Raw genomic sequence first — 269,040 nt, 5'->3', positions numbered from 1 at the left:
GTCAAGGTTGAGCTTGAGATGATGAGCGGACATCCACTGAGAGATGTCAGCTAAACAAGTAGAGATGCGTGCGACGACCTGGGTCTCTGAGCGGGGAAAGGACAGAATTAATTGGGTGTCGTCAGCGTAGCAGTGGTATGAAAAACCATGCGGGCTAATGACAGATCAGAGCGAGTTTGTGTACAGGGAGAAGAGGAGAGGACCAAGAACAGAGCCCTGAGGGACCACCTGTAGTTAATTGACAAGGGTCGGACTCAGACCCTCTCCAAGTAACCCTGTAGGTGCGGTCTTTGAGGTATGAGGTGAGGAGGGAAAGTGCAGAGCCTGAAACTCCAAGTTCTTGGAGAGTGCGAAGGAGGATCTGATGATTCACCGTGTCGAATGCAGCAGACAGGTCCAACAGATGAGGACAGAGGAGAGGGAGGCTGCTTTAGCAGTGTGCAGTTCCTCAGTGACAGCAATGAGAGCGTTTCTGTGGAGTGACCTGCCTTGAAACCAGACTGGTGCGGATCCAGAAGGTTGTTCTGATGGAGATAGCAGGAGAGTTGTTTAAGACAGCGCGTTCAAGTGTTTTAGACAGGAACGGGAGGAGAGAGACAGGCCTGTAGTTTATAACGTCAAACGGGTTGAGAGTGGGTTTCTTCAGGAGAGGGTTTACTCTCGCCTCCTTGAGAGTGTGTGGAAAGTGACCAGAAGTTAGAGAAGTGTTGATGAAATGGGTGAGAAACAGGTAGAATATCAGGAGCGATAGTCTGAAGGAGGTTTGAAGGGATAGGGTCCAGAGGACAGGTGGTAGGCAGAGGTAATGAGGGTAAGAACCTCACTTGGAGTGAGAGGGGAAAAGGAGGTTAGTGTTCCGGTTGAAGGTGGCTCAGGTGATCCGGCGGTGAGTAGGGGTGAGTCAGAAAAAGAAGAGCGAATGTCGTAAACCTTTTTTCAAAGTGGTTAACAAAGTCGCTTGACAGAAGGGAGGAGGGGGAAGGGGCTTTGGGGGGTCCAAGAGGGTGGAGAAGATGGAAAATAGTTTTTTAGGATTGGAATAGGAAGATTGGATCTTATCTTGAAAGAAAGTGCTTTTTGTCTGAGAGATGGAAGCAGAGAAAGAGGAGAGGAGAGCCTGATAGGTTTAGGAGGTCGTCACGGTGTTTGGATTTCCACCATTTCCGCTCTGCTGCCCTAAGGACGGTTCTATTAGCACGCAGTGCGTCATTTAGCCAGGGAGCAGGAGGGGACTGACGAGCCTGCCGAGATGTGAGAGGACAGAGAGAGTCCAGAGAGGATGAGAGAGTAGAGAGGAGAGTTTCTGCAGCAGAGTTTGGAGGCAGGAGTTGGAACGAGTCAGAGGAAGGGAGGGCTGAGAGCACCGAGGAGGCAAAGGTAGAGAGGGGAGAGGGAACGGAGGTTACGGCGGACAAGTGCAGGATGAGAAGAGATTAGTTTGTTATGTTTGGAAAGGGGTAAAGAGAATGAAATGAAGAAGATGATCGGAGGTGTGGAGCGGGTTTACAGAGAGGTTAGAAGTAGTGCAGTTCCTTGAGAATATGAGATCGAGGACATTGCCAGCTTTATGAGTCGGTGGGACGGAGACAGTGAGAAAGCAAAGGTGGTTAACAGAGATGTTAGTTCGTCTATCTTCCCCGTCTGGAGGTTGAAGTCCGAGAAGTACAGCGGGAGGGCCAGTTTCAGGGATGTGTGAGAGGAGATTATCTAATTCATCCAAGAAGTCCCCCAAGGCTCCTGGTGGACGGTAGGTAGAGAACAACAATGGTCAGTTGTATAGGATGGGTCACAGTGACGGCATGGAATTCAAAGGTGGAAGGAGTGAAGTTAGGTAGCTTGAAGAGGGAAAAGCTCCATTTGGAGAGAGCAGGAGACCAGTGCCCCCTCCTCTGCCAGTGGGTCTGGGTGTATGGGAGAAGGAATATGCTGTGGAGAGAGCTGCTGGGGTGGATGTGTTGGATGGAGTAATCCACGTCTCAGTGAGAGCAAGGACATCCAGAGACTGCAGGGAGGCGTAGCCAGAGATGAAGTCAGCCTTAGGAACAGCTGACTGGCAGTTCCACAGGCCGCCTGAAACTAGGTGCTGGATCTCAGTGGAGCACGTGGGATAGACGAGAGCGGGCCGGGGTTATAGCGATTAGGAGATACACGGGGCCAGTGATAATTGCGAGAAGACACATGAACAGGAATGGAGAAAATACACATGATTATAGCATGAGGGGCTGGAAAGCTAAACAAAAGAAAAATAAGAATAAGACACCAGTGATACTTAGCTCAAATTAGAGTAGGATTTGCCTCCTCTTTGCCACCCTCGTGACTCCCGCAGGACTCCAATGTCTTTGGCTGTCTGACGCTGCCGCTGACGCTCAAGAAACAGCTGCCTAAATGGACGCCTGATTGCTGAGTTCTCACAGCTAAGGTGCCACGCCCCTCTAGTTGTTAGTTAACTCTCAACAGCTGATGGGCGACAATGCAGAGGGGTGCGTATTTAAATGGAGCCCAGACAGAAACTGGACGCAGTGACAGTTTCACGTGGACAGATCTGAGATTTAAATTCTCTCAAAAGTGCCCTTTTAGCTACAACAACTACAGAACAATTATACAGAGTAGAATAACTGAAATAGAGAAGTAATTAAACAAGATTATTACTTACAGCGGTTTCTGCGTCCGAGGAGGTGTAGCAGCCAGGACAAAGGAGTACACTGAATTAACTCGTTTTTGAGACCGCTATTTAACTGCTTTGTCAGCTGGGAACTGGTTTCTCCATCTGTTTCTACGTTTCTATATGCTAATAATAGTAATAGTATTAATAATTGTAAATGGCCATTGGTCACACCACCAGTTTGTTTTACTGTAAACTTGGAGGAAGCCTGCGTGCAGAGCAGCTGCTGCTGCAGCAGCTACACACCGCCCCCACCCCCCCTCTCCCTCACACGTGCGACTAAAGATGAACAAAGCGGCAGGTAAAAAAGTTCCTCCTCCGTGGAACTACTTCGAACTTACAAGTCCAAAGGAAGTTAAATGCAAGCTCTGCGAAAAGACGTTGGTCTATCACAGCTCAACCTCAACAATGCGTTCGCATTTGAGTGCGAAGCACGCCAAAGAGGTTACAGAGAAAGACGCAGCAGCCGGCCATTACCAACTTCACTTCAAGGCCACGTCGTTGTGATGACATGCTTGTTTATGATTTATGATATGTGTTATTGCTTGTGAGCATATTCTAATGGATTTTGATGATTGAAATATATATACTAGTACCCCCCTAGAGGATGTGAGGTCATCACAAATAAAACAGGTTCACATGGATAGGATACTAGATAAGTGTGCACACTGATTATATACACTACACATTTTTCTTGGATTTGTTAACACTATAGTCCCTAATATATTTGTAGAAAGGCAGGAAATGGAATTAAATTGAGAAAATGTTTCATTGCCCCCTGTTCTGTGTCCCCCCCCCACTTATCAAACCAAAGTTACACCTTTACACCCACACAATGCAAGTACACTATTACTGTAATATTTACCTATCTTCAAATGGATCCTTGTTGCTGTATTCTTCTTCTTCAGGAGAGTCGAAGCCTCCAGGTTCTGATGCTCCATCTCCACTGCTGCTAGTGTTACAAGTCCGCTGTGCAGAGCTGGTAATCAGATAATAGCCTGTTGATCAGGGAGAAAAGGAATGAAGCAGAGGGAAAGTTGCTGCGTCTGTGTGGTCGTTCTAGCCAGAATGTATTAAACAAATTAATAAATCACTTACAAATTATTCTGTTTTTCTCTATTTATTAATCATTCTTTGTGTAACCGGTCTGGATTGACGCCAATGTATCTCTGCGTTGTGTCGAATGAAAACGACTTCCTTCGTGCCAACCAGGTTTATTATCTGTGCAAACAGAATATAATGACAGCAGGAAATAGGCGCTCACCAGCTTTCTACCTCAATACTTCGCCTCAGTGAGGCCTGACGCTAACTGAGAATGTAAACATACATTTAGCATATCAAAATAACCGTATGGACATATTTGTCTTCTAATCAAAATGGACATAAATCCACATGCCATATTATGACTTTTCATGAAGGATTCTAAAGCCTTTTTCATTTTACAGTATATAATACAGCGATTACAAGATAACACACCCTCCGGTTGACCTGTAGTCACTTTAACATGGCTATGTTGTACAGGCACCACCATTAGCATAGCATTAGCGCCTTTATCATTTAAATAATATGAACAATTATGACCCTCAGACCAGCATTTCACATATTTATACAAACAGAATAAACTTTAAATGTAAGCCAGACTAGTGCACGGGAGTCATACACATGGTAACATGTTTCATTATTCAGGGGGGCAACAGCCTGTGCTAAAGAAGCTAGCGGACGCCATTAGCACACGCTAGTGGCGTAGCTCACAGAATGACATTAAACTACACATAAAACAGTTTTCAAACACACTTCTTAGATCGAAATATAACATAATCGGTTGTCCACACTACTAACCCGTTGAACAGGAGAGAATTAATGAAGCAGAGGGAACGTTGCTGCCCATGTGTCTGGTCGTTCCATGGATGTATAATCGTTCTTCTCTCTTCTTCTCTCGGTCTTTTGGCGGGATTGCAAACAACTTTAAGGTGCATACCGCCCCCTACTGCTACAAGAGCGTGTTTATCAACATAATCATCCTATCAGCACTTGTGGAATTATACACGTGTTTACGTTGTTTTAAATTCTTCCAATCAATCCTTTTTCACTCAAATACTTAAGAATGGCCTCCTGGTAGCTCTTACCCCCTCACCTTCTGTTCCCAGTATCCCCATCAGGCTCCACTCCCCTTCCCTGCATCTCTGACCCCTGTCTCTTAGTTTTTCCCTCTCTGTTTTGTACATGTTGCAGTGTAATATGATATGTTCCACATTTTTTTTAAATCCACAGTTCCTATGACATAGAGTAACATTCAATGCTGTGTGATCCAGTCTGAGTCTAGCTATCATGATTTCCTAGATTAAGTTCTATGAGTAATTCTTCTCTGACAGTTGTTGTTGACTGTATACTTTTTTAAATGGATAATGAATCTGTGCATATCACCACCCTATCTGGTCTGACCTCTTCAACCCACTGTAATCCTATTATTACAGCCAGCATTTCTGTTGCACACTGAGTGATAATTGATCTGACGTTCTTCTTGAAATCAATATTTTAAAGTCTGGGATATATATACCAACTCCAACACACTCTTGTTCTTAGAACCATCTGTGTATATTTTGAGGTAATTGTGATAATTATTGACTTAATTGCACCTATACACAACCGTATCGCTTTATATTGTAATCTATAAATATTTAGTAATGACGTTTTTGCTGCTGCTGCATATATTATACACCCGTAATCCAGAGTTGTCCTCATAATTGCCCTATAGATGTCAATTAGTGCCTGTTTGTCTGCCCCCCAGTCTCATCCAGCCACTGCTCTTAATAAGTTCAAAACTTTTTGGGATTTTGTTTCCAAATGTTTAATATGGGTTTTCCATGGTACATTTACTATCTAACCATAGCCCCAGATATTGAAATGCATTGACCTCATTCATCGGCTTTCCATATACTGTAAGCTTCTCAGTCTCCATCTTGCGTTTATTTGTAAATGTCATGAAGCAAGATGTGCTTGCTGACAGTTTGAAACCCCAGTTGTATGACCACTTCTGGAACATTTATTCCCCTTATCCATATGTCCCCGTCATCTACAACGCAGGTTTGATGCATCCGTCCAACTTAGTCAATATGTCATTTATCATAATGTTAAATAATACCACGCTGATTGAACTCCCTTGGGGAATACCATTTTCTATATTGAAGTCTTTCGAAACCTCTGCCCCTACTTGAACTCTGAATTTCCTGTCTGAGCCATGATCCTGTTACTGTCACTGTTACTGTCACCTGTCACTTAATTTGATGAGTAACCCATCCCTCCACATAGAGTCATAAGCCTTTTCAATGTCAAAATATACTATTGCCATAACCTCTTTCATTTTCAGTGTCTTCACACTGTATTCCCACCTCATTGATCACTCTAACCAAAGCATTGTGGATCTTCCTTTGCGAAAACCAGTCTGGAAATTACTCAGCAACCCTCTTTGTTCTAAGACATGGCTATATGTCATCTTCTCCATCCATTTACACAAGTGTGATGTTAATGCTATGTCTGTAGTTACTGAATACCTTGTTTTGTTCTTTAATAGCTCTGCTACATTCCTCATTCCACCACGGCACCACTTTCTTCCTATCCTCTGTTGTTCTTTTTGGTATAGTTTTATTTGCTGCTTCTTTAATGTGCATTGTGATTTGATTTGATTTGAGCACTCCTCTATACTTCCTTCTAATGCTAACAATTGTGCTGACTCCTTACAGAAAATTCTACATTTCTCCCAGTCTGCTTTACCAAAGCACCACCTGGAAAATATACTCACTTCCTATTTGTGTTGATGATAGAGAAAACTGGGTAATGATCTAACATAGCAACAGAGTAATTATGTCGTTGAAAATCTTAGGTCCAGCATCCAACAGTGAATATAAATATAAAATCTAAGTGTTAATGATTGTCAGTAGAGATGGGATGGCAGAAGGTGCTATATATATATAATTCCAAAACTGGTAAAGACCTTTCAAATGTAGCAATAATAGTCATATAAGAAAAGTATTGATCTAATAACAGAGATTTATTCTTGAATCAACTTGTTCATGTAATTTTATTTCATTTGAAATAAAATGAAACATTCACAGTTAATGTAATTAGATTATACATTATTAATGCCATATATTTTTGCATACATTCACTGTAAATATTTATTCAGTATGATAGCTGTCTAACAGAAGTTAAATCAATTTCTCACTTATTCTGACAATCTACTTAACCCAAAATAAAAGAACCCAATAAAAAGAGTTGTTAAATAATAGAGAAGTCACGTTGTAATAACAATAACTAACTAACTAATCTCTCTCGTTCAGATTAATATTGTCGGGTGTTCTTTTTCTGCTTTGCCAAAGGCCACTGTGTCAAGTGTCCCATTTGGGTTGCCGTATGCTTGCGCTAATGTTTAGCATGCGCTAACGTTTAGCTTGTGCTAATGTTTAGCATGCGCTAACGTTTAGCATTCTTTATTCAGACCACGCATTATCCAGTGAAGAACACTCAGCAGAGCATATATTTCTCAACACAACATTAACTGTAACGTTAAATGTTCTTAACTGAGCTAGTGGACTGTAAAAACACTACCCACCCATGACTACAGGCTAAAGTCAATGTCTGAATAAAGAATGCTAGCGTTAGCGGTCTACCAGCATGAGTCATGGCCAGATTCAAAGGTAAATATACTCAGACAAACATTAAGTATATTAACTTTACCTTTTCTTAACTGAGGCTTGGTGGCCTGTAAACAGTATGAACAGGCGGGCTGCGTGTTTTATATTGTAAATAAATAGATAAGACTATAAATTTGTATGTATTACCAGAGTAGAAATTCTGGTGTTAAACGTCAATTTAAGGACAGAGTAAGTGTGTTTCTTTCATATTGACGAGCGACTTATATTTTAATTTTCGAGTTCAATTGATAAAGTTATTGTAAATGTAACTTGAGTTTACAACATTGTGTTATATATTTTTACATCACCAAAATGTTGACCACTGTCCTAAAATAAAGTATAGGCTTTGAGTAACGAATTTTAGTGGGCTGTCTTTCATTTTGACACACAGAACAATGTTAAATGGATATATCCGCCTTCTTTCATTTATCTTTCCATTCCCACAACAATATACATAAAGAAATGGCATATTTTGGACATAGTTCGAATGGTGATTAATCATGATTAATACATTTTTAAGCTGTGATTAATCTGATTTAAAAAAATGTAATCGTTTGACAGCCCTAATATATATATATATATATATATATATATATATATATATGAACTTTGTATGTAATACTTTGTAAAGTACAATGCAATTTGAAAAGAAAGAATGTATTGAGTGTACACCTGCATTTCATTAATTCCCTCTTCACATCTCTCTATTTCTCTTTCTCTTAGAGCGCCATGGCTGATATTGAACCACCTGTTCGATTGCTGATCATCTTGAACGACCACAACAGCGTCAGACTGGAGCTTCGAAATGGGATTCCCAACTCAATGGAAGAGCTCATTGAGGAGGTCAAGAATTCATGTGGATTGGACACTGATTTTGGGAACACATTTGTTAATCTTACATCTACACATGCGATTAAAGATTTAACATTGATCAAAGTTGTCGGATTAGACTCCGATTCTCCAACTGTGGTCTTGTACCCAGTTGAGATACCATTTAAATAGTACCCCTACAAGTGGACTGTACAGTGAAGACTCCTCTGAATCTGTGAATACCGATGACACAGTACTACTTAGCGGCTCTTCCTCGGAATCATTAAGAACACAGCAGTGGCCTAAAGTGTTTCCTATCCCGGTCTTCTCCTATGACACAGAATGTCAATTACAGAGAGGAAATGTAGAGTACACAAAGAACCAATCTAGACTGACACCAAGCTCAAATCATCTGCAGAGCTTGCTGTGAACTCGTTGAAGACCAAGTCTCAAGAAGAGTCCTACCCTGCGAAGAATTTAAAGAGAGCCAGGCGAGCTGAGGCCAACCATTTTGCATCCTTGTCGATTGGTGAGACTCCAGAAAGCATGGAGCAAGAGACAATTTCCCTTTTGGCAGAACAACAGAAAAGAAACAACCGGCAATCAATAAAAGAAAAGATGGCGAAGGCGTTTGGATACCGAAGACAAGAAATAGTGCATCAGAGGCCAAGCATTGAAGACCTCTTGGAGCGGTGGCCTGCACTTTTTCACATGGAAGAGGTAATTATTTTGATGAACACCTTGATTGTAAGCCTGTAGTGGAGAAGAAATGAGGGCCCAACTAACTAACAACTATAGACAGCCAAGGCAAATATGTTGACGTTTATTTTTGAATATATATCACAATATAAGCTTTACATCTATTACTCTTAGTGTCTTTATTTGGTGGTGGTTTTCAATATGTGGATTAATTCATTTAAATGTTACATTCATACAAGCTGACTTGGAGTACTTTTAATCAAACCGTTGGCTCTTTATAAAAAATATGTGTATTATAAATTCTCAGTATTTTTTGTTTTCTATGCTGCTTATATTTTCTAGGTAAATGCTGAGTTCATGCGCATAACAACATTTCCATTGGAGACAAAGTTCTTGGCGCAGTTGGACAAACACTCCACCAAACTGCCGCAGGTCATCAGGAGCAGGGGAGGAGTTGTGAAACAGAAGACCACCGGGATCTTGCAGGTTTTGGATGAGGTATCTATGAATGAGTTTTTTATCTGTGGGATCAGTGGCTGAATCGTCCTTTTTCTTGCATTTGATTTATTATATATATATCTGTTCTTACTCAGACTGTGGACATCGCCATCAGAAGAGCATGCATCCTCAAATCTCTAATGGTCTACCTGGGTGAACCTGTTGACCATCTCATCAAAGAATTCCAGGTAAGACCTCTCACTCACAAGAAGTTTGTTCATAAAAGAAAACATATTTGTACTGCATGCAAATAACTGCTTGGTTAGAAAGATAGTCATTTGTGATGACCTCTTGAGCCGACTGAACTGAGAACTTTCCTTTTCATCTATCCACTCTAATCTTGTATTTGTAAAAGGTAGCTGCAATCTTGGGGAAACATTTGCGCCTCAGGCCTGTTGAACTACACTCTGTGGTCCTCATCCATTCCCCTTTTTTTGCATGATATGCAGGACGCTGAGGCAGGCAACAATGGAAACCTTTGTCACTGGGAAAGAGGATCAGTTTCATCGACCCAAAGACGTCAAGGTTCTCATCGAAGAATCAGAGGTCCTCAGCGCCTTGCCCTGGGTTGCGACAGCTTTTGCCATGCTCTTCGGGCTCATATACGCACTGAAATGCCTGCGAGCTAGTGCAGGCAGTCAACTCGAGCACTTACGCTGCATTCATACATAAAGCCCCCTTGCCACTCTACAACCAACCAACCAAACAGAGTCTCCTTAATATGCTGCTCTATTTAACCTGCCAGATCTCTCTCCATGCATTGCTTGCTGCTGCTACTATAGCTGCAGCTACTTCCACGTCACTGCTGCTTGCTGCCCCACCACCACCCCAGCTTCCACCTGTAGGCTCGGGGGTTAGTTATTTGATCATCACTCATCGTGCTATGTATATCTGTGGAGTGATGATGCCCGAGCCTAATCGCCAAACGCAACTATATGCTGCTTCTAATAAACATGTTAAAGAAACACGTAAGTTGTCTGACTGAACTTAAGATATCAGAAATAACTGCAATCCACTTTTGAAGTTGTGCAAAAAGTATTGATGGAGCTTGAGGGGAAAAAGATGAGCCCAAAAGTGAATAAACTGAGAACCCAGCTGTTCATCCCAGAGTAGACACTTTGTTGCACTCACTCACAGTTCCCATTGTTACATGGTACGGTTTCTAAAACCAAGGTTTTATAATAATTATGCATTGTAAAACATTTGCGAAAAAGTGTTGTGTTCAGAAGTTGCACTTACAGTATGACCGATCTTCACTGTAGAAGTTATGCATGTCTAATCATTTTCAGAGATGACATGTCTCACAGGCATTCATTTATAATGAATAGTTGGTTGAAAAAGTTCTGATATTGTAAATATTGAGATTTTACAGTTTCTTATAATAACATAAATTGTTGGTTGAAAAAAAAGAAAGTTCTAATGCTCAATTTGTATTTGTACACATCACATGAACCTTGGTATGGAATATGAAGTGATGAATCAGTCCTGATGTAACTTTTCTGTGGTGAAAGCAGAGGGATGGAACTATTTTACACATGAATAACATTTCATTTAATCTATATAGGCCTATAGTGTAATTCATATTATTTCACTACTTTTGTAAACCAAATCTAGAACGCCCCAAAAAATAGATGAGATGAGTAAATGTGTTTTCACCTATGGTTTTCCAAAAATCGGATTTCTCATTTTCAGCTAAGTATCTCATAAGACAGTGCTCTAAGGTGAGTGACTTGCATCTCTAGCAAGACCAGAGAGTGTCCTGAATATTTTGATAAGTAACATATGGGGTGCCATGTTATAAGTACATTTAAAAAGTGATTTAAGGAGACGTCTACATATCGAGAAAATATCCTTATACTCCATAGGGTTAAGGAAAAGGGTAAGGCAATTGTATTTTTTATATATATATATTTTATATTGTTTGATTTATTGATTATATTCAAAGGAAAATTAGTTTCATCCCTGAATCTGGAATAATATACAATTTACAGCAAAGCCTAAAAATGTCGAGAACTTTTCAACTACAGATTGCTTTGGTCTGGCTTTACTCTTCACTGATTGGTTAAAGACACTTTAAACTTAGTGGCTATGGAAATCAGAAGGAGGGGCTCATTATCATATTAAAAAAACGCGCGTTTTATACGCGTCGAGAACGCGCGTTTTACGCGCGAAAAACGGGCGTTTTTTACGAAAAACGCGCGTTTTAAACGGGCGAATAGTGGCACTTTAGGCTTTCGATAGTGTATTTCCGCTAGATGAACGTAATTGAGAACGCGTTCATTCTCAGCGCTGTATAACGGCGTTCAAAAGTGCGTTCATTCTCAGCACTGTATTATAACGGCGTTCAAAAGTGTGCCAGATTTCATATGCCTTTCAGCCGAAAACCCAGTTAAAACACACCGTAAACAGGCTTCAAAATAATGCGGAAAACCACCCAATTTGGCAACAGCAAGCTGCCTGTGACGCGTACGCGCCTGTCACCCCTGGCTGTCGCACTCAAATATAAATATACTAAATATATCAGACTCCTCACAACAAACAATGTGGAACCGCGGAACCGGCGAGCATTGAATGAATGAATGAATGAATTAGTATGGACGAAGCCGAGAGCAGCTGCAGCGGCACTCGCTCAGAGTGAGACTCTACGGCAGGGGTGGGGAACCTCCGGCCTCCGGGCCGTATACGGCCCGCGAGACAATTTGGTACGGCCCTCGAGGTAATTTATAAACACACGCAAAAAATAAAAAAATGAAAGAAATCTAGACCGCAAAATAATTAAACAAGCAAGTGCCTGTTTTTCCTGGCCAAGATCAGGGTCCTTGAACACAACACGAGCCTAACGTGTCATCACGTGGTATATGTCTCGACTGACAGGGGTGCAGTTCTGACGGAGAGCACCAGAACGCTACTCCAGCACTTCAGAAATGGCAGAAAGTCCATACACATGCCGCAGTTTCTGCGTGTCTGTGTCTTTAGTTGAAAGCCCAGTGGCGATCTGCTCATCTGTCATACAGTCAATAACTTTGTTGTTATCATTAGCATCTGGTTAGCTAGCTATGCTAACGAATATAAGAAGCTTTGTCTACAACCAGTGAGGTAAAGGCACATCTTTATATGATCATTATAGTTATAAAAAAAATAAGAGAATAAAGTAAACAGGTATAAAATACTATATGACAGTTATTAATAAAGAAGAATACAGTTTGAAAGGGGAGTGATTTGTCAAATATCCATAAATTAAAAGAAAATCTGCTTACAGTTGTGTTTGGGTGTTGAGAGATGTGTCCATAGATCTCCTAATGTTGCTCTCAAAGTGCACCAGATTGATGCTTTTAACTTCAACATTTAAAAAAAATCTTCCCAGGGGAGCATGCCCCCCGGATCCCCCTAGAGGAGGTTAGGTCCCCCCCCCACTTAAATCATGTTCACATGGATAGGAAACTAAATACATTTGCACACATCTTGTGTCCATATCTTTCTGTTTTGGTGGTCACGCCACACCGTGCATGTGCATGCATACGCGAGTCATGGTGAGATATCTGGATTAAGAGGTTGCTTTTTCTTTGCACAGAATGAAATGAATGGGCTGTGATTTTAGTTTTTTTAAGCAGAGGTCAATAACTTGTACGGCCCTCTGAGGATATTGTAAAAATTGAAACGGCCCATTAACATCGTACAGGGGACAAATAATAGCTCGCAGCAACGTATTGAAAAAATAACTATGAACTATAAATTAGTTCATTTTTGAAACCATGAACTTTAGTTCAACATTTTGAATTATGAACTATGAACTGAACTAGTTCATTTTAAAATGTGTGAACTGTGAACTGAACTAGTTCATGTAGAAAGTGAACTTTCCCAACACTGTATATACGTATATAGTCTATGATTTTAACTTGGAGGCTAAGATTAGCATAGCACTCGCTTACACGCTAACCCAAGCCTTAACATTCATTACGTAGCTGATTAAAATCATTAACACATAAATAAGTACTCGAATTTCACTTACCGTCTGTTTCAACCGCAGAGCAAGTCACAATAGTGCGATATACGGTATAACCATGAAGAACAAACAAACACGGCCGGGGTCAAGTTGTGTTCCCTGGATGAGCTGAGCAGGCAGAGTCCCTGTAGCTAGCTTCACGGAGCAGCTAGCAGAGAGACAAGAAGCTAGCAGCAGCAGTCACTTGACAGAGCTGTCACTCAATGTGACCACGCCCTAATTTATGCAAAGACTTTAAGACCTAAACAATTCACTCACAGATCCATAATCATGAAGGTGGAATCTAACTATATTCATAATAACATTTATTGCATCCATGGGTAGAAACATGTTTTTTTATGCTGTAAAGTTGGGCATCTTAACATGGGGGTCTATGAAAATTGCTCCTTTCTGCAGTCATCGCCTATCGGCCAATGTATGAACTGCAGTGTGTGGCACTTTCGTATTGGTGTCCCGGCTCTTCCCCAGAGTTTGTCGCTTGATCTAACTTCAATATTTAAAAAAAAAATCTTCCCGGGAGAGCATGCCCCCGGACCCCCCTAGAGCAGTGGTTCCCAACCTTGGGGGGGCGCCAAAGATCGCAGGGGGGGCGCCAGGCCTCAGATGATTTGAGGCCAAATATCATATTTCTACTTTTTTTGTACATATTGTAAGGCAATGCATGATTGTCACTAAAAGCCTTGTCTCTACATTACAATAAAATATAAAAAATAATTGACTAATTCATTTTAATAAAAATTCAAGTTAGTATTAAAGGCATAAAAAGACAGAAATGTATAATTCTTTCTTTAATATAAATGTTTCTTCTGCCCATAAAGTGTCCAAACCTTGTCTGGATAAGCGCATTTTTAAAACATAGTCATTGTCCATGCCAGTTTCAGTTGGATTATTTGTCACAGTTGCTCCTATCAGATCGGTCTCCTCCATTTTGTAGATTATTAGGACTTTTGAATCCACATAAACACATCCGGCTTACTTTGAGAACAGTTTAGTCCCTTTGTGAATTGTTTCCACTTGCGCCGTCCTTTAATTTCTTCATACAGCGGGAATCCAAATGAATTAATCCTGAGTCCAATAACCATCAAAGTCACTCCAATAGTGCTCCTTAATTACGCTTTCATCCTCCTTTAACAAAATACTTCACATTCATCCAGTTTCTGACAATAGTTGTAGCATTTTTTAGACTTTTTTAATTACCGCTGTTTACCCCCCGTGTGTGTGTGTGTGTGTGTGTGTGTGTGTGTGTGTGTGTGTGTGTGTGTGTGTGTGTGTGTGTGTGTGTGTGTGTGCGTGCGTGCGTGCGTGCGTGCGTGCGTGCGTGCGTGCGTGCGTGCGTGCGTGCGTGCGTGCGTGCGTGCGTGCGTGTGTGTGTGTGTGTGTGTGTGTGTGTGTGTGAGGAGGGGGGGGCGAAACTTCCAACAGGAGTCATTTGGGGGGGCTCTTGGGAAAAAAGGTTGGGAACCACTGCCCTAGAGGGTGTCAGGTCCACTCCCCACTTATAAAAATACCACTTTACCACTGTACCCCCTCTAATCTCAGATGCACCCTGAGTCATTTTGTTTAAGTACAACATGTTTAGAGCCTTTCTAAAATATACAGTAAAGAGACACACCCACCAGCATTATAGGATATGACTTTGAGCCAAATACTTGTTTTTGGGCTGTATAAATAAATTGACTTGAAACAGTTGCTGATTTAGAGTACTGGCACCTTTTTTATTCTAATTCAAGCACTGCTTCTACTCATATATATTATGAAATCCCCTGCCTATCAGCTCAGCTGTCCCTGAGTTTGCAAACATCTCACTAAGGGGCTTTAAAGTTCCGCTGCATTCGGAGAAAGTCAGCTGTCATGGGACATTCTCTACACGCACCATGGACACTTCCAGACAAAACAACACGCAGCAGAGGGGCAGCGGGTCAAGAGGATGAAAGATTGCTATCCTCGGCAGACCCACAACGTAACAAATGCAAGCTGCAAAGCTTTCAAATTAATTCCTGTATAGTAAAGCACTGATTGTTATGTGCCAACACCATCAGACAAGCTGCAGTGGCCTAACAAAGTTATTGACGAGTAGCATTGACTTTTATCTAAAAAAGAATACAAAGTAAGTTCCTGCAAGAAAGTAATATTTTTAAAGCATTGATATTGCTTCCTCACTATTGTTGTCCTTAATTTGCTCATGTGTACCTCTTTGGCACTATTCGCATGGATATGGACATTAATGAATAGTGTTGTAGTGATGATGTGCTTAAAGGTGGGGTAGGTAAGTTTGAGAAACCGACTTGAGAAACACTTGTTGTTATATTCCATGGAATGCTCTTAACATCCCGATAGCAATGAATATCTGAAGTGCTTTGAAAAAAAATCCATAAAAAAATGACATCTGTGGAAGCCGTAGTTCTGTAAAAAGCACGACCAATCATTTGAGCCGGCCCGGCTAAAATAACTGGATGGCCTACCTGCCTGTCAGCCTTCCATCTGTGCACAAACTTATCTCGTGCCCTCATTGGTCATGTGCGCGTTCGTGTGTGTTGGAGGAGGGGCTCTGTAAGAAAGTAGCAGATTTGTTCCGGCAGTGTATTTTCAAATTCTAGCACACTCGAGCTGGTTTCTTCAAAATGACCTACCCCACCTTGAAGTATGCCGAACCAAAGGTCCTGAAGCCACAGCGGTCCAAAACATTTGCATTAGGAGAAATGCTCTGCAGTTTCTAAAACTTTGCAAAGATAAAAACACAAATGTGTCAAAGCACATGCAAATGAAGAAACATCTTAACCCAGACCCGGCGGCAGACATACGTCTCTGGGCGGGCATTTGATGTACCAGGGCAGGCCCACCCCGAAACTTACATTTCCCGGGAAAACTGAATTGTGAAAGAGCTGACATGCTGAAAACCCAACGCCTGCAGGGGGGTCTGGGGAGATTCTCCCCCAGGAGATTTTTTGAAATACTAACATAAAATACACATTCTGGTCCTCTCTTGAGAAGAAAAATAAATAAATCTATTACTACACAACATATTTAAAAAAAAAATGAATGCCATTTCAGTTTTTTGTTACTTTGTTCTGAAAGCTGAACCTGCTGCTCCACACAGAGAGAAGAGGGAAGAGGCTGTGAATGACTTTACATTGTGGATTAGGGTGGATTGCCCCCATTGTTCTGTGTGTCAAAATGAAAGACAGCCGTGGGGTCTTATTTAATTACGTGTTGATTTCTATCAACACGTAATGTTGTATCGATGTATATAGAGATGTACTGTAACTACAGCAAACATATTCTCCATCGGGACTTCCTGCAACAACACCACGTCGTTATCTTGATTCTGATTGGCCAGAAGACATTATCAAAGATGTTCTATTGAGAAGATGATCACTACGTGACAAAAGTTTTCAAACCGTTTCTAGTCTTCGGTATTTTCAAGTGACTGCTGAAATCAATCTTACTAACTGCTGTCTGTGCAATTTACTCCGCGCGAGTTGGCAGACTTTATTTAGCTTACTTTAAAATCATTTTTCATGGTGGGGCTAAGCCATTTATTGGTATGGCTGTAGCCTACCCAAGTATACCCTGGCGCCGCCACTGAACATAATAATAAAACAATTAAAATGTTGTATTCAGCCCTGATTAAAACAGCGGGCCCAAATCCTGGATGGCCGGGCCTAAATCCTGGATGGGCGGGCCCGGCCCCATGGGGCCCGCCCATGACGCCGGGTCTGTCTTAACCAACTTGACAACACATCAGGGGCCAAAGTGCTTGTTGACGTTCAGGGATTATCCAACACACTCTCACTCCCTAAACGTCCAGGAGCGACGCTTGGTCAGGGTCCCGTGGCGTGCAGTTGGGATGTGCCGAGGCTCCTTCAGCTTCATAAACGGACGCAAAGAGCTTTCAACTGATTGCAATGTATTCCCATCTGCGGCGGTATTTGGCGCTCATGGAAGCACCGCATCCGTTTATGTCGGCAGCTCTTAAAGGCAATGGGCGTCCATTCCCATTGGATAAGGGAGAATTGTACACCCGGAAGTAAGTATTCTCCTTACTGTCGATTGATCTGACAGTGATATCTCCACTACTCATCAACTCAAAAACACCAGATTACCTTTGTTAATTAAATGACATTGATAGGTTTAAATTGTGTTCAATGCTTTTGTGTTTTTCCCCTTCAATTCTGAGAAACAACTTGTTTTCTCTGAAATGTGGAGCGCCAAAGAGATTACACTACCCACAATCCCCAGCTATTGTTGTGACGATGGCTGTGCGCTTTGACAAACCTCGTGATTAGTCAACAAGCTCTGTGATTGGATGAAACATAAATTCATACAAAAAAAGTCCAACCCTGTCTCCTAAATATCAGATTCCCACAGAACTAAACTGCATTCTCATTTACGTTTAGCTAGAAACGTATTTTCTCCCATGTTATGTTTGTTATGAACGTATCTTAAATACGTTTATTTTCTACATATCTTTGCCTTTTATTGTCTTGCTTATAATAATGATAATAGTCATTTATAAATATCATTTGAGAGCACACATTTGAAATCGAGAATCGGGCTCGATATATGGTTAAATTAAAATCAGTAGGCGAGGCTGTAATTTCGCCAGCTGTTACTCTCATGAGCGAGGCAGAAAATAATAGTTTTAACATGACAAAAAGCTGCTGTGTCGTTTATTGCACCTCAAACATTCAAACAAATCCAGAGGTACGTGTTTCTGTACTTCCTCTAAGAAGAAGATCTCTGGCTTCAGGCTTGATCGCCGTTCAAATGACAGCGTTGGTTTCCCCAAAAGTGGGCGGGGCTGTAAAGTGACGTAGATTTTACTCTCATCTATTATTCAAAACCATTCTATTTATTCTAACGTAAATTACATGCCAGTGTTTTATCTTTTTATTAGTTATATTTTTATACTTTATTTGCTATGAGTTATATCTGAAGCAAGTTATGTTTCTGAAGATGTGTAGTCAATTCCACCCTTCAATGTAGCATAAATGTGAACTCTCATTACAGGAACAATACCGGAAACAGACGTAGGAAAGATCCTCAGCTCGATGATCGGATGTTTTAGCCGCAATGCACGTTTTTAAAGATATTACTGATTTTCTTTGAATATAAGAATGTAAATACTGAGTTGAGAGAATAGTCAGGGGTTTTGGGTGATGGGAGACACATCTATGGAATCACAATTTCAATAGCTTACAAATCAGATATTAATGTGTCGAAGTAAAACATGAGAAATAGGATAGCAATATCCTGTACAATTATGTAAAAACATGAATAAAACTAAATATCTTCAGATGTTATACATACTACATAAGTGTCCTACACTAATAATACAAAGTTATTATTAGTATGCTGTGTGTACCTTGTGTGCACCGCCTAGTGGTTAAAGCACGTTATTTAATTATTTTTGTTGAATAATGTTATTTTTGTTGAATAATGTTATTTGATGAAAAACATATTAAGAGTACATACTTTCATAGGGGGAAAGTAGAAGGTCAATGATAGAAATATAGAAAATAAAAAATAAAGAAGATACTGTAAGTGATCTCTACAATAAAACAGTTTAGTGCTGGATGTACAAAGATTTTAATATGAGGATGTGCAAAACAGACAAACTAATTAACCTTTATTAACACATTAAATAATACTTTAGGTTAATGTCTTCTTTCAAATAAGAAAAAAGCTTTGGAGGTATCTACAGATAAATATTAAGCCTGACAAAGTACTTAACGTCTAATATATTACTTTCCTGCAATGTTAACTATGTTGAAGCACTTATTTTAACTGATATTATACACATGAATTATTCTCTTATGTATGTAGATAGTATAAGAAATGTGCAGAATATGACAGTTTAATGGTGGAGGTACACACATATTGATAGATGTCTTGTAATGCACTGTTGAGGAACCTGTGACCCAAGTTTGTCATTCATTGCATAACTACACCGTAGTTGTGTATGATATGTCAATAATCCTACAGTAACTAAAATAAATGTAGTGGAGTAAAAATACCAGGTTAACCTCTGAATTGTAGTGGAGTAGAATTACAAAGTAACAATGAGCTGTCATGTGGGTATATATTAATGCTGCGCATTATGGATACAAGAGATTTTCACCCATTTAGTAATTACGTGTTCTAAAGGTTTTAAATGTGTACACACCAATGTGTTTCCTATCTCCTAAACCTCCAGGGCTGTACACAGTTTAATACTGTCAACTTCTAATTTTGGGAAAAAACGAAAACGTCTTTTAAAACTACAATTCCCAGTAGAGACGTGCCATAGAGAACATGTTGCGAAACACAATAGCCAGCATTTGTAGTTCTGGGGGGGGGGCGTTCAAGTCCAGTTTTGAATAGTCTGCCGTGGTTTCGTTCCATTTCAAAGAGCTTGACGCTCAGCGTAACTTTGGCGCACTGCCACTCCAACACCCAATCCCAGAGCTTGAAGATTAATCACAGGGTTTGTTGCAAAGCGGACAGGCGTCGTCACAACATTAGCTGGGGATTGTGGGTAGTGTAGTCTCTTTGGCGTGCCACATTTCAGAGAAAACAAGTTGTTTCTCAGAATTGAAGGGGAAACACACAAAAGCATTGTACACAATTTAAACCTATCAATGTTGTTTCATTAACAAAGGTAATCTGGTGTTTTTAAGTTGATGAGTAGTGGAGATATCAGATCAATCGACAGTAAGGGGAATACTTACTTCCGGGTGTACAATTCTCCGTTATCCAATGGGAATGGACGCTCACATTGCCTTTAAGAGCTTCCGACATAAACGGATGCGGTGCTTCCATGAGCGTCAAATCCCGCCGCCGATGGTAATACATTGCAATCAGTTGAAAGCTCTTTGCGTCCGTTTATGAAGCTGAAGGAGCCTCGTCGCGTCCCAACTGCACGCCACGGACACCCTGACCAAGCGTCGCTCCTGGACGTTTATGGAGTGAGAGTGTGTTGGATTATCAAGTGCCCCCATGAGGTCGCAAGACATTTATGATTGCCAAAAGATGGATTTAAATAATTTAGTTGATCCCCTGACATCAGCTCAAACTTTACATGTTTTCCAAAACATTGCTTTACGACTATATGTACTGTAAATAAATAAATAATGACATTGCTAATTAGCCTTAAACAGCACAGTTGTTCTGTATCATGTTATGTTTCCTCACTCGTTCATCTGTTTTTCAACCACCCAGATCTATCAGGTCCCCATATCTTTCCAGCTTCAGTGAGAATTTTGTTACGAAGCAGTTCACCAGATCCCACTGGTGAGTGAACAGAAGTTCATTGTTTGATTAAACCAGCTGCTATTGGGACTTCTCAAACCTATCTAATGTGGAAGTGAACCATCACGAGGACAGCGCCTATGTATTGCCCCTCTCGCCCTCTGCATATATACCAGGGCCTAATTCACCATATACATTGGGGGGGGGACATCCCCCCCGATATTCAGATACGCTCAAAATGTCGTCCCATCCCCCAATATATAGCCTAACTGATATAAAAAAATTAAAATAAAATTGCTATTCTATGACTTTTTTATTTTGGCTATTTGTATACTTGAAAATCTTTATTTTCTTCACCAAAATTATATTTTCTTTTCATATATAAATTGGGTACGCCTTTGTTTGTTTACGCATACCTTAATTTTGAACCCGGGGGGTGTATTTCGCTGCCGCACATCCGAGTCCAGCTTCAGTTAGCGTTGATGCTCCAAGCAGGTCAGTCGTTTTAATATGCCCTCCATCAGTTCTGGTATCTTCTTCTAGTTAGCCCTAAACTATATTATTTTATTTCGTAATGGTAATGTTAATGAACCCTCCGGTTTATCTTCTTTGTGTAAATAACTTGTAGGTCTGATGTTAAAACCAAACTTTTCAGGAATAGTAGCTAGGGGAGTGATTTGTAAAATATGCATAAAGAAAAGGTAAATCTCTTTACAGTTCTGTTTCATATGGTGTTGAGAGATGTATCCATAGATTTAGTCCCTAATTTTGCTCTCAAAGTGCACCAGATTGATGCATTTAACTTCAACATTTAAAAAAAATCTTCCCGGGGGAACATGCCCCCGGACCCGCCTAGAAGATGTCCACCACCTGCCCATACCCCCCCCGTCAAATTGTCCCATCCACATTGAGGAAGCTTCCTACGCCCATGGAGACACAGTTTCGTGAATATTGTTGTTTTCTGCCCCCACGGGCGGAGGCATGGGGTTTAACAGGTTTAAAAGTATCCCATGTATTAGTGAATTTTCATATATTTTCCTTTAGAATGGCAGGAAATTAGTATTCAACTTTGTATTTAAATGTTGACTCCATGGTTACGGCCTTCATATATACATGTACTGCAGCGACGTGCAGTCAGGGGAGGCAGTTGAGGCAAACTCCAATGTAATGGGAAAAAAACGAAAGAAAAACGAAATAATAATAATAATAAAATGTCTCCACTGTTCTGTGTTGTAAATAGGATTTCTGTATGATTCCAATCGCTTTTTATAGTCAAAATCTGCAAATTGCCCTAAGTGCATGCCTGTTACCATCTCACTGTAGGTCACAAATGTAATGTTTGTAGATCCCTTTATTACATGTGTCCTCGCCATCCATTAGTCTCCAAATAACTTATTTGACGTATATGATATTTAGGCTCGCTGGTCTCATCATACAACGGCAATGAAAAAGCACCAGGAGAGGCAGCCATAACCTCTGCCGCACTGAAGGGGGCGCACGTGAGCCCACAGGTTCTTGTTGCTACTGTTATTCTACGCAGAGACGGTAGACGCAAACAACAAGCTAGACTTTTGAAACTAGAGGAAGATAAGGAGGACTTTTACAAAAAAGTAATAGAGATTGTTGTCCAGAAGGATAGCATGGATTTAAAGAACCTGTGACAGCCTCCCAACAACTGTTGTGCAATGAAATATTGGGCTACTAGTAATCTCGAACCGTCAGCTTAAAAAATAAGGTGCGATACCGTTCCGATAAATATCAATAATTTCGAACATCGCGGGGAAATTCCTTCGAGTCATTTTTGAAGTTTTGAGGGAAGCCGGAAGTGACGTCAATGCGGGAAACGCTTCACTGTGCGGCGAGAGAGCCAAACACGGACAAAGTGTGTTGTCATGCGTATAAATGGTGAATTACTGAGTTTAAGAACGTTAATAACGTTTTAATGAAGTTCTTTCTTTCTTTCTTTCAGTCTTTATTTCGAACAGATTAAAAAATAACAAATAATAAATGTGAAAAACAGAATACCGTATTTTAATACAGTATTTATCCACATTCATGGTAATATTTGTATATTCAACAAAAAAACAAAAGTTGACAGTATATTCATATGTGTCAGTGCTTTCATGTCAATTCGGCGAACATAAACATAAATGATCGTGGTGAAGATGATGATTAAATTAGGATTAAAAATCGGCAGTGAGAGCTGCTGAATTTCCTCCCATCAGATGTGATATAAAAACAAATCGATTATTTTTGTAGTTGTAAACTCAAGTGGATGAAACTACATTTATTAGTGCTTTCATGTCAATTCGGCGAACATATGATACATTAAATGATCGTGAGGATGATGATTAAAAACCGTTTGTTTGTGCCGGTCTGCATTTCCTGATGAGAAAACAAACCGATGATTTTTGTAGTTGTAGTACACCAACATGGATTAAACGTGTGTTTTTTTACCACAATGTTGGGGAAATTAATGGTTAAAATGCACGGATTATTATTATTATGATTATTATTATTCCCACTCCGATCGGGACACTAGGTCCACCGTTTCCCCGCAGCGAGGCTCCCCCTGTTGACAGTTTACGTGGGCTGGGTGCAGTGGCGGACTGGCCATCAGGACGAATCCCGATGGGCCGGTATCGAAGTGGGCCGGTCGAGAGTCCCGGGATGATTTTTAGTCCCAGTCCACCACTGGCTACATGACCGTCTGATCGCCCATATTGACGCACCTCATTCCTAAACTTCTAACAGATACAACATAAACCGATCCTTCAGCCTCATATGAGCTCTCAGACACGTTCAAAATTAAACTGTCATCGCTGTCTGAGCTTGCTGCTGTGTGCACCATCGTGCGTTTACATGCAGATGCTGGGATCCGGAACGGTGCAGCTGGAGCGCTGTGCCCGCAATGACGTCACACATCATTTGGCGGGACTTGAAGAATCCCCGAGAAGATCAAGAAAATGGTCAACATTGAAGGGCAGATTAATGGTTATCAAAGTACAAATATCCAAAATCAGTTCAGTAACGGTTTTCAAGGGGACAATATTTACTCAAATTGATGGGTGTGGATGATGGGGGAAACTCGTGTCACAGGCTCTTTAAGTCAAGGTAAGACCACAATTGTAATGAAAATGAGATCTTCGAAAGAACAATCCAATATTTAGATTGTGGGTATCCTTTTGTTGAACGGTCTGTTTAAAATTAATCGAAACATCAGACTAAAAAAGCTTTTGAAAATAACAGAACATTTCGATTAAGGTCAAAATATAATATTTGTAAATCTGACTGAAAGAGTCAGTGCCTCACCAGCCATGCACCTCACCACACGTCACTGATGTACTGTATATATACTGTATACATAAATACTTATGAGTGAGTGTTTTTCTAGGATGGTCAATAAATCATCACTAAGGCCTAAGGCCACTGGTGTATCAACTAATATGATTCTCTGATACTTCAATGTAGCTGCTATGGATACATCTAATTTGCTTTATTTAAACTATACCAATGTGTGCCAGAATTACATTTGAAATGTACCCCAAAAGGTATTTGAGCACATTTGAAGAGGTATCGGAGTGTGTCACATTTTGCTCTTTGACCTTTGGGGTCAGGTCATCATAATAAAGCGATTCACTGGCTGAGGTTGTGGAGCCTTTCTCCTCAGGCTTGGCTCGGTTTCTCATCAAAGGCTTCCTGCGTGGAGCTCTGTGCCTGCTGAGATCACAGGGCCGTGACCCGTGTCTGAGTCACGGATACCTCCAGAGCTGAGGCCCGTCCTGCTGCTCGCCAGGGGCAGAGCGTGCCCTGCTAAACTCTGGAAGAGCAAGAATTATGATCATCCCGCACTGAGCCTAGGGGATGTCTGTGATGAAGGCCAGCATTGTGGACTTCAACGGGGGCGTAAGAGTCCAGGGTCTGTCCCTACCCCGGATCATGACCTCTCCTAGGTTATCCTCTATTGGCAGCCTGACTGGAGGTCAGACGCTGGGAGAGCTTGGTCATGAGTAGGCCGTTGAGGAATGCCATCGTTTGATTGAAGTCAGAGGAATCTTCTGATTAAAGGCGTATGTGAGTGAGAGTCGGTGCAGTGAGTGACCTCGCCTTAGCCCCTGGTCAACAACGTTTTGAGCTTCTATTTCATTTTTTTAGACTTTTTCCTTTTCCTGTCGTAAGTGGGACAAAGAATGTACGCCCACTCATCTCCCTCACTGCTGTACCTCTGATTTGAAATGAACAGTGTGACAGTATTCATTCTGATTGTTGAAGCATTTCTTCTGAGAATGATAATAAATAAAACCAAAGGGAGTTAGGGCAGTTCTGTTTTTGCTAATGTTCCTTTGGGTTAGCTCAGGCACATCTTCCCCATGCCACATTGACCCCAGTCACTCCCACACACTGTGAAAACCTCTCTGCGTAGCTTTTTTGCTTCTTCTGAAGAAAACGCCAATAGGCCACAGGAGGTGAACCCTTGACCTTTAGGCGCTGGGACACCTGGGCTGAAGCTAATGTCGCTACATGAAGCTGCTGTGGAAGGACTAGAATTTGTGCTTCCACAACACTGTTATTATGTACTGAAAATGCCACCTAGAACTGCAGTTTGAATAGTTAAGCACAGCTGAGGGACAGAGGGAAAAAGGTCTACAGAAGAATGTACCCTTACAACCTTGCACAAAGATATTTCAGCATATTGTATTAATTATATAGGCCTAGGATCCCTTAAAGAGTTCAGCACTGATATAATCTTCATTACATCATCAATCAATGGAATAAAAAGAATGTTGGTGCCATAACGCATTTTTAAAAAAACAACCACAACACGGCTGTGGGGTCAGTTACCTTTCACTGCTGCAAGGGTCCCAGCTGGTGACGTGAGTTAACACAAGGCCTCCCCATCTCACACATATCATATATTCACCCTTCTTTTCCCCAGGGCTGGAGGCAGGAAAGGGGGTCTGATGCAGCAAAAAACATCAGCCCAGACAACACACAGATTGTTTCCTTCCATACAATGCACAATAGTCTACTTGCCAAATAAAGTTCCTCCTTTCTGCGCACACAGCAGGTCTGTGTAAAATGGTAAAGCACTGTGGAGTTGTTAGAAGGAACAAGTGCCGCATGTATCCTGGACAGTTTTGGGCAAGTTACTTCCAAAATGTAATATTAAATATTACTTATTACTCTCTTTTGAAAGTAATAAGTCACATTACAATATTACTGTCTCTGAAATGTAATGAGTTACACTACTTTTTAGTTACTTTCACCAAAATAACCGCAAAAGAATGGCTAGGTGTTTTAAATGCTGAAATGTAGTTTAGTGCAGCTCATTATACATCCAGTGAAGGGCGATGTGGTATAGCATAACAACTGTGTAGGCCCTTCAGGCTACTAACAACTTGTATTACACGGGTTAGTTGAATACTCGATTCTGATTGTAAATTCTTAACATGTGACACGTTGTTAATCCAGTACAGACCACTGTCAAGGACTATAATGAAGGCTGCTAAGGAGGATCAATAAAGAGAAAGGAAAAGAGGTTAAAAGACGGAGCGCTGGACGTCAGACAAATCACCAGAAGAAGGCAGACAGGAAGTAAACAATAACAGGACACGGAATGGGCTCTGTAGTGTGTTTAGTATATGGCCGTGTACAAACCAACTTCGGTTCCAGAACAAAATGACTCAGGGTGCCTCTGAGATTAAAGGGGGCGCAGCAGTAGTTGGTTTACGTGAGCAATAGTGGCCGACAACAGCAATGGAAAATAGCATTGATGGTCCCCAATGAACAGATTATGGCATTTGTTATATTTTGAAACCAAGCAAGTGAGAACATTTCAATCCTGAAATATTTCATATAGTCCAAAGTGGACTGTGGCAAGGAAAAGCACATAAGCTTCAAAACTGTACTGATAAAACAAATGAGAATTTATTGTCTATCAAGGCAAATATTATTTGAACCAGCTCATGGTTTGAAATGGCAAACATTGAAAAGCAAAAGTATTATTAAAACCATGTACTAAATCATCACATTGGTCCCATCATATACTCTGGGAAGAGAATATTTACTGTCCTTGAAAATTGGTATCACATCATCATGTGAGGTTGACTTTGTGACCTGGAGAACATTTCAGCTGCAACATTAGCTTGTTGATAAGCTTGGGATATGAGATCTTTGTGTAGCCATTCGTGGTGAAGGCATCTGTGCTATAGTATGCATTATTTTTGACCCAACATTTCTACAGGCATGGCAGAATATGGCACTATTTTCACATGAATATTCTAATCCTTGTCTATGTGTATACCACAAGCTACAAAATGACCGCCTAACCCCACTGTACAGGCCAACACACTCTCACTCCATAATCGTCCAGGATAACGGAGAACTGTACACCCGGAAGTAAGTATTCCCCTTACTGTCGATTGATTTTACAGTGATATCTGCACTACTCATCGACTAAAAAACACCAGATTATTCTTGTTAATTACACAATATTGATTGGTTTAAATTGTGTGCAATGTTTTTGTATTTTTTCCCTTTGATTCGGAGAAACAAATCTTTTTTCGGAGTAAACGATGGCAGAAGACACTACACTACCCAGAATCCCCAGCTATCGTTTAGGACTACACCATGTGCTCTGTTTGACAAACCCCATTTTTTTTTCAACATTCATTCCAATGGCTGGCGTCTATGTCACGTGATCTACACATTTCTCCCTGCAGAAAAAAAAAACTTGGCCGAACTTCGTTTTATTCTCGGCGGAAAATGCCTATTTTAAAGTTAGTTTGGCCATTTTTATGTCATTTAATGCGAGAAATATGAGTTGTTATTTCAGAATATGTGTGCAGTGGATGTACATGATCTTTAGTTTGCTAGTTATTACGAAGATTACTTCAGGAAATTGCGTCCATAGAACGTTTTCATTGTTACCAAGGTAGTTGCTAGGGACGCTGCTATCGATATTATTTCTGTTATGTTGTGTAACTGTTTAATGGTGTTATCTTTATTGCTACCCCCTTCCCCGTCAATGTATAGTGTTGGTCCACAGCGCAAACGTATTAGTTTAACAAAATCCGCATCTAAAGTTAGGTTATTTTCCCCTGTGCAATTCCAGTCTCACATCTCACAGCACATCGTCATTAACAAATACCGGAAACAGACCGAAAACATTTAAAAAAACTAAAATAATACTTTATTCCGAGTGTGCTTGCTTTTCTCTTTGAAAGTCATCACATAACGGCATTGTAATACACGGTTCGGCTGCATTAAATATTACATATCTGCCGTAGTTCTCTATTTATAGAGCCCTGATGAGAAGACTTCTAGACAAACATGAGGAACTGAAAACATGACGTGGATCATAAATATATCAGCAGTTAAACAACATCTTACATTTCTTTTCACACAATACGTCTCCTTGCAGTATCAACACTAATTCGGCTGACTTTTATATTTGATCCAATTGGTAGATAGGCTGTATTTACACCATAAAGGTGCACAGCTGATATAAAGGGACACCTAGTGGTTAAAGCATGTTATTGCATTTCATTATTAATAGTATCCCTGTAAAGTATATTCATTACTCGTTATTCTCTACTAATAGTTAATTAAAGACTGTATATAATGACTATTTTGCACATCCCTTTCAAGATTTCAAGATTTTCTAAGGTTTATTTACATATCATATAGGCCTACACAACTATGGTATAGTTATGCATTGAATGAAAAACTTGGGTCGCAGGTTCTTCAATAGTGCATTACAAGACATCTATCAATATTTGTGCATACCTCCAGCAATGTTAACTATGTTGAAGCACTTGTTTTAACTGATATTATACATATGTATTATACTCTTATAAGATGTATGTAGATATTTCATCTCCGGCCTTGTCAGGTATTGAACAATCAATAAATAAAGAACACAGAATTGTTAAATATAAAACACAGAATTTGTGTGATTATACTAAATAATGTAAATAAACACCACTGCATATTTACAACTGTTACACATGCTGATGTAACGCAAATGTTTCCAACTTGGGATCAATAAAGTATATCTTATCTTAAGCTGATCGATGGCGACTGCCATATTTGCAAAATTTGCCTCTGAACCTTGACAAGTGCATGTTTCAGGCTTATCAATTAATGTAATGTTATCAATTAACAACAGGAGGGGTCACAAACATAAGACCAGCTGTTAAATAAAGCTCTTCTGACCTTAGCTGGCATGTGGGTATATTAATGCTGCCCATTATGGGCACAAGCAATTGTCACCCATTTATTAATTATATGTTTTAAATGTGAGTGTTTCCTATCCCCTAAACCTCCAGGGATGTACACAGTTTAAGGCAACTTCTTATTATGGGAAATTTAAACGTCTTTTAAAACTACAACTCCCAGTAGAGACGTGCCATAGATAGAGAACATTTTGCGAAACACATGTGTAGTTCTGGGGACGGGGTGGGGAGGGGGGGACGCGGTGGACCCGTTCAAATCCAGTTTTGGACAGTCTGCCGTGGTTCCATCCCATTTCAAGTGCTGTTCGACGCTCGGCGTAACCCTCGGAGCACACTCTCCAATCACAGAGCTTGAGGACTATCACAGGGTTTGTCAAGCGAAGCGGAGAGAATACTTACTTCCCGGTGTAATATTCTCTAAAGCAAATGAGCTGCTCCGACCCTCGGTCCTGACGGACTCCAACTTGTGTTTATTAATCAAACAAATAAATAAACACAAGGATAATAATGTGTTATTGTTGAGTAAATAGAGAATTGCACAGGGGAAAATAACGTAGGCTATCTACGCCACAATTTTAGATGCGGATTTTGTTAAACTAATAAGTTTGCGTTGTGGACCAAAACTATACGTTGACGGGGAAGGGGGTAGCAATAAAGATAACACCATTAAACAGTTACACAACATAACAGAAATAATATCGATAGCAGCGTCCCTAGCAACAAGTAACAAGTAGTTAATAATAATAAAAGACATTAAGAAAAAGGCATTTTAAACAGTCATTAAAAAGCAACACATTGCATTACTCTAAACGTGTAATAACGTGCTTTAACCAGTAGGTGGTTTGGGTTAAAAACAAGCGGAAAACTCTGGGGAAGAGCCGGGACGCCAATACGGAAGTGCCACACACTGCAGTGCAGTTCATCTAGTGGCCAGTAGGAGCAGGCTGCAGAAGGGAGCATTTTCCATAGACCCCATGTTAAAATGCCCAACTTTACAGCAGAAATAAACATGTTTACATCGTGGTTCAAAAAACCATATTCTCTGTACAGTTAGATTCCCCCTACATGACTACTGTGTGGGGGGGTGAATTTTTTCTCAACTCATCTGTTTAATTAATATTAAGCCTTAAAGCTTTTGCATAAATTAGGGCGTGGTCACTTTGATGGACACGTACATGCCTCACTGTCAGCTAACAGCAACTTGTTATGTCCACTCTGCTAGGCTACAACCATAGAGGCTACAACGTTAGTTAGTTGTAGTTACTGTACTTGATAGCCGTGTTCATGGTGATTGTGCTTTTTAGGGAATATTGTTATAAATACCAGACAATTAAAACAGAACTTCCAAGAAGTCTAAAATGATAATATTATACATGTTAACCCCGTTCGCAGGTGTTTGTGTGCTTGGTAGCTTAGCTTGCTACTTATTAGCCAGCTAAGGACGTAACCCTTTATGCATACATATACATTTTAGTTTATGATTCGGCCTTGGGTAAGACTTTTATAGTCTATGGCTATGACGCCCATAATGCTAAACGGGAGCAAATGTTAATAGGGGACCCAATTATTCCAGTGGTGGCCGTCTTCTCTAAGCTCTCTGATCTTCTGACTCATGCTAACGCAGTCACGCTAGTTGTCTGTGCTACTCATTGGCTAAATAAGACTTGAAACATACTGAATGACGTGTGTGAAAGTTTGTAAATGGATGTTTTAAAGGTCACTTATTATGCAAAATCCACTTTTTCATTTATTTTATGTAAATATGTGTCACCAGTGTGTTAAGAGACTCGCAGTGTTTCAGGAAAAAAGATTCTCTCTCTTTTTGTCCCGAATCCATTTAAATAAAACCTGTCTGAAAATGAGCCGATCAGATGTTGCCCACTTTGTGATGTCACAATGTTTTTTGGGTTGTGTAACCATTAGCCAGAGCCATATAATAGAAGAGTTACGACATCTCCGTTCACTCCAATGGACCACTTTTTTACAGCAATGGTGGATCGTGGAGCCTCTCAATCGTTCCCCGGAACTTAGCGCCAAGGCTAGCAGAGCTGTAGAGTTGCAGCATAATAGACCGTTCGTGACGGACTTTTAAAGGTAAGAAGAAGTTTAAAGATTTATATTGCGGATATTATCAGTACATCTGATTCAAATTAACATGTGTATTAAAGGATGTCAGTGGATTATCCCTAAATTAGTAGATTTAGGGAACGTTTACAGATAACAGATTAAGCTAGGATACCGGATCAAGTTAGCAACACACGTTGAACAGCCTTTTAATTGTAAATTCCGTTCTCTTAATGTCATTTCGTCCAACATGTTGAATTAGAGAAGAGGGGCTTCTAAACGGGATTGTATGCGGGGGTGGAGGGAGTTAAATATTAGATAAATATAACTTTGGTGCATGTAAGAGTGAGTGTTTTTAGCAGAGCCATATTGTGTCCTTGTGATTCTGTTGATTATTACCTGTCTGTATAATGTTGCAGCTCAGCTGATTTTGGATTGATGGCAAAGGGAAAGGGACTTAAGTGAGAGTGAAAACACAAGGTAAGTTTAATACTACTGTTTTATATAAGTAAACACCTTATCTCCCCATGGTAATTTTCCATCCAATAGGTGTGCTATATAGGTGTGTATAACCCTTTCTCCTGTCTGTTACTCCCTCTTTCAGCACAAGAACCAGAGGGGGATTCAATGGAGCCTGAATACCTGTACTGAGACCCTCACCCTGCACCCTGAGTCTCAACTCTCAGTGTTTTTCAAGCCTTTCCCTGTTTTTTTTTATTAAACAAAACATTAAGCTTTCCCAATGGTGTGGTTTTCGTTTTGTAAAAAAGTGCAAATGCAGTGTTTAAGCTGTTGGTCGTGAAATTGCTCCTGCTGACTTGAGCCAGCCATTTTTTCCTCCGCTCTGTGTCAGTGGGGAAGCCGTACATTCGTACTCCTTTCTCTGAGCGATTTGAGCATCCCCAGGCAGCACAGCAAACCATGGTGGCGACTAGGAGGCAGCACAGCAAACCAGGACAACACGGAGGAAAAGGCACCGACAAACTGCATGATATGCTATTCAATGTTTTTTGAATTCCATGTATTTGCAATGGATGCTAAAACAACACATTTAACATCATCATCATGCTGCTGCTGCTAGTCCTTTGATAGTCACCTGTCGGTCTCCTGTCCTTTCTGAAAGCCATAAAGATGACATTAGTCATTTAGATAACTTGTGTCCTCAATTACCATGGGATTACTGAAACTACCATGAATTTAAGAAAATGGTAGAAATGAATCTAATCTGATTTTTAAAGCATTACTTTAGATCCCCTCCCTCTAAATATATCAATACACATTAGAAAGTGATGCTCCTGACTACCATACAAGTTTAAGAAGATAATATTGGTTTGAAAGAATTCAAAGCTATAAATAAACAGCAACATGCTCTTTAACCAAGGCACTGTTAGCCTAACATGTAAACTAGCTGTTCACACTAATCCTAATATTATCACTTAATATTAGCAAATTCGATTTTATTTTTTAAAACATATTGATGTAAATACATACACATATTGATTTGTTGTATAAATATTACAAATCAAAACCTTTATTCACTAATAATTACCAAAAATCGTAGTTCTATCTCCTGTTATCAATGCATTCACATTGCCCGCCATGAACTTCCGGGGAACGATCCTCGTCTACATGAACCACGTGACGATAACCGTTTTTGGACTTCCGTTGTCGTAACTCTTCTATTATATGGCTGTGCCATTAGCCAATCACCAACCAAGGTAACCCACCAGCACCATTGTGTTTTTTGAAACCAATCATCTCTCAAAGGGGCGTGGCCAGCAGCAGCTCATTAGCATTTAAAGCTACAGACAGAGAATCAGCACTTTTGGAACAGGGCTGAAACAGAGGGGATTATGGGATGCTGCAATGATCTGTTTGGTGTTTCAGCCAATCACTGCAGGGACATGTATGTATATATCTGAGACCTGTAATATATTGATGAAAAATGTAATATTAGGGGACCTTTAACATAGTTTCCCTGTTGTTAGACAATGCCCTCCCCGTTTACTTCAATTTTAAGATTTTCCTCCATTTTGGATTCTTTGTTCACTGTTTAGGAATGCCAGGAACACATTTTCTTCAAGGATTCAAGGTAACACTATGCTAGTCATTGATAAACAAATGATGATCTTATGGCCAGCATATGTTATCACTCTTGACAGTAATCCAATCTTGTTAACATAATGATAGTAATACATGACAAATGAAAATATTCTATTGAAAAAAAATTAGACTTTCTGTCAAAAACATAACTGCTTGGGATTAGCTTTTAATGCATTTTAAATGTTGGTTACCTCGTGCTACTTGACATAGTTGCTTTAGAAAGAGTTATAGGCCAGACTGCTTATATTAGTAGAACTTAGTGAATCACACACTGGTTATGGAAAGTTTATCAGTAAATCTCCCCTGTGCTTTTTGTAAGACAGTCATTTTGTGGCATCATGTTGCAAATAGATACAATAATAATGCAGGGGGAATTAGGAGTGACTTGCTAGGATGAAAAGAGTTAACGTTATTTTTGTATTTTAAGTCTAAACTGTTAAAAAGACTGACTCGAGTACCAAGTCATGGGACACCAGTCCACAAGTCTGCTTGTTACTTTATTTCATTCTGTAAGGAAATAAACGGATACCAATAGATGCATGGAGCCGCAGGACAAATTATTGTTAATCTCACATTATTTATCTTCACTTGCAAGACTGGTGACCCTTAAAATAAGAGAGAAGGAAACAAACGGAATAATCACTAACGATTAAATGCCAACAAATAGGACACACCATTTTTCTTTTACATAGCTCCTTTTATTATTTATTTGTAATTGTTTTGTTTCACACTAAAGCCAATTAGGGACCGGTGTGTAGGAGCCATTTTATGGATGTAGTTGGCGTGTCAGTTTACTTTATTTATATTTATACTGAAATATTATTTTTGGACACTTGGTGGCGGGGGTTAGCTGCACTGGGTGTAAAAGGGGTCATAGGCATGGCAGGGTTTCCGTTAGCCGGTAATTACCGGTTTTTAGCTGGTAAAATTTATAAAAAACCGGTAAATTCAAAACCTGACGGTCAAAATGTCTGGTAATAATTAGGGAGGCTCTGATCGATCGGCCGCAGGTCATTATCGGCCGATATTCACTCTTAATAGTTTGATCGGTGCTCTCTATAAAGGCCGATCAGGAGAGCTGGATCTGATCGATGTGGACATAAACGCGAGTGAAGTGTAACCGGAGCGAGAGAGAGATCAGATCAGCTGCTGAGTCTGACCGAGACACGCAGCTCTGCAGGATCACCTGAAGCCCCGCCCTCTGTTTAGCGAGCTGCATGAGAAACTGCACGTGCTGTCAGGAGAGAGAGAGGGAGGGAGAGGATCCGTTTCTCCCGTGTTATTATTCAAAGTTGATGTAAACTTCTGAATAATGTACGTTATCTACTACAAGTAGTTTTTTTACGCAAGTGGTCATCGTCACGGAGGAGCGTCTGTGTGTGTGTGGCAGGAGCGCATGTTGTGTGTGAGAGAGAGACATAGAGAGAGAGACAGAGAGAGAGAGAGACAGAGAGAGAGACAGAGAGAGAGACAGATAGAGTTACGGGGGTTGTTGTTAGCATCTGGTGCTAGCTCAGAGCTAACAGGGATTAGAAGCTGTTTCAACAATAAAGAGAGGGAGAGTCCTCTCCTGTGGGACTGAGAGAGATAACGTCAGCTCAGGGAGGTAAAGGACTCGCTGAGTGATTATATTGTAAACTTTAGTCTAAGTTATCTCAGTGGGTCTCAAACGGTTTGGTCTAAACAAATATTTCCATCTATTTAATATAGTTGTTCAAAATAAGTTTAAAAAGAATTCCAATGTCAGTAAAAAATGTGTTTATCAATGATGTGTTATTGGTTGTGAGCATATTCTAATGGTTTTTTGACTATTGAAATATATACAGTTCTGTTTCATATGAGTGTTGAGAGCTGTATCCATAAATCTCTTAATTTGTGCACCAGAGTGATGCCTTTAACTTCAATTTAAAGAAAAAAATCTTACCGGGGGTGCATGCCTCCGGACCCCCCTATAGGATTTGAGGTCATCACAAATAAAACAGGTTCATGGATAGACAAGTTTGCACACTCATTATATACACACATTTTTCTTGGATTAGTTAACACCATAGTCCCCAATATATATTTGTAGAAAGGCAGGAAATGGAATTAAATCGAGAACAATGTTTCATTGCGGCGGACCCCCTGTTTTGTGTGTCCCCCACTTCTCAAACCAAAGTTACACCCTTGGTCCATAGGTGACCGGAAAGGACCAGGACACAGGAGGAAGAGCACACCGATTCCACCAGCCCGGCAGATGCTCATACCACAACCATTGACTGAATAATTAAACCCTGGTAATGTAAACGCTCAATAAACATAATTCTAAACTGCACCAAAGGACCGGAAATCATCTGTTTGTTTCTGCGTCTGGATCACTCCATCTCCTGTCAAGTAATGGCAATAAACGAATATAGGACATTGGAACATTAACGTTGCCATTACAGCTTTAATATACACAACGATAGATTGGAATATGTATTCATGGTTGACTCACAATATAACACTAAAGCTATAATAGGGTTAGACATGAGAAGTATTTTTATAAAAGCAATAATAAGATGCCCTTCTGATTCTAATTGTATTTTAACTTTAATATCCAGGCACATCAAATTAAGATAAAGTATTGCAACATTATTTTCGCTGGTTTATTTATGTCTGTAGGCCATTGTTGTGAGTGTGGACGGTCGGAGCATAAACTGCGTTAGCTTAGCCGATCTCCATTCAGAAAACACGCATTTTAAAAGGTTTTTCGCCTGCAGACTTGTCAAAGCATTAATTCATGGTTTTTACTAACCGGTATCAGTAAGTTGTTGCTTCTGCATCATTTTGAAACGTGTATTACAATTAAATCACGGTCAAATATGTTCATCTTGTTGTAGTTGTAGCCCCCTTGCCAGCGATTCTCTCTCTCTAGTTTAGCATACTCAGCCCGACTCAGCCTGGTTGTTGGCCCGCTAAGAACCTCGATTTTATGGGGCCAGAAATACTGTGAAATAGTACCCGCTAGCCGGTACTACGCCTAGTGGCTCAAACCGCGCGCCACGCTGTAGTGGAAATGCGCCATAAGTCTGGGCTTTTAGTGTTACTCAGGTACAGTGCTAAAGTCCTCACTCATATCCCTGCATGCTTTTAGCACTCCAAAGTGTCAAAATGTCCCATTTTAGGTGACAATGCATTATCACACATCTGATCTCTGGCTACATGGGTGGGGGTGACTAAGAGCATCATTTTGACTGAGCATTTAGCACACGTATTCTGCTGTCAGTCAAATAGCCCACATGCAGCCTTATAGCTGTTCATCACTATGAAGAGGATGTGCACCATAGAACAGTGATTTAAGAACCTCACTAATCCAAAAGTATTATTTGTTTACTTACACCTGCACTGTATACTTAGAGTTTGGACTTACCCACTTACTTACCCCTACTGTATCATACAGCCAGGTCAGAACTGATCTATTTAGTTCAATGGCTCGGGGTGAACATGATAGTAAGATTGATTTCAAATTAGCCACATGTTGATAAAAGCATTACCTTACTTCCTTCTTTTTGTAATTTAAGTCAACCCATACTATATGAGGCGTTGCACATCTTGCTAGCCAAAAATATTTCTTTACGTTTGTTTCTTTATGTGCTTCAACAGGATGCAACAGAATAACTGAAAATAACCCTTTTTTTGTTTCATCTATAGGTAACTATTAATAACTTTGGTGACCTTTTCACCATGAGGGTAAACATTGCCTGCTACTTTGGTTTTGATCCAATTTCCCCAAACCCCCAAACATACAGTATGACCTCCGTCCGTGTTTTGTACCAATTAGCAAATGTTATTAAACTACAAAGCTGAAAAAATACAATGGTTAACAAGGTTCATCATCTAAATCAAAAATGATTTACTTAAACTTGTTTGCTGGGGGAGTGAATATGTATCCATGGTCGACTACAACATGGAACCTGTAATTGTGTTAAAAATGAGAAGTTATCTTATTAAACAATAATAAGATGCCATTGTCATTCTAATTGTATTGTCGTGCTAATTTAAATATCCATTGCCATTCATTTAACATACGAGCTAACAAGCTTAAAAATACAATGGTTAACATGGTACACATTCTAGCTGGCCTCTAACAAATTAAAGAAAATATAATTTTCTCCCACAGTACGTTTGTTTTCGACATACAAATAAAAAGTAAATGTATATATTATTTTACTAACGTCTGTGAGTGAGACCATAATCTGACAGAAAACGTCTCCCTCCAAACATAGACCTGAGGGTTGAAACATCTACATGGCTGTAGACTGTTAGTATTTTTTTTTTTATTCTAAATTTGGCCTCAGCTAGTTCTCCAGCGCAGAACAACCTCATGAGTGGAGGACACACAGATCTGGGTCTGACCTTTTCCTGTCCACTGTTTGAACAAAGTCTCAAAGGGTCGGGGCTTGCTGGTCCTAAGCCAGTTATCCAGGGGGGAATGAAGGGGCTTAATAAGGATGATTGTGCTTTAAGTGCATGAGAATGTAATGAGTGTTAGACACACACAACACACAATATCTTTGGAAGCATAAGAATTTCCTGAAAATGTTATTCAACATATCCTGCCGTGACTAAAAACAACTCTGATTTGTGTTATTCTCTGTCAAAAAGTAAATCAAAGCTAACCAACAGTGCATTTTCCCCTCCCAGATTTGCCTTGTTTATAAATCACTACTGCCACTGTGATATGGGAGCAGCTGACTGACGGTCCTGATGGAGACGTCATGTGAGCTGGCAGCAGCACCCTGGGTGTAAACGCTGTCCCCTGTGTTCACGCTGAATAACCTGCTTTGTGCTGAATCCAAAAACTCTGGTTTTTCTATTCTCCTCCGGCTGCTCTGACAGCGGTTCCAGGAGCCAAAACCTCACCATCACCACAAATCCCAAGTCCAAACGCCCCCGACACCCTCTCATTTCTGGCCATTACCAGAGGGGTAGGTTTTGCTCCAAACAAACAACAACAAACAAAAGAGCAAAGTGGGGCGAGGAGAGCGGAAGGGGGTGCAGAGGGAGAACTTCTGTGTGAAATAATTGCGAGGAACAATTTCAAACAGATGTCTGTTTGGAGTTGGCCCTGGGCTCGTGTTCCCGTTAAATATAGTGATTTGATTGGAAAACAAGCAGTGTGAGATGGGCTGGCAGCCAGCCGTACCATTCGGGGCTCTCTAATGACCCCCGAGGGTCGAGGGGTCGTCGGAGTAAAAGCAGATCAGAGAGGATGTGGGGCCCGCGGCCAGGACAGGGCCCATAAATCTAGCCCATTGTCAGAGGAAGCTATCTTTTTTCACTTCGCCATCAGAATTAAAATACAATCACAATCATCAGATTGTGCTCCCGCCAGTGTGCAGAGGTTTTTATTCAAAGCCAGCAGACAGAGTTGGGAGGGTGGGCTGGGTGGCAGTGGACTTTTGGGAGGAGGGTCAACAGGGTCATGTATTTTTGGCTCGATGAGAACCTCTGCTCAGGGGGGTGTGGGAAACTGTCCTACAGATCTATATATTAAACTGTTCAATTGATATGACCAACATAGAGAAGTGTAACAATGAGGTGAATTTAGTCACAGGAATGTTTATTCAGATCCTCTAAATCCAAAGCAATGCTGCATCATGAATGGGATGCATTATTACACTGGGAACAACATTTGTGAAGGATACATCTCTGATGGCATAGCTGACCAAGAGTTTTTCTTCCAATTTTCAGCTGGCTCAGCTTTTCACAGATGTGTTAATGTAGGGTGGACAGCTGCACTTTATGGCAGAATGGCGCAAGATGATCAGGATCATTTTCATCCCTGTTGACCATGGCAGGAACACACTTGCTTTTCACATCGTCAAAAATAAAAACTTCAGCGGGCTTCCAAAGACAGAGAGAGTGAAGATAATTTTTACTTAGTTCCCGCCGCAAAAGGCTTAGTCAGACTGGACAGTGAGATCAGTGTTACTCAGCTCTGATTCGCTCTCCGCCGGGGAGGAAGTCACACACATGTTGTACGGCCTGTAACATTTTAAGTATAAGTTAAATTGTATAATGTATGCCTAAACTCACTGCTGCTGTAACAAAGATATCCCAAATATTTCCAAATGTGGGATGAATAAAGTATCCATCCATCCATATCTATCTATCTATCTATCTGTCTATCTATCTATCTGTCTATCTATCTATCTATCTAATTATTTGATTTTATGGTCATTATTTCATGTATATGTATAGGGCTCTCAACTCTCCTACACTGTCTGTGGCACACTGTTAGGAGATTTGTGTGGACCACTTGTCCGCTTGTTAAACCTCCTCGCGTTCCTAGAACATAGCCGTTATCTTACAGGAAGGAAACCCATAGCAAACAAGTAACCGTTTAACAATAATCCACTTTAATGGTAATATACAATGCAATACAATCAAGTACAATCAATACAGTACAAATTACATACAGTTCTGTGGGATCCCACATTTACCTGATACTCACGTGAGCCAGCCAGCCAGCCAGCCAGCCAGCCAGCCAGTCAGAGAAGAAAGAGACCGAACACAGCGGGGTTTCTGTCTATATCCCTCGCTGACCCAAGGAGGAGTTATCTGCGCCTCCCTTCCAGACCAGTGATTGGCTGCCCAAATTATCATCAACACCCCACATCTTAAGTCCCCAATCCCAGTGGCTCAGCTTCCTTATCACAGGGATCTGAGATGACTGTATGTCAACTCCACACCTTCCCCCTCTTCCTTTGTCCTCACAAAACCAAATGTTCCCAGGCTCCAAACACAGTTCACAGTTTTCTCACCCAAATCATTTTCCCTTTTTAAGCATCTTGATAGTTTACTAACCTGAATACATACAAATATTTCTTTACAATTCCCTCTTTTGCACTCTTAAAAAAGAGAGTGCAATTTACACAAGGCACTTGCAAAAAACTGCATCCTTGTCTGCTGAGTCTCCATACTTTTTATTCTCAGTGTCCACAGTGAAGGGCACTCCGTCCAGGCTCTCGTTGCAGATGACGCAGCGGAAGCAACCGGGGCGGTAAGACTTCCCCAGGGCCTGCCGGCCTGCATGTCCATGATTAGATGTCCACCTGCGTTGCACTTGTCTGCAGACTGCTGGAACCCAGAGTACAGAAAGTCCTCTTCACAGAAAACCCTTCCTGCGTCATAGTAGAACGCCTTCCCTCTCAGCCTTCGACTACAGGCGCTGCAGGTGAAGCAGCTGTCATGGTAGAGGCTGCCCATAGCTTGGCAGGCCTGGCTGGCTCCATACACCGTCTTGTTGCACTTAACCCACACTCCTGTTTCAGCGGAGAGTGGAGTCCCCTGTGCCATCCTGTCTTGCCGTGTCTTTGTCCCCTTTGATCCGCTGACGGCGGCGAGATGTCTTCCTTCTCCTCCGGCTTGCTGATGGCGGCTTCCGAGTCGATGCTGAATAGATGTCCTCCCGATCTTCCTTCTCCGGTCCGATGATGATGCCTCCCAGTCGACCTCCATGATGAGAGCCCGATCCGTCCTGATGTCGTCTAGGGTCCTCGCAGGTGTTTTCCCCCGCCGCACACTGGCTCCGCACAGTGGTACCAGTTGTCCCCCTTTCCTTGTAGGCGGACGGCGCGGGATGTCCTCTGGGTCACTCGGTCGGGGCCGGAGAGCCTGGGGTTGACAGTCAGCCTCCTGCGTCTCGGGTCCCTCTTTCGGCGTCCGCAACCTGTGTGGAGAAATCTGATACAAATCCCTCAAGCCTACGCTCCGGGCTCTGGGGCCCTCGGCTGTTTAACCCACCAGTGCGTGGCAACTTGGAGCCTGTTGGTGGGGTGTCTTAAAACAACAGACGTGTGTGCACAGGTTTTCTAAATTAATTGTGCTGCTTCAGAATCTTGGACTGTGCCCACTAAATAAGAACCCCAACATCTTTAGGTAAATTAAAATAACATATTTCAATAGCTCTGAATTTCTGACAAGCATCTGTATTTATTTTTAAATGAAATCCCTGAGATCCCATTTAAAAATCTAAAAATATGATTTGAACTGTTAATGTTTCTGGTAAAGAAACACACTAATCTTATGGATTCAAAAACAACCAAAATCACAATGCTAACAAAGTGAATGGCTTCCTGGTGATACTGCTTCTACCCGTCAGTGCTTAGATATTATCCCACTGAAAAAATGAATACAGAATTCCCACCAATTGTCATCAAATGTCTTTCTAAATGTAGATGAAATGTATATCCCCATAATGACCTAAACAATCAAGTCTATGGCTTTTACTTCTTTACCAGACTAGTTACATGATGTTGTCCAAATTACATTGTGTCTCATTACATTACTATGTTTTAGCTTAACTGTAAATATGTTCTTTCTACATTTCAAACCTCCGTTACTTTAATACCTGTTGAAACATTAGTTGACACATTACTCACCGGTCAGCCTCTCCAGTATTCCATTCTGGACTTACATCTCTCTGGCAGCCCCTTGGCCACGGATTCTCTATCTGTGTTACCTGCTATAACTCAATCAATATTAGAGACATGTCAACATTCACCAAACAGCCTCTTATCCCCAAATATGGAGCAGGTCAATTCTAAAACTGTCAATCAATGGTCAGATTGAACAATGGAGTTGGGCAGCAGGTTCCTTTCAGTCCCTAAATGAAAAATGTACATTGTAAAGTTTACACTCCCCCTTTTTTACACATTCTCTCATGTGTAAACAAAAACCTGTATGGGAAGAAAACCTTCAGGTCATAATGGATTATAAGACAATACCAAACATTTTTCCCAGTAAACACTTGAGAGTGTTTCTCTCCATCATTCAGTCCTAAAAGAAACAGAATTCCAAATTTCCTAGTTTGAGTTTCACATTCTGCAAACAGCCACCTCCTGTGGGAGTGAAACATCATCAGCCAGATTAGATACGGTTTCCCCTTTTGTGCAATGTTAGGAAAGCTCTCATTTCACACATTATTATCACACAAAAATAATGTGTTAGTCCAAAACATGCTTGATTAGTCATCGTTTCAAATCATGCAGTTGCACTGATCAGGTGCAGACATACACACACTCACACTCACACTGTCAGGTTGTAAAGTCAGGTTTGGTCAGGTACACCTCAGAGTCAGTCATTGACAGTGCCTTCCCAAGTTACCCTGTCGGTCAGTTGGTCTCAGTCTTTTTGGCCATGTGTCGTGCTCTGCAGAGACTTTGATGTTCCAGCACAGGCCAGCATCCTCCGTCTATACAAATCTGTATATATGGAGCACCATCATTTATTAATTCACAATTACAACTATAATGTTCAAGATATCTCCAACCTCTCCTTGTTGTTTCCCACATTCCCTGAAAAGTGTCTAGCCAAAAAAATGTCACTTCCTTATTGTACTATTACAATTATTGCAATTCATTTACACCTAATTAGTATTAAAATGACTAATAGATCTATTTCAGAAACATGTGTACCTCACTATCTTGTGTCAAAACATTACTAGGATCTGTAAAGCTCTGCTATTTATTCCATAACTCATTCTATCAATTTATCTTCAATTCTGGTGCACTTAAAGAACAATGTTACCCTCTTTCACAGTGCGTGGAACTCTGGGTGTCTGAACATGAAACCAGTACCTCAAATTGAAATACTATATTTTGTTTAGAACCAGCTTTCCCTTCAACATGACCTATATAAATAAATATTTATCTGATCTTATAGAGCTGTTACTAAAACTCTCCCTTTGAACTGATCAATACTGTAACAAATTAAAACACTACCAAATTCACACACGAATAAAAAAATCCAGTGCATACTTCCTTCATGCCCCCCCCCTTTTTTTGTATCAGTGTGTATTAGACTGATTTTTCACTTCCCTTTAATAGTTCCCTTCTTTTCCGCTATTTTTATTTACCAATTGACTAATTTATGGTCCATACATCTTCTTATCTTCACTTATTTATCAAGTCAATTCAAGTTCTTTACAATACATTAGTAGATACCTTGTGGAGTCTTCACAATAACTAATCCCCTCTAGGATATGAAATCCATTCATCTTCAAGCAGATACTATGTCCTTATTTATGTTTGTTCACGATAACAATGGTATAACAACCACATGTCATCAATTCTGGTCCACCTAAAAACCAATGTTAAACTCTTTAGCAGTGTGTGGAACCCTGGATGTCCGAACATGCAACCATTCCTCCCTCCTTTATCAAGGATTTAAAAACAGAAGTCATTTCATATTTCCTATGGTAATAACTATGCTACAATGGTGAAATCAATTATTTAGATTGGAATACTATATCTGGCTTGGCACCAGCTCTCCCTTTAACATTATCCATACAGATAAAGATTTGTCTTATAGAGTGGTTCCTAAAACTATCCCACTACTTTATTCACACGTGAATAAAAAATGTCAAAGAATATTTTGTTAACCTGACGAAAAGATTGAAGAGTATGGTTGTACTCTGAACCCTCAGTGTGTTCTCATTTTACCCTAATAGTCTACTGCTATTTTTATTTTAATAAATCTTTCTGTCTTTACGTATTTATGCTTTAAATGTGCGTTTTGTGAATAAGTGTGTTTATGTGTAAACTCACTCATTCCCGTTTTCCTTTTCTCCTCCTCTGGTTTTCTCAAGCCGTGACCCCGGCCTCCTCACTTCTAATCGACCATGCCAACTCCTCTGATTCTGTGTTCTCTTCAGTCCATCAGCTGTAACTTCATCCGCTGTCAGCCATTGGCCCAGTTACCTCTGCATGCCCCATCTTGCACTGCTTTGCATTTTATCCCCTCCTTTACAGTCTCTCTGCTGTTTTTATGGGGGGCAGATTCTGCTCTCATCTCCCACACTTTGCTCTTGTGCTCAGCTTGGAACTTCATGGTCCTGTCTGAGGGACTGATGAGCGTAGATTTCTGCCCGTCAGCATGCTGTCTGGTTCTGGATGCCACAGGTGGAGATAGTTCTGGCTGCAGTCTTGTTGTTGTCGTTTCAGCTCTGGTTCTCTGTCTGTTCGATGGAGAAGGAGGAGTTTCCTGTTGGGTTAGGTCTTTTGTCTGCTTGGAGGGTCGGGATCGAAGCCTTTTCTAACTCAGAGGGGGAGTCCAGGTCTCGGGACGCATTACCTATAAAAAATCTAGCACACTGAGGTTAAATAAATCCAACCCTTTCCACTCTGACTCTTTGTAATCATACTATCTGTCTTAATTGTTAAATGCCATCTAAACAACCTAATTGATGTCTACAAATGATATTACAAAAACTCACTCTAAAAATTGTTTCATCCATTGCTACATATGTACCCAACATAACTCTTTCAGGAAAACATTTTCTCCTATACATTGAAAAACGTACATGTTTCCAGCATCACATATTCCACACACCACGAAAGAACATCTACATATTTTCTCCAATATTTTAAGCTAGTTTCTATAGCAAGATTATCATGTGTGACATAATAATCAGATGTCTTGTTTGCTAACCAAGAATATTAAACTTTAAAATGTCTTTTGGCCAGTTGAAGTCCTGCTTACTTCATCCTTAAACTCTACTTTAATTTGAAACCAAAAAAGATCTTCCTTCTCCACCATGATCCTATCTCTATATCAAAGTCCAGACAAACTGATGATTTATCTTTATAAACCATGAGGAATGACTCATAAAACACTATTCTCCCTTACTTCAGTTCTAAATAAAATGAGCCAGACAGGAAACCCCCTTTAACCACTTGCTTATCCTATTATTTTGATCAAAGTGGTGTTACAAGCAGGTTAGATCTGTAATGAATTAAAATCAATATTTAAAGACGCAATATAAGTTAAATATATTGTTAAGGTAATTACTGTTTTATTGTGAAGGCATCTCTGGCGAACAGCGGCCTTTGGCTTTTATTTTGAAAGGCCGTTCCGGAACAGCCGTGTTCCTAGAAACACGGCAAGCTGACAATCGTTCTAATGCATTAACTATAGTCGTGAAAGAGACAAGGAGGGGGAAGGCGTGTGGAAGCAAGCAATGAACTGAAAATGCCACCAATCCTGTTTTAACGTGATGGCGAACATTGAAAACCGAAGCGGGCATAAGCTAGTACTTTTTGTTTTATTCATAACCTAAAAATACAATTGTGATGAATAGCTTGCTTTTGTATCATTACATTTACCAACATAAAACAAGGTCTGTACTAATCAACAATGACAACCCACAGACAGCTCATTTAGTTAAATATACGCAATATATTGACTTCGCTTTTATTTATCTGACTTAATTAACGTGCTTCCCCCCCTTTCAGCCACTAGATGGCAGCAGCAGAGCACAAATGAGCTTCACTCTTCTGACTCAATGTCTGATATCCATAGACAATGCTCATACAGGTTATTTAGGTAAAAATCACACAGATTTATTCCCCTTACATTTTGTCCGGCTTGATAACGTGCTTCATATGTCGTCACGCAGGACTCTCTGCCTACCTTGCGATCAACGTTATGTTTACGTCAGCCTTTCAAATTAATTTTTACAGACAAGGGAAACGGGAGCCGGTCTCGTCACAATGTAGGTGACGTTAGCGCTCTCTCCCAAGGATTTAACAGATAAAAGTCCGCTGACACTTTCGCTTATTTGGTCTTGGACTCTTATTTTACCCCCAGTTATAAACGGCGGACCGATCAGAAATATCGATCATCCAGGTTTCGCCGTGTGGGACTTACACCGCACATCCCACGAACTGCACCGCTCCTACGCCACTTCAGGACTAAACTACCTGAAGATCCACGCTAAACTGCTCTAATTTCTCGTTACGCAGGACTCTCTATACCTGGCGATCAACGTTCACGTGTTATATATAACTTTCCTAACATGGTAAAAAAGATGCATTGTATACTCCATTCAAATTTCAAAAACACTCTGAAACGCCTACAGACAATCCCACAGGGCCCTGCTATTGTCCGAGGCGTCTAAAAGTGCTTGTTCCCGACCCAGTGTGGTCCTCTGAATCCTTCCACAGCTCATGTTTATTCAGCGTCGAGTCACCATTTGTTAGGAGATATAAATGTTAATTAGGCCGCATTTCCAAATCTCCTCGCGTCCCTACACGAGCCATTATCTTACAGGAAGGAAACCCAGAACCCACAAGTAACCGTTTAACAATAATCCACTTTAATGGTAATATACAATGCAATACAATCAAGTACAATCAATACAGTACAAATTACATACAGTTCTGTGGGATCCCACATTTACCTGATACTCACGTGAGCCAGCCAGCCAGCCAGCCAGCCAGCCAGCCAGTCAGAGAAGAAAGAGACCGAACACAGCGGGGTTTCTGTCTATATCCCTCGCTGACCCAAGGAGGAGTTATCTGCGCCTCCCTTCCAGACCAGTGATTGGCTGCCCAAATTATCATCAACACCCCACATCTTAAGTCCCCAATCCCAGTGGCTCAGCTTCCTTATCACAGGGATCTGAGATGACTGTATGTCAACTCCACACCTTCCCCCTCTTCCTTTGTCCTCACAAAACCAAATGTTCCCAGGCTCCAAACACAGTTCACAGTTTTCTCACCCAAATCATTTTCCCTTTTTAAGCATCTTGATAGTTTACTAACCTGAATACATACAAATATTTCTTTACAACACTTATATTGTTGAAGAAATGTAGGCTTTACCAGAAACCTACAAAAACAAGAGGAAATGCATTTGTTGTGGACTACTTTAAGCGGCGGATGATTAAACAGTTATTGTGCCCTTGAGTTTTGATGGAATCAAAAGGAACATGGACATGAACATGAACATATAATTCAAAATAAGGTAAATGTTGGTAACAAGGAACATGTTCCCAGAGAGTGTGTCTCAGCGACATCGCTGAGACACACTCTCTGGGAACATGTTCCTTGTTACCAACATTTAAAGAAAAAGTCCAACCTAGACAGTATGGTGCGTGTATCAACAGAGCATGGAGCTCAAAGACACATGTCTTTGAGCTCCATGCTCCACTGCATTTATTTGAGTTACTTTGCAGATTCTGATTAATTATGTGAAATATAAACAACCCTTAAATCAGACTTTAGTTACACCTGAGTAAAATTCAGGTAAGGTGATTGTCAAGTGCCAACAATCAGGAGAGATATTTGATAGTTGGTGCTTGAGAAGACTAAACATGTATCTGCAATTGACATGAATGGAAACAAGTAATAAAGTATATTCATTACTCGTTATTCTCTACTAATAGTTAATTAAAGACTGTATATTATGGCTATTTTGCACATCCCTTTCAAGATTTTCAAAGGTTTATTGACATATCATACACAACTACGGTGTATTTATGCAATGAATGAAAAACTTGGGTCACAGGTTCCTCAACAGTGCATTACAAGACATCTATCAATATGTGTGTACCTCCACCATTAAACTGTCATATTCTGCACATTTCGTATTCTATCTACATACATAAGAGTATAATTAATGTGTATAATATCAGTTAATATAAGTGATTCAACATAGTTAACATTGCAGGAAAGCAATATATTAGACGTTAATTACTTTTTCAGGCTTAATATTTAATATTTAATGTTTAAATAAAGGTTAATCCGTTTTTTCTGTTTTGCACCTCCTCCTATTAATATCTTTGTACATCCTGCACTAAACTGTTTTATTGTAGAGATCACTTATAGTATCTTCTTGATTTTTTATATTCTATATTTATACTTTCCCCCTATGTATGTACTCTTAATATTTTTTTAATCAAATATAACACATAAAAACAATAATTCAATAATGTACTTTAACCACTAGGAGGTGCACACAAGGTGCACACAGCCATAATAACTTTGTATTATTAGTGTGTATGTACAACATCTGAAGATGTATAGTTTTATGCATGCTTTCACATCATTTTACAGCATATTGCTATACTATTTCAGACTCAGTATTTACATTCTTACATTCAAAGAAAATCAGTAATATCTTTAAAAACTACAGTCCTTTTCTATCAGCTGTGCACCGTTATGGTGTAAATATAACCTATCTATGAATTAGATCAAATGTAAAAGTCAGCCGAATTAGTGTTGATACTGCAAGGAGACGTATTGTGTGAAGAGAAATTGAAGATGTTGTTTAATTGTTGATATATTTATGATCCACGTCAAGTATTCAGTTTCGGCGCCATTTCTTCCAGTTTTTCCAAAGGTCTTCTCATCAGGGCTCTCTAAATAAAGAACTACGGCATATCTGTAATATGTAATGCAGCCGAACCGTGTATTACAATGCCGTTATGTGATGACTTTCAAAGAGAAAAGCAAGAGCACTCGGAATTAAGTATTATTTTATACTTTTAAAATGTTTTCCGGATTTCATATAATATAAACACCAAATCCCAGCATGCATTGCGGCTAACACATCCAATCAGCGAGCTTAAAACCATAGCTGAGGATCTTGGGTAATCGCTCGAAATGCCTACGTCTGTTTCCGGTTATATTTATTTTAAAATTCAGTTCCTGACGGACGCCGAAAAAGCCCGAGATTATGGAATTAAACCAATAAATAAAAGCAAGGATAATTCTGTGTTATTGGTGAGTAAATAACAGTGTGTTATTTTGAAAAGAATAACAAATTAGAAGGAAAAAAATATTTAAAAATTCAGATTTCAGTATCCTGAGGCTCTGAGCCCCATTTATTTTCCTCACAGACGGCAACAAAAGTCCGAAATTATACGATTTAAAATAAAAGCAATAATTGTGGCTTGATATTGAGTAAGAACACGTTTTTATGAACCACACAGCTTCCGGTCTTCCACGACCCGACCGGAGAAAAAGACGTGCTGCAGCCTGCAGGCACGAAACACGTTACCAGTAGAAATACATTGCTTTTAAAATCGTGCTGTGCAACACGAAAAAAAGGGGCAAATCGTGATGGTGAACACGAATCAATAGATTAAAAATCGTGTTGGTGAACACGAAATGCCGTGAGACTGGGTTGAATACTCTGGCAGAGAAGTGAGGTGAGGGCCAGGCTCTTAAAGAGCAGGTTAATGATGTGAGTGGGGACAGGTGTGCCTCATCTGCAGCCAGGAGTAAACCAGCCACGCCCCCCTGTCACACACCAGCCCTGCAGAGACGGAAAGACAGAGTAGTGAGGGGTAAAAGGAGCACACAACAAGTAAAACACAAAGACAAGAAAAACCCCATGCAAAACATAACACCGGGGTCATATTTCTCCCGATTTCTTACAAAATCAGATTTACTCACGACTGTTTCCACTCGGACTGTAATACAGCTACACCATTGTTTGGTTTCCATGGTAGCGCGTCTCTTTAGCAGCGCGCGCAACTCAAAGTCTGAGAGGGTGAGGAAGATGAAAACTGAACAAGAATCGACAGCTCCACCCTCTGCTCACTCCTTTCCTGTAAAATACAGGTCCAGCCCACACATATGCTCCATGGCGCTACAGGCATTGCCCTTACAACTACAATAAGCATGTAAATGTTAATCTACAGCTCCGGCGATCCACTAGCACCGGAGTCTCCACCTGCAGACGCAGCCATCCTCGACAACTACTGTACCGTCACCTTGGATACGAGTCCAAACAACTCACAGACACACAGGCCAGGGCGCTGACAGGGCGCCCTTTGAGCATCAGATCTGACGATGCTGATTGGCTGAAATTATGTTTCAGCGGCATAGTATACAGATAGCTTGTTGGCTGCTGCTGCTCTGGCTGAGGGCTCCTTTCTCCTGCCCGGACGAGAGAGGGTAATGATACACGCTGCGCCAGGCAGGAAACATGTGACTTATCAGTAACTTTAGATATCGTAAAACCATTTTAAACGAGATTTTATTGTAGATTATATATTTTACTGATACCAACTATATAATATTTACCTTATATTTTTTTAAATATATTTATTTATTTATTTTGAATTTTTAATGACAATCAAACATGTGGGAAGAGGGGGGGCGGCGCCCCTAGCGCCCCTAGCGCCCCTATGGGCCGGCCGCCACTGGTTGACGCTAACTTTACATGGACACTGCCGTTACACGTTATCCTGGCGAGACCTCATCTTCGTAATATCTATCAAACTATAGAAACATCCACTGGATGTGGATTCTAAAAGTACAATATACACTTCTTGCTAGAAATATAATCAAAAAGCATTTTAATGGTCAAACTATCCTAGAATTTAGGATTTTCCAGAGAGGGTTATTTGTGAACTAGAGGTCGAAAACTTTAAAACGTGATTATAGGTCGTAATAAGTGCTTGAACGATCGACCTATTTGGTCGTATGAGTTGGAGGACTTGTTGCGTGGGTAATGTAGGCCAGCAGGTTGTGACTAAGTGAAGTCACAACCATGGACATTTCTAGTTCTGCTTCATCATTTCTTAACTTCTTCTAAACTGTCCATCATATGTATAATATCGTTATGGGCGAAATAATCAAGGATAACTCTTAATTTCGTTGCAAATAGCACAGTGAGTGACCTGTGAAACTTTATTTTCAACTGTATCATTCTTCTCTAACATGTCCCCCAGGAGGATAAACCTTCTGAAGAGACACAGGATGACCTGCTTGTTTTCACTTTCCCACAAGTATATCATGAAGATGTAGTAACTGTGTTCTCTGACATCATGTTCCCTCAGTCAGGGGCGCCGGAAGCAGGAGGGCCAAGGGGCCATTGTCCCCCCCCCCCCCCCACACACACTTTACAGCCCTGCCCCACATTTTCGCAGTGGCGGATGCCGCGGAACACTGTACATCCCATTTCAAGAATTCCCCTCTACTCTAAAGTCGCATCTAAAAAGAACGCAATCTGATCTTGCAAATTGAGGAGACGATAAGACATTCTCATTGGCTACAGGCAGAGGCTCATATATTGCATTAGGTAAAATAAAGCAGGCAAACATAAAAGGAAGAATATGTACATTTTAATCCAATCAAAGAGGACATTGTCACACCATTCAAATGTATCCATTTACATTACAGCCAATACAAAAGTTTGGATTTGTTTCTTTGTTACGTTGTTCTGTGTCAGCCTTGATATCGCAAACATGTCAGAAGAACCAGCGCATCATTAAATAAAATACCGTCAAACAAAACTGAACTTCCACAACTTCAATGTCACATCCCTGACATCCACAACTCCGGAGCCTGGTCCTTCAACCATAGAACCAGCGCAGCCAGATGAACCCCAAAGCAGCAGCTCTGCGACCGATGAGACTGTCAAAACCGCCGACATCATTGAACCGAAACAGGCTGGTTCCGTCTGCGTGGAGGTTTGTTGTCGAGACATTGAGACGGGTAAAGCAGCACAGCTAATTGTAGAAAAAAAGGAGACCGCTAGATCGTTTGGGCAAATGCAGGTACAAAAACAGAGAGTGGTTCATTCTTTGCAAAACCACTAAACGAGCCTTCTTTGAAATATGCAGATTTGCTGCTGTCAAACGGCTTGTAACTTTCTCCAAATGTGGAGATGACAGCTTTGTAAATTCCGGAGTTAATAACTGGAAAAAGTGTTATTAACTTTTTTTATTATATTGTATACTTTTTGTGTACCTTGAACAGTCACTGAAATATTTTAGATTTCACATTATATTATGTTTTAAGTTGATCACATGCAACTTAATGCAACATCTTAATCTGAAAAGTCACTAAAGCTTAATAAATAATAAATGAATTAGTAAATGTAATTAATTATTAAAAGTATAAAGTAGCATTAGATGGAATTTCTCAAGTAAAGTACAAATACTTCAAAAATGGACTCAAATGCAGTACTTTAGTATTTATGTACTTTGTTACTTTCCACCACTGTTTACACCTAGCCTGTGTTTGGAAACCACAGCTCCCTTTCACTACAATATATAGGAAGGACACACTTATCACCAGAATGACCTTTGACCCCTAAAAGAAGACCCTTTGAAGATAGCTTTCAGCCATGTGTTGCAGAGCCACATATACCTCACATGTGACTGAATCCATCCTGACTGACATTGCATACTAAAGACCAAATTAGCTTGTTGTTGGCATTTTGTGAACCGACCAAACTTAGTGTGACTAAAGCTATTCAAAGTGAACAGATGCGTGAAGTTCTTTTAGAGTCTATAAGCTTTCTCCTCAAATGCAGACATCCAATCCCTTACAGATGTGTGTCACTTGTTGAGCCATCTGCTGCTCTGACACAGCGTGACACAGACTCTGCCGGTCTCCTGAGGCGGGGAACCTGAGCTCAGAAAGGCCAGAAAGCAGCATACATATTCAGTAAGGGGCTCCACACCTCGCTCATCATCCTGAACCACACACTGACACGGCATCTGCACCCCCCACCCCCCCAGGAGCTGGTGGATGTAAGTATGTGTTCAATAGAGACGTCTGAGTGAGAAGCTGCCCTGTTGTCCATTCAAACCTCAGACAAGTCACACTGTCCGTCATCCAGGGAGGCGGGACTTCCTCTGTTTTGTCGACCCTGTTACTCCTTCACCCTCAAGTTCAATTACAAACATCTGTCAATAGTTATTGTGCATCCCGAATGAGGAGTTTCTCAAGTGTATTGGCACCCTGTGAACTGCTTTTGAATATGTGCCTTATATTTACATACGGTGTACATTCATTTATTTCATTTCAGTATTGTCCAGTGGCATAACATTCTAAGATGTATGTTTTCATTGTATTGGTGTCGGATAACTATTCTATATGTGGTGTTGAACTAAAGGCAGCCACAAACTGGAATTATAGCACAGGTTTAATCATTTCTGAGGATGTTGCGCCCTCCTGTGTGCGTTACTGGTAAAGAACATCCCAAAAGTACTTCACCTCCAATACATAATTCATCATTATACAGTTTGTATATATTTGGTTGGTAAAGCTAAGTATTTTGACACAAACTAATATATGAATATGCACAATAAGAGGTATTGAAAAGTACGTGTTGGCCCTAACTCAATCCTTAGGAAAGGTTTTAGCCATCTTTACTTCTAGTGGTCTGCATGCAAGTATATCTGTCTCCATATACACACATACACATCTATATTCAGCTGCATACTCTCATGTGTACAATCTACGTGCCTGTGCGTTCTTCTGCTTCAATTTCTCAATCTGATTTAATACAATAAAACCAACATTTAATAGATTAGGATCTACTATTCCCATCAAGAAGAGGAAAGGAGAAATGTTAGTTGGGTCTTAGAAAGTCTGCTCGCTTCCAGGTTATCTCCATCCATTTATTCTATAATAACTTCACAGAATTTGGAACCATCCCATTTGTCTTTAAATAAAACATGTTTTTTGAATTTTTAACACATTTCTTTTACCAAGCCTTATCAATCTTTTAAAAGAGGTGGTTCTGGATTTGGCTTATTTTACTGATCGATTGATTTTTCACTTGCTCTAGAAAAGGCCTGCCCAGGTAAAGCGTCAGAGAGCAGGAGTATTTGAGGCTTGATACATTATGGTTTTGCTCAGTTATAACAAAATATTTTCAAATAATTGGCCTCCCTAAATCCACATTATCTTAAACACGTCAAACAGGTATCCATGTATTATTATTGTGTGGGGTGTAAAATATGTTTCATTTTTATATTATATTATAAATAAATTCTGAGTGACTGAGATGAAGACATTCTATAAACTGCTATTTCTTTCAAAGTCTCCTCTGAAAGTTTAGTTTTAAATCAAAGGCTGATTTCAGGATTTGTGTACATTCCAAATAATGTCGTATTTGGAGTTATGTAAAAAAGTAATTTTACTCTAGACAAGTTATGTTTATATTACGTTAATAACTAAGGCCCAGAAATAGGGCTGTCAAACGATTACAATTTTTAATCAGATTAATCACAGCTTAAAAATTAATTAATCATGATTAATCACCATTCGAACTATGTCCAAAATATGCCATTTATTTATGTATATTGTTGTGGGAATGGAAAGATAAATGAAAGAAGGCGGATATATCCATTTAACATACAGTATCTATGTTTATTATAACATTTTTCTGCATGTCAAAATGAAAGACAACCCACACACCTATCAATCATCAAACCGTGGGGTCTTAATTCATTACGTGTTGATTTCTATCAACGGGGGAGTACTTCAGGAAAGTCGACAGAGGGGGGGCGGCGGCGGCTAGTGGAGTACTTCGTGACCACAGAGTGTGAACGTTGTGATCAGCTGTTTTAGCGCAGTTCTCCAGTGAAGGAGGGAGTCTCCCTCCGCAGCCGGTTGGCGTAGTTTTGGCACAGTTCCGTTGTACAGACCGACGTTAACAGCAGCCCTGTCTGTGCACACGGAGACCGACTCTGTCGTCCGGTGATCTAACCGCCTTCTGGAAAAGCTTCACAAGTACGTCGGTACGCAAATGCGCTTTGTGACACAAGTGAGGGTACGCATTTCAGATTACGCACATAACCTGCGTACCAGTTATGTGCACCCCTGTACCAGAGCCATATTATTACTATTATATGGCTCTGCCCTGTACTACAGCAAAAGTATTCTCCGTCGGGACTTCCTGCAACAACACCACGCCGTTAACAAAGATGTTCTATTGAGAAGACATCACTACGTGACAAAAGTTTTCAAAACCGTGGCTACTGAAATCAATCTTACTGTCTGTGCAATTTACTCCGCGCGAGTTGGCAGACTTTATTTTGCTTACTTTAACATCATTTTTCATGGTGGGGCTAAGCCATTTCTTGGTATGGGTGTAGCCTACCCCAGCCATACCCTGGCGCTGCCACTGGTGGCACGTATGGGGCGGGCCATTCTGCACATGCGTTAAATGCGTTAAATATTTTAACGCAATTAATTCAAAAAATTAATTACCGCCGTTAACGCGATAATTTTGACAGCACTACCCAGAACATATAGTACAAGGCAATACATTGATTTTGTGATACAAAGTTTTAGTGATGTTTCTTTCGTTTGGCTAGATAGCCAATAAAAACATTGCATTTGAATGTAAATAACTTCTTACATGTTAGGGTTTCATTACATCTTTATTAGAGTTATTGCAAAAATGGAATGCTCATTGTTTTTCATTGAATGGTATAGAAAATGTGATTGAACCAAACTCTCATCAAAAGTAAAGGAACTCAAAAGCTAAAAAGTATTATGGATGATATATATGATGAATAATTCATAATGAATATATAAAAACAAATAAAATCAAGGCAAGTTTATTTATATAGCACTTTTCAACACAAGGCAATTCAAAGTGCTTTACAAAAAACGAAAGAAAATGGCATTTAAAATCAGTCATTAAAAAGAAAAGCTAATAAAATAAACATTAAAAGAAAAAATACATGGATAAAAGTTACAGTGCAGTCTAAGATGTGAATAGTTCAATTAAAAGCAGCGACAAAAAGAAAAGTCTTCTTGCTGGATTTAAAAGTAGTCAGAGTTGCAGCGGACCTGCAGGTTTCTGGGAGTTTGTTCCAGATATTTGGAGCATAATAACTGAACGCTGCTTCTCCATGTTTAGTTCTGACTCTGGGGACAGAAAGCTGACCAGTCCCTGAAGACCTGAGAGATCAACATTTCAATATCAGTTATATAAAGTTACAGACATTGTTCAAAGACTATGAAAAGCAAAATTGTTTCAATTTAAAAGAAATGATGGAACATGATGAATCCCAGATACATGATGCAAAACATTTGAAATTCTTAAGAGTTATTTCACAACTTAATGTGTTCTTAAATATATAAAAGCACATCATTTCATTTCATGGAGCAATATTATCAAACTGCCACACAACATTTGTATTTAGTTGATCCTGAACATGCAAAAAAGTAATAGTTGAATTCCTTTTCAGGTCATATCATTTTGATTTTCACCATTGTTAAAAATAATTGACTGTGAGCGTGAGTACACATTCAAACAAGACATTTTCAATAGGTTGGATTTTAAAGTTATACTTGACAATTACTTTTCTTTACAAAACAACAGACTGAAAAAGGTAATGTACAGAGCCTGGGATGAACACAGAACAGAGCTGTGCATTGGTTGATTTTGCATCACTGATTACTTTTAAGCCAGTGTGTATGAACAGAGGGATGCAATGTTTAGCTGAAAGCTACAGCATGTTGGAACAGGCAGCTTTCAAAGTTTAGTTAATGTCCAGTGCAACAGGGCCTCTCATTGAGAAACCAGTGAAGAAGGACACTGTTGACCCCTCGGCATGAGCACAAAGCTGACTTCGAGACATTGGGGTGACTTCAATCTTCAGGTTTGGGATACAAGTATCTGCCAGTATCAAGTTGTTCTTCACCTTGCCAGTGACTCTGCAAAGGCGCGTCTCCACCTCCTTCTCTTTCCATATTTTGCCATTTTCCCACTTCAAAGCAAACTCTTCCTGCCCAGCCTTGATGCACTTTGTGATTTCCCCTAGGTGTACAAGTCGTCCATAGCCCTGTTTCCTCCCCAGGAAGAAATGGACAATGGCCGTCTTTCCATTGTACACTTCCTTCATCTCCGTGTGATAGGAGGTCCTCATCTGTGAGATGCACATCCCCAGACCTCGAGGTTGAACATTCTGCTGACTGCGCTGCTGTGGCCACAACAACACAACGGCAATGAAGTAAAGGGACAAAGTCTCACTTATTGGGATTTGCTCACGCATGACTTGGTAAAGGAGATCTATTAGCTTCTGGTATGGCAGGATGTATTTTGATTCCAGTTTGATACATCCCAACACAACATTGACGTAGATGAAGTTGATTCTTTCCCTCACAGTCGGCCTATGGGGATGTTCACAAAGCAACGCATACTGTCTGGCGATCTTTTCCAATGTTTCAGATGAGACCTTGTTTGAGAGACACATCAGAATCCCAGAGTAGCTGTCAGCTTTTTGCATCTCCAGGTATTGTCTTGCCTTGTGGAGTTTCAGCATGTTTTGCATGCCCTGATTCTTGAGAAGAGCTGCAGAATCTGTCTTGCAGAAGAGATTTGCATACACTCTGAAACATCTGAAAAGCTCATTTTGGACTATTTGGTCACGATTGTCTTTCATTCCAGATCTGGAGCCCAAGTTCACATAAAAACTGTCAAGGAAGTCGAAGTTCACCTTCATCCTACATCTGAGGCTGTAAAGCAAATCCTCAAACGGCCTGAGAATCGTGTAGTAGTGTGTGTGTTTTTGGTGCCGTTTATCGTTTCTCTCTACATCCTGAAGTTTCACAACTCCAGAGAGAACCCCGCTCATAATGTCATGGCGGACATTGTCGTAAGAAAACACCGGGGTCTTGCCAGCACTTCAATGACAATTACACCAACCTGAATTTCTCCCAGGCACCCTGCTGTGTTGAAAGGGCAGTTGTCTTTAAAGTTTTTCAATCGAAGCAATGACTCCTCTTTGCAATGTTCTGTGTATCCTTGAACGCATCTATTGCTGACTGGGCCATTTTGAGAAGCTCGTCCAATTTGTTAGCACTGATAGGTTCCTCCTTGTAGTTTGCAATGGCATTTTTCAGCTCATGCTTGATAACTTGTGCGGATGTGTCAGCAAAATAGGAGCTGTCGTTGGAGAGTTCCCTTGCTCTACGTGCCCAATCTGCTGCCTCTAAGAAGTCCTTCTTCTTTAGGTAACAGTACCTGGCCAGTAACTGAGAAACAACTGCATCTTTTGGAAATCGTTTGGATGCATTTTGTAGAACCATCTCTTCGAGTCCTGGGGTTTCACTTGCAATGTGTTGAATTAGTGGAGAGAACTGAGATTCCTCCACTGAATGATACCTCTTCACCAAAATGTGGTGAACATCTTGCAGGAGTTGGTCTTTGCCTTGTGTGCTCTCATAAAGCTTTTCTGTGGTCAGCAGGAGGTCAGTAATATCAGCTTTGCTCACCTTGTGTGTTGTTGTGAGTTCCTGCAAACAGTGATCAGCGATACTTGGATGGATCATTTTCACGGCTTTAAATACTACCTTACCCGCAACTGAGCAGGTGTCAATTAAAGTGGAAAATGTCCCAAACCCTTCTTCAACTTTGATGGTCCCACAGACTGGTTTTGGTTGAAGACCAAGGAACTCCTCACACAAGGAGACAGACAGTGAGGATCTGTTGCAGTATACCTTCAACAGAACTAGAACAGCCAGGAGTTGTGCATGTTTCTGATTTATGTTGAAGCTCTTTAGGGTATTGCGGGCCACTCCTTGAACATACTCTGGCTTGAAGTTCTTCTTCAAGATCATGAACCCATAGAACGTGTCTGCATTCTTGTGTGTCTTCTCTATTTCTTTAAGTTTGTTCTCAAACAGTTCCTGCTCCTTCTCGGAGAGATTGTTGCCAATGAATACTGTCTCTTCAGTTTGTTCAGTCTGTTCAGACGACTCTGACCTCATACAGTTCAGAAGAATTACCTGTGAAGACTTTGACTGAATCCTTTTCTTGGCACACTCTTTCTCGATGAGCTTCTGCAAGTCAAATACTTTTTCCTTATCATCAAAGTCATCTATCATCAGCAAAACAGGGATGCGTGGTGATTTCTCCTCATGTTTGTACATTAAAAGATTGACCACTTGATCAGCAACTTCAGCAAAGTCAGCATTGCTGTCTCTGAGGACTGCACAACGGAATTTGTCCCGGAGAGCCCATAAAGTGTGCATGGCCAAAGTTGTGGCCACCACATCCAGGCACATGCACAGGTTGAACACCACGCAGGCATTTCTCAGGGAGCACAAGTCTGGTATGACTGTGTCCATGATGAAGTCAAACTTGTCTCGTTTGATAAATGGTGTGGATGCAGGCTGCTCTGAGAAATAGAAATTCCACCATGAGACTTTCCTCCCTTGTAGAAGTTCTCCTCGGTGACAATTTGTTCCTCGTTTCCTCCGTCACATTGGTTCACACACAGGACCTCTAAGGAACTCATGCTACGCTCCACTTTCTTTTCAAAGGAGACTTTGCTTCCCCCCCCACAGGGTAGGAAACGACTGGACCTCTACGGTTTTTTGGACAAAAGACTTAGGATAGTGCCATTGACTTCAGCAAAGCTGAGATCATATATGCATCTTCCAGAGATATTGATCCCGCACCGAGCATCAATTAGGTCATTCCAGGAGGTAAATGCCTTTTTCATTGTCGCATATACAAAGGATTTGCTCTGTGCCTCTGAGCTCCTGCCAGAATGTACTGAAAGTCTCAACAAGAGGGTCCATCCTCTCACTCACTGTTGACAAAAGTAAAAAGATAACAAGGAATCTCTTGTTTGGAAGCACATCTTCCGACACAAGAAGAAATCACATCTCGAATTGAGGCTCCCTTTTCCATCAACCACTCATCTATATCTGAAGGTGTCTCATCCTCAATACCTCCATTGCAGAACACCCAGCTGGTGTTTCGAGTTAATTTCAACTTGTTTGCAATGTCCTCGACTCCTTCTGTGATTTTATACTTTGCTGGTAATGGACACTTACTTGTACTCTGCTGTTCGAAGTGACACTGTAAACCATCTTTAGCTGATTCTGGATCAAAGTCCAAAACAGCTGTTGGGTTGATCTCTACGAGGAATCCTAAAGATTCTAACTGAATTGAATGTGATTTGTTAGTTACTATCACGTAACGCTCAAAGTGTGACTTATCTAAAGAGTGGGTTCCACCAGTTATCATCTGACTGAGTCTGGAGCCTTGGGTACTGCTTTTAATCACATTGAGGTGCTTCTCTTCAGCTTGTTTCCGGAGTTGTGACCGCTGTGCCATTCCGTCAACGAACTGGTTGTACTCTTCCATCAGTTTGGGGGATGTGGTTTGTGCGAGAAGATTCCTGCTACTACCTCCATCTCGGACAAATAGTTGCTTGGATGGTTTGTTTCATTTTCGTCTGTTTCTTTACCTTTTCCTTTTTTTTTGGCTTTTTTAATGTTGAATGTGTGGAAGATGCTTCTTCACACACCATACAGTCAAGGACTATGTCCACTTCTATGACACATTTGTCAGAAGATGTCATATCTTGAAGAGAAACCTCAACAAATCGAGGAGGTTTGATGCAATTTTGGAGCAGAGTTGTTTGTTGTTATACTCAAAGCAACCATCAATGGCAGATTTTAGTTCCTTTAAATAGGCCTCTTTGTCCTTAACGACCACTCCACACTTGTCCATGGCTGAAATCTGGCTCGTCACCTATTCCAAAGTGTATGGTGCCATTTGTGCGGCTATTCATGCAGGCAGCTGCAAAGCGGATAACCTCAGCAGTGAACTTGCTCATTTTAGTTTCATCAGTTGTATTGGTGAAACCTTTATACTCATGGCAGGGTTCAATTAAGTCTAAGGCACCTGATTCTGGAATATCGAGAATGTTGCTCTCGATATATCTATGTGTATCATGCTGCCTACAAAATGGATAAGGCTTGCATGGTTTTCCACACTGATTTGTAGCATTTGTTGGCTCCTCTTTCTTACATTTCACTAACTCATCTCTGGCATGAATGAAAAGTTTGCGAGGTCAAAAGTCACACACCATTCTTTTAGTCTTCTCTATCTAAAAGCAAAAGACTTGGTCCATTAATGTCCTGCTCAAACAAGATTTCTGCAACTCCGTCATCAACATCATCTAACGTGAGAGTCCATGCTTTCACTTGATGTTTACTCCAGTCCTTGATGTCCGGTGGCAGATCCTCCTCCTGACTCTGAAATAAAAAAGTCCTGTTATTTTTACAACTCAAATGAATGAACACTTATTGTTGACCATATTAAGGTGTTGAAACATAAGGTGTAGTAATACATAACAACTTGAAGTTGTTTAATAGGTTAGAGTTTAGATCAAGGGTAGCCAACACGGTGCCCGCGGGCACTTAGTCGCCCGCAGGGGCAACGTGAGTCGCGGGGCATGTTCTAAAAATAGCTCGCCAAGCAAATCCAAAATGTATAAAATACACAAAACAAAAAAGGAAATGTAATTAAAAGAATCTACCCTATGCATAAACGAAACCTAAATCATAGCGAACTCTATCTACTTACTACAACTCTATATCTAACACCCCTCCCCCACCCACAATGAATATCGACCAATCACGTTCTTGCTTGATTTGCGGGACCAGCGTTGCAGTCGGGAAGAAAAGCAATGTGGTACCTCCCCGCTGTTTCCTTCTGGCAGAATCTACACTACACATCAGCCCCATTGAACAGCCTATCATGCCAGCCTATACAACACATGAGGGGCAGAGTTTTACTCTGTGTGTTGCAACTTATATATTTATTGCACTTGACGCACACACACGCATGGCGTAATTTCCACTGGGGACATGTCCCCCGCTTTTCGAAATCACCTTTGTGTCCCCACTTTACAAATATGTTTATTATTTTTTTAACGCAAGCCGTCATCGCCACGGAGGAGCACACAGCCTGTGAGCGAGCACAGAGAGAGGGAGAGAGAGAGAGCTAGGAAGGAGAGGGAGAGGAGAGCTAGGGAGAGCACACCTTTATCTATTTAATATAGATAAAGTAAGAAATCATTCCAAGTATAGGACAGTAAAAAAAACGTTTAAAAGGGGAGTGTTAGTAAAATATGCATAAATAAAAAGAAAGAATGCTAACTAGGTAACATAAGATAAGAATAAACACATTTAAATGATTTGTTATTGGTTGTGATCAAATTCTAAAGATTTGTATTGAAAAGTATACAGCTCCCTTTCATCTGAGTGTTGAGAGCTGTTTCCATACATTCATGTTGCTCTCAAAGTGCTCCAGATTGATGCATTTAACTTCAACATTTAAAAAACATTTTCCCGGTGGTGCATGCCCCCGGACCCCCTAGAGGAGGTGAGGCCCCCCCCCAAATAAAGCAGGTTACATTAATTAAATTGAATACATGTTCTTTTAGGAAACACTGAAAACGGGTCCCACAGACCCAAACAGCACACAAAGGTTAAAGGTCAGCATATAATAATGTTAAATGTGTAAAAGTAGCCCCCGACTTGTTTTATTTTTTTAAAGTAGCCCTCACCCTAAAAAAGGTTGGTGACCCCTGGTTTGGATTGATAACTTTATCGCATGCATGTAAATGTATTGCAAATTACATTCCTTTAAAATACTGATTGTTTAACTGTCACTTACCTTGATTTCACCTCGACCTGCCATGGCAGTGTTGGTTTCTTCTTCACAAAAGTAGTTCACTAAACCTACAAAAATAATCAAATAATTTAAAAGGAGCAAATCACATTAGAGGACTATAAATTGCATAGGAAGGCTCGTTTAACATAAATCACATACATGTTCTCTTTACCTTTATTTTTCCTGATCATCCATGATAGCTGGCTCACTTTTCACACATCTTGACCATTGATGCTGCAACAGAAAAAGTAGTAATATAATCATATTGATGTCTTAACCTCTTGAGTCCGATTGCCCCCGCGGGACGCAGCATCTTGTAAGAAACAGAGTGTCAGGGCTTGTTAACATTTAACAACCTATTAATGATGCATACCCACTTAACGGGAGCTGTCCATCATATGTATAATATCGTTATGGGCGAAATAATCAAGGATAACTCTTAATTTCGTTGCAAATAGCACAGTGAGTGACCTGTGAAACTTTATTTTCAACTGTATCATTCTTCTCTAACATGTCCCCCAGGAGGATAAACCTTCTGAAGAGACACAGGATGACCTGCTTGTTTTCACTTTCCCACAAGTATATCATGAAGATGTAGTAACTGTGTTCTCTGACATCATGTTCCCTCAGTCAGGGGCGCCGGAAGCAGGAGGGCCAAGGGGCCATTGTCCCCCCCCCCCCCCCCACACACACTTTACAGCCCTGCCCCCACATTTTCGCAGTGGCGGATGCCGCGGAACACTGTACATCCCATTTCAAGAATTCCCCTCTACTCTAAAGTCGCATCTAAAAAGAACGCAATCTGATCTTGCAAATTGAGGAGACGATAAGACATTCTCATTGGCTACAGGCAGAGGCTCATATATTGCATTAGGTAAAATAAAGCAGGCAAACATAAAAAGGAAGAATATGTACATTTTAATCCAATCAAAGAGGACATTGTCACACCATTCAAATGTATCCATTTACATTACAGCCAATACAAAAGTTTGGATTTGTTTCTTTGTTACGTTGTTCTGGTGTCAGCCTTGATATCGCAAACATGTCAGAAGAACCAGCGCATCATTAAATAAAATACCGTCAAAACAAAAACTGAACTTCCACAACTTCAATGTCACATCCCTGACATCCACAACTCCGGAGCCTGGTCCTTCAACCATAGAACCAGCGCAGCCAGATGAACCCCAAAGCAGCAGCTCTGCGACCGATGAGACTGTCAAACCGCCGACATCATTGAACCGAAACAGGCTGGTTCCGTCTGCGTGGAGGTTTGTTGTCGAGACATTGAGACGGGTAAAGCAGCACAGCTAATTGTAGAAAAAAAGGGAGACCGCTAGATCGGTTGGGCAATGCAGGTACAAAAACAGAGAGTGGTTCATTCTTTGCAAAACCACTAACGAGCCTTCTTTGAAATATGCAGATTTGCTGCTGTCAAACGGCTTGTAACTTTCTCCAAATGTGGAGATGACAGCTTTGTAAATTCCGGAGTTAATAACTGGAAAAAGTGTTATTAACTTTTTTTATTATATTGTATACTTTTTGTGTACCTTGAACAGTCACTGAAATATTTTAGATTTCACATTATATTATGTTTTAAGTTGATCACATGCAACTTAATGCAACATCTTAATCTGAAAAGTCACTAAAGCTTAATAAATAATAAATGAATTAGTAAATGTAATTAATTATTAAAAGTATAAAGTAGCATTAGATGGAATTTCTCAAGTAAAGTACAAATACTTCAAAAATGGACTCAAATGCAGTACTTTAGTATTTATGTACTTTGTTACTTTCCACCACTGTTTACACCTAGCCTGTGTTTGGAAACCACAGCTCCCTTTCACTACAATATATAGGAAGGACACACTTATCACCAGAATGACCTTTGACCCCTAAAAGAAGACCCTTTGAAGATAGCTTTCAGCCATGTGTTGCAGAGCCACATATACCTCACATGTGGACTGAATCCATCCTGACTGACATTGCATACTAAAGACCAAATTAGCTTGTTGTTGGCATTTTGTGAACCGACCAAACTTAGTGTGACTAAAGCTATTCAAAGTGAACAGATGCGTGAAGTTCTTTTAGAGTCTATAAGCTTTCTCCTCAAATGCAGACATCCAATCCCTTACAGATGTGTGTCACTTGTTGAGCCATCTGCTGCTCTGACACAGCGTGACACAGACTCTGCCGGTCTCCTGAGGCGGGGAACCTGAGCTCAGAAAGGCCAGAAAGCAGCATACATATTCAGTAAGGGGCTCCACACCTCGCTCATCATCCTGAACCACACACTGACACGGCAATCTGCACCCCCCACCCCCCCAGGAGCTGGTGGATGTAAGTATGTGTTCAATAGAGACGTCTGAGTGAGAAGCTGCCCTGTTGTCCATTCAAACCTCAGACAAGTCACACTGTCCGTCATCCCAGGGAGGCGGGACTTCCTCTGTTTTGTCGACCCTGTTACTCCTTCACCCTCAAGTTCAATTACAAACATCTGTCAATAGTTATTGTGCATCCCGAATGAGGAGTTTCTCAAGTGTATTGGCACCCTGTGAACTGCTTTTGAATATGTGCCTTATATTTACATACGGTGTACATTCATTTATTTCATTTCAGTATTGTCCAGTGGCATAACATTCTAAGATGTATGTTTTCATTGTATTGGTGTCGGATAACTATTCTATATGTGGTGTTGAACTAAAGGCAGCCACAAACTGGAATTATAGCACAGGTTTAATCATTTCTGAGGATGTTGCGCCCTCCTGTGTGCGTTACTGGTAAAGAACATCCCAAAAGTACTTCACCTCCAATACATAATTCATCATTATACAGTTTGTATATATTTGGTTGGTAAAGCTAAGTATTTTGACACAAACTAATATATGAATATGCACAATAAGAGGTATTGAAAAGTACGTGTTGGCCCTAACTCAATCCTTAGGAAAGGTTTTAGCCATCTTTACTTCTAGTGGTCTGCATGCAAGTATATCTGTCTCCATATACACACATACACATCTATATTCAGCTGCATACTCTCATGTGTACAATCTACGTGCCTGTGCGTTCTTCTGCTTCAATTTCTCAATCTGATTTAATACAATAAAACCAACATTTAATAGATTAGGATCTACTATTCCCATCAAGAAGAGGAAAGGAGAAATGTTAGTTGGGTCTTAGAAAGTCTGCTCGCTTCCAGGTTATCTCCATCCATTTATTCTATAATAACTTCACAGAATTTGGAACCATCCCATTTGTCTTTAAATAAAACATGTTTTTTGAATTTTTAACACATTTCTTTTACCAAGCCTTATCAATCTTTTAAAAGAGGTGGTTCTGGATTTGGCTTATTTTACTGATCGATTGATTTTTCACTTGCTCTAGAAAAGGCCTGCCCAGGTAAAGCGTCAGAGAGCAGGAGTATTTGAGGCTTGATACATTATGGTTTTGCTCAGTTATAACAAAATATTTTCAAATAATTGGCCTCCCTAAATCCACATTATCTTAAACACGTCAAACAGGTATCCATGTATTATTATTGTGTGGGGTGTAAAATATGTTTCATTTTTATATTATATTATAAATAAATTCTGAGTGACTGAGATGAAGACATTCTATAAACTGCTATTTCTTTCAAAGTCTCCTCTGAAAGTTTAGTTTTAAATCAAAGGCTGATTTCATGGATTGTGTACATTCCAAATAATGTCGTATTTGGAGTTATGTAAAAAAGTAATTTTACTCTAGACAAGTTATGTTTATATTACGTTAATAACTAAGGCCCAGAAATAGGGCTGTCAAACGATTACAATTTTTAATCAGATTAATCACAGCTTAAAATTAATTAATCATGATTAATCACCATTCGAACTATGTCCAAAATATGCCATTTATTTATGTATATTGTTGTGGGAATGGAAAGATAAATGAAAGAAGGCGGATATATCCATTTAACATACAGTATCTATGTTTATTATAACATTTTTCTGCATGTCAAAATGAAAGACAACCCACACACCTATCAATCATCAAACCGTGGGGTCTTAATTCATTACGTGTTGATTTCTATCAACGGGGGAGTACTTCAGGAAAGTCGACAGAGGGGGGGCGGCGGCGGCTAGTGGAGTACTTCGTGACCACAGAGTGTGAACGTTGTGATCAGCTGTTTTAGCGCAGTTCTCCAGTGAAGGAGGGAGTCTCCCTCCGCAGCCGGTTGGCGTAGTTTTGGCACAGTTCCGTTGTACAGACCGACGTTACAGCAGCCCTGTCTGTGCACACGGAGACCGACTCTGTCGTCCGGTGATCTAACCGCCTTCTGGAAAAGCTTCACAAGTACGTCGGTACGCAAATGCGCTTTGTGACACAAGTGAGGGTACGCATTTCAGATTACGCACATAACCTGCGTACCAGTTATGTGCACCCCTGTACCAGAGCCATATTATTACTATTATATGGCTCTGCCCTGTACTACAGCAAAAGTATTCTCCGTCGGGACTTCCTGCAACAACACCACGCCGTTAACAAAGATGTTCTATTGAGAAGACATCACTACGTGACAAAGTTTTCAAAACCGTGGCTACTGAAATCAATCTTACTGTCTGTGCAATTACTCCGCGCGAGTTGGCAGACTTTATTTTGCTTACTTTAACATCATTTTTCATGGTGGGGCTAAGCCATTTCTTGGTATGGGTGTAGCCTACCCCAGCCATACCCTGGCGCTGCCACTGGTGGCACGTATGGGGCGGGCCATTCTGCACATGCGTTAAATGCGTTAAATATTTTAACGCAATTAATTCAAAAAATTAATTACCGCCGTTAACGCGATAATTTTGACAGCACTACCCAGAACATATAGTACAAGGCAATACATTGATTTTGTGATACAAAGTTTTAGTGATGTTTCTTTCGTTTGGCTAGATAGCCAATAAAAACATTGCATTTGAATGTAAATAACTTCTTACATGTTAGGGTTTCATTACATCTTTATTAGAGTTATTGCAAAAATGGAATGCTCATTGTTTTTCATTGAATGGTATAGAAAATGTGATTGAACCAAACTCTCATCAAAAGTAAAGGAACTCAAAAGCTAAAAAGTATTATGGATGATATATATGATGAATAATTCATAATGAATATATAAAAACAAATAAAATCAAGGCAAGTTTATTTATATAGCACTTTTCAACACAAGGCAATTCAAAGTGCTTTACAAAAAACGAAAGAAAATGGCATTTAAAATCAGTCATTAAAAAGAAAAGCTAATAAAATAAACATTAAAAGAAAAAATACATGGATAAAAGTTACAGTGCAGTCTAAGATGTGAATAGTTCAATTAAAAGCAGCGACAAAAAGAAAAGTCTTCTTGCTGGATTTAAAAGTAGTCAGAGTTGCAGCGGACCTGCAGGTTTCTGGGAGTTTGTTCCAGATATTTGGAGCATAATAACTGAACGCTGCTTCTCCATGTTTAGTTCTGACTCTGGGGACAGAAAGCTGACCAGTCCCTGAAGACCTGAGAGATCAACATTTCAATATCAGTTATATAAAGTTACAGACATTGTTCAAAGACTATGAAAAGCAAAATTGTTTCAATTTAAAAGAAATGATGGAACATGATGAATCCCAGATACATGATGCAAAACATTTGAAATTCTTAAGAGTTATTTCACAACTTAATGTGTTCTTAAATATATAAAAGCACATCATTTCATTTCATGGAGCAATATTATCAAACTGCCACACAACATTTGTATTTAGTTGATCCTGAACATGCAAAAAAGTAATAGTTGAATTCCTTTTCAGGTCATATCATTTGATTTTCACCATTGTTAAAAATAATTGACTGTGAGCGTGAGTACACATTCAAACAAGACATTTTCAATAGGTTGGATTTTAAAGTTATACTTGACAATTACTTTTCTTTACAAAACAACAGACTGAAAAAGGTAATGTACAGAGCCTGGGATGAACACAGAACAGAGCTGTGCATTGGTTGATTTTGCATCACTGATTACTTTTAAGCCAGTGTGTATGAACAGAGGGATGCAATGTTTAGCTGAAAGCTACAGCATGTTGGAACAGGCAGCTTTCAAAGTTTAGTTAATGTCCAGTGCAACAGGGCCTCTCATTGAGAAACCAGTGAAGAAGGACACTGTTGACCCCTCGGCATGAGCACAAAGCTGACTTCGAGACATTGGGGTGACTTCAATCTTCAGGTTTGGGATACAAGTATCTGCCAGTATCAAGTTGTTCTTCACCTTGCCAGTGACTCTGCAAAGGCGCGTCTCCACCTCCTTCTCTTTCCATATTTTGCCATTTTCCCACTTCAAAGCAAACTCTTCCTGCCCAGCCTTGATGCACTTTGTGATTTCCCCTAGGTGTACAAGTCGTCCATAGCCCTGTTTCCTCCCCAGGAAGAAATGGACAATGGCCGTCTTTCCATTGTACACTTCCTTCATCTCCGTGTGATAGGAGGTCCTCATCTGTGAGATGCACATCCCCAGACCTCGAGGTTGAACATTCTGCTGACTGCGCTGCTGTGGCCACAACAACACAACGGCAATGAAGTAAAGGGACAAAGTCTCACTTATTGGGATTTGCTCACGCATGACTTGGTAAAGGAGATCTATTAGCTTCTGGTATGGCAGGATGTATTTTGATTCCAGTTTGATACATCCCAACACAACATTGACGTAGATGAAGTTGATTCTTTCCCTCACAGTCGGCCTATGGGGATGTTCACAAAGCAACGCATACTGTCTGGCGATCTTTTCCAATGTTTCAGATGAGACCTTGTTTGAGAGACACATCAGAATCCCAGAGTAGCTGTCAGCTTTTTGCATCTCCAGGTATTGTCTTGCCTTGTGGAGTTTCAGCATGTTTTGCATGCCCTGATTCTTGAGAAGAGCTGCAGAATCTGTCTTGCAGAAGAGATTTGCATACACTCTGAAACATCTGAAAAGCTCATTTTGGACTATTTGGTCACGATTGTCTTTCATTCCAGATCTGGAGCCCAAGTTCACATAAAAACTGTCAAGGAAGTCGAAGTTCACCTTCATCCTACATCTGAGGCTGTAAAGCAAATCCTCAAACGGCCTGAGAATCGTGTAGTAGTGTGTGTGTTTTTGGTGCCGTTTATCGTTTCTCTCTACATCCTGAAGTTTCACAACTCCAGAGAGAACCCCGCTCATAATGTCATGGCGGACATTGTCGTAAGAAAACACCGGGGTCTTTGCCAGCACTTCAATGACAATTACACCAACCTGAATTTCTCCCAGGCACCCTGCTGTGTTGAAAGGGCAGTTGTCTTTAAAGTTTTTCAATCGAAGCAATGACTCCTTCTTTGCAATGTTCTGTGTATCCTTGAACGCATCTATTGCTGACTGGGCCATTTTGAGAAGCTCGTCCAATTTGTTAGCACTGATAGGTTCCTCCTTGTAGTTTGCAATGGCATTTTTCAGCTCATGCTTGATAACTTGTGCGGATGTGTCAGCAAAATAGGAGCTGTCGTTGGAGAGTTCCCTTGCTCTACGTGCCCAATCTGCTGCCTCTAAGAAGTCCTTCTTCTTTAGGTAACAGTACCTGGCCAGTAACTGAGAAACAACTGCATCTTTTGGAAATCGTTTGGATGCATTTTGTAGAACCATCTCTTCGAGTCCTGGGGTTTCACTTGCAATGTGTTGAATTAGTGGAGAGAACTGAGATTCCTCCACTGAATGATACCTCTTCACCAAAATGTGGTGAACATCTTGCAGGAGTTGGTCTTTGCCTTGTGTGCTCTCATAAAGCTTTTCTGTGGTCAGCAGGAGGTCAGTAATATCAGCTTTGCTCACCTTGTGTGTTGTTGTGAGTTCCTGCAAACAGTGATCAGCGATACTTGGATGGATCATTTTCACGGCTTTAAATACTACCTTACCCGCAACTGAGCAGGTGTCAATTAAAGTGGAAAATGTCCCAAACCCTTCTTCAACTTTGATGGTCCCACAGACTGGTTTTGGTTGAAGACCAAGGAACTCCTCACACAAGGAGACAGACAGTGAGGATCTGTTGCAGTATACCTTCAACAGAACTAGAACAGCCAGGAGTTGTGCATGTTTCTGATTTATGTTGAAGCTCTTTAGGGTATTGCGGGCCACTCCTTGAACATACTCTGGCTTGAAGTTCTTCTTCAAGATCATGAACCCATAGAACGTGTCTGCATTCTTGTGTGTCTTCTCTATTTCTTTAAGTTTGTTCTCAAACAGTTCCTGCTCCTTCTCGGAGAGATTGTTGCCAATGAATACTGTCTCTTCAGTTTGTTCAGTCTGTTCAGACGACTCTGACCTCATACAGTTCAGAAGAATTACCTGTGAAGACTTTGACTGAATCCTTTTCTTGGCACACTCTTTCTCGATGAGCTTCTGCAAGTCAAATACTTTTTCCTTATCATCAAAGTCATCTATCATCAGCAAAACAGGGATGCGTGGTGATTTCTCCTCATGTTTGTACATTAAAAGATTGACCACTTGATCAGCAACTTCAGCAAAGTCAGCATTGCTGTCTCTGAGGACTGCACAACGGAATTTGTCCCGGAGAGCCCATAAAGTGTGCATGGCCAAAGTTGTGCCACCACATCCAGGCACATGCACAAGGTTGAACACCACGCAGGCATTTCTCAGGGAGCACAAGTCTGGTATGACTGTGTCCATGATGAAGTCAAACTTGTCTCGTTTGATAAATGGTGTGGATGCAGGCTGCTCTGAGAAATAGAAATTCCACCATGAGACTTTTCCTCCCTTGTAGAAGTTCTCCTCGGTGACAATTTGTTCCTCGTTTCCTCCGTCACATTGGTTCACACACAGGACCTCTAAGGAACTCATGCTACGCTCCACTTTCTTTTCAAAGGAGACTTTGCTTCCCCCCCCACAGGGTAGGAAACGACTGGACCTACGGTTTTTGGACAAAAGACTTAGGATAGTGCCATTGACTTCAGCAAAGCTGAGATCATATATGCATCTTCCAGAGATATTGATCCCGCACCGAGCATCAATTAGGTCATTCCAGGAGGTAAATGCTTTTTCATTGTCGCATATACAAAGGATTTGCTCTGTGCCTCTGAGCTCCTGCCAGAATGTACTGAAAGTCTCAACAAGAGGGTCCATCCTCTCACTCACTGTTGACAAAAGTAAAAAGATAACAAGGAATCTCTTGTTTGGAAGCACATCTTTCCGACACAAGAAAGAAATCACATCTCGAATTGAGGCTCCCTTTTCCATCAACCACTCATCTATATCTGAAGGTGTCTCATCCTCAATACCTCCATTGCAGAACACCCAGCTGGTGTTTCGAGTTAATTTCAACTTGTTTGCAATGTCCTCGACTCCTTCTGTGATTTTATACTTTGCTGGTAAATGGACACTTACTGTACTCTGCTGTTCGAAGTGACACTGTAAACCATCTTTAGCTGATTCTGGATCAAAGTCCAAAACAGCTGTTGGGTTGATCTCTACGAGGAATCCTAAAGATTCTAACTGAATTGAATGTGATTTGTTAGTTACTATCACGTAACGCTCAAAGTGTGACTTATCTAAAGAGTGGGTTCCACCAGTTATCATCTGACTGAGTCTGGAGCCTTGGGTACTGCTTTTAATCACATTGAGGTGCTTCTCTTCAGCTTGTTTCCGGAGTTGTGACCGCTGTGCCATTCCGTCAACGAACTGGTTGTACTCTTCCATCAGTTTGGGGGATGTGGTTTGTGCGAGAAGATTCCTGCTACTACCTCCATCTCGGACAAATAGTTGCTTGGATGGTTTTGTTTCATTTTCGTCTGTTTCTTTACCTTTTCCTTTTTTTTTGGCTTTTTTAATGTTGAATGTGTGGAAGATGCTTTCTTCACACACCATACAGTCAGGAACTATGTCCACTTCTATGACACATTTGTCAGAAGATGTCATATTCTTGAAGAGAACCTCAACAAATCGAGGAGGTTTGATGCAATTTTGAGCAGATTGTTTGTTTTTATACTCAAAGCAACCATCAATGGCAGATTTTAGTTCCTTTAAATAGGCCTCTTTGTCCTTAACGACCACTCCCAACACTTGTCCATGGCTGAAATCTGGCTCGTCACCTATTCCAAAGTGTATGGTGCCATTTGTGCGGCTATTCATGCAGGCAGCTGCAAAGCGGATAACCTCAGCAGTGAACTTGCTCATTTTAGTTTCATCAGTTGTATTGGTGAAACCTTTATACTCATGGCAGGGTTCAATTAAGTCTAAGGCACCTGATTCTGGAATATCGAGAATGTTGCTCTCGATATATCTATGTGTATCATGCTGCCTACAAAATGGATAAGGCTTGCATGGTTTTCCACACTGATTTGTAGCATTTGTTGGCTCCTCTTTCTTACATTTCACTAACTCATCTCTGGCATGAATGAAAAGTTTTGCAGGTCCAAAAGTCACACCCATTTCTTTTAAGTCTTCTCTATCTAAAAGCAAAAGACTTGGTCCATTAATGTCCTGCTCAAACAAGATTTCTGCAACTCCGTCATCAACATCATCTAACGTGAGAGTCCATGCTTTCACTTGATGTTTACTCCAGTCCTTGATGTCCGGTGGCAGATCCTCCTCCTGACTCTGAAATAAAAAAGTCCTGTTATTTTTACAACTCAAATGAATGAACACTTATTTGTTGACCATATTAAGGTGTTGAAACATAAGGTGTAGTAATACATAACAACTTGAAGTTGTTTAATAGGTTAGAGTTTAGATCAAGGGTAGCCAACACGGTGCCCGCGGGCACTTAGTCGCCCGCAGGGGCAACGTGAGTCGCGGGGCATGTTCTAAAAATAGCTCGCCAAGCAAATCCAAAATGTATAAAATACACAAAACAAAAAAGGAAATGTAATTAAAAGAATCGACCCTATGCATAAACAAAACCTAAATCATAGCGAACTCTATCTACTTACTACAACTCTATATCTAACACCCCTCCTCCCCCCACCCCAAATGAATATCGACCAATCACGTTCTTGCTTGATTTGCGGGAACAGCGTTGCAGTCGGGAAGTAAAGCAATGTGGTACCTCCCCGCTGGTTTCCCTTCTGGCAGAATCTACACTACACATCAGCCCCATTGAACAGCCTATCGTGCCAGCCTATACAGCACATGAGGGGCAGAGCTTTACTCTGTGTGTGTTGCAACTTGCATATATATTTATTCCACTTGACGCACACACACGCATGGCGTAATTTCCACCTGGCACAGGGGAGACATGTCCCCCGCTCTTTTCGAAATCACCTTTGTGTCCCCCCACTTTACAAATATGTTTATTTTTATTTTTTTAATGCAAGCCGTCATCGCCACGGAGGAGCACACAGCCTCTGTGAGCGAGCCACAGAGAGGGAGAGAGAGAGAGCTAGGAAGGGAGGGATGGAGAGCTAGGGAGAGCACACCTTTATCTATTTAATATAGATAAAGTAAGAAATCATTCCAGTGTATAGGACAGTAAAAAAAAACGTTTAAAAGTGGAGTGATTAGTAAAATATGCATAAATAAAAAGAAAGAATGCTAACTAGGTAACATAAGATCAGAATAAACAAGTTTAAATGATTTGTTATTGGTTGTGATCATATTCTAAAGATGTTTGGATTCTTGAAAAGTATACAGCTCCCTTTCATCTGAGTGTTGAGAGCTGTATCCATAAATTCATGTTGCTCTCAAAGTGCTCCAGATTGATGCTTTTAACTTCAACATTTTAAACAAATCTTCCATGCATGCCCCCGGACCCCCCTAGAGGAGGTGAGGACCCCCCCCAAATAAAGCAGGTTACATTAATTAAATTGAATACATGTTCTTTTAGGAAACACTGAAAACGGGTCCCACAGACCCAAACAGCACACAAAGGTTAAAGGTCAGCATATAATAATGTTAAATGTGTAAAAGTAGCCCCCGACTTGTTTTATTTTTTTAAAGTAGCCCTCACCCTAAAAAAGGTTGGTGACCCCTGGTTTGGATTGATAACTTTATCGCATGCATGTAAATGTATTGCAAATTACATTCCTTTAAAATACTGATTGTTTAACTGTCACTTACCTTGATTTCACCTCGACCTGCCATGGCAGTGTTGGTTTCTTCTTCACAAAAGTAGTTCACTAAACCTACAAAAATAATCAAATAATTTAAAAGGAGCAAATCACATTAGAGGACTATAAATTGCATAGGAAGGCTCGTTTAACATAAAATCACATACATGTTCTCTTTACCTTTATTTTTCCTGATCATCCATGATAGCTGGCTCACTTTTCACACATCTTGACCATTGATGCTGCAACAGAAAGTAGTAATATAATCATATTGATGTCTTAACCTCTTGAGTCCGATTGCCCCCGCGGGACGCAGCATCTTGTAAGAAACAGAGTGTCAGGGCTTGTTAACATTTAACAACCTATTAATGATGCATACCCACTTAACGGGAGGAAACAGACGATATTAACAATTTGTACCTAAACGAAACACAATTCAAACACCAAGCGTCTAAATTAGCACTTAACGAAAACGAGCTAACGCCACATTAGCACATAACTGGCGACGGCGATTTTTCTACTTCATGCTATCTGCACAAACGTCATGTCATATGAAAGCCTCCCCTCCCCTGACCTGCCATCATGGACCCCTGCCCTCAGACTCTCTAACCAGATCCGTGCATTACTCACTCCACGCTCTTGTGTTTTTGTGAAATGTCTAAATCCCCATGCATCATTTGGTAACTTGTATGAACTTGACAGCACAGGTATCCCAGCAGTCATTTTGGCATTCAGGCAAGCATTAGTGTTTGATGAATTTGCTTTTCTTAACAGGTTATTTAAAGTTTTTTCTCATATGTATTTTATAAATTGAGTTCAGAGACACATACACTGTTGTAACATGGAGGTAAGACATTTATTTAAAACGGGGACAGTGTACAAAAAACGGAATGCATCAGCTTGCACAACACTGATGTATCCCTGGGTATGCATTGCATATATAAAATTACATTTTTCACGTGACATAATAAAAGACCTTAGGGAGTAACAGTTTTAATCTGACTTTAACGGTCTACTATGTGTAGGGATAGAATTCCTCAGTTTATTTTGCTGTAACCCGAAAGAGCAGTTTGAGCAAATTTAGTTTGTCGTTGTTGATAATCTGTTTTACTGTATATCATCCGGAATAAATTATTAAGCCAGGGGGAAATTAACCATGCAGTGTAATAGTAAAAGTAAAATAAACGAACATTGATCATGAGCAAAAATATTTCAAAGCTAATTTAGTTGTACAGTCAACAGTTAGATTTGTCTCCAATGAGATCTATCATACGTGTTATAAGAGGCTGTATGTTGTACAGGCCTGTGACCAGGAGGTGGTACAATAACACAGATTTCACATGAACATCATAGCTGCAGCTGTATTTAACTCATTGCGAATACATTTGAATTATTTTGAAATTCAAATGATTATAATAGCGTTAAAACAAGGCCTTCTTCCTGTTGCCCTACTCACTCCAGCCAGAACCATCAATATAACGCTTAAACCTGTGGCCGTTCCTCTGCGGCTGCCCTAGGAAAGAAAAAGGAAGAGAAGAAGCCTGCTGCAGAAAGGAAATGGACGACTGTGATGCTGTTTTGGCTTCTGAGCCTAAAACCAAGGACCCCGTTGCACAGTTGGCAAAGAGTGTATGTGTTATGGATGAGTTCAAGAGAGGCCTACTGACTCACAGTCTGCAGCGATGGAAGACGTATTCAGATGCTTTACTTTAGTAAAAGTACCAATACATTATTGTCAAAATACTTACAAGTAAAAGTTCATACATTCATAATCTCCAATATGTAATGTCCACAAAATGTACTTCAAGGTTAAAAAGTAAAAGTAATCATTGTGCAGAAAAATTGCCTTCATGTGTGTACTGTATATAATTATATATTGACATTTCTAGATAGTATTATTGCATCAAGTAGCATTTTACTGCTGTAGACAAACAAAGTTCTGATAGACTTTTTGTAAAATATTTAAATAGCTTGTCTCTTTTGTGACTTAAAGAGTTAGTCCACTAGTTTCATTTTGAGAGATGTGTTTTGTTAAAGTAGCTAAAGCTGTTAATAAATGTATGATTTATCTTTATAGATGTAGTGGAGTAGAAGTATAAAGTAGCATACCATGGAACTACTCAAGTAAAGAATAATTACACAAACATTTTTACTTTAGTGTAGTAGGCTACTTGTACTTAGTTACTTCCCAGGTCTGGATGATGCATCACCCACCTGAAAACGCCACTGTAATAACCAATCAAATAAAAAGATAAAACCCAACCCTAAACTTTATGGACCATATTTGTTCATTATTAAAAATATGTGAAAGGACTGCCTGGTGTTATTTTTTCTTCTGCATTTAAGGAAGAGGTTACAGAAAAGAAAGACACAGGAAGCCCATGAAGTATAATAATTAATTTAGTATATTGAAGTGCTGATGAATTAAATAGTGACAGTACTGTTTCCACTACCCTGACAACACACTGCAAGTTAATCCCTTCCTGTCTGTCTCAGGGTTTCTGCTGCGTCATGAGAGGCTCCTTTGGATTTCTGAAAAAGCTCTAATTTCCCCACTGTGCTCTCTGGTGCCAACAGTGGTTGAATAAAACCCGGAAGAAGATGCAGATGTAACTCTTTCTGCGCAATACACGATGTATTTAGCGAAGAGAAGTCTCACATTAGATTATAGTTTAATAATGGGTTTTAATTGACTGATATTTGGGTGTGAGTGCACTGCGATGTCAAAGTACGAAACAGGAAGCTCCTCCAAAGATTCGAAATCCGACAAAAATGTAATGTGAGCAGAATACATGATCCGTAAAATCGAGACGAATACAATTCTAGATGAAACTGAGGAATGAAAGACGGATTTTCAATGATTTAGATCGTGACTGCTTTCTAACTGCGCACATACATGGACACAGCAACACACTCTCATACACTCTCACACACACACACACACACACACACACACACACACACACACACACACACACACACACACACACACACACACACACACACACACACACACTCACCATCCCGGAGACATGTTCCTCCGCAGTCTCGGTCCGATCACTGTCCAACATGCACAGCTCTTAGAACTGACTCTAGTCATGAGCAGGCTTCATCCAACACACATTCATCCCCCTCCTGCTGTTTGCAGAGGAGAGAGCAGGCGATCTTAAAGTGAGCGGTCTGTTCTGAGGAAACGAAAGCTACTACTGTGTGTGTGTGTGTGTGTGTGTGTGTGTGTGTGTGTGTGTGTGTGTGTGTGTGTGTGTGTGTGTGCAGGGGCGCCGTAAGGGGGTGAAAAGTTAGGACGATTCTAAGGGCCCGTGACTGACAGGGGCCCCAAACATTTTTAGAACAATAACAACAAATGTTTAAGTAACCTTTCATCAATCATCAATAATTAACATTAATATAACGTCATATTGATGATGTACTCACTAAACTTACGATTCATTTAACTTTTTTTCTTCCAAAAGTTAATTATCCAAAGCCTCTGTACACCGCCCTCTATTTACATGTAATGGTTTGGTTCTGCCTCCAAACGCTGTGCGACACCGGAACTTTCTAGCAGAGTGAGAGCATGTGAGGAGGGATGCTAGTACTTACGTGTGTACAATGTCTCAACGACTAACAAAGTCAGGCTTTCAAGAAAGAAAAGAAAGGAGAGAAAGACAAGAGAGGGTGACTAAAGGGCGACAGTATGTCACCCAGTTTTTCAAAAGAAGAGGTGGGTGTGGTCCATGAGTGGTGGAAATTAGTCTGTTAGCTAAGCGTAGTCCATTGTAAATAATAATTGTAAAGTTTTGCTGACATTAAGTACTGTTAATATCTTCACAGAAAATGCTGAGGTTTTTCATTGCACTCCTCTTTTAGCTGACATTTAATAAATGCAGGTACATTTTTAGCAGCTATTCATACTAAATCAGTTGTCCCTCCCCCTGGTGTCAGGACCAACAGATCCATAGGCTCCGCAGCCCTGTCCGCAGCCCTGTCCCCCCATAAGGCTTTGCAGTCTTGCCATGCTGTCCATTGAAAGCCAGTTGGCTAGAAAGCTGGACTTCAAGGACTTGATCAGTGACTTTGCCTGTAAGAAAGCTAGGCGCTGGGCTCTTGGTGAGTAAGGCTGAGCCAGGGCTCGTAATAACTGTTAAAGGACAAGGCTATGGTAACGATATTGGATCACTACACACAAGATGCATGATGAGAAAAAGACTGAGAACAGGTAATAGGCTCTGATTTAGCACCACTATCAGGCCTTTTCATTTCCATTTCCGTTTTGTTGTCCGTTTACACTTTAATACCTGCTTATTTTGTAGTTGGTATGTATATGTAATTAAAAAATCTGCTGCTTATGTTGTTTTTTTTGTTATAGCATTTTATAAAACATAATATTGGTGTTAATGTTCACTTTATTTTAATTTAAGAGGTCATGTATATTTAAGTTATATTTATTTAGATTTTTGAATGTTCCATTCAAAAATGTTATTAAAAAAGGCATTTACACCATAAAAGATGACTATTGAGATCTATTGTCAGGAATGCTAGTGTTATATCAAATAGTGAATTATACTGCAGCAGAATGTTGCACGTCTGCACAGTGTTATATGTTCACCGCTCAGTGTCAGTAAATATTGTGCAGTTAGTATTGGACTACAAGATAGATGCAAGCCTGTACAGGTTATTTAAAGCATGAATGAGTCAGTTGGGTTCTGGAGGTGTGGTTAGAGCATTGTGCTTGGTTGGCGTGGCCTGTGCCTGGTGGTGGGGCCCAATGTGATATATTTTCATGGGGCCCAAAATCCCTGGCGGCGCCCCTGTGTGTTGTGTTCTGAACTTCTGACAAACGAATCCTTTATGTTCCTCTTTTTTTCCCTCCATTTTTTACGGTGGCCCTGAAGTGCAAGACACCACAGCATTTCACTTTGGACGGAAAGGGTATTCCTTTAGGGAGAATACTTCTTGTTTGTGATTGGACAGAGCCAGCCAGAGAAGCACTGCTGTGATTGGTTGTTTTTTGCTGCCAGTCAAGAAATGACGCTTCGTGATTGGTCAAGCCCAACAGCCCAATATGTCCCAACACATCAGCCGTTAGCACACACTCAGAGCTCACAGCTCCTCATATCTGTTCAGAAACTGGACACAAGTTAAATATGTACAAACCACAGACTGTCTATCTATGTCATGGCGAATACAGTCGCTGCTTTATTTGTGTCTGTATGACGTTGTTGTGAGTGTGGACGGAGCAGCTACAGGTTAGTTTAGCCTGATGGGTCCGATTCCATTCAGAAAACACGCATTTTAAAAGCTTTTCGCCTGCCGTCTTATCTGCAGACTTGTCAAAGCATTAATTCATGGTTTTTACTAACCGTTATCAGTATGTAGTTACTTCGGCATCACTTTGAAACGTGTATTACAATTAAATCACGGTCAAATATGTTCATTTTGTTGTAGTTGGTATCTCCCATAGAATTTACATGGAGATACGCCCCACCCCCTCTCAGCACCTCTTGTTTGAATGACAGGAGCAAACACAGCTGACAGCCGCGGTGAAATTAGAGCGATGCGGATATTGGGTGGTCTACCATAGTATTTACATGGAGATAAGCCCCTTAAAAACCATGAATTAATAAAGCATTAATTCTGTGTTTACTCCTGTCATTCAAACAAGACGCTGGAGAGGGGGCGGGGCTTATCTCCATGTAAATCCTATCGGAATCGGATCGATCAGGCTAAACTAACCTGGAGCTGCTCCGTCCACACTCACAACAACGTCATACAGACATAAATAAAGCAGCGACTGTATTCACCATGACATAGACAGTCTGTGTTTTGTATATGTTTAACTTTTGTCCAGTTTCTGAACAGATATGAGGAGCTGTGAGCTCTGAGTGTGTGCTAACAGCTAACGGCTGATGTGTTGGGCCAATCACGCAGCGTCATTTCTTGACTGGCAGCAAAAACAACCAATCACAGCAGTGCTTCTCTGGCTGCTCTGTCCAATCACAAACAACAAGTGTTCTCCCTATGGAATACCCTTTCCTTCCAATGTGTAATGCTGTGGTGTTTTCTGAAATGCTGTTGCTTTTTGTGAAAAGCTGTTGCGTTTTGTGAAATGCTGTAGTGTTTTCTGTCATGCTGTAGCGTTTTGTGAAATGCTGTTGTGTTTTCTGAAATGCTGTGGTGTCTTGCACTTCAGGGCCACCGTAATTTTTCAAGAAAATTGAAAGTACATCAAATATTATATACACACAGAACCTTGACATCAAGGGTACACAGGGACGTCCCTGGCCAACTTGGGGCCCCAAGCGACATTGTGAGATGAGACCCCCCACCCCCCACCGACAGGAGTGAAAACAAATGTTTGGAAACAAAGTAGCCTACTTTGCAAATATAATTCCTGTTTATTATTATTATCAACACAGTTACTTTTTTATACAGTGAGGTAAATGGTAAATGTGCATGTATGTCGTTCAGTATGTGTTTACAGGTGAATACGTCGGCATTTGTGGGGCGGTGGTGGCGAAGTCGATAGGGACTTGGCTTGGCAACTGGAAGGTCACCAGTTAAAGTCCTGGCAAGACCAAGTGCTACCGAGGTGTCCCTGAGCAAGGCACCGTTCCCTACACTGCTCCCCGGGCGCCGTTCAAAATGGCAGCCCACTGCTCCTAACTAGGATGGGTCAAATGCAGAGAAACAATTTCCCCACGAGGGATTAATAAAAGTCCATCCATCTTTTTATTTCCTGGATGCAAAGTCATCGACAAGGTCATCGTATGACAGCTGCTGTGCCAACTGTCACTGTCACTGTCTGTTGATGCTTATGATAGCCAGGCCACTTAAGCGTTCTTATGCCATTGGCGACCGGAGGTATGTCTTCACAAGCTTCAGTTTGGAAAAGCTTTTCTCAGCAGACGCAACTGTAACAGGAAGAGTAACTGCAATGCGGAGGGCAATCCAGAGATTTGGGTACAGTTCCTGTAACTCACTTTTGTGGAGAAATGACATCTTCAGAGCAGTTTTTAATATAATTAATGCAAATAAAATACTTCTACTAATAATAATAGTCATAATCAATTCAATAATATAAGACAAAACATGTTTATTACATGCTCAAAAACTGATATTTCTTAAATCTTTATTCTAGTTCCCTCTGTCAGCAATGTATCAACAACTACACACACATTTCTATCAGTATTTCTCTGTGTTGTGGTTGACATGATGACTGTTAGGAGTTAAGGGGAGAGGCTGAGCATCACCATGAAATGTGCAAATTGACATAAAAATGAATAAAAGGGGAACAAATGCTCCATGTTTTTTAGGCTGTAAACTTGAACTGTTATGTAAGCCATCAGACAGAGTTTATCAATCTTCATCCTGTACATTAGCAGATAAAAGGGATAAAATACTTGAGTGGGGGGGCGGAGAACTGCACACAAGCCGAGCTCATAAGCCGAGGCCCCCTGCGCGAGGCCCCCTGCGCAATGTGAGGCCCCATGCAGCCTGCATCAATCAATCAATCAATGTTTATTTATATAGCCCAATATCACAAATGTTACATTTGTCTCAGTGGTCTTCACAGTGTGTACAGAATGGTCTCAACTCCAGTTTGTCATGGATTACGTCCACAAAGCCCTGAAATGTTTGCCGAAATGAGATCTGCACCTTTCAAAGTAGGGTGAATGCCGTCTCTCTTAATCAGACCAGGTTTTCCCCAGAAGGCTGTCCAATTATTTACGAAGCCCACATTGTTTGCTGGGCACCACCAAGACAACCAGCGCTGAAATGATGACATGCGGCTATACATGTCATCATTGATCAGATTGGGGAGGGGACCAGAGAAGATTACGGTGTCCGACATTGTTTTAGCATAACTACACACCGACTCCACATTAAGTTTTGTGCATTCTGATTGGCGTAAACGAACATCATTACCACCGACGTGAATAACAATCCTACTGTATTTACGTTTATCTTTAGCCAGCAGTTTAAGATGCGCCTCAACGTCGCCCGCTCTGGCCCCCGGAATGCATGTGACTGTGGAGGCTTCGGTCTCTAAATTCACGTGTCTCATAATAGAGCTACCAATAACCAGAGTTGGCTTCTCAGCGGGTGTCTCGCTGAGTGGGGAATATCTGTTAGATACGTGAACGGGTTGGTGGGGACCTGCGGGTTTCGCGTTATGCCCCTTCTGAACAGTCACCCAGCCTCCCTGCTGCTCGGGAGTTGCCGGGGGACGGCTAAGAGGAGCTACATTTTGCCGGTCCGCACATGCTAACATGGGCTTTACTTTGTAAACATGGGTTCTTTTATTTGGGGTTAAGTACATTGTGTAGTGCCAGGAAAAGGGAGTGGTGTATTAAGAACAGAGTTCCAATCTTTATTAGCCATTAATAACAGAGAGGTTATCACATCAACTGCTCTGCTTGAAGAGCTAGCAGGAATGGAAGCTAACGCTACAGGTGTTCCCACTAAAGGGTCCGTGTGGCAACACAATACGAGAGGTGAATTATGTCCAATAACGTGTCACCACACAAGCCCCCCCAGAATTCACGTGTAAACAAAATCCGTATGGCGGGGAGGAACAATCCGCCTGCCCCCACGAGACCTGCGCACCGGAGTCGGTACAGCGACCTCCACCCGTGCGGCCCCTGACAGAGGAGGGACCGGAACAACAGGTCCACACTACCTGACAGGAATCAAAGCCGGGGATCTGCCCGTCTCGGCGGCCGAGGCAGAACCACCGGCCGGTCCACGTCCAAGTGAGCAGCCTTCACCCGGTCAACCGAGACGTGCTCAGCCTTACCGCCCATGTCGATCACCAGGTGTTTTTCACCGTGTTCCAAAACCGGGAAAGGTCCATCGTAAGGGGGCTGCAGGGGGCCTCTGTGTGCGTCATGACAAATGAAGACGTGCCCAGCCGAGCGTAGCTCCGCGGGAACTTGAGACCCTGGCGCACCGTGTTGAGTAGTCGGGACTGGAGCAAAAGCCTCCGCCGCGTCACGCAGAAAAACTCGCTGGGCCGTGGCAGACCAGGGAGCTGATGCATTTGGGAGGAAATCCCCCGGAACTCTCAGCGGCTGACCGTAGACCATCTCCGCTGTAGAACACTGCAGATCTTCCTTAGGTGCGGTCCTCAGGCCCAGCATCACCCAGAGCAGCTTGTCAACCCAGTTACCGTCCGTAAGGCCGGCCTTGAGGGCCTCCGGCCTTGAGCGATGAAAGCGCTCGCAGAGGCCGTTAGCCTGAGCAATGAAAGCGCTCGCAGAGCGGTAGTCCTGTGCAGCTTAACCCCCAAACCGCCTGCCACAGCGTTCCAGAGCTCGGACGTGAACTGAGAGCCCCTGTCTGAGGAAATGTCTGATGGGGTGCCAAAACGACACACCCACGTTGCAATGAAGGCCCGGGCAACGTCTGCAGCTGATGTCGAAACAAGCGGAACCGCCTCCGGCCAACGGGTCGTTCTGTCCACCATGGTGAGGAGGTAGGAAAACCCCTGAGAGGAAAGTAACGGACCAACCAGGTCAATGTTGACGTGATCAAACCTCCTCTCAGGCACCAGGAAACGCTCCACCGGGGCCTTCGTGTGGCGGTGCACCTTAACGCGTTGACAAGCCACGCACTCCCTGGCCCAAGTCCTCACGTCCCTTTTCAGTCCTTGCCAAACGAACTTCGCCGCTACCAAACGTACCGAAGGTTTAACGCCGGGGTGTGACAGGCCGTGCACAGCCTCAAACACAGGACGCCTCCAGCTGGCAGGGACGACAGGCCGCGCCAGGCCTGTAGAGACGTCACACAGGAGAGTAATGCCCGCGTCGCCGGACACCACGTCCTCCAAGCACAGCCCCGCGCTCTCCACCTTCAGAGCCTGGACGCCGGGATCTGGGATCTGTGACCTGGTCCGCCGCCGTGCGAGTATAGTCCAGGCCCAACTGGATGGCACCGATGATGACCCTGGAGAGGCAATCAGCAACCAGGTTCGACTTGCCAGCCACGTGCTTAATGTCCGTAGTGAACATATGTAGGACAGCTGCCGCTGCTGACGTGCCAACCAAGGCTCCGCCACTTTTGACATGGCGAAGGTGAGCGGCTTGTGGTCGACAAACGGCGTAAATTCACGGCCTTCCAGCATGAAACGGAAGTGCCGCACGGCCAAATAAAGTCAGAGGAGCTCCCGGTCAAAGGCGCTGTATTTGCGTTCTCTAGGCGTCAGCTGGCGGCTGAAAAAGGCGAGCGGCTGCCAAGCGCCCTCCACCCACTGCTCGTGCACTGCGCCGACCGCGTAGTCCGACGCGTCCGTGGTGATGGAGATGGGAGCCGCAGATGATGGGTGTGCCAGCAAAGCCGCCTGAGCCAACGCGGTCTTGACCTCAGCAAAAGCGCCGTCCGCCTCTGCTGTCCAGTCGATCTCCTGGACGGGGGTCTTGACTTTCAATGCTTCATACAGCGGCCGCATGATGTGTGCAGCCCAGGCGATGAAACGGTGGTAGAAAGTCACCATCCCCAGAAACTCACGGAGCGACCGGGCTGTGGGCGGGCGAGGAAAAGCCGCAACAGCCTCCACCTTCGCTGGCAGAGGTGTCGCACCGCCCTTGGTGAGGCGGTGCCCCAGGAAATCGATGTCCAACACCCCGAACTGGCACTTTGCAGGATTGATGATTAATCCGTGTTCGTTGAGCCGTGTGAAAAGGGCTCGGAGGTGGGACAGGTGCTCCTGCACTGAAGCGTTGGCGACGAGTATGTCGTCGAGGTAGACAAACACAAACGGCAGGTCCCGCAGCACCGAATCCATCAGGCGCTGGAACGTCTGAGCGGCATTCTTGAGTCCAAAAGGCATCCGCAGGAACTCAAAAAGTCCAAAAGGCGTTACCACTGCTGTCTTGGGAATGTCCAGGGGGTGCATGGCACCTGGTGGTATCCACGCACCAGGTCCACCTTGGAAAATACCCCCGTACCGGCCAGATGCCCTGAAAAGTCCTGAATGTGCGGCACCGGATAGCGGTCAGGCGTAGTGGCATCATTGAGTCGTTCGCTGAACGACGTGCAGGGGGGGAAGCCCAAGGACTGTGGACCGGACAATGCCCAGGCGCTCCATGGTTGCGAACTCCACCCTCGCTACAGCCAGCTTAGAAGGGTTCAACCGCCGGGCCCTGGCGTAGACAGGAGGCCCCCCGGTAGTGACGTGGTGTTCCACGCCATGCTTAGTGGTAAGCGCAGAGAAGGTGGGCAGCGACAGGTCTGGAAACTCGGCCAACAGTCTGAGAAACGTGTCTGCCCCTGACATCGACCCTGACAGCCCGTCGTACGCTGCGCTGCCAAGTGTGCACACGAGGGAAGAAAACGTTAAGGCATCAACCAAACGCCTATTCCTAACGTCCACTAAGAGTCCATGAGCACACAAAAAATCCGCTCCGAGGAGGGGAAAATAAATGTCCGCTGTCACGAAATCCCAGCTGAAACACTGTCCTCCAATGCACAGACACATAGGCCTCACGCCGTACGTGCGAATGGGACTGCCGTTAGCCGTCGTCAATCGCGGTCCGTGCCCCCCACAGGCTACGTCTTCAGTCAACGCTGGAACTGCGCTCCGTTGAGCACCCGTGTCACACAGAAACAGGCTCCCCGAAACGCTGTCGCTGACGAAGAGGAGCCTGCACGTGCCGCCGACGCTCAGAGCCACTACTGAGCGCCGGCCCCTCCGTTTCCCGGGGGTTTGTAGCTGCACGGAGCGATGCATCTCTTCGCCCTTGTCCCGAAACGTGCGTGGTAAACGCACTCTCCGGCGTCTCCATGCCGGCTAGCCACAGCCGTGTCCGGCCTCCGCCACGCTTTCTTGACTGCAGGTGGGCCGCTGAGCGTCGCGGCTAACGTCACTGCACCGGGCTGTTGTGTAGCCAGGAAAAAACGATCTGCTTCCTCAGCCAAAGCACGGGGCTCCGTGACAGGCGTGTTGGCCAGCGCCGTCTGGACCCGGGAGGCAAGTGACGCATGTAAATCTCCGTGAATAAAATCCGGGGATCTTCCCCCCCTAGCAGATTTAGCATTTTCTCCATTAGCTGGGATGGCTTGCTGTCTCCTAGGCCTTGAATGTCAAGTATCTGGCGGGCCCTCTCCTTAGCAGATAAGCTAAATGTCTTAAGGAGAAGGGCCTTAATCGCCTCATATTTGCCATGATGTGGGGGGGCTGCGATGAATCCCACCAACCTGGACGACGCAGAGCTGCCCAGCGCTGCTACCACATAGTAGTATTTCAGGTCCACGTCACGGACCTGTCGGCAGGCGAAGTGCGCCTCCACATGTGCGAACCACGCCTCCGCAGCGTGCTCCCAGAATTCCGGCAGCTTTACGAACACATCGCGTTCAGCCATGCTCGTTAATTTCCCGGAAACTTTCTTGGAAACGTCGGGGTCACCAATGTAGTGCCAGGAAAAGGGAGTCGGAGGCGGTGTATTAAGAACAGAGTTCCAATCTTTATTAGCCATTAATAACAGAGAGGTTATCACATCAACTGCTCTGCTTGACGAGCTAGCAGGAATGGAAGCTAACGCGACAGGTGTTCCCACTAAAGGATCCATGTGGCAACACAATACGAGAGGTGAATTATGTCCAATAACGTGTCACCACAATTGTCAGAATAAGTGAGAAATGGATTTAACTTATGTTAGACAGCTATCATACTGAATAAATATTTACTGTGAATGTATGCAAACATGTATGGCATATGGCTGTCCAACAGAAGTTAAATCCATTTCTCACTTATTCTGACAATGTACTTAACCCCATATAAAAGAACCCAATAAAAGAGTTGTTAAATAATAGTGAAGTCACGTTGTAATAACAATAACTCATCCCTCTCAAGACAAATTCACTTTTACCAAATGTTACATTATATCTCATCAAGAATGTAGGCTGTATATAATATGCAACAGAAAGAGCAAATGGACTACATGACAGCATTTCATATCTGGGACAAGCAGGAAAAGAGAGCAGGGACATTCAAACATCAAACATTTTTGTTCATTTGTATTTCCTTTTTGTTGGCATTACTCTACTTTATCATGAAATTCATGAATTTATACGAGTTTGAGCCGAAAATGTACACCTTCACCTTTAATTACAAGACACCTGAAGCATGAATCAGTAACTTAACAATACAAATGAAACAGAGACATTCAAGAAAACCATTCAACAGTAGACGGAAAGCATTTTACGGTACTGTACATCTTAGGACTTATATACAAGCTGTACAATTCCACTGTTCTCAGAGGAAGAGAGAGTGTTGGTCACTTCAACACGACGCGGTATCCATCCGTGGTTTCATCTGGGAGACAGAAAGCAATCCGGTAAACGATCATTAAAAACACAACTGGTCCAGCTACACAGGGTGTATAGGGAATGTCTGTTGATGAACAGTGCGTTGTGGAATCAGAGGTTAACTTTGATAAATGATTACCTCTTAGAGTGCTGAGGATGAAGCTTGTTTCCTCCCTGAAGTTCTGCACCATCTGAAACACACAGATTCACCCATGTCAACAGATTATATCCATTCCCAAAGTGCTGCTTATCACAAGTAAGGACATTGTGTGATTTATTATCATCTATAAATCCAAATTCTCCTCTACATTCAGGCTTTTAAATATCATAATTAGCTTCTGCTAACCTGTTAATGGCAGTGCCAAATGGTCAGCTTTATGCCCCGGCCACACGAGGACGAAAACGGTCGTTTGCGTTACTGTTTAGTGTCATATAGACAGTTCGGCCACACGAGGACGACTGCATACGACACTAAACGACTGCGGAAACGATAACGGGTCCCAAGGTGGATAGAACGGCATACGCAACGCTCTGGGGGGTCCAACGGCTCCGTGTGTACGCCCTATCCGAACATTTTCTGATAATGATGAGGCAATAGCCCCGCCTCTCCCCACCTCTGCTGCTCACCCCCGCGTCAAAGTAAACTGCACCCTGAATTCAGATTATTTATCTTTCTCTCGATATGGACCTAAATGCGAGTGAAGTCTAATCTGACAGGACGGAGACACCTCTCAAACTACCTAAACTAGTTATAAATATGTTTATTTTTACTGTCGGCCGGGTCACTCATTACTGGATCAGCTGCTGCATGAGACAGACACTGACGCTGTCCGAAGAGAGGGAGGAAAAAGAGAGGCTCCGTGTATTTTATTATTATATTATATAGAGTCGTTATTCATTTGTTTTAAAGCTCAATAAATAACAAAGAAGATCTTTGACCGGCACTTTTATAATTTTGACGGAAGATTTAAACTTGAATACACGTTGACTGGCGAAAAACTCTGCCCGGTTCCCTCGGCCCCCACCGCGGAGAATAAACAGAAGGGCAACCATGACAACCATGCTTCTTCGCTGCTTTTGTGGAGGATGTTACAGCGCCACGTACAGGCTCGGCATATGTACTGCAGCTTCTCCAGCGGTTGGAGCTAAACGGAGCGGTCTCGTGTGGACAGACACTATCCGGTGAATATTGCGTGTGGACTAGGGGTGTAACGGTTCACAGAAGTCACGGTTCGGTTCATACCTCAGTTTGGGGGTCACGGTTCGGTACGGGTTCGATACAACAAGGAAAACCAAAAAAAAGTTCCAAATGCATAATTTGTTTTGCTGTTATTTATTTTTAACAGAAGTGCAAGTTTAGAACTCTAACATTTGGAATCATTAACTGTATTACACAGTTAAAAACAAACCACAAACAGTAACACACACACTCAGATGGCCATATTATTTGTGAGGGCAGATCTGGTGGCGGTAACGCGTTTCCACTGCAGGCCTCGCTCGGTTTGGTTAGGCCTTATTAGGCCCGGCTCACTTTAATACTGCGCTTCCATTACAGTTTAGGAACTGGGGTAGTTACTATAGTAACGCAGTGTAGGCGGAGCCGTGACGTCATCTTCAATGAGAGCCCCAGAAAAACAACACAGCCGTTAGCACTCAGAGCTAACAGCTCGTTAGCTTAGCAAAGCTCCATTTAGAAAACACGCATTTTAAAAGGGTTTTTCGCCTGCCGTCTGTCTGCAGACTTGTCAAAGCATTAATTCATGGTTTTTACTAACCGGTATCAGTATGTTGTTACTTCGGCATCATTTTGAAACGTGCATTACAATTAAATCACGGTTAAATATGTTCATCTTGTTGTAGTTGTAGCCCCCTTGCCAGCGATTCTCTCTCTAGTTTAGCATACTCAGCCCGACACAGCCTGGTTGTTCCTGGCCCTAGAACCACGATTTTATGGGGCCAGAAAAACTGTGAATTAGGACCCGCTAGCCGGTACTAGGCCAAGTGGAAACGCAACCAAAAACGGGCCCCGCACGGCTCGGCACGCTTAAAGCGACCTACCCGCTGCAGTGGAAACGCGTCATTAGTCACCTGCCGTCGAGAAAACCCTCTCGCTGGAGACTGACTCGGATGTGATTGAGCATGTTTGACGTGTTACCACTAGCATACCGCACCGCTGTCGAACAACGCCGACACACCGTCCTCGTCCGATCCCCATCGCTGTTGTAGTCCACAGGGAACCCGAAATGTTCCCATACAGCTGATTTAAAAGAAGCAGGTGGGTCTCCTAGCTCCTGTGTGTTGTGTGAACTCGCCATAGCTAACTTTTCTTCTTCATGTATTGTGTTCGTTTTGTTGTGTTTTGTTCTTGTTCTTCATTTGTTATTTACGGGCGGCTGGCTTTTAGGCGCAATACCGCCCCCTGGATTATATATAGTGTAATGCTGCCCTGAGTGACAGACTTTTTTCCCACTCGTAAAAAAAAGGCGTATTCGCCGTGTGACTGCATGTGCCGAACCGTGACGTCCGAACCGTGACGGTACGGGACGAATACGGATACCGTTACACCCCTAGTGTGGACGGAAGCTTTTTTGCGATTGCGTTTGCGTTAATCCTATGCGTTTAGCCGTTTTCGTCCTCGTGTGGCCGGGGCCTTAGATAAAGACTTTAGGGAGAGTTTAGGATAGCCTTAATTGGCTGCCAACACTCTTTTATTGAGTGGTCAAATGAAGGATAATGGATTCAAGATTCCATTTCAAATGGATTCCTCTCTGAAGAACTCAACAGGATTAACTATAAGGGCAACGACAATCACAATATATCTGAATTTATGACAAAATGACATGCAATTTCGGTAAGACTCATCGCTGAGGTTAAAGAAATCCCCCCCGTTTGGCAAAAGCAATATCAACAAGGGATGTAATCTTGTTCAGGATAAGTGTTTCCTTATGATATGATATGATAATGATAATATGATATGATAATCAGAGATGCGGAGCATACAGCACTTACAGGACAAAGCTGTACATGTTGGTGCCACTCTTCATTATTTTAATCATTATAGTCATGGGTCATTCAAGGAGGACCTTTAGACATCAAAACTTTGGAAAAATGAACCCTTTCTTTTCAAATGTTCTTTTATGTATTAGAGAAAAACAGGTATGAAAGGTACACTTTTTATTAGATGTTTTATTTGTTGCTTTTTAACAGCGCTCGATGGTGGGCTGGAACTTTGAAATCAATGTTAGCAGGCCGGGCTCTCAAACAGAGCTCTTTGGTGAACGAGTCAGACATGTGAAGAGTTAGGGGACGTTGATATGAGACGTAAGGATACCTCGTCAGAGACTAGGACGTGGATCCCGCTGGGTTTCTGTCTGTAGATGTGTGTAATCTGCTGCGGGGGGAGGCTGTACAGCATCGCGATCTTCTCAGAGAGGTCCATCAGCGTCAGCTCCTCCAGGTACAGAGCGTGGTAGACTGCAGGGAACACAGGAGGGAACACATCAGCCTGCTTCATGTGCACCAGAACACTACATTTCATTCTGAAGACATCGTTGCAGACTGTGTGACAATAGGCCTCTTTCTTGGCTGAGAAATTGTGTTTTTGTTGTAATGAGAAATGTAACAAAAGTGTATAACTCTCGTAATCCATTATTTAGTTATGTTTTTTTAATTGTTTTATTTAGGGATGCTCCGATCGCCGGAATCAGTATCGGCCGATACCGATCGCCGATCCGATCGAGTGGGTGGGCCTAAATGGAAGATTTAAGGTGATGTTTAAACTCAGTGAATGGGGCTCATTCACTGGAGCATCCACAAACAACAATCAACTTAATTACTACATTCAAATGATGTACATTATTCAAGTTTAATTCACTTCGGATAATAACACGGGAGAGATGAGCGGAAGCGCTCTCTCTCTCCCCCTCTCTCCCTCCTGACAGCCTGTCAGCATCTCATGCAGCTCACTGATCCAGTAATGAGTGACCCGACAGTGAAGAATAAATATATTTATAACTAGTTTAGCTTGTTCCAGAGGTAGATCAAATAGCTAAGTATCTAACTCTTGTGTGTTGCTCGGCTCACCGGTCCGTCTCAGCGGGCGGAGCTGCAGGACTTCTGCTTCACACACGCTGCATTCCGCTATTTTACTGTCTTTTTCCGACACCTTGAAATAATGCCAGACCGGTGAAGCCATGTTGGCGAGCTTGTTTTGACGCACAAAGAGAAAAGTGTCATGTATTTTACGTCATGCTCTCGCGATCGGCATGTTTAGAGAGCACCGATCGATCGGTAGAGAGTGAGTATCGGCTGATCTCGATCGGTGACCGGTCGACCGATCGGAGCATCTTTAATTTTAATCAATTACAAAAACATCACAGTGAAATGCAAACTTCCATAAGATCACTTACTAAGAACTATGACTTGTTACATGGAGGGAAACATGCCTGACATTTGCAATAAGTGAACATAATGAGGGTCTTTAGAGGGGAGACTGTGTCTGTACTGCACAGCTGCCGTAAACTAAGCTATCCAATGACGCTTGAGTCGATGTCTCCAAATGGTGACCGTACCGTAGGTTAAACGCCTTCTGGACACCAACATTAACGCAAGGGGTTTTCCTTTTTGGTGACAAAGGGTACTTTTCTCAGTAGGTTACTCTGTAACGGTACAAGCTACATTTTGAAGGCAGTAATGTTGCTGTGAAACAAGTTGCTTTTAAAATGAACACGACCTAACACTGATGATTAATGTCTCTTATGAAACACTTCTCTACGGCGGCTGACAGACACGCTACAACTGCCTAAGCTAAACATTTCCATGAGGAGAAATGTCCAGAACTATGTAATGTATCTGCCAAAACACAACGCAAGCAGGGACACCGAGAGGTGAGGCACACAGCTGGGGCGCCTGGTGGCGTTCAGGGTTATCGAGTTGGACGACTGTCTCGTTGCAGAGTTAGTCTGTTTCGTAACTATAACTAAATACATGTACAGCAGATCTGCAGCAACATGGGAGGGTGTCATGTGATCACAATGTTCAAACAAACCCAGAAAACATTTTAGGTAAGTTTCCAGTGACAGTTGGACAACTTTATAATCCTGAACGTCAACAAGCGCTCCGGCCCCAGCTGTGTGCGTCGCTTTCTAGTTCCTCTGTGTTTTGAGCTTCTTGCAGCTTGTTTCTTCTCCCAGCGTTTCCTTGATGCAGCACTTTCAGTAAACCCTGCGCTGTTTCCTCGAGTTGGTGAAGATGTTTCTTCATTTGCATGAGTTGTGGCACATTAGTAGGGGGTTATTGGCATTGTTTTTGAAACCGTAGCACACTCCTAATGTAATGTGTGGCCGTTGTACTTCTCCTTATTCCATGATAGTCCTTTAAAGTGCTTTTACACACGTACTAAAATATTCAACATCATTTATAGAGATCAGAGGACACTGTATGGCACTTACTGTCTCCAGCCCCCGGCTTTACGGCAGGTCTGGCCTGCTGCTGACACACATACATGGTGAGACGGGGCTGAATACACCTGGGAAGGTGAGCAGAGCTGTAGTATGGAACTGGGTAAGACACACAACAGCCTGACTTCATGTGTGCCCTCCTTTCTCCTCACTAGCACGGACTTGCATGCAGGTACATTTCTGTTTATCAAGTTATCTTACTATATCTGTATTCATTATTGACTGCTGATAACTACTAACAAGGCTTCTGAAACATGACCAGTGCTCAAATATGACTGCTTTACTTAAAAGGTAATCAGGAAAATCTAAAATAAATACATTAAAAAACACTGGTTTCATCTTTGCCAGTGCATGGTACAGTATGTAGTACAGTGTGTAGTACAGTGTAACAGTGTGTTCAAGCATTTGGATTTCAGTTTAGGGTCAGAAGAGGATGTTCACTGAGTTTTACTAAACACATTAACCTGCAGTGGTGTGAAGTACCAAAGTACATTTACTCAAGTACTATATTTAAGTACAACTGTGAGAGACTTGCACTTTACTTGCGTATTCAAATGTTTTCATATGTTGTACTTCTACCCCACAATTCAGAGGTAAATAGTGTACTTTTACTCCACTACATATATTTTATATAAATAAAATGTATTTGAAAATTCAAGTTTGATCCTGAACTTTTGAAAATACAATTCAAACTAAAACTAAGTATTTGAAAAGTTTTTTCAGGTTTCAAATTATTTAGATTCTGTTTAGCAATTTTTGGGAATGAATAATATTTACTGATATTTCAGTTTTATATATATTTTTGATATTTGAGTCCTGCTTGGTCAGCTCAGCCGAATGTATGCTTTCAGATTGAGAGACTGTTTGAATGCTCGAAACTGTTGGCCCAGATGTAGCTCCATGTCCTTATTGTCTCACCTTCCTTTCATGGTGTTGAAGAGGCGGATCCCATCAGCTGGACCGCAGATCTGCACCAGATCCTCCCGGCTCATCCTCAACAGATCTGCACCTGCAACAACAGCAGAAGATCCACTCTGCTTCCTACCTGTTCAAAATATTCATGGATCCTTTCATATACTTTCTGACGTTTGAGTCGCTCAGCTGTGTGCTTGCATTCTCAAAGCAGTGATGGTTGTTGTGCCTTTACCTGTGAAGCTGCAGAAGAGCCTGCAGAAAGGGGAGAACCTGTGTCTCTGCAGCCACTGCTGCGTGTCCTGCGGCGAGGAAGAGGGCAGGAGGTGCTACATGTCAAAAAGAAGAAGAGCCCTTGAAATGAGTCTCCAAATAATGGCCTAAAAGGGATAAGAGAGCAACATTAACACTTGCACTGCGCCGCCCTCCCTTACTTACATCGGAGCAGGCGGGCATTAGCAGCTCCCCTGGCTGGGCTGGAGAACAGTTGCTAAGAGACATCCACACAGGAAGAGAAGAGGTTAAGGTGATCAGCTGAGTGTCTGTCTGCCCATTTCCAAGTGTCTACTTTGATCTCTCCGCACACTGTGAAGAAGGTCAGTGATAGGAACTCCTGGTTAGCACCCATAGAGGGAGCTGTCAGCTCCATGTGAGCATGGCCCTACTCTAGATCTCTGAAAGCACAAGCAAAGCTACTGAAACACAAAGTAGATGATACATTTTTACATGTTGGTCTTCCTTAAAGGTCCCATGTCCTGCTTTTCCGGTTATGACCCGTCCCCTTGTTATGAAGGTTTTAATGCATGTAAACGGTCTGCAGAGTCACACCCCTCAAAGTGCACCCTGTAGGGAGTAAGACTCTAACACAGAGAAGACCTCCCCAAAACGCCTCGTTGGAGATGTCTCATGTTCTCCCAGGAGCCACGCCCAGAGCTACGGCCGCACCCTCTGCAGCCTTTCACCAAACAAAGCTCCCCAAACCTCTCAGGATGCATGCCGGATATGCTCAGCGTAGGGCTCTGAAGAACGATGCTGTTCCTACTTTGTTTGGACCAGCGGGAGATTCAGGTACACAACCATTGTTGTTTGTGTATTTATGATGTTTAAAACAAACAAGGTTTGAATGGGTAAACGTTTTTCGGGCTACTACGTTGGGATGGTGGAGAAATGCTCTCCGCAGACCCGTGCTCACAGCGTCATAAACCTTTTTCTTACTCAATATCAAGCCTCCAACAAGCCGTTTAGGACAGAGACGCTGTCTGAGAAACCAATGTGAGTGTGGAACATTGAACAATGTAAATCTATTCTAGTAGACCTCAACAATGGAATTATGATCAGTAGAAATGGCCATGACACGGGACCTTTAAGATTAGACGTACAGTTTTCAGAGCTCGATTTATTAGCTGTTTGTGCAGCCACATGGTAACATTGGGCGATAATGCTGACTCACCCATCTGTGAAGGTGCAGGAGGTGGGGGAGCTGTGGTAGACTGGAGATGGAGTGCTGCTGCTGTGGATGCTGAGGTTCAGAGCGTCAGGCCAGGGGGAACACTGAGAGAGACACAGCAGATACATCTCAGGACAAACACTGCATGAGTAAAACAAAACCAAATATTTACAAATCCCCATTTCATTACAACAATGGATCAAATGACTTACGAAGGATTAGCATTGAACCCCGTGAGCTATGAAGCCTGTACTCTGTGTTGCCCTATTTGTTGTTGTTCTGGGCTCAAAGCTCTTCTCATCTACTTCATTTCCAACACACAGAAGCTTCAATAAACCACAGCTGCTCATGCAGACTGAGTTAAAGGGCAACAATACTTCTCTAGTGAGTAGGTGGAGCCCAACACTTCTTTTTGTGTCCTGACATTACCATCTTCAATGAATAAGACATGTCAGTGTTTAGTTTTTAGCTTACCTGCACCCAAAATATATTACAGAGCCAGCTTTACAATAACAAAATAAATATGCAAAAAACATTTTGACAACTTTTAAAATCTGTATTTATAATAATAAATATGTTTGGGTTGTGCAATATTTTGGTTAATTGTAAATCTAAACAATGGCTGCTTGTTTATCAAAGCATGAATAATCGTAAGGAGAGAGAGAGAGAGAGAGAGAGAGAGAGAGAGAGAGAGAGAGAGAGAGAGAGAGAGAGAGAATAGATAATAATGAATGAAAATCATATGGCTGGTAACCTTTACCAAATTAAATGTATTAGAGACTTGAACTTAAAGACTTTTAGATTTGAACAGTGTAATGAGTTCAGTAATAGATCTAAGTGCTTGGTTCAGCACTGTCCTTCAGGGACCTCTGGAGTCACACACATGATTGTTTCCCCGCTTCAGCTCTGATCAGGTGTGTGTGTCTGCGAGATGAATGCCAAACCACACTAACAGAGAGTTAAGTGCTGAGTCCCTGTTCAGACACTAAAGTGATGCGACCAGTGATAGACAGAGCCACTGAGGTGCGAGATGACTGTAGGCTTCGGTGCTGCTGAGATTAACACATGAATTCAGATCAATAAAGTTACAGCACTACAATGAAAGTAAACAAAGGCTCCTCTCTGGTATGGAATGTGTCCGGAGACAGGGGGGGGGGCTCACCTCTTTGAGCACAGTGCTCTCATGAGACAGTTGGTACTTCTCTCTGTCCTGCAGCGCCTTCTTATCAATCTTCTCCCTGTCGGTCTTCAGCTTGCGATCAGCTCCTTTAGGCTTCCAAGCATACAGATGGAAGTGTAAACACCTGACACAATGTGCAACAACTAACATCATTCAGTCATCCTTGGGTGTGCATGTTATAGAGAACCAATGCAGGCGTTAGGAGAGCAGTAAGGATGCCAGGAAGTGTTTTATATGTGTTACTTATTCAGTCTCCCTTTGTAACTCAAACCAGAGTTAGTGATCGATAGAAAAGTGGCTAACGAACAAGTTCCTGATGAGTTTGGTTTCACGAGGTTATTCTCCATTCAGCCTGTTTTGAGGAGAGCATCCTAATGTATGTGTTTTACAGTAATACATTATAAACAGGGTTGGCTGGGTTACTTAATGGGGGTTACTTAATGGGTATATTCGGTTACAGTTACTAGTCAAAATAATCAAAAGTATCACATTATAAAAAGTATGTAATCTGAACCTTCCGTTACTTTTGGATTACCTTCATATCAAATGCGATGCAAATAAATATAAGAGAAAATAAATATCAATAAGATGTTTTTTATTTAAGTGTAATATATAAGACAAATGAACAATGAGACCTTAGGGTAGAAGAAACCAAGATATTTAGGATCAGAAATGTGTCCTCTTTAAAACGGCCCTCACAGAATAGTAGATTACAAATGCTGTTTCAGTTACGTTAATTAAGAGCAAACACTTTATTGTTGTTTAATACATCAGGTGTTCAACTCCTGCATTAAAATAAAAGGCAGTATATATATATATATACTTTTTTTTTTCTTGTCTACTTTGTAGATTAATACTGAAGACATCAAAACTATGAAAGAACACATATGGAATGATCTAGTTGACAAATAAGTGTTAAAAAATCCAGAATATGATTTATATTCTTCAAAGTAGCCCCGTTTTGCCTTGATGACAGCTTTGCACAGTCTTGGCTTCTCTCAGTCACTTCATGAGGTCGTCACCTGGAATGGTTTTCCATGAACACGTGGCCTCGTCAAGAGTCAATGTGTGGAATGACTTGCCTTCTGAATGTGTTTGAGACCATCAGTTGTGTTGTGCAGAGGTAGGGTTAGGCGGTGTTTACACGAGAGCGAAACGGGTTGTATCTGCTACTTTTCTCTCGCGTATAGCCCGTTCACACGAGGCGGAAACGGACCCCGCAAACGATAACGGGTCCCAAGGTGGATAGATCTGCAAACGGAACGCTCTGGGGGGCAAACGGCTCCGTGTGTACGCCCTATATCAGGGGTCGGCAACAGGCGGACCGCGATGCGGACGCCGACCTATACGGACCCGGACCTATAATCAATACATTAATAGGGGATTTCAATTTTGACGGGGCAATTCTATTTTAACCGCCGCCGACAGGGGGAGAAAGAGATGAGTGAGCGATACAGGGAGAGAAACACAGAAGAAGAGATGAGAGAGCGGCAGAGAGAAGCGGAGAGGAAAGTAAGGCCCAATCCCAAACCACTCCCTCGACCCTACCCCTCCGTGACGGAGTCTGTAGCCACAGCGCAACGAGGCTCCCTCCTGTCAGATGGAGGGAGTAAACACAGCAGCAAGCTTTGGGACGGCCTCCCCTCTCCGGCAAAAACAGGAAATGCCGTAACTGTATGTAACAACGGTTTCAAATCAACATCTCTTAGACAAAGAGTTTAAATGAATAACTCAAATGAAACTCCACATTTAGTTTTAAACCTGATGTTTATAAGCTTCTTAGTTTTTGCAACAGTCTGTAAATATACACAACTTTATAATAAAATGCACACATTTACCTTTTTCTAGACTAAACACAGGTTTGATCCTAAGTTAAAAACATATGAGGTCATCATGAGGTTGTTAACATCGCAGTTTATCAGTGGATGTTTGCTGGAACTACTTGTACACAGCGTGTTTCCTGAGGACACACACAGCGTGACTCCGGTCAGGTAGAGACCGGTCTCAAGTCAGCACCGCTGCAGACTCGCTGTTTGAGGGCTTGATAGCCCACTCCCCCTCCACACTCGTTGCTTTGGAACAGCCCTCAATATGGCGGACCCTCCGCGTGAACGCGCAAACGGAGGGGTAGGGTGTAGGGGTAGGGTGTAGGGGGCGGTTTGGGAATGGGCCAGAGTGAAGAGAAGAGCGATACAGGGAGAGAAGCGGAGAGGAGAGTGAGTGAAGAGAATAATTAGCGATACAGGGAGAGAAGCGGAGAGGAGAGTGAGTGAAGAGAAGAGCGATACAGGGAGAGAAGCGGAGAGGAGAGTGCGTGAAGAGAAGAGCGATACAGTGAGAAAAGCGGAGAGGAGAGTGAGTGTAGAGAATAATTAGCGATACAGGGAGAGAAGCGGAGAGGAGAGTGAGTGAAGAGCGATACAGGGAGAGAAGCGGAGAGGAGAGTGAGTGAAGAGAAGAGCGATACAGGGAGAGAAGCGGAGAGGAGAGTGAGTGAAGAGAAGAGCGATACAGGGAGAGAAGCAGAGAGGAGAGTGAGTGAAGAGAAGAGCGATACAGGGAGAGAAGTGGAGAGGAAAGTGAGTGAAGAGAAGAGCGATACAGGGAGAGAAGCGGAGAGAGTGAGTGAAGAGAAGAGCGATACAGGGAGAGAAGCGGAGAGGAGAGTGAGTGAAGAGAAGAGCGATACAGGGAGAGAAGTGGAGAGGAAAGTGAGTGAAGAGAAGAGCGATACAGGGAGAGAAGCGGAGAGGAGAGTGAGTGAAGAGAAGAGCGATACAGGGAGAGAAGCGGAGAGGAGAGTGAGTGAAGAGAAGAGCGATACAGGGAGAGAAGTGGAGAGGAAAGTGAGTGAAGAGAAGAGCGATACAGGGAGAGAAGCGGAGAGGAGAGTGGACAGGCGTGTTAGCGGCAGACAGGGAGAGACACATAATTACACATGGCGCTCTCCAAGAAGAGGAAAGTGGACAGTGAGAACAGAGCTTTTAACCCTGAGTGGACTCGTTCATGTTCCTCCTGCCCACTGGGAGCACAGAGCCAGTGTGTCTCATTTGTTCAGAGACCGTGGCGCTCATTAAAAGTGCCAAAACGCCACTATGAGACAAAACACAAAGTGTTTGACCAAACATTCCCTCTCAAGTCAGAACTGAGGTCACAACAAATAAGCAGCCTCAGAGCCCAATATGATAAGTCCACCAGGATCAAAATTAAAACTAAATATCGTTCCAGCGCAGGCTAACCGAGGCTAACCAATGAGCTAACCGAGGCTAACCAATGAGCTAACTGAGGCTAACCAATGAGCACCTGCATGTGTGTATGAGAATGGCCCTGACACCATTTCAGCCCAGATCTAAACTCCTGGCAGGACAAGCTCCAGCTCAATTCTCGCTCTGAATTAAAACAAAGTGAGTGAGGGACTGCAATATGAGAGGGAAAGAAAGATAAACTTTAAAACTGTTCAATTGTTATGATGTGTAAAGACTGATATTGTTCTATAATCAATGCAGACGTTGATAAAGCTACAGCTACTTCAATATATATCACACTAATTCATAAAGCAAGTTAGACATTTTGATGTTCCGGACCTTTGCATGGGGAGATTGTCTCTAACTGGACCTCATTGAATTTTAGTCGAATACCCCTGCCCTATACGATCATTTCCTGATCACGATGAAGCCTCTGCTGCTCACTGCTGTAGCACTGCTACTGCTACTGCTCATGCTACAGATGTTAGTGCAAAATCTACAGCTCCTCTACCATAACCATCAGCAACAAGTGGACATGGAGAATTACATGAACTACATGTTGCTAAATCTACCGTGGGGCATAAACAGAAGGGCAACCATGCTCGGGGGTCTTCTTCACTGCTTTTGGTGTATTTTGTGGCAGAAGTACAGCGCCACTTACAGGCCCGGCATATGTACTACAGCGTCTCCAGCACTTACGAGCGGTCTTGTGTGGAAGTACAGCACCACTTACAGGCCCGGCATATGTACTACAGCGTCTCCATCCGCTTACGAGCGGTCTTGTGTGGAAGTACAGCGCCACTTACAGGCCCGGCATATGTACTACAGCGTTTCCAGTGGTCTCGTGTGAACGGACACGTTAATGAGCCGAATGCGTGTGAACGGAAGACTTTTTTGATATAGAATTCGGTCTGTTTGCGCTCCCGCGTAAATGGGGTCTTAGTGCACAGTGGAAAGCCCTATTTGACTGCTGTTGTAATCCATATTATGGCAAGAACCACTCAACCCAGGGAAGAGAAACGACCGTCCATCATCACTTTAAGAAATGAAGGCCAGTCGATCCGGAAAATGTCAAGAACTTTAAATGTATCCTCAAGTGCAGTCGCAAATACCATCGAAAGCTATGATGAGACTGGCTCTCATGAGGACCCCCCGGGAAAGGAAGAGCAAGAGTTACCTCTGCTGCAGAGGATCAATACACAAGAGTTACCAGCCTCAGAAAGCACACATTAAAGCACCTCAGACTAGAGCCCACATAAATGATCACAGAGCTCAGAGGAGACTGCGTGAATCAGGCCTTCATGGTCCAATCGCTGCAAAGGTCCACTACTGAGGATGAACAAGAAGAAGAAGAGACTGTTTGGGCCAAGAAACACAAGGATTGGACATTAGACAGTGGAAATATGGACTTTGGTCTGGTGAGTCCAAATTTGAGATTTTTGGTTCCAGCCTCCGTGTCTTTGTGAGACGCAGAAAGGGTGAGCGGATGGTTTCTGCATGAGTGGTTCCCACGTGAAGCATGGAGGAGGAGGTGTGATGGTGTGGGGGGGGGCTTTGCTGGTGACACTGTTGGTGATGTATTCAGAATTCAAGGCACATTAACCAGCATGGCTACCACAGCATTCTGCAGTAGCCAGCAAAATATAAAGTATATTCTGGATTTTTAACACTTTTTTGTTTACTAGAAAATTCCATATGTGTTCTTCTATAGTTGTGATGTCTTCAGTATAAATCTACAATGTAGAAAACATTTAAATAAATAAAAAACTTCGAATTTGAAGGTGTGTCCAAACTTTTGACTGGTACTGTATATATTTTTATTTGGTATTGTATCATTGTAATCCAGCTATAAACCCCCATTTATTTAGTTTTTTACTAGTAACGCATTTTTTTCATGTAACCGCCAAGGAACAGTTACTGTTATTTTGGATCCTGATTATGAAATTCAGTTGGATGTAATGCGTAATTGTCAACAGACTGGTGCAGGAAGGAGAGTCCTAAACCTGGAAGACAACTTAGTATTTTGCCTCTTTTGGAGGCTACTTTATGTGTGATTAAATAGACGACTAAACATCAGCACACCGAACTTTAGCCGCCATTCGCTTAGCGGTGGTGTTGCGCAGCCATGCGATGTGATTTTGTACTTATGGTGTTTGCTTAACGCTTCAAAAAGTGGTGTCGATATGTGGAGATTATCCTGCTGAACCAAACGGGTTAAATATCATGACTGTGTGTTTGCCACAACATTTATTTTCTGCATTATACCAAAAGCAATGGAAAGATCCCATTGCTTTTTGTAGAGAGAGCCTTTGTGGTGCTAACTTCCAGGTCAGCCTCCACAACACATCTTCACTGCTCCACTCTATTCCCTGATCATTAAAACTGATATCATTATTGCAGAGTCATATGTACACAAAGACTGCAGACTGACACCTTTCCCTCTGAGCCAGGTGTTGGTGGTTTTCTCTTAAAGGGGCTACAGATTGTTTTAAGATATATTTACGATGCACTACCTGGCCCAGTTATTAAAAAAGCAGAACATAACTTGGTAGAATACACACGCCGGTTTCATACCTTGAAGACTTTAACCTGGCAGCTGGAAGAACTGACATGCTCCATGTACTCCCCGTGCTCATTGGGGCTGAAAGTGTCCACCTGGATACGAAACGGCACTCCCTTCTCCCCACCGTGCTTCCTGGGGGTGAACTCAGTGCTGATGCAGTTGACCTGAGCAGACGCAGGACGACAACAGACGGAGTGTCAGTTCGTGAGCAGGCTTTGGAATGAAATGGGATTAATCAGGAAACTAAAAAAGCAAGTGTTTTTGTAAACTCCACTATTCTGTAGGTCTAGCCTAAATTTAAGAGAACACATTTTTTATCCTAAATATCTTGGTTTCTTCTTTTCTAAGCTCACATTGTTCTGTTGTCTTACATAATGCACTAAAGTAAAACACATCTCAATGGGAAAATAATCAGGTTAAACTAGTCATTTGGTAACTAGATACTCCTGGGTGAGAGAAATGTATTACACACTGAATCTGTACCTGGATGAAAGCAGAAGCCTTCTTCACAGGGTCCCAGAGGAACTCAACGGTGTTCAGATGCATGGGGTGTGAACGGGGCTCCAGAATCCCCTCTGACAACGGGATGTCTGCAAAGCATTAGTCAGTCACTTTGCAATTGTTATAAAGCCCGAACACACATTGTGAACATGAGATTGTAGCTATGAGCGAAGGAGACCTGACTGAGTTTTCTGTCGGGACATCTTCAGCTATTTCTCTCTACATATTCATATCTGAGTTGGCATGTCTTTGTTGGAACAAGGTGATGTCACACTCTTTCATGAACCAACTATAAGTAACAATATACGAATGAAAAATGAACCATATCAACAGGTGAGAACATGAGCGCGTATGATTGGTCACTGATGTACAGGAGGTGAAGCTGATAAATGCAGGGATAACTGCTGAGTCATATGTTCCGGAATAAATGCTGATGGCAAGCTTCCCACAAAAATGTAAATCCTGTTTTAGTGGGCGTTTGGTCCAGTGGAAGAAGTGTCATGATTTCGCTCTGGTCCAAACAGCACTGTGCTCAGTGATCTTTGACCGACTCACGGTCCACTCACCTATATCCAGGATGCGGTCTCCAGGGCGGTTCCACCTCCACCCCTCCAGCTGCTGGTGCTCCATATACTGCAGCCGGCGGTCGTGGAACACCACCCGCACGATGCTCTGTGGACAGATGCAGAGTTCAGAGCGGAGAACAGAAACATCTGGAGGGGGCAGCTCGCACACGGCCAAACAGCTGGACTGTTGGGCAACGTGCCAAAGGCTCCCCTCCTCATTGGAATATACTGAGGCAGGTTAAGGAGGAGCAAAAGACTCCAATGTCTGCATGTGACCAACAAAGACTCTTGAATCAGGGCTCCCACACGCAACGCAACTTAGGATCATCAAAAAGCGTCTGCTGATGTTCACAAATGTTTGAGGTGTGAAATAGTCAGAATCTTATGATCTTAAAAATGATTGTCGAATTAAAAAGAGCATTTGGTTCTATAGGTCAATTTCCAATTCACAATCTTCAAGTGGTGTGGGAACCCTAACCAAAGAACGTCTCTCCGTGGACGGCATGTGCTGCAGAGCCCTCCACGTCTGTTACTAACTGGGTGCCGGCTATCTAGCATATCGCTCAACATATCAGACAGAACACACATAAGAGAAGGGTCTCTTTAAAGGGGCACTCTACCGGTTCCGGGTTAGTTGGCTCGTCTCCAGGAGGAGTTATTAAAAGAACAAGTCCCTGATGGTGCAACCTTTCAACAGGAAGCGTTTGTTACCAACATGTTGGCAAGTGAGTCTAACAAAGGGCGCGATCCAGTTGCATTAGGGGAAATGTAGGATTCAGCCCATTAAAAAGGTTTGTTGGTAACTTATGTTAAAGTATGTTTAGTAAATAAGGGGAAATGTTGGCGGTCTTATACATATACATGAAGAGTGGTCTCCTGTGTGTGTGTTCGACCCTTCCACCCTGACACCTGTACTCTCCCTCTTCTTAGTGGCCCATCTCCTTCCTTAACGCCTGTTACTGTTACTTCTGCCATTAGACGCCATTAGAGGTCACTAGCTAACAAAGTTGAACCAGTGGTGATCCAGCTTACCAAGAATTGACAACAGCCTACTGAGCCAATAAGGAGCTGGTTACCACCTTAAATCTCTGGTCTGATGGCAACCGATAAAGTCCATCTAACGGGCTGATAACATTCCACGCATGTGACCAGTTCTGTGGGCTGAACACGGGCCTCTGCTGCTCTTCACCATTCGACAGAGCTGCTTTCTGACAGCACTGTGGAGTGCCTCTTTAAAGCAACCTCGTGAAGTCTGCCAGCACATCAAATTCAATTAACCTGCAACAACATGGGGACATGTCAGGCCTGACTGAGCAGCACGGCATGTGTTTGCAGAGACGCCACCTGTCCCATTCCTGTGTTGCTAGGATGCTACCGCTAACTTTACAGTCTCAAGCTGACGCAGCCGGACCACAGAGACACGTCAAGTGGATGCACTCACACAGAAGGGGAATAAAGTGAGCTCTCCTTACTCTGAAGTGAGCGTGTGGACACATGCCCTAACACATCTGAAATCTAGTCACAACCTGTGTACAAAACAACACTGCATGGCAGGAATAATGCTGCTAATGGGTTTGATTCAGAAGACATGGCATCAGAATACAACATTATATTCTTTTATTTGCATTAAAAAAACATCCAGAAATCAAATTGGTTTAAAGATGCCGAAGTCTTTCTGAAAACAATCCCAGTGATGCAGACAACAGCAGATCGGCATGTTCATGAGGAGAGTGTACGGGAAAGGAGTGAAGGTCAGAGGAGTTGTGTTCGTGAGGGTTTGTTAAATCTAGGAAGGAGGAAAGGTACGTTTGGGTGATGGTACCAAGCTCATCGAGGTGGACAGTCCACCCCTGAAGTGGAAGGGAGGTTCAGGGACCTGTGGCAAACTAGGACATGGCTACATAAAAAGAGACAGGAGCAGAAAGAGGTCATGTGTAGGTCAACAAAAGACAAACACAATACCTTACACCTACCTTTACATATTTGCAGCTTATATCTGTATACTCCACTAGTTTTCTCTTAAGCATACGGATTTCGTAGGACTGACCTACATTTTAAAACATTAAAAAAAAACCTGATTAAAATTGAAAAATGAGAAATCAGTCAATCAGAAAAGAAGGGCAGTGGAGATAGAAGTTAAATCAAATTAGATATCAAGGCCGGCCACGGGACAACTTTTAACCATCTGATCAAATCAAACTAAGTATTATAATAAAAATATCATTTGAATAACCACAGGGGGACACTAAGACTATGAATGCCTTTAAGGCATAGTATAAATACTGATTAGCAGCAGTTACTGTGTTTCAAACCAATGACTGTACAGCAGATATGCAGGGCAAACTGGCAAATGAATAAAGCACAAATCAAACGTCTCAAACAATCAGCAGGTTCAGGTCGGAGCACATTTAGCAAGAAAAGACAAAAGAAAGAGCAGCAGAAAAAGAGGGTGCATTAGTTTAGAGGATGACAGCAGACACATGTAGGAGCTCATGTTGCATCAGATCAATCGTTCATAGGGTACGATTTGATATCTTTCAAATCTTTCTACCATGAAAACAGCAGGTTGGTTAATCAGTCATTTATGTTATTACGTTATTACACTATAATCCATTGTTATATTCTAGGACAGCAGTCTGTGTGTTTCACGACTGTCTTCTAAAAACAGAAACTATGGAGGAAATACAGTTTGATCAAACTGAATGTATAGCATTGAGAGGTTTACTTTGTCCTTCTTTGTGAGTTACGTTTCCCCCAAAAGAATCTCATTTCAAAAACGTCGACAAATGTTGACGTTTTTAACAGAACACACATTCAAATCAGCCTCTCTAAGCATCTGGCCTGGGAACATAGCCCCCCACCCATTTAGCCAACGAGCATCATAACGTTGGTTTGATTTATCCATAGAATATGTGTTCCAGATCTAAATGTAACCACAGACTGTAATTTGTAATTCATAAATCATCTCGGAGTAAAAATAACATATATCCTCTAGCTTCTCAAACATGACATTACATTTGTGTGGTTTGACTTTAAAGGTGGGGTGGGTAAGTTTGAGAAACCGGCTCGAGATACTCTTTTTGTTATGTTCCATGGAATGCTCTTAACGTCCCGATAGCAATGAATATCTGAAGTGCTTTGACAACAAATCCATTAAGAAATGTCATCTCTGGAAGCCGTGGCGCTGTAAAAAGCTCGACCAATCATCTGAGCCGGCTAAAGTGACTGGATGGCCTACCTGCCTGTCAGCCTTCCACCTGTGCACAAACTCACCTCGTGCCCTCATTGGTCATGTGCACGTTCGTGTGTGTTGGAGGAGGGGCTCTGTGAGGAAGTCTGAAGGAAGGGGCAGATTTGTTCCGTCTGTGTATTTTCAAATTCTAGCCACTCAAGCTGGTTTCTCCAAAATGACCTACCCCACCTTTAAATACAATATCTGAAAGTTTAAATGTTGGCCAGACAAAACAGGCTTTTACTTCATAAAAATAAAATAAATATAATGGCGTTACAGCATTGTTCCGTTTGCCTTGTTGAGTCTCTGCACACTCTACGGGGGCCGCAGGGTGCCAAACTTGGGGTATAAAATACATTTGTGATAAATTGATAAGGATTTAGCCCAACCCCATGGCACAATGGATTTGGAATCCTGCGTCAGCGTTAATGTAAGCCTGGTGCTGCTGCAGGGAACATGTGACTAAATGAGCTCCATTCAGTCAACGTGGACCTTCACCCGCGGCGCAGATAGCTACCTTGGTTGAGATAAGTGAGGGTCTCCTCCTGCTGCTTCACAGCCGGAGAGGTGGCCGCACACAGGACCACCTGCAGCGGGCTCCTCTTACACACACTCTCAGCCGTGAGCCTTGCTTCTTCATCTTTCAAGAACGGTGCCAGGGCATCTCTGAAAGAGCAGAGACAAGAAGAGGGCTGAGGACGGGAGGTCACCATCCGCTCTCGCTTTATCTAATCGTTTAAGCATAGAAACAAGGGTTAGAACACAATGTTACTCATCTGGTTCGAGGCAAGAGGTTTGGGGGAAAGTCCATTTCATCTATGTTTGTCGTCTTAATATTGATTTTGAATGCAATGTTCCATTAAAGGAGATAATTGTATAAAAACATTTAGATTACATTGTTTTTCGAATTTCACATGGCAGTTTAATTGGAAAAATATTAAAATACTTTAAGGAAAAAATGCTGCCGATGTCCAAATGTATTGTAAGCACTGAGCACTTCTACTTCGGTATCTTCTTGTGCATGTAAAGTGAACACCGCTGCTTTGCATTGACACGTTGAATAACCTCGTAAATCAAATGTTTCCCAGATGTTTCCAAAGTTTCATGTGCTTTACCTAATGTAACTAGCAGAGTGCTGGTGGTAGGACTCGGGCTGCGGGTGGCAGAACAGCATATCCTCCAGGACGGTGTCTTCTGGTGTCCCGGGTCACAGCGGGGGGTGGAGGCAGACTGCTTCCTCAGGGCTCCGCTCAGAGAGGTTTGCAGCCAGACCTCAGCGCCTCCTCTTATATGGTCCCTGTGATGTCAGAGGCGGAGTGTGCAGCAGCCCTCCCTCCCTCCCAATGTTTAGCGGGTTGATGCATTAAGAGCAGCATCACCTGACCAGCTGTTGACTGCCAGCAGCTCCCAGGGTGTTTCTCAATCGTGAGGATGCTGATCACTTCCTTCAGAAACGAAGCAAGTACACTTCCAAGCCACGGCTTTGGAAAACGAAGAAGAATGGAACAGGCTAACAAGTGTGCCACTCTCTCCAACGGTTTCAACATAAACTGTACCGAAAGTAAATACCTCACGATTTCTATCTAATTATGAACTTGCTTTACTTTCACTTAACACATTTTTGGTGATAACAAACAAATGTAACAAAGTAACATATTTACCAACACATGTTCAACGCCACTACATACTTACATTTAAATGTGTGCTGCGTCGGTTCAGCCCATCAGCCCCTCCGCAAGGGTCTTTAAAATTGGTCCGTGCTCAAAGCATTGTGGGGATTTTAAGGACGCGAAGTGCATGTGCAGCCTCGAAATTTCCCCCAAACCAAGGACGCGGCCTCGGTGGAATTCCAAGTATGCTGGAGATTGGAACAGTACTTCGGCGGCAATCGATGACGTAGCATCCTTGAAATATTGGCTTGGAAGCCAGTATCCTCGAGATTGAGAAACGGCCACAGTAATGATGTCTGGAGGACAAGTTTGGAAAACAAACATGGAGGCGGCTGAAGGATTCTGGGGAACAGAGAAGGGCAAGTACGTACCCTCCAAATAATATTACACCAACAAATAATAGTTAGTAGGCCTATAGCCTACTGTATATAAAATAATAGCAATAGTGGATGGATGCTAAATGAAACTGTTCAATCCCTCTGTGCGGGGGAACTATTCAGATATTGTAGAACAGTACAATAATAATACCACACTGTGGAAATGTTACAAGTAGGCTATGTGAGTTTCATCAGGAAAATTGGTTTGGGGATTCACTCATTCACTACTTTTTAATAAACTAATCATATTTTGTGTGTAATCCAGTGTCACACATAGTGCAGAAATAGGTGCAATATTTACCTTTAAAGGTGGGGTAGGTAAATTTGAGAAACCGGCTCGAGTTCGCTAGAATTTGAAAATACACAACCGGAGAAAATCTGCCACTTCCTTATAGAGCCCCTCCTCCAACACACACGTACGCGCACATGACCAATGAGGGCACGAGATAAGTTTGTGCCCCGATGGAAGGCTGACAGGCAGGTAGGCCATCGGCTAAACGGATTGGTTGTACTTTTTACAGTATTACGGCTTCTACAGATGACGTTTTTTTATGGATTTTTTGTCAAAGCACTTAAGATACTCATTGCTATCGGGATGTTAAGAGCATTCCATGGAATATAGCAAAAAGTGTATCTCGAGCCGGTTTCTGAAACTTACCTACCCCACCTTTAAGATGTAGTGAAGTAAAAGGATAAAGGAGCATTTAAAAACACCATCCTTCAGTTTATCACAAACACTAAAAAAATCATCTGGAGATATATGATGCCATGGTGCATCAGCGCACACAGGAAGGGGAGGAACAACTGCATTTGAAGCGTAGCGTAATTGAAGCTGACTGATACATGTCTCGGAGGATGACAGGATGTGTGAAAGTATAGTTTCATAACATGGAAATACTCAAGTTAAGTACCTTGATCACAGTACTTTTGTTTAGTTACATTACCCCACTGATATGCATGCTTCACTGGAACATGTGCTCCCAGCTGCAGCCTACTCTCAGAGCTGATCTCAGGTCAGCGGACTCTACTGGTTAATGTTCAGCTCCTGCACACCCAGACAGCGCCCCCTGTGGACGCTGAGGTTCAAGCTGCCGGCAGGAGAAACAAGAATACTTACGACATGCTCTGAAGATTAAACTCTGCTGATAATTCTGGGAGGAAGAAGCAGAAACACATCCAGATCACTTCTTCGTTGGTTTATTTCTAGAGCAAACCATTTCTTTACATTGTTGCAAACCTATCACAGGTGGAAGTAAACAAAAAAAACCTTCTGTACAGTTTATCATGAGAACAAAATAAAATATAAATACAGGTCTGAATATTACATGAGCGACTGAGACAAACGAAAGACAGTGTACTGGAGAACATGCATAGTGAACAGCTGTTTCTATAGCAGTAATGGGATTACATATGCTCCCCTGAAGATCGGTCAGCGCTCCCCTCATGTGTGCATCTGCTTCAAGATCAGACAGATTGAGAGGAGTCAGGAGGAGGGAATAAGGTAGAGGAGAGAGGCATGTTACAGTGTACAGGGCCAGCACCACCACTTCCAAGGCTGCTTATTATAACACACACGTCTGTACATTCATTTACTTAAATAATCACGGTTGGCCCACTCGCAGTGGATTCCCTGAATGAAACACCACTCAAATAAAACAGTGAGTCACAAGCCGTCCATCCAAGGACTCGGCCATTTGCTCAAACTGGAGAACAGAATTTAAAAGGCATAATGAGTCTGATCCCTTCCTACCGTAGAGTATCACGGTGAACCAAGAATCAAACGTCTGATCAGACGGAAGAAACCGTTCCTGATCAGGGATCCGTGGCTCGACTCGGAGCAACGTCCAACATTTGAAAGCTTCCTCAATCTTAACAGAAACAAAAAGAGGTGTGACTTCCACCAACTGAAACACACAGAACACATGGTTTATGTGTGTACCTTTGACATACATGTGGCTGATGTCTGGGACCACCTCCTCTGCTCATACAGTCATCAGAGAGGAGTCACCCGATGATGTCACAAGTGCACTTTAACAGCCAATAACCCGGGCCCTTTAAAACGGCATGTTGGCATGAGCTGCAGGCTACATGCAGGGTGCTTTCGCCAGCGTGCAAACAGGTGATAACCTGTTTTTTCTTTGACATTATGTAAAACTTTGCGAAGCAGTGGTCCAAAAGCGTATGTACAAAATACTGTTATTAGTGGATTCAGAGTTATTGCAGAAGCTGTGTGGGGAAACTAATACTGTATTTGCACGGTCACAGGTCAAACCGGGTCCCGCAGATTCACATCTTTTAGAGAGCCAAGGGTTACAGTGCTGTAAGTCCACTTACACTAGGGTGGCGTGAATAAGGCCTGGAAAAGTCTTACTGGTGTCTCCGATCACTCGTCTGCCCGCTGGAAACATCTCCAGTCTCTGCTGAGCAGCAAGCTCACAGGTGTACAGGTAAGAAGCCACACACTGGAGTGGTGAAAGCGTGTTTAACACAACTGTTCAAAAGGAGTGCAGAAGGTTCTGTGGGAGAATACGGGCAGCTCAGCTTCACAACACGTCTTCTGCTGAGTGTGAATTTCAAGACAAATTCAACTTGAATTGTGCAGTTAAACAATTGAATCTTCAAATGAAAGAACTGCACTATATTTGAAGGATTGTCAATGATTTAGCTGGAAGGTTTATCTTTCCTGCTACCTTGTTGAGTGTAGCTAATGTTTTTGGGAAAGGGGGTTCAATTGATTTAGCCACTTAATTAAAAATAAGCTTTAAATAAAGATTATAATTGATTAAACAGGAACAAAAAAATGCTCATACAGTACGCTTTCTGTAAATGTTTAGATTTGTTGTCTTCATTTCTTTTTTAAGCTCCCTAAACCAAAACACACGGGCTTATTACCATCACTGGGCCAGCCAAATGACATTACATCCCATCTGACACAGGTTCCTCCACTCTGGTTCGGAATGTCTCCCGGCGTCTGCTATGAACTCTTTAATGTGAACCTAATGTGAGAGCTGGAGGAAAACCGGCTTCAACAGGAAAAGGGAGGATGAAAAGAAAGAGAAACATTTTCTATTTTCCAAAAGAGACTGTCAACTGTTGTTTCCCTCCCCGGCAATCTAAAACCAATCCACAGTTACATTCAAAAGTTTCTAGAGCAAAATCAGGGAGGAGGAACTGAAGGACTGGTTGCTGACAGGACGTCCTGTGAGCTGTTGTGCGGAGGGGGGTCCTGCTGTCCACTAGCTGTGGGAGGACACGTCCGAGGAGCTGCTGCTGTTGCTGTTGGTGGTCTGCGCTCGCTTGATGTACAGGTTCAGTAACTTCATCTGGAGACAAGATAAGAGACGGTCAGCACTGTGGAAACGTATCTTTTAGGCCTCAGTTCTTTGTACACTTGTTTTTGGCTCACTAGCTGCGATGTCTATTGTCAGGCAAAGTACGGAGGTTACCCGTTAGAATGAACATGTCTCGTGTCCCTTTGTTTCCCGCTCCTGTATAAAGGACTTGTGTGTTCTGTGTGATTTGGTCAGATGCTATAGCACTAGCTGCTGCTAACATCTGGCCTTCCAGCTGGATATAGATCCTTTCTGTTAAATGTTTTAACTCTTCACAACTCTGGTTTCAACTTGTACATTTGTCTATTTCTCAACATTAGGTGATTCATTCTGGAATTTCAACCACAGTCATCGTCCCTAAGTATAGCACACATAACAAAGAAAATAACATCTCTGCTGTACACTTATATGCAATACATACTGCTTTATAATAATTATTATTATTATTATTATTTCTGGCTGCTATCTCTTAGTTAGACAATTCACCTGCTGTAATAAATCAGTAAACAACTGTAGTATACTTCCACTTGTAATAGTGCTATCACACTTGAGTTATTTAGCGGGGACATTAATAAACCTTTCTGTAAATGTGCCAGTTAGCCAAGATGCTATTTTTCATCTGTAGTCGCTGGACAGATGTTGATAGTCACCCTAACTACTACTAATAAAAAACAAAACATAGATATTACATAGCAAGAAGACAACAACAGGCTGAGGCAGACAGAGGGTTGTAGAGTGCAGCAGGTCTGCACACATGCAGTTGACCGTAGGATAATAAAGTGTCGGAGGCAGTGGCGGTTCTAGACCAATTTCACTGGGGGGCCAGTTATTTTCTGAGGGGGGCACAATAAATGCAGGATGAAAAAGAGAACTAGACAGTATGAAGTAATTGCGCATAAGAAAACAATGCAATACAGTTATTGGTATTTGTTTTTCAGTACACTGATTTATTTCAGATAGATCTTATAGTTATTACTGTTAGCTTCAGCTTAAGTTATAGTGCAATGTTTTCACTAACACCATATTTATATAAAAATAAAGGCAATGAACAGTTACATCTCTACTTTACATAAGGGTGTCTGCACAATCTTACATTACAGCAACAAAATCCTGCGGTTTTTGGCAGAAAATATACATTAAAAAATAAATAATTCATTGTTAGGGGGGCCACAGGGGGGGTCAGTGTTAAGGGGGCACTGGCCCCCCTCTAGAACCGCCCCTGGTCGGAGGTGAGGTGAGGCCAGGGATGATCTTGTGCAGAAGGCAAGCACTTGCATGTGTGAAGATGTTTTTGCAGGTTAACAAGTTGTCTTTTTGAAGTATTGGGCAGTGATGATGACAATGTACAGATTTCTTGTCTAGTTTTGTATACATGTATACACTTTTCTCCTTCTTTTTAAATACTGTTACTGGTACTTTTTCTTGTCCATCTGGATGTGTATTTTGGAAATTGACATTTGTGTTATTTCAAATGTTTTCTTCAATATTTGATGCATGCCTCTTGATTAATCATTTGCTTTTTGGCTCTTCACTTTTGCTGTAATAATGTAAATGTCCCCTCTGTGGGACGAATAAAGGTCTGTGAGGCTGTGAGCACATCAATTCAGATACATTCTTTATGTATACACCATTATGTCCATCAGTGATTCCCAACCTGGGGTCAGGAACAACACAAAGAGTCAACGGATTCATGTGAGGAAAGCAGAAACCATAGTACAAAATGTATCCTCATTGTTCAGACATGTTTTCTTTGTAAATTAGAGGATTCAAATAAAATACTAAGGAATCACTCTTTGGTTACGATGGATAGTCATATTTTGGAGATTTTAGGAGGACATGGCATTGCTTTGTGGTGTGACAAGACACACATCGGAGTCCACTGCTGTACTTGACATACTGCCATGGCTGTTCCATTGTGGAAGTATCGGAGTGGATCTTAGAATACAGGAAGTGATCAAAGCTGCAGAAGATGCCTTATGTTAAACCAGTCGATTCAATTTGTATGAAATGTTCATTTCCCCTCGGGGTCGGCAGTGTCTCCTTTGCCTCTCCTGTTCCTCTGCATTCAAAAAGAGGTTTGAATTGAATTTGAATTAAAGAAAAAGTTGCCCTTTTTTGTTTTACTGAATTGCACCTCCACAGATTTTGATGTGGAGGATCTATCCCTGATCTTTTTATTGGAAGCTGGACTGAATAAGTGACAGAACCGCAGAATGTTCTTCATTATGAGTTAAGGGTTTTACACCCATGGTAGGAAGGTAATATGAAGCTCAGCGCAAGATCTATTCTTTCATTCAATAAGTATGGGCGTATCCCTCAGATTAACCAATCAGACCCGCCTCATCTCCCACAAGCCAATCACAGAGCATCCGGCAAACTTTAAATCTGCTCATTGCCCCCCTCCAGCCCGTTCATCACATCCAGGACCCATGTCAGCCCAGGAGGACCCTCATCACTTCCAGCTCCACCACCACCAGTGTCTGGACCCCGGAGGGGGATCACCTTTCCTAGTTTCTTTCTCCTTCCACCTGAATACCAAACTACTCGAAGTCTCTCCTGATTGAAATATTATCAGTAAAACATTGTTGATCAGTATCAGCCAGGACATTTTGCTACATCATTAGTCAAGTTAGTACTTAACTGTGTTTTTTACTTTCCTAATCCGGTTGAATGCTAATTTGTATACCTTTTCTGGAAAAATGATTACACTGCTGGGATAAGTATTTGTTTGCTGTAAGACTACATGCCAAAGTACAAGTAGAGAATGTGACGGTGCTCCAGCCGTCCATACGGTGTGTGTCGGTCTCCTTTCAGATAAGCTGCTGTCCAACAGATCTGAGGGGAGGGTCCCCCCATACAGGTGAACCTGACCCTCAGACCTCAACCCTTACATAACACATGTGTCCTTGTGTAAAGTAGGGCAAATAGGACCCTTTCTAATTGGACAACCGGCCGAAACTTACTGAGAAATAACAGCATGTGAAGGTGATAAGACTCTGCATCTGCTGAAGAGGTTAGAAAGGTTGTGTGTGTGTACATGTGTATGGCACAGTCATTACCTTGCTGCCCGTGAGCAGTGCCAGGTGGGGTTTGAGATCCTCTCCAATCACAGAGTAGATAGCCACCAGACAGAACACGCTGGCCTTGCGAACACTGCTCTCTGTGTTGTCATAGCCCTGCAGAGGAGAGAGGCAGCATCACACACACACACACACACACACACACACACACACACACACACACACACACACACACACACACACACACACACACACACACACACACACACACACACACACACACACACACACACACACACACACACACACACACACACACACCAGGGGTCAGCAGGAACATGGGAGGAGTCGCAGGAGTGTGCAGAGTACACGCAAACATTTCCAGGGACAAATAAGGCAAATAATTCCAGAGTCCAAATATGTACATTGTCCAAATAAGACCTTTGGGAGTTGACAAGAACGTTTACTCTGCCTTTCCCCCACAACTCTTGCTTTTCTGTTATTTACTACAAATGTAACTCTTTTGTCTAGCTAACAATGTTTATTTAAGTTGGTTTAATTAGCTTTTCTTAACCCCTCCTGTTGTGTCGGCTTCTCCCCTTACTTTGGTGTTCCCGCTCCAATTTGACCGGTCTGCTTTAACTGCTCTCACATTAACACAAAACACATGTTGATATCACTCCCTTTTGAGCTGTAAACAATGTCTCAGAATATACTTCAAACCGTGAATAAACAAAGAATAGACATTGAAAATGTATTCCACAATGAACATGGTTGTAGATGTGTGTGTGTGTGTGTGTGTGTGTGTGTGTGTGTGTGTGTGTGTGTGTGTGTGTGTGTGTGTGTGTGTGTGTGTGTGTGTGTGTGTGTGTGTGTGTGTGTGTGTGTGTGTGTACTATCTTTTTTTTTTATACTTTTTTTATTGAGTCAGGCACAATGAGTTTACATTTATACAGTCAATATTTTTATTTATTTTTCCCCTTTCCCTCCCTCCCGGTCCTAGCTAGTAAAATAAATAACTAACTAAATAAATAAGATAGATACCTGTATAGGTAAAAGTAAAGTATTATAGAAGATAATATTAAAAGAAAATGTATAGATAAGGGAATAAAGAATAGTAACAGTAATACTTGTACCCATATACTCATATGTATACCCACATGTTCACATGCACATACATACACGTACGTACCTACCTACATACATACATGTATACAAAGACAGAACAAATACAAAAAAAAAAAGATTAATATAAAAAGAGACAAGGAAAAAAAAACAAAAAAAAACATACATTCGCTGTTCCCCCTCTTTCTCCTTAATGTAGTGTCTTAAGTTCAGCTATGTAGGCTATCATAGAGCCCCAGACAGATTCAAATAGTTTTGAGGAGCCCCTCAGGTTATATTTAATCTTCTCCAAGTTCAGGTACAACATTAGATCTTTAAGCCATTGAGATGCTTTAGGTCAGGGATGGGCAAATGGCGACCCGCGGGCCGCATGCGGCCCTCGGATCAATTTAGAAAACAAGGTAATTAAAAAAAAAAAAATTATATATTTTTTTAATTAAAAAAAAAAATTATATATTTTTTTTAACTTATATTACTGATATGTGATTTCGTTCGGCAGCCAAATACCGCGAAATAATCTGTGACGTGTTTGTGTGTATTGTGTTTGTTTCCCGGGGGAAACTCACAAGAAACACCGGCTGTTGTTATGCCTGCTGTGACGTTAAATTACTCTGTTCTCCGCTTGTAATTATGCCGTTACAAGCTTCAAAGTTGTATTTATCATGAATTTGAATTTGGCAAAACGAGTTTAATATTCTAAAAGTCAAGACTGTATTTATTTGAAATCAGATGAAAACAAACTGTAACGAACCCCGAAAAACTAGTTTTTTTACACAAATCCACTTTTATTTTGAAATCAGCCGTTGGTTGCTACTTCCGACTGATTTCGATAGAGCGGGTAACATATGAACACGGCCCTATGTGGATGTCAGCATGAGCAAGAGAAAGATATTTGAGGAAAATCGTGTTTTCCAAGAAAAGTGGGAGAACGAGTATCTTTTCACTGAATTCAGGGGTAAACCACAATGTTTAATATGTTTGCAGACCGTTGCTGTCATGAAAGTAAGCAACTTGAGCCGCCACTACAACACTGTGCACAAGGACAAATATGACAGGTACACCGGGGCTGCCAGAGCAGCGATCCTAGCGGAGCTGAAAGGGAAAGTACAAAAACAACAGTGCTTTTTCACCCAGGTCACAAGTGTCCAAGAATCAAGTCTGAAAGCATGATATGCTGTCTCACTCCAGCTTGCCAAAGCAAAGAAGCCACTTTCAGAAGGAGAGTTGGTGAAAACATGCGCGATTGAGATGGCTAACGCCTTTGGAAATGAGAAAATGGCTAAACATTTTGAAACTGTGTCCCTCTCCCGACGCACAGTGACTCGCAGGATTTTTGACATTCAAAGTCATGTGGAGGGAAAGCTGAAACAAATCATGTCTGACTGTTCATACTTTTCGTTAGCGTTAGATGAGAGTACAGACGTTACCGATGTTAGCCAGCTACTGGTGTACGCAAGATCAGTAAATGCGTCATTTGATGTACACGAGGAACTATTAAAACTTGTACCACTGCACGGCACAACAAAGGGATCGGACATTTTCGAGGCAGTGAAGGGTGTTGTCAGCGAATATGGTGGATTTGACAAGCTATCTGCCGTTGTTACCGATGGGGCTCCATCAATGCAAGGAAGGCGCACTGGCTTCGCTGGACTTCTCCGTCAAAGTGGTGTGGATTGCCCGATACTGCACTGCATCATACACCAGGAGGCCCTCTGTGCAAAGAATCTGAACTTCACACATGTCATGGATGTGGTAACAAAAGTTACCAATCTGATTCGGGGGGGGAACAGGTCTCTAAATCATCGGAAATTCACAGCCTTTCTAGAGGAGGTGGATGCTGCCTACGGTGATTTACAGCTGCACACAGACATCAGGTGGATGCTCGAAATTCCCGTGTTTTTGGAGAACAGCCTTACTGCGGATACAAGTGCGTACTGTGACACATTGAGGGATCCACACTTTCTCTGTGACATGGCATTTCTCACTGATATAAGTGGACATCTCAATTGCTTGAATGTCCGGTTGCAAGGCAAAGATCAGACCGTGTCCGACCTTTTTGGTCATGTGAATAGTTTTCAGATGAAACTCGGCCTGTTCAGAGATAACCTTGCGTCAGATCCCCCGAATTTGACACACTTCCCCGCATGTGGAGAGCTGCGCAATGACATCCCGGAATTGGCCGAATGTGAGATGACGATCCACCGCTACAGAGAAGCCCTTAAAATGTTGCAGGATCAATTCAACAATCGCTTTCAGGATTTCCACGACATGCGAGGCACAATCCAGCTTTTCACTGACCCCATCTCAGCGGTTGTGAATGACCAGCCACCTGAACTACAAATGGAACTGTGCGAACTACAAGGTGACTTATTTTTCCAAATGAAACGGAATGAGAGGGGAGTGTCGTTTTGGAGACTGTTGCCCGAGACCCGCTTCCCTCTCTTGAGAGATTTTGCGCTTAAACAGGCCAGCATGTTCGGGAGCACATACATATGTGAGAGCAACTTCTCCATGATGAAGCACATCAAATCAAAAGAGAGAAACAGACTGTCAGACGAAACGCTGTTTCATCTGATGCAGCTTGGATGCACTGGCATCGATGTTGACATTCCCCTTATTGTGCGTCAGCAGAGACAGGCTACAAGTCTCTTAAATTCCAGTTAGACAACTAATGTCTGGGTTAGTGTTCATGTTTATGTCATGTTAGAGCAGGGTTTATTCTCGCCCGCCGCTTCCAGAGGCCCCAGGTGTGCGGCTGGGCTGAGCAGCTGTGAGCGCAGCTTTCTGCTGTGGATGAGAGGGCAGATCTGAGAGGAGGGGGGGGGTCTGACTTCATGTTTATGTCATGTTACCGTTTAATCTTAATGCACACTTTCCAATAGTTTAAAAGTTGTATTCCACTGTTAAATAACCTGTTCAATACAAACATGCCACTTGTAAAAATTAAATAACATTTCTGTGAACTGATGTTTGTTTTGTGAGCTTATTAGAGGATGTTCCCTTAAAGATAGAAACATATCAATGAAAATGTCAAACTTAGTATATGTTAATAATTACATACAATACGTGGAATTTGTGTTTTTGTGTGTTCCAATTGAATCTGCGGCCCCCTGGTGGCCAGTACATACATTATTTGGCCCCCACCATCATCAAAGTTGCCCATCCCTGCTTTAGGTGGTATAGAAGATTTCCATTCTAGGAGTATTCTTCTTCGTGCTAAAAGAGATGCAAAGGCTATACTGTCCTTAGTTTTCCTCCTCAACATTCGGTGGCCAGGTATTACTCCAAAAATGGCAGTTTCTGCACATGGTGTCAATACCACATCCAAGGCCTCAGTAAGGTGATTGAAAATGCTTGTCCAGTATCCTTGTAGGCGAGGACAAGACCAAAACATATGAGTCATGTTTGCTGGTGACATGTGGCATCTGTTACAGGTGTCCGTAACATTTGGATATATTTTGGAGAGTTTAGAGTTGGTGTAATAGATACGGTGGACAACTTTTAGTTGTATAAGATTGAGCCTGGCACAGGACGTACTATTGTTCACTCTTGCTAATGCGCCATCCCAGACCTCATCATCTATGGCTTGGACTAGTTCCTCTTCCCAATGTTGTTTGATTTTACCAAGCGATGTTTCTGTGAGGTGGGAGACGGAATTGTAAATTCTTGAAATCAGACCTTTTTCGATTGTTAGAGTGTCCAGAATTGAGTCAATTATTGAATCCGGAGGGATATTGGGGAATGAAGGGTTGTTTAGTTTAACCCAGTTTCGGACCTGGAAGTAGCGAAGTAGATGAGTGCTTGGAAGGCAACATTTGTCAGAGAGTTGGCTAAAGCTACCGAAAACATTGTTAATGTAAAGGTCCCTTACTCTTATAAGACCTACTCCCTGCCACATAGAGAAGGCCCCATCAATGTAAGGGGGGAGAAAGAGATGGTTGTTGCGAATGGGACTATGTATAGAGGAACCACAGAGTCCATGAGCCTTTCTGAATTGGGACCAAATTCTTAGGGTGGAAACAACAATCGGGTTATTCGAATATTGAGTTGGCCGGCTGGGTAATTTAGATGTAAGCAAAGCCAAGAGTGAGGTATTAGGACAGGATTTGGCTTCAAGCTCACACCAACTCAATGTTGGTTCCTTAGTCCATAGAATTATTTTGTGGATATTGGCTGCCCAATAGTAGTGTCTTATATTTGGAAGTGCTAATCCTCCTGTAGATCTATGCCTTTGTAAAAGCTCTTTCCTAATTCTAGGTGTCTTCCCTTGCCATAAAAAAGAGGAGATTAGTTTGTCTATTTTACGAAAAAGTGATTTTGGTAGGAAGACTGGCAGACATTGAAAGAGGTACAGAAAGCGGGGGAGGACGTTCATTTTGATACAGTTTACCCTCCCAGCAATAGTTGTAATGTAAATTATTCCACCTTTCCAAATCATATTTGAGCTTGTCAATTAGTGGTGGGAAGTTATCTTTGTAAAGGTCTGAGAGTTTTCCACTTATATTCACGCCTAAATACTTAAAATTACTCCTAGACATCTTGAAGGTGAAGAGTCTATCGGGGATCTGAAGGGCCAGGTCATTTACGGGGAAACACTCACTCTTGGAAAAGTTTAGCTTGTACCCTGAGAAGGTTCCGAATCGGGTTAACAGATCTATTATCTGAGGAATGGTAGATATAGGGTTAGAAATGAACAATAGTAAATCGTCAGCGTATAACGAGAGTATGTGTTCAGAGCCATATCTGGTAATTCCTTGTGTAAAGCTGGACGATTTAAGCGCAATTGATAGTGGTTCGATTGCCATAGCGAATAGTAACGGGCTTAGAGGGCAACCCTGGCGAGTACCTCTACCTAGTGTAAAATATTGAGAACTTATCCCGTTAGTACTCACTGAAGCCTTGGGTGAAGAGTATAACAATGCTATCCATGAGACAAATTTGGATCCAAGGCTGAACCTCTTAAGGACCTCAAATAGAAAGCCCCACTCCACCCTGTCAAACGCTTTCTCTGCATCCAATGAGACCACCACCTCTGGTGTCTCCTTGGATGCAGGAGAGAGGAGGATGTTGAGAAGGCGACGGATGTTGGAGAAGGAGTATCGGCCTTTCATAAACCCAGTTTGGTCTAATGATATGATGCTTGGCGTGACTGATTCAAGGCGTATGGCTAGTATTTTAGCCAGGATCTTATAGTCCACATTCAGAAGGGAGATGGGGCGATAGGAGCTACATTCAGAATTATCCTTGCCTGGTTTTAATAATACAATTACTACCGCCTCAGTCAGAGTTTGTGGCAACTTTCCACGGTCCAGAGAGTCTTCAAACATTCTCAAAAGAAGGGGGGTCAATTTATCAATGAATTTTTTATAAAACTCAATTGGATAACCGTCTGGGCCCGGGGACTTGCCACTCTGGATCAACCTGATCGAGTCAGCTATTTCACTAGGCTTTAGAGGTTGATCCAACTCACCCTCCTGAGCTGGTGTTATGGACGGAAATTCCAGATCATCCAAGAATTTAGTTCTGTCCGCATTTTCGACAGGGGCTTGTGAGGTGTATAGTCCGGAGTAAAAGGTTTTAAAGGTGTCGTTGATAACAGATGGGATTGTTGTGAGTTCACGAGTAGGGGTCCGTATTTGTTTAATTTGTTGAGAAACCGACTGGCTCTTAATTTGGTGTGCTAGGAGGCGACCCGCCTTCTCCCCATGTTCATACTGAAATCCACGCGATCTTAAGAGCAATTTCTCAGTCTCTTGCGTTGAAAGTAAATTGTAGTCCATCTGAAGATTTTGCCTTTCTTTATCTAGTTCAGGGGATGGACATGTTGAGAGTTGGCTATCTAGTTTAGCTATACTGCCTAAAATTTCTAACTGTTTTTGCTTTTTCATTTTGTTTTGCCTTGCAGAGTAAGATATAATCTCTCCTCGGATCACAGCTTTTAACGTCTCCCACAAAAGAGATGGTGATATCCCATCAGACATATTGGTTATAAGGAAATCATCAATAGCTTTAGAGATTGTTTCACAGAATCGATCATCGTTTAATAGTGTACAATTCAGTCGCCAGGGGGGACGTGTCTTTTGTAACAGTGTGAATGAGAGGTCAAGTAACAATGGGGCGTGGTCGGATATCACTATGGGTGAGTATTCTATGTTTTTTACAGCGGGAAGAAAATAGTTATCAATAAAAAAATAATCGATTCTCGAGAATGTTTTGTGAACCAAGGAGTAGAAAGAAAACTGTTTCGCTTTGGGGTGGAGAGAACGCCATGGGTCCACACAACCTGTTTGACTCATAAATAGTGAGATGGCTTTAGCCATTTTAGAGGGGGAGTCCCGTTTTGGGCTAGATTTGTCTAAAAGCGGGTCCATTGTACAGTTGAGATCACCGCCCAAAATCAAATGGCGGGAGCTTAGGTCTGGTAATAATGATATCACTTTTCCCATGAATGCTTCATCATCCCAGTTGGGCGCATATATATTGGCGAGAACAACATTGACATTATTGAGGGAACCAGAAACTATCACAAAGCGGCCTTGAGGATCCGCTATAATCTTAGTCGGGCTGAACTGTATTTTTTTATGCATCACAATAGCTGCGCCTCTTGCTCTACTACTGAAATTGGAATGAAAGGTTTGGCCAACCCATGATGCCTTTAACCTATGGTGGTCCTTAGTGGTCAGATGAGTTTCCTGTAGAAAGGCAATGTGTGTGTGTACTATCTGATGAACATAATCTAGGGTTACCCATTCAAACCCTATGGAGGTCATTTTTGATAGGGAACATCATAGGTGTTACAAAGTTGACTAAACCACTCAAAATGCAATTAAAGTGGTGATAAGAAATGTTATATGTTCAAATGCCCACTGTGGAGGATATCATTAGGCCTTGAAGCAATCACATTGAAACACAATGTTTATGAATGATGGAAGTAGTAAACCGGTCAGATGTGACCCGAACACGACAGGAGGGTTGAAAGTGTATTTTTGTGAGTTTTATCCAATTACTAAACATCAATTTCAGGGTTGTATGAGCATTAAATGTAATCTATTCCAAAATAAATTGTACAATCCAAACCTATGTTTCTTTAACACTAGAACCACCAACGGGTACATTTTACCCGCAGCTGTTTTTTGATTGTATGTAACTTTTTTTCAATAACATATTAAAGTCTCCCAGTCCGTGACTTTTCCTGAAAGTGTGTAATGTAGCACCCTCTGTTGTTCAAAGTTGTCAATATGAAGTCAGATTGAAAAAATTGCCAAAAGAATGGCCCTTTATACCTATACCCGCCAGCGGGGAATATTTACCTATATATTTAGAAAATGCAGCGTAAACATGACGTGTTGCTATAGCAACGCCTTTTGTATACTGCGGTTCTTTATAGATAGCTAGATAGATAGATAGATAGATAGATAGATAGATAGATAGATAGATAGATAGATAGATAGATAAGCCGCGTTCACACTGCGGTACTTTTCCCACAAAGGTTCATGCGAACTTAGTTCATGCGAACTCTTTAGTTCTCATGAACTAAGTACAGATCGCGTTCACACCGGAATAAATCCCTGGGGGTGGATTAGGCAAATGAAGCCGCTGACGTCACTTCTTCTTCTTCTGCTTTGGATTTACTGGCAGGCCGCAAACCACTTCACGGCGTATACTGCCACCCGGAGTCCCCGGCCGGAAGTCCCCGGAGTTGGACTGGCTTCAGTAGAAGCTGCTGGGACTCCCAGCAGCTTCTACTGAAGCCTTCCGAGTAAATCGCCAGAACGCCGACACCTCCTCATCTCCACCGCTCCCATGTTTTATTTTGTGTTGCCATAAGTTAGTCTCTCTGCGTTTCTGCGCTGGGCTAATGCTAATAATGCTAATGCAAGGATAATAAAATGGCGGCTTCACAAAACTTTTTGGGAGTTTTACGGGGCGTGGTTTTCAATCCGCCCAGCCAATCAGCTCTTTTCTCACAAAAGAGCCGCTCGAAAGTCCCTGCTCTCTAGCAGGGACTTTCGAGGGGGTAAAAAGGTTCGTATGAACTACTTTTAGTACCGGCACTCTTTGGTGTGAACGCGATCATGAACTAAGTTCGCATGAACCTTTGTGGGAAAAGTACCGCAGTGTGAACGCGGCTATAGTTATAGATAGAGAGATAGATATATAGATAGATAGATAGACAGATAGATATTGATAGAAAGTTATAGATAGATAGATAGATAAATATATATATAGATAGATAGTTATAGATAGAGAGATAGATATATAGAATATAGATCGACAGATAGAGAGAGATTTGTACCTAAACAAAACACAAGTCTAACACCAAGCGTTTAAATCAGCACTGGTAGCAATATTTTATACTTCATGCTATCTTCACAAACTATGTCCTATGAAAAGCTGAGAGTCCACAGATTCTATTGGTATACGTTTCATCCCTGTGCGATCAAAACCCACTGCTCTGTATGATAAATAACAGAACATTGAACCTTGAAAATCAATAGCGGTACATTTGACCCGTTGGTGGTTCTGGTGTTAAAAGCTGTGTCTGATCTAACATCTTGTAGGTTTTAAACTCAGACCTGCAGGAGTCCGGGGATGATGTCGGGCAGCAGCAGCAGCAAGGAGTCCTTGGCGATGCGTTCAATGACTTTGGTTTGCATCTTGATGGCAGCCAGGTTGATGGGGTAGTCGGCTGTCTGCACTATGGGGCACAGCACCTTGATGCACTGCTCCGGGTGGATGGAGCCGGCCAGGGTGGAGGCCGCCTCCTCGGCTGCTCGCACAACCTAAAGCACATCAACATGTACACATGGGATTATCAACAAAAAGAAGCAGAACTTGCAACACCAGTTTGTGTACGTATTGGAGCAAGGTTAAACTGCAGTAGATTCAAAAGGTCATTCTGGGACAGAAATCAACAAAGAGCTTTACTCTTTACATGGATCAATGGATGAGTTTAATTTGCTGTCAGACTTTGAGCACAGATTCTTTCTCCCAAACTGTGGATTCATATTGATCTGGAAGTTTTATGAAAGTGTCGTCTCACTGTTTATCCGGTGTATTGTGTGTTCCACGATCAGTGTTTACCCACTGTGTCCCCGCTTGTGTAGGAGGATCATTCTGAAGGCTCCTCCTGAGCTAAAGGCTAACTTAGCGAGTTCAGCCGTTGTTATTGTTCTCTATCGATAATTAGATCATTAGTGAACCTCTAACAAATTGGCACTATGAGCACTATATAAACCCTTTCAGAGTAAAATATTTGACACAATTGTAGGGTATTTTCCCACCTTTGAGTTTTTGTGGAAGTTTTATCAAGAAATATCTAAAAGAAAAGCTCATGTTCCATGTCTGCCAGATGTATAAGTGGGCAACAGTTTGGTGATTTGCCTTTCAGCCTGTTCTGCTGCCCCTAGGTGAAGAGGAACATCCTGTAATGCAGCGGTGCCCAGTACGTCGACCGCGGGGGCAATGCTGGTAGATCGTGAGTCATTCATAAACAAACAAAAATCCAGCTCCGTTAGAATAGGCAAAACAGGTTTTGATCCCTCCTCCATTGGCCTCCCTGCCACTTAATTCAGGAGTTTACTTGATTGACAGAAAAAGCGACCTATCCCTTTCCAGTCTGTTAACCCAGAATGCAAAGCGATACAAAATCAGTCAAGTGCCGGGAAAACTGAAATTAAATTAAAGAGACAAACAAGAGACAAACAACAAAATGAGTGCGGGACCGAGCAAGAAGCTAAAGACAGACCACTTGCACCCAGAATGGCAGGAAGAATATTTTGTTGTGATGTCACATTCAAAGGTTATTTGTTTGCCTTATTTGTAAAGCAAGCGTCGCTCTGCCAAAGAAAGGTAACGTGGAGAGGCATTATCGGAGTGTTCACAAGGCACATGACAGCGACTTCCCTCCGAGTAGCGAGTTGAGAAAGAGAAAGGTCATGTATTATTGCTACACAAACATTATCTCGCAGTCTTAGTGTCGCCAACTCGTTTCTAACATGCAAAAAGACAAACAAATGCGTCTGTGGTCGGTGTATTTTCGATCTTTCCAATCCAGACGAGATCTCTCTCCCGTCTGTGTGCGAGGGGGCGGGGCAGTTTACACACACGCAGCTGCTACATGCAGCAACACACACACGGAGGAGATGGCAGAGAGAAGCGCTCCAAGGTGTGGTTAAATGTTACCCGTCTTGAGGTGGACAATGCTCGTTGCCAAGAGTGTTTAGCATGTGAGGGCGGTAACACGAGCAATTTGTCTAAACATTTATCAAAAGTGCTCCACATTCAGACGGAGGAATGCACCGGGTTCCACTGTCTTTCTAGTAGCTCTGTAGCCCCCCATCCACGAGTAACGGTTCCACGTCAGGTGTTATGTATGCTAGCAGCAACACACAGAGTTAACTCAATTATACAAACATGGGTTATGATTAGAGGTAACAGAGTTACTCTTTATTTTGTTAAAGTTTCAGCTGTTCTGTGTACAGTTCTGTCATCACATTATTTAATATGATTTGTTAAAATGTTGTTGTGTCTTTTGATGTGAAATATTTTATTTTTTGCAGGTCACCCTTGAAAAAGAGATCTTCTGATCTCAAGGGGCTTTCACCTGGTCAAATAAAGGCTACAAACAAACCATTTATTTAATTAATAAAAAGCAATATTCATTTTGTTCAAAATGTGTTAAGTTAATAATATATGTATTTTTGAATCAAGTATTCATCTTTATTGTCTTCATTGTTAGTTTCCACATGCCTAAAACAACCTCAAGCTAAATCTAAAAGTTGATGGCTAAATAAGAGCGTTTGAGAAATTGTGCAAATAGTCGATTAATCGTTTCATTAATCGGTAGATTAATCGATTATCAAATGAGTCGTTTGTTGCAGCCCTATTGTAGTTATCCCATGTATAAATAAAACGTGTTATTCAGCAACCCTTGCCATTTGGGATTTTATTTTTGGTTGGTAGACCAAAGCTGGTCATTTCAAAAGTAGCTCACCAGCCAAAAAAGTGTGGGTACCCCTGCTGTAATGCATCTTTAGGGTGATGTAGTGTACCTCCTTGTGAGAGTCCTTGTGAGCCTCCAGAGTTTTCATGATGGTAAGCTCAGCGTAGTTTTTAAAGCGCGCCGGCTGATTCCTCAGGATTTCTTTCAGCAAACGCAGAGCCAGGGCCCGGATGGTGTGCTGAGGGGAACAGAGGCAGGGCGATCAGTTCAACGGACAACTGTCCCTGCTGGACATCCATATGGGCCTACAATAAAGGACACCTATCAACAATTAGGTGCAATATCATCCTAGTTAGTATGACTAGAACTACTGGCTGCTGCTTCTTAGTGGTCTATTCCAACAAGCATCTGTGGGTTATTATGTCAATATATAATTGTATCTACTACAGCAATCTAACCGCTACCACACAGTATCTTACTTTCCTATTTCCCTGAATGTGTATGTCTGTAAATATGTTCCTTTTATTTGATTTAAATACTATGTGCATGCCTTTTGAACTAATAGTGTGTTGTGTTTCGTCTCCATCTAGACTTCTGTAACAATGTGAATGTTCTGATTCAAAACCTGAATATCACGAGGCTCACAGCGTCAGGCTTATTGGTACATGTTAGGCTCAGAGGTAATCAATGGCCTCCACACACACACGTTCACACAGTCCGAGTGTGTGATATCTACAGGAGCCACACACACGCAAAGCCGCTGAGTAACGCACGTCTTTATCCCCCAGCGTCTCCAGCAGCAGGAGCAGGATGGTTTTGAAGTGTTCGTCCCACACGGCCAGGTTGTCCTCTCGTGTGATCTTCAGCAGCTCCACCAGGGCGCCTTTACGCTCCTCAGAGCGCTCGTTGTGATTGGACAGTTCCTTAAGCAGGTCTGCCACCAGGTCCGAGTGGTCCTGACCGCCTGCTGCAGCAGAGAGCATGAGGCAAACATTAATTACACATTCAATTGAGCATCAACAAATACATTACCCAACATTTCCCACTGAGGATACATTGAGTATTTCTGGTTCTATGTATTTATCACCGTGCAATATTCATGTGTAGTAAAAAGGGTAATATAATGTGTTCTGCAGGTTCAAATGTCTACATACATTAGATCTAGATATATAGTTAATGACTGAGAATATGCACTTCAAAAATAAGCTGGATGCATCCGAACATCCGGTCCATTACAGAGAATGGGACAGCTGTTCTGCAGGACACACTGACTCTGAGAAGTTAGGAGAGCATCAAAACACATGTTGATGTGAAATGATTGAATAATGCAATCGCACACAGAGGGTGAGTGGAGTGAGTACATGTCGGTCAGTTCTCAGGTGAGTCATGGTTACCAGGAGCAAAGACCTTGGGGAGCGTCATCTTGTTTTCACCACTTTCCTGCCGTCGGCCTGGAGGGGAGGGGTGGAGGAGGGATGGAGGGGTGGAGGTGGGGCACAGAGCAAAGAATGTGATGCCCACAACAAAACCCACTGCAGCCCCTCTGTTGTGCACCACACATAACGCAGTTAGACCTGTTGTGTCAACGTTTAGCCCCCCATGGGTGAAAGTCAAAGCTGGCTACACAAACTAAAGCCAAACATGTGGTTGAGCTCATTCTTGTGTCACGTCTCAAACGTAGTATGTAACAGAAGTGAAGGGTGTCTTCCTCCATGTTGTCGACTAAATGATACATACTGAAGGATCAGTGTGACAGACAGGAGAACAGGAATGAATGCTTTAACAGAATAACACAAAGAGAGAAATGTCTTCGGTTTGCTTCAGAGAGCTCAACGTTTACAGTACTGGAAGCAATGTAATGATAACAACATCTCAGTGGTTCATGGCAAGACTTTCCAATATAGAAATGTGTTTAAGTGACAAGCAGGGTATGACTTAAATCTCCTTACTGCACCTCCGAGGGCGTGCGAGGGACACCATTTCAAAGTGAGAGAGCTTCTAACCGTTTGATTCTTCTTTACTGAATATCATAAGTACATTCTGGTGTCCCATGATTTCTTTCTGCTGCAGTAATGCCCTCCCTCCATGTAAACACTTTTATTGCCTCAACTCACAGTCGCGGAACTGCTCTACGTCATCGTCGAACACGGCCTCCTTCATGGCGCTCTTGTCATACGTGCAAATGGTTTCTCCGTAGCCATAAGGGGCGAACTCACGGCCCCGTGGCCCCGAAAAGGAGCGGGGCGACGGCGTGTTGAGCAGGGAAGTCTTGTTGTCTAAGGCGGTGCGACCTCCTTCCACCACGTCTAAACCGAGCCGAGCGTCAGAGCCAGGAGAGGACGCTACGCCCTCTCTTCCTGCCTGTAACACAGGGAGGGAGGGAGGGAGGGAGGGAGGGGGAGAATATGAGAAAGCATTCTGAAGATCTAGGTGTACCTGCAGCTTTCAAAACATTTGATGTGGGCCTGAAAACCTTTATCCAGAGGCCCAGTTCAGCTCGGGGTGGGACAGTACTCGGATCCTGCTGAGCTGGTTCAGCCGTCTCCGTTAGTCATATCAATTTGGATTCAACCAAAGCTGAACGCTTTAGTCATTTTTACAGTAGGAGGAAGGATTCGGGAAAGTGCCGACTCACCGCGTCGTCCCTCTTGCCCTCCTGTCTGATTGGCTCGTTCAGGTCCTCCTGGCTCCGGTAGCTGAAGCTCTGGATGGCCTCAGTGACACCGCGCAGCGAGCTGTAGATCTCCTCAGAGTTCATGTTTTCAGTGTCGTACTCCATCATGCTACCAGACACACACAGAGAAACACTGTCAATCCTTCAGGTGCTTGGCCTGTACCAGTGATTTAGCCTGACTTGATAGGCTAGAGGGCAACAGAGGACGCTTTGGACAACTCAAATTCGTTCTTTTTGTCTTATTTATCAAGACAGCTCCAAGAATTGATCAGGGGGGTATACTGCGAAGCAGAATTTTCGCTTAGCCGGCTAAATTCAGGGAAAACTCCGGCTTTCCGGTCATCCGAAGCTGGTTCTCTTTTTAGCAGGCTAGATCTCCATGGTAATATATGCTAAGCAGCTAACCTGGTCGGGACCAGGTTAGGTTGCAGGCTAAGAGCTCAACTCAGTGAAAGCACCGCCTGCTGACCAATCAGAGTTCAGTGTGCGGAGTTTAAAGCGATCAAGTCATATTACAGGAGAAAGGAAATACAGAAAAACTGCCGTCGCAGGAAAGACGGCCGGCAAAAATCACCGACTGTGTGAACGTGAACATGAATAGAATATCACCTCCCATCTTCAGAGCAATCTGACTATTATAACATTAGCGTTAAGAAAGCTAACTTAAATATCGGCCACAACATAAGGAACCGGATCAGAGTAACATTAAGTACAGTCTGCGGCATATCACTTCATAATGTATCATATCTCTCCTTATCTGAGTCAGCTGAGCCGTGTCTGGCCGTGCAGCACTCACAGTGTCACATACTGTATGCAGAAGTATTATTTTAAGCATCACATTAAGTTGACGAAACACTCGAGACAAATGTAATTGAAGTCAGATCGTGTTTTAGACGAGGCAGTGATATCCTGTTAATGTACGCATTCAAACACTTGTTCTTTTACCAGCTGTATTCACCTTGCAGGTTCAGCTATGTGGCTTTTATCCTGGATAAAGTGTTTAAGTCATGGATGTTTAAAGTTTAACTTCTTCATTTTTGACTAGTATTAAAGTTCACTTTTCATTCAGGTAGTATGACGCTGCGCTGTCAGTAGCTTCTCCATGTTTGTGATTGGTCGAATGCTCCAAATACCACCCCTTTCATGTGAACGCGCACCTAACTAGATAGGACACGGCTGGCTTGAGCGATCCACTTGATAACCAGCGTCGTAGAACAGTTTAGCGAGAGCGCGTATGTTTTGGATTAAGCCAACCGGCTAACTCCAACATATCCAGGTTAGGTTGAACCAGGTTCGTAATATAGGCCCCAGGTTGAAAACCTTCAAAACACAAAGGACAAACAAAAGTTAGCTCACATGCTACACAAATTACAAACATTTTGCAGGTCTCACTGCATTCTCAATAATACCAATAATAGCACCACAAACTATGTTTTAATTAAAAAGGATAAATGGTTACTTTAAAACCACATCATTAACTTAAATGAATTAATAAGAGTGTTTTAAACACTCTTATTAATTCATAAAACACTGTGTTTATCTCCACTTGGAAACAAGCATCTGAACACCTGCGTCGTCTAAATTACACAGAAACAAACGGAGCACAGGCAGACCTCGCTGCGTAAAAACACAGCTGATTGCGCAACAGCACTCTCGCAAAGTGCGGCACCAGGGGGTATACTACGAAGCAGGATGTTAGTTTAGCGGCTAAATTCAGGGGAAACTCCGGCTTTCCGGTCCTACGAAGCTGGTTCTCTTTTTAGCAGGCTAGATCTCCATGCTAACTTATGCTTAGCGGCTAACCTGGGAGGTATACTGCGAAGCAGGATTTTCGCTTAGCCGGCTAAATTCAGGGAAAACTCCGGCTTTCCGGTCATCCGAAGCTGGTTCTCTTTTTAGCAGGCTAGATCTCCATGGTAATATATGCTAAGCAGCTAGCCTGGTCGGGACCAGGGGGGTATACTACGAAGCAGGATTTTCGCTTAGCCGGCTAAATTCAGGGAAAACTCCGGCTTTCCGGTCATCCGAAGCTGGTTCTCTTTTTAGCAGGCTAGATCTCCATGGTAATATATGCTAAGCAGCTAACCTGGTCGGGACCAGGTTAGGTTGCAGGCTAAGAGCTCAACTCAGTGAAAACACCGCCTGCTGACCAATCAGAGCTCAGTGTGCGGAGTTTAAAGCGATCAAGTCATATTACAGGAGAAAGGAAATACAGAAAAACTGCCGTCGCAGGAAAGACGGCCGGCAAAAATCACCGACTGTGTGAACGTGAACATTAATAGAATATCACCTCCCATCTTCAGAGCAATCTGACTATTATAACATTAGCGTTAAGAAAGCTTACTTAAATATCTGCCACACCATAAGTAACCGGATCAGAGTAACATTAAGTACAGTCCGCGGCATATCACTTCATAATGTATCACATATCTCCTGATCTGAGTCAGCTGAGCCGTATCTGGCCGTGCAACACTCACAGTGTCACATAATGTATGCAGAAGTATTATTTTAAGCAACACATTAAGTTGACGAAACACTCGAGACAAATGCAATTAAAGTCAGATCGTGTTTTAGCAGTGATATCATAAACCTGTTAATGTACGCATTCAAACACTTTTTCTTTTGCCAGCTGTATTCACCTTGCAGGTGCAGCTCTGTGGCTTTGATCCTGGATAAAGTGTTTAAGTAATGGATGTTTAAAGTTTAACTTCTTCATATTTGACTAGTATTAAAGTTCACTTTTCATTCAGGAAGTATGACGCTGCGCTGTCAGTGCGCTTCTCCATGTTTGTGATTGGTCGAATGCTCCAGATACCACCCCTTTCATGTGAACGCGCACCTAACTAGATAGGACACGGCTGGCTTGAGCGATCCACTTGATAACCAGCGTCGTAGTACAGTTTAGCGAGAGCGCGTATGTTTTGGATTAGGCCAACCGGCTAACTCAAACATATCCAGGTTAGGTTGAACCAGCTTCGTAGTATAGGCCCCTGGTTAGGTTGCAGGCTAAGAGCTCAACTCAGTGAAAGCACCGCCTGCTGACCAATCAGAGATCAGTGTGCGGAGTTTAAAGCGATCAAGTCATATTACAGGAGAAAGGAAATACAGAAAAACTGCCGTCGCAGGAAAGACGGCCGGCAAAAATCACCGACTGTGTGAACGTGAACATGAATAGAATATCACCTCCATCTTCAGAGCAATCTGACTATTATAACATTAGCGTTAAGAAAGCTTACTTAAATATCGGCCACAACATAAGTAACCGGATCAGAGTACATTAAGTACAGTCCGCGGCATATCACTTCATAATGTATCATATATCTCCTTATCTGAGTCAGCTGAGCCGTATCTGGCCGTGCAACACTCACAGTGTCACATACTGTATGCAGAAGTATTATTTTAAGCAACACATAAGTTGACGAAACACTCGAGACAAATGTAATTGAAGTCAGATCGTGTTTTAGACGGGGCAGTGATATCATAAACCTGTTAATGTACGCATTCAAAACACTTTTTCTTTTTCCAGCTGTATTCACCTTGCAGGTGCAGCTATGTGGCTTTTATCCTGGATAAAGTGTTTAAGTCATGGATGTTTAAAGTTCTTCATTTTTGACTAGTATTAAAGTTCACTTTTCATTCAGGAAGTATGACGCTGCGCTGTCAGTACGCTTCTCCATGTTTGTGATTGGTCGAATGCTCCAGATACCACCCCTTTCATGTGAACGCGCACCTAACTAGATAGGACACGGCTGGCTTGAGCGATCCACTTGATAACCAGCGTCGTAGTACAGTTTAGCGAGAGCGCGTATGTTTTGGATTAGGCCAACCTGCTAACTCAAACATATCCAGGTTAGGTTGAACCAGGTTCGTAGTATAGGCCCCAGGTTAGGTTGCAGGCTAAGAGCTCAACTCAGTGAAAGCACTGCCTGCGATCAAGTCATATTACAGGAGAAAGGAAATACAGAAAAGCTGCTGTCGCAGGAAAGACGGCCGGCAAAAATCACCGACTGTGTGAACGTGAACATGAATAGAATATCACCTCCATCTTCAGAGCAATCTGACTATTATAACATTAGCGTTAAGAAAGCTAAATATCTGCCACAACATAAGTAATCGGATCAGAGTAACATTAAGTACAGTCCGCGGCATATCATTTCATAATGTATCATATATTTTCTTATCTGAGTCAGCTGAGCCGTATCTGGCCGTGCAACACTCACAGTGTCACATACTGTATGCAGAAGGATTATTTTAAACAACACATTAAGTTGACGAAACACTCGAGACAAAATGAAAGTCAGATAGTGTCTTAGACGGGGCAGTGATATCATAAACCTGTTAATGTACGCATTCAAACTCTTGTTCTGTTACCAGCTGTATTCACCTTGCAGGTGCAGCTATGTGGCTTTGATCCTGGATCAAGTGTTTAAGTCATGGATGTTTAAAGTTTAACTTCTTCATATGTCTAATATTATAGTTGACTTTTCATTCAGGAAGTATGACGCTGTGCTGTCAGTACGCTTCTCCATGTTTGTGATTGGTCGAATGCTCCAAATACCACCCCTTTCATGTGAACGCACACCTAACTAGATAGGACACGGCTGGCTTGAGCGATCCACTTGATAACCCGCGTTTTACCGCTAACGGCCCGTCCACACAGCGGCGTGCGTTGACGCTTCCCCATTCACTTTGAATGGGGTGACGTCACTTTTAGCCGAAATGCATCGTGGGAAGCGACGTGGAGCGTAGCTGGCGTGGCTCGCTGCAAAAGTTGAGCAATGTTCAACTTTTGACGCCTCGGCGAGGCGTCAGCCAATCGAATCATATGCCAGTACAAGCTCTAGCCAATCAAACCGCTGCTTGTGTGTCAGGGGCGGGAGATTCATGTGATTGGTTGTTGGTCGAGTTTCAGACACGCCCACCGGCAAGCGTCAGCGCACGCCGCTGTGTGGACGGGCCGTTAGCGAGAGCGCGTATGTTTTGGATTAGGCCAACCGGCTAACTCAAACATATCCAGGTTAGGTTGAACCAGTTTCGTAGTACAGGCCTCTGGTATTGTACAATACTATAATAATAATAATAATAATAATAATAATAATAATAATAATAATAATAATAATAATAATAATAATAATAATAATAATAATAATAATAATACTCTAAATGAAAACTCATAATTATTTATTAGTCCGTTTTTCACAGATATTATATATTGACTTTCGTCTCGACAAATACACACACACGCATACACACATGTATTTCTGTATTTGTTTTGTCACCATGAAAAGTGCTGTTTTGAAAAACTGATTCGTTTTTAGAAAGAAAAATATTGTGACCATTGTGTATTTTGAATTGTACATGTGCGTGTGGCGCAGTGGATTAGTGCCTTGGTGTTGGGATCAGGGGGTCACAGGTTCAAACCCCACTGCAGTCAGCATGTCGTTGTGTCCCTGAGACCTGTAAGTCTCTTTGGATAAAAGCGTCTAACAAGTGACATGTCGTGTAATGTGCACACATCCTAGCATTAACCCCGCTTGAGAAGCAATGTGAATGATATTTTCATTTGATTAATATGTATTCAGTGAGAAAATGAAAGGGTCAGGCTTCTTGCTGTTGTGATGGCCTCTGTGTCTGAGCCCGCCTCTTTACCTGGGTGAATATGCTCTGCGGAGGACCCTTAGGGAGGGGGCAGCAGGGGTGGAGTGGGGCTGGGGCTGAGGAGGAGGAGGAGGAGGAGGGGCAGGGGGATGCTTTGACAGTCCGTCGCCACCCCAACCCCATAACCGACTGTTGCCACAGCAGCCGGGAGGGAAGGATGGACAGACAGGGGTGAGAGGGATGGACAGACAGGGGTGAGAGAGTGGGGCGAGGACAATGGAAAGCAAGAACAGGTGGAGACAAGAGAAGGAAGGAGAAGGAGACAAACACGTGTGCAGAAAGAGAAAAGACAAAAAGAAACCAGTCTGAGCTTGGAGGTTAACTGAAAGTGTAGATTTAAAAGGAGAGAACTGGAAGGTATCAGAATCAGAAACATTTCAGCGAGGGGGCACTTTTCAATTCAAAATGTTATTTCAACATGACATTCATTTCAGGATTAACTAAAGTAATTAAAACCAGGAAATGATGTTGACATCTGTGTTCATGGGTTTCTGCTAGCAGGTACACACACTCTGCTCGGGCAGAGGGGTGAAGACTGTTCCTACCACTCAGTGGCCACATTCAGCTGGCACAGGAGCCAGTACAAAGGCTACAACATGTGCTGTTCTCGTTCACAGTGTGTATATGAAACAGCCTTATACAGATAGCACCAACGAGCTCGGTGTCTAAGGCACTGCATATGTTATGGATCAACCGAGTGGATTTTGGAAGAATGATTTGATCTATGAATAAAAATGGGTTGGCTTCTTTATTCCTAGCAAGTTGTAACCTCTCTGAGCACCTCACACAGCACCTTGCTCATACCAACCAATCGGGACAGCAGCAGCAGTATCTAGTGCCAAAGCACAGCCATGCAGTGGCACTGGGGGTGTGTGAGCTCAGTAACAGGTGGAAGAGGGGCTACCTTGGAGACAGTCCTCCATGGGAACAGTTTGTTGGAGAGGTGAGGGGGCTGGTCCTGCTGGGGGTGTGGCGTGTCGGCGTCCGGCCAATGGTGTTGCTGGGAGAGCCCTGGAAGAGAGGAAGACCAGAAGGAAAGGTGTAAACCCTGCTGTCTGATGGTTCTGCTGACCGACACACACCCAACTGTGTTTAGCACTGTACGGTAAGAATTGTTTGATATGAGTTTGGCTTCTGTGAGAATTCTGAAGTGAGGAAAAATAAATAGTGTAATTTATTATGGTAACCAAACTTACGATCCTTATATCGATGATTGAACATGTACATAAATGATGTTCGTATTGACTTTATTGCCGTGCAAATGCATTCGTTCAAGGCCTCTCTGTGGCCATAAGGTAATTATGTTCAAATTTGTAATCTCAAGTGTTTGTATTGTGATTGTGGAAACTTGTTTTTTTCATTGTAATATGTTTGTATTCCTGGCAGGAATGGGCTTCCATAAAATCATACCAGCACCAGAGTGTTTGATCTGACTCACCACACTGCTGCTGGTGTTGCTCGAGTTCTTCAGGTGGTTGTGCAGCAGCTTGGTGGCTCCGTCCTGGAACGTTTTGGGGAGGGCTCCCAGCAGCATGGTGAACTCTGGGGTGTTGAGCTCAAACAGAGCGATGAGCACCACCTGTGCCGCCTGCAGGACGATCAGAACAACGGGTCAGGGCTGAGGACACAGCTGAGGAAGTTCAGAAGGTGTCCCTGGTTCCTGAACTACTTTGACCACGTGTTTCTGACGGACCTTTCTCCAGGGGGATCAGAGGCGCTGTTCTGACATTTCATAATGATCAACAAGTAGAGGTTCACTTATAATTTACTGTTGTTTTTTGAATGTCAGAACTTGTAGCACAACAGCAATCCGAGGCAAGGGTTCACTTTGATAAAGGTCAAAACTATTCTGAAACCATGGAAACCAACCGTTCAGCTCCTCAGTAGACTCACATGTGCATTAGCCTGTAGACAGAAAGTGTTACAAGCTGCATTCAGAGGGAAACTAATGAGGTCAATAACTGTTCAAGGACGTTGTTGATATATCGATGTTGCAACATGCACGTGAGTACAGATCAAACATGTAGGGGAGTTTAGAATACACCTGATCTGTTTAACTGAGCTATTGCTTATTTGAAGTTATTATACTGCTGCTATTTTACCATGGTGTACATATCTGCAACTTTCTTTTTCTTTTTGACTTATTGTGTTATCACTAACGTGCACATACTTAGTCATTTCTTTCTTTGTTAGTCTATTCTCCTCACTTTATCTGCACTACCTGCTTTTGTAACCATGTGACTCCCCGCTGCGGGACGAAAGGATTCTGATTCTGATTGCTCTTAAAATAAGTTTGAATAGATGAATGGACTAACAATCTGATGTGTATATATTTATTTTGTTCCTGTTAATTTATGTAGACTTGTCGTATGTTAAAAAAACATATACAACGTGATTTGATTTGATGTTGCTTCGGACCAGAGTAAATAAATGTCATCAAATATGATGTAATCATGGATAACTTTTGAATACTGTTATTGGGTCAATAATGTTTTTCTAACCCGCTTTAGAGTCATATGTTGCATTTCTCTTGTACATACATAGCATGTTAACAACATGCAGGTCCAAGTGTGAAAAAGAGGTTGTTAATGTGAGTCAGGAAAACAAATGTGTAAGGCACACAGAAGAAACAAAACGGCATTTCTATCAGTACAATTGACTTGGAAGTCCGTTCACACAAAGCAACAAGCATCTCCTGTCCTATTAAAAACATTCCAGGCAGGTTAAAGGTCCCACGCTCCTGCTGTGGGTGCACAACAGGCGGAATCTATTTGGTGAGTGATCAATCTGCAAGCACAGTGGATTTTAAGTTGTTACAGCGAAACAGCTGGAGCTTCAATCCTGAAAGTGAGTGACAGGCGCCACACTGGAGCTTCTCTGTCTCTAGGTGGTGGTTAGGCACCGGGCAGGCGGGGCATTGCGTGCTTATCGTGTTGTGATTGGCTGCTGGCGGGGCTCTACCTGCTTACACCTGTCTTCCTGGTTGCCCTCAGCGGACAGTAAGGCTGCAGGGCTGGACCTGCCTGCTAGCTCCTCGCTCACCCAGCTATGAAGGGTCTGGGGCACAGTGGGGGCAATATGGGCGTTACAGAAAGACACAGGACCCCCGACCTCACATGTGGATGCAACACTCAACCAATCCTCCCTAGCACTAACCTTTTTGTAGTATGCCAATGAACAACAGCACAACAGGATGGGACACAGAGGGAGGACATGTGACACGCGACAGACAGACAGACCGAAGGCCCCCAACACTGAGAACCTTTTATCAAACTTTACTACTGTGGCTGAACAAACAATCCAGACTGAAGAATTCAAATGATAACAAGTGTGGAGGTTTACAAGATTCCACTGGCTGTCCGGTGGAAATCTGGATTATAACGCAAACACAGATGATGTATCGTTGTAGTCAACTCACAATGCTATTTTTAACCTTGTTACATATGTTTTACTAAACACCTCTAAGCAATTAGTTTTGCATTAAGCTTGCTCACCCACTTTTAATGTTATTAAAATAGTTTAGTATGGCATTAGTTCCTATGGAGATTATATATCAAAAATAATTTATGTTGAGGGAAAAATAAATAAAGAAACAACAGATTTGATGTGAGATGTAATCTGTTCCCTTCTCATTCTTCGTGGGCCGGAGCTCAGAGTCCTGCATCGGGTCGGGTACCCGCAGGTGACCCGCAAAAAAAGTGATTCGCGGGTGGTATTTTTCCGGGTTCGGTTCTGGGTAAAACAAAGATGATGCGGGTCGGGTCGCGGGTGTTGCATAATAAATATATCAAAATAATAATAATGTAGTTTAATGTTTAAATCCTCAGACCTCTCCCCCGCGGGACCGTGCATAATCATAACCTCTGCAGCAGCGCATCAATCTGCTGCTGAGCACGCCACATTCAAAATGGCTGAGGTGAAGCTCTCTAGCAGAGAATACAGCATTTTCAATAACACTTCCTCAAGAGCGAAACCCAACGTCTGGAGGCTTTTGGTTCCTCGATGGAGGAAATAACCAACATCCCACGCTCTTTGAGACAAATATGCAACTGCATGTGTTAATAATTGCACGTTTTCACTGCTCATATATGTTAGAGAATATTTCTGTCTTACTCCTAAGTGTCAAAGAATAATTCTTCCTTACTCCTAAGATATTTAACCTTTCTGCCTGTTGACATTTACGACGAACCCTAAGTCTGTTATCTGTCTTAAGGAATGGGAAGTCTCAGCTACTGTTGACATTCCCAGTTTTATGACCGGTCAACTCTCGGTCACAGAGCCAAAGAGTCAGATAAGTGATTCAGTGCCTCCAGGTGTTCACGTATACCTTCCCCCAATATGTGGGTTGACCCTCTGTAAACTAGTTAAAGGGTCTACCAAGATGCGAGGCGGATCAGAATTGACATGACAACCCACCCGTGCAGTCAGAACCTTTTGCTGCTGTGACTTGTGATATGAATTCTCCGGCCGTATCCTTGTAATAAACTATCATTGTTTGACATCAAAGCTCCAGCTCTCCTCGTGTCTCTCTGAGTCCTGACTCTCCATTGCTGCAGAAGTTTCCCTTACAATATATATGCGGGTTCGGGTCGGGTTGCGGATCTTGTGTCGACGGGTCGGGTCGGGTTGCGGAACTAATTGGCAATATGTGCGGGTAGCGAGGCGGGTTCGGTATTGCACGTTGAGGGTGCGGGGCGGGAGCGGGTCTTGAAAGTCAGACCCGTGCAGGACTCTGCCGTAGCTACATCTTCTGGTTTAGAAGGGTTACATTGCATCATGAGGATTAAAGCAACACATATGTCATGTGTCACATGTTGTTTTAACCAAGGAAACAAAAATACATTCATATTCTCTGATAACTCCAGTGTGCTGAACAAATGCTTACGACCTAAATTAGGAACAAAAGGAATTTTCTTTAAAAAAAAATGGGATGAAAAGCAAAAACATTATTCTGCAGGAAAAAATTTGTACAAGCAGAAAGATTTGGACAGTCAGTGCTGGATAACGTGGCCTACCTTCCTGACATCAGAACTTTTGGGTTCAGTGGTCCAGGTGATGATGCGAGAGACGGCCAGGCGCGTCTCACTGGAGTTGACAAAGTCTGTCGGGTCCATCTGCCGGGCCAGGGTGTCGATGTACTTCAGAATGGCCACCTTAACCTGAAGAGACAGCACACCTTCAGTCATGTGTGACAAAAATGTTCCATCAACCACACTCAGCGATCCAAACCAGGTCTGTGAACAGAATGAGGGTTTACCTTCAGGTTCGGGGTCTGAGTCTGATCCACGATGAACCGCATCAGGATGTTAAACTGCTGATCGAATGGGAAGGAATCCCTGACACACACAAAGACATGAGAGGTTACCTTTTTGCTTTCCGATGATGGAACAAGCTTGACTGCTCAATAATGAGGTTGATCACTAATTCAGAGGTATAGGAAATCACGTGTCCTTCAACAGATCTCCTTCAAATAAGCATGGGAATATATGAAGATATCATGTCACCGTTATTCTGCACAATATAATCCCGATAATTATCAAACATGCTTAAACGCGCTTATAAAGGCATTAAAACATAGTGGAATCACGTTGACTTACATTTGACTTTATTAGTGTTGCATCCCAGATGTTTGATTCTCTTGTTTGTGAAAAACTATTCTACACAGGGTTATAATATAAAGGTAAAGTAATAATAAATAAATAAACAAGTAACAACATTGTGTGAATCCATTCTTTTCTACTTTCCTTGATTCCTAAAATAAATCTCCAATTTTAAATAACTACTTAATGGTTGTGATGTTGCTGCCAATAATGTATTAACTCAACATTCACCACAGAGTGAGTCAGAGAAAACCTTTCACACTCTCTTTACATTTCTCTAAATCAGTGGTTCCCAACCGGTGTGCCGCGAGCGATGTCCAGGTGTGCCGCGAGCAATGTCCAGGTGTGCCGCGAGCGATGTCCCGGTGTGCCGCGAGCGATGTCCGGGTGTGCCGCGAGCGATGTCCGGGTGTGCCGCGAGCGATGTCCGGGTGTGCCGCGAGCGATGTCCCGGTGTGCTGTAGAATCTTTTTGTTTTACGTTCCAAATGTTTTTTGGAACCAACTTCACTTCATGTATTACATGTACAATGGAGTTGATAAGCTAATAAAACATATATGTTGCTCAGATTTAGAAATAGGAAATTGAATATAGCCTCATACTGACTGCTTCAATTCTCATGACTTACGTCAGCCGTCATTGTTTACGGCGTGCAGACTGCAGAGCAGCTTTTTATCCTCGCGCCAAAGCATTACAAGAGTAATGAGAGAGAGAGTGCTGGAGCAGAGGTTTGAGTCATATTTCCCTCCGATGAATGAAGACTTCGATTGGCTCCGGGAGCCGTTTAATCCTCTCTCCTTAATATCAGCCACGAACAGCAGAGCGCAGGATGAACTCGCAGAGCTCCCTGAAACTGGAGCACGGTGAACTACGTCTGGATATCTTTTGGCTGCTTGTGGGACACGAGTATCATCCCTCTCAGAGTGCCATCAACGTGCTTTTACAGTTTCCAACCTCCTACTCGTGTGAGCTGGCGTTTTCCTCACTCGTCCAAAACAAGACCCGCACCCGGCTGTCAGTGGAACAGGACCTCCGCGTGGAACAGGACCTCCGCGTGGAACAGGACCTCCGCATGGTACAGGACCTCCGCGTGGAACAGGACCTCCGCGTGATACAGGACCTCCGCGTGGAACAGGACCTTCGCGTGGTACAGGACCTCCGCGTGGCGCTGTCCACTAATGAAAGGTTGGGAACCACTTCTCTAAATAGATGCTTGGACAAATAATTTCAAGCCCCTTTTCAGTGTAAAAGAACGTTTGCTGAGCCCCCCTGTGACCCGGACACTGTGAACTGGTTAAAGACCTTGTGATATCCAGGGCCTTCTGGACTTTGGCCTGCACGGAGCCCAGCAGGTCGGCCCCCATCTTCTTCAGCAGCTGGGTGAGCAGCACAAAGAGCCAGTCCTGCAGGTCCTCCCTGTGCACCAGGACGAAGTCCACCAGGGTCTCCAGGAACATGCTGAACACCTGAGCACACATGCACACTCATTACTGATGGTTTAAATAGGACGAACCTGCTCATGTTCAGGCGGGTACATGCCGGCAGTGATATGGATAGAAAACACACTTACTCTCTGTTGTTAAATCCACAGCAAGGCAGGCCATGCAACAAGAGACACTGATTAGTTTCAACAGGCAGGCTCCATCGCTGTATTTTAGACACCATGCCTTGACATCTAGTTGCGCTTCAGTTAGTGTAGTCGTATTCTTTACCTTGCTATGTGGGTCTGCAAACATCCTTGTGAAGATCTCACAAAGTCTCTTCAGCTCCACTCGGCTGCAAGCGACACAAGAAACCATCAGGGCAGGGTTCACATCCTTGTTTGGTCTTGAACAACACTTATAAGCACGTCTTTTTTTTAATTGGCTTATATTAAGTGTCACTAATTATGCTCTTTACTTATTCTGTCATTTATTTGATACTTGCTTTTTTTTTAAATATATTTCTATATACAGTTTCTATATACAGGTATTGCGTGAACATACTGTGTGTATGTTCACGCAATACCTGTAATATTATAAAGAGACAAGAGACACTGGACATTTATGTCACGATTTATTTTGGTCCAGTTTATTCAAAAATAATTATACTTTATATACTTTATACTTTTATACTTTTATACTTTATATGGCCTTCATTAGATTTATTTTCAACCCCCTAAACTTTTTTGCTATACTTGATGTAATTATACTTTGTCTAAACATCTGCCTTTGTGCATATGTCGATATGTGTATAGTTGTGTATTTACTGTGTGACATCACTGACGGTCCAAACAGTTCCAGTCTAACTTCTCTCTTGGCTGTTCACTCAGTTAAAAGCTTTTTCAAATCTAACCTCACAGTATGTGAGCTGGATATAGCACCAAAGCTCATATGTGCCCTCTGAGCCCAGCCCACCTGAGTATCCTCTGGCTTTTGAAGAGGTTCTGCAGGCCCACCAGGCCCTCCTTCCTCTCGGACCAGTTGGAGCTGGCGCAGTGGTTCAGGACCTCGGCCACGTCCTCCGTCTGCCGCAGGTAGTGAGGGATCCCTCCGTTCCTGGAGCTGTACGAGCGCTCCGAGCAGGCGCTGGACGCGTCGCTGTTGGCGTCGTCGTCAGAGTATATCCCCGGGGATTCGTACCTGCGCCTCATCGGCTTCCTCTGCGGGGGAAGAAGATGGTGATGGAAATGTGACACAGTTTGATTCCTAGATGTTAACAAGGCTCTGCAGGAGGTGTTCTGGTGCGCATCAGGGAGACAAGCACTCAGTACATTTCATCTTTTATTCTCTGGGTTTCATTTATCCGTTTCAAAGGAAATTCAGTGCACAATTGTGATATTTATGTTCTGTAAATACGTATTAGGGCCATACTATGCTAAATAGTAGAGTAAATACAGGGAGCGAGGGAAGGGGTAATACTTCAGTAAAAAAAGTGTAGAATTTCAAAGATAAAAGACAACAAATGGGAATAATCTATGTGGTTGATCATTCATTAATATGCAAGAGATTTCTTTTTATTCTGAGAGAATAGTCACAAATTAGAACATTGAAACAGCCAAGGAACCGCATGGCTTCAAAAGCGGTGGTGAGATAAGGTTGTGAAGACATCCAGGATCCTTGGCAACAAAACAAATGTCTTCACATATCATTGACATCTTTTTTCTCTCTTATCATTCTACGACTTTAATCTCAGAATATTAATTACCCCTCTCTCTCGGCTCCTAGTCATCTTTTTTAGTGTTCTGTAAAGGCTCTAATACGCTGTCGTAAATTCCTCAGTTGAAAATGAAATTCACTTTTGATTTGTTGATGAAATATGAACATCCAAGCCAGTAAAGCAGAGCGACAATAAAGCACAAATGAATAGAATAGTAATGACACAGCAAACAGTAGAGTTTAGTTAATATCATGGACTTCATACAAACTAAAACAAGTATATGAATAAGGTACCAACACTATTAGTGACAGCACGTAATATTACAACGTGAACAAAAACACACATTTGAGGTTCATTCACTCAAACAGCAAGAAAGAGGGTTGAGCGGTGTCATGAGTAGAACAAAGCCAGCTGCATCACTGTTTTCTGAACTGGATTAGTGCGGGACAGCAGGATATACACACAGTATGTAAAGTGCCATCTACCTTATTCCTGGAGTCTCCTAGCAACTGGAATGGTAACAAACAACCAAGAGGGAAAGATGAGAGAGGGGAGCTTTAGAGATGGAACACACAACAAGTACACTACACATTTCACTGATCTGTGTGTGTGTGTGTGTGTGTGTGTGTGTGTGTGTGTGTGTGTGTGTGTGTGTGTGTGTGTGTGTGTGTGTGTGGTGTGTGTGTGTGTGTGTGTGTGTGTGTGTGTGTGTGTGTGTGTGTGTGTGTGTGTGTGTGTGTGTGTGTGTGTGTGTGTGTGTGAGGCTTTATTAAAACTCTCAAAGTAATATGTGTAAGGCTGTGTGGGGCTACACTAAGGAACTGTTCCCGCTCATGATGAGAGTCGCCCCCGGTAGTCTTGTATCACAGGGGTTCCAGTCTGACCATATTACCTTAATTATGGTCAGACTGGTCAAAGAGGCCTAAAACGTATTAATTTAATGTCTTGATATGTATATTATTTCCGTCAGCGATCCAGGGCTGTATTTAACAAAAGTTACTAGTAATATACTTAATCATGATTCATAGATTGTGACCTGGATCCAAATGATTGGCTGAATATGTAAGGATTGAAAAAATTAAGTTGAAAAAGTGAAGTTTTTGATAAAAAAGAATCACTTATAATATTGTAATATGAGCCGATGAGCTTCCAGGCTCCCGAAGCTACACGTGTGACGTGGCTGACGGAACTTTATATTTACTCAGATTTAAGCCAAACTTTGGACACAGTTAACTAATGATATACAAACAAAGTTGCATGAACCCTTGCCTGGTGTTTGCTTCAAAAACAATCACATGTCAATAACAACATGAGTATTAAGCAGCAGCTTACCAGAGCATCAGCCACCGCTGCCTCCACCTCTGTGCCGGTGTTCAGGACCCTCATGGCGTTCACAGAGGCAGAGATCCTGGCTTGGTGGATCAAACCATATCGGTCTACACGGGGAGGGGGATGAGAAAGAGAGTAAGTCAATCGTAGTTATAAAAGCAACTTACCTGAACGGGTTCTTTGGCGGGTAACAAAACAAAGAGCAATGCACTGCAGATGAATGAGCTCGAAAGGAAAATATTCTCTAATAAAAGAAGGAAGAAAATAAAAACTAAAACAGAGGGTGACCGAGCCCACCAAAGAGGAATGTCAAGAATGAAAGCAACAGAGGCACAACTGAGGCAGTTCCATGAGAAGGGGCAAATAAGAAAAAGTGAAGCTCGCTGAGTCAGCATCTAAAATGCTGGAGATCCACAGAGATCCCAGCTGTGAATGAGGACAATGAGGTGAAGCAGATGAAAACCTAATGTTTCTCTTTCCATGCTAAACAAAAACAGCTGGCCTTCCTTACCTTTCCTGTATGCTACGTGCAATGCTCAAACACACTCTAAAGTAAAAGGGTGGTGGATGCTTCAGGGCACATCACTGAACATAAACACGGAGGCATGCTGGTTCAGTGGGCCTCTAGGAGGGAACCTGGGAGGTCTGAGAGGGGACTGGGGGGTCGGGGGTTCTGGGCATGCAGGTCACCTGACTGGCTGTGGGGGTCGGCTGTGGAGAGAGCGCTGGTTGAACGGGAGTGACGTCGGGAGGCTGCAGGAGAGGTGGGCAACATTTGGGCGGGGGGGTTAGTGACACACACTACAGGCTTAAAGGTCCCATGTCAGGCTTTTCTGGTTCTGACCCGTCCCCTTGAGTTCTGTAGCTTCTGCATGTGAGCGGTCTGCAGAGTCACAGACCCTCAAAGTTCACCCTACAGCGAGTAAGACTCTAACACAGAGAAGACCCGTCTGCTGCCCCAGAACGCCTCGTAGGGCATTTCTCTTTTTCCATTGTTTTCTTCCGGGTATAGTGACGTATTTCAGGTATAGTGACGTATTTCAGGTATAGTGACGTATTTCAGGTACAGTGACGTATTTCAGGTATAGTGACGTATTCCAGGTATAGTGATGTATTTCAGGTATAGTGACGTATTTCAGGTACAGTGACGTGACGTGACGTAACGTGACGTGACGTAACGTGACGTAACGGCTCCGCAGATTGGTCCAAATTGACCAATCCACGGAGCTCACATGGAGGGGGGGAGGGGGGGGGCAGGAGCTCCAACAAGCCGTGTAGGACAGAGAGTGAATACACAGACTATACAGAGATGCTGTGAGAAACCAATGAGAGTTTGGAACATTGAACAATATACATTTATTCTAGTCGACCTCAACCCTGGAGTTATGATGAGTAGAAATGGCCGTGACACGGGACCTTTAACACCGGCCTCTAAAGGTCAGTCTCAGCAGCAGCTGAGAGGCAATGGATTACTTGGTGAAAAGAAAGTATAGGCTGGTGATTTTCCTTTTCTTTTGACAGGATCTATTTTCTTGTACCACTCATTGTGACCCAAAGGGACTGAAGAGCCCGCACTACCCCGCACTGATGCTTACATTTCTCCATGTGCTCTTAACACACGCTTCATATATTTAAGTTAGCAGCTTAAGAAACACAACTGAACTGTGTTTACATTTGTTTAACATATCAATGTGACATCAGGAATGACTTAAGATCAATTTGGAACATGGGAGAGTAGTGCACCCTCTTGTGTGTGAAATGTGTATTACAACAACAAACACGAGGGATCTAAAGCACACCTGTTTGATATCATTATAACTTAGACAGTTTATAGTGGCAAAATAAAGTTGTTTGTTTTGGGTCAGAGCTTCCTTTATTCCTCATCCACAGGTGTGTTATATCTAATTTGGAATCTTAATGAATTTGACAGAATGTGACTTGTTTTCAACCTGAAATGCGTGCTGTTGTTTTGATATGACAGATTATTAAAGGAGATGAATAATAACCCCTTAATCTTTCAAACAGAATCACTGCTGGTTTAAACACCCTTTTGTATAAATATAGAACTGATTATGTTGAGGCCTTAACAGAGATGTGGGGGAAAGGGTCCTTCTCCATGTGTTGCTATTGGATACACAGTTAGGTAGAGAAGGAGGCAGCCCATTACTCGTCATAACCCACACCAGCCTTGTATTCTTCACTTTGTAAAGCGATGCTAAAGACAGTCCTTAATCTGATGCTTCTCAGGCTCTATGACACAGCACCACAGAGATACAGTTAACATGTGGTCTGTACTGCAACAGACATCTGTACTGAAATGAAGACCACCAGCCTAGTGGTGTGAAAAACAAACTTGAGTTATGACATCATTTCCCAGAATGCAACAGCACAATAACTATGAGCTGCCGTAGCGGGCATTGTTTGCATGGGCACAATCAGCTCTTGAATGATCGTTATCGCTCGCTGTTTATCTCCGTCCACCTTTCATCTTCCTCAAGCTTTCAAGACGGCACTTGAATCACAACATGTTCACAGATTCCTTCAGACGTAATTCACATACACAGATCCAGCTCAGAAACATTCAGAACCAAAGAAGGGAGATTCCACGATGGTACTTTGTCGTGTGTACCATGATTCAAAGTGCAACAGAGAGAGAACATCCTTCTGGTGATGTCTTTCCTAAGTCTGGTCTTAATTGTCTTCTCTCCTGTCTGGTCAGGGTTCTTTCCCTTAGTTCCTAAGTTCTGCTCTCAGTGAAAAGGATGTCTGTTGTTCGTATCATGTGTTTGCTGTTGCAATGCTCATTTTGGCAAAAGGAAAAAGGCAACAACATGTTCTGAATGACTAAAGCATTCATGTCTTCTGAGTGCATCGAGAAGTTAACATTTCACAGATTTTGCCTATTAAAAAGAAAAGAAAAAGTCAAACAGAAATCTGACACCGACACTTCCCCCCCACCTACGATGTCTTCACCGATGTGAAGAGGAAACAAATGTGGACATTTATTAATAGATCATCCTGCCAAACTCCTTTTTGTAAGTGCAGGGCAGAAAACTATTCAGATCAGAATTTCAAAATGGATCACCAGAATTTCATTTCTCCCTCGGCTCTCAAAGCTTCCATTCAAGAGAAACTGGAAAAAGTACATTCCACTTCTCTAAACCCAGGAAGACATCATTAGTGCATGCGCAGATAGATACAGGCAGACACAGGAAGCATGCTACAGATAACACCACAGCAAAAGACACAGCTTGTGTGAGCATCTGGGAAGACTCTCCAGTCGGGACGCTCACTGGGAAGGGGTCCATGAGCTGAGCGGTACTCACCCAGAGGAGTGAAGCCCCGAGCAGGGCTGGTGTCGCGGCTGCTCTCGCGACTGGTGTCACGACTGCAGCCCTGACTCATGCTGGGGCGCGGGATGCGGCTCCGGGCTAGCGTGCGGTAGGGAAGAGCGGCAGGAAGAAGAGCTTTACCACACAGGCTGGCTGTCAACAACAAGTTAGGTGGGAAGGTCAGTGCATTCATGAGGGAGCAGAAGAGGAGGAGAGGTTCTGAAGGAGAAGCCCTGCAGGCTGTTCTCTAGCTCTCTAAAGAGGTTTGACAACCTTTCCTTTTGGATGTCATGGCATGAGTACTTTGAAAACCTATTGACAGTGTGAAGTTAAGAAGTGACTCTGTCTTGGTAAGGTTTGTACACACTGCTGTCTAAGGGAACATGTTCTGTTAAACACCATTCTTTCTTTCTGACATGGCTTGAATACTAGCCAACTAACACAACGACTACATGTCACATTTGTGTCATCAACAATGGCTTTATATATCAACATGGGGGTTTCCATGGTGCTGCTGAAACTATCAAGCAATACCGCTGAAGAGAGGGAGGTGTACAAACTCAGACATGCTGCATCAGGCCAATTTAGCATTTCGCCCTGAATGAAAATGCGACAGGATCATAAAGACGTACTTTACGATATGAGAATATACTCTGCAAACCTTATGACCATCACTATTTGAATATCCTATGTGAACTAATGCACACTCAGAGCGGTCAATGAACAGACGTCCTCCAGGGGCTCTGATATAAAGGAGGACACAAAGGGTCTGGACAGATAAGAAGCAGAGGAAGGAGAAGAAGTGAAGGTGAAGACAGGGAGAGGAACAGAGTCAGTGCCAGGATGCTGGTGAGTGAGCAGGTCAAACAGCAGACTGCTAGTACGGGTTAGACTGGACTCCACAGAGCAACTCCAGCTTCTGTTACCGGCTGGCGAGGACTCCAGAAATGAGAAACAAACACTCGTCAAAACAAACCTGTAAACATTAATAACCACTACCAAAGTGAAGGAACCTCAATTAATAGGAAATATTCAACATTCGGGCAAAAGAAACATGTTTTCATGACAAACACTACATCACCCACAAGCCCCACTGCCTCTCAACCAATCACACACCAGAATAGATCTGTGAGGAATGTGCAGCTGAAAAGTAACTCTGCATGACGAGAACAGAGCAGACATTGCTGTCTCTGTCATCTGCCTTATTGTCTGTGCAAATAATAAGCCCACAATGCTTTGTGGTGGACGGAAGCAGTCTGAGCTTCAGTGTCTGACTGTTGCAAGGTTTCAAAGGACAAAGCAACACAAGGTTGTCTCTGCATCAGGAAGAAAGGACCAGAAGGTCCAGTTCCACATGTCTTACACATCATTCTGTGTAACGTCTGCATGCCGTGGAGCATGCACTGAGTGGTCAGTGTTCGGCTTGGTGCTGACCAGCGTCACAGTGCCTGCACAATTAAATGCGGATTTGACAAGAAGTAGACAAATTCAAAGACATTACAGTGTCTTGTGTCTTGCCTATAAGAGCGTGATAAAACGTTCTTTTTACCGAGCAAGATCAGTGTATGGAAAAACAATGGGTTTGCCTGTTGTCTCGCCTTTGTTTTATCTCCTAGTTCTGTCTGACAAATGCAAGCCACAGTAAATAACCTCTCTAGACTTTGACCCATTAGACTGTCACTGAAGACGTGTGTGCTTGGTGCCGTCCTCACCGAGGCCCAGGCGGGTGGGGCTGGTGTCCCGGCTGCAGCCCTGGCTGCGGGGGACGCGGCTGCGCTTGTCAGCAGGCGTGGTGGAGACCGACACGGAGACCCGAGGGACCCGCCCGTAGCTGCTGTGGCCCAGCAGCTTCCCCGGGGAGCTGGAGCGACTGCCGGCTGTGGGAGAAAGACGCGCACCGGGTTACACAGCATCCAGGGCTGAGGGAGAGGAGGAAGGCGCTCACACCTTCAATAACATGCTCAGTTTCATCTCCAAGCTCAAGCCCTGTGGAAGCAGACCAGATGCTTGGCCCACATAGTATAGTGTCTTCTCCTATATGTATTCTTCTCAGTGTGGAGTCTTAACCTATGGCATGGATTCATACGGATTTGTAACGACAACACGACAGTTGGATGCAAACAGAACACACGGGGAGGGGGGACAGGAACCACATGTAACTCTGCTGTGGGGAGGCGGTTACTGTGGAACAACTTCAAGAGTGAAAACAAAGACAACAAAATGGCAAACATGTCCGACTCCATACAGCGCTCAAACTGTGGGGGAAGGTTATCAGAACTGTGGATGTGAGGAAACATCTGCATGCTGCTACCCGACACGGTGACACAAAGGTAAACAGTGATGACAATGGACGGGCATGCAACGTTCTAAGAAGGAGGTGCTTTGTGATGAGCTCCTGAATTGTGATTGGATGAAGCTGAGGCCTTACCATTGATGGGATTGGCTGATCTGGATCCTGGGTGATGGAGGCAATAGGCAGGATAGGGCGGAGAACGGTCAGAATGAGACAGAAGGGGTTATGTTTATTGACTTTACCCAGCATGCACTCTGGGTTGTTAGCATGTTAGCTGTGACCTGATTAACAGCAGAAGCCCTGAGTGGCAAGCGAGAATAAAAAAATCTATTTTCTAAGTATGGTCTCAAATGTTCCCCCTCCTGTGTTCATTAAGAAGACGTCTTTCTTCTGTGTGTGTCTGCATGCCTGAGGCGGGGTCTGTGGTTCACACGAGCTGGATACTTTTCCACCTTTTGATTCGTGACAAAAATCTGTCAGTAATGCCTTGAATATCTGAAGCTTCTTTGCTAACAAGTGGCTCCATGAGACCACTAAACATGGCCACGCCAAACACAAGTGCACCTTTATCTGAGCGGTGGTGATGTGCAGCCACGCGGCAGTGGTGATGTGCAGCCATGGGCAGTGATGGAGTTCGTTTTGTAGCCATACTTACTTCTGGCGATTGCATGTACTAAATCAAAAGTCATGGAAGTGGTGTTAATATGTGGAGATGATCCTGCTGAACAACACGTGTAAGTATCATTAACGTTTGATTATACAATGCAAACTTCTGGGCTCGTCCTACAAAAACATTCCTCATCGCACCACTCTGTACTGGCCCTGCAAAACCTGTCTGTTAACTGTTCTGAAGTCATAAGCAGAGAAAACAATTAGATCAGACATTCGGATCCCCACATGTTCTCACTTGCCTCTCAGGGTTTGTTTAGCCACTGACAGATCACAAGGATACATAGATGCCAACACACTGGGAATGCAGGTAGGCACACTTGCACAAATACAAACAGGAAGTGGTTTCAAGATCAAATAACACACATACAAGAAACAGCAACACGTCCAGTATGATCTCAATGCAGACGAGATCATACGGAGACATGAGAGTGGCAGACTGTAAGTCGTAGGCACAAGCATAGCTGTGTACGGCTGAATGTGTGGACTGTTAGTAGTCTGTTATATCTCCAGCGTCACGGTACGGGAGCCTGTGTGGGGTGTATATACGTACGCTGGGACTGGGACACGATTTTGGCTCGGCTGCGCCCCCTACTGTCCACCACTGAGGGGCTGGCCCCCCCCGTACTGCCCGAGCTCTGCCTCCTGGTACGGACTCGACCTGGGCGACAAGGGAGAGAAGGGAGGCAGGGGGGTTTAGTACACATGACTTTCACCACGACGCTGGACAGAGACGCTGGAGAGGGAAAGGTCTGGGGAGACAGGATGAAGAAGACCTGGATGAGGGGAAAAGCCCCCCTGAAACACACAGCAGGGAAACAGACACACCTGGCTCTATTAGTTTGCAAATCATTCTCAGCGTGCGTTTTAACCTGCAACCAAAGTTCCTGATGGGTGGGGTAATCACTGGGCCCATGAGCACCGTGATTACTGAGCTACAGGAGAGCACGTACGTGACTTTATCCCACGTGTGTGCCTAAAACGCACAGTGAGAAATATTGGCAAACCTTTTCGACTCTGGTGTGGTGAAGGACAGACATACATTGAACATCCTTTTCATCTGCCGATATATATATGATTACAAAAACCTGCAAACATGAACAAAACTGGGACATTTTTACTTCTAATAATGAGTGGAAAAAATGTAGTTTTGGAAGTTTAGCTCGGAAAGATCATCTGTCCACTTCAAATCAAAGATGAAAGCAACATGTGCTGCTAACAGCAAGGCTAGCAAAGCAAAGGCTAGATACACTACCTTTCACAAAAGCTTGATCGTCCAGTCAGACGTCTGAGAAGATAACTCAATATGTTTGAATACACTTTCATGCATTTAAAGGTGCAGAAAGTCATCTTTACAAATACAGGTGTATTTAGTTTGGACATGGGGAACTCTATACCATGGTTCAACCACACTGACCATTGGAAGGGCAGAACATACTGTGTCATGGATTATGCAGAGTACAGGACTATTGGGGTCCTTTCTGCTTTCCAGGACAGGAAAACAAAACGTATTATACTTAATGTGGAGATAAAACTCTCTTTATTTAGGGATCTCATTGAGTGCAATAATATCCTCCTCTTTATGAGGATGTACCAAACCGAGAGCTGCAGGCAGGAGTCCTACGGCCCAGAAATGAGTCGCCATGTTTGCACTTCTGATTCAAGTGTCTTAAAGTCAATGCGTTCTGTAAATGGCCTTTTGGTAAGATGCCAGAAATAAGGTGTTTGGTTAACCCAAGCTTGAGAGATTTTCTAAACTATCTCAGTTATTACTCCACTTGTTATTTTGAAGTGTTAACCAGTCTTTCATTTCATTTGCGGTATAATTGAGCCATAGCCTTTTCCCTGCAGTAAGCAGTGACTAGCTTCTTTTGTTCAGGTCTTAAACATGGACCGTCAGCTGATTAGACTTGTGTGTGACTGATGAAAGGGTAAAGCATCTGTCGTGTGAAACCTTACATGATATCACAAAACAGATGCTATGTTCCTGTCATGCCACTAAGTTTAAACATCAGAACAGTCCACCACCTGTCCCGATGTTTGAGGACACTGAAAACTAAGGACAGTTAAAGTATTTGCTAGGATTAAACATGTGGTGATGAAACCTTGCAACGCGTTACAGTGGAACATCAATTTCTGTAAAGTAAAAGACATCAATAAAGAAAAAACGCAGCAGCTGTATGAATCAGTCACGCTGGACCTGATCGCTGTGTGAGTAACAGGGTGGATGGATACACTTGTTAGGGTTACAGTAAGGAAGAGGAAGTCCATGCAGACAGTCCATGCAGTTCCACATAACTGACCACCACTGGGGGGTAACGAGAGGAAAAGAGGGCGCAGATGAGGAGAGACAGGATGTAGACGTGGAGCCTGTGACAGCTTACAAAAAGACACACCTTCACCTTCTGGTTCTCTCACACACACACACACACACACACACACACACACACACACACATACACACACACACACACACACACACACACACACACACACACACACACACACACACACACACACACACACACACACACACACACACGTCTTACCATCGATTTTACCAGGAGTGCCATCTTTTGGGTTTTTAAGAAAGGCGGTGCAGCAGCGAGTGGGAGGAGAGGTGTACAGGAAGACGTTAGTAGCAATTAAAGCAGGAGTGAGTGGGGGACCAGGGGGCCTCATCATCATTAGTAACAGCCATTATCTGTCTACTGGGACTCGAGAAGAACAGGTTAGGGGGAGAAGTTTGTGCGTGGCCAACAGAATTACAGTGCATGTCATATATTGGTGGGGGATGGCGTGAACTTTAGCCATTAGCTTAAAAACATCCTTAAAAAGTGTCTGGGGGTTTAATCGCACTGGGAGGCCACTCAGCCTCATCACATTAGAAGTGTCAGTGTAGGATTTAAACAGTTCCTGCTGACAGAACAGTCTAATGCCTCAGCACTCATTTATAACTCCAGTCAGGCCCGTAAAAGCCAGTGACTGCAGGAGAAAGTGTTTTAATTAATGCTGTCAAAATTATCGCGTTAACGACGGTAATTCATTTTTTGAATTAATTGCATTAAAATATTTAACGCATTTAACGCATGTGCAGAATGGCCCGCCCCATACATCCCACCAGTGGCAGCGCCAGGGTATGGCTGGGGTAGGCTACACCCATACCAAGAAATGGCTTAGCCCCACCATGAAAAATGATGTTAAAGTAAGCAAAATAAAGTCTGCCAACTCGCGCGGAGTAAATTGCACAGACAGCAGTTAGTAAGATTGATTTCAGTAGCCACTTGTCTGGAAATACCGAAGACTAGAAACGGTTTTGAAAACTTTTGTCACGTAGTGATCGTCTTCTCAATAGAACATCTTTGATAATGTCTTCTGGCCAATCAGAATCAAGATAACGGCGTGGTGTTGTTGCAGGAAGTCCTGATGGAGAATACTTTTGCTGTAGTACAGGCAGGGTTGGGAGGGTTACTTTGTAAATGTAATCAGTTACTGATTACTGATTACATGGCTCTGAAAGTAATCCGAATACAGTTACAGTTACGTGTCTTTAAAAAGTAACGTAATCAGATTACTTTTGGATTACTTTCTTTTTGCATCACAGGTATGTTTTGGTGAACAGGAGACACAAAAAGCAAAAGGAAACTGAACGTGTTTTACTGTTTTAATGGCGTATCAAGAGCACACTGAAACATAACGTCTGAAACGATGTAACAACATAATACACTTGGGGATGCAGCTTGGGATGTGAGGAGAGTGAGGGACACGGCTTAGAACGGGCGTGTCGCCTTCTGTCCTGCCAGTGTTGGCAGGACATGAATTAAAATGTCGAACTCGGACTTAATTTTAAGGACATTTCGGCCAAGGGTGTAGAGCTATAGTTTAAGCACCGGATTGGCAAAACAGGAGAGTGTGTGCACCAGTCTGCCTTGATCTATGAATTAATGTCCGTGACACTCACAGTATCTGCTGCCCACAGCTGCTTTATAGAAGGAACACCTCCTTCACTTCATGAAATCTCTGCAGCGCCAGGAGGCAGCGGGAGGGTTAACTCAGCCTCTGAGAAGACGAGCGTGCCGCGCAGTGCCTTTCACGCACCGCCTTCACTGTGTGTACCTTCAGAAATAATCATTAGTAAGGCTAAAGAGCGACCGCAGGCTGATGTGTTTTAACCACACACACACGCGATTTAAACGCAGACTTGTGTTCCTCCATGTTTCGTTGTTATTGTTTCACTGAGCGAGCGGACCCGCGATTTTTTTTCAAACGCTTTTTTGGTCCATCTGCGGCGGTAATAGGTTTTGTGGGCTGTGATGATTCGGCTGTAACTACTTGAATATTAAATGTTGTGAGGAAATCTTTCCACCAATAATTCCAATAAGTAATCCAAAATGTATTCACTTCAGGTTTACGAAGTAACTGTAATCAGATTACTCGTTTTTCAAATGTAACGCGAGCTGAATACAGTTACTTGATTTTTGTATTCTGATTACGTAACGCCGTTACATGTATTCCGTTACAACCCAACCCTGAGTACAGGGGTGCACATAATAACTGGTACGCAGGTTATGTGCGTAATCTGAAATGCGTACCGTCACTTGTGTCACAAAGCGCATTTGCTAGTTTTAATATCTCATGATGATGGGAGACTTTGAGAATTGCTTGAGTCTTCCTCCAGAAAAAAACATGGTTAAGTAAAATACTGCTTTGAGAGAGGCTTTTTGTGAGGACGGTTCTACATAGGCCTATGCAACATTGCAGTTTGTATTTAGACCTTCCTGTTTTCCTCCTAAATGTTTTTATTTCGGAATATGGGGTTATTTATGGCGCATTTCCACTGCAGGGCCTCGCACGGCTTAGTACGGTATAGTTAGGCCTTGGTAGGCCAGGCTCACTTTATGCTGTGTTTCCATTACAGTTTAGGAACTGGGGTAGTAACTATAGTAACGCAGTGTAGGCGGAGCCGTGACGTCATCTTCAATGCGAAACACAAAACCAACATCAGCCGAGCCGTTAGCTGTTAGCCCTCAGAGCTCACAGCTCCTCATATCTGTTCAGAAACTGCTTTATTTATGTCTGTAGGCCGTTGTTGTGAGTGTGGACGGTCGGAGCATATATAACGTTAACTTAGCCGATCTCCATTTAGAAAACACGCATTTTAAAAGGGTGTTTCGCCTGCCGTCTGTCTGCAGACTTGTCAAAGCATTAATTCATGGTTTTTACTAACCGGTATCAGTATGTTGTTACTTCGGCATCATTTTGAAAAGTGTATTACAATTAAATCACGTTTTGTTGTAGTTGCCAGCGAATCTCTCACTAGTTTAGCATACTCAGCCCGGTTGTTGGCCCGGAAAGAACCTCGATTTTGGAGAGCCAGAAAACTGTGAAAAGGTACCCGCTAGCCGGATCTACGCCTAATGGAAACGCAACCAAAAACGGGCCAGGCACGGCACGCTTAAACCGCGCTGTAGTGGAAATGCGGCATAATGGCGCATTTGAAACTTGTGGTAAGTTGCAGTTGACGGGACACAAAGGTTAAATTAATAAAAGTTAGCTAAACAGTAGCTTTTTTAATTCCTGTTCTTCTTACGTTATCTCAACACTGTTGTATTCAGAATCCAGCATGTGAAGAGTTTTGCTGAATGACAGTTATTTCTTGTTGCCTAGTTTGTTAGTGTTTCTGTTTTGAGAAGTTAAGAGGAAGGTGAGTGATGGATTACCTAATGAGGCGTAGGACCCGGGGGGGAGGGCCGCTGCAGAACTGAAGGGCGAGGAGGTGGGTACGGTGGACAGACGGGACTTTGAGCTGGAGGCCGCGTTGACGTCGATGTCACTACGGGAACGTTGGAGAGACCCCGATGAAGGAGACACCCTGCTGCCCACCAGCTTACCTACAACAGCACACATGAGGACTCATATCACTGAGGCTGTTTAAGCATCCTGCATCACTTACATATACTTCTTAATGTTCTACTTTTACTGCCAACACAGGAGGAGTTTCTGAGCCATCTGCTACGAGACTGTAGAACAACAACTGTGACAACAGTCTGGAACCTGAAGCCCGAGGGGTTGTGTTTTCTCATCAAGCACATACCACACGTCTCGCCATGCATTTGCATACCAAGTCAATACAAACACACACATAGATGAGTGTATATGTATCTATTCACATAAACCTATTCATGCCTAATTAAGCACATGTTTTGAGAATTGAGAGAGCGACAACGATCTGATATCTATTCATAAAACAAGCCATTTAAATGGTGTTTGCTTGTCTTCTTAAGACCAGGCTCAACAAACCATACATTCAGACTTTTATAAATCAGCATCAGGATATTTTAGCTTTCTTTTGATCCCTCAAATATTATTATTTTTTCAAATCTGACTCGGGGTAAATAAAGGTGCACGGTCTTGATCAAGAGAGCATGTCTCTTAGTGCCTTATCTATACCAACTTAAGCACACTGGAGCCTAACTCTTCCAGTGTGCTTATTACTTCAGAGGAAACCCCACCCCAACAGATAGAAAGTCAGGAGGTGTCTTACTCCTTGTCATGCTCCCTCCAATGACACTCTTCACAGACAGTGGCCGGCTGAAAAACAAAAACATTGACACTAATTAGACATTGACACTTTGTGTAGATCATATTCTAATCTAATGAGCATTTGACAACAGGTATAGCACAAGAACAATTCATGAGGTATGAATGTGAAATGTATGGATTGAAAACATATAGAAACAAAGTTAAGACATTTGAAAAGATTATCCTGTCAGGAACAATGTTTACCTGTCAAAGAAATCTATACAAGGGAACTTTTTATAAATATAATTATGATAAGCGGGTCATGTCCAACGGTGTCAAACGTTAGCTTTACACACACACTGATGAACACACACCTGCAGTCCTGATGGAGTGCGTATATTGTCATTAGTCAACACGCTCCATAGGGAGTCGATAAACGGTGTAAACAGTCGATCCAAGAGTGTGTGTGCATGTTGCTGGGTCTGCAGCCCGTCCGATAATAATTACCGTACTTTTCGGACTATAAGCCGCGACTTTTTTCCCCATTTTGTTTGTACAGCTAACAGCCACTAGGGAACCTCCTAAATCTATGGCTTTTACAGGTCAAATTAACCACCTTTAACTCTATGGGCTCTATGACCGGTCCGCGCCCGCCACCTTTAAGCGGCGGGCTCCAGCAGGAAAAGCTGGAGGCCGGAAAAGAGTGAGACAGGTAGCGCACCAAAGTAAAAGTGGAACCGAGAGACAGAACGAGAGCAAGACAGACGGACAATTTAGCTGCTGCGGCTTATATGCAGGTGCGCTTTATAGTCCGAAAAGTACGGTACCCATGTCTCACAGACATATTCAATAAAACAGAATAGCATTAATCCATTCCTCCAATCAATTACAGAAAATAGATGCAGAATATAGGAAAAGGTGGACAGAGATATGGAAACATGGTGGAACAGAGAGTGCCGATGGAACACAGGGGACAGGGAGGGGGAGTAAGAGAGCATCACAGTTCTTACTTCAGACTCTCCTGGGAGGAGGAGGACGAGCGGTCAGACTGCGGCAGGGACACGATGCTGTCAGAGCCCTTCAGGTGGGACTGCAGGGCCTTCTGATAGGGCGACTCCAGCGCCTGGAACAGGTGCTCCGCCTCCCGGCTGTAGTGACCATGGAAACCCCAGTAGCATCTACAGGTGAGGGCGAGGGGAGGAAGAGGAAGACAGATTTTAACAGGGAAAGTTTACCCAAAATAAAAAGACACTTCCTCTGTAGTGCTTCATCTATCCACATGCTTTGGTGTGAGATGCTGAGTATTGGTGATATGGTCTTCCTCTTTAATATAATACACCAAGATGCGCATGTGGTGATCAAAACAGAATACATTTCAATAGATCATGACCCAGTTACTGAAGATAACCCACAAGCTTTGTTCAGAGCAGTTTAATGTTTCTCTGGTGGACGCACGCCTCCTTTTGGGGTGTTAGAGTTGTGTGGAATAGTTGAGTATAAATAAAGTAGTTCCTGCTCATATTATCTCGAGCAACCTGGTCATGATTCCTAAAAAAAATATTCCTGTTGTTCAAATATACTTTGTGTTGCTTTGAGCCTCACAATCTGGGTGCCACGAAGAATCAGGATCACAATTCCTTTATTGGTCCCAGTGGGGAAATGCAGTGTTACAGCACAAGTAGCTAAGCAGGTACAAATAGACAAGCACTAATAAAGAGTAAGCTAACATATTAAATATAGAGAAGAAAATCACATAATAGTAATAATAGAATACAAATAAATGTTGGCAATGTATGTCTTTAACACAAGTGATTATTACACAGCCCTGCAACAAAGTGTCTATGTTGCACATTGCAGGGTTATTGCACTAACGCTCCCCTCTGAGAGAAGGCAGACCTCTCCAGTGGATATCTCCAGCACTCTGCAACGCACACTCAAACTATTTTAAATGATTCATACGTTGGTTGTCTCATCAAACAAACCAAAGTCAGTCCCGCTAGCGATGACACTTACTTCCTTGCGATGGATCTGGCCTCAGAGTCAGCGTCGTGGATGCCTTTCTTGATGGTCTCAGTCAGAACCGCCACGTGTCTGTAAGGGAACATAGTGAGGAGACAAGCAGGACCAAGTCCAGATAAGAGATATGAGAATCCTCTCCCGCTTGTATTCCTCTGCCGGTCCACAGGCAGAGTGCCCACCCACAGGGGTTTTCACAAGCTTTTTGAAGACTCTGCGGAGGTTGTCATGGTTACAGTGATGGAAAGTGGCCTTATCACTGGGGGTCCTGATGATGATGGTTCTCTCAGGACTCATCAATTCAATGGGCCTCATCAGTGGTGCATCCAACCAACAGCTAACGCAAACGTTCGTCAACTCAAATACCATCATGTCAGAGGAGGATGATGAAGAGGCATTTACCTCCACCCCACACACACACACACACACACACACACACACACACACACACACACACACACACACACACACACACACACACACACACACACACACACACACACACACACACACACACACACAACCTACACCACTTTATCCATTTGACACACACTGCGGGCTTTTGGAGAAAACAGCAAATGTGTTTTTACTAAAGTAATACAAGTAGTGAGAGAATTTGATTGCAACATTCAACATCCAGCAGACATACTCCTCTTAGAGAAACGTATTACAGGATATCCTTTTGTTAGGATGCAGCCTAGTTCACTTGCACTGGAAACACGCCAGGCCACACTTCCCGTTTGTAAAGAAGCCCTTGGAAGTGGATAAGGTGTCTGGCTCTGCTGACAGGTGGTGAAGACGTGGTGTCTGTTCCTGGAGGATGCTGACTGTGTAGACCTACAGTCATTGTCACTATATGTTTGGACTCATTGAACCATTTTGTTTGAATAAATGATTCAGATGTTTTTGTTTTCTTAAGTGTTTCTGTCTCGCTCTTATGATGGTTAAACACCTACATGTTATTGCATTGAAGAGGAATACGGCCTACCTCTCCAATGTGTTCGTGGGCCACTCCTGTAGCATGAGGTCTAGGAACTCAAAGCAGCGTCTGCCGAGGGGAGGAAGACACAGAACACCGTGACACAGGAATATAACGTGAGAAGTGCCGCTATAAAAACACTTTGATACGTACATGTCAGTTTATTAAAGCAATGCAGCACACAACATGACACGCCTGTGTGTGCAGGGAGAATGTGAACGATGAGTTTGTTTTTACACGAGGGCTGCAAATTAAGATTATAAAACATAATTGTTCTACCAACTAATTCTTGCTGATCTGCTATAGACTGAACAAGAACAGAATTTAACAAATAAAACTGACATTTCATTATGTAGTGTAGATTCCTTATTACTGGAGTAGCATTATTGTCCTCTTACCGTCGCACTGCCACTGATTTGGCGGCGCAGTTACTGGTGATGATGGGGATGAGACGTGGGTAGTGAGTGCGCTGGAAGACAGAATTAAAGGTAAGGTTCATCTCCAGTTCCAACCATCTTCTCCTCACATGATGACGACGTAGGGTATAATAAGGCTGATGAACAGGCGGTCTGGAGACCCACACCCCCCTCTGGATGCTTACCCTGAGGAGGAGGCGGATGGTGGCCACTCCGGACGTGGCCATGATTTTGGCACTGTTGGGCACGAGGTTGAGCAGCGTGGGCATGATGCTCTCTGCTCCGTGGTCAAACTTGTTTCCCAGTATCAAAGACAAGTGTCTGCCAGAGGGAGAAGAGGGGAAGAGAGTGATGTTAAAGAAGAGTGTTCACCCCGAAAGTGGACCCTTCATGGTGATGTGTTATATATGTTCTCGTTCACAAGACAAACAGGACTGTGGCAGGTGTGTTAAATGGCCCTTTCCTTATCCCTGTTTTAACTGAGGCGTGACGTGCAAATAGTGAGGAAACTCAAGTTCACAGCAAAGAGAGGTGCAGTACACCACCATTGAGAAGCTTCTTCCAGCTCCGCTCTGAACAAGTGGGCGGAGCCTCACGATCTGCCCTGAACGCAGATTGGACCCCCCCCACTGGGGCGCACTACATTTGCCCAGTCTCCTTTTACGGCCATCACACATTGGAACATGCTTCCAGCTGATCTTTACATGTATTTTGAGCAACCAGTCTTGCCAACATTAATTTTACTGTCATTTGAGATGTTAGTTTAAATAAATTGTCAAATGATATTTATATTGACCTGTCCTAGTATTTATATTTTATAGATCTGTATTTTGATCTGTTTTAATTGACAGTGTCATAGGCACCATGCTATGTTTGAATGTGTGTTGTTATGTGTGCTCCTGACCAGGGGCTGCAGGTGGAATGAGCTTTGAGCTATAATCTGGAATATAGCATCTCTGTACACAATGTATTTGTATGCACGGCCCTTGTTCAATAAATACATATTATAATAATGAAAACAACAGTTTGGCAGTTTTCTCTTTCTAGAAAAAAACCCACTCCTTCCTGAAGCACAGGATTGACAGGCGAACAGCGTGGTGACATTACACGTGATGATTGGATCCATGAATCCATCCATCGTCCTGCTGCTCTTTCTGTGTGTCTGCGCTCGGTTCCATCTCATCAGTTATTCAAATCTGGATGACGGATGTGTTTGGATGGAGAGCATGCTGCTCGTTTCATACCCGAGCAGGGCTCATGTTCATTAGCTTCATTTTCTGGAAAGAAAATATTCTAAATGTTTTCCTGGCATAGCTGAATCAGTTAGAGAAGATAATATCTCAGCTGTCAATCAAAGCCATTAAGAAAACGCTGCCAAGACACCAGATGGTTACAGCTTTCATAGCTTTCGTTTGTTCCTGAAGTTTCTACATAAACCATTAAGATTCCAAAATAATTAAAAAAACAAGATCGGCAAAACTTTATCACCTTGGTGCCTAGCTCTCATTAAACAGGAAACAAGAGAAGAAGAAGCAGTAGAAGAAGAACGCGTCTTGTTTGGGGTTGATAATTAGTCCCAGAGTTTGTTAGTGGGCTGACTGAAGTGTACCCGCAGCTGAGCAGTGAAGGCAAGTAAATAAGTGCTTATTCAAAGCACAATAAAGTTGCGACGAGTGAAGAAACCCAACCGGTGTCCGCACTATCTCTGGCTGCAACACATACGATTATCCACTTCAATTCATCTCTAGAGTTGATCCTATGTTTGACAGACGCACACAAGCACCAGCCACCCTTTTGGTTTACGTTTCACTTTTGTCCAAAACAAAATAGTTACAAATATTTGAACTGTTGGCAGATCTTGTGTGGTTTAGAGACGTGGACGGGACAGTACATCCTCCTCTCACCCCAGTGTGATGCAGGCCTCGCGCACCACCTGTGAGCGCAGGTCTTTGGCCGACAGCTTGAGCGGAGCCTCCAGGAGACGCAGCTGCTGAGGGAAGCCCTCGTACTCTGTGGCCCCCGCCATCAGGAGAGAGCGCACCTTCTTCAGCTGGAAGAGAGACAAAAGCATGCGGAAGTATTCATTACCTGGAGTCATGTAATAATAATAATGCATTTTATTTATATAGCGCTTTTCACAACTCAAAGACGCTTTACAGTATGAGGGAGGGTAGACAAACAAGGGCTTGTGGGTAGACAGAGTTGAAAAGATGTGTTTTGAGGCGGGACTGAAAGAATGTGAGGGACTCAGAGTCACGGAGATCTTGGGGAGGGAGTTCCAGAGCCTCGGAGCTGCCACTGAGAAGGCTCTGTCCCAAAGCTGCAGAGTGTGGATGTGGGAGTGGATAGGAGTCCGGCTGCGGTGGATCTGAGGGACCGTGGGGGTTCATAAGGAGTGAGAAGGTAATACCCTGTGTGTGTGTGTGTGTGTGTGTGTGTGTGTGTGTGTGTGTGTGTGTGTGTGTGTGTGTGTGTGTGTGTGTGTGTGTGTGTGTGTGTGTGTGTGTGTGTGTGTGTGTGTGTGTGTGTGTGTGTGTGTGTGTGTGTGTGTGTGTGTGTGTGTGTGTGTGTGTGTGTGTGTGTGTGTGTGTGTGTGAGAGAGTCTTACCGCTACAACCCGGTGCTCCCAGTCGTGTTTGTCATCAGAAAGCACTTCTCTGATTTTGGCCAGATGGTCCTCCAGCTCTCTGTTGGAGTAGATCTGGACCCAAAGAGAAGAGAGACAGGAGGGCAGTGTTAGAACAAGAATCAGCTATTCTATTCTATACTGTGTATACTTTCAAGGTTAAGGTTCGAGAGAGGGCAGCTCATACAAATGCTCCAAGTCTGTAGCTCAATGTTGGAAACTGTAAAGCCCAATGACACAAATTAAAACGTGTGATATTGGGCTATATAAATACACTTTGATTGATTGACTAAATGGTGGATACCAGCTGTGTGTGAGTACATGCAATTTTGTGAACTTCAATCGGTGGCATAAATAGATGCCTAACAATTGTAATGTGGGTCTTTTTTAGCTGCTACCACGTTAACATACATAGCAAGAAGCGTTTCATAGGTGGTTCTTGCATAATGCCTACTTGGCGTGTTAAGATCCCACAAATCAAAAGTGGAATAAAGATGATGTTTGTTCGGAACAGTCCAGGATACAACTAATACAGAGAGATCAATTCCAGTTGATCAGAAACACCATTCTCTGGGTTGCTTCATGTCATAGAAAAACATCTAAATTGCTCATAAAAACTGAGAATCTTGTAACCATCTTCACATAGTTATAAGTAGAGTCCGTGTTTTTGTTGTAGCTGCATTTCCTTTTCTTTGTTTCCGTCAGATTGTGCCTAATTTGCATAGCTTGTCCCTTTGTGGTGACTCCCTATGTTCCCGGTTGGGCAGGGTATAGACGCTGGCAGGTTGATTGACAGCCTTCCCTCTCTCTTCACAGCATTTCAAAATAAAGGCAAGATATCAGAAAACCTAGTTTCATGCAGTGGTTTGACTTCAAGAAAAAAAATCAAATCAAAATGCGGCACATTGTGTCAATAGGTGGGATGATACGCTGTGCAGTCCTGCAGAGCGCAGGGCCCCTGGTTACCCTACACCAGGGCCCCTGGTTACGCTACACCAGGGCCCCTGGTTACCCTACACCAGGGGCCCTGGTTACGCTACACCAGGGGCCACTAGGGTGTCATTTCTTTTGTTACAAAAAGAGTTGCAGCTCATTCCTTAGACAGAAGCCTCAGATTGTTTATAATCAGGGGGAATAGGAAGCGTACATTTCAAGTGTAAATATGTTTTGGGGCTTTTTTTATCAACTAAGATTTGTCTTGAAAATGAGGCTTATTCAAACCTGAATACTGTGTAATATTTTCGTACATATATTTAAGATGTACAATATAAGACAAGCACAAGATGCATGTGGTGGGGAATACTCCATTTCACTTTCAGAATTTGCTACTGGCCAATAAAAACGGACCACGGGCCGCAGTTGGACCCCGGGCCGTAGTTTGAACACCCCGGCCCTACGCCCATAGTGTGTTTAAATCCGTCGTATGACATAATATACTTCCCTGTCAGCCATCTCTGGATCTGACTAACAGAAGCAAACGGGCAGAGCATACCTGGATTGAGGGCACGTCTTCATAGGCTTTGCTGAAATCGTCCTCATCAACAGCGCCAGCAGCTGCTTCCTTGCCTTTGAAAAAGAGAAAGGAAAAGAATTGGGCCTGAAATTCAACAGCCCTTCTAAAGAAGGATGTAGAGGTTTAGAAAGGTAGAAGGTGGACATGTTACGAGCCAGCCTAATCTGAGTTACTGTTTGTCCTTTTTTATTTTGTATATAACCATTTGTTGTGTTTTTTGGATTGAACTGTATTGTTCTTTATTCTTAAGTGTATTTTTTCTTTTAGATTTTTGATGTTTGGTTCGGTCCAATCTTAAAATACCTGTCTACATCTTTCACATTGTCTTTTTGAGTATTGCGAATGTAAATTAATATTATTTAAAAAATATTTAAATAAGCTTTGACAAAATATGCTATAGGTTTAATATTCTTTGGCTTAATAAAACATTTCCTGAAATAACATGAACGATTGAAGCAGAAGGAAAATGTTGATCTGACCAAACATTACTCATCCATTATACAGGCGGTAAATGAGTGTGAACTTTGTTGAACAGTCATGGCGGTCATCACATTGCAACTGTGTGTATCCCTCACTTGTGGGCTTATTTGCGGAGGCGGAGCTGGGTCTTCGCACAGAGCTGATAACCGTCCTCCTGCCACCGGGGGGTGCTTTGGATGATGAAGAGGAGGAGGACCGGCCTCCATCCACTGAGTCTTCATCCTCAAAATTCTTATCTGCAACCACAGAGGGAGAAAAGAGACATTTGATGATGGGATTTTCAAAGTGATGTCTTGATGACTGAGCGATATTTCCTGTAAGGATCAATACATCCTTATTCTTCCATCACCCATGAACACGTGTTGTTCCTGTATACGGTTGGGCGGGTGGTGAATGCATCATCATTCTGCTCTCTTTAATCTGCCAGTCCCTGTGTTCCTGACCTCTTCCAGTCCCTGTGTTCCTGACCTCTGCCAGTCCCTGTGTTCCTGACCTCTTCCAGTCCCTGTGTTCCTGACCTCTGCCAGTCCCTGTGTTCCTTACCTCTGCCTCAGGGAAACGCTCCGGTTATGAGCCTGAAGCCATTATCCATCCACCCGACATGCCCCCCCCGGTCACCTGCTCAACAGGACGTTTACACCAAGGAGTAGCCTGGAGCGGAGTGCCGGTGCGGGGGGGATTGTTGTCAGCTGAGGCCAGGCAACAACGAGGTCGTTGTCTATTTTTTGGAGGACATGTAGGGAAATAATTGATTTAAAAATAAACTTCTCAATCTATTTATTATCATTCCTGCAGATAGGCTTAGTATAAACTGTTGCTAAGGAATACAGTCTGCTACCATTAGCGGCACATAAACATCAATGGAGTCACATAAGTTGATCAATAATACAAGAGATCACAGAACAGTGAAAAGCTCATGCACACAAACCAGCTCCCTAAATGTCCCTGCGGCTACACGAGCCATGCCAGTGACACAGCAACTCACAGATTCACAGAGAACACAGGTGGAGGACAGGGACAAAGAGGCAACAGGTGGACACATGAAAGAGATCCAGACCATTCAGAGCCATGACTGGAAGATGAGACAGACAAAGAGACGGAAATCACTGAGAGCCCAACAGAGAAGAGGGAAGAAGGAGAGATTAACAAGGCGTCGCTCTTACGGTCGCAGATTTTCTTGCATATCAGCTTCCTCAGCATGTCTCTGCTGCACCCTCTGAGACGCTCCCTCTTCTTCACCACACATCTGCCCAGGGTGTGTGTGTGTGTGCTGCATGTACCTCTGTGACACGCTGGGCTGAGACAAAGTGCCAGACTAACCACCCCTTCAGCCTTTGTCTCTGAGTTCAGTTATGTGTGTGTGTGTGTGTGTGTGTGTGTGTGTGTGTGTGTGTGTGTGTGTGTGTGTGTGTGTGTGTGTGTGTGTGTGTGTGTGTGTGTGTGTGTGTGTGTGTGTGTGTGTGTGTGTGTGTGTGTGTGTGTCATCCCTGGTGATGCTGTTGGACTGTAGGGACTCTCATGGTGAGAGGGGGAGGGGTCTATTGTTGTACTTAGCCAATACACACACTCATACTACAGCGATAGTAAAAGTGAATATTACTACTGTATTTTATACAAATGTCAATACTGTATCTCAGAGTGAGGTCATTCCGGCAGACATGAAAGCAAAGGGACATATATATATATATTGTGTACTATTATGTATATTCAATACAAAGGTGTACGAATACACTTATCAGTAGCATTCCTAGTGTTTAAAGAGGGACATGCTTACATGTGTAGTCAGTACGACCTGTTCATGAGTCTAACCTCCCTTATGGGTGAGTCTAACCTCCCTTATGGGTGACACTAAAGTGTATCCGAGGAGGAGGGAGGTGTCAACAGCTTTGCATAGACCCTTGGGAGTCTCGCTGCCCAATATAAATATTTCAGTCCCACATCATCGATTTTGCAACATCGGAAAGATAATCTGATTCGCTCTTGCTTACACTGGTTCACGATCTCCGAGTGGACCATAGTGGGAATACAAGGATGTCACTAAAGTCTTTGCACTAATAACAAGGCTCTCTGACACAGTGCCGGTTGGAGCCAGTTGGAGCCAGTTGGGTGCAGCTCATGCCAACTGAATCCATGGCGATGTGCAGCCAGAAACACCAATGTCATTGAAACCAATGCAGGCTAATAAACACATATTAAACATGTGTTGCACTGCAGTTGCTGAGTTTAAATATAAATCTATTGTATCTTGTACTCTGTCTGTACTGCATCTAAGAAGGACTCCATACCCTTGCTGTAAAATAACACACCAGTACGAGCACAAGCTGAGCAGCCACAGACACCGGTGACATCGAACTGCCCTAAAAGTGTTACATACTAATGGAGGTGCAGTCTGTACGCTGCAAAGTGTAATGCAAATACAGCATGTAAAACACCACATACAAGCAAGAACCTGAAATGAGCAGAACCCATGGAATACTTGAATGCACGCTTGTTGCATCGAGATACTATCCTGGCCACTGAAATCTGTTATCCATCAGAATTGAGTTTGAAATGGAAGAACCTGAACAGATCCTTGAAATGCTACGAGAGCTATTTGCTTTCATACGGGTCTCAGTGGTGATATTGGTGCCATCTTAGTGAGAACGTTTTGAAGCCAAATGAAATAGAACATCATACAAACTAAAACGTGATCATTAAATCCAAGATAGCAAAACTAGCTGGGGGCCAAAAGTGGACTGAACAGCCCTTTGTCCCTCAGACTACTGCTCGTGGTTCTATGCAGCACACAAGTCCACCTGAAACGTGTCAAAGGAAAACATCGAGTAGAAGAAAAGGAACCCTCCTCCCAGCCACAGAGCAGCTCGAGGAAAAGGCTGTCTTTCCACTCAACCTAAAACTGTTGGAGCTATTTATTGATTTTGTATTCATTAATACTCTTAACATTCATTTTTAGCAGTTTTTGTTTATACTAAATGTAGATTTAGTTATTTCAATTATTTGAGTTACATTAAAGTAAATGTTTGTCTTTTTATTTTGAAGGCAGTGTTGATTTAGGAACGTGGTGATATGTATACGTTGGAGGAGGCTGGGGGGAGATAGGCTGTATATAAAGGGTGGGGTCAGCGCACCAGCACGATTACAGGAAAGGCTGCAGGACAACCATACCTTTTTCATTGTATTCTCGTTAAGCGGAAATAAATGTACGAAAAGGATATTGTTGCCTAGACTTGGAGAATAGTTTTATTTCCTTAGTAACAGGAAATAATAATTATGCCGCGACAAACATATGAAGAGGAGCGAAATGCCTGATCTCCGATGCTACAAAGAGCACATCAACAGAGAAGTATTGATCACAGACAGTGTGTACACACACACACACACACACACACACACACACACACACACACACACACACACACACACACACACACACACACACACACACACACACACACACACACACACAAACACACCATGTATACATCACTTCAGGGGAAATTACATTGACTTACATGCATTTCATGGAGACTTATCCTAACCTTAACCATAACCAACACATGCCTAACCCTAACCCTTACCCTTAACCTTACCCTAATCCTAAACAAGTCTTCACCCTAAAATTAATGATTCCCCTTATGGGGACCTCCAATTTGTCCCCATAAGGGAGGCGAGTCCCCACACGTGACTATGTAAACAGATGTAGGTCCCCACAAGTATAGTAATGCTAGGCCCACACACACACACACACACACACACACACACACACACACACACACACACACACACACACACACACACACACACACACACACACACACACACACACACACACGGTCAGGTCCATTGAGGGATGCAGCATGTGAGCACTAGGGGGCAGGCCACACTGCGACACAGAGCAGGCAGAGTTGCTGAAGCTGACCTCAGCAGTCACCAGTAATCTGTCTCTGACACACATTATACCACGGAGGGCTTCTCCCGCTCTGTACCCTTTAGAAAACAATAACAGCACAAAGTCAGGAGAGATGCCACAACGTGTAGGACGGTAAGGTGTGTGGGATGGGGGAGCCTCTTAATGATAATATGGACTGCCTGACAGGGAGCGTGAGACAGAGGGGGGGGGTCTCCTCATCTCTTCTTTCACCTCTGAGCCTGTCCATCACAGGCTGCAGGCTTACGTCAGAGACAGATGACCAGTGATCAGTGTTTCATCTTAACATGGACGTGTTGTGTTGCTGACCAATCAGAGAGGCTGCTGACAGGGCAGACATGGCCTGATGAAGCTAACATTACTAGCACTTCTGATGTGTATGTTCTCCTACACCAAGCACTCCACATGAGATGCATTCCTTCTACCTGTTCACCGTGACAGGTGTGTCAGAGATGTAAACTGTGGCTGCTGTCTGATGAGGAACTCTGTATTGAGAGGACGTTATTTGCTTTTCACCTAGATTTATTTGACTTGTGGTCGTTAACACTACAGCGGACATTTGAATAAGAATAGGATATACGTCGACGTCATTGATGCCGGGGGGGAAAGTGCTTTTCAGCTTCTTGAATGTGGATCAAATTTCTTGCTTTTCTCTTTTTGTATCATATTTAATTGAATACCTTTGAGTTTGGAACTGACGCAACTCAACTTTGAAATACTCCCAGTTGGAATACAAATGATTGTTGCAGCCATACTCGACAGCTATACCTCCCAAAAAGCAAAGAGATAGGAAGGCAGGCTTTGATTGGTTGTAGGGTGCAAATTCATCTTCTGACCGAGGCTGCAATCATAAAGTCAAAAAGAATCTGTCCCAAGGAAATGCTGAGTCACAGCAGAGCACCCAAAGGCGAAATGCTGAGTCACAGCAGAGCACCCAAAGGTGAAATGCTGAGTCACAGCAGAGCACCCAAAGGCGAAATGCTGAGTCACAGCAGAGCACCCAAAGGCACCTTTGTGGATCAGTGGATATGTTGCTGGAAGAAGGAGGAACGATCTTGACCCAAGCAGCAACAATGTCCAGTAAGCACCTATCCTTGTAACACTCAGCTGTACATCAGCACCAGAGAATAATGAGCAGCACTGCCACTCCTGAATATAGTGTATTATATTTAACAGCAACAGCCTTTTGCCATCATTAATAACTGCTTATTTTCCTTCTGCATCAGTAGAACATGTTTATCAACACAACAACACCATACATATTCCATTTCCGGTAGAAAAAAGAAAGGAAATGCAATCTTGAAAACCGTCCCTGATGGTGGGGTTGATATGTCGCAGCAGACAGAGAACACATCATTGTCGCCCGTCTTGTTGTGGGGACAATGAGCTGGCTGTCCCACTCAGATTACAATGACAAGTGAGACGAGCAACAGAAGCAGGGAATGGACTTGAGTTCTCAGTGGCCGTGTCAGCCCACAACGCTCTTCCTCACAACGCCTCTCATTCTGCTCCTGATGCAATCTCCCACAGCTTCTCACCGGACACATTTCAAACAAGTCCTTCATCAAATCAGGAAGGTGTAGAGCAGGGGGGTCAAACTCAAATACACAGGGGGCCAACATTTAAAAATCAGTACTACTCGAGGGCCGCACTGGTTCAATGTGTATTCCAGAACTTATTGAAATGAACTTATTGCACGTATTAAACCTGGAACAAACATTAAACTTTAACTAATCAGTTGCATTCACTTCTTATGGCTCTATCTGCAGCTTCTCCAGAGTCATTCCTTATGAGTACATGTTCCCACAGGCCAACAACAGCTTCAACAAAACACTTTCCCTCAAAGAGAAACAAACATGGCCTGTTGTCGTGAGAGAAAGTGCAGAAGGAAGCATCCATTGAACTCAGTGCGCTGCTCTGTGATGCTAGCTCAGAAACTTGGCATCTCATCTTGGGTTCATCAAGGTCATCAATGTTTGGGGTCCGGCTCTGAGCGGAGGAGACCCTCAGGAGGGAGTGAAGGTGTGTGTGCAATATACCGGAGGGCCAGAGCTAATAGGAATTACAAATTATCCTGCGGGCCGAAATTAAATCCACCAAGGGCCTGATTCGGCCCGCGGGCCTCGAGTTTGACACATGTGGTGGAGGCAGTCCTGTGCATCTGATGTCACTGGCAACATTCAGGAGGTTTTTCAAAGCTTGTCCTCAAAGTTTCCAAATATAAAATATATATATCAAAAACAACTAGTTTGATATTTGGATTAGTCTTATCCCCTTTGAGCATGAAGCAGTGTTATCAATCAGTGGCTATCCTGAATGTATCCAGTTTTAAGACGCATTTTCACATACGCTGTACTATACTTAGTGTTTCTTTTTTCTATGTTCAACTGGACGACCGCTGAAGGTCTTAGAGACACAAGCAGAGCATTATCACCTGAACCATGAACAAGGAGAAGCTGACTGCAGTGACACCCACGGGGGAAAGACAGCAGCTCCCATGATCCCACGTTACTTCAAAATCACAATACTCAACTTCTTATGTTATTGTTGCTATGATACAAAGATCCCCGGCAGCAGAAACGCCCACATTGTGTTGAACATGTGTCCAAATCAAAGTAGATCCTATGTGGGTGTTTGGGCGCAGTAAACACAGCTCCCTGATGTTATGCCATGGTCTCGTTTGGCACGGGCACCAGCATCTTAATAATGTCAATCAGCTTTCTTTCAACGTTCTCTTTCATTTATATTTAAATCCTGAGACATTCTAGATGATGCTAATATGTTCTTTTCAATGATTCACATATCAATTGTCTCAACCGTTTGGTGGACATGAACCCACCCTTCAGCCCTCTCTCAGCCACGGAGGCTGTGTGCAGGACTTGTCTGACATTCAGTGCAGTTGGCAGAGATGAGCCACAGCCACAGCGCCCTCTCACTGTGCCCCTCAAAGGCCCCCTCACCCCTCACCCCCCAGCTCAGAGGGGCTGCTCTCAGATCACTGCAGAGAGCAGAGGGAGACAGTCTCACCATTCAGTGTATACTCTCCCTCGACCTCCCTCTCTCTCTCATGAGGAATACCTAGGCTTTCTATTTCTGAGGTATCCAAAAAATAAAATCTGACTGCATTTCTAAGTAAAAGAAAACCCTGCATAGAAAAGCTCTTTCTTCAGATCCCCCACACTGAATTAGCCAATAGCAGCAGATACACCCCCACACGCCACACGCAGAAGAAACACGTTAGTCTCTCTGCAGAGCAGGGCGCTCTGGGAGTGTGGTGATCAAAGGGATTTCTTAGAATAAGCATTCAGCCCCCACTGGTGTTCACTTTTTCATACATGGTGCTTTATATAACACACACACAGACTTGCTGCACACAGCGTGCAGGCACAACGCACAGACAGAGGCACTTGTCTTGTGTCGTCCTAAAGCCATGACAGACAGTAGCCTCGCTCAAATGTACATCAGGTTTTGATAATCCTGGGAACTCATGTCCACCTTCAGAGCTGGAGGAAGTATGACTCTCTTTATGTACACATCCCACTGTGATGCCCTGTATCTTATCTTATCATGACGTGGCTGGAGGGGTATTCCACTTAATAATCCAGTTAGTACCAGAAAGATGAAAGTACAGCTAAATCAATTCAGAAGCTTTTCCACATAATAATCTGCAAATGTTAAATGAGCAGAACGCTGGAAGTGAAGTTGAGCTGCAGATCTGCTGAGCTCTTCTCACAGAAGAACACTGGAGGACAGACGGACAGAAAGTCTGCCATGGACAGCACAGGACCAGAACTCCAGGATGCTGAAAGTAGCTCGCACACACAAAGCCTCTGGGATTAACGCAATGACAAAGACGTTCTGTGATAGTGTTGAAGAAAGTGAGAAGCTGTTGGCTGATGTTCCCTAATTACGACGATCCTCCCATATTCTGAGAGCGCAGGCCGGCCGTCCTCTCTGCGGTTATACATACATACGTCCTCTCTGCGGTTATACATACTGCTGCTCTGTGCGGAGCCTCAGCATGCACTGTGCATTGATCTAATGGTTCCATACAGAACCAGACGGACTCTGACAACACTCACTCAGATATGAAACGTGTTACAGAACCATGACACCATTTTAGTGGAACTACAGATGGAACAGTAAGTTGATTAACTAACAATTGGAAACTGTTTTAAACATTTCAGTCGTTTTTCACTGGTTGTAAAATGAGAAAATAAATCAGGTTTTATACATTTTCTCTTTTAGTTTTGGACTGTTAGTGAAAAAAACATCACCTTGGATTCTGGGTATTTGTGAGAAGCCTTTTTCACTATTTGCCCACGTTGTACATACCAAACCATGAAGTGATAAAGCAACATAAGCCATTCATTAATGTGTGCATGTTGATAACAAATATTGTCAGTCAGTTGCATTTGTCAATATTTGTCCAAAGTGGAACCAGCTTAGATAAATGTCAATACGCAGGCGTACATTTGTCTATTTCAGACTCCACACATTTATTGTAGAGGAAAAATGTGTAATTCTATAAGGTCATTTAAAAATATAACATAGCAGCATGCATGTATGTGTGTAACTGTTACATTGTGTGCTATACTACTGACATTAGCATGAATAACATATACTCTCATCAGTGGTCTGTTTGAGTGAATGAACCTAATGAAACACGTGAGCTCCACAAATAGAAATCTGTGCACTTTTGGGGTTATACTGTACTGCGTTCCACTAAGAGGCTTATGGTGAGAGCAATTCATTTGTGAGAGTAGTCTGAAATGCTGCCGACACAACTCATTCAGCGTAAGGACCAAACTGTTCATGGGGGTAGATTCGTCTCAATAATATTTGTGTGAACAGAGAAATAATTTGTGTGTAATTCAAAATAATTCCACAAATTAAAAAAAGATGTGTGAATACTATAATTAATTTGCAAATAAACAAAAGGACATTTTAGTATCTCTCCAATATGTAAGACTTTCGATCAAGCATTTGTGAATCCATTTTGTATTTGTGGATCAAAAATGTGTTTTGGATCTGAATTCTCTGTTTGTGGATTGTCTTTACAGTATATATATATATACACACAGAGTTTTGAGACAAACGTCCCGCTCGTAAATCCAACATCTCCTGGTGTCATTTGGCTATGTTCTGTCGAGAGCCATTTGGAGCAGTTTACATATTGACGATAACTCTCTCAGCTCGTTTGGTGCTGGACCGACATGAGGCAAGTGTAAGATGCTTCAGGCGAGCCGTCACTTCAGGCACTCGTTGTTTCCACAGCAGAGATCATTAAGGCAATACATATTTTACTGTCCTGCGATACCAAATCGACACAGGACAGATACTAGAGATATGAGAGGACAGGTGTCTCCTTCCCAGGGGCGGTTCTAGGGGGGCAAAAATGAAAGAAAAAAAGCCTGGCCCCCCCAGTCAAATTGGTCTAGAACCGCCACTGTTCCTTCCCAAACTGCTATATTACGTAAGCAAAGTCCAAATTCAGTTTGCAGCAGAAAATAAACGAACTGTACAAAAGAGGATTACATAAGAGATGTAACACTGAGACTTCTGTCCTGCGTCACCCCTCCGCACAAACAAACCACAGGGGGAGATCATCTTTGAGCCATTACACTCTGTATTATATACATGTGAGGGATGTGACCTCAGCAAAGACAAAACTCATTCTATTTCCAGTCTTACCTTCTCCAGCTGTCATGGTGCAGTCTCCCTCAGAAGTGAAGCCAGGGAGGAGTGCTGCTGCTCAGCTGATAGCTCTCTCTCTCTGCCGCTCTACAGTCTATGCCCTGTGTCTCTCGCCCACTGTTTACCTCTCAGTGCTGCAACAGAAATGGCTGCTTTGTTTTGCTCTCCGTCCCCCCTCCCTCTCTTCTATCTATCCCTCTACAATCCCTCTGCTCTCTCCCCTACCCCTAACGCTCCCCCTCCCTGCCTGTGTGACAGCACTACCGCACATTCTAGTAGTGGCTACCTTGGACTGTTTACTACTTGGTCTCCAAACATTTGCAATGAGTCTAGAATCCAAAAGCAACACAGAAAACAAGCCAACACACCACAATGCTGTGAGTGTGACGGTAAGATAACTGGAGATACAGGGGAGAGGTACGAGAGACATTGATAATGTGGAGAAAATGAAAGCTGGCGACATAACTCATCGTGAAAAAAGCTCTGCAGTCAGATACTTTCCTATTTTCTCATGCACTATAACAACCCCCAAGCTGCTGCAGATCAACAGGCTGTCCTCAGGTCAGATTAGTTATAGTGAGTCCCAAAGTCAACACTCCACGGAATGGACGTAATCATTTCTAAAATTCACAACATGTTTTTATCTAATAAAATATTCTGCTTAGAAGTTTCACTCTGGTCCAACTGCTCTCCTGCACACACTGAAAACTTGTATTCATGGGACCAAAAATGCTGATGTTCAGGTTCATATCAGTATGTAGTGTATCTACTTTAAAGAGTCCTCTCCTGCTGATGTTCAAGTGTATATCAGTATGTAGTGTCTCTACTTTAAAGAGTCCTCTCCTGCTGATGTTCAGGTGTATATCAGTATGTAGTGTCTCTACTTTAAAGAGTCCTCTCCTGCTGATGTCCAGGTGTATATCAGTATGTAGTGTCTCTACTTTAAAGAGTCCTCTCCTGCTGATGTGCAGGTGTATATCAGTATGTAGTGTCTCTACTTTAAAGAGTCCTCTCCTGCTGATGTTCAGGTGTATATCAGTATGTAGTGTCTCTACTTTAAAGAGTCATCTCCTGCTAATGTTCAGGTGTGTATCAGTATGTAGTGTCTCTACTTTAAAGAGTCCTCTCCTGCAGATGTTCAGGTGTATATCAGTATGTAGTGTCTCTACTTTAAAGAGTCCTCTCCTGCTGATGTTCAGGTTCATATCAGTATGTAGTGTCTCTATTTTAAAGAGTCCTCTCCTGCTGATGTTCAGGTGTATATATGTAGTGTCTCTACTTTAAAGAGTCCTCTCATGCTGATGTTCAGGTGTATATCAGTATGTAGTGTTTCTACTAGGGCTGTCAAGTTAACGCGTTAATAACGCGTTAACGCAAACAATTTTTAACGCCACTAATTATTTTAAAGCGATTAACGCATGTGTATTTTTTTTGCTCGGCCGCCCCGTAGTTTCAGAGCGCATCGAGTTTAAAATACCATCTGCAAGCTGATGCTAACAGCCCCGCTCCTGCCGCCCGCTTGCAGCAGACCACACTTCCACGTTCACCGGCAGGCACCGACTGGCCATCGGGAGGACCGGGAGGGTGTGTGTATGTGTGGCCCGAGCGAGCGAGAGAGAGACCTTACGTGCATTGTTGTTGTTAGCATCTGGTGCTAGCTAGCTGCGCTAACGGATATAAGGAGCGGTTAAATGAAAACAGAGGAGCGCTCGATCCACACAACTGCGCCGAGCACTTGACTTGATGCAGGAAGCAGACAGCGGGACATGGTACGAAAAGTCAGCACACTCATGATTGCAGCAACATGATTGCAGCGTCCAGGCAGCTCCCGTTCGAGCATATGCCTTGAGTTGCACATAGCTCCAACGATCCAACACACACACACACACACACGCACACACACACACACACACACACACACACACACACACACACACACACACACACACACACACACACACACACACACACACACACACACACACACACACACACACACACACACACACACACACACACACACACACACCATTTGTATTGTATTAGAGAGGTTCCAGGTTGTTGTGTTTAATATTCATGAGAATATTTGTCATTGTTCAAATGATAATAAACATTAGCATAAAGCATATTTGTCCACTCATCTGTTGATAAGAGTATTAAAAACTTGAAAAATATTCCTCTAAGGTACATTTAGAACAGATCAAAAATGTGCGATTAATTTGCGATTAATCGCGATTAACTATGGACAATCATGCGATTAATCGCGATTAAATATTTTAATCGACTGACAGCCCTAGTTTCTACATGTCTCAATGCTTTAATGTTTGTTCAAAAAGCTCTTTATTTTTCTCATACTGCCTGTGTTGCAGCACCTTTTTTCACCCTCTTTCTGAAACCAGAGCTGCTCTGATTGGTTAGCTGGCCGGCTCTGTTGTGATTGGTTAACTGCTTAGAGATGTCCTGCCCCTTAGCCTCGTCACATACAATGTGTTGGAGCGCTAACCAAGCAGCGAGAGTGTTGTGATGTGTGGGAGAGAAACTCCCTCTGGAGGGAACACAGGGATGTTGGCTTCTGCAGACCATTGACATGCAAAACAAACCTATAGGGAAACCCCAAAAAGCAGACATGGGGCTCTTTAAACTAAGACTTTTTTCATAATCATAAATGTTGGGGAAATATTTTCCAAGGCCCATAACTTTGACCCAGTTTATCAGTTCAAACTGTCCTGACTGAGCACACGCACCTCGTAACCTTGGCTGCTGTGCTCTCAGTGTTCTGTCTCCCTGTTCCTGCCTGATAGAGGTGTTATGGTTCTATGTTCCTGCCTATTGGCGTCAGCTGATAGAGGTGTTATGGTTCTATGTTCCTGCCTATTGGCGTCAGCTGATAGAGGTGTTATGGTTCTATGTTCCTGCCTGTTGGCGTCAGCTGATAGAGGTGTTATGGTTCTATGTTCCTGCCTGTTGCCGTCAGCTGATAGAGGTGTTATGGTTCTATGTTCCTGCCTGTTGGCGTCAGCTGATAGAGGTGTTATAGTTCTATGCTCCTGCCTGTTGGCGTCAGCTGATAGAGGTGTTATGGTTCTATGTTCCTGCCTGTTGGCGTCAGCTGATAGAGGTGTTATGGTTCTATGTTCCTGCCTGTTGGATCAGCTGATAGAGGTGTTATGGTTCCATCTTGTTATGCAGCATGTTGATGATTCTCTCTGAACTAGCTAAATACAGGGATCTGGGGGAGAGTTCTTCAGAATTGACGTGGCAACTCCCCCGTGCAGTCAGACCGTGGCTGCTGTGACTTGTGATGTGAATTCTCTGGCCGAAGCTCCAAATAAGCCATCAGTGTTTGATATCAAAGCTCCTGCTCTTCCCGTGTCTCTTTCCTGAGTCGTTGACTCCCACTGCATTGCTGCTACACAGAAGTTTCCCTTACAATAAACTATGATGAAAAATATTAAAAGTTTCATATGATAACCTCAGTAGAAGTAGCTTTTTGACTGGGGGATAACTACTCCTCTGTCTTGTAGACACAGAGTTTACTTTAGAAATGTCTCACAGCGCAGCTACATTACAGCGGACATTCTTCTCAGCTCAGAGGCAAATGTATTTCAATTGAAATGAGTCGTCAGCCACAAAGCCATTATCAGAGCAGCTGTGAATGAGGAGTGGAGCCATGGAGGAGCCGAGCAGCTGAGTATGATGGATGTGAAGCTCAGCTAAAATGAGTCCTGTTTGCCTAATCGTCCAAACAGCATTTTTACTTCAAATGCAAATAACAAGCCGAGTCATATCACCTACAAGTATTACAAGATTCCAATAGTCAATATCATAAATCAATCAGTAAACATACTCTACCCAGGAGCACATGCTTCAGCACTCCTGTGGCGCTGCATGTTCCTCAGTGTGTGTGACTGACAGGGTTCATTCAGCTGTGGTGGCAGTTGAAATCCACAAACGTTGGGAAAGATAGCGTAAGGTGTTAAGAAACATTGAGTGTGTTCTCCTGGGCTCAGCTGCTGCCTCTGCAAACACAGTGTGGATGCCGTCAGCAGGAATGACAGAGTCAGCAGTAAAGGGTCAAAGCTACTCCACCTGCACAGAGGACACAACTCTGCTGCACTCAGAAGAGGACACCACATCTGCCTCTTTATTTGAAGCTCCCATGTGTCATGTTGCTGTTTGTAAGCATGTACGTATCTCAGTGCTAGGGCACAGGCTGTGATATCCATCTTAGTCGGGCCATGCCAGCGGATTGTACCAACTAATCGGACAGGGTTGGAATGGAGGATGAAGGCCACAATACGAAGCAGGCAATGCTGCTGGTGAAGGAGAGTCGCATGGGGGGAACTGGTCCCGAAGGTTTAACTGGGTGATAAATGAGTATACAAATATGAGTCAACAACAATTGTTACCAGAAAAACAAGAATATGCACTAAGGAAATCAAAACATTACATCTATTTTGATTTCATGGGAAATTGTAATGTTCCCTTTAATGTTTCTGCTTTGTCTATTTTGGTATATTGATACATTTGGGAGGGATGCCTCTGGACGTGTGCTTTGGTCTTTAGCTCCACAGGGGGACATCTAAAGCTCTAGTGTGAGCCCACCTCCTGTGGAGACATCTCATCTCTAGCTGCGGGCTGTCTTCCTCCCCACACACACACACACACACACACACACACACACACACACACACACACGGAACACAAGCCAACACACCACAATGCTGTGTGACGTAAGATAACTGGAGATACAGGGGAGAAGTACGAGAGACATTGATAATGTGGAGAAAATTAAAGCTGGCGACATAACTCTGCAGTCAGATACTTTCGTATTTTCTCATGCACTTTCGTATTTTCTCATGCACTAAATAACAACCCCCAAGCTGCTGCAGATCAACAGGCTGTCCTCAGGTCAGATGAGTTATAGTGAGACTACAATAGCCCTGATATTCACTGTGCATCTTTTCCATTGCCCACAGTGCTGGGTGTCGGCAGGGAGGAAAGTCACATTAATAATGATGCTAGCACGGAGAGGATAGAGCACCATCTTCTCTCTTATCTTATAAAAACATTCCACAGTCCAGAAAACATTTCTACATTTTAAACTGGAGGTATACGTTATTGTTGGAGGCATATTAAAAGGTTCAAGAGCAGCACACCTGGGCACATGAAACGTCAGAGGAGAACAACTGACCTGAGACGGACGATGGCATCATGTTCCCAGATCTTTGGACTTCATCAAATTTGCTGAAGATTACATTCAACCTGGAAAATAAGAGGTATTGATAAGTATGTAAAGATGATACAAAATAAAAGGAGAGTAAATACAAAGTGTCAGAAGTTTGAAGCAGAGAGAAAGATGGTTTGTGGAAAAGGACCCTGCCCTGCACCATCCATCACTTCCTATGTGAGAAGTTCCCCCCTCCGTGCAGCAGGGAGGGACAGGACCAAAATAGACGGTGTCCAAAGCTGCCACACACATGACAAATGGGGGGGGGGGTTGCTGGTGGAATGCATGTCGACCAGTGTTGGAAAAAAGAGGACGAGGAAGACAATAAGATAACAGAAATAATACGATAATAAAATAAAAGTCTCTTAATATGATTTTAAAAAATCCAAACCTGACCTGTGAAATTCTGGCATGCTTAAAGGTCACCTATCATGCTCTTTTTAGGCAATAGCATAGGTCCCAGATATATACAAATATATAAAAAACATGTTTATTAAGTGTTTTGCTCCAAATACCAAACAGATCTCCCATTCTAGCCGTGCCTCATATCCCTCTATTTCACTTCTTGTTTCTAAAGTGCTGATTCTGGGTATAAAGCTTTACAAAATAAAAATAATTGATAAAAAATAAAAGAGGAGGGGTCTGAGCTCATGCGGGGCCCGGCAGCTACTGTCTAAACTAAATACTGCCGTGATGAAACGCCATATCGTGGATTATCAAGGATTCTCTCTGAAACAGTCTGGAGCTCAAAGGCTTTCTCTCTTGCCGGTTACACCACAAGGTGAGTTCCTTTTTACTTCCTGCTTCTTCACACACATGCTCTCCAGTACAGGTTAGCTCTGAGTGTTAGCATGCTAATGTAAACACCGACCATATTACGTCCAAAACAGTCGGGCATTGTTTCTGATAGCAGCTTTCTGATAGGGCCGTGGGTCCACATTTCCGATATGACGTCATATCGGACACAAATCTGGATCAGCTCCGTTGTTCCCCCGTTTTTAGAAATTTGGGTACGGAGGAAAAGAGAGGGGGTTTTATTTTCTGACGCTGCGTGAGTTCCCCGACGCACCGGGGACACATGTTGATGTAGAGAAGACATCAAAAAGTGCATTTTGCATGACAGGTCCCCTTTAAGAGAAGGAGGACTGTAAGTCCGATTCAGTGGCTGGAGTGTTATGCCAAGTAGGTTTCAAATATATCAAACACAAGGTTAGCTAGGGTAGCTAGAGATAGGAATCTAGATAATCCCAATCCAAGCTTGTGTGAAATCACCTGGATGATATGGAAGGTGAAACAAAAATAACTTCACCTCAGTAATTATTTCTGAACTTAGACTATGGAGCTGCACATGGGGCACTTTCTGTTTCTTTAAATATCATGTACAAATACATGTGCGCTAAGAAAATGATTACATAGTGTGTCTTTTTGATATGTTCTCTATAAGCAACAGACAGAACTTCTCTAATATCTGCAACACTAAATGCAGCCCCCCCTTTCCAAATGCTGGTGCCCATTGGGAACTTATAGTTTACTGCCCAAATTAAAGGTTGACAAAGCTAGAGATTTCAGATAGTGACCAAAAGCTGACCGGAAATAAAACAAATTGCCATTTTGAAGAAACACTGCAATAATAATATATATGTAATACAATCTGTGACAAAGCACAGTTAAGGGGAGTTTAAGGAAGCAGACAGGAAACCAGCCGGAAGGTAAGTACTGATGTGAAATTAGGTCAGCATCAAATCCATTTTAGACATTTTGAAAAATGTATTTCAGTCTTAGTGCACACTATAATTACAAGATGTTCACAACTTGACTTTGCTGTCAGACAGCATCTCTGACGGGGAAGCGACCGCTAGACGTCTCTGCTCTCAGAAACCACCAGACTCACTCCATTGATAAAAACACACTTTGGAGGTAACCACATTCCCACAATAACACAAACAGACTAACAGATAGAGGCAGTGTTAGACGGTGAGAGGTTCAAGTCTGATGGCTCCGAAGATACAGAAGTAAAGATATAGGCTTCGGTTCTCTGTGAAAAAGGGCTGTCTGACAGGAACGCAAAGTGATGAGAATATTCTCAATATAGCACAACACTTAAACTGACATTGATTTTTTTGGGTGACCACAATACGTTTTGTTGCTGCCCCGTCCACAGCAGTACATAACCTAGCTTCCTGCTGGTACTCCTGTCTGTTCCTACTGCTGCATCTACTGTACAATACACTGACTCAGGATAGGTAACTAATACAACCAAATGATTCATTTAGGATATAACGGTACAAAAGGTTGTTTTTTGAATGTTCTTATAGATATATATATATGTAATTTGTAAGAGACTGCATTTGTGAACGATGGATGAACCTAATACAATAAAGACGGAGTGTACATCTTCCCACGTATCAGTGTTCTCACTGCAATGCTGCAATGCCTAATTCTGCCACTAGTGGGGGTGGATGGAGGGAGGGAGGGAGGGTCAGCGTTCTGTGGTCGTACCGTGACTGTGGCAGGCCCTTTTTGCTGAGATCCATCCTCACCCTCTCCCCCACATGTCTGTAGATCTCCACCAAGCAGCTCATCGCTCCGTCACGCACCTGAAACCCGCAACATGTGAAATCATTACCAACTGTTTCTTTGATTTGCACCTGAGTCTTTGTTCTCACCATAGACTATATGCACATATGTACAATATACAAATATACAATTTGACTACGGTGGCAAAGCAGATGGAAGAAAAGCATGACTGTGCATACCTGACTTGTGGGGTCCCCCAACAGGTTACATATGTGGGGAACAATTTTACTCAGGGTCAGGCCTTGAGCTCCATGTCTGGAAGAAAATAAGTATATCACTCAGCCCAATGAACAGATACAGGAGATATACAGCACCTACGGGACAGGGTAGTGAAAGGAAGTCAAGCTGAACAACATCAGTCATTTATTTTTTGAAAATAACATGTAATTTAAAAAAAGGCAGTTTTGAACTAAGATGTCTGCCTAGCTAAAGATATTGTATTTCATAAACTGCATGTATCCATTCTAATTTGCAAGAATGGAAAGATGTGTATCATCCACATGACAAAACGATGAAACTAGGTCTCATCCACACGGACAGTGCACGTGCAATAAGAAAGGTGAGACTCACGTGCTCAGCGTGGCGACGAGACAAAGGCACACTCCTTCTCTGGTCCTGTTGTTCTTGTGTTTGAAGCCTCCCAGCATTCGGTCCCACACATACTATAACAACACACAATGGATTATCAGTCAATGGATCATTGAGAACACAAACAGTAAAGGAAATGGACCAGTCCGCCATGAATGGCTATTCAAAGATATGATATATAAAGATATAATCTATGTGTTGTTGTTTTTTTTAATATGGCATCCATTTTGACACGTTTTTCTCAGAAATTGGAAGTAAAACCTCAGCTCTCTTAATAATGATATAATAATCATTCAGGACAAACTGGTCACAAACAGTTGGGCAGTTTTTGTCCTCGAGACACATCAGAGCAAGTCAATGTGAAGGGTTCCAGGTAGGGCAACAGGGAGAGTTGTGTTGGGTTATAATATCAGAGGTTTGAGGATTAGATTCAATACAACAGCTCAGTGGTCCATTTCATCACACGCACTAAGGTCGGCTCAATCAGGAAGCAGCAGGCTGTGTGTGAGTGTGTGTTGGTACCTGTGGGCTGGCAGCTTGCTCCATGATCTTTAGCAGCACTGTTTGGTCCTGTTCTCGCACTTGGTCTTTAGAATCTCCCAATCGATCGATAAGGCTGGGAAGAACTGAGGAAAGAGCAGGATGAAACCAAGAAGAATCACACCAGACCAGGAATTACAAACATATGTATGGGTATTAAAAATGATCCTATGGCCAATAATCTTTCAGGCATCCCCTCAAAACAGTCATCATAGAAGGAGGAGTTTGAATTGTAGAGTCATTTGTTCTTATTTGAACACAAGTATAAACAAATAAATGTGTGAAGAAATACAGGAATAAATAAATACGGAAATAAATAAATACACAAATAAATAAATAAAAGTCGAAAAGAAAACAGAACACACGTTATTATATATCTTTAATATATTTCTACATTTACGGTCACTTACATTTATTTATTTATGTATTTCTGTGTCCATATGCTAATGAGGTGGGCGGTCCTAACCTCAGTCTGAAGCATGATTGGTTACAGGAGTGTGATCATTTCTGGCAGATTGGGCTCTACTTCTAACGCCTGGCTGACAGCACTGATTTGAATGCAGGAGGAGCATTATTGCTTAGCCCTTATCTTTATACATCCATGGTATATCCACAGTTGTAATTGTTGACAATTCAAATGTACTCAGGTTTATTTATGGTTATTGGTTTAAGAGCCATTGGAGATCATTAGCGGACCACTTAGAGAATGGAGAACCAAAAGACCATGTCCAGTTTCGTGTGGAACGATGTATAGAGGACTTGCCCCAAAATGTTATTGAAGCACACGTTCGTTACAGCGGTCACCTCAGCCGTCTCTCGTGTTGCTTGGTCCAATCAGCAGCTCTTCATTTTTGAGTGCATGATTTATCAGGCCTTTAGGTAATCGCTGAGAAGCGGCTCTGACGCTACAAGAGTCAAATAATGCATGTTTTTACTGCTTTCTTTTACAGAGCGATACAAATCATTTTTACCAGAAGTTCTTAATAAAACGGACACTGTTAGAGTCAGTCCTAGTTTGACTGCTACCAACAATAAAATGAAGTACTTTTACTGTGTACTTTTTGGGTAATACTCTCTCAAATTCTCCTCCTGAGAACAAAATCATGCCACTTCTGCTAAACCCAATCTGTCAGAAATGATCACACTCCTGTAACCAATCATGCTTCAGGCTGAGGTTAGGACCGCCCACCTCATTAGCATACGGACACAGAGAGACATAAATAAATAAATGTAAGTGACCGTAAATGTAGGAATATATTAAAAGATATATAATAACTAGTGCTGTCAAAATTATTGCGTTAACGGCGGTAATTAATTTTTTGAATTAATTGCGTTAAAATATTTAACGCATTTAACGCATGTGCAGAATGGCCCGCCCCATACGTGCCACCAGTGGCAGCGCCAGGGTATGGCTGGGGTAGGCTACACCCATACCAAGAAATGGCTTAGCCCCACCATGAAAAATGATGTTAAAGTAAGCAAAATAAAGTCTGCCAACTCGCGCGGAGTAAATTGCACAGACAGCAGTTAGTAAGATTGCCACGGTTTTGAAAACTTTTGTCACGTAGTGATCGTCTTCTCAATAGAACATCTTTGATAATGGCGTGGTGTTGTTGCAGGAAGTCCCGACGCAGAATACTTTTGCTGTAGTACAGGGCAGAGCCATATAATAGTAATAATATGGCTCTGGTACAGGGGTGCACATAACTGGTACGCAGGTTATGTGCGTAATCTGAAATGCGTACCGTCACTTGTGTCACAAAGCGCATTTGCGTACCGACGTACTTGTGAAGCTTTTCCAGAAGGTGGTTAGATCACCGGACAGTCGGTCTCCGTGTGCACAGACAGGGCTGCTGTTAACGTCGGTCTGTACAACGGAACTGTGCCAAAACTACGCCAACCGGCTGCGGAGGGAGACTCCCCCCTTCACTGGAGAACTGCGCTAAAACAGCTGATCACAACGTTCACACTCTGTGGTCACGAAGTACTCCACTAGCTCCCCCCCCCCCTCTGTCGACTTTCCTGAAGTACTCCCCCGTTGATAGAAATCAACACGTAATGAATTAAGACCCCACGGTTTGATGAATGATAGGTGTGTGGGCTGTCTTTCATTTTGACATGCAGAAAAATGTTATAATAAACATAGATACTGTATGTTAAATGGATATATCCGCCTTCTTTCATTTATCTTTCCATTCCCACAACAATATACATAAATAAATGGCATTTTTTGGACATAGTTCGAATGGTGATTAATCATGATTAATTAATTTTTAAGCTGTGATTAATCTGATTAAAAATTGTAATCGTTTGACAGCCCTAATAATAACGTGTGTTCTGTTTTATTTTCGACTTTTATTTATTTATTTATACATTCAAGTATTTATTTCCATATTTATTTATGCATTTATTCTTTTATTTATTTGTGTATTTATTTCCACATTTATTTATTTGTGTATTTATTTCCTCATTTATTTATTTATGTATTTATTTCTTCATTTATTTATTCCTGTATTTATTTCCTTATTTATTTATTTATTCCTGTATTTATTCATACATTTATTTACACATTTATTTATGTATACTTATGTAATGTTCCATCCTCCATAAAAAAGAGGAGGGGCGGACAGTGGGCAGCAGTCACCGTGGTAGAAGAGAACTGTCCTCAAAGCAAAGACGGGATCTCAGCCATTATGCCTGCATTCAAATGTGAACTAAGACGTTTGGGGTGCACTCACTGATCATTGATAACTGAATCTCTAGTTTACCGGAAATGTTAACTCATATTATTAAATAATTGTTTAGTTTAAATGAGAGACTGGTGAGATTTCATAAAAGCTCTGGAAATTGTAAAATTGCAAGAAAACGCAACATTCAAATTTACCTTGACCTTTAAACTCCATATGTGTCTTTATTTCGATGTATTTGATTAAATGGGTGTATCTGTGGGAGGTTCTAAAAGCTCCTCTTTAGACATTTGAAGTAAGAGGCTTTAATCTACATTATACAAATATGATATTGTGTAATGATAATTTATTACAAGATATAATATATTGAATCTTACCTGTTCCCACGTGGGACCTAAATCTCTCCTGTAACCTCGTCACTAAGGCAGATAAGAGGTCCAAGCCGAGCAGAGCCACCTGGTGGAGACACAATAGAACACATGTATACATCTAAATGCTATTTAAATTACATTTGATCAAAAATAAACCACATGTATCTCTTGAATTCCCTTTGTGTTGTTCTGAATCACACATTCATGCAATCACCATTTGCTACAGCCATGGATATCTTGTGTTGAAGGCTGTTTTGAATATGCTCTGTTGCAAAGGATTGTGGGTAACAGAACCTTTGGATGTTTCTGAGCTCCTGCTTCATTATGCATGCCACTAGCCTCCTGCAACCTTCACAACATCTCATGTTGATACATTTGGTACACAATAAGTCAATAAAAGACACGGTGAGCCCTGCACCATGACTGTACACCACCTGACCAAACATTGATCTATATCCCGTGCGCGTCATTCCAGTATCCAACCTTGTCTGGGGGTGAGTGAGCTTCTCAATGAACGGATAGTGAGAGTTGCCCTGCTAACACCAGATCAGCACATAAGCATCACCTGGGCTTCGGTCCAGAAAATGGTGCAATTTTTGGAAACCCTAATTTTGTAAAGACAAATCTGAAACGGGGAGAATTTGAAGTGCGGCTATGCTGCCACCTAGTGTGATTAAAGTGAACTGACGAAGAGAAACAGTGACACAAAGCAATCTATTCAACTCTGGTGCTGGAGACTAGTGATGGGATTATGGCTCTTTGAAGGGAGCCGGATTTTATGGCTCCGTTCCTTTGCGAGAACCGTTCAAAAGAGCCGTAGGGGGCGGGGTTACTAGGTTTATCTGCAAAATATACCTTTTATAATTCAATCAAATGTAGCCCTGTTTGGACTAATGATGTATATATTGTGTAGTACACATATATCACCTTTGTATTGAAGCATTCAAAAGTAAAAGTGACATGTTTAATATAATGATTTGCTGTGGCCAATTGTTTTCATTGCATTTATAGACCCTTGTAACTCTGATTGTAGAACCACGCTACACAAAGCAGATAACAACACCTATACAAACTGACAACAAATCTTTGCTGAGCCTAAAAATAATCATAAATAAATAACATAATGAAAATACATGTATTGCAATGCTCAAAACAGCAGCATCCAAATCAACCGTCTCTAAATAATCCTTGGATATATGTCACTGCACGCCGGAGCACCCGTAGCAAGGAGATTATGGGATTAGTTTTGTATCATAAAGATAAAGCAACACTTTTTCAGAATAAAGCAAAACTATGAGTTTAAAAGAAAAAATCAAGCAAAATAAAATAAATTTCAAAAATAAAACTATAAATTGCAAACAAATAATTAGTGTAATCATGTAAACTATAAGTCTTTTTTCTTAGTTTTAACATAGGTTTTTGTTTGCAGTTCTTGTTTCTTCTTCCTCAATGATCAGACTTTTGCTCTCGCTGCAGCTCTCTCTTTTGCGCTCCCTCATTTTTTGTTTGAGATTTTGACACAAACATCCCAGGTGGGCGGGACTTTCAGGGGTGCGTCCCCATTGGCTACTCAATGTTTGAGTGACAGCCCAGTCCTCCAACGATTGTACAGTGCAGGCAGCTGCGAGCGTTCAGACACCGGCGCACACACTCAAACGGACTCGTGTGCCTGACTCAACCAACAGGTTTTCATGATTCTGTTTAGATATGCAAGTATAATCCATGATAGTTTATTTTATTAACACGCTAATCTGATATGAAAATCAATGGAGGCTGAGTTAACTTTGTAGGGAAACCTACCGTCCATGAGCTGTGTTTTATTTGTTAACTTCATATTTTTCATTTCCTAAAACATTTACTTTCCTCTCATATTAACAGTGTGGATCATTGAGACAGCGTGGCGTCCAGAGTCTTATCCCGTTCCCAGTGGCGACTGGTCATTAGGGGCAGGTGGGGCACAGCCCCACCTAGTGTCAGCAGAAAGTATTAAAATAATGATTACAACAAAATGCAAAAAATAAATTAGAAAATATATAAAATATATTTTAAGATCATGTTTAATCATCTGATTCGTCTGTACATTGCTGTTTTAGTCTGTGCTCTTCTAATTAGTGTCTACAGTGTGTGACTATTGAGCTGTTTAGAGCCATGTGGGACAAAACCCGATCATGCCCCTCCCTCTAACTGTCTAAGTGAACGGTGACTGCAAAAACTACACTGCGCATGCTCAGAGTATTTTCCTATTTATGTGTGTGGCAAAAAATAATGACAATAGGGGCAAAGTGCTGCCATCCCCACCATACGTCATCTCACATAATTCAGAGCTGATTGGCTGTAAGTACGTGTGCCGCGAAAAGTGTGGTGTGTGAAGAGGAGGAGAGAGTGTCACCATAGACATATAAAGAGTAGACGCCGCATTGGCTGCTGGGGCGCAAGAAATACGGCCGCCATCTTGGACCGGTCATCCTACAGACATTCTACCCAGAGACAGCAGAGGTTTCAAGATGCCAGAGCACTGTGCAGCATATTGCTGTGCAAATCGGCGGACGATTGCGAACAGGGGTCGGGGGATTACTTTTCACAAGTAAGATTCAACATTATAATTGGTTGTATTTTGTAAATAGAATATTATTGTACTGTATTGATGTCCGCCAGCGAAATCGTAGCCAGCAAACATTATGTTCATGGCCAACTGAGACTTTATAAATCGCTGCTGTAACAAGTGAATTTCCCCGTTGTGGGATGAATAAAGTAAAATCTAATCTAATCTATCTAGGAAGAAGAAGGAAGAAAATAAGCTTGACCTCCTTCTTAAAATGTTTTTGTGTTGACTCTCAAATCTCCCGTTTTTATTTTGAAGGTTTCCCAAAGACAAAGATATGAGAAAGAAGTGGGAAGTTGCTTTGAGGAGGGAAGGGTTCACTGCAAGCGAGTCATCCGTGATTTGCAGTGAGCATTTTAAGCAGGACGAGTTTGACAGGACAGATTGTCCGACTCAGAGATGGTGTTATTCCCTCCATCTTCAGCTTCCCGGTTCACCTCCAAAGAGTAGGTGTATCATCATAAGGCTATTAGCATTCATAAATGTAAATATTCTATTATCAATTGTGTGTGTGTGTGTGTGTGTGTGTGTGTGTGTGTGTGTGTGTGTGTGTGTGTGTGTGTGTGTGTGTGTGTGTGTGTGTGTGTGTGTGTGTGTGTGTGTGGTGTGTGTGTGTGTGTGTGTGTGTGTGTGTGTGTGTGTGTGTGTGTGTGTGTGTGTGTGTGTGTGTGTGTGTGTGTGTGTGTGTGTGTGTGTGTGTGTGTGTGTGTGTGTGTGTGTGTGTGTGTGTGTGTGTGTGTGTGTGTGTGTGTGTGTGTGTGTGTGTGTGTGTGTGTGTGTGTGTGTGAAAAGCTGAAGAGAGCCTGTCTGTGGCCCCTCAGGACGACCCAGAAGCTACAACCTCAGCCTAATGATGTGAGTATTTCTATTTTCAACATCATTCATAATGGTCCTAGACAAAGTAAAATCTCTCTTGTTTGCTGCCACTCATATTAAACACACTCACAAATAAACACATACACACACAATTGAAGACATGTTGAACATGCATTCCTGGCACACTCACACACTCGCACACACACACACACACACACACACACACACACACACACACACACACACACATGATGCTGGCAGTGGCTTTGACAGGTGATGACTATAAGAAATAATGTGGGCCATACTCTAGTTGTGTCAAAGTGATGTGTGTGAAGTGAAACATCACTCAAACCATGTTCATCCCTCTTTCTAGGATCATAGCGATGTCTCGCCTACTTCTCCTACTGCTCTTAAGGCCAGACTCAATGAAGCTTTAGCAAGAGTGGAGAGTCTCGAGCGAGAGAGGAAGAATGCCATGGCTAGAGAAAAGAGGGCAGAGACCACAGTGAGGACTCTTTTGGGGGATTTGAGGGAAAAGAACCTCATTAATGAAGAACTCAAAGAGGCTTAATTTCTACTCAGGTAAAATTAAATTAGCACTTTGAAATTCATGTACATCTTACTCTTACACTCTTTATTAAACTCCTTTGTTATTATATGAAGGGGACTTATTAATTTTTTCTCATACAATTTCAGATCTTCAAATAGACTTGAAGGCAAAGCAGGGCCATGAGTACTCCAAGGACCACAGAGAATGTGCCCTCACACTCCATCTACATGGTCCAAAGGCATACAAATACCTCAGAGAGACTACAACAAAAAGGTAGTCTTAATGTTGTTCAATTTCATTTTTGGAAATTACGGTTGCAAGTACGTTAAATAGCTACTTCTCAATTTTTTTACAGGTGGCTGTGTTCGGTGGATGACAAGCCTGGCCTGAACAAGATGATGCTGGATATGATGGAGAGAAGATGCCAGGACGACCAGGCTAAATATGGATGTGTTTCACTCATGTTGGATGACATGGCCATCAGAAAACATGTGCAATATAATCCACATAACCAGTCAATGTCTGCTTTTGTAGACATGGGTGATGGAAACAATGAGACCGATGCTGCTACTGAGGCTCTTGTGTTCATGGTGGTTGGCCTACACGGACATTGGAAGGCTCCCATTGCATATTACCTGACGAAGTCTTTGTCACCTGAAACACAAAGGGTCCTAATCTAAATCTAAAATCTAATCTAATCTATCTAGGAAGAAGAAGGAAGAAAATAAGCTTGACCTCCTTCTTAAAATGTTTTTGTGTTGACTCTCAAATCTCCGTTTTTATTTTGATGGTTTCCCAAAGACAAAGATATGAGAAAGAGGTTCTCAGTCATGCTTTGGAGGAGCCGCATGCACGGGGCATTCGGGTGTCATGAGCAACTTTGTGTAAATATGGTTTGGGCAGGGTGGTGTCATGTTCTTGTGTTTAACTTGAACATTTACATTTTTTATATAGATGTAGAAGTACATTTTCATTTTTTATGACATAGATATTCATTTTTACTGATATATAACTTCTGTCTATGTATAATGTATTATTGTTTCTTCATTTTTCAACTTATTAAAATAGCTGAGTATAGGCCTACACAATATGCTTCTCTATCATATATAGACCATTAGTGTTTTTTTATGTGTGTGTGTATATATTATATATCGTGTGTCTTTTGCAAAATACCTATCATACATAACATAGGCTATCAAATACCAGAATATTCTATTGCTGTTAAGCCTACTATGAATATTAAAATACGCCGAATCATGTGTCCGGTATCATGCCTACATATATGACGTTTGCAGAAACCCCCCCCCCCGTGAAAATCAGTTTTGTATTCAGCGAGTTATGATTGATAAAATGCGCTGACACTTCATTGCGCCTGCCAGACAGATTACACTGAGTGGAGCGGGTGACCGGTCCAAGATGGCGGCCCCACGGCTCGTCAGCGCCAATAGGCAGCAGCGGTCGATGCGGCGTCTACTCTTTATATGTCTGAGTGTCACTACCCGATCCGTCACCCTACCCGATCGGTTCTGCGCATGTGCGAGATGGTCCGGAAGTCCGGACGGCAACACCAGATGGACACTTGACACAGTGGCTTTTAGCAAAGCTCAAAAAGAAAAACCGAGAGGGATGAGTTATTGTTGTTACAACGTGACTTCACTATTATTTAACAACTCTTTTTATTGGGTTCTTTTATTTGGGGTTCAGTACATTGTCAGAATAAGTGAGAAATAGATTTAACTTCTGTTAAGACAGCTATCATACTGAATACATATTTACTGTGAATGTATGCAAAAATGTATGGCATATGGCTGTCTAACAGAAGTTAAATTCATTCCTCACTTATTCTGACAATGTACTTAACCCCAAATAAAAGAACCCAATAAAAAGAGTTGTTAAATAATAGTGAAGTCACGTTGTAACAACAATAACTCATCCCTCTCGGTTTTTCTTTTTGAGCTTTGCTAAAAGCCACTGTGTCAAGGGTCCATCTGGTGTTGCCGTCCGGAGTTGTCCAACATGGCGGACCCTCTCGCACATGCGCAGAACCGATCGGGCAGGGTGACGGATCGGGTAGTCACAGAGAGAGCTGCAGTGAGGCGTCCTAAAACCCGGAAGTAAGCTGCGCATGGCTTCCCTCGACAAAAAAGCAACGAGATTTCTCCATAGGATTTTAGAAAATGGCTCAAAATAAGATCTGTGGGAAACGTAGCTGTTAGATAAATGTACGTTTTGTTCAGCCGGGTAATATCCACATGTCTACCCTACTTTATCATTTTCGAATAAAAAATCTATTGATTAGATTAGATTTATGATAGACTTTTGAAACTACAAGAAGATAAGGAGGACTTTTACAAAAAAGTAATAGAGATTTTTGTCCAGAAGGATAGGCAAATGGACTTCATCTTCGAGTCAAGGTAAGACTGCAATTTTATTGAAAATGGGATCTTACTAAGAGAAAACAATTCAATATTTAAATGATAAAATTAAAAATGTTTGGGTATCCTTCTGTTGAACTGTCTGTTTAAAGGTAATTGAAGCATCAGACAAAAAAAGCTTTTGAAAATAATATTATATTTTGATTTAATATATTTGTAAACCTGAAGAGTCAGTGCCAGTGTATGGAGTTAGATTTGGGTCAATATTCTAGCGCGTAAAACAAGCTACTCACGAGCGGAAAATGTGCTTTTACACGCGCATAAAATGACCCTCGCGCGCAGATTAAACCCCCGCGAGCGGCTCTGCGCCCGCGAGTGGCTCTGCGCTCGCTCGTGAGAGAGACAGCCTTCTTGCTCGCTCGCGGGAGTGTCAGCCTTGCGGAGTCTGTCTACGCGCGCGTGAAAAGTTTCTGGGATTTTGGAGCGGAGCCACTGGACTTTGATTGACAGCTGCAAGAAAACCCGAAGTTGCCAGGTTTGATAAATGCCTGCACTACCAAGAGCCGAGGAGTGACGGCAGCAAAATCAGTTGGACGAGATTGAATGGTAAAATTGTCCATAAAAAACTATTATATTCGTAAAGTGTACAGCTAATATATATATATATATGCTGTACACTCTTAGAAGGGATGTGTCAAATATGACACAACATGTGTTGAATTTCAACACACCTACAGAGTGTGCTCAGGGACAACACGTGATGTGTTTATTTATGTGTAAATCATTTTTACACACAAAATGTGTTACATGCCCCTAACACACAATGTGCACATTTTACACATTGTGTGTCATAAATGTGTAACCAAGATGAACACACTCATTTGTTATTTCTGCACATTTTGTGTTATATTTCTTTAACCAGAATTAACATTTGATTGTGTTATATCTGCACATTGTGTGTCAATGACGATTACTGGAAGTACCAGGTGGTGAATATGGTTTTTATTCAAAAAAATTGAATGCAAGAATAAATTCATTGGACATTTATTTACAAGGATTTCATTAGCACAATATGTCATTAAGAAAATAATTGTTAACATTTAAAAACATTAATATTTGTCTAATTCATCAAATGTTGACAGAATAGATCATTCATAAAATCACACCTAAAAAAACCTTATACCTTGGTTAAAACAAACTTAATCTTCAGCAAACTATTGTTGTAAATGACTTTCAGCTGAGGGAATATAGTGATGAGACTCTTCACAAGGACCACCTTTTCAGTGTTGGATGGATAATTAAGGATTAAAATGAATGACAAGTGAGCTATTTATTTTTTATTTTTCAAAAAGAATACAAAAAGTTCTAGCATACAAATATTACAAATGCGTGATAATAAAGAAATTGGTTATAAAGAATGTCCTTTTGTATCAAGCAAATAATTTTTTACAACCAATATATCACTTAAATGCAACAATTATATATACACATATGGACAACTTTACCATTCAATCTCGTCCAACTGATTTTGCTGCCGTCTCTCCTCGGCTCTTGGTATTTCAGGCATTTATCAAACCTGGCAACCCCGGGTTTCCTTGCAGCTGTCAATCAAAGTCCAGTGGCTCCGCCCCAAAGTGCCAGAAACTTTTCACGCGCGCGTAGACAGACTCCGCGAGGCTGACACTCCCGCGAGCGAGCAAGAAGGCTGTTTCTCTCGCGAGCGAGCGCAGAGCCACTTGCGGGCGCAGAGCCGCTCGCGGGGGTTTAATCTGCGCGCGAGGGTCATTTTATGCGCGTGTAAAAGCACATTTTCAGCTCGTGAGTAGCTTGTTTTACGCGCTAGAATATTGACCCAAATCTGACTCCATACCAGTGTCTCACCAGCCATGAACCTCTCTGCAGAAGCTTATATTTAGACATCTGAGTTTTTTGTGCCCCACCACTTTTGTACATATAGAAACGCCACTGCCCGTTCCCCACTTCCTCTGAGGGGACAGCACGGAGGGGAGGGGGGGCATGAAGAAAGACCTGCACCAGCTTCATCCACGCTGGCGTTACTGTTATCACTAGCTCAGTGTCATTTCATTTGACCAAATGTCTTTACATATACATTTAATAGATTTTATTATTATCCACCTTTTTGTTTTATGTCCTTTTATTTAAAACATTCTTTGAGACTTCATCTTCTGGTTCAAATTTCAATAAATGTAATTTGTATAAACACTCTTTTGTCTTTATTCTACATGACAATGTTAGAGATTCCATTCCAATCTGTTGATTATTCAGATCTTCCTCAGGCTAGGAATAGTATGTAGAGTTTTTAATGCTTAACGTATATAATGTTCTCACAGGATATAGAAATGAAACACCGGTTTTATCCATTGTGTGTGAATGCTTCAGCTCTTCAGACCAACATAGTGAGATGTGAGCATGGTCCTAATTGTGTTGGTATGCAGCCTCGGTCTGCTCTGTTTCATAAAGCAAACCTGCCACTTTTATATTGCAGAATTTGTTCAATTAACTTTCCCTTCATCTGGAAATGTTTGGTCTGCCTAATGTGTACCTCTGTGTTTGAACCTTTTTAGAATACAACATTAAACATTGAGCAAGTGTTATGCTGTGTGACTAATTCATTTTCTACCTCAGCAGATTTACAGCATTCCAGGAGAGCGGGTCGTTCCTCGTCACAGAACGTTGTTCTGCTCTGAGCCAAGCCTCTCTTCTCTTGAGTCCATTGAGCCATTTGCATTTCAAGCTAGTACTTCCTGTATTTTCCTGCTTTTCCAAATGTCCCACTGGAAGAGCAGGTAGTGAGCGTCCCGGGCCTAATCCTCAGATCAGTCCCTTTGGTCTCCGACCGGAGGGACTCACAGTCACAGGTTGATGACAGGGCCGAACAAAGGGTGGCTGAGAGCTGGGAGAGGGACCAGCTCCGTTTAGCAAGGGCGTGCATCTCCAGAAACTCACTTCGACTTCACATCTAGCTGCTCTTGGGTTGGAATGAATGAACCTGCCTTATTGAAACAACTGAAGGTAAACACTCTTTTCTCAACTCAGGAGAGCTGGGTTACAAAGGGACCATGGCAACCACGTCACCCTGTGTTTTAGAGGGAAGACACAGAATAGCACAGATGGCTAAACTCCCTCTTGCTGTCATCCACAACTGGACCCCACGTAAATACACACACACACACACACACACACACACACACACACACACACACACACACACACACACACACACACACACACACACACACACACACACACACACACACACACACACACACACACACACACACACACACACACACACACACACACACACGACCCCCCACAGAGCTCGAGCCCAAATCTCACAGACATCATCCCTTCCCAAATCCCCCAACCAACACACTCTCTTTTCACCTCGACTCTTCTTATCTGTAACACTGTCTCTACAGCAGCAGCAGCAGGTCCTCAATACAAATGATATTTCAATTCCTGAAGTGGATATCCGTCACCATGAGATGAATAATGGCGTACACTAAATATGAGCTGCACCGTGGCCTAGAAACAAACCTGAGCCTGATGAAGGTAGACACATCTCTCACTGCTACCAGTCTCTCTGTACGCCTTGTGTTTCTATTCAAGACAACACCAGCCTACAGCTTGCAGGCTTTCCATCACCTGACCTTTGCAAAACATGGGAGGCTTTGGCACCAAGCATTCCTCTGCTTCACAGCAGGACAGAAAACATCATGCCTTCAAAAGGCAACACCAGTACAAATGTTGTCTCTTTTGCAATGTTTAAGATGCCAGATGTAGCTGTGGACAGGTACACATTGGAACGACTGACGCTGGCAGTTCCATGGATCATCATAGAGCCATCAGGTCGTCCTGTGATACAATATAACATTCAGCCAGAACGAGGACATGAGACGGAGTCATGTCAGAAAGCACAAACGGATGAATGCACTTGTTTCTCCAGCTCAGCTTAGATTGGAACAGCACTGATGGTCCTGATTGCAAAAAGAACGTGACCTGAAAGTTGCAATGTATATAAGTAAGAACTTCTCCTACTTTGTTCACGATGTCTCATAGTGCCGCGTACCGGTACGCCGAACCGGTCCGCAGCACTAATGTCTCACTGTTTAGTCCAAGTCCACCTTATGGGGCGACTGCGGCTGCGAGGGAGTACGCTTGTCCTCCAATTGGAAGGTTGGGGGTTATACTCTGCAGCCAACATGGCGCTGTGTCCTTGGGCAAATACTGAGAGTTGGCCAACGGTGTGTGAATATGTGTGATTGTTAGCTTACTTGAGCAAAGTGCACTGCTCTGTGTAGACAAGGTGTGAATGATGACTTGTCGAATGTAAAGCGCCTTTGAGGGGTCGTAAAGACTGGGCTATCCCGGCTATACAATCACTGTCCATTGAACATTTCCATATGAACACGTATCCAGATTCCAGAGACCAGAACAAATCAGACAATGACAGGATGCAATGATTGAGGGTTGTAATATTTGCCATGTACAGATTAAAATAAGATGACAAGCTGGATGCACAAGTGAGAGCAGACATACATCGATCCTTTACCAGTGGACAAGGCAGCCAGCCACATCCCACACAGTCAGAGCAATGAAGCACCCACGTGTGAGTGTGTAGACTTGAGGCCACCGTGTGCTCCTCAGACACACTGAGACAGAGAAGGGGGCAGGCTGAATCCTGCCTTTGACTTTATCCGTAGCTGCTGGGTGTGTATCACAGAGCACTTCGTGTACACACCAGCTCAGACTGGGCAGGGTTCTGTCTGCGTCTGTGTGAATACAATCAGCAACTTGTCCCTGCTCTCCTGCTGGCCCCTTACCTTTGGGTTCCATTGAGATGACATCCTGCTGCTGTTTGCTTCATTGTTGCAGCTGTCTTACACACCGTGGATCTTACACATAAGAAGGTCAAAGTAAGGTAGAGACTAATGTGTATGTGAACCCGTCATTACATGGTAGACAGTCAGTTCTCCTACCGGTGGAGCTTCTGTTCATTGTCCAACATTGCAGCTATAGAAATCATACATGACCAATGTAAGACTTAAAGGTGGGGAGGTAAGAAAGGAGAAACCAGCTCGAGTGGCTAGAATTTGAAAATACGCAGCCGGAAAAAATCTGCCCCTTCCTTCAGACTTCCTCACAGAGCCCCTCCTCCAACACACACGAACGTGCACATGACCAATGAGGGCACGAGGTGAGTTTGTGCACAGGTGGAAGGCTGACAGGCAGGTAGGCCATCCAGTCACTTTAGCCGGCTCAGATGATTGGTCGAGCTTTTTACAGCGCCACGGCTTCCACAGATGACATGTTTTTATGTATTTATTGTCAAAGCACTTCATGTATCCTTTGCTATCGGGATGTTAAGAGCATTCCATGGAACATAACAACACGTGTTCCTGAAGTGAATCACCTTCCCCTCCTTCAAGGAAGCTGCAGAGGGAATGCAGAAAGTACTGTTGGATCTAAAGCAGTAACCTACGATCACACTAACCCACTAACATCCATACCAGCTCAATACAACCCATGTGCCTGTTGACGCTGTAAATCCCCACCTGTCTCTGATGAGGAGGAACCTCTCAAGGACTTCTCTCTGTGTCCTGCCTGTCATCTCCTTGCCAGTGCAAACACCATGTGCTGTCCTTTTCCACAGGGAGTGCATTCTCACACACATTACCGTCTCAATGCCCAACAAGAACATCTCAGCTGAAGCTTGCAAAAAGACGTGCTCTAGTCTCTCTCTGTAAACAGTGAACGTGTGCCTCTTCCACACAGACACAGCAGGTTGCAGCGGGCTGTGATTGTGCAGCACACCTGGCCCTCCTTCCTGCCGCAGAACACTAACTGGATTCTGATGTCTCGGGCACTTGTATAAAGATCGGGCTCTGTCTGGACCGTATCTATTCTCAACTGAAATGACACTGAGTGTAACTCTCCAGCCAATAACTCAAAGCCTGACTTCTGTACAACGGCAGGATCCGGATTCAATGCTGCAGGACATCCTCTGCAGGAGTGCTTTAAGCGGTTTGATTCTGCAAACAGCAGTTAGCCTTCAGACTGGCAGAGGAGGTGGACTTTCCCCTGGTGCGTGTTCCTTAGTAGCTCGTCCACTAAGCCACAGCACACCACGAGACACGTGCCTATGTCTGCAGAGCAGCTGGAAAGCTAATGTGTGCTGCAGATCACAGCGGGAAGTAGTGGCTGCTTACTTTAAAGTTCAAAATGAACAGAGAAAGGACATGCTGGCTGTTTAAGGCCGACAGTCATGATACCAACAAGATCTATCATGTAGTATATTGTACATTTCTATTTTTCTGAACTCATTTTGTTTCCAATCTGTAATGGTAATATAGAAATGTGATACAATTTAAGATGCATTTTCGGAGCTAAGTATCCAGAAGCATGAACGACTGCATTGACTTGCTTCTCCAGAGCCAACAAAGAAAAGCAAAGGGTTTTCCATTGGACTTTAAGGAAGTAAGAGGTGTGGAAACACAGTTATGATTCTTGCATGTTTTGTTCAGCAGGATCATCTGCACGTATATACAGAAATGTTAGAATAGTTGAAGTGTAAATGTAACCATCAGATGTTGTTAACCTTTAAAGCAGGGGTCGGCAACAGGCGGACCGCGGTCCGGATCCGGACCCAGACGCCGACCTATACGGACCCGGAGCTATAATCAATACATTAATAGGGGATTTTTCGGCTCCTCTCGCTTTTTTAACGCTGATTTGGGGGACTTGTGTAATTCGTGGAGAACGCCGCTCCAGCCCTTAAAATATTGCAATACCCATAAGGAGCCGCTCCAGCCCTTAAAATATTGCAATACCCATAAGGAGCCGCTCCAGCCCTTAAAATATTGCAGTACCCATAAGGAGCCGTACACATCCCGCAGTGTTTGCGTGGCTGTGTCTTTAGTTGTAAGCACAGTGGCGATCTGTTGTTATTAGCATCTGGCTAGCTAGCTATGCTAACGAATTTAAAGAGCTTTTCTACAACCAGGTGGAAGAGAGCTATCTCCTGAGAGGCTCAAATAACCTCAGCTCAGTGAGGTTAAGGCACACCTTGATATGATCAATATAGTTATGAATGAGACTAAATGAAAAACAGGTATAAAATACTATATGACAGCAACAAAAAAGTTGTTAAAAATAACAAGAATAGAGTTTAAAAGGGGAGTGATTTGTAAAATATCCAAAAAGGAAAATGTGCTTACAGTTCTGTTTCATATGGGTGTTGAGAGATGTATCCATAGATCTCTTAATGTTGCTCTCAAAGTGCACCAGATTGATGCTTTTAACTTCAATATTTAAAAAAAAATCCGGACCCTCCTTGAGGAGGTTAGGTCCACCCCCACTTAAATCATGTTCACATGGATAGGATAGTAAATACACACACATCTTGTGTCCATATCTTTCTGTTTTGGTGGTCATGCCACACCGTGCACATGCATGCATGCGTGAGTCATGGTGAGATATCTGGATTAAGAGGTTGCTTTTTCTTTGCACAGCATGAAAGAAAGGCCAAATGAATGGGCTGTGATTTTTTTAAGCAGAGGTTGAGTTCAATCATTTGTACGGCCCTCGGAGGATGTTGTAAAAATGTAAAGGAAAAAGGTTCCCCACCCCTGCTGTAAATAATAATAAAAACCCTTGATTTATAACTTAACATCTCTGTCTCCTATTGATCTGAGTATATTATAAAGAATAGCCAGTTAATTGAAGCATTATAGCACAGGCCTTTGTCAGATGGTATATTACGCTGTTTTTTTCTGCTTCGAATAGTTCTCTCTTTTTTCACCATACCTGTGTTTGCATCACTGTAACCAATGAGCACCTGCATGTGTGTGAGAATGGCCCTGACTCCATGTCAGCCCAGATTTACAAACTCCCGCAGGACAAGCTCGAGCTCAATTCTCACTCTGAATTAAAAAAAAGTGAGTGAGGGACTGCAATATAAGAGGGAAAGAAAGAGAAACTTTGAAACTGTTAAATTGTTATGATGTGTAAAGACTGGTATTGTTCTATAATCGTCTGAAACTGTTAAGTCATGATGTGAAACGGTTAACAAAGAAAAAGGGACACTCAAGCTGCTGCTACACTTTATTTTATTTATCTAAAATTAAGCACTTTTAAGATGCACATATTTATTTATTTTCTCTATTTTATTTGTAAATGCAGCCCGAGAGGAACATTACACATATCCACAGTATTTACTGTATAGTTCAATGTTAATTGACAATAAATATTGTTGTTTTTAATTGTACTTTCTTTATTTGATTGGCAGTCAGTTGTTGATTACATGCAGACGTTGATAAAGCTACAGGTCACTTCAATATATATCACACTAATTCATGAAGCAACTTAGACATGTTGATGTTCCAGACCTTTGCATGGGGACATTTTCTCTAACTGGACCTCGTTGAATTTTAGTTGAAGACCCCTGCTTTAAAGGAACTGCATCACTGCTGCAACACTTCAAGTCACCGCCACCAAAGGCACTAATGTCTGCTGGCATGACGGCGTTTAGTAGTCTCCTTTGCTACCTTGTTAGCAACCACCAGTTTTAAGACACGCATCTTCAGACATGTTAACATTCAACAATCATTACATCTCATATGCTTGTGTTACCTACAGACGTTATTTCAGCCATCTAACCAAAACCGTTAACCTGGGCACGGGAGGTGCTAAAATGATAACAAACGTCCTGGTTCAGGCGCCATTCCTGCACTGATCGATACCTTGCTCAAGGACAGGCTGACATTCCAGCCGTTGTTGCAGGAGAGAGGATTCTTGGCACGCACAGCCAACATACTGCAGATGTGTGTTGGGCCCGGGACGTGTGAATCTGGTCTTGTGCCAGCGTGTGGAGTGCAGCAGCAACGTTATCATATTCCTGAGGTGTGATTGGCCAGCAGCGACCACAGTGGCTCAGCCTGAGGCCTGGACTGTGCACTAAACACTCACTATGGTACACTCGACAGCGCCGACACACGCACAGCACACACAGAAGACTGCTTGCACACACAGACGCACACATGAGCACACCGGTCCTTTCCGGTTCACGGCCCACAGAGACAGCTCTTCATGCTTGAACACCTGCAGTGCAAACACTGACCCGAGAGCAGCCTCCTCCACACACTGGTACTGACATGTGCGTCCTCTCCCTCTCCCTCTCTCTCTGGTTCAGGTCTAAATATATTTGATGTAGATTTATGTAAGCTTTATGAGCATGACTATGGCAACCCATAACAGGAACATCAACACTTAACCCTTCTGTCTGTGGAGGAACATAAGTGGCGTTGCAGTGTTCTCTAATGGAATTGGAAACGTTTTCAGATTTCATTGATGGTGGTGTTCAAAAGAAGAACCTAACTTACAAAGTGTGTTTGTTTGTATTGATACACATTTGTTTCTGGGCCAAGTGTTGCCTCTCGTAGAGCCAAGAGTACATGACATGAAATGAAGCAGGAACGACATGCAGCAGAGGTCCCTGCCTAAACCACAACCATGCAGCACCGAGACGTCGAGACCTGCAGACACACACATGCACAGCATCAGCATCTGTTGATCATGAGGATCACCTGGTCCATTTGATGGAGGGGAAGAGGTTCCAGCACTAAAGCAAGTGCAACACTTTTTAATATCGTTTTGACAACATGATGTGCAAACTTCACAGACTCTAAACTAGTAGTGGTTGTGCTTTATTCATGCTACTGCTGTGCACGTAATAATGCACACCACAGTGCCACACACACGTGCATATACGTACACAGTTTGACACACACCAGGCACAATCACAGCCTATCATTAGCTCTGTCTGATAACAGAAGTAACAACACTTCAGCTCCGGCACATGTCTCAGTCGATCGGGCACGCAGAGCAGAGGGGGACAGAGGGGGAGAGCACAGAGAGGTTCAGGGGCAGGACAGGGTATAGAAGTGATTGATCCATACGGAGTACGACAGACAGCTGAACCAATATGGCAGACAAAGCAGGCGAGTGAGAGCAAAGCATTGGAATAGATGCCTAAAGGTTTATTTTGAATTGTTTCATTTTGAAGCAATCTTTGAGCAGCCAACTGTGTCCTGGAGGGAGAGACGTGGCCTATCAGACGGCAACCACGGGACGGGTGGTGCCGCAAGCTGAAGTGCTCATGGGTCACATGGGTTACAGGCAGATAACTGAACACAGCAGCAGCCAATCAGAGAGGACACACCAACACACTGCAGTATCAGATATCACAGGGAAACAACCGTATTCTATAGTTTGACAGTTCAGCTGTTTTACAGGAAACCTCTTGTCATCGTCATCATCATCACCATCACCATCATCATCACCAAAGAGCACATACACATCCAGACCAACAGGGGTTCAGTGTAGAGACCGCTGTTCACCACACCGCAATTCTCTGTCTCTTCGCTTCGTCACTAAAACAAACCCTTGTATGTAAACACAATCCACTTCATTCATATTTACATAGTACTTGTATAACAGCAGTACTGGAAGCGCTTTAACGTTTGAGGAGACTTCAATGAACATGTTGCAGCAGAATCCAGCGACCCGGAACCTAAGCTGACCTGAATGTTGGACTGCATTGCCATGTGTGAGCCTCTGACACAAAGTGAGTGTCTGTTGATAACACACATACCTGCCAGACAGGATAGAGGGGGACGTCTCTCTGTGGGCAGACAGCGGTGCTAAAGGAAGTGGCAGCAAAGCTAACGGCTACAGAAACAAGTGGACATGTAGGCAGGGAGACAGCTGACTCAGGAGGTCAGACGGAACACACAGCGACACGCCAGGACACTGTTGGATCCCAATGGATGAAAGGACAGAGATGCTAACCTTTACAACAGTGTGGTCCATGCATGGGTTTGGGAGGACATGCATGTTGTTTACATCACTATTATCTCACATATTTCATATTACAAAGCATCACTTTGAAGTACACTACAATAGAATACTATTATGTCTCCACTTCAGTTCATATGTGTGTAACCCTGCATTACAGAGCTTGTCCAGACAGTGACTGTATTAAGTTTGAGAAAGATACTCAAACTAGTCCTAAAGAAAGACCATCCTAACAACGAAAAGTGTTGTGCCCGTAGTGTGGCGACCTTCAGGAGTCATGAGGACTTCCAAGGAGAACTCAGGCGGCGCTGGGGGGAGAATGCTGCTTGTTTTCCAGAAGTCATAGCAACCCTTGGTGTATTCAGGGACATGCGTTCACCTTGTGTTAACTAGATGAGTTTCTTAACAGACTTGATTGTACTCTCCTTTTGAGATTTGATTTGTTACATGTTTTGCAAGTGATGTATTTAAATATTGAAGTAATATGAAAAACACCAGTATATTTCTGTATGTACCAACACACTCTTTTGTGTAGGACAGCGATCTTTGGTTCTCACTATGGACCATGGCAGAGCATATTATATCATACTGTCCAATCCACTCAGAGGCTTCCTTCCTGGGCCCGGCTGACTCTGCAGAACTAATTGCCAGAGTGATAACATGATATGGGCGTCAGCGCTCCAGTGGGCTGACGTGGAAAAGAACATGCACGAGAGCTGATCACAGGGAAACTGACTGTGCAGAAATACTCCTTATAATTTCAAAAGTATAATCCGTGGATTATAGCCAGTGCTTACAGGGTCGTTTCATCTCTGAGCGGGGTCAGAGCACGTGACCAACAGGATGCCGCTTCCTGGGGCAAGTCAGTGTCACTCAAGCCCCCGTTAGTGACGGGTGCACAAACATGCCACTCTCCTTTCACAGCTGGAACAAAAGAGATTCTTTTAATACATATTAAAAACGCAACGGGACCATCCAAACTGCCAGACACTTAAGTAGGGGCGCGGAAACACTCGGGACATGCTCACACCAACAATAACCTTTGATTGATTGGGGTATCTTTTGTTAGTTTTGATATGAACATTGCATTTCAATCTTAGATACAAAACCCTAGCATTTTGGATATGGTAATACATTGACAGAACTATGAATGTATTATTATATGTATGACTTAATAGGTTGTGCAGCCACAGTTATTTAATATGGCTGACAGTGGGTGACAGGAGGAGGGGGGCTATGTGGGCAACGCAGCACTGTGTCTGTGTGTGTCCACTCACAGTACAAAAGCGACAATAGAAAGCGCAGCTGGTATTGACGCTGCAGAAAAATAAAATCAATATTCTATATTGATATTTCAATATTTTTGACAACACTACTCTGTTACGGGCTCAAGAGTAAAGAAAACTGCATTTGGCTAAACTATAGTGATCACTTATTTTTCAATCTCAACCTGCCAATCATAGGTATAGACACTAGAGAGTGTGCCAGGTTGTTTCTGGACAGTAAACGTCAATAGGCAAAACATCTGCAATTGGTATAGACTAGGCATTAGAATTCCTTTCTCATGATACTAAAAAGCCCTATGCAGTAGATGGAAGGAAGGATGCTGGTCACAGTCAAGTGTTTCAGTTCAGTCTAGGGGTAATAAGCTGATCACAGAGGGGGGGTAGACACTTGTGTGGAAAATAGTTGACTTCAAAGCCCTCAACAACCAGAACCCCCCCCCCTACCCCACAGACCTGCTGCACCACCACACCCCCCCCCCCTACCTCACAGACCTGCTGCACCACCACACACCCCCCCCCCTACCTCACAGACCTGCTGCACCACCACACCCCTTCCCGCTGCCTCTGCTCATCAGAAGCCAGCCTCCTATCCATACCCACCCGCACCAATCACCGGACCTGGGGGGACAGAGCCTTCTCCGTCGCTGCCCCTCCCTCTGGAACTCACTCCCCCAACCCATCAGAGACTGCACTGACCTCACCTCCTTCAAAACACTCACCTCTTCAATCTGGCTTTTAATGTGTGATTGTTGTTATATTACTTGATTTTAATTTAACTTTAACTATATATATGCATTTGTTGTTCTTTTCTTTTCACTATCTCTGTAAAGCGACTTTGAAGACCTGTACAAAAATAAATGTATTATTATTGTGTGTAGGGTTGACTGAATGCCATTGCTCCGGGAGAAGACACAGCGGTGTCTGCTCAGGCGGGCAGGACTGGGTATGATGTCATCCAGTGGCTCAGGAGAGGCTGCAGCGTCATCTCCCACAGGACAATGCTGCCTGACTTGTTGCAATACAGACTGTTACGCTGGACAACACCAGAGGAGAGACAACTGCAACAACAACATCAAATAAAGTATATCATGTTCCATCACATACCAAGCCAAAACAACTTTAGGAAACCATTTGCCAACATATGAGCTGTGACTACAGGTTGAGAATCTACACAGAGTCAACAGGAGAAGCGAAAGCAGGAGATGAAGGGAGCGAGCATGCTTGTATATGATGTTCAGAAGAGCAGGGGTTCCCTCTGGGACACTGAAGAACTTTGCATTCTTCTGATAGGCTGACACAATCCCTTCAGAAACAGAATCTGACACAACAGAGGACAATGAACTGAGACATGAACACACATGAGTTCTGATGAGAACACAACACAAAGTCACACCCTGAGCAGAGCCAGCAGGTTCCTTTCTCTGCCACACACTGAAGTACACAGCAGTGATGTGCTGGGACTGGGTGAGTAAGTATGGCTGTAGTGGTATCACACCTTGGCCTATAAACAGCTCACGACACAATATGCTCCTGGATCAGCTAAGTGTAGCAGAATATCATACGAGACATTTCATCTGCCACTAAGAACCACTAAGAACCACTAAGAACCACTAGACGTGGATATGAGTGGCAGTCTAGACTTAGGGTCTCTCTCAGTTCATCCATTTGTGCTCGGATGTTACTCCTGGCTATCACACGTCCATATCCATCCCGTATACCCATAATGCTTTGTTTTATTGGACTCCTGCTTTAAGATAGATATGTTCTCTTCAAATTAAACAATAGATTAACACTTAGCTAAGCAATAAGCCCCTAAGAACATTGTTTCTTAATCATGGGAGATTCTAACATACACAGGTCCCATCTATGAATGTTGCCAATGTACAGTTGAAAGGCCCAACCGCCTAAACAGACTGATGGACTTGTTGTCGTGGAGAGGTACTGCCTGATGGCCCCAGTGTGGCCCCTCAGTCATCTCAGTGTGCTGTTATGAGAGAAGGGGCCGGCAGAGGAAGCAGAATCCATCTCCCCTCTCCACCTGCCACACAGTTGCTCTCATTAATTGCCAACCGATTGATGCTGAATGGAATTTCTAATTCAATTTACGTTCAGTGTTTTGGTAGACCAACAGGGTCACCTTTCATCAACAATCATGATATGCTAACCAATTAGGAAAGAACTAACTGTATCAAAAATGTGCTGGTGCATTTTGAATTGGACTTCATCAAACATCCATCGTTGAATATGCAATGGATTTGCAAACCACAAGGAACTGGTAGCCTAACTCACATCCCTGAGTTGAGCAGATGAAATAAGAGAGCAGATTATGACGATGCGGTTAGTGCCCAAACCTAGACGGATTCATACTAGCAGTGATGGGGGGGGTCATTAGGATAAGGGGATTTACGGCTGCTGCTGCTGCTGGTGCTGCTGCTGCTGGTGACACACAAACATATTTTTGACACAGTGCAATCGAACAAATGCCAGAAAAGCAGAGATAGCATTCTGTCAGAGAAAACAAAAGGAGGTGGGAGGTTTCTCGGTGTTAAAAATAGGCGGGTGTGGAGTCTAGAGAGAGGGCAGAGGAAAGGGACGGCAGAGAACCGTCTGTGGGTGAGAGTGAGAAAAGCCTCTACAGAAGCAAATGGAGCACAGTAGGGCGGAACGATTAATCGATTTGAAATCGAAATCGCAATTTGAAATGATGCGATTATCAAATATTTTATTTAAAAAAAAGAAAGAAATGTTTTTTTCTTGTGTGTCAGTCATCCACACCAATCAGAAGTGCTGTGCTCCACATGTACCAGCCATTGTTAACCAATCAGAAGTGGCCCTTGATAGAAGGCGATAGACAGATTGATCCAATCACCTGCCAAGTATTTTGAAAGTGCCTGCCCTTTCCAAATGGCTTCCAATGGAGCTTTAGGGTGCATTCACACCTAATAGTCCGCTCTCTGGTGTGCACCAGATCACAGTTTGTTACATTGTTTCATTTTTCAGAAGGTTCAGTTTGCGTTCACACGGGCAAAACTCAAACGGACTATAAACTTTAAACACAAGTCATGTGCTCGGAAATGCTGTTCAACCATTGGTCAGACATTAAGGGGGTAAAAACGCAAATCCCGGCAATTTCTAGCGGAGCCTCCGCTATGGAGCATCGGCACTTTCGGCAGGTTATTCTCATGCTGCTTTTAGTCTGGAGATCAACAGACACTAGCGGCCCGCGCATATGATTATATAATCAGACAACGTCCGTTAAAAAACATTATTACATGGCATTGTTGAATACTCGATTCTGATTGGTCAATTCAAAACATGTGACACGTTTTTAATCCAGAACAGACAGACCGCTGTCAAGGATTTATTGACCGTTGTTAAGGACGCTCACATCTGCACAAAGAAGTCCGTTCGATTTAACTGTATACAGTTTGGCTGAAACTGACAAGACAAGAGCGACAAGAAAACAGCGGAGAAGTAACGGGCAGAAACCCTCCTTTTTACGCAGCGGTCCAGACATAGACATCAGACGGCGACACATATTCAGTTGGCAGTTACTTTGGCATTAGGGCAGGGATATCTAGATACTTTCCAAGGTTTGACATAATGAATTGTGCTACTTTTAAAGCAAGCAACGATGTTTTCAAATCTGTAATCAAAAAGCTCCTCAAAAACGCTATCGAAGCAGTTCCTGTCGTTGCTACGTTAGTTCAAACAGTAACAACGGACTATTTTTCTTAGCGGATGCATGTAAATTTAAATCAATACATACAACTATTTTTTAAATCAATAAAATCCTTTTCTAAATCCACAAAAGCATTTCAATTAATATTGGGAGTCATGTCGTTACTTTGTTGAGAATGTGGCCATGTAATAAGCGGGATAATATGGGCAGCGACTTGGTCATTATGGGGAATCCGACAGGATCTAGATCCCTCCGCTTCGCGTCGGGCTCCTGATCAGCCTGTCGGTGTTCTTTTCCCCATAATGACCGCGCTGCTGCACATTATCCATGAGAGACGTTCTGCAGTGGAGGGGCGTTTCACCGAGGACAGGTGTTCTTACTTTTAGCTGACGGAGAATTTTTACTTTACACGACACTGTTCAACACTTAATTCTGCTTTACTCTTTAACTAAACAACCGCGGATGTCTTGAAAGACTCTTTCGCTAAAGATCTTTGAAGATATCCGCGTTCTTGTGACACGTAAATACTGCGCTTCCTATGTTTTGGTGCGGACTGCGTTCACACCAGCAATGAACCGCTCCAGAGTTCGCAAGCAAGCGCTCCGAGACCACCTATTTTAGCGGACCAGAGTCCGGTTGTTTAGTTCACTTCAGAGGTCTCGGACTGCGTTCACACCGACCCAAACGAACCGCACCAAGCGGCTAAACGCACCAGGGTTCGATTCAACCGGACTATACAAGGCAGGTGTGAACGCACCCTTAGATGGTTCGGTGAAACAAACCATCTGGGTCAGGTCAGTGATGCTCCATCACATGTTTCTATCACAGGGTGAGTCTTAAACTGAAGCTTGACTTTAAAGCAACCCAACGGAAGTTTCATGTAAGTGTAGTTCTTTCACTCGTAGCTCAGGCTGCGGGGCGCTAGAGACGGGAGCACGTTGATGCGACCTTCCTAGCCGGAGATATGGCCGCATTTTACAATAAACTTCCGTTGGGTCGCTTAAAAACAAATATCGCAAATTGAATCGCAATATCTGTCCGAAAAATCGCAATTAGATTATTTCCCCAAATTGTGCAGCCCTAGAGCGTAGACAGAAAAGATAGCAGAGAAGACCAGAGAAAAGTGAACAAGATGTTGATTATGCTTTAACAGCGAGTGTACAGCCTCAGCAGGAGGCCAATCAGTCCCCTCTGCTCCTCCTGCTCCATCTATTGCTGAGTCATTCAATCATGGTGCTACCCTGTTGCCGAGCTGGCTCTGCTGGTGTTGGAAACACACACATGTAGAGCTATACTCTGGACCTCTGCTCCCACAGCCCTGCACAGAACACACTCGCATGACTGAATGCACCTACACAAGAGAAATGTGTTGGAGTTTGTGTAGGTGATGGTCTTTAGTCGTCAGGTCAGGTGGGCCCCATTTCTCACCCAAACATGGTTGGACAGCTTAATGCTTTGACTTTGCCAATTCTCTCTTCAAACATACATTTACTAGAGAATGACTTTCACTTAAAAAGGTGTTGATCTTTTGAATTGGTAGAGAAACACTTGTGCTTAAATCTTGCGACTTAACCCAATTACGGCAATGCAGCGAATATCACATAAATGACTCATTCCAACCTTTAATATTTTCATAGTAAGGAGTGCATTTTTTTATTTGACTTTTTTGACGATGTACTTTCATTTTACAAAGTAATATTGTAACTAAGGATGCTCCGATCGATCGGTCACCGATCGAGATCGGCCGATACTCACTCTCTACCGATCGATCGGCCCTCTCTAAACATGCCGATCACGAGAGCCGATCGCATGACGTAAAATACATGACACTTTTCTCTGCGCGGCAAAACAAGCTCGCCAACAGGGCTTCACCGGTCTGGCATTATTTCAAGGTGTCCGAAAAAGACAGTAAAATAGCGGAATGCAGCGTGTGTGAAGCAGAAGTCCTGCAGCTCCACCGCTGAGACGGACCGGTGAGCGGAGCGAAACACACAATAGTTAGATACTTAGCTATTGTATCTACCTCTGGAACAAGCTAAACTAGTTATTATAAATATATTTATTCTTCACTGTCGGGTCACTCATTACTGGATCAGTGAGCTGCATGAGATACTGACAGGCTGTCAGGAGGGAGAGAGGGGGAGAGAGGGGGGAGAGAGAGAGGGAGAGAGAGAGGGAGAGAGAGAGAGAGCGCTTCCGCTCATCTCCATCCATCCATCCATCTTCTCCCGCTTATCCGTGGTCGGGTCGCGGGGGTAGCAGTTCCAGCAGAGAGCCCCAAACTTTCTTTTCCCTGGCGACATCAACCAGCTCTGACTGGGGGATCCCAAGGCGCTCCCAGGCCAGCGAAGAGATATAATCCCTCCACCTGGTCCTAGGTCTACCCCTTGGTCTCTTCCCAGCTGGACGTGCCTGGAACACCTCCCTAGGGAGGCGCCCAGGTGGCATCCTAACTAGGTGCCCGAACCACCTCAACTGGCTTCTTTCGACGCGAAGGAGGAGCGGCTCAACTCCGAGTCCCTCCCTGATGACCGAACTTCTCACCTTATCTCTAAGGGAGACACCAGCCACCCGGCGGAGGAAACCCATCTCGGCCGCTTGTATCCGCGATCTCGTTCTTTCGGTCATGACCCATCCTTCATGACCATAGGTGAGGGTAGGAACGAAAATGGCCTGGTAGACAGAGAGCTTTGCCTTCCGGCTCAGCTCCCTTTTCGTCACAACGGTGCGGTAAAGCGACTGCAATACCGCTCCCGCTGCTCCGATTCTCCGGCCCATCTCACGCTCCATTGATCCCTCACTCGAGAACAAGACCCCGAGATACTTGAACTCCTTCACTTGGGGTAAGGACTCATTCCCTACTTGGAGTGGACAGTCCATCGGTTTCCTGCTGAGAACCATGGCCTCAGATTTGGAGGTGCTGATCCTCATCCCAGCCGCTTCACACTCGGTTGCGAACCGATCCAGTGAGTGCTGAAGGTCGCAGACCGATGAAGCCATCAGAACCGCATCATCTGCAAAAAGCAGTGGTGCAATCCTTAGTCCACCGAACTGCAGACCCCCCCCCCCACGACTACGCCTCGAAATCCGATCCATGTATATTACAAACAGGATTGGTGACAAAGCGCAGCCCTGGCGGAGGCCAACCCTCACCGGAAATGGGTCCGACTTACTGCCGAGGACCCGGACACAGCTCTCGCTTTGGGAGTACAGAGATTGGATGGCCCTGAGTAGAGACCCCCTCACCCCATACTCCCGCAGCACCTCCCACAGTAACTCCCTGGGAACCCGGTCATACGCCTTCTCCAAGTCTACAAAACACATGTAGACCGGATAAGCGTACTCCCAGGCCCCCTCCAGGATCCTTGCGAGAGTAAAAAGCTGATCCGTCGTTCCACGACCAGGACGGAATCCGCATTGTTCCTCCTCAATCTGAGGATACCTCATCTCTCCCGTGTTATTCTCCAAAGTGAATGTAAACTTGAATAATGAACATCATTTGAATGTAATAATTTAGTTGGTTGTTGTTTGTGGAAGCTCCAGTGAATGAGCCCCATTAACTGAGTTTAAACATCACTTTAAATGGAAGATTTAAAGTGATGTTTAAATCTTCCATTTAGGCCCCGCCCACTTGATCGGATCGGCGATCGGTATCGGCCGATACTGATTCCGGCGATCGGAGCATCCCTAGTTGTAACAATAAATCACACAGCTCTACCACAATCACACAACATACAGAAAGGGCTGCTTCATTCATTACACACACAGACACCTCCTGACTGTACACTGGAACCATTAGGCCTTATGCAACTCTCACACACACATCTTCTGGGTTTTGTGAATCAGCCACATTTGAAAGCAAGGGCAGAATACACATGGTGTGCTGCTACATCCTCTTGAAGGCTTTCCCTCGTGCCGCAGAGCGCTGTGTCGCAGCTTTTCATCTGAGCTTAGCACGAATCTCTGCCCTCCAAATGCTCACCAAGTTGCATCGGTTAAGGATTACCGCTTGACAGGGGGCTGTGCCAAGGCTCCAAAGTCCCCCTTCGCTCTGGAAGTGGACCGTAACCTGGTGTACAAGCATGCTCAATGCACATGGGCTTAAGAGTAGAGGGAAACAACTACGCAGCAAAACAACTACGCAGCAGCAGAGGTGTGTGTGTGTGTGTGTGTGTGTGTGTGTGTGTCCAAGGTTGATTGATCCAAAGTGTTAGCACAGGCTTTAGACAAAGGTTACACAGGCTTCTCCATGGGTTTGCCACTGTCAATCACACTGACTTCACACACACACACACACACACACACACACACACACACACACACACACACACACACACACACACACACACACACACACACACACACACACACACACACACACACACACACACACACACACACACACACACACACACACACACACACACACACACACACACACACACACACTCTACTCCCACAATGTGCTGATGCAGTGAATGAAGGAGAAATGCTATTGATCAAGTAAGTCCATGAGACGCAGTCAGAAACAAAGAGAGAAGCCAGTCTCTTAAGGACACTAAGTGCAGTGTCTCTGGGATCTCTTCAAAGTGTGAGTTGGCTCGTGTTCCATTGCCAGAGGTCTTTGTGCTACAATGTCTTACCTTGGAGTGAATCAAGGAAACAAGACTTGGGAGTGAGTTCAAATCATCGGAGGATCAAATCATGAGGGTGAAGTGTGGAGGAAACATGTTGCTGCTCTCTCTATGCTGTCAGCCTATTGGTCAGTTTGCATCGCCCTGGTGTTGCGTAGAGACCGAGGCAAACACTCACTTGAATGGGAATACCCGGGAAGTCGCAGGCGGCACAAGAGGTATCATGTGAGTTCATGTTTGCTCCCAAATTCAGAAGTGATATTCCATTTAGCACGGCAAACAAAATGCACGCAACTTTTTTTGCACAGTTAAGGATGTTTAATGACATGTGGCCATCCCCGTAAAGCTCATGCTCAATGTGCACAACAGTATGTGAGTGGGAAAACGGATTCTGTCGATACTCGTCCAAGATTAAAATAGAAGACAAGAGAGAGGGCAATAGTGCAAGGGAGGATACATTCAACATTTTGAAATAATCACGTTAAGTGTTATTTTTTTATATTGGACAATTGCCACTTGGACAATTCTGCTGACTCACATTGAGCAGAATAGGCCTCTTGTCTTCCTAGGCCACATCACTTGCAATAACCTGTTGAAACATCATATTCCCCTGCAGGGCACCAGAACAGCCTTTTACGAGCACTTCAAAGTGCGCTGCAGTAATCTGTCCAGTCTTTGATGAGGCCAGCTGCTCACTCCTCCCTACGGCATCTCTCATCTTCAGGCCATTGTTCCCACCTACTTGTTCCACATCCAAGTCAATCAATCCATCAAAGTTGATTTATATAGCCAATATCGCACATTTGACATCCGTCTCATTCCACTTCACAGTTTGTATGAATATGAATATGACTATCTATCCTTGGACCCTCACATCGGACAAGGAGAAAGTGTGTGTGTGCCACCATGATTCAGCTAGTGACAACATCACATGAAAGTCATCCCGACAGCTTGACAAACTGAGCTTAGTTTATGCTGAAGACAGACATCGCCTGGGTCCAGGTCCAGGTCCAGGTCCAGGTCCAGGGCCTCTGTGTGTGCAGCAAAACCCTTTATACAGCAAACTCATAGGAAGGAATAGCATTACCATCCTATCTAAAACCATACCAGGAGGCGTGTGGCGCGGTGGGTAGAGCGTTGGTGTTGGGATCAGGGGGTCACAGGTTCAAACCCCACTGCAGTCAGCATGTCGTTGTGTCCCTGAGACTCTTCACCCCAAATGGCTCCTGTGGGGATTGCCCACTCTATTGAGTATGTAAGTCGCTTTGGATAAAAGCGTCTAACATGTAATACCATGCTCAGAAACGAGCAGTGGAGCCTAAGCAGGAAATGCACCAAGGCACGGACAATGGCTCCCCAAAGACACTCCTCCAGTCTGCATATGAGAAACACAGGCTTGAGCATATTTCACAGACAGCGTTAGCTGACCTGAATGATAGGAGAGAGACTGTGAGCATGCTAGGTTCCTAATGCATCTGAAACAAAGGCAGAAACTGAACTCATGCCTGGTAATCAAGAAATAGAAATGTCTAGTTACCAGTGTTGGGACTAACACGTTACAAAGTAACCCGTTATTTTTGGCAGTAACTTGTACTCTAACGCATTACTTTTTAAATTCAGTAACTCAGTTACCGTTACTACGTGGTGCGTTACTCCGTTACTGCGTTAGTTTTTTTATATAGTCAACAGCCAGGCGAACAGAGATGAGAACTGTACTTAAGTACAGTACTTGAGTAAATGTACTTACGGCCCGTCCACACAGCGGCGTGCGTTGACGCTTGCCGGCGGGCATGTCTGACACTCGACCAACAACCAATCACATGAATCTCCCAGCGGTTTGATTGGCTAGAGCTTGTACTGGCATATGATTCGATTGGCTTCTGCCGAGGCGTCAAAAGTTGAACATTGCTCAACTTTTGCAGCGAGCCACGCCAGCAACGCTCTGCGTCTCTTCCCACGATGCAGTTCGTCTAAAAGTGACGTCACCCCATTCAAAGTGAATGGGCAGAAGCGTTGGAAGCTTCAACGCACGCCGCTGTGTGGACGGGCCGTTAGATACTTCCTGTGTCACATGCAGAGACGCGCTGTGGCCGTGTTTGTGTTGTTTACTAACAAGACTATCATGGCGGCGGTGGCGGAGCTCAAGTCTAGTTTCTCCACCTGGAGATATTCCCACTATTTCACTTTTGTCGAGCACAAAGAAACTAACGTTTTAGTTAAATGTAAGTTGTGTCCTGGCGGGTCAAAGAGCCTATCTACTGCCCAAACCAGTCATTCAAATCTCTTAAAACATCTGCAAAAACAACATGCTGGGACGAAGCTAGTAGCTAAGACCACAGAGACTCAGCCGACGCCACTCCACCTCCACCTGCACCGAAGCAACAGCGGCTGGATTTTAACCAAGGGACTGCTAGCCAGGGGAAAGTCGATAAAGCCATTGCACGGTATGTTGTACACATGCAGGCTATCGCTACAGTGGAGTCACCCGCTTTCAGGGAGCTAGTTAGCATGATAGCATGTCCGGGCGGCACACGGCATATGGGACGGAAAACTTTTTCCAACTACCTGGAGAAAGAATATACAAACATGGAAAGCCAGCTAATATCGATGCAATCCAGATTGCATATAATGCATTTATAATATATATATTGTATATTGTATATATATTTATATATAATGCAGTTGATCAACAGATTGTATTATTCTCCAATGCAATAACAGTACTGAAATGAAGGCTCTAAGGGCATTAATATAATGGGAGCCCTTTTTTAAGTAACTAAAACGTTACTTTTCACAGTAACGTATTACTTTTTGGTGTAAGTAATCAGTAAAGTAACTGAGTTACTTTTGAAATGAAGTAACTAGTAATGGTAACTAGTTACTGGTTTTCATGCTAGTTACTCATCAGGACAAGAGCTTTCAAACACATATTGAATAGGGCACACTCTGCCTGTCAGTATCTGCCCAGACACGGCTGAGCATTACAGTTGGTACCAGGCTGTCTGAGCAATCAGTTCAGGGCTCCTCCACCCGGGGGAACTGCTCCCCCTCTCTATTGATTAAGTCAGTAATCCTCAGCTCCCAGGCTCGTCCCTGCACAGGGAGAGGGGGAGACGGAGATGAAGGAGGGGAGAGTTGATGTGATGGATGGATACTGACAAGAACTGGTAGCCTGGAGGTGGGAAAGGGAAAGGGATGAAGTACACTGCACATGTCTGGTTACTCGGGTGTGGGGATGACCCCACAGCCCCAGTAACCAGACATCAGCACTGTGAGTTATATGTAGACTTGCAATGCATTGTCTGACCAATCCATTAGTTGATCAACAGAAAAAGCACTTGGTAAATGATGGATGAATCGTTAAGTATGTTTACATGCAACAAGGACATTTCTTTGGATAAAGGCTTGAAAGGACACGTTTAAAAAGACCTTTGACGATGAGAAACTGGGATGGAGATGGCTCACTATCTATGAACCAAACGATAAATCAAGTCATCTGGAAGATAATCAGCAACTTCATCGATCAATAGAATGGCTAGAATGGGTCAATCAAATGTCATGTGTTGTTCTTGCTTTTCAAATGAAAGTGCCCTAAACTCCACAATCCTTTTCAAGTACTAGTACTTTTGCTTTGGTTAGTTAGCCGTTATACAATGGACGACCCTCTTCCACCTTTCCTTCATTATTATGATTCCTTAATGATCATTTCTTAATCAGAATTCTAAGGTGGGCGTAGCCTGCTGTGTTACTTTCATATGTTGTGATACATTTTACAATATGTGTATGTTTGTATGTATGTTTTTCTTTTAAAACAAAAAAACTATAAGAAGAAAATGCCAAAAAAGAACGATAATGTGGGCGGGGTCGGTGGTATTGCAGATAAGGATGAAGCAACAGAGCAGACAGCGAACACTTGATACGTCCAGGAGGGTTGAGCATGCAGAATGAACAGATACACCCAGACTGCTCCAGAACATCTACAACCACCATCACAGAGGGTGTTTCTCAATGTCGAGTACGCTTGCTTGGTAGCACATGTCTTCCGAGTCACTTGCTTCAGAAGCGAGGCAAGAATACTTCCTGGCATTCGGAAAACGAAGAGTGGAACTGCCTTTGGTTTGACAGATCCGCTTCACTCTGACTGATCTACTGCATGTATTATGGTTTGAAGATGACCAATAACAGACAAGTAAGCTTTCCTGTGTTCAACTTGGGACTCACGGAGAATTTGCAGAGAGAGGTTACTGTGGGCTATGGTGTTGTCACGATACCAACATTTTGGTTTCGATACCGACACCAAATCAAGAATTGCAATTCTGATTCTTTTTCGATACTTTTCTTTTATTATTTTCATGATAAATAAAATTGTAGTTTATCTGTTAAGTGTTTTCTTACAACATGGTCTCTTCTTTATACTTGAGTTTATGTGATTTCTTTGATAGTTAACTTTATATTTTATTAACATGTAATAGTACAGTAATATAAATAATTATTGACAACATGTACATTGCAGATGTTAGCCACATTGGTAAGTTAGCTAAAAAGGTAGTATATTAGACAGTTAGCATTGCCATTAATTGCCTCGTCAAACTACGAAAACGTTGTTGTCACAAGATAAATTACACTTGTTTGACTTAGATTTGAGGGCATGGGCTGAGCCTGATGTAATTATGTTATCTATCACATTCGCTAACCTGTCTGTCTTTACATTCTTTAAACAGCTCTGGATTGATGTCTATGGTTGGCTCCCTTGGTTTGCAGGGATCTAAAACATGTCTGACAGACAGGCCTCGTGGTGTCCGTAGGCTTGCCCTCACTGTCAGAGATATCGCTCAAATACTTCCACATTTCACTTCTGGCGTCTTTTTTGTCAACAAGGCGAGGCCAGCGGCAGTTGCACTCCCACTTGCAGCTTCTCGTTTTCTCACATGCTCTGGCAGCTAGCGCGTGCACAAGAGAGGGGAGGGACTTAGAGCGTGCTTGAGAGGGGCAGGACTTAGAGCGTGCTTGAGAGGGGAGGCCCTTAGAGCGCGCTTGAGAGGGGAGGGACTTAGAGCGTGCTTGAGAGGGGAGGCACTTAGAGTGCGCTTGAGAGGGGAGGGACTTAGAGCGAGCTTGAGAGGGGAGGGACTTAGAGCGTGCTTGAGAGGGGAGGCACTTAGAGCGTGCTTGAGAGGGGAGGGACTTAGAGCATGCTTGAGAGGGGAGGCACTTAGAGCGCGCTTGAGAGGGGAGGGACTTAGAGCGTGCTTGAGAGGGGCGGGACTCAGAGCGTGCTTGAGAGGGGAGGCACTTAGAGCGTGCTTGAGAGGGGAGGGACTTAGAGCGTGCTTGAGAGGGGAGGCACTTAGAGTGCGCTTGAGAGGGGCGGGACTTAGAGCGTGCTTGAGAGGGGCGGGACTTAGAGCGTGCTTGAGAGGGAGGGACTGCAGGCACGGCTGCAGTGCAGGGAGTGGAAGCGGAGCGCTGAACACACACGGCTCTTATTAAAACGGCGCTTTCTCACCGGAGTACTTTTCCCCGTCATTCTTAAAGTACCGATACTAATAAAACGGAGGAATCGTAACGTTTTTAACGGCAGAGTATCGCGGTACCTTTCAAGTATTGGTACACCGTGCAACACTAGTGGGTTACCAAGGGCACATGACACTAACACACATTAGTATACTGTCAGTCAACATATGCAAACAAAGTGTAATGCTAACCGTCCACCCTGTGCACCTAGGCTTTGAATCACCGCTTCAGACACAGTACATGAGTTGCTGTAGAAACATCATTTTGTTCAAGGACAAATGGAATACTTTTGTTATAGACCTAAACGTATTTGTATTGTTAGCATGAGGAAGTGTTGAACCCCTTCTGGGAAGAGATATACAAGGAAGAGTACGCCTCCTCTGAGAATGTGGGACCTTCACTCGACCTGTCAGCTCAGCAGTATGACAGTACAACCATCCAGTGTTTGTTATCCAGGTATGTGCAGCAAGGAAAGCCTCGGACTGGCCTCTGAACTGTAGGTAAGAAGAGTGTAACACGCTATGAAGAACTTTCTTTAAACAGTTGCTTGGTATCAGACGCATCCGCTCAAAGCACCATTTATGGTGAATGAATTCATCACCCCCTCTCTCAAACTAAATAGTTCCCACTTTAGTTGCCAAGTGATCAGCTATGCCTATGCCAGTTTCCCAGGTTTCACTTTTTTTTTGTATTAAAATAATAATTTGTGTTACTGTATGTTCAATAAAGGTGTATTTTTTGCTAAATCTTGAGACATTGCCACTATATGTACTGGCAGGGCCGGTAAGTGATGAAAGTGGGGCATGCTGGCTTATCAGGCGCCCGCAGCTCACAGCCAAAGTGCGAGCATGGGAGCGAGGGAGGGAGAGAGAGAGGGCGCACCGGTACCGGCGCTGTTGTTATTATAATCTGGTGCTAGCTGCGCTAACAGACATAAGAAGTAGATGTTTCTACAACCAGGGTGGAGGAGAGCTCTCCGGTCAGACTGAGAGGCTCAGTGAGGTAAAGGACTCTGAGTGTTTAGATAGTTCACTTTAGTCTAAGCTATCTCAGTGGCTCTCAAACAAATATGTGTTTACAAATTATGTAAACACATATTTCCAAGGCACTCCTTTACAATTATTAGGATAAATAAAAACAGGTTTGAAACCATTCCAATGTATTCTATAGGACGTAAACCAAAAATATTTTTTAAAGTTGGTGAGATACAAAAATATGCATAAATTAATAAATGTTATGGTAAAATAAGATATGAATGAACAACAAAAATAAAATAACTTATAAGTTACATTTATTTGTTATTGGCTATGGTAGGTTATTGGTTATGTTCACATACTTATTTGATTATTAAAATGTAAACCGATCTTTTTCAAGGCCAGAGATACGTTTGGCTCAATGTAAGTAGCTGTGTCTGCAACCCAAAGTAATAACTCTGATGGTTTGGACCTTCCAGTACCTGGAGGTGTAACCAGGCCAGATCTAGAGCAGTGCGACACATATGGTACTTGAAGCACACACAAAGTACCATGCCCATTACAACATGGCGTCACAGCAGTGAGAGTGCAGAGAGAAAAGCCGTGATGAGCCACAGTATGTAGGGCACTGGGGGCAGGCTGGGCTTTGTTCAGACAGATATCTCTGATGTGTTCGGCCCACTCAGAGCAACAGCAGCATATCCTGACATTAAATCAGAGCTTTAGAAAACACTATGTTCTAACAGAGAGAGCAACCTGTGGCCGGGGCACTGGAAGAACGGCTGGTGTTTTCACAGCCAGGGTCAGGGTAAATGTTGCCCTAGATTCAAATCCAAAATAAAGCACAATCAATCAGAGAAGAAGAATGTGGGCCTGCTCTAGAGCACAGGGAAATAATAATGTCATGTGCCTTTCCATGAGAACATGTTTGCTTTTGTTGCACACAGGGTCACACAAACTGAACAACTGGAGATTGCTGCTTCAACAAACAGCCATTATATGACCGTACAATGATATGGAAGTGCAGTCCAAACAAAGACAAGAATTCTGCTAAAATCTTACACTTCAGCAAAGATGTTTTCAAGTTGCTGTATTTCATTCCAACGCATATTATGTGGAGAAAGCTGCCATGTTCTGCCCTGCTGAAAACAGACCACATCTTACTGACTGATATACGTATCAACTGAAGGCATAGCAACAATTCAAACGGCGGAACTGAGTTGTCAATTAGAAGGATAAGAAGTTGACCAAGAGAGCTTGGTGCTGTACTTCCGTGTAAATCAGAATGCAAATGCGTGGTCCATGCTTTTGGCTCAGTGAAGGAGAAAGTAGAGTAGCAGCAGGTGTGTGGGAAGCTATACAGTGGTGCAGTGAGGACGCAGTTCTTAGGCCGACCCGCCGTCTAGGGCTCCTTCCAACAAAAGGATTAAGGAAGTAAGATCTTTGGCAAATGCGCGTTTATGATACTTACACGTTTTATTTAGCAGGAAACTTGTCACATATTAACAGTAACACCACTTTTTATCATTTTTGATGGATAAATGCAATCGCTTACATTAAGCTCTTTACAAAATCAATCGTGGCTGCGTTATTCAACAGGGTGACGTTTAGCAGTCTCATTCAGCCACTTGTTAGCAACCTCTGTTTTGATGACACATAGAAGCTCCAGTGGTAATTACTCACGTAGTTTACGTTTTAGAAAAAAACATGAAAATCTCTTTCTAAATCTAAATGTCAGGCATCTAACTAAAACCATGTTGACATTGAAGGAACCAATAGAGGTCAAATGCTGACTCATTCCCAGGTCTTAGGACTCCTTCCTTTACCTGTCCATTGTGTACTACCTCCATGTCAGTGCAGCTCACCTTGAAGTTGCTGCAGTTGACCCAGGTGCTGGCGATGCCGTCGATCATCTTGTCCAGCCCTGTCTGGTCCTGCTCCAGGTCATGGGACTTCTCCTTGTCCAGAATATAATCAATGACCTCCTGCCCCACCTGCAGCCGGCGGCCCATGTCCTTCTGCAGGACCTGGGTCAGGCAGTTCTCCATGCTGGGCTCCATCATGCTCTTCTGGGATAACCAACCCCTCAGTCTGCCTGACAAGGTGACTGACTGACTAAGTGACTGACTGACTTAGTGACTAACTGACTGACTGACTGACTGACTGACTGACTGACTGACTAAGTGACTGACTGACTTAGTGACTGACTGACTAAGTGACTGACTGACTAAGTGACTGACTGACTGACTGACTAAGTGACTGACTGACTTAGTGACTGACTGACTTAGTGACTGACTGACTAAGTGACTGACTGACTAAGTGACTGACTGACTTAGTGACTGGCTGACTGACTGACTGACTAAGTGACTGACTGACTTAGTGACTGACTGACTGACTGACTGACTGACTGACTGACTAAGTGACTGACTGACTGACTAAGTGACTGACTGACTTAGTGACTGACTGACTTAGTGACTGACTGACTAAGTGACTGACTGACTAAGTGACTGACTGACTTAGTGACTGACTGACTGACTAAGTGACTGACTGACTTAGTGACTGACTGACTTAGTGACTGACTGACTTAGTGACTAAGTGACTGACTGACTTAGTGACTGACTGACTGACTAAGTGACTGACTGACTGACTGACTAAGTGACTGACTGACTTAGTGACTGACTGACTGACTGACTGACTGACTAAGTGACTGACTGACTTAGTGACTGACTGACTCAGTGACTGACTGACTTAGTGACTGACTGACTGACTGACTGACTGACTGACTGACTAAGTGACTGACTGACTTAGTGACTGACTGACTGACTGACTGACTTAGTGACTGACTGACTGACTGACTTAGTGACTGACTGACTGACTGACTGACTGACTGACTAAGTGACTGACTGACTTAGTGACTGACTGACTGACTGACTGACTGACTGACTGACTGACTGACTGACTGACTGACTGACTGACTGACTGACTGACTGACTGACTGACTGACTGACTGACTGACTAAGTGACTGACTGACTGACTTAGTGACTGACTTAGTGACTGACTGACTTAGTGACTGACTGACTAAGTGACTGACTGACTGACTGACTGACTGACTAAGTGACTGACTGACTAAGTGACTGACTGACTAAGTGACTGACTGACTGACTGACTGACTGACTAAGTGACTGACTGACTGACTGACTGGCTACCAGCAATCGTCCACTGCTCAAAGCAGTGGGATTGACAGCTAAACAAAAAGAGCCCCAGTTAACCACTGTCCGGCTGGGTGACCCGGAAAAGGGACAACAAATAAATCAGCAAGGGTACACAGTCTGCTTGTATTTGTATCCCCGAGGACAGGCCTCGTCTTTGTGCCAAGTGCTAGCTAGCTAGCTAGCGAGCTAGTGGCCGTGCCCTAGGGATGGATGGAGCAGGGCTTGGGGAATGGCAGCAATGCAGCATGTGTGTGTCTGGACAGCAGCTGGGGAAAGTGTCCTACTCCCTCCCACTTGGCTTTTTCTCCCCTCTTTTCTCTCTTTGACGAGTCGGAGCCAAACCGCTATAGCAGGGGTAGAAGAGGTGGTTTTGGAGAGCAGTGTGCAAGGCAGCAAATGGAGATGGATGGAGAGGGCTGGTTTAGAGCTCCATGTCTTGTCCCGGGATCTGCCCTGGAGAGCCCTAGTGGGGCAGAAAGGACAGGGGACATTACATTCATTAGGAAGTCCCTTCATTATTGATTACTCCTGGAACAATTCATCACTCATTTTATTTCCCAGCGTTAAGCACAAAGTGTTATAAAAGGGAACCCCGTGTTATACATGATATCGCCAAAGGTATATGGACTCTTCTTGTCCACAACAGAAATGATATTCTACAATAACAGTAAGTAGTATGGACTAAAAAGCCACACAGTACCAGACACTGATGAGTTATAGCCAGCGCTGCTCAAATAACACAGATCCTTTCTGGAATATAATCAAACATTAAAGGGAAATTAACATTCCAAAACAAAATGACCAGTCAAATCAACACTCTGTATTAATCCCACAACCAAACAACACTCCTAAATCTCTGACAGCCCACTGCCACTGTAGAAACACAGGGCGGAGAGGCGTCAGCGGCAAAGACACAAGGAGGTTACTGTTTACTTGCTCCAGTTCCAAACGGCTCGATCATAAGCTCACTGCACTTCTTCTCTTGAAATAACCCCAGGCCTTTTGTGTAGCGACATTATCTAAGCAGAAAGGAGTGCTTCATCAACCTCCATCAGATGAGGGCCTCTGTCCGGGAGCTGAGAGTCAGAGCTGCACGCTTGAAGCAGTTACACAGGCTACATTCACCAAACTATCACCTTCTTTGAGACATAACTCATTTGTTCTTTTCGTGCAATCATATTGTTGAAACAATAATTGGTGTTAGAAGTTTCCCTTTCAATGAGTTAGCAACAATAGTTGTGTTGAATGTATTTGTTATTCATTAGCAAAGACAACAAAGATACACGTTGCGGGGAGACGCAGTACAACCACATGGAATGTACATAGGGACTATTAATGAGTCTTTTTCATTTGTTTATTTCTATAAAGTGTGTTGTCCCTTTCTTTCTTGACATATGTTTGTGTATGTGGAAAAGAAGGAAACAAATGTCTTGTTATCGTTGAAAATAAATATGTTATAATGCTACATGTAATAAAGGAAATGACGTATTGGGCATGTAGCTGAAGATGTTGTACATCACTGTGTGCAATGATGACAGTGTGAGAGTAGAGCAGCACAATGTGGACACCATAACTTGTTATTATGATGACTGATATTGCAATGACAATATAATTCACAATATTAAAGGGAATTTTTATTATAACATCATTATTGTCGATATCATTACAAGATATATGACTGAAAATGGTATGTATGTGTACTGTGTGCTCTAATACATGTTCCTAACAATGTAATAGGTCCATATTTATGAATCTCTAACTGCCAACATGTATTTCCCCTAACATTGATTATAATCCTCTTGTCCAATATGAACCAGACCTACTCTCTCATCCTGGTCACACAATGCTTGGTGTCTATATTGCCACGCGCACACGCACACCTTTTTTTTATACAACGCTAGCTAAGCTCCTGCTAGCTCACAACCTGACCATCACTGCTAGCGGTGCCAACCCGAAGGAGCGCAGTGACAGCTACATACTGCTAACGCTAAACAAAAGCTTGCCCTGTCATTCTCCCCTGTGGCTCTGAAACATTCATTTTCTTTGTTTTTCTCTAACTCATTTAGCCAGCCTTTCTACTGTAGCAGACAGTAGGTGTGTACTGTCTGTGAGGAATCAAAGCTAAAGCTAGCCCCTAGCGAAGCCCTTCCTTTCAATGAAACGTCAGTTCAGACAGGCAGCACAAAGAGGAGAAAAGGTGACAAGGAGGCGAGGTGTGCTCACAACGTTCATTTTTCTACTTACCATATCCTGCTTAGACGCCGCGGTGTGTTGGGGCATACAGCTCGTTTGTCTTACTGTACATATACAGTGTACGGCCTGAAATCTCTTCTGTCTTTCTCTTTCTCTCACTCACTCTCTCCACCCGGAATGCTGCCTGCAGGACAAGAATGGGATCGTCGTGCGCATGCGCAGTGGATACAGGGATGATGTTGGCACTTGTCGCATGGCAATGCAAAAAGATCCTGTCGATGTCATGGATGTGAATAACTGACCTCTAGCGACACCTACTGGACATGTGTCTCTAAATGTAATACGATACAATGGAAGTTTCCACAAAAAAAGCCTAACTGTTGCATAGATAAAAGCCAAATAGCAGTGGTGGAATGTAACCAAGTACTTTTATGATATGACTGTACTTTTCAGTCGTACATCTATTTTTATGTTTACATTTTTACTTTCAGGTGACACCTTTTGTGTCCAGTGAAAGCATGTTGCCATTTGGGTTGATTTGGAATGTTTGTGATGAACTGAAGGATAAGGAGATCCTTTTATGTGTTGAGAATTGTCCTTGAATTGAAGCTTAATAAAATCTTCAGAGCAGCTGTTTTTCTGAGAAACTTGAGGAGTTGACTTTCTAAAACATGGTTTCCATAGCACAGCAAGAAAGATCAATTTACTGCACAATCCATACTTCACTTTAAGAAAATGTTGCCTATCATACATGCATACTTTGGCTCAAGGTTTCCAATGCAGTACTATAAACGGTAAGTACATTTTCAGTTAGGTATTAGTATTTTTACTGTAGTAAAGGATCTTAATACTTTTCCTACACTGGATACAAGTAAGCAGAACAATGAGCAGCAAATGGACTCATCCATCATTCTGCACATGCTCTTCCTGCTGCATTAAAAGGCTTATAGCAGTGCCCTTGTGTATGCAAGTGCAGAAGGACTGCTCCAGAGTACATTATTACATCATTTATTTTTAAAGATCATAGTTTACATATTACAAATTGAACCACGCTTCTAGACAAGTGTGCATAAAGCAAACAGAAAAGTATTTGCCCTGTAAGGCATAGGAAAGTCCTTTCACAACTGTCCATTACCCAGGCTCATGTGACCATGCTGCAGGCCCCTCCATTGGTCACTCTGATGTAATACCAATTATAATGGTGGAACCCTTCATGCGAACGCCTTTCTCTCATGTATGGTGACTTCCACATACTGAAAGACGGACTATGACATCTGATCACAGTACAAAGATGATCCTGATGTATAGAGCCAGAGAACCAAGTCCACAGTGACGGAGCACGTCACTCTGCCTTCTCTTCAGCAGGCTCCTCGCTCTCAGAGTCCTCATGCTCTTCCTCTGAGGATGAGCCCTCCTCGTCTTTGTCTACAGCCGGCATCCTAATGACGATCTCGTCATCTGCATCATCGTCGTTGAACGTGGACTTCCTCCTCTCCAGGACGGAGGGGGTGCACACGGGGGTGGCGTCCTGAAATGGGAGAGGAACTCATTAGCATAAAAGTGACCCTGCATTAGCCTAATCACATGTTGGAGACAAAGACATTTCCATGGGTGCTTCTCTGTTGAATAGAATGAATGAATGAACCCAGCTCACACTGTCCCCTCCTCGCAGCAGCGAGCCGCGCAACGTCCCCCCCAACACGGCACCCAGACCCCACGCAGCATTCTCATCTGTTTGTCATTACTGGTGTCATTTCCTGGTTGCTAACGCCATGGTAACACATAATCACTGATGTTCCGCTGTAACGGTGGTGGACTCATCAGAACAGAGTGGGCGAGCTGACCAATCAGAACACACTGGGCTCACAGGGAGGGGGGTGGGGGGGTTAGGAGCTCCAACAAGCCGTTTAGGACAGAGTGAATACACATGATATACAGAGATGCTGTGAGAAACCAGTGAACAATGTAAATCTGTTCTAGTAGACCTCAACAATAGAATTATGATCAGTAGAAATGGCCATGACATGGGACCTTTATATTCATAAAATATGGATAGTTTGATATATTCAAAGTTTTTCAACAAAGCCGTTTCATTATCGTATATCGTGCTCTATCTGTATGGAGATGTGTGTTCTCTCTCTGCGCAGAAAGCAATTGGAAACGTTTTATTTGACTCAGCACCGGCGTCGTTGCTGAACAATAGGCTCATCGACAACAGTGGATTTCAGCATGGGAAAGGCGGCATGAGTGTGGAACCGAATGAAAAAAGATGGGTTTTTTCCTGTAGCGCTCCTGCGGCACTAAGCGCGCTGTAGGCGGATACAGACCGGATCATATGAACGGAGAGATTTCAAATGGCTGCCATCTACCCGCACTGCCCTGGCAATGGACCTATTAGCCCCCCCGATGCAGCATATATATTGATGTCCACATCTCTTTCTTTCCGCCATTACATTTTTCTGCTGGATGAATTGGATTTTGCTGAATGATGTCTTTGCTATTGTTAGTATTCTTCTTAAGTCGAGTCCTGCTGTTTGACTTCTCCTGAACATCTCTTATGTTTTCATTATCTGGATGTAAGGCAGTGTGTAGTGTGTGCAATACATGAATACAATAACAAGATGCTCTTTCTGGTAGAGAGGGGAACTTTGATTTCACAGAGTTCATACAGTATGTTGGTACAAGGGTTTTATCACACAGTCACCAGGAGACATGCAATAAGCTTAAATGCACCACAGTACTGTAGGCACAGTTATCTGAACCCAGATCACTGTTACACCTGGGTTCATTTTCAGACTGTGCCACTGTAATGTTCTTAGAATATAATATTAGTGTCAGCCTTACATTACTAAGCGTAGAGGCATCCAGGGAATCGGAGGACTTTTTCTTCTTAGGCACCTGGGCAGCCTGGAAAAGAAAGAGAGAACACTGAAGGTTAACATGATGCCAACACATGTATGGACACTAGAAGGGTAGCTCTACAATGATGTACAGATTTGACTCTTAACAGAAAATGTCCGGTCAGTTCTGGGCCGGTATTAAATGAGTACTTTTACTTTACAAGCTAAGAGAAATACAAAATAACAAGCATAAGTTACTATGCCAATCTTAAACACTCACAAATCCAGGGAAGTCGTAGTCGATGCCATGTGCTGCGATTCTCTTGCGGAGCTTTGCTTCTTTCCGCAGCAGTTTGTCCTTCATCTTGGTGACCTCCTCCTCTGTGTGCGTCTTGTTGTAGCGCGATACAGCAGGCAATGAGGGCTTTTTAAATACCTTCTGAGAGCCAACAAACATCTTCTCATGCACCTTCTCTGGGGGCACCACGTGACCTGCCAAGCAACAACATACAATTTACATTCACCGTGTGTACATTGGAAAAAGCGCAAGAGATAATATCTTTACTGTAAAGAGATCTTGAAAAAAATAAAAAGAACATTTCATACTATAATTCCAGATTGACATTTGACCAGCATGGCAACGACATGATCTACTAGGTACATCCTAACCGACTCCAACACGGGTGAACACAATTTAAGAGTTTCCCAGCACACATATTCATCAAAGCCAATCGGACTTCCTATTTTCAAATTGATTTCCTTGGAATGATTAAATACTGTCGATTATTCAAAGCTTTTGTTGGCACATGGGTTTTATCGCTCTGCCAATGTATGAGCAGGAAATAAGCTTCATGTGCCGGACACTTTAGGCTCAGTTATCTGACCTCAGGTCACCGTTTCACCGGAGATCATTTTCAGACCGAGCCAACATTCTGCAACTTCAAACTCTAAAATGTCATTCAGCAAACTGAGAGAATCTAAAAGAATGGAGGTCCACCATCTCAATCATGCTGGTCATTTTAAGAATTGTACATGAGCAATACTCACATTTGATGAGTCTCTCTCCCATGAGGTAATTGTTCATGGTCTCTGCAACAATTTTGGCAACTTCATCACAATCAAACTCGATGAACGCATAGCCTTTGCTGCCACCTGTCTGAGATAAGCAGACGAGCGAGAGGTGAATATCACAGCAATAGTTTCACAGCATTCACATACTTTAGATCAAGGCCAGTGGGCGTATCTTGGAGATGCGTTTCCATTTACCGATTCAATATTGGAGATAAATGCAAAGCTTTTGTTGGCACATGGGTTTTATCGCTCTGCCAATGTATGAGCAGGAAATAAGCTTCATGTGCCGGACACTGTAGGCTCAGTTATCTGATCTCAGGTCACTGTTTGACCTGAGATCATTTTCAGACCGAGCCAACATTCTGCAGCAAACACTCCTGTCAGACAACATCTCAAACAACAAACATAGCAGATAAACCTCTAAACATAAGTTACCAATCTTAAAAATATCTTGTGAATGCTCAATAAATAAAATGCCCTGAATCAGACTTTGTGTTTGTACTTTTCATCCGTTTTACCTTTTTACTCCTGGACAGCCGCAGCCTCAGGACTTTCCCGAACTGTTCGAAGTAAGGTTTGAGCTGAGGCTCGAACAGCCCGTGAGGAAGGTGACCCACATAAACCACTCCAGGGGCCAAATGGCTCTCCTGTAGACAAAAACATACATATGAATGATATAATAAAATAAACAAGAGGGCAAAGATACTAATTGTTAGAAATCAACATTTCTACACGTGTAGTCAGTTTGCCTCTTTCAAAATACCCAGAAAAAAGACACTCAAATGGATGACAAATACTTATTTTTCTCTTGCGTGAGTGGGGATTATTATATAATACAACCATATTTCATCAACTCTGTTGTTCCAAAATAAATATATCTGTATACATCAATATCTTTTTTTGGAGGAAGTGACATTGTGTGTCATGTTGACATTTTGACTAATGTATTCAAACGCTTTAAGTCAAAAATAAAAATCATACATGTTTTTTTGTATTCTGTATAGTATTGATATAGTCATATCATGTAGGAGCTCATTATAGCTTTGGAGCCGAATAACCCTTTGTAACATATTTAGAATGTTTAGGAAGGGCCGAAGAGTAGTGTTTCTGCTTCTGCATTTATCAAAATGTGGGACCTCGTCCAAACATGAGGCCTAATGTTACTATGAAGCCATCTTATACAAGAAATACTAACAACTTTCGCAGTGCCGGACTTAATGTGTGCTACATAACGAAGAAGCAATTATGAAACACATGTATCTAAAACAGCACCATCAATACTGTTTAAACATGGTAAAAGAGCCAACGTCAGTTCCATAGCGGAAATATTAAATTAGGGCACAACTTTATCCCACGGGTACGAAATGTGTCGTAACACCTGTTACATGTAAATGGAATTAGACAGTGTAGAGTGAAGGAGCCACAGCAGCCTCGTGTCAGCAGGGCCACGGCTCCTCGGAACCCACCTTGCTGGATTTGTTCTTCTTCGCCTCCTGCACCTTCTTCTTGAACTCGGACTCTTGTTTGGGATTCAGAGCCAGCAGCTGTTTGGCGGGCTTTGGAGCCGTTTCTGCTTTAGTTTCAGTCATTTCTAATAATCAAAGATACCACACATATGATGTGGAATAAAAACAACTCCGTCAGTCTGCTCTCTGTGAACCACGTTGGTGTCCTCATCCGCTGGCCCATGTGGTAACACCCAACGAGAGGGCAGGATGGTCTGCCTGTGGTATGTTCAGTGTGAGCCGGGCGCAGCGCTCTCTACTGGTGAGGAGGACCAACTCTGATTAAACAGCAGCAGTCAGTACAACTGGACGGATACCTGATATCTGTTATGCTACGCACGAAATTATTTATTTATTTATGAATCAATGGCTTGTGGTGACCACCTATTAATACACTGGGACATAATTCATACATGGAACTACAGTTGGGGCCATTGTGCCTACATGGACATGTTATGTGTGTTTACTATATATGTGCCCTCCTGACTTCACTCTCTTCTTCCCGGACTGCAACCGGACAACATGACCTTAGCTGCTCTCAAATAAAGTTCCCGTTTGCACCTTCATTACACGAGAGGGGTCTGCCTGCAGACCTCCACTCTCAGGACAGTTCCGGTGCAGACCTCCACTCTCAGGACAACTCCACCATAGATATATATAAACACTAGATCAGGGGTCTTCAACTAAAATGCAACGAGGTCCAGTTAGAGAAAATCTCCCCATGCAAAGGTCCGGAACATCAAAATGTCTAAGTTGCTTCATGAATTAGTGTGATATATATTGAAGTGACCTGTAGCTTTATCAACGTCTGCATGTAATCAACCATGCCAATCAAATAAAGAAAGTACAATTCAAAAACAACAATATTTATTGTCAATTAACATTACTTAAATACTGTGGATATGTGTAATGTTTAAATATTGAAGTTAAATGCATCAATGTAGTGCACTTTGAGAGCAACATTAAGAGATCTATGGATACATCTTTCAACACCCATATGAAACAGAACTGTAGCATATTTTCCTTTTTGGATATTTTACAAATCACTCCCCTTTTAAACTCTATTCTTGTTATTTTTAACAACTTTTTTGTTGCTGTCATATAGTATTTTATACCTGTTTTTCATTTAGTCTCATTAATAACTATAATGATCATATCAAGGTGTGCCTTAACCTCACTGAGCTGAGGTTATTTGAGCCTCTCAGGAGATAGCTCTCTTCCACCTGGTTGTAGAAAAGCTCTTTAAATTCGTTAGCATAGCTAGCTAACCAGATGCTAATAACAACAGATCGCCACTGTGCTTACAACTAAAGACACAGCCACGCAAACACTGCGGCATGTGTACGGCTCCTTATGGGTACTGCAATATTTTAAGGGCTGGAGCAGCGTTCCGGTGCTCAGCACTCCTTTCAGACGAGACATATACCACGTGAAGACACGTTACGCTTGTGTTGTGTTCATGAACCTGTCCTTGGCCAGGAAAAACAGGTACTCACTTGTTTAATTATTTTTGCGGTCTAGATTTCTTCTTCTTTTTTGAAGTGAGAAGTTGTCCGTCTGTCGGACTGACTCACTCCCCCCCCCACCCCCAAAACGAAAACTCTTCGGTTCTCCACGAATTACACAAGTCACCAAAATCAGTGTTAAAAAAGCGGGAGGCGCCGAAAAATCCCCTATTAATGTATTGATTATAGCTCCGGGTCTGTATAGGTCGGCGTCTGGGTCCGGATCCGGACCGCGGTCCGCCTGTTGCCGACCCCTGCACTAGATGGTGTCACTACCCGATCCATAGATATATATAAACACTAGATGGCTCACACGCGCTGCTGGTCAATGGAGACCGACGTTGCCACTTGGCCGCCATCTTGCTACAGGCAGTTCTCTCATTCATAACATTATGGTTTACTATTTAAATAACCATAGCTTGCTCAATTTTCAAAAGGTTTGGTTTTTTCTAAACATCAAAGATGTAGTTATGATACTGCATACTTATAATCATGGACTTTCATATGAAAATAACATTAATCAGATAAAGCAATAGCTATACACACACACAAGGTATTTATATTAAATATTTGCCGGTGTATATATTTCCATTTATTTTATTATATTGTTAATATTTCAAATAAATTATAAAATTAAAATACATTTATATTTTATATATAAAAATCGGTCTCGTGTTACCACTCTGTAAGGCAAGAGTTGTTAATTTAGCAATGCCTTAGCTTTAAGAACAGGGACACAACTAATGACAATAGCATATGTTGGTATATTATTTAGATATTCACACCTTTATCAGAAGAACCAAACCAACATAAAATGTGCTCACAGACAGGCCAGTTCTGTCTAATTTATCACAATTATTTTTGACATGAGATCTTCATATCATCCTAGTTTTGTATTTAGTTTCTAGATTTGTAAACAAATCCAGAACCTTTGAAATATGTTATTGAAAAAAGACCAAGAATAATATAAACTGTACCATGTGTCCTTTTGTGTCCTTCTGTAGTCCATTTGTGGTTTGTCTTGACTCACCCCGGCTGATATATCACAAAATCCACTCTTTAAATTGTTCCCTATATTGCCCCTATGCAATATAGGGAACAATTTAAACATAAACTATCCTATGTGTCCTTGGGTGTTATGAAAGGCGGCCCCCCAAAATAAATGTATTATTATTATTAAGAAGAACACATGGCACACCAACAATCAATCACCGTCCAGCCTCAGCTTTGGTATTCTTTCACAACCATGTTATGGGTTTATTAGACTGAGCAAACATAAACATATGTGGGGAACATAGTGCTGCGTCTCCTGCCAGCTCCTCACTCCTGAAGTGCTCACTGCAGAGCAGTGTCCTGTCACAGGAAACAAAACCGTCCCTTCTTTGGGCGAGTTCCCACTGCCTCCTCCTCTCTTTGGTTTTGGGAAACCTTAAAAACATGAGAAAGGTAGCCAGATATATAAATTATTGTCAACATGTTCCTCCCTTCTTTCCTTTAACATTAAGGGTAGGACAAAAATACACACCGAAATTATCATATTTTTGGTATGTATGCATGTATGTATAGCCTACTTTAAGAATAAGACAACCACACTAAGAGTAATAAAAAAGGTGTCCAATAGAAACATTAAATAATTGTGTAAAGAAATGGTAACAACATATTCTAAAGAGGCTGGGTCAACAACAATCTTGCAATACTATTATCTCACATAGCCCCACTGATCCTGTGTAGCAGGACTTGTAATGTACATACATCCACTAAGTAATTAACGATTATCCTAATTGTAGTCATAATATTGTCATATCTTACACGTGAAAGGTGATCCCACGGGTTCTTGTTTCCAGACTGCGGTGATTAGAGCATCCGTAGGCTGCACAAAAGTCCGGCATAGTCAGGTACTTCTGTAAACACAAAGCCAGCAAATTCCTGTATCATAATGCAAGATGTTTTTAACAAGCCAAACCACTTGGAAGAAATCATGTGTAACTTAAGTTGTGTTGAAAGAAAGAGCAGTTCTGCCTCTCCCACTGGTGGAGTTGTGGGTCAACTTTGTAATACTAGGTCTCACTGACAGCCTCTTGTTATTAGCCAGCTAATAAATACAACCATATACACAAAGAAAAGCTGCAATGTCAACATGTCCAAGCATCCTGTATCATAGCCATGCTAATCATGTTTATAATAAACCAAACCGTTTGTAAATCAGTCAAGATTTCAGTGAGTTAAGAGTATTTTTGTGCAGATCACTCACCTGACAACAGCTACCATAACGCGAATCAGAGTAACTGTTGACTGTAGCAAGATGGCGGCCGGTCAGCTACGCTGGAAAATCTCCCATGAGCCATCTAGTGTTTATATATATCTATGACCCGATCCGTCACCCTACCCGATCGGTTCTGCGCATGTGCGAGATGGTCCGGAAGTCCGGACGGCAACACCAGATGGACACTTGACACAGTGGCTTTTAGCAAAGCTCAAAAAGAAAAACCGAGAGAGATGAGTTATTGTTATTACAATGTGACTTCACTATTATTTAACAACTCTTTTTATTGGGTTCTTTTATTTGGGGTTAAGTACATTGTCAGAATAAGTGAGAAATAGATTTAACTTCTGTTAGACAGCTATCATACTGAATAAATATTTACTGTGAATGTATGCAAAAATGTATGGCATATGGCTGTCTAACAGAAGTTAAATTCATTCCTCACTTATTCTGACAATGTACTTAACCCCAAATAAAAGAACCCAATAAAAAGAGTTGTTAAATAATAGTGAAGTCACATTGTAATAACAATAACTCATCTCTCTCGAGTTTTCTTTTTGAGCTTTGCTAAAAGCCACTGTGTCAAGTGTCCATCTGGTGTTGCCGTCCGGAGTTGTCCAACATGGCGGACCCTCTCGCACATGCGCAGAACCGATCGGGCAGGGTGACGGATCGGGTAGTGACACCCATAGATATATATAAACACTAGATTTTTCGGTGAGGATATCATCAACTTATCAACATAAGTGCAAGACATCCATTCACAATAAGACAAAAAAAATACATCCAATAAGAGCCAGGGGGAGAGAAAAAAGCATAAAGGCACAAAAACATTTGAGAGGCATTAAGCTTACTTAAAATAATAACCATTTGGAAATGTCATTGCAAATCTTTATAGACATGTTACAAGATTGTATTTTCCTAAGGGACAGAAAAAAGTACTTGAACTCATTTATGAAACAGTGAAAGGAGGGCTTGCCTCCTCTCCATTTACTACAATGTAAATGATATTTACCCAAAATAATAATTATATTTACCAAATCAGATATGGGAGAATCCAAATTATCCATATAATATAAAATGTGATATATTTTGAAGGCCGGAATGTTTGTTAATTTAAGTAACAACCAATCTCTCACATTCGAACAAAACAATTTGGAAAAAGGGCATGAGAAAAATAAATGTTCCAACGATTCATCAGATAGATTACAAAAGGAACATGGTTCCACTTCAAATTTAAATCTTGAATTTAAAAAAGTAGAAACCGGGTAGATTTTATGAACAATTTTAAAATGAGTTTCTTTTGCTTTAGGAGAAATAGGCCATTTTATAAAATAAGTGAGAGCTTTTTCCATTACAGATAAAGTGTCTAAATCGGTCCCTTGTGGAAATAAGCCTCTGTTCAAATTGTGAAAAAAGTGGGATTTCAAAGAAGCATTAATAGATTTGTTATTCTTAAGAGTATCGCCAATAAATTCCAAATTAGGTAAAACTGATACAACATTTGAGTACAGTAAAGTATTATGAATCATTTCAATAAGTGGTAGAGGAATTGCTTTACAGATTTTGTTATAATCTTTAGCAGTACACGTTATATTGTATTTCGTTGAAAAAGCCAAAACATCTAGCAGTTTACCATTGCAATCTAGTAAATCACTAACAAACAAAATACCCCTCTCATACCAATCACTCCTAAACAAGGATTTTCTGTTTATAATAATCACTCTATTGTTCCATAAAGTAGATCCATGAGGAGAAAAATTGTGGGTAAATATCATTTTCCAATAATGAAGTATCTGCTTATGAAAATTTGACAATTTGGTCGGAATCTTATTAACCTCAAAATCACATTTTAAAAGAAAATCAAACCCTCCTAGACGTTTAAATATGGCCTTTGGAATATGGAACCACATGGATTCTGGCTGGGACAAAAAAGCTTTCAACCATTTTATTTTAATTGTTCCAATCATTGATTCAAAGTCTAAAGCTTTAATTCCGCCTTTATCATATTCTTTAACAAGCTGTGACTTTTTAATGTAGTGAGTTTTATTTCTCCACAAGAATTGGAAAATAATTGAGTTGGTTTTTTTAATATTGTCCGAAGAGACAAAACATGAGTGGCATGGATAAATCAGTCTAGATATACCTTCTGCTTTAGTAAGAAGAACTCTGCCAAAAATAGTAAGATCTCTAGTTAACCAACGACTGAGAGATTTCTTCATATCTGTGATACGGTTACAAATATTAAGATCTTCTCTCCTGATATAATTTTTAGATAATGTTATTCCTAAATATTTCACTTCAGGTACCACTCTAATAGAGTCAATAACGGAATCATCACATGAATGGATAGGGAGTAATTCACATTTTGAAAGATTAAGAGATAACCCTGATGCTTTTGAAAAAATTGAAATTGTGTTAAGAGTTTCCTTTACCATGGATTTATTCTTTAGGAAAATGGATGTGTCATCCGCGAATTGACTAATTTAAAATTCTTTGTCAAAGAGGGTAATGCCTAATATTTTGTGATTCTTTATAATAAGCGTTGTTAAAACTTGGGTGGTCAGAATAAATAATTTTGGGGAAATAGGGCAACCCTGTCGAATACCACGTAAAACCTTAAACCTAGGGCTCATTCCAGGGTTCAAAGATACAGAACTATCTATGTCCGAATAGAGCATCCTAATTATGTTGCAGAAATGTTCACCAAAACCCAGAAATGTTAGAGTTTCCATTAAAAAGGAATGTTCAACAGTATCAAAAGCCTTATAAAAATCCAGAAATAATACGAGACCTTCAGTATCAATAAACTCCTGGTAATCGAGCATATCCAGTATCAGTCTGGTATGGTTATGAATACTTCTGCCCTTAATAAAGGCTGATTGACATTCATCTACTAGTTGATTCAGACCTGAGTTTAACCTGTTAGCATAAACATGTGCTAACAGTTTGTAATCATTACATAGTAGGGTAATAGGTCTCCAATTATCCAACAAAAGATTATTTTTATTTGGTTTTGGAATTAAGGTAATAAGGCCATGTTTCATGGTTGGCGAAAGGTTTCCTGCTGAAATGCAATCTGTGAAAGCCTTATAAAGCATTTTTCGCACATCTGCCCAAAAATATTTGTAGAACTCTATGGTTATACCGTCCAGCCCTGGTGATTTGCCACCAGACATTTGCAGTAATGCACTATCTAATTCTTCAACTTTTAGTCGATCGTCCATATACTGTTTAAAAGGATCATCTATTGTCTTTTTGAATTCTGTAATTTTACTAAAAAAGTTATCACAGTTTTCTTTAGAAAACTTTGAGTTATATAAATTGCTATAAAAAAGTCTAATTTCTTCGTTTATCTGGTCTTGATTTTCAATAGTGACATTAACACTCAGTTTTGTGATTTTCTTTTTCACTTGTCTTTGCTTTTCAAGATTGAAGAAATAAGAAGTGTTTTTCTCTCCTTGCTCAATCCATCGGGCTCTCGAACGAATAAAAGCGCCCTTAGCTTTTTCCAAATACATATTGTCTAATTGAGTTTGTAAATTGTTCAGTTTAATTTGCTCATCCAATGATAACTCAGCTTTAAGGCATAAATTATTAATTTCACTTGTCATCTCTTGTTGTTTTTGTTTCTTTAATCTAGAGGAGTATTTACTGGAATTTATCGCAATCTGTCTCACACTAAATTTAAACCATTCCCATTTACTGAGAGATGACATATCCAAAGCCAGAGATTCTTTTATCAGTTGTTTGATCTTTTTACAAAAATCTGCATTCTCCAAAAAACTATTATTGAATTTCCATATAGGTTTAAGATTGGGACTGAAGTTGCATTGTAAAAAGGACAAAGAGATGACACAGTGATCAGTCAGAGGTGATGCTGAAATGTCACACTTTGAGACATTATCAGTTAAACTAGTAGAGATTAACCAATAATCGAGCCTAGAACACTGACCATTGTTAGAAGAGTTAAACCAGGTATATTGTGACTTTGAGGGATTATTTATTCTCCCAACATCAGTTAAATTAAGTTTAGAGGCCAAGTGAATAATAGAATCATTACAATTATGACAATGTCCCCTTAAAGGAAGACGATCCAACCACTCATCAGGAACTACATTAAAATCCCCTCCGATTATAATCTTATCAGTCATATAAAGTAATTTCCATTCCTCTAATTTTTGGCACAAGATTGAAAGAAAATTATTGTTTTTAATCTTTCTGTTATATCCATAAACACACACCAGTATGTAATTAGTCCCATTAACATCAGTCACAACCATTAGCCAATGACCGTTTGTATCACTCCTGTGGTCAATTATATTTCCAGGTAACCTGTTAAATAAAATCATCACTCCAGCCGAATGTGATGTTCCATGGCTGAAAAAAAATGTTGTCTCCCCATTGTACTTTCCAGAACTTAGTATCTGCCTCTGCAGAATGAGTTTCTTGCAGAAAAACACAATTTGCCTTTTGTTCCTTACAAAAAAGAAAAATTGCCTTACGTTTCACATTGTTTTTTAGCCCCCTAGCATTTAAGGATATGAACGATAACATTGAAAGAGCAAAGATAGAAACCTTAAGAAAATGCGCAAAGGAATGCTATATCGATGCGCAGGAGTGAGTAACGTAGCCCTTAACAAACATATTTAGTGCAATAGCTCACAACATTTTGAATATAACCTGAGACATGTCCAATCCTAAAAACATAAAAATAAACACTGAAAACTTCAGCATACCTACTGAGGACCGAAAACCTGCTCCCTGTCTCTCCAGTTAATTACTGCGGTGTTTTTCACGGTATTCCGGGTCCACTCTTTTGTTGTCAATCAGCGCGAAGCCTTCCTTCAGAAAAGCTCTCTTCCCCTTTTTCCTGGCTTCTTGGACCAGTGGCCAAAGCTTGGAGCGAGCCTCCCGGTCCTCCTTGGAGAAATCCTCTTTGAAACGAATGTGCATCTCGCTGCAGACTCTCGCATCTTTGGACTTTTTCCAGATCTCGTCACGAACAGTCCTCATCCCGAACTGAATGGTGATTGACCTCGGTGTGTTGTTGGAAGTAGCTGCATTACCCTTCATACCCAGCCGATGGACAGTGTCTACTGAGTCACGCAGCTTTTCCACAGACAGCGGAACAACTCTTGTGAGCATCCCGATCACAGCTTCTCTTGTGTTTTCTCCTTCTTTTTCAGGCAGACCATTCATCCTCAGATTCCACCTCCGTTTGTAGCGGGCTTGCTCCTCGCCAGACTTACGTAGTAAAGTGTTATCTTTCAGAAGATCATCAAACTTTTTCTGAAGAGCAGAAATGTCTTTCTTATTTTCTTTAGCTGCTTCAGTGCGTTTTTCAAACTTTTTTAACAGCTCTGTCTGTTCATCCATTTTTCCGGATAAGACTTGTATTGCCTGGAGAATGGTGCTGCTGCTATCCTCTGCCATTTGTGTTTCGCCATGAACCTTTGATTTCTTTGGATTCGGTCCTTTAGTTGGTGTGTGGTCCCAATTTATTTTGTGTCCCTTAGAGTTGTCCGCTTCCATGTCCTCAATATCCGAGTCGTCACACGCCTCATGGAGAACTTTTAAGTTGTAATCGTGGTCGGTCATGCTAGCAGGCACTTTATGTCAAAAGTGTTGGTAACTGAAGAGTTAAAGTAAATTGTGATTATTTCTATAATAACTTAAAGTGTATCATGAATAAGCTATTGCCTGTCAGTTTTGCAGTCAAGGACTCAAATCTAAACTTTTTTTACGAGCCTGCAACGTTGCTGCTTCTCACTCAGCCATCTTGAAAGTTTTATTTTTTTATTTTTTTTATAAACACTAGATGGCTCATGGGAGATTTTCCAGCGTAGCTGACTGGCCGCCATCTTGCTACAGTCAACAGTTACTCTGATTCGCGTTATGGTAGCTGTTGTAAGGTGAGTGATCTGCACAAAAATACTCTTAACTCGCTGAAATCTTGACTGATTTACAAACGGTTTGGTTTATTATAAACATTATTAGCATGGCTATGATACAGGATGCTTGGACATGTTGAAATTGCAGCTTTTCTTTGTGTATGTGGTTGTATTTATTAGCTGGCTAATAACAAGAGGCTGTCAGTGAGACCTATTATTACAAAGTTCACCCAGCAACTTTACACCAGTGGGAGAGGCAGAACTGCTCTTTCTTTTCAACATAACTTAAGTTACACATGATTTCTTCCAAGTGGTTTGGCTTGTTAAAAACATCTTGCATTATGATACAGGAATTTGCTGGCTTTGTGTTTACAGAAATACCTGACTATGCCGGACTTTTGTGCAGCCTACGGATGCTCCAATCGCCGCTGTCTGCAAACAAGAACCCGTGGGATCACCACATATGTTTATGTTTGCTCAGTCTAATAAACCCATAACATGGTTGTGAAAGAATACCAAAGCTGAGGCTGGACGATGATTGATTGTTAGTGTGCCATGTGTCACTGTGTGTCTTATTGGTTTTGTGGTATACTGTATTTTATTTTATTGTGTGCAAGACACATTTAAAACAAATAACCTTGAACCTTGAAGCCCCATCTCTCCCCACCTGCTCCTGCTTCCTACATCCCCTCCACACCACACCAAGTTGTTCTTCTTAATAATAATAATACATTTATGTTGGGGGGCCGCCTTTCATAACACCCAAGGACACCTTACAGGGGCATAGGGCAATATAGGGAACAATTTAAACAGTGGATGTTGTGATATATCAGCCGGGGTGAGTCAAGACAAACCACAAATGGACTACAGAAGGACATATGGTACAGTTTATATTATTCTTGGTCTTTTTTCAATAACATATTTCAAAGGTTCTGGATTTGTTTACAAATCTAGAAACTAAATACAAAACTAGGATGATATGAAGATCTCATGTCAAAAATAATTGTGATAAATTAGACAGAACTGGCCTGTCTGTGAGCACATTTTGTGTTGGTTTGGTTCTTCTGATAAAGGTGTGAATATCTAAATAATATACCAACATATGCTATTGTCATTAGTTGTGTCCCTGTTCTTCAAGCTAAGGCATTGCTCAATTAACAACTCTTGGCTTACAGAGTGGTAACATGAGACCGATTTTTATATATAAAATATAAATGTATTTTAATTTTATAATTTATTTATAATTTATTTTAAATATTGACAATATAATAAAATAAATGGAAATATATACACCGGCAAATATTTAATATAAATACCTTGTGTGTGTGTATAGCTATTGCTTTATCTGATTAATGTTATTTTCATATGAAAGTCCATGATTATAAGTATGCAGTATCATAACTACATCTTTGATGTTTATAAAAAACCAAACCGTTTGAAAATCGGTTGAAGATTGAGCAAGCTATGGTTATTTAAATAGTAAACCATAATGTTATGAATGAGAGCACTGCCTGTAGCAAGATGGCGGCCAAGTGGCAACGTCGGTCTCCATTGGCCAGCAGCGCGTGTGAGCCATCTGTCACCATAGATATATATAAACCATAGACTGTAGATATAAACACTAGATGGCTCATGGGAGATTTTCCAGCGTAGCTGACCGGCCGCCATCTTGCTACAGTCAACAGTTACTCTGATTCGCGTTATGGTAGCTGTTGTCAGGTGAGTGATCTGCACAAAAATACTCTTAACTCACTGAAATCTTGACTGATTTACACACGGTTTGGTTTATTATAAACATGATTAGCATGGCTATGATACAGGATGCTTGGACATGTTGAAATTGCAGCTTTTCTTTGTGTATGTGGTTGTATTTATTAGCTGGCTAATAACAAGAGGCTGTCAGTGAGACCCAGTATTACAAAGTTGACCCACAACTCCACCAGTGGGAGAGGCAGAACTGCTCTTTCTTTCAACACAACTTAAGTTACACATGATTTCTTCCAAGTGGTTTGGCTTGTTAAAAACATCTTGCATTATGATACAGGAATTTGCTGGCTTTGTGTTTACAGAAGTACCTGACTATGCCGGACTTTTGTGCAGCCTACGGATGCTCTAATCACCGCAGTCTGGAAACAAGAACCTGTGGGATCACCTTTCACGTGTAAGATATGACAATATTATGACTACAATTAGGATAATCGTTAATTACTTAGTGGATATATGTACATTACAAGTCCTGCTACACAGGATCAGTGGGGCTATGTGAGATAATAGTATTGCAAGATTGTTGTTGACCCAGCCTCTTTAGAATATGTTGTTACCATTTCTTTACACAATTATTTAATGTTTCTATTGGACACCTTTTTTATTACTCTTAGTGTGGTTGTCTTATTGTTAAAGTAGGCTATACATACATGCATACATACCAAAAATATGATAATTTCGGTGTGTATTTTTGTCCTACCCTTAATGTTAAAGGAAAGAAGGGAGGAACATGTTGACAATAATTTATATATCTGGCTACCTTTCTCATGTTTTTAAGGTTTCCCAAAACCAAAGAGAGGAGGAGGCAGTGGGAACTCGCCCAAAGAAGGGGCGGTTTTGTTTCCTGTGACAGGACACTGCTCTGCAGTGAGCACTTCAGGAGTGAGGAGCTGGCAGGAGACGCAGCACTATGTTCCCCACATATGTTTATGTTTGCTCAGTCTAATAAACCCATAACATGGTTGTGAAAGAATACCAAAGCTGAGGCTGGACGGTGATTGATTGTTGGTGTGCCATGTGTTCTTCTTAATAATAATAATACATTTATTTTGGGGGGCCGCCTTTCATAACACCCAAGGACACATAGGATAGTTTATGTTTAAATTGTTCCCTATATTGCATAGGGGCAATATAGGGAACAATTTAAACAGTGGATTTTGTGATATATCAGCCGGGGTGAGACAAGACAGACCACAAATGGACTACAGAAGGACACAAAAGGACACATGGTACAGTTTATATTATTCTTGGTCTTTTTTCAATAACATATTTCAAAGGTTCTGGATTTGTTTACAAATCTAGAAACTAAATACAAAACTAGGATGATATGAAGATCTCATGTCAAAAATAATTGTGATAAATTAGACAGAACTGGCCTGTCTGTGAGCACATTTTATGTTGGTTTGGTTCTTCTGATAAAGGTGTGAATATCTAAATAATATACCAACATATGCTATTGTCATTAGTTGTGTCCCTGTTCTTAAAGCTAAGGCATTGCTAAATTAACAACTCTTGGCTTACAGAGTGGTAACATGAGACCGATTTTTATATATAAAATATAAATGTATTTTAATTTTATAATTTATTTGAAATATTAACAATATAATAAAATAAATGGAAATATATACACCGGCAAATATTTAATATAAATACCTTGTGTGTGTGTGTGTGTGTGTGTGTGTGTGTGTGTGTGTGTGTGTGTGTGTGTGTGTGTGTGTGTGTGTGTGTGTGTGTGTGTGTGTGTGTGTGTGTGTGTGTGTGTGTGTATAGCTATTGCTTTATCTGATTAATGTTATTTTCATATGAAAGTCCATAATTATAAGTATGCAGTATCATAACTACATCTTTGATGTTTATAAAAAACCAAACCGTTTGAAAATTGGTTGAAAATTGAGCAAGCTATGGTTATTTAAATAGTAAACCATAATGTTATGAATGAGAGAACTGCCTGTAGCAAGACGGCGGCCAAGTGGCAACGTCGGTCTCAATTGGCCAGCAGCGCGGGTGAGTCATCTAGTGTTTATATATATCTATGTCTGTCACTACCCGATGCGTCACCCTACCCGATCGGTTCTGCGCATGTGCGAGAGGGTCCGCCATGTTGGACAACTCCGGACGGGAACACCAGATGGACACTTGACACAGTGGCTTTTAGCAAAGCTCAAAAAGAAAACTCGAGAGAGATGAGTTATTGTTATTACAACGTGACTTCACTATTATTTAACAACTCTTTTTATTGGGTTCTTTTATTTGGGGTTAAGTACATTGTCAGAATAAGTGAGGAATGAATTTAACTTCTGTTAGACAGCCATATGCCATACATTTTTGCATACATTCACAGTAAATATTTATTCAGTATGATAGCTGTCTAACAGAAGTTAAATCTATTTCTCACTTATTCTGACAATGTACTTAACCCCAAATAAAAGAACCCAATAAAAAGAGTTGTTAAATAATAGTGAAGTCACGTTGTAATAACAATAACTCATCTCTCTCGGTTTTTCTTTTTGAGCTTTGCTAAAAGCCACTGTGTCAAGTGTCCATCTTGGGTTGCCGTCCGGACTTCCGGACCATCTCGCACATGCGCAGAACCGATCGGGTAGGGTGACGGATCGGGTAGTGACAAGGTGGAACCAGAGCCATATAAAAGAAGAGTTACGACAACGGAAGTCCAAAAACGGTTATCGTCACGTGGTTCATGTAAACGAGGATCGTTCCCCGGAAGTTCATGGCGGGCAATGTGAATGCAATGATAACAGGAGATAGAACTACGATTTTTGGTAATTATTAGTGAATAAAGGTTTTGATTTGCAATATTTATACAACAAATCGCTATGTGTATGTATTTACATCAATATGTTTTAATTTTTAATTTGCTAATATTAAGTGATAATATTAGGATTAGTGTGAACAACTAGTTGCTGTTTATTTATAGCTTTGAATTCTTTAAAACCAATATTATCTTCTTAAACTTGTATGGTAGTCAGGAGCATCACATTCTAATGTTTATTGATATATTTAGCGGGAGGGGATCTAAAGTAATGCTTTAAAATTCAGATTAGATTAATTTCTTAAATGTATGGTAGTTTCAGTAATCCCCTGGTAATTGAGGACACAAATTATCTAAATGACTAATGTCATCTTTATGGCTTTCAGAAAGGACAGGAGACCGACAGGTGACTATCAAAGGACTAGCAGCAGCAGCAGCATGATGATGATGATGATGATGATGATGATGATGATGATGATGATGATGATGATGATGTTAAATGTGTTGCTTTAGGAACATCCATTGCAAATACATGGAATTCAATAAACATTGAATAGCATATCATGCAGTTTGTCGGTGCCTTTTCCTCCGTGTTGTCCTGGTTTGCTGTGCTGCCTCCTAGTCGCCACCATGGTTTGCTGTGCTGCCTGGGGATGCTCAAATCGCTCCGAGAAAGGAGTACGAATGTACGGCTTCCCCACTGACACAGAGCGGAGGAAGCAGGAGCAATTTCACGACCAACAGCAAAAGAATATGTGATTTATATACAAACACTGCATTTGCACTTTTTCACAAAACGAAAACCACACCATTGGGAAAGCTTAATGTTTTGTTTAATACAAAAAAAAACAGGGAAAGGCTTGAAAAACAGTTGAGACTCAGGGTGCAGGGTGAGGGTCTCAGTGCAGGTATTCAGGCTCCATTGAATCCCCCTCTGGTTCTTGTGCTGAAAGAGGGAGTAACAGACAGGAGAAAGGGTTATACACACCTATATAGCACACCTATTGGATGGGAAATTGCCTTGGGGAGATAAGGTGTGGTCTCTGTTCCCAACTGAAGTTATGGAACTTTATTATTTGTGAGTTTAACAAAGTATGACAAATGGCATCAGTAACAGATGTGATATGAATTTCTATAAAGTTGTCTCACATTCTTGGTCATATTTTATATACAGTATGTAATGAGTATAACATGTCCAGTAAGTATAAAGTGTTTCCTAATACTGTGTATTCAACCACTATGGAATATGTATGTGGGCAGACAAACTGAGTTGTTCTGTGTGTGAAGTAACCTCAAGTCACTCGTTTGTCAAGACAAAAAAGGGCAAGACTAGGCTGAGAGCAGAGGCTATACCCACCATCTTCGTGCATTGCCTTCGTGATTCACCCCGGGACCTGTATCTACAAAGCCCATAGCTCATGATCACTGCGATAGTGTGAAAGGTGACACAGGTATAATAAGTATGAACTCTTAGTAACAAAAGTAATATTTCTTGTTTTTAAGTGGTATAATATTTTAAATGTTCGAACATTTACAGTGCCATGTCTTCTACTTACATTAGTCTCAAAGATTGAGGGAAGAAGGGAAGGGATCACTGCCCTCCACCCGCCAGCACCCAGCCAGAGGAGCGCAAGCAACAAAAACAAGCATGGTGTCCTGTCATGTACCTGGAAGTTTGGGTTGGCAAAATGGAGTAAGAGGGGGACTTGAAAAACCTTGGTGGCTCTCTACTCATGTTGTTACAGTTGTCTTGGTTACAGCTGGTATGCAATAACAGAATTCTACAGATATACATCTTTGAACGTTTACTCATGATCGAGTAGTCAGTAGTGCAAGAGCTCATGGTTGTTTGTTGCTGCAAGGATCTTATTCCTGTGAAGCATGATATAGCGCTGGTGGGCAGAAGATGACCGACGGCCCAGGATACTCAGGGTTGAGGTAGGCGATATAGCTGCGGTTGTGGCTGTGCAGATTCTTAAACAGTGGGAATAGCGATCTGGGGGCAGGGTCGCAGCTTAGGCAAGATCACGCAGCTTGGAGGAGAACCCTCGTCGTTGGGTTTGCAGCCATCGAATAAACATGGGTGCCGACCCATGTGTCAGAGGGCAATGATGCGAGAAGTTCAGCATGGAAGATAAAGGACAAAGAAAACAGTGTTAGTTTTAGCAATGATTATTCGGGGTTCCTTGACTACCCAAACAGAACTGTCAGACATTGAATGTTTCGAAACAGTGTGTATATTTGATCTCCAAAGTTAATTCAGTATGGGAGAGATTATGCTGAGGATTAAAAGGTGAGAGGTCTGTGTATATTCACCACCTGAGAAACCAATAGAAAGCTGTAACAACTGTATCTGACGTTTATCAATGTATAGTGAAACCCCTTTCCTGAACTTAGACATTAACCTCTGCACGGGTGCAAAGTTAAGAGGCAGTCTTTATCATTGCGTGGAGGACGTGCCTTCTGAAGGCCCTTGAGGAGCAAATGAATGAACTCTAGCGTGGCTTAATACTTAGCACTTGAAGATTGCAGGATTCGAATGAAAATACAATTATATATAATGCATGAACAACTATTATATATATTGCATAAGTACACAGAGGAGGTTGGGACAGAAGATAAAGTACCAAGCTGATTGTATGCTTTGAATCATGCTCTTGGTTGGAGGCAGAATATGGGAAATCCTTGAGGGCTTGACGTGTAGATCCAGAGTCATTTGGTTGAACGAGGGCATGGCAAGCTGGTGGGGCAACCCACTCATTGTGAAATCCCCCGAACCAGCAGAAGGCGCAGCATCTGTAAGTAACTAGAGAGGATCTGAGGACACCGCAAGGTCATTATAAAAGAATGAACATAACCTTCCACTCATCGCAGAGGGGCTAAGACCAAAGATCTGAGCAATAGCCATCTCTAAGATTGCATTCATGCCGAATAGTCCGCGTCTTTACACCAGACGCAAGTGTATTACATCGTTTCATTTGCAGAAGGTTGGGTTTGCGTTCACCCAGGCAACCTCAAACAGACTATGAACTGTAAACTAAAGTCATTGTACGGAGATGCTTTTTCACAATTGGCGGGACATTAAGCGGATACAATGCAGATCCCAGCTATTTCTACAGTAGCCTGCATCATGGAGCATTGGCAGGTTATTTTCATGCTGCTGTTAATCTGGAGAGTGCATCAGCAGACTCTGCGGCCGGCGCATAGGATTATAAATCAGACAACGTGCATTAAAAACATTATAACACATAATGAGACGTTATGCACCGATGACAGGTGGCTCTGATGAGATTGCACCACTGCCTTTTCTCTGTACACAGGGGACCCGTGAGGTAAGCAGTCACCAGAATGAATGCATGACCCTATAGGTTACTGGATGTTGCACACAGCATAGATAGCAAAACAAGCGATGACGCGCAAATAGTTGTTCCCACGTCACACCAGCAATGAACCTCTCCAGAGTTTCCTAGCGAGCGACCCGAGACCACCTCTTTTAGGCGGAGCAGAGGTATCGGACTGCTTCCACACCAATCCAACGAACCGCATCAAGGGGTTAACGCTACAGGGACCGATTCAATAGGACTACCCAAGCAGGTGTGAACGTGACCTAAGACTAAGGCGCCTTAAGGTTTGGACAGAAAGGCTAGCGCTTGTTCTTATGAATATAAAACATCTCTTTTAGAGAGACTACCAGTGGGAGACCATGATTGAAGGCAGTAATCAGTATTGCATGTATTACAAGTCTGATATGTCGTATGACGTAGAGCACTTTGAACATTTGGAAAGGCGCTAAATAATAACATGAATTGTAATTATGGCAGTTCTGATGCGGGACAGCTTGTCTGGTGGCAGTGAAGCTTGCATCAGCACACTATCGAGAATGATACAGAGAATTCTAGACGTGTGGAGGGGCTTCCAGTTCCTGTTCTGAAAGAGGTAGGCCTAGCTGTTGAAGTTTTATCTGGGAAAGTTAACAACTAGGAAATGGTTAAAAGATGAACTTGCATGTGTATAAAAGAGTGAACGTAAACCCTTGAATAAAATAAAAAATAAAATAAAAAGAATGGCGGATGAGGTTAGAACGCAATTTAATAACTCAGAGCCAACTTCAGATGGGGAGGGATACACAGAAGCTAAATCCGGAGCTTCTGCTCGCCCTGGTCAGCTTAGCCCAGACCCACGGGCGTACCGCGACCTAAATACTTTCCTGTCAGACTACCGTTTGGACAGAGAGCAACAAGCAGGTGGTATAATGTCTGAGACCCTACCTCCACCCTACAGGGATAAAAGCTAGAAAATGCCATTTATGAGTATCTACTAATCCTAGAAGAAAACACATTGTTAGACATGATATTCAGGGGAAAGGAATGTTGGAAATAATAAATGTCAATTATTGAAAATCTTAAACTAGTCAACAAACCATGTTAGTGAACCCTGCTAATAGGAAGCTAAAACATGCAGGAGGAATAGCAGCAGCTCTGGCAAAGAGAATAGGTCCTAGCACAGTGATAATATGATAAGGACTATTAAACTGTCAGAAGGCAAGGTGGTGATCAGATGACCCACACATACTGGTTGTTTTGCATGTACTTTGAAGAGAAAACCTAAGTGGGAACTATCAGCAGATATCAAACCCCAACAATATCTTCAAAACTAATATGAGGAAGTTTTTTGCGAAGCTAAAGCTCAAATACTTTACCAAAATCAACTAAACTATTTTGCTCATGAAGGAGAATACACTTTTGGAAAATAATCTCCTCCTTTCTCTGCTCCCGAGGTGCTGCAGAAAAACCCAGCACACAGGGTCAGAGACAGGTGTGACCTCTGGAGGGGAAGAAGATCTGAACAGACCACGGAGCGACCCATTAAAAGTGTTATGGCCTCAGCACAGAGAGGAAGATCTGGAGACTGTAAGAAACTCTCCCAAAGCACACCCCCACCCCCACCCAGCACAAGGGGAATAGAGTCCCTCTCACCAAAGAACAAATCACCTCTTAACCAAGTCAGATCTAAAATAGACATAGCTCCAGTTGTTAAGAAAAGAGGGAGATTACATTTTTTTTTTTATCTTAACACCAGAACAAAAATATCAACATCAAAAAACTGAGAGAATAAGAATGGAAAATGGCAGATGATGATGTCTGATCCAGATGTGGAGTTTAGGACCACAGGAAGTAAGCCACAAAGGGAAACATTGAAACCCTTAAAGAAAACCGCTGCTCCAAAGGTAACACTGTTTACAGAGGGGAGTTTGCGAAAAGGTGACCAAGCAGCCACTTGGGCCTTTATAATGAAAACTAATTCAGGTGAAGTACTTTGCAAGCAAAAGGGTGCAACCAGGTACAGCACAAACTGCTGAGGCAAAGGCCATTTGTTGAGGGACTTCTTTTTGCTAAACAACGTAAAATAACACCCATCCGTATTGTTACTGATAGTGATTATTGTTACAAAGCGGGTAAAGAAGAGCTTAATAACTGGGAACAAAGGCAGTTCAATGTGAAAGGTGAAGCACTTACACATGCCCTCAAGTGAGGGTCTTATTGCAGAGTTAAAGGCAGGCATGTACCTGGAGTGGAATCATGTCCGTAGCCATACAGATAAGATCAAATTAGACTATCAGCGTAATAGAGAAGTGTTACCTTGCTTAAAGCCGGGGAAGAGTTAACCACCTGACTGCCATATTCCCAAGAATATGGAAAAAGGGTGGAAGCGTTCACGTACCCCCTGAAGAAGCTCCTCAGGTTGTGCGTGAACTACACAGCAGTTTAGGCCATGTGGCCTATTTCGGATGAGAACATATTGTCTCCACAATAAAATCCTCATACCGAAACCTCATACACTTACAACACACACGGTCAACATGTCTTCAATGTGTAGAGGTGGATGGGTTCAAGAAAGTTCATCCTGAGCATCTTAAAATAATAGAGGAAGAACCACTAATCAGTTTTAGGGCTGACATAGCAGGTCCTTTTCTGACCCGCTCTCCCAGTGGGAACAAGTGTTTCCTTGTGACCTTTGATAATGGAGGGAGTCATACACATGTGTATCCTCTGACCAGAGCAACTGGAACACAGTGTCTGCTGAAATGGCGGAACATATAAGTATGTTTTCCTAAAACTGAGAGAATAAGAATGGATAATGCAACTCACTTTAAAAATGAGAAAGTTTTGTCACCCTTGCAGGATAAAGGGATTCACACCTATCTGGTCGTTACCATAGAAGTATCAGGCGTTAGAGCAGCCACAGAGTGGAGTATACAAACTGAAAAACAAATTGGGACATTCCAATCAATTGGACAAGGCTGAATATATTCCTATATGTATGGAAAAGCTACCTAGGGCAAAGGTCAGGTCATATCTAACTATCACACCTTTTCCGTTTAAGTTCAGAAATCGTGTATGCCGGAGGTTCCCTACCCCTGGTTTACATCATAGACTGTATATATAATAGTATATATATATAGTATATATTTACATGCATAAAAACCTTCATAAAACACAAGGGGACGGGTAATAACCGGAAAAGCATGACATGGGACCTTTAGGTATATGTGAAGCTGACTGTTGAGCGGCCCAGACCAAGCAAAGAGGCAGAGGCAGAACGTCCAAAAATATAACCCGGCGTGGGCATTTATTAAAACATGGGCACAAAGTTCACAGTCTCAATCCTGCTGTTCTCTTTGTCCACATCCTGCAGCCACAAGGATCTCACACACACACACCCAGCCCTCAACAGACAGAGAAACCGAGCCTAAATACCCCCACTCCAATCATCACAACAAGACACAGGTGAGGGGGGAGGAGACAACACAGGACACCAGGTGCACACAATCATCAGCCACAGACAACATATACTGTGCAATCACGCTAATAAAGTGCCCGATCACCCGGCCTGAAGCCGTCAGTCCATAGTGACCAAGTTCCCTTCGTCACAGTATACTCCATTCAATTCAATAGCTTTATTAGCATGACCTCAGTTACTATAGTATTGCCAAAGCTCTGTATAGTTGCAACTAGTGATGGCAAAATGAAGCTTTGAATGAAGCATCCAACCACTTGGACAATTGTGTCGGAAATAGGTTCATTTCTCGAAGCTTCAGTTACAGCGACCTCTCCTGGCGAAGTGCAAGGCTGCAGTGGGTTTAACGTATCTTTGCCTTGAAAAATATTCGATGCACACACACTAAGACTGAATATCATGTTCTATTTGCAATTAAAGATTGATAATTGTGTGTATTGGGTTATTGAGAAGAGACTAGAGAGTGCTAGACCTGTTTTTGGGCGGAGAGGGCCTTTTATCAGTCATTAAAGTATTAAAGTTGAAAAGCAATGAATAGAAGTTTAACTATTCCGGGCTTTGAACCAGCTGCACAGAGGACATCGCTGCATCCTGGCCACCGGCTCTCTCCACTGGGCTATCTATTCCTTAGACCATAGAAATGTTTTTATATTACTCATTTTCTTTTTGTTCACAGCTTCTCCACATGTCGAAGTGTTTCCCGAGCCAGAACGACCTATCTTTCTTCCTGGCTTGCTCTATACTGATCCAATTCAAATGCAATGCCAACAACAACAACTCAACAGCAACAACCCACACATTGCACATTGTTTAGAGTGGTCATAAGGTGTTGAAGCGCTCAAGTTCGAAACTGTTTCAACCTGTCACCTGTCAGAATCGAGACGAGGCAGTGCATTGAATCGCGTGAATGGACCGCGAACCAGTCAAGTGATTCATTCAGGAAATGAAGCAGTTGCTGGTTCGGACGTCACATGTCACGTGATTTGAAGCAGTCGAACCACTTGGACAATTGTGTCGGAAATAGGTGTAAATAAATATAAATATGTATAAATATATAAATAAACTGTATGTATCATGAATATCATTTACAAATAAAGATGGATGAATGCGTGTATTGTGTTATTGAGGAGAGGGTTCTGGGAAAATATGGCATAGATTATGGTGCGCTTGTGTAACTGTGGCAGGGGTGTTCATGTGGGATGGGGAACACTCAAAGATTTTTATTCAGGAACATTATTTTTTCAACAGTTTTTGGATTGAGCCGATTTCTTTTCTTGCTTACAATTTCCCCACATTTTGAAAACACTCGCTCAGATGGAACCGATGATGCTGGTATGCATACAAAGTGTTTCGCCAGTTTGAACAGATTGGGATACACATTTTGATGGTCCACCCAGTACGCCAGTGGGTCTTTCGATCTTTCCAGCGGTGGATCAGTCATGTACCGCTGCACCTCCACTGTAGCATCTGCTGTGGCATTCCTTGCTGTCCCCGCTTCAGAAGCATCTCTGTCCAGAGTTTCCCAATAAGACCTGAAAGACAAACATGACTGTAATCACCAGTACTGAAAGGTTTCAATGTGTATCCTTTTTTACTTATACTTATTTTGTCCTGCATTTGATCAATTAACTATTTATAACATTACCTGTGGATGATGGATTGTCAACAGTTGCTGGTGCCGGTTGAGCTGATGTGGAGGGCTGTTCTTCTGTAGGTGTGTCAGGTTGTGCGTTTTTCCTCAGTTGTGTGCAAAACGCTGCCAGTCGTTTAACTCATGCCGCTGCCTGGACTTGATTGTAGAATCCAATAGTTTTGAATCTAGGATCCAGCAGTGTTGACAGGGTCAATGCAGTTTGGCTCTCGGTGGTGTCAAACTTGTTTTGCATATTTGACACCATGTTCTTCTGTCCCAGTAGTTTTGCTGTGTCGTGGCTTGTTTTTCCAATTGTGTCGTACAAGTATAGCATTAACATTTTCCTCATTGGGATGATCTTGGACCCTGAGACTCTCTTCTCCTCGGAGAGTTCCACTGTTGTCTGGAAAAAGGGGGAGAGCAATTGCAGGCATGCATCCGCTGTTTCATAGTCCTCAGAGGACAGAGGTCTCACATCTGTTTTCAGCGTCGCAAGAGCTGCCCCCACTGACTGCTTCTCTTTGAAAAGGCGCTGTAGCATTAGGTAGGTGCTGTTCCAGCGGGTGTCCACTTCCTGAATGAGCTTCAGCACAGGGCGATTCATCTGCTCCTGCACTTCTCTGAGCTTCTCTTTTGCTGCTGTGCTGGTTTTAAAGAACGTGACTACTTTTCTAGCCCTTGTGCGTAGGTCTTGTAGGCCAGGAGTTAAATCCAGAGATTTCTTCACCACTACATTTAGTGAATGAGCAAAGCAAAGTGCATGTCTTAGATTTAAACTTCTGACAGAGGCAACCATGTTTGCTCCTGCATCCGTCACAACTGAGGTCACTTTGCCTTCAGTGCCCCATCCCTCCATGAGAGACCTCATTGCAGCAGTGATGGTAACCGCTGCATGAGCTTTAGGGACAGGCAGCACTCCCAGAAGCACTGGGGCCAGCTTCGCAGAGTCATCCACATAATGGCAGGTCACGGCTAGATATGCGTCCATATTAATGGAGGTCCACACATCAGCAGTCAGGCTCACAGCCTCTACCCTCTGCATGACAGCCTTGGCCTTCGTCCTCTCCTCCTCATAGCGCTTGACCACCATCTCCTTTAGAGCCCGTCTGGATGGAAGAGTGTATCTAGGATCAAGCAAGGCCACAAGCTCCTTGAAGCCACAGTCATCCACGATGGAAAAAGGCTGTGAGTCTTTCACCACCATATTCACAAGAGCCCCATCCAGCTCTCGCTTCCGGTCCACTAAGACAAAGACATAAAGACAAAGAATAAAAACAAAACCCAAAAAGCAAATAAGGATTTATGTGAAATTGCAATCAAAGGAAGCAGACTTGTGAGTCATGGAATACAGTCATAGCATATTGTGTTAGTGTTACTAGTTAATAATAATATAATACACAACCCCTGGTTCACAGCGGCTCCATGTCTGGCAGTGAATAGCCTAATCATGGAGGAAGTATTCCCATGATACTTCAGTTCAGTTGAACACACCAAGCCCTGGAACTGTAGAGAAAGGCATTTGTAAATAAAAATGCAATGTCAGTCTATAAAGCTGTAGCCTAATGGCTACATTGATCATATACATAATTGTACTTTAATGCTACTTAATGTAGATTTGAGATAAACCATAGCTATAATACTGTAGTTGACCTACCTTATCATGCTCAATCAGATTGAAATGATCCCACATCCCAGAACGACCTCTCTTCCTGGCTGGCTCCATAATGATCCAAACGCAATACTAACAACTCAACAGCAACAAGGCAAACTACGACGACAATCCCACAGATTGCCAAATTGTGCATTTTTTTGAGCGGTTATAAAGTGTCACTTACTAAGTGACACTCAAATTCAAACAGTTTCAACCAGTCAGAATCGAGACGAGGCAGTGCATTGAATCACCTGATTGGACGGCGAACCAGTGAGTTGATTCATTCAGGAAATGAAGCAGTTGCTGGTTCGGACGTCACATGTCACGTGACTTGAAGCAGTTGCTGCTTCGGACGTCACATGTCACGTGATTTGAAGCAAGCTTCGAAGCACTGCTTCTATGGAATAGGAAGTCCAGGGTTGAAGCTCCGTTCGAAGCTTCAGTGTCAAACTGCCATCACTAGTTGCAACATCTATACAAAAATAAATATATATAAATTATATATATACTCCCCCTTGTGGCCAAAGGGGGACACAACTCTTGTCTTCAGATGTGCAGCAAAATGTAGCACAGTGACTTTTTTGTCAACTAAACATCATAAAACAATACATATTTTAGTAAACGGGACATTATAATCTCCGCACATTAACTCTATATTTGCCTCTGCTATGGTGCCAAAATGAAATGAAATAAAATAAACAATATAGGGGTTGCTTCTTCTCTGAACGTCTATGTATACTGCATCCCTCCATATCAAATAAACCATAAACAAATACATAAAGTCGTGTTCACTGCAGCGATCTATTTCACACACAAAACTATATGAAAGCTTGGTGATATACAGGTTTCTCCTGGAGACCAAGGGAAGACAGGCTTCTCCTGTTTTTTCAGCCTTTGTTATCATTTTGATAATTAAAAATATATATTCTTGTTTGTGGTTGTTTTGGCGTTCAGGGCATACAAGAGGTGTAACATTATTTGAATACCAAAACTATATTGAAATAGAGTCTAGCTTGAACAGCAACTGACCCCTAGATTCCACCGGGTCCGTCTGCGTCGCGTCACGGCTGTGCCGTGGTTTTGGTCCAACCTACGGTGGCTGGGAAGTGCAATGGACAATTACAAAGTGTGAAACACTTTAACAAAGCTTGAGACAAATTTACATTTTATAAAACAAAATTACATTAGCAAAAACACTTTTACCAAGGAAAACAATTTTAACATTAACGAAAACAAATTAACAAGATGCAAAACACTTTTACAAAGCTAAAAACAAATTTACATTTTATAAAACACTTTTACCAAGGACAAAACTATTTAACATTAACAAAAACAAATTAACAAAATGCGAAACACTTTAACATTTCCTGAAACACTTTAACAATTCCGAAACACTTTAACATTTGACGAAACACTTTTACAAACCAGAATCAAAGCGGAAAGGGAATGTCCATCATACCGGAAGTGACGTCACGTGTTGGCTCAAATTTAATTTGTTTTGGCGGAAAGACCATAGGTACGAGTGTGTTTACGTTCGGTAAACATGTTTTGTCCGTTTTGTAGAAACAACCTGGGACAAGTGACACCGTTTTGCTCATCTTGTGGACAATCTCTGGAGTGTTTAAAGGACACGGACCAGACAGAAGGACCAGATATCTTGCATCATTGCGGGAAATATTTTAATGAAGGTCACTCGTATGCTGTAATGGTGGACATATTGTCTACCTTTCACGGTGTAAAAATCAGTTTGCGGACTCTTAAAAGCAAACTGAATCGCAGAAAAGGTTATTCCTCTCAAATCGCTGTAATTAACGCCATCAGGTTGGAACTTCGTGGACCTGGACAATTGTTTGGATACCGAACAATGTGGCAGGTACTAAAACAAAAGTACAGTCTTCGAGTGAAGAGAGATGATGTTATGAATTTGCTCCGGGAGCTTAACCCTCGAGGCTGCGAGAGGAGATCTCGCAGAAGGTTTATAAGGAGAACCTACCACTCAATGGGACCGAACTATATGTGGCATGCTGACGGTTATGACAAACTTAAGCCATTCGGTGTGGCCCTTTCAGGATGCATAGATGGATTTTCACGTAAAGTAGTATGGCTTGAATGTGGTCCAACAAACAATAACCCAAGAGTTATCGCTCAATATTTCCTCAAATGTGTGCGAAACCTCGGTGTCATCCCCATGAGGCTGCGGACTGATTGTGGCACGGAGAACGGAATTATGGCTGCAATTCAGTGCACCCTACGTCACCATCACCATGACTACTACTCTGGAGCGTCCAGCCACATGTATGGCACATCCATGACTAATCAGCGTATTGAGTCCTGGTGGTCCATATTAAGAAAGGGAAGGTAAGTGTCTATCATGATTATCTATTACTTGCCAACACTGTCAGACAAACAACATTTGCTTAGCTAAAGTGTATCAGTTTTTATTATAATAGATATAATATATAGCCTGTAGTCTATGACCCAGACTATACAAGGCCTTTCTTTAGAACTTATTTTTGGTCGTAATAAAGTTAGAAACTGAACATCTAAGCGTGGGTTTTGGATTGAACAGCGGCCCCTGAGGGGACCTAGGCACTATAGGTTGTGAAGCAAATAAATGATTAAATAGACACTCAATGATTTGTTGTTGATTTTACTGGTAACCTTTTAATGTAATTTGTAGAATTGTGGTATAGCCTATTGCTTAATAATTCACTTGAAAATATATCAATTTCTATAGGTCTCAGTTCTGGATGGAGCTATTTGCAGACCTCCGAGATGCTGGACACTTCAACGGGAGTCACGAGCATCAGTGCCTTCTGAGATTCTGCTTCGTTGATGTTATTCAGAAGGACTTGGATGAGTGTGTGAGACTGTGGAACAGTCACAGGATTCGCCCTTCCAGAACAGCATCATGTCCAGGAGGAGTGCCCAAGGAACTGTACTACTTGCCACACAGGTATTACATTGGTGATGGATTGATACTTCTTTGTCTGTTTTTATCTTAAATGTAAATTAATACTATTGTCTTCTATTTAACATAGATTTGGCTCCAGGGACTGTGGATTTGAGATTGAACAGGCAGAATTGGATGCTGTTCCTGAGACAAGCCTGTCTATAGCTCCATGTGGGGACCAACACATGCAGGAGTACTTGGACTTTGCTATGCAGCGCAATGACCTGCAGAAGCCAGAGAACTGGGAGACTGCATCAGAACTGTACATGAAGCTGAAAGAATATGCTCAGTTTTAAAGTAATCGAAAAGGTATTCAGAAGTACAAAGTACAGTAGCACTGTTTCACCACTCCAAATCAGATTTCAGGGCTCAACAATGCTTGGTTTCATGGTTTGTCAGACTGCATTTACTCTTTTCCCTGTGATGTATCCAAATGATTATGGTATTATCACAATATTTGTTTCAATGTCATTTATACAGCACCAAATCACAGCATAGTCATAAAATAAATATCTTAATCATTATAAAATATAACTGGAATAACAACAAACAACGCTCCAATTAGCAAGCACAAACAATGTTATGTTGTGTGTGTAATTGTGTGCAGAAAGAACATTTCTGTATAAGTCTTATTTCAACCATGTGGACTCACTGGAAACCTGAGAATGAATGACTGATTTACAACAAAGAAGCTATGGGTCGCAATGTGAAATTAGTAGAGCAAAGTTCAGAGTATTTATAAAGATGTATAGGTATAGAACAATACTTTGATTTTGTCCCAAACTAAATGGACAACATGAGCTGTGAGAAAGAAAAAAAAACACGCTCGCATCTAACAACGACTATATGAACAACCTTCATAGAGTCTGTACTCAATGGGTCATCCAGTCACATGACTTAAAAACAGCCAAATCCTGGAGAATTTTGCATTCCAAAGTCCATTTGGGATTTAAACACATGGTATGCGTCAAGGAGTGGTAGTTTCAATGTGTTGGAACAAGTGTTTGCCATTGGGAATGGAGAGTCATCAAGGAACTCTATTCCTGGCGATGGTTCAAATCCAGATGGGGGAAGTGAAGTCAGCCCAGTCGCAAACATCAACACATCCTCCAAAGACACAGCAGTCTGGCTTTCTGCAAAGAAAACATGTTCAGATACATTTTGGCAATGTGTTTCCTGAAATAGTTATAAAAACAGCGATTTACAAACCTTCACAATCGAGGAGATAGTCTGCCCAGTAGCCCAAAGTGTGGCTTTCCCTAAGCCTCCTGTTACTCCCTGGTGGACTGAGGTCAGGCTTGAAGAGTCGCTCAAGTTCCAGAGCAGTAAGTCGCTTTTCAGAGCGGCACAGGACCGGGGCCAGCAGAGTAGGGTGTTGCTGTAGTGCGTTTAAAAACTGAAGGGCTGAAAGACCCTCCTTGAATCTGAAGAGTGAGCAAAAAAAAATGTCATCACAAAGTCACATTTAAATAACCAATTCCTAAAACAAGGGTGGGGGTGGCATGAGCACTTAAAGATTGGCACAAGACAGGCAGGGAAACGAGAGACGGACATCCCATATCAGTTATACTACACAGGCACACATTTTGACACTGACTAATTTCTAACAGATAAACATAGAATAAACCAAAGAGGGGGACCATGAGGCATTTTAAACAAAAAATTCTTACCATCCATCCATCCATCCATCCATCCATCCATCCATCCATCCATCTTCTCCCGCTTATCCGTGGTCGGGTCGCGGGGGTAGCAGTTCCAGCAGAGAGCCCCAAACTTTCTTTTCCCTGGCGACATCAACCAGCTCTGACTGGGGGATCCCAAGGCGCTCCCAGGCCAGCGAAGAGATATAATCCCTCCACCTGGTCCTAGGTCTAACCCTTGGTCTCTTCCCAGCTGAACGTGCCTGGAACACCTCCCTAGGGAGGCGCCCAGGTGGCATCCTAACTAGGTGCCCGAACCACCTCAACTGGCTTCTTTCGACGCGAAGGAGGAGCGGCTCAACTCCGAGTCCCTCCCTGATGACCGAACTTCTCACCTTATCTCTAAGGGAGACACCAGCCACCCGGCGGAGGAAACCCATCTCGGCCGCTTGTATCCGCGATCTCGTTCTTTCGGTCATGACCCATCCTTCATGACCATAGGTGAGGGTAGGAACGAAAATGGCCCGGTAGACAGAGAGCTTTGCCTTCCGGCTCAGCTCCCTTTTCGTCACAACGGTGCGGTAAAGCGACTGCAATACCGCTCCCGCTGCTCCGATTCTCCGGCCCATCTCACGCTCCATTGATCCCTCACTCGAGAACAAGACCCCGAGATACTTGAACTCCTTCACTTGGGGTAAGGACTCATTCCCTACTTGGAGTGGACAGTCCATCGGTTTCCTGCTGAGAACCATGGCCTCAGATTTGGAGGTGCTGATCCTCATCCCAGCCGCTTCACACTCGGTTGCGAACCGATCCAGTGAGTGCTGAAGGTCGCAGACCGATGAAGCCATCAGAACCACATCATCTGCAAAAAGCAGTGGTGCAATCCTTAGTCCACCGAACTGCAGACCCCCCCCCCCCACGACTACGCCTCGAAATCCGATCCATGTATATTACAAACAGGATTGGTGACAAAGCGCAGCCCTGGCGGAGGCCAACCCTCACCGGAAATGGGTCCGACTTACTGCCGAGGACCCAGATTTGACAGATTTATGCTTAATTCTCTCCAAAAGTCATCTGAATGACAGTTTTGGAGAGAATCAAGCATAAATCTGTCAAATGTTAAAAACAGCCTTGTTTCACTGAAATAGCCTCAAAATCACAAACTGACATTCAGATTAATTATGGAGAGAATTAAGCATAAATGTCATCTGAATGTCAGTTTGTGATTTTGAGGTTATTTCATTGAAACAAGGCTGTTTTGGACATTTGACAGATTTACGCTTAATTCTCTCCAAAAGTCATCTGAATGGCAGTTTTGGAGAGAATCAAGCATAAATCTGTCAAAGCTTAAAAACAGCCTTGTTTCACTGAAATAGCCTCAAAATCACAAACTGACATTCAGATTACTTATGGAGAGAATTAAGCATAAATGTCATCTGAATGTCAATTTGTGATTTTGAGGATATTTCAGTGAAATAAGGCTGTTTTGTACATTTGACAGATTTATGCTTGATTCTCTCCAAAAGTCATCTGAATGGCAATTTGTGATTTTGAGGTTATTTCATTGAAACAAGGCTGTTTTGGACATTTGACAGATTTATGCTTAATTCTCTCCAAAAGTCATCTGAATGGCAATTTGTGATTTTGAGGTTATTTCATTGAAACAAGAATGTTTTGGACATTTGACAGATTTACGCTTAATTCTCTCCAAAAGTCATCTGAATGGCAGTTTTGGAGAGAATCAAGCATAAATCTGTCAAATGTTAAAAACAGCCTTGTTTCACTGAAATAGCCTCAAAATCACAAACTGACATTCAGATTACTTATGGAGAGAATTAAGCATAAATGTCATCTGAATGTCAGTTTGTGATTTTGAGGGTATTTCAGTGAAATAAGGCTGTTTTGTACATTTGACAGATTTATGCTTAATTCTCTCCAAAAGTCATCTGAATGGCAATTTGTGATTTTGAGGTTATTTCAGTGAAACAAGGCTGTTTTGGACATTTGACAGATTTATGCTTAATTCTCTCCAAAAGTCATCTGAATGGCAGTTTTGGGGAGAATCAAGCATGAATCTGCCAAATGTTAAAAACAGCCTTGTTTCACTGAAATAGCCTCAAAATCACAAACTGATATTCAGATTACTTATGGAGAGAATTAAGCATAAATGTCATCTGAATGTCAGTTTGTGATTTTGAGGTTATTTCATTGAAACAAGGCTGAGGACATTTGACAGATTTATGCTTAATTCTCTCCAAAAGTCATCTGAATGGCAATTTGCGATTTTGATGTTATTTCAGTGAAACAAGGCTGTTTTGGACATTTGACAGATTTATGCTTAATTCTCTCCAAAAGTCATCTGAATGACAGTTTTGGAGAGAATCAAGCATAAATCTGTCAAAGCTTAAAAACAGCCTTGTTTCACTGAAATAGCCTCAAAATCACAAACTGACATTCAGATTACTTATGGAGAGAATTAAGCATAAATGTCATCTGAATGTCAGTTTGTGATTTTGAGGTTATTTCAGTGAAACAAGGCTGTTTTGTACATTTGACAGATTTATGCTTAATTCTCTCCAAAAGTCATCTGAATGGCAATTTGTGATTTTGAGGTTATTTCAGTGAAACAAGGCTGTTTTGGACATTTGACAGATTTATGCTTAATTCTCTCCAAAAGTCATCTGAATGACAGTTTTGGAGAGAATCAAGCATAAATCTGTCAAATGTTAAAAACAGCCTTGTTTCACTGAAATGGCCTCAAAATCACAAACTGACATTCAGATTACTTATGGAGAGAATTAAGCATAAATGTCATCTGAATGTCAGTTTGTGATTTTGAGGTTATTTCAGTGAAATAAGGCTGTTTTGTACATTTGACAGATTTATGCTTAATTCTCTCCAAAAGTCATCTGAATGGCAATTTGTGATTTTGAGGTTATTTCAGTGAAACAAGGCTGTTTTGGACATTTGACAGATTTATGCTTAATTCTCTCCAAAAGTCATCTGAATGACAGTTTTGGAGAGAATCAAGCATAATCTGTCAAATGTTAAAAACAGCCTTGTTTCACTGAAATGGCCTCAAAATCACAAACTGACATTCAGATTACTTATGGAGAGAATTAAGCATAAATGTCATCTGAATGTCAGTTTGTGATTTTGAGGTTATTTCATTGAAACAAGGCTGTTTTGGACATTTGACAGATTTATGCTTAATTCTCTCCAAAAGTCATCTGAATGGCAATTTGCGATTTTGAGGTTATTTCATTGAAACAAGGCTGTTTTGGACATTTGACAGATTTATGCTTAATTCTCTCCAAAAGTCATCTGAATGGCAGTTTTGGGGAGAATCAAGCATGAATCTGCCAAAAGTTAAAAACAGCCTTGTTTCACTGAAATAGCCTCAAAATCACAAACTGATATTCAGATTACTTATGGAGAGAATTAAGCATAAATGTCATCTGAATGTCAGTTTGTGATTTTGAGGTTATTTCATTGAAACAAGGCTGAGGACATTTGACAGATTTATGCTTAATTCTCTCCAAAAGTCATCTGAATGGCAATTTGCGATTTTGATGTTATTTCAGTGAAACAAGGCTGTTTTGGACATTTGACAGATTTATGCTTAATTCTCTCCAAAAGTCATCTGAATGACAGTTTTGGAGAGAATCAAGCATAAATCTGTCAAATGTTAAAAACAGCCTTGTTTCACTGAAATAGCCTCAAAATCACAAACTGACATTCAGATTACTTATGGAGAGAATTAAGCATAAATGTCATCTGAATGTCAGTTTGTGATTTTGAGGTTATTTCAGTGAAATAAGGCTGTTTTGTACATTTGACAGATTTATGCTTAATTCTCTCCAAAAGTCATCTGAATGGCAATTTGTGATTTTGAGGTTATTTCAGTGAAACAAGGCTGTTTTGGACATTTGACAGATTTATGCTTAATTCTCTCCAAAAGTCATCTGAATGACAGTTTTGGAGAGAATCAAGCATAAATCTGTCAAATGTTAAAAACAGCCTTGTTTCACTGAAATGGCCTCAAAATCACAAACTGACATTCAGATTACTTATGGAGAGAATTAAGCATAAATGTCATCTGAATGTCAGTTTGTGATTTTGAGGTTATTTCAGTGAAATAAGGCTGTTTTGTACATTTGACAGATGTATGCTTAATTCTCTCCAAAAACGTCCATCTGAATGGCAATTTGTGATTTTGAGGTTATTTCATTGAAAACAAGGCCTGTTTGCATTGAAAGGGCCTCAAAATCACAAACTGACATTCAGATTACTTATGAGAGAATTAAGCATAAATGTCATCTGAATGTCAGTTGTGATTTTGAGGTTATTTCAGTGAAATAAGGCTGTTTTGTACATTGACAGATTTATGCTTAATTCTCTCCAAAAGTCATCTGAATGGCAATTTGTGATTTTGAGGTATTTCAGGGAAACAAGGCTGTTTTGGACATTTGACAGATTATGCTTAATTTCTCTCCAAAAGTCATCTGAATGACAGTTTTGGAGAGAATCAAGCATAAATCTGTCAAATGTTAAAAACAGCTTGTTTCACTGAAATGGCCTCAAATCACAAACTGACATTCAGATTACTTATGGAGAGAATTAAGCATAAATCGTCACTGAATGTCCAAACATCCTTGTTTTTCATGAAATACCTTCAAATCACAAACATGACTTATGTTAATTCTCTCCAAAAGTCATCTGAATATCAGTTTGTGATTTTGAGGTTATTTCATTGAAACAAGGCTGAGGACATTTGACAGATTTACGCTTAATTCTCTCCAAAAGTCATCTGAATGGCAGTTTTGGAGAGAATCAAGCATAAATCTGTCAAAGCTTAAAAACAGCCTTGTTTCACTGAAATAGCCTCAAAATCACAAACTGACATTCAGATTACTTATGGAGAGAATTAAGCATAAATGTCATCTGAATGTCAATTTGTGATTTTGAGGATATTTCAGTGAAATAAGGCTGTTTTGGACATTTGACAGATTTATGCTTAATTCTCTCCAAAAGTCATCTGAATGGCAATTTGTGATTTTGAGGTTATTTCATTGAAACAAGAATGTTTTGGACATTTGACAGATTTACGCTTAATTCTCTCCAAAAGTCATCTGAATGGCAGTTTTGGAGAGAATCAAGCATAATCTGTCAAATGTTAAAAACAGCCTTGTTTCACTGAAATAGCCTCAAAATCACAAACTGACATTCAGATTACTTATGGAGAGAATTAAGCATAATGTCATCTGAATGTCAGTTTGTGATTTTGAGGGTATTTCAGTGAAATAAGGCTGTTTTGTACATTTGACAGATTTATGCTTAATTCTCTCCAAAAGTCATCTGAATGGCAATTTGTGATTTTGAGGTTATTTCAGTGAAACAAGGCTGTTTCACTGTCAAATGACAGATTTATGCTTAATTCTCTCCAAAAGTCATCTGAATGGCAGTTTTGGGGAGAATCAAGCATGAATCTGCCAAATGTTAAAAACAGCCTTGTTTCACTGAAATAGCCTCAAAATCACAAACTGATATTCAGATTACTTATGGAGAGAATTAAGCATAAATGTCATCTGAATGTCAGTTTGTGATTTTGAGGTTATTTCATTGAAACAAGGCTGAGGACATTTGACAGATTTATGCTTAATTCTCTCCAAAGTCATCTGAATGGCAATTTGCGATTTTGAGGTTATTTCAGTGAAACAAGGCTGTTTTGGACATTGACAGATTTATGCTTGATTCTCTCCAAAACTGTCATTCAGATGACTTTTGGAGAGAATTAAGCATAAATCTGTCAAATGTCCAAAACAGCCTTGTTTCAATGAAATAACCTCAAAATCACAAATTGCCATTCAGATGACTTTTGGAGAGAATTAAGCATAAATCTGTCAAATGTCCAAAACAGCCTTGTTTCAATGAAATAACCTCAAAATCACAAATTGCCATTCAGATGACTTTTGGAGAGAATAAGCATAAATCTGTCAAATGTCCAAAACAGCCTTTGCACTGAAATAACCTCAAAATCACAAATTGCATTCAGATGACATTTATGCTTAATTCTCTCCATAAGTAATCTGAATGTCAGTTTGTGATTTTGAGGCTATTTCAGTGAAACAAGGCTGTTTTTAACATTTGACAGATTTATGCTTGATTCTCTCCAAAACTGCCATTCAGATGACTTTTGGAGAGAATTAAGCATAAATCTGTCAATGTCCAAAACCCTTGTTTCAATGAAAATAACCTCAAAATCACAACTGACATTCAGATGACATTTATGCTTAATTCTCTCCATAATTAATCTGAATGTCATTTGTGATTTTGAGGCTATTTCAGTGAAACAAGGCTGTTTTTTAACATTGACAGATTTATGCTTGATTCTCTCTCAAAACTGTCCATTCAGATACTTTTGAGAGAATTAAGCATAAATCTGTCAATCTCTGGGTCCTCGGCAGTAAGTCGACCCATTTCCGGTGAGGGTTGGCCTCCGCCAGGGCTGCGCTTTGTCACCAATCCTGTTTGTAATATACATGGATCGGATTTCGAGGCGTAGTCTGTGGGGGGGGGTCTGCAGTTTCGGTGGACTAAGGATTGCACCCTGCTTTTTGCAGATGATGTGGTTCTGATGGCTTCATCATCGGTCTGCGACCTTCAGCACTCACTGGATCGGTTCGCAACCGAGTGTGAAGCGGCTGGGATGAGGATCAGCACCTCCAAATCTGAGGCCATGGTTCTCAGCAGGAAACCGATGGACTGTCCACTCCAAGTAGGGAATGAGTCCTTACCCCAAGTGAAGGAGTTCAAGTATCTCGGGGTCTTGTTCTCGAGTGAGGGATCAATGGAGCGTGAGATGGGCCGGAGAATCGGAGCAGCGGGCGGTATTGCAGTCGCTTTAACCGCACCGTTGTGACGAAAAGGGAGCTGAGCCGGAAGGCAAGCTCTCTGTCTACCGGGCCATTTTCGTTCCTACCCTACCTATGGTCATGAAGGATGGGTCATGACCGAAAGAACGAGATCGCGGATACAAGCGGCCGAGATGGGTTTCCCTCCGCCGTGGCTGGTGTCTCCCTTAGAGATAAGGTGAGAAGTTCGGTCATCAGGGAGGGACTCGGAGTTGAGCCGCTCCTCCTTCGCGTCGAAAGAAGCCAGTTGAGGTGGTTCGGGCACCTAGTTAGGATGCCACCTGGGCGCCTCCCTAGGGAGTGTTCCAGGCACGTTCAGCTGGGAAGAGACCAAGGGTTAGACCTAGGACCAGGTGGAGGGATTATATCTCTTCGCTGGCCTGGGAGCGCCTTGGGATCCCCCCAGTCAGAGCTGGTTTGAGTCGCCAGGGAAAAGAAAGTTTGGGGCTCTCTGCTGGAACTGCTACCCCCGCGACCCGACCACGGATAAGCGGAGAAATGGATGGATGGATTGATGGATGGATGGATTGATGGATGGGGATGTAATTTTTTTGTTTAAATGCCTCATGGTCCCCCTCTTTGGTTTATTCTATGTTTATCTGTTAGAAATTAGTCATGTCAAAATGTTGCCTGTGTAGTATAACTGATATGGGATGTCCGTCTCTCGTTCCCTGCCTGTCTTGTGCCAATCTTTAAGTGCTCATGCCACCCCCACCCTTGTTTTAGGAATTGGTTATTTTAAATGTGCTTTGTGATGACATTTTTTTTTGCTCACTCTTCAGATTCAAGGAGGGTCTTTCAGCCCTTCAGTTTTTTTAACGCACTACAGCAACAACCCTACTCTGCTGGCCCCGGTCCTGTGCCGCTCTGAAAAGCGACTTACTGCTCTGGAACTTGAGCGACTCTTCAAGCTGGACCTCAGTCCACCAGGGAGTAACAGAGGCTTAGGGAAAGCCACACTTTGGGCTACTGGGCAGACTATCTCCTCGATTGTGAAGGTTTGTAAATCGCTGTTTTTTATAACTATTTCAGGAAACACATTGCCAAATGTATCTGAATGTTTTCTTTGCAGAAAGCCAGACTGCTGTGTCTTTGGAGGATGTGTTGATTTTGCGACTGGGCTGACTTCACTTCCCCCATCTGGATTTGAACCATCGCCAGGAATAGAGTTCCTTGATGACTCCTCCATTCCCAATGGCAAACACTTGTTCCAACACATTGAAACTACCACTCCTTGACGCATACCATGTGTTTAAATCCCAAATGGACTTTGGGAATGCAAAATTCTCCAGGATTTGGCTGTTTTTAAGTCATGTGACTGGATGACCCATTGAGT

General features: G+C 42.5%; 6 protein-coding genes, 4 long non-coding RNA genes, 4 other non-coding genes and 1 pseudogene across 27 annotated transcripts in view; 5 read left to right on the top strand and 10 right to left on the bottom strand.

Annotated features, from left to right (window-relative positions):
• LOC139436000 (uncharacterized) overlaps positions 1–4,887 on the bottom strand; it is a 7,304-nt gene extending 2,417 nt beyond the window's left edge. Inside the window, exons 1-2 of the mRNA XM_071207124.1 lie at positions 4,797–4,887; positions 3,528–3,660 (exon numbers count right to left, since the gene is read on the bottom strand). Coding sequence (XP_071063225.1) covers positions 3,528–3,660; positions 4,797–4,887 — 224 coding nt within the window. The remainder of the gene's footprint in view (positions 1–3,527; positions 3,661–4,796) is intronic.
• A 3,417-nt stretch (positions 4,888–8,304) lies between these two features.
• On the top strand, positions 8,305–10,325 carry LOC117466273 (uncharacterized). The gene is made up of 4 exons (XM_034109426.2): positions 8,305–8,883; positions 9,205–9,360; positions 9,456–9,548; positions 9,810–10,325. The coding sequence occupies exons 1-4, from the start codon at positions 8,710–8,712 to the stop codon at positions 9,987–9,989; spliced, it is 603 nt and encodes a 200-aa protein (XP_033965317.1). The 5' UTR covers positions 8,305–8,709; the 3' UTR covers positions 9,990–10,325.
• Positions 10,326–54,921: 44,596 nt separating this feature from the next.
• On the bottom strand, positions 54,922–62,221 carry LOC117466658 (sterile alpha motif domain-containing protein 9-like; annotated as a pseudogene).
• Positions 62,222–66,944: 4,723 nt separating this feature from the next.
• On the bottom strand, positions 66,945–77,256 carry LOC117466479 (sterile alpha motif domain-containing protein 9-like). Its single transcript, XM_034109738.2, has 4 exons — positions 77,059–77,256; positions 74,219–74,280; positions 74,049–74,113; positions 66,945–72,590 (listed from the first exon to the last, which is right to left on the bottom strand). Exons 2-4 carry the CDS (start codon positions 74,235–74,237, stop codon positions 68,073–68,075), a joined length of 4,602 nt encoding a protein of 1,533 aa, XP_033965629.1. The 5' UTR covers positions 74,238–74,280; positions 77,059–77,256; the 3' UTR covers positions 66,945–68,072.
• A 9,965-nt stretch (positions 77,257–87,221) lies between these two features.
• Positions 87,222–108,218, bottom strand: tfcp2l1 (transcription factor CP2-like 1). Of its 4 annotated transcripts, none has more exons than XM_034109320.2 (15): positions 108,144–108,218; positions 106,969–107,117; positions 105,193–105,266; positions 103,220–103,325; positions 102,636–102,742; positions 102,164–102,316; positions 96,327–96,437; positions 95,168–95,268; positions 94,156–94,207; positions 93,953–94,046; positions 93,724–93,850; positions 92,797–92,873; positions 90,678–90,820; positions 87,486–87,537; positions 87,222–87,353 (listed from the first exon to the last, which is right to left on the bottom strand). In XM_034109320.2, exons 3-15 carry the CDS (start codon positions 105,244–105,246, stop codon positions 87,316–87,318), a joined length of 1,215 nt encoding a protein of 404 aa, XP_033965211.1. In that variant the 5' UTR covers positions 105,247–105,266; positions 106,969–107,117; positions 108,144–108,218; the 3' UTR covers positions 87,222–87,315. The 4 variants fall into 4 exon arrangements, with proteins under 4 accessions (XP_033965211.1, XP_033965208.1, XP_033965210.1 ...); XM_034109317.1 differs by lacking the exon at positions 108,144–108,218 and adding an exon at positions 107,567–107,727; XM_034109319.1 differs by lacking the exon at positions 108,144–108,218 and adding an exon at positions 107,567–107,727 and having other exon boundaries at positions 93,724–93,814.
• A 1,461-nt stretch (positions 108,219–109,679) lies between these two features.
• Positions 109,680–223,518, bottom strand: clasp1a (cytoplasmic linker associated protein 1a). 11 transcript variants are annotated; one of them, XM_071206990.1, is made up of 43 exons: positions 222,960–223,518; positions 187,790–187,868; positions 184,708–184,811; positions 184,168–184,259; positions 183,777–183,852; positions 183,520–183,617; positions 180,985–181,055; positions 166,261–166,401; positions 165,665–165,738; positions 164,155–164,247; positions 163,451–163,596; positions 161,732–161,867; positions 161,529–161,599; positions 161,140–161,199; positions 160,149–160,226; positions 159,146–159,313; positions 158,158–158,204; positions 157,334–157,504; positions 154,163–154,186; positions 152,167–152,274; positions 151,080–151,106; positions 150,364–150,528; positions 148,646–148,804; positions 146,010–146,072; positions 145,323–145,426; positions 144,476–144,499; positions 143,249–143,493; positions 142,565–142,628; positions 142,155–142,318; positions 140,510–140,588; positions 140,268–140,411; positions 138,214–138,309; positions 136,691–136,840; positions 136,157–136,263; positions 135,244–135,381; positions 129,556–129,703; positions 129,035–129,281; positions 128,315–128,371; positions 127,694–127,887; positions 127,030–127,158; positions 124,552–124,758; positions 114,890–115,006; positions 109,680–111,821 (listed from the first exon to the last, which is right to left on the bottom strand). In XM_071206990.1, exons 1-43 carry the CDS (start codon positions 223,155–223,157, stop codon positions 111,735–111,737), a joined length of 4,950 nt encoding a protein of 1,649 aa, XP_071063091.1. In that variant the 5' UTR covers positions 223,158–223,518; the 3' UTR covers positions 109,680–111,734. The 11 variants fall into 11 exon arrangements, with proteins under 11 accessions (XP_071063091.1, XP_071063092.1, XP_033966589.1 ...); XM_071206991.1 differs by lacking the exon at positions 138,214–138,309 and having other exon boundaries at positions 222,960–223,517; XM_034110698.2 differs by lacking the exons at positions 135,244–135,381; positions 138,214–138,309 and having other exon boundaries at positions 222,960–223,517.
• On the top strand, positions 188,261–188,387 carry LOC117467152 (U4atac minor spliceosomal RNA). The gene has a single exon (XR_004554356.1). It is a non-coding gene; the product is annotated as a U4atac minor spliceosomal RNA (small nuclear RNA).
• Positions 191,173–192,211, top strand: LOC139435985 (uncharacterized). The gene is made up of 4 exons (XR_011645192.1): positions 191,173–191,240; positions 191,575–191,783; positions 191,898–192,024; positions 192,107–192,211. It is a non-coding gene; the product is annotated as an uncharacterized lncRNA (long non-coding RNA).
• A 3,974-nt stretch (positions 223,519–227,492) lies between the features above and the next one.
• nifk (nucleolar protein interacting with the FHA domain of MKI67) lies at positions 227,493–232,124 on the bottom strand. Its single transcript, XM_034110694.2, has 6 exons — positions 231,878–232,124; positions 230,930–231,058; positions 230,388–230,496; positions 229,621–229,832; positions 229,345–229,407; positions 227,493–228,028 (listed from the first exon to the last, which is right to left on the bottom strand). Exons 1-6 carry the CDS (start codon positions 231,998–232,000, stop codon positions 227,843–227,845), a joined length of 822 nt encoding a protein of 273 aa, XP_033966585.1. The 5' UTR covers positions 232,001–232,124; the 3' UTR covers positions 227,493–227,842.
• Positions 229,171–229,300, bottom strand: LOC117467155 (small nucleolar RNA ACA64). The gene has a single exon (XR_004554359.1). It is a non-coding gene; the product is annotated as a small nucleolar RNA ACA64 (small nucleolar RNA).
• Positions 230,135–230,263, bottom strand: LOC117467154 (small nucleolar RNA ACA64). The gene has a single exon (XR_004554358.1). It is a non-coding gene; the product is annotated as a small nucleolar RNA ACA64 (small nucleolar RNA).
• Positions 230,636–230,764, bottom strand: LOC117467153 (small nucleolar RNA ACA64). Its single transcript, XR_004554357.1, has one exon. It is a non-coding gene; the product is annotated as a small nucleolar RNA ACA64 (small nucleolar RNA).
• Positions 232,125–234,629: 2,505 nt separating the features above from the next.
• On the bottom strand, positions 234,630–235,843 carry LOC117466299 (uncharacterized). Its single transcript, XR_011645185.1, has 3 exons — positions 235,673–235,843; positions 235,231–235,322; positions 234,630–234,849 (listed from the first exon to the last, which is right to left on the bottom strand). It is a non-coding gene; the product is annotated as an uncharacterized lncRNA (long non-coding RNA).
• Positions 235,844–240,424: 4,581 nt separating this feature from the next.
• On the top strand, positions 240,425–242,100 carry LOC139435980 (uncharacterized). The gene is made up of 3 exons (XR_011645187.1): positions 240,425–240,824; positions 241,506–241,599; positions 241,954–242,100. It is a non-coding gene; the product is annotated as an uncharacterized lncRNA (long non-coding RNA).
• Positions 242,101–242,946: 846 nt separating this feature from the next.
• Positions 242,947–244,340, top strand: LOC139435979 (uncharacterized). The gene is made up of 3 exons (XR_011645186.1): positions 242,947–243,297; positions 243,648–243,739; positions 244,121–244,340. It is a non-coding gene; the product is annotated as an uncharacterized lncRNA (long non-coding RNA).
• Positions 244,341–269,040: the final 24,700 nt, after the last annotated feature.

Source organism: Pseudochaenichthys georgianus, chromosome 21 (genome assembly GCF_902827115.2).
Source record: "Pseudochaenichthys georgianus chromosome 21, fPseGeo1.2, whole genome shotgun sequence".
Classification (NCBI taxonomy): domain Eukaryota; kingdom Metazoa; phylum Chordata; class Actinopteri; order Perciformes; family Channichthyidae; genus Pseudochaenichthys; species Pseudochaenichthys georgianus.
The sequence above is the reverse complement of the archived record's forward strand: the minus strand, read 5'-3'. Positions and strand labels throughout refer to the sequence as shown.

Bases quoted from the DNA above. Each gene is read 5' to 3' on its own strand.
- clasp1a (XM_071206990.1), bottom strand. From the start codon at position 223,157: ATGATGGAGCCCAGCATGGAGAACTGCCTGACCCAGGTCCTGCAGAAG. The intron at 152,275-154,162 runs GTAAGACGTGTG...CTTGTCGCCCAG, and splicing joins CACTCCTGGTAAAATCGATG to GTCGAGTCCGTACCAGGAGG. The intron at 146,073-148,645 runs GTGAGTACCGCT...CCTCTCCTGCAG, and splicing joins TCGGGGCTTCACTCCTCTGG to CCTCCCGACGTCACTCCCGT.
- LOC117466479 (XM_034109738.2), bottom strand. The intron at 72,591-74,048 runs GTAAGTGACAGT...TTTTTATTTCAG, and splicing joins CAGGTCGAGGTGAAATCAAG to AGTCAGGAGGAGGATCTGCC.
- tfcp2l1 (XM_034109317.1), bottom strand. From the start codon at position 107,625: ATGCTGTTCTGCCACCCGCAGCCCGAGTCCTACCACCAGCACTCTGCT. The intron at 95,269-96,326 runs GTGAGCCCCCCC...TGTCTCTCTCAG, and splicing joins AGAGCACTGTGCTCAAAGAG to TGTTCCCCCTGGCCTGACGC. The intron at 90,821-92,796 runs GTAAGTGCCATA...TGTTCCCTGCAG, and splicing joins AAAGCCGGGGGCTGGAGACA to TCTACCACGCTCTGTACCTG.
- LOC117466273 (XM_034109426.2), top strand. From the start codon at position 8,710: ATGGAGCAAGAGACAATTTCCCTTTTGGCAGAACAACAGAAAAGAAAC. The intron at 8,884-9,204 runs GTAATTATTTTG...TATATTTTCTAG, and splicing joins CACTTTTTCACATGGAAGAG to GTAAATGCTGAGTTCATGCG. The intron at 9,361-9,455 runs GTATCTATGAAT...GTTCTTACTCAG, and splicing joins TCTTGCAGGTTTTGGATGAG to ACTGTGGACATCGCCATCAG.
- nifk (XM_034110694.2), bottom strand. From the start codon at position 232,000: ATGACTGAAACTAAAGCAGAAACGGCTCCAAAGCCCGCCAAACAGCTG. The intron at 231,059-231,877 runs GTGGGTTCCGAG...TTTTGTCTACAG, and splicing joins AGAAGAACAAATCCAGCAAG to GAGAGCCATTTGGCCCCTGG. The intron at 230,497-230,929 runs GTAAAACGGATG...TGCTTATCTCAG, and splicing joins GGCTGTCCAGGAGTAAAAAG to ACAGGTGGCAGCAAAGGCTA.